At 35.7% G+C, this 288,358-nt stretch overlaps 2 protein-coding genes and 2 pseudogenes across 13 annotated transcripts; 3 read left to right on the top strand and 1 right to left on the bottom strand.

Moving 5' to 3' along the window:
• Nucleotides 1-55,944: 55,944 nt before the first annotated feature.
• On the top strand, nt 55,945-59,100 carry INSM2 (INSM transcriptional repressor 2). The gene has a single exon (XM_082452130.1). It carries the CDS (start codon nt 55,960-55,962, stop codon nt 57,628-57,630), a length of 1,671 nt encoding a protein of 556 aa, XP_082308256.1. The 5' UTR covers nt 55,945-55,959; the 3' UTR covers nt 57,631-59,100.
• Nucleotides 59,101-59,800: 700 nt separating this feature from the next.
• Nucleotides 59,801-278,788, bottom strand: RALGAPA1 (Ral GTPase activating protein catalytic subunit alpha 1). Of its 10 annotated transcripts, XR_014261120.1 has the most exons (43): nt 277,474-278,408; nt 233,613-233,723; nt 233,008-233,057; nt 229,389-229,446; nt 223,303-223,346; nt 221,700-221,877; nt 219,300-219,415; nt 216,664-216,802; nt 215,435-215,643; nt 212,744-212,983; nt 200,930-201,127; nt 197,160-197,294; nt 193,052-193,200; nt 189,757-189,886; nt 187,803-188,040; nt 186,607-186,768; nt 178,043-178,183; nt 171,029-172,564; nt 169,153-169,277; nt 167,676-167,892; nt 166,433-166,609; nt 164,023-164,175; nt 161,525-161,718; nt 161,204-161,302; nt 160,296-160,451; nt 158,087-158,215; nt 154,079-154,204; nt 151,483-151,541; nt 148,985-149,093; nt 147,510-147,620; nt 141,769-141,837; nt 136,116-136,250; nt 135,149-135,332; nt 128,391-129,255; nt 125,855-125,926; nt 112,880-113,003; nt 104,216-104,371; nt 87,694-87,852; nt 86,583-86,710; nt 70,457-70,581; nt 68,091-68,121; nt 62,820-62,884; nt 61,089-61,168 (listed from the first exon to the last, which is right to left on the bottom strand). XR_014261120.1 is itself a non-coding variant. In XM_082451983.1 (42 exons), exons 1-42 carry the CDS (start codon nt 277,577-277,579, stop codon nt 61,020-61,022), a joined length of 6,474 nt encoding a protein of 2,157 aa, XP_082308109.1. In that variant the 5' UTR covers nt 277,580-278,058; the 3' UTR covers nt 59,801-61,019. The 10 variants fall into 10 exon arrangements, 9 of the variants coding, with proteins under 9 accessions (XP_082308109.1, XP_082308102.1, XP_082308110.1 ...); XM_082451983.1 differs by lacking the exons at nt 62,820-62,884; nt 68,091-68,121 and adding an exon at nt 170,246-170,326 and having other exon boundaries at nt 59,801-61,168; nt 172,397-172,564; nt 277,474-278,058; XM_082451978.1 differs by lacking the exon at nt 62,820-62,884 and having other exon boundaries at nt 61,034-61,168; nt 277,474-278,406.
• Nucleotides 247,530-255,880, top strand: LOC309656070 (lysine-rich nucleolar protein 1 pseudogene; annotated as a pseudogene). The gene has a single exon. The product of its transcript is annotated as a lysine-rich nucleolar protein 1 pseudogene (transcript).
• Nucleotides 259,606-277,466, top strand: LOC309656127 (E3 ubiquitin-protein ligase RING1-like; annotated as a pseudogene). The gene is made up of 2 exons: nt 259,606-264,791; nt 265,315-277,466. The product of its transcript is annotated as an E3 ubiquitin-protein ligase RING1-like (transcript).
• Nucleotides 278,789-288,358: the final 9,570 nt, after the last annotated feature.

Raw genomic sequence — 288,358 nt, 5'->3', positions numbered from 1 at the left:
AAACAGACCAAAAAAACACACCAAACACCTCTCCCAGTCTTTGCAGACTGGCTCTGTAATGGGGCACTTCAACACTTATCCAGGCTGGCCTTGAGTTTGGGGATCAGCCTGAGATGAAAATTTAGGGTTCTCGCAAATATTTTCTGAGCGTATGTCTTGCCCTGGAAATGTATGTGGCTTTCTCAATTCCTATGAATATTCCTTGTATACGTGGGTACTTTTTTTTCTTTTTGAACATCTTTATTGGAGTATAATTGCTTTACAATGGTGTGTTAGTTTCTGCTTTATAACAAAGTGAATCAGTTATACATATACATATATCCCCATATCTCTTCCCACTTGCGTCTCCCTCCCTCCCACCCTCCCTATCCCACCCCTCTAGGTGGTCACAAAGCACCGAGGTGATCTCCCTGTGCTATGTGGCTCCCTCCCACTAGCTATCTATTTTACATTTGGCAGTGTATATATGTCCGTGCCACTCTCTCACTGTGTCCCAGCTTACCCTTCCCCCTCCCTGTGTCCTCAAGTCCATTCTCTAGTAGGTCTGGGTCTTTATTCCCGTCTTGCCCCTAGGTTCTTCATGAACATTTTTTTTTTTTTTTTAGATTCCATATATATGTGTTAGCATACGGTATTTGTTTTTCTCTTTCTGACTTACTTCACTCTGTATGACAGACTCTAGGCCCATCCACCTCACTACAAATAACTCAATTTCGTTTCTTTCTATGGCTGAGTCATATTCCATTGTATATATGTGCCACATCTTCTTTATCCATTCATCTGTCGATGGACACTTAGGTTGCTTCCATGTCCTGGCTATTGTAAATAGAGCTGCACTGAACACTGTGGTACATGACTCTTTTTGAATTATGGTTTTCTCAGGGTATATGCCCAGTAGTAGGATTGCTGGGTCATATGGTAGTTCTATTTTTAGTTTTTTAAGGACCCTCCATACTGTTCTCCATAGTGGCTGTATCAATTTACATTCCCACCAACAGTGCAAGAGGGTTCCCTTTTCTCCACACCCTCTCCAGCATTTATTGTTTCTAGATTTTTTGGTGATGGCCATTCTGACCAGTGTGAGATGATATCTCACTGTAGTTTTGATTTGCATTTCTCTAATAATTAGTGATGTTGAGCATCCTTTCATGTGCTTCTTGGCCATCTGTATGTCTTCTTTGGAGAAATGTCTATTTAGGTCTTCTGCTCATTTTTGGATTGGGTTGTTTGTTTCTTTAATATTGAGCTGCATGAGCTATTTATATATTTTGGAGATTAATCCTTTGTCCGTTGATTCGTTTGCAAATATTCTCTCCCATTCTGAGGGTTGTCTTTTCGTCTTGTTTATGGTTTCCTTTGCTGTGCAAAAGCTTTGAAGTTTCATTAGGTCCCATTTGTTTTTTCTTGTTTTTATTTCCATTACTCTAGGAGGTGGATCAAAAAAGATCTTGCTGTGATTTATGTCAAAGAGTGTTCTCCCTATGTTTTCCTCTAAGAGTTTTATAGTGTCCAGTCTTACATTTAGGTCTCGAATCCATTTTGAGTTTATTTTTGTGTATGGTGTTAGGGAGTATTCTAATTTCATTCTTTTACATGTAGCTGTCCAGTTTTCCCAGCACCACTTATTGAAGAGACTGTCTTTTCTCCATTGTATATCTTTGCCTCCTTTGTCATAGATTAGTTGACCATAGGTGCGTGGGTTTATCTCTGGGCTTTCTATCTTGTTCCATTGATCTATGTTTCTGTTTTTGTGCCAGTACCATATTGTCTTGATTACTGTAGATTTGTAGTATAGTCTGAAGTCAGGGAGTCTGATTCCTCCAGCTCCGTTTTTTTCCCTTGAGACTGCTTTGGCTATTCAAGGTCTTTTGTGTCTCCATACAAATTTTAAGATGATTTGTTCTAGTTCCATAAAAAATGCCATTGGTAATTTGATAGGGATTGCATTGAATCTGTAGATTGCTTTGGGTAGTATAGTCATTTTCACAATATTGATTCTTCCAATCCAAGAACATGGTATATCTCTCCATCTGTTGGTATCATCTTTAATTTCTTTCATCAGTGTCTTACAGTTTTCTGCATACAGGTCTTTTGTCTCCCTAGGTAGGTTTATTCCTAGGTATTTTATTCTTTTTGTTGCAATGGTAAATGGGAGTGTTTCCATAATTTCTCTTTCAGGTTTTTCATCGTTAGTGTATAGGAATGCAAGAGATTTCTGTGCATTAATTTTGTATCCTGCAACTTTACCAAATTCATTGATCAGCTCTAGTAGTTTTCTGGTGGCATTTTTAGTATTCTCTATGTATAGTATCATGTCATCTGCAAACAGTGACAGTTTTACTTCTTCTTTTCCAATTTGTATTCCTTTTATTTCTTTTTCTTCTCTGATTGCCGTGGCTAGGACTTCCAAAACTATGTTGAATAATAGTGGTGAGAGTGGACATCCTTGTCTCATTCCTGATCTTAGAGGAAATGCTTTCAGTTTTTCACCGTTGACAATGATGTTTGCTGTGGGTCTGTCGTATATGGCCTTTATTATGTTGAGGTAGGTTCCCTCTATGCCCACTTTCTGGAGAGTTTTTATCATAAATGGGTGTTGAATTTTGTCAAAAGCTTTTTCTGCATCTATTGAGATGATCATATGGTTTTTATTCTTCAATTTGTTAATATGGTGTATCACATTGATTGATTTGCGTATATTGAAGAATCCTTGCATCCCTGGGATAAATCCCACTTGATCGTGGTATATGATCCTTTTAATGTGTTGTTGGATTCTGTTTGCTAGTATTTTGTTGAGGATTTTTGCATCTATATTCATCAGTGATATTGGTCTGTAATTTTCTTTTTTTGTAGTATCTTTGTCTGGTTTTGGTATCAGGGTGATGGTGGCCTCATAGAATGAGTTTGGGAGTGTTCCTTCCTCTGCAATTTTTTGGAAGAGTTTGAGAAGGATGGGTGTTAGCTCTTCTCTAAATGTTTGATAGAATTCACCTGTGAAGCCATCTGGTCCTGGACTTTTGTTTGTTGGAAGATTTTTAATCACAGGTTCAATTTCATTACTTGTGATTGGTCTGTTCATATTTTGTGTTTCTTCCTGGTTCAGTCTTGGAAGGTTATACCTTTCTAAGAATTTGTCCATTTCTTCCAGGTTGTCCATTTTATTGGCATAGAGTTGCTTATAGTAGTCTCTTAGGATGCTTTGTATTTCTGCAGTGTCTGTTGTAACTTCTCCTTTTTCATTTCTAATTTTATTGATTTGAGTCCTCTCCCTCTTTTTCTTGATGAGTCTGGCTAATGGCTTATCAATTTTGTTTATCTTCTCAAAGAACCAGCTTTTAGTTTTATTGATCTTTGCTATTGTTTTCTTTGTTTCTATTTCATTTATTTGCACTCTGATCTTTATGATTTCTTTCCTTCTGCTAACTTTGGGTTTTGTTTGTTCTTCTTTCTCTAGTTCCTTTAGGTGTAATGTTAGATTGTTTACTAGAGATTTTTCTTGTTTCTTTAGGTAGGCTTGTATAGCTATAAACTTCCCTCTTAGAACTGCTTTTGCTGCATCCCATAGGTTTGGGATAGTCGTGTTTTCATTGTCATTTGTCTCTAGGTATTTTTTGATTTCTTCTTTGATTTCTTCAGTGATCTCTTGGTTATTTAGTAACGTATTGTTTAGTCTCCATGTGTTTGTGCTTTTCACGTTTTTTTCCCTGTAATTCATTTCTAATCTCATAGCCTTGTGGTCAGAAAAGATGCTTGATATGATTTCAATTTTCTTAAATTTACTGAGGCTTGATTTGTGACCCAAGATGTGATCTATCCTGGAGAATGTTCCGTGCGCACTTGAGAAGAAAGTGTATTCTGTTGTATTTGGATTGAATGTCCTATAAATATCAATTAAGCCTATCTTGTTTAATGTATCATTTAAAGCTTCTGTTTCCTTATTTATTTTCATTCTGGATGATCTGTCCATTGGTGAAAGTGGGTTGTCTAAGTCCCCTACTATGATTGTGTTACTGTCGATTTCCCCTTTTATGGCTGTTAGTATTTGCCTTATGTATTGAGGTGCTCCTATGTTGGGTGCATAAATATTTACAATTGTTATATCTTCTTCTTGGATTGATCCCTTGATCATTATGTAGTGTCCTTCTTTTTCTCTTGTTATAGTCTTTGTTTTAAAGTCTATTTTGTCTGATATGAGAACTGCTACTCCAGCTTTCTTTTGATTTCCATTTGCATGGAATATCTTTTTCCACCCCCTCACTTTCAGTCTGTATGTGTCCCGAGGTCTGAAGTGGGTCTCTTGTAGACAGCATATATATGGGTCTTGTTTTTGTATCCATTCAGCAAGCCTGTGTATTTTGGTTGGAGCATTTAATCCATTTACATTTAAGGTAATTATCGATATGTATGTTCCTATGACCATTTTCTTAATTGTTTTGAGTTTGTTATTGTAGGTCTTTTCCTTCTCTTGTGTTTCCTGCCTAAAGAAGTTCCTTTAGCATTTGTTGTAAAGCTGCTTTGGTGGTGCTGAATTCTCTTAGCTTTTGCTCTCTGTAAAGGTTTTAATTTCTCCATCAAATCTGAATGAGATCCTTGCCGGGTAGAGTAATCTTGGTTGTAGTTTCTTCCCTTTCATCACTTTAAATATGTCCTGCCATTCCCTTCTGGCTTGCAGAGTTTCTGCTGAAAGATCAGCTGTTAACCTTATGGGGATTCCCTTGTATGTTATCTGCTGTTTTTCTCTTGCTGCTTTTAATATTTTTTCTTTGTATTTAATTTTTATAGTTTGATTAATATATGTCTTGGCGTGTTTCTCCTTGGATTTATGCTGTATGGGACTCTCTGTGCTTCCTGGACTTGATTAACTATTTCCTTTCCAATATTAGGGAAGTTTTCAACTATAATCTCTTCAAATATTTTCTCAGTCCCTTTCTTTTTGTCTTCTTCTTCTGGTGCACCTATAATTCGAATGTTGGTGCGTTTTATGTTGTCGCAGAGGTCTCTGAGACTGTCCTCAATTCTTTTCATTCTTTTTTCTTTATTCTGCTCTGCAGTAGTTATTTCCACTATTTTATCTTCCAGGTCACTTATCCGTTCTTCTGCCTCAGGTGTTCTGCTATTGATCCCTTCTAGAAAATTTTTAATTTCATTTATTGTGTTGTTCATCACTGTTTGGTTGCTCTTTAGTTCTTCTAGGCCCTTGTTAAACGTTTCTTCTATTTTCTCCGTTCTATTTCCAAGATTTTGGATCATCTTTACTAATATTACTCTGAATTCTTTTTCAGGTAGACTGTGTATTTCGTCTTCATTTGTTTGGTCTGGTGGGTTTTTACCTTGCTCCTTCATCTGCTGTGTGTTTCTCTGTTCTCATTTTGCTTAACTTACTGTGTTTGGGGTCTCCTTTTCACAGGCTGCACGTTCATAGTTCCTGTTGCTTTTGGTGTCTGCCCCCAGTGGCTAAGTTTGGTTCAGTGCGTTGTGTCGGCTTCCTGGTGGAGGGGACTAGTGCCTGTGTTCTGGTGGATGAGGCTGGATCTTGTCTTTCTGGTGTGCAGGACCACATCTGGTGGTGTGTTTTGGGGTGTCTGTGACCTTATTATGATTTTAGGCAGCCTCTCTGCTAATGGGTGGTGTTGTGTTCCTGTCTTGTTAGTTGTTTGGCATAGGGTGTCCAGCACTGTAGCTTGCTAGTCGTTGAGTGGAGTTGGGTCTTGGCGTTGAGATGGAAATCTCAGGGAGATTTTTGCTGTTTGATATTACATGGAGCTGGGAGGTCTCTGGTGGACCAATGTCCTGAACTTGGCTCTCCCACCTCAGAGGCACAGCCCTGATGCCTGGCTGGAGCACCAAGAGCCTGTCATCCACACGGCTCAGAATAAAAGGGAGAAAGAAAGAAAGAAAGAAAGAAAAGGGTAAAATAAAATAAAAGGAAATAAAATAAAATAAAGTTATTAAAATAACAAATAAAAAATAATTATTAAAAAAATTTAGAAAGTAATAAAAAAAGAAAGAAAGAAGAGAGTCACTAAACCAAAAAACATATCCACCAATGATAACAAGCACTAAAAACTATACTAAAAAAAAAAAACAAAAACCCAGACAGACAGAACCCTAGGACAGATGGTAAAAGCAAAGCTATACAGACAAAATCACACAAAGAAGCATACACACACACATACACACTCACAAAAAGAGAAAAAGGGAAAAAAAAATATATATATATATATCGTTGCTCCCAAAGTCCACCTCCTCAATTTGGGATGATTCGTTGTCTCTTCAGGTATTCCACAGATGCAGGTACATCAGATTGATTGTGGAGATTTAATCCGCTGCTCCTGAGGCTGCTGGGAGAGATTTCCCTTTCTCTTCTTTGTTCGCACAGCTCCCGGGGTTCAGCTTTGGATTTGGACCCGCCTCTGTGTGTAGGTCGCCTGAGGAGGTCTGTTCCCCGCCCAGACAGGACGGGGTTAAAGGAGCAGCTGCTTCGGGGGCTCTGGCTCACTCAGGACGGGGGGAGGGAGGGGTACGGAGGAGGCGGGGCGAGCCTGCAGCGGCAGAGGCCGGTGTGACGTTGCAGCAGCCTGAGGCGTGCCATGCGTTCTCCCGGGGATGTTGTCCCTGGATCACGGGACCCTGGTGGTGGCGGGCTGCACAGGCTCCCGGGAGGTGCAGTGTGGATAGTGACCTTTGCTCGCTCACAGGCTTCTTGGTGGAGGCAGCAGCAGCCTTAGCGTCCCATGCCCGTCTCTGGGGTCCGCGCTGATAGCGGCCCCTCGCGCCCGTCTTTGGAGCTCCTTTAAGCAGCACTCTGAATCCCCTCTCCTTGCACACCAGTAAACAAAGAGGCAAGAAAAAGTCTCTTGCCTCTTCGGCAGCTCCAGACTTTTTCCTGGACTCCCTCCCGGCTAGCTGTGGCACACTAGCCCCTTCAGGCTGTGTTCACGCAGCCAACCCCAGTCCTCTCCCTGCGATCCGCCCGAAGCCTGAGCCTCAGCTCCCAGCCCCCACCCGCCCCGGCGGGTGAGCAGACAAGCCTCTCGGGCTGGTGAGTGCAGGTCGGCACCGATCCTCTGTGCGGGAATCTCTCTGCTTTGTCCTGCGCACCCCTGTTACTGCGCTCTCCTCCGTGGCTCCGAAGCTTCCCCCAGTCACACCCCATCTCCGCCCGGGAAGGGGCCTCCTACTGTGTGGAAACCTTTCCTCCTTCACAGCTCCCTCCCATAGGTGCAGGTCCCGTCCCTATTCTTTTGTCTCTGTTATTTCTTTTTTCTTTTGCCCTTCCCAGGTACATGGGGAGTTTCTTGCCTTTTGGGAGGTCTGACGTCTTCTGCCAGCATTCAGTAGGTGTTCAGTAGGTGTTCAGTAGGTGTTCAGCGTTCAGTAGGAGTTGTTCCACATGTAGATGTATTTCTGATGTATCTGTGGGGAGGAAGGTGATCTCCACGTCTTACTCTTCCACCATCCTGAAGCTCCTCACCTACGTGGGTACTTTTGAATGTGCTAATTTCCCAAAGAATCACTCTCAGTTTTTCCTCCCAGGCCTTAGGTGGTCTGTGGTATGTCTGGACCCTATTCTTTTACCTCAAGCATCTGTGGGTTACTAGGATGCCTTGCAGCTAATATATTCAGCTTTTCTGGCCTGAGTTCTCAGTTAGTCCAAGAATAGACAAGCACTTGAGTCGGCCCTTCAGGTAGCCTTACACAGGTTAGAATAGACATATACAATAATTTGAAAATAAGGTTTGCTCTGCTTCCTCTGGAACCAAGGACCAGGGTCCACACTAGGAGCACAGGCTGTGCTGTTTCAACACTGCCACCGTGCCAGGGTGGGGTGAGGCAAGTGCAAGTAAAAAGGCCACAAAGCTTTCTTAGTTTTCAAGTCGTCTTTTTCTTGGTTAGGCATTCATTTGGTTGCTGTAAACCTTTGATTGTTTTCCAGAGTTCTGTCAAAGTTGGTGCTGACAATTTCCGTTTATTTTTCAATATTCTAGTGGGAGAACGAGAACTTGGAACTGTCTACTCCACCATTCAGACAACATCATCATCATTAGCATGTAATACATTAGAATTTTTGGTTTACAGAGCACCTCTAATTTCTGTAGTGAGTCTGTTTGTGGAGTAATTTGAGACTTATTTATTTGTCCACTTTATTTCTACTCTTAATGAAAGATGTTGTTACCAATTATAACAACTTCTTATTTATTTATTTATTTTTTAATTAAAAAAATTTTTATTGGAATATGGTTGATTTACAATGTTGTGTTAGTTTCAGGTGTACAACAAAGTGATTCAGTTATACATATACATATCTCTACTCTTTTTTCGATTCTTTTCCCATATAGACCATTACAGAGTATTGAGTAGGGTTCCCTGTGCTATACAGTACGTCCTTATTAGTTATCTATTTTATATATTGTAGTGTGTATGTGTCAGTCCCAATCTCCCAGTTTATCCCTCCCCACCCCTTACCCCTGGTAACCATAAGTTTGTTTTCTACATTTGTAACTCTGCTTTGTAGATAAGTTCATTTGTACCCTTTTATAGATTCCATATATAAGCAATATCATATGATATTTATGACCATAATTTCTACATTTATGCTCCTATAAGTCAGTCATTCTCAACCCTGGCTGCACATTATACTTGCCTACGGAGTTTTTTTTTTTTTTTTTTTTTTTTTTTTTTTTTTTCTTTTTAGAAATTTCATGTAATGTCTGAAACATTTATATTAACATATTTCCATACATATTTCCATACAAATACAAATATAAGATTTTTAGGAATTTCATGTAATGTCTGAAACATTTATATTAACATATTTCCATACAAATAACCCAATGAAAGTTTAGTATTAGTTGTTTTGTTTGTTTTTTTATACTTCAGGTTCTTATTAGGCATCAATTTTATACATATCAGTGTATACATGTCAATCCCAATCGCCCAATTCAGCACACCACCATCCCCACCTCACCGCAGTTTTCCCCCCTTGGTGTCCATATGTCCATTCTCTACATCTGTGTCTCAACTTCTGCCCTGCAAACTGGCTCATCTGTACCATTTTTCTAGGTTCCACATACATGCATTAATATATGATATTTGTTTTTCTCTTTCTGACTTACTTCACTCTGTATGACAGTCTCTAGATCCATCCACGTCTCAACAAATGACTTAATTTCGTTCCTTTTTATGGCTGAGTAATATTCCATTGTATATATGTACCACAACTTCTTTATCCATTCGTCTGTTGATGGGCATTTAGGTTGCTTCCATGACCTGGCTATTGTAAATAGTGCTGCAATGAACATTCGGGTGCATGTGTCTTTTTGAATTACGGTTTTCTCTGGGTATATGCCCAGTAGTGGGATTGCTGGGTCATATGGTAATTCTATTTTTAGTTTTTTAAGGAACCTCCATATTGTTCTCCAGAGTGGCTGTATCAATTTACATTCCCACCAACAGTGCAAGAGGGTTCCCTTTTCTCCACACCCTCTCCAGCATTTGTTGTTTGTAGATTTTCTGATGATCCTCATTCTAACAGGAGTGAGGTGATACCTCATTGTAGTTTTGATTTGCATTTCTCTAATAATTAGTGATGTTGAGCAGCTTTTCATGTGCTTTGTGGCCGTCTGTATGTCTTCTTTGGAGAAATGTCTATTTAGGTCTTCTGCCCATTTTTGGATTGGGGTGTTTGTTTCTTTAATACTGAGCTGCATGAGCTGTTTATATATTTTGGAGATTAATCCTTTGTCCGTTGATTCATTTGCAAATATTTTCTCCCATTCTGAGGGTTGTCTTTTCGTCTTGTTTATGGTTTCCTTTGCTGTGCAAAAGCTTTGAAGTTTCATTAGGTCCCACTTGTTTATTTTTGTTTTTATTTCCATTACTCTAGGAGGTGGATCAAAAAAGATCTTGCTGTGATTTATGTCAAAGAGTGTTCTTCCTATGTTTTCCTCTAAGAGTTTTATAGTGTCCAGTCTTATATTTAGGTCTCGAATCCATTTTGAGTTTATTTTTGTGTATGGTGTTAGGGAGTATTCTAATTTCATTCTTTTACATGTAGCTGTCCAGTTTTCCCAGCACCACTTATTGAAGAGACTGTCTTTTCTCCATTGTATATCTTTGCCTCCTTTGTCATAGATTAGTTGACCATAGGTGCGTGGGTTAATCTCTGGGCTTTCTATCTTGTTCCATTGATCTATGTTTCTGTTTTTGTGCCAGTACCATATTGTCTTGATTACTGTAGCTTTGTAGTATAGTCTGAAGTCAGGGAGACTGATTCCTCCAGCTCCATTTTTTTGCCTCAAGACTGCTTTGGCTATTCGGGGTCTTTTGTGTCTCCATACAAATTTTAAGATGATTTGTTCTAGCTCTGTAAAAAATGCCATTGGTAATTTGATAGGGATTGCATTGAATCTGTAGATTGCTTTGGGTAGTATACTCATTTTCACAATGTTGATTCTTCCAATCCAAGAACATGGTATATCTCTCCATCTGTTGGTATCATCTTTAATTTCTTTCATCAGTGTCTTATAGTTTTCTGCATACAGGTCTTTTGTCTCCCTAGGTAGGTTTATTCCTAGGTATTTTATTCTTTTTGTTGCAATGGTAAATGGGAGTGTTTCCATAATTTCTCTTTCAGATTTTTCATCATTAGTGTATAGGAATGCAAGAGATTTCTGTGCATTAATTTTGTATCCTGCAACTTTACCATATTCATTAATTAGCTCTAGCAGTTTTCTGGTGGCAGTTTTAGGATTCTCTATGTATAGTATCATGTCATCCGCAAACAGTGACAGTTTTACTTCCTCTTTTCCAATTTGTATTCCTTTTATTTCTTTTTCTTCTCTGATTGCCGTGGCTAGGACTTCCAGAACTATGTTGAATAATAGTGGTGAGAGTGGACATCCTTGTCTCGTTCCTGATCTTAGAGGAAATGCTTTCAGTTTTTCACCATTGAGAATGATGTTTGCTGTGGGTTTGTCATATATGGCCTTTATTATGTTGAGGTAGGTTCCCTCTAGGCCCACTTTCTGGAGAGTTTTTATCATAAATGGGTGTTGAATTTTGTCAAAAGCTTTTTCTGCATCTATTGAGATGATCATATGGTTTTTATTCTTCAATTTGTTAATATGGTGTATCACATTGATTGATTTGCGTATATTGAAGAATCCTTGCATCCCTGGGATAAATCCCACTTGATCGTGGTGTATGATCCTTTTAATGTGTTGTTGGATTCTGTTTGCTAGTATTTTGTTGAGGATTTTTGCATCTATATTCATCAGTGATATTGGTCTGTAATTTTCTTTTTTTGTAGTGTCTTTGTCTGGTTTTGGTATCAGGGTGATGGTGGCCTCATAGAATGAGTTTGGGAGTGTTCCTTCCTCTGCAATTTTTTGGAAGAGTTTGAGAAGGATGGGTGTTAGCTCTTCTCTAAATGTTTGATAGAATTCACCTGTGAAGCCATCTGGTCCTGGACTTTTGTTTGTTGGAAGATTTTTAATCACAGTTTCAATTTCATTACTTGTGATTGGTCTGTTCATATTTTCTGTTTCTTCCTGATTCAGTCTTGGAAGGTTATACCTTTCTAAGAATTTGTCCATTTCTTCCAGGATGTCCATTTTATTGGCATAAAGTTGCTTATAGTAGTCTCTTAGGATGTTTTGTATTTCTGCAGTGTCTGTTGTAACTTCTCCTTTTTCATTTCTGATTTTATTGATTTGAGTCCTCTCCCTCTTTTTCTTGATGAGTCTGGCTAATGGCTTATCAATTTTGTTTATCTTCTCAAAGAACCAACTTTTAGTTTTATTGATCTTTGCTATTGTTTTCTTTGTTTCTATCTCATTTATTTCTGCTCTGATCTTTATGATTTCTTTCCTTCTGCTAACTTTGGGTTTTGTTTGTTCTTCTTTCTCTAGTTTCTTTAGGTGTAAGGTTAGATTGTTTACTTGAGATTTTTCTTGTTTCTTTAGGTAGGCTTGTATAACTATAAACTTCCCTCTTAGAACCGCTTTTGCTGCATCCCATAGGTTTTGGGTCGTCGTGTTTTCATTGTCATTTGTCTCTAGGTATTTTTTTATTTCCTCTTTGATTTCTTCAGTGATCTTTTGGTTATTTAGTAACGTATTGTTTAGCCTCCATGTGTTTGTCTTTTTTACGTTTTTTTCCCTGTAATTCATTTCTAATCTCATAGCGTTGTGGTCAGAAAAGATGCTTGGTATGATTTCAATTTTCTTAAATTTACTGAGGCTTGATTTGTGACCCAAGATGTGATCTATCCTGGAGAATGTTCCGTGCGCACTTGAGAAGAATGTGTAATCTGCTGTTTTGGGATGGAATGTCCTATATATATCAATTAAATCTATCTGGTCTATTGTGTCATTTAAAGCTTCTGTTTCCTTATTTATTTTCATTTTGGATGATCTGTCCATTGGTGTAAGTGAAGTGTTAAAGTCCCCCACTATTATTGTGTTACTGTCGATTTCCTCTTTTATAGCTGTTAGCAGTTGCCTTATGTATTGAGGTGCTCCTATGTTGGGTGCATATATATTTATAATTGTTATATCTTCTTCTTGGATTGATCCCTGGATCATTATGTAGTGTCCTTCCTTGTCTCTTGTAACATTCTTTATTTTAAAGTCTATTTTATCTGATATGAGTATAGCTACTCCAGCTTTCTTTTGATTTCCATTTGCATGGAATATCTTTTTCCATCCCCTAACTTTCAGTCTGTATGTGTCCCTAGGTCTAAAGTGGGTCTCTTGTAGACAGCATATATATGGGTCCTGTTTTTGTATCCATTCAGCCAGTCTATGTCTTTTGGTTGGGGCGTTTAATCCATTCACGTTTAAGGTAATTATCGATATGTATGTTCCTATGACCATTTTCTTAATTGTTTTGGGTTTGTTTTGTAGGTCCTTTTCTTCTCTTGTGTTTCCCACTTAGAGAAGTTCCTTTAGCATTTGTTGTAGAGCTGGTTTGGTGGTGCTGAATTCTCTTAGCTTTTGCTTGTCTGTAAAGCTTTTGATTTCTCCATCAAATCTAAATGAGATCCTTGCCGGGTAGAGTAATCTTGGTTGTAGGTTCTTCCCTTTCATCACTTTAAGTATATCATGCCACTCCCTTCTGGCTTGCAGAGTTTCTGCTGAGAAATCAGCTGTTAACCTTATGGGAGTTCCCTTGTATGTTATTTGTCGTTTTTCCCTTGCTGCTTTCAATAATTTTTCTTTGTCTTTAATTTTTGCCACTTTGATTACTATGTGTCTCGGCGTGTTTCTCCTTGGGTTTATTCTGTATGGGACTCTCTGCGCTTCCTGGACTTGGGTGGCTATCTCCTTTCCCATGTTAGGGAAGTTTTCGACTATAATCTCTTCAAATATTTTCTCTGGTCCTTTCTCTCTCTCTTCTCCTTCTGGGACCCCTATAATGCGAATGTTGTTGCGTTTAATGTTGTCCCAGAGGTCTCTTAGGCTGTCTTCATTTCTTTTCATTCTTTTTTCTTTAGTCTGTTCCGCAGCAGTGAATTCCACCATTCTGTCTTCCAGGTCACTTATCCGTTCTTCTGCCTCACTTATTCTGCTATTGATTCCTTCTAGTGTAGTTTTCATTTCAGTTATTGTATTGGTCATCTCTGTTTGTTTGTTCTTTAATTCTTCTAGGTCTTTGTTAATCATTTCTTGCATCTTCTCAATCTTTGCCTCCATTCTTATTCCGAGGTCCTGGATCATCTTCACTATCATTATTCTGAATTCTTTCTCTGGAAGGTTGCCTATCTCCACTTCATTTAGTTGTTTTTCTGGGGTTTTTTCTTGTTCCTTCATCTGGTATATAGCCCTCTGCCTTTTCATCTTCTCTATCTTTCTGTAACTGTGGTTTTTGGTCCGCAGGCTGCAGGATTGTAGTTTTTCTTGCTTCTGCTCTCTGCCCTCTGGTGGTTGAGGCTATCTAAGAGGCTTGATGGTAGGCTCTGTTGGTGGGTAGAGCTGACTGTTGCTGTGGCGGTCAGAGCTCAGTTGAGTTTTTGTTTTTATATATAAATTAGAAATCACTAAATCAGGTAGTTTACCTAACAACGCACTTTTTTTTTTAAATTTTTATTTATTTATTTATTTATTTATTTATTTTTATTTTTGGCTGTGTTGGGTCTTCGTTTCTGTGCGAGGGCTTTCTCTAGTTGCGGCGAGCGGGGACGACTCTTCATCGTGGTGCGCGGGCCTCTCACTGTCGCGGCCTCTCTTGTTGCAGAGCACAGGCTCCAGACGCGCAGGCTCAGTAGTTGTGGCTCACGGGCCTAGTTGCTCGGCGGCATGTGGGATCCTCCCAGACCAGGGCTCGAACCCGTGTCCCCTGCTTTGGCAGGCAGATTCTCAACCACTGCGCCACCAGGGAAGCCCGCCTATGGAGTTTTTAAAAAGCAGAGATGCTCAGAATCCTCCTCAGACTTGGAAAATCTGAAACTCTGAGGGCGAGTAGCAAAGTGAATAAACTCCACTACGGTTCTCTTCAGAGTCTCATTGGGAAGGATAATAATATATATATTTTTTAACATGTAGTAAAGCACTATGAACATCACTATAATACAGGCACACCTCAGAGATAGCGCAGGTTCTGTTCCAGACCACCACAATAAAGTGAATATGCGATAAAGCAAGTCACACAAATTTTTTGGTTTCCCAGTGCATATAAAAGTTATATTTACACTATATCATAGTTTATTAAATGTGCAATAGCATTATGTTTAAAGAAACAATGCACGTACCTTAATTAAAAAACAGTTTATTGCTAAAAAATGTTAAGCATCATCTGAGCCTTCAGTGAATTATAACTTTTTTTCTGGCAGGGGGCCTTGCCTCGATATTGATGGCTGCTGCCTGATCAAGGCGGTGGTTGCTAAATGTTGGAGTGATTGTAGCAGTTCCTTCAAATAAGACCACAGTGAAGTTTCCTTCTTCAATTGACTCTTCCTTTCACAAATGATCTTTCTGTAGCATTCAATGATGTTTGATAGCATTTTACCAACAGTAGAATTTCTTTCAAAATTGGAGTCAATCCTCTCAAACTCTGTCGCTGCTTTACCAACTAAGTTTATGGAATATTCTAAATCCTTTGTCGTCATTTCAACAATCTTCACAGCATCTTCACAAGGAGTAGATTCCATCTCAAGGAACCCCTTTCTTTGCTCATCCATAAGAAGCAACTCCTCATCCATTAAAGTTTTATCATGAGATTGCAGCAACTCAGTCACATCTTCAGGCTCCACTTCGAATTCTAGCTCTCTTGCTATTTCTGCCACATCTGCAGTTACTTCCTCCAGTGAAGACTTGAACCCTTCACAGTCATCCATGAGATTTGGAATCAACTTCCAAACTCCTCTTAATGTTGATATTTTGACCTCTTCCCATGAATCACGTTGTTCTTAATGGCATCTAGAACGGTTTTCTTGTTTCCAGGTTTTCAATGTACTTTGCCCAGATTCATCACAGGAATCACCATCTATGGCAGCTATAGCCTTATGAAATGTATCTTAAAGAATAAGACTTGAAAGTCAAAATTACTCCTTGATTCATGGGCTGCAAAATGAATGTTGTGTTGGCAGACATGAAAACAATGTGAATCTCACTGTACATCTCCATCAGAGCTCTTGGGTGACCAGATACATTGTCAATGAGTGGTAATATTTTGAAAGGAATCTTTTTTTCTGAGCAATTGGTCTCAACAGTGGGCTTAAAATATTCAGTAAACCATGTTGCAAACAGATGTGCTGCCATCCAGGCTTTGTAGTTCCATTGATGGAGCACAAGCAGAGTAGATTTACTGTAATTCTTAATCCATAGAATTTTCAGAATGATAAATGAGTGTTAGCTTTAATGTCAAGTCCCCAGGTGCATTAGCCCTTAACAAGAGAGTCAGCCTGTTCGTTGAAGCTTTGAAGCCAGGCATTCACTTCTCTTCTCTAGCTATGAAAGTTCTTGATGGCACCTTCTTCCAATAGAAGACTGTTTTGTATGCTTTGAAATCTGTTGTGTAGTGTAGCCACCTTCATTCATTATCTTAGCTAGATCTTCTGATAACTTGCTGCAGCTTCTACATCAGCACTTGCTGCTTCACCTTGCACTTTAATGTTTCTTAAACCTCATGAACCAACTCTGCTAGCTTCAAACATTTCTTCTGTAGCTTCCGCACCTCTCTCAGCCTTCCTAGAATTGAAGAGAGGTAGGGCCTTGCTCTGGATTAGGCCTTGACTTAAGGGAATGTTGTGACTGGTTTGATCTTTCCAGACCACTAAAACTTTCTCTTTATCAACCATAGGCTGTTTGGCTTTCCTATCATTCATCTGTTCACTGGAGCAACACTTTTAATTTCCTTCAAGAACTTTTCCTTTTCATTCACAACTTGGCTAACTGTTTGGCACAAGAAGCCTAGCTTTTGGCCTTTCTTGGCTTTGGAAGTGCCTGCCTCACTAAGCTTAATCATTTCTAGCTTTTGATTTAAAGGGAGAGACATGCAACTCTTCCTTTCACTTAAACACTTAGTGGCCATTGTAGGGTTATTAATTGGCTTAATTTCAAAATTGTTGTGTCCCAGGGAATAGGGAGGCCTGAGGAGAGGGAGAGAGGCAGGGGAACGGCCGGTTGGTGGAGCAGTCAGAACCCACACAGCATTTATGGGTTAAGTTCGCTGTCTTATATGGGAACGATTTGTGTTGCCCCAGAACAATTACAATAGTAACATCAAAGATCACTGATCACAGATCACTGTAACAAATGCAACAACAAAGAAAATGTTTGAATATTCTGAGAATTATGAAAATGTGATACAGAGACACAAAGTGAACAAATGCTGTTGGAAAAATGGCACCGATAGACTTGCTCGATGCAGGGTTGCCACAAACTTTTAATTTGTAAAAAAACTCAGTATCTCTGAAGCCAGTAAAATGAGGTATGCCTGTAAAGTGTAAGTATAGTTCATTCTTGAATAATGAAATTAAAAATTTACTTCTGGAAAATCTAACATTTTTATTCTTAAATATTTTGCTTCAATAAAGGCAGAACATACTATTTAAAGTTAACCAGTGATTAACTTTGACAAAATTAATGTATCAATACACAGCTGAATTAATTTTTCTAATTGTGTACTTATTACATATATGTATGTATGTCTATTTCTATTTATACACATACATAATTAGATAGGTAGTTATTTTAAAAGATAGAATCTTTAAAGTGTTTAATGTAATGTTTAATTTTTCATTATTATACCTTGATTGGAATAAAGGAACAATAAAATGTATCTCTAATTATCATACTAAGTGAAGTAAGTCAGAAAGAGAAACACAAACACCGTATGATATCAGTTACATGTAGAATCTAAAGTATGACACAGATGAACCTGTCTACGAAACAGAAACAGATTCACAGACACAGAGAACAGACTTGTGGTTGCCAAGGGGGAGGAGGGTAGGGGAGGGAAGGATTGGGAGTTTGGGGTTAGCGGTTGCAAACCATTATGTATAGGATGGATAAACAACAAGATCCCACTATATAGCACAGGGAACTATATTCAATATCCTGTGATAAACCATAATGGAAAAAGAATTTTAAGAAGAATGTATACATATATATATATAATATATATATACATATATATTATATATATATATGTAACTGAATCACTTTGCTGTACAGCAGAAATTAACACAACATTGTAAATCAATTATACTTCAATAAAAAAGACAATTTACAGAAAAAAATCAATCGGTGTCTAAGAAACATGTAATATAAAACTTCATTGTTGACTAAACAAAGAAAAATTTTAAAAATGTATCTCTAAATGTATAGTTCTACAGCCAGCAGTATTGTGAAAATATTATTTATTTATGTATGGTTAATGTGCTTAGGACTTTTTACTTTCAGGAAATAGTCTAAAGTAAATCATTAATTCAAAATGATAAATATTCTTCTAGAAGAGAGACACCAGACCCTACTGAGTCACAGGCTCTCAATTGTCCCTCAAAACCTTCCTAACACTGCTCTCTGCACTAGTGTTCTTTTGGTCAGCTCCCTTTCTAAAGTCAAGCGCTATCTAGACCCTCCCTCTTTAGTTTAGTCTCCAGGGGAAAGGTGTTGGCTCATTTATCGCTATTCAGCCTCTCTCTCTCTCTCCCACAGGAGCCAGTCTATTTATCATTCTTTAAAAATAATTGCTTAATTTTATTGAAGTATAGTCGATTTACAATGTTGTGTTAATTTTTACTATACAGCAAAGTGATTCAGTTATACATATATACATTCTTTTTCACATTCTTTTCCATTATGGTTTATCACAGGTTATTGAATATAGTTCCCTGTGCCATTCTTTTTTTTCTTTTTTCTTTTAATGGCTTGGACAAAAAAGAGAACACTTTATACTTTTTTCCAGTAGAGACACATTACTATTTGCTCCCTTAAGGAGGAATTTCAAGAAGGCCTCAGAACACTTTAAACCAATGTCATGAATGCTTCCTTTGAATAAAAGAACCCCCCCTAAAATAATGCTGTCCTCAAGAGGGTCATCTGATAGTTTTGTTGCTGTCTTCTCATTTCTACTATATTTGGATAATCACTGTGGTGAAATTACTGGAGAAATAGATGCTATGCTAGAATTTTCACAACAGAGTCAACTTTCTTCCGCCCTCAAACCCACCTTTCATGCGTGCACACGTGGCATTTCCTCTACGTATTTGTGCTTTAACTTGCTACGCTTGATTTTTATTGTTTTTATTAGATGGAGCTCCAATTGGCTTACTCTATAACAAATATTCACTACATTTTTAGAATCTCAAGTTGTGCCCCATCTTTTTTTCACATTGGTTAGAAGGGCAGGGATCAAAGCACAGAACTGGGACAGCCACTGCTTATGTTTGTGCTTTATCTCATTAAGTGCTGATCACCAGGAAAGCAAACAGCCTGTCATGAAATTTGCCTTGCAAACAATATAACACAGAAATCTCATGAAAAAAGGCTGAACAGAAGGTGTGTTTAATCTGTTGTGGTGTTGGTTAGCCCCAGTTTCAGACTAAGAGCGATGATACTTGGAAGAAAATTGGGAGTCTGCCTGCGGGCAACATTTACCCCTGATGTAGAGATTGCTACAGAAACCTAACGGTTGGAAGTTTTCAACATACAAATCAGGATTTATTAAAGGAATTAATATCTTTGAATGCTCACAAAGCAATCCTGTTTTCCTGCAAGATGGATGAAAGGCAGAGATTTCAAAACATTTGCTAGAAAACATCAATAGCCAATCCTGCTGATTTAATTTTTTCGATCCCTCAGGCATCCAAAGAAGTTGTGACTTGTCCACATTTGCCTCAGAAGCAAAGCAATATTGTAAATTAAAAATGGATGGAGCTTAGCTGGCTGCATTTCATTTTTAATTAGCTGGATCTTCACAATATTTTTTAATGTTTCTTAAGCTCAGAAGCTAAGGAACTTCCTCCTCACATTCGTTGTAAAGAGGGTAGAGGGAGTATTGGGTGACATTCACTTACACACCCAGGAGAAAGTTCTTAGGCTTAGCTGTCCATTCCAAACATGAAGAGAAACGGTATTTAGTCAGCTCCATTCCTATTCTCTTTTATTCTTTTTTTAAAAAATTAATTAATTTAATTTATTTATATTTGGCTGAGTTGGGTCTTCGTTGCTGCATGTGGGCTTTCTATAGTTGTGGTGAGCAGGGGCTACTCTTCTTGAGGTGAGCAGGATTCTCATTGCGGTGGCTTCTCTTGTTGTGGAGCACGGGCTCTAGGTGCGTGGGTTTCAGTAGTTGTGGCATGTGGGTTCAGTAGTTGTGGCTCGCGGGCTCTAGAGCGCAGGCTCAGTAGTTGTGGCACATGGGCTTAGTTGCTCTACGGCATGTGGGATCTTCCTGGACCAGGGCTTGAACCCGTGTCCCCTGCATTGGCAGGCTGATTCTTTTTTTTTTTTAGATTCCATATACATGTGTTAGTATACGGTATTTGTTTTTCTCTTTCTGACTTACTTCACTCTGTATGACAGACTCTAGGTCCATCCACCTCACTACAAATAACTCAATTTCGTTTCTTTTTATGGCTGAGTAATATTCCATTGTATATATGTGCCACATCTTCTTTATCCATTCATCAGTCGATGGACACTTAGGTTGTTTCCATGTCCTGGCTATTGTAAATAGAGCTGCAGTGAACATTGTGGTACATGACTCTTTTTGAATTATGGTTTTCTCAGGGTATATGCACAGTAGTGGGATTGCTGGGTCATATGGTAGTTCTATTTTTAGTTTTTTAAGGACCCTCCATACTGTTCTCCATAGTGGCTGTATCAATTTACATTCCCACCAACAGTGCAAGAGGGTTCCACACCCTCTCCAGCATCTATTGTTTGTAAATTTTTTGATGACGGTGGCAGGCTGATTCTTAACCACTGCACCCCCAGGGAAGCTCTCTCTTTTATTCTTGAGCAAGCAGAGATTTCCCATTCCTTTTAACCAGTTGGGAACTCACAGACAAAAACTCCCCAGAGATTGACGCTAGAAATCAAAGCAAATTCTGACAAAGTGTAACAAAAGCAATGGATTTTGCTTTCAGCATTTTGTTGAGATGTGTGGCTAATTTGTAGGATGCAGATCTTGGAATTATGTTTTCCCTATGAGAATCAAAACGAAAAAGAATGGTCATGTAATACATGAGACTAATCCTTTATTCATTCAAAATATATTTGTTGACTACTCTTTTATGTCAGGCATTATTTTAAGCACTCGGGATGAAGTGATGAGCAGAAAGTCAAGATCCCAGACCTCATGAAGCTTGTATTCCTTTGTAGAAATATTCTGCCCTAAACAATACTCTGTAAATGGGGAGGTGAATTTTGGGAGCCCTTGAACTCTATCAAGGTAACATCCATAGATTTTCAATATAGGTATATCTAAATCTGTAATCTTATCAATTATATTTAATCTTACCTGAAGAATATGTTAAAAGAAGCCTAGAAAAAGGGAAAATCAAGAGTAGGAATTTGCCAGTACGTCTTCAGCGCCCTGGGTAGGGGGCCTCTTTTAGCAGCTTCCAGTTCCCTTTGCAAGTCAACCTTGACAGTGGAGATGGAAACATCAGACTAGCTCGATGCCATTAGTAAAGGTCACCCAACTAACTTCCACTACTATAATTCCAAGGTGATCAAGCAACCTTCTGGTGTAATGTGGCTGCCCATATGGGGTTTCTTACAGGGAGAGAATGTGCTCTCTACAGTCCCAAGTACTCCAGTCTTTATAGTGTTAGAGTTCTCACTATATATAAAGCAGCGTTCTGGTTTGTATTCAAATATCTTGGGGATTTGGTTATCATGAATCTGAACGTCTTTGGGTATTCTGATGAAGTTGGATTTCTAGAACTGTAAAACTGAAGCTTAGACCCTCAAATAGTGTTTCTCCAAGGGTGGTTTTAAATCTTCTGGCACGAGGGAAAAGCAACAAATAACTTACCTGGGAACTCCCATAAGGTTATCAGCTGATTTTTCAGCAGAAACTCTGCAGGCCAGAAGGGAGTGGCACGATAATATTTAAAGTGATGAAAAGGAAGAACCTACAACCAAGAATACTCTACCCAGCAAGGCTCTCAGTCAGATTCGATGGAGAAATCAAAAGCTTTACAGAATCAAAAGCTAAAAGAATTCAGCACCACCAGACCAGCTTTGAACCAAATGCTAAAGGAACTTCCCTAGGTGGAAAAGAAAAGGCTGCAACTAGAAACAAGAAAATTATGAATGGAAAATCTCACTGGTAAAGGCAAACATACAGTAAATGTAGGAAATCATCTGCACACAACTATGATATCAAAACCAGCAATTGTGAGGAGAGTACAAATGCAAGATATTGGAAATGCATTTGAAATGAAAAGACCAGCAACTTAAAACAATCTTGTTTATTTATTTATTTTTAAAATATTTATTTTTTTATTTGACTGCACTGAGTCTTAGTTGAGGAATGCGAACACTTAGTTGTGCCATGTGGGATCTAGTTCCCTGACAAGTGATCGAACCCGGGCCCTCTCCATTGGGAGCATGGAGTCTTAGCCACTGGACCACCAGGCAAGTCCCAAACAATCTTGTTTATATATAGACTGCTATATAAATTTTCTGGCATGAGAGTCACCTAACTCAGGGGCTTTGCTAAACACACAAATTCCTGGACCCATATTGTGCTCATACTGAATCAGAATCTTTGAGAATGGGGCTCCAGATCTGCATTTTACTAAAGTCCTCAAGTGATTCCAATGCATAGTAAAGCTTGAGGGTCACTGCCTGAGAAGCCCAGGATCACCACCAGTGAAGCTCTATTAGGGCATTTAGCCCTTTTCCTAGATAACATCTTTATCTTTATAATTACAACAAAGTATTTTAGCAAATTGTTGTACAGGCTTGGTGGCTTTCCCAATCTGGCCTCTTTACTTTCCAGTCTCATTTCTCACTTCTCCTGTCAATCCTTTGTGCTTCAACACTCTGAATAGGCGAATTTCATGGCTCTATGCTTGTACGTGTCTGGAGGGTTTTTTTTGGCGGGGTAGTGGGGGGGACAATAAATAGCATTCTAATTTCCGACCTGAGTTCTAAACCAACTGAGAAAGATAAAGGAGGCAGTTTGAGAGGAAAATCACACTTTTATTCCTAGTGATGGCTAGGTTGGAGAATGTGGCTTACATGTAGAAAATAAGGGGCTTCTTAATTCTGAACGCCAGAATTAGACACACTTACCCATCCTGCCCGGGAAGAAATGGATAACTACTGGCCTCTTCTCTCAGGGGCAACCAATTACTTCCATGCTTGGGTAAGGCCAAGAGCAGACCAGGTGGATCAGAAAGAAGAGAGAGGAAGAAGTTGGCTGAGCTAAGCATACCAAGTTCCGGTCCCTAACTCACTAATCAAATGACATCATTCCTCTTCCCCTAGTGAGGAATGAGTGAATGAGGAAAAAGAAAGAGTCCAGGAATGTCACTCTAAAAGATGTCCCTTGACACGAAAGAAAACATCAGGCGTTGGGGGCAAATGCTCCCCCTGACAATATGACTGTTCTTGGTGCCTGAGGTACCGTATTGCTCCCTACTCCCTCCCCTTATTTTGAATGCTTTACTCCACTCATCTTTCAAGATGCAGCTCAAATGTTAACTCCTCTGTAAAACTTGAGGGAATTGAGGGGAACACTCCTTTTATGCTGTCATAGGACTTTGAGCAAATTTTATTATGGTCCTTGTCATGGAATATACTTACATGGCTTCCCTTGTGAGTGCAGGGACTGTGGGTTATATGTCTTTACTTTTCCATAGTAGGTGTTCGATGAATTTTTGCTGAATGACTGTGAAGAAGATGGTAAACTCAAATATATTTAAATTAGTATTCTTTTATAATACTATGTATTATATAAACAATATTATATTATCATATATTATATTCTATTATAATATAACTAATAAAAATATATTTAAACTATTATACTTCTATAATATTATGTATTATATAAATATTATATTAGTTTATATTATTATAATATTATATAAATAATATAAATATATTTAAATTAGTATTTTTAAGTGTGCATTTTAGCACCAAGATCAATAAGAAGACTATCAATTATTTTCCCTTATAAGATTTTCTATACTCCAAAAATTTGCCAACAAACTTCTGGTCAAGGCAGATATTAGCTGTTCAAGCCCCATTTTTGAAATCCTGTTGACATCATCTTATTAACATGGCACATATGACTGACGATCTGATTCCTAAAAGATACCCTCTTCCAGTTAATATAATTTCACCTGATCATAATTAAAATAAACTATTAGGAAATAAAGAGTCACTTTTTAAAAAGCCCCAGTGAAGTAGAAGCTACTAATAGGGAAGCTATTTCAGGTAAAACTTAAAATTTCAAAGTTCAATTACTTTAGAAAAAAATTGTATTATGATTAATGATTTGCATGTATATTTTATTATGAGAAGATTGCTTTTTCTTCTTCTATCCAAGTTTACATACTTTTTTTTCCCTTAAAAAATTTATTGTAGTATATTTGAGTTACAATGTTGTGTTAATTTCAGGTGTATGGCAAAATGATTCAGTTATACATATATATATATTCATTCTTTTTCAGATTCTTTACCCATATAGGTTATTACAGAATATTGAGTAGAGTTCCCTGTGCTATACAGTGGGTCCTTTTTGGTTATCTATTTTATATACAGTAGTGTGTGTCTGTTAATCCCAAATGCCTAATTTATCCCTCCCTGCCACATTTCCCCTTCAGTAACCGTAAGTTTGTTTTTGAAATCTGTGAGCCTGTTTTTGTTTTGTAAATAAGTTCATTTGTATCATTTTTTAAAAATTAGATTCTACATATGAGTGATATTTTATATTTGTTTTTCTCTGACTTCACTTAGTATGATAATCTGTAGGTCCATCCATGTTGCTGCAAATGGCATTATTTCATTCTTTTTTATGGCTGAGTAATATTCCACTGTATATATGTACCACACCTTCTTTATCCACTCCTCTGTCAATGGACATTTAGGTTGCTTCCATGTCTTGGCTATTGTAAATAGTGCTGCAATGAATATTGGGGTGCATGCATCTTTCCGAAGTATGGTTTTCTCCTGATATATGCCTGGAGTAAGATTGCTGGATCATATGGTAGTTCTATTTTTAGTTTGTTAAGGAGCTTCCTTACCGTTCTCCATAGTGGTTGTACCAATTACATTCTCACCCACAGTGTAGGAGGGTCCCCTTTTCTCCACACCCTACCAAGTTTATATACTTTGTCTAATTGTGCAAAGAAAGGATAAAAGGCATTTAGTCTTTTTTTTTAATGTGGACCATTTTTAAAGTCTCTACTGAATTTGTTACAATATTACTTCTGTTTTATGTTTTGGTTTTTTGGCCACGAGGCATGTGGGATCTTAGCTCCCTGACCAGGTATTGAATCCGCACCCTCTGCATTGGAAGGCTAAGTCTTAACCACTGGACCACCAGGGAAGTCCCCAAAAGGCATTTAGTCTTAAAGTTCAAACACTATATGTCTTTATAGCAGGGATGATATATAGTCACAAAATAGTCATTTCATACAGTTTTAGGCATAAGAAAAGAGTTTCAACTTCAGTTGCTAAAATCAATTTTTAGATCCTTGTAAAAGAGACACAAAACATCATTTTTGTGGTAATCTCTTAATTTTAAGATGAATATTTGGTTTTAGAGAGTGTTTGATCATCCCTAATACTGGCTTTGTTTGAAATTTACCTTTTGTTTCAATTCTTTGTTGTGGTAAACCTCCCAAATGATGGGTAATAACATTTATTAAGTGGTAAAATACACTGAGATAGGATCTGCACAAGGCTAAATCTCTCCCTGCTCTTCAAGAACTAAGAATACAAAACTAAAAGCAAAAGAAAGCTATTCCAAACAACAGTGTAAGTCATCCCAGCAAGAGCCACATTTGCCATTTTTTCTTAAAGAAATCCAGTGGTTTGGAGTATGTAGGACAATCAAACCATTTTCAAAATAAGTCTCTCATGTCATTTTAACACTCTTATTTCTATTGCTGTAATCCCAGACAGTCTTTAACTCTGTTTCAAACAGGTGTCTGTTATTTTTTCTATTTAGGACCTTCTGTAAACTTTCAAAATTGATCTGTTTTGTCAATCAGCATCTGCTAAACCCTGGGCCCACATAATATCAATAAATGTGCTTCTATTTAACTATCTATTTACAGTCATAAGAGAAATAAACATATAAAATAAATGCATCTCAATGCATAGCTGTGCAGGAGTACAGATGTTTTATTAATGAAAATGAATCCAGCTTTTTGTAAGTCATGGCAGCAATATAACATTTCATTGTTTGGTTCTGTGCTAGACAGTCCCTGCTGTTTCTACATAGAAATTCCTGTAATGCCTAATGGACATCTGGAAGAATTCAGCCAATTAATCAAATTCACGTTGGAGCTAGGCTAATGGCTGTCTGAAAGGCAGATTACATTAAATCAAACTTGCAATATGAATGAAAGCACTTAATCATACATGCAACATTCATTAGATGCGACACAGCAAGTGTTTTGATTACTTTAATGAAAGATCAGGTAAAGTGCATCAGCTGAACAGATTGAAAAGACAGCATGCTTACAAATGTTTGATTATACTGAATATCAACAGAAACAGTGCCAGTAATTTATAGCAAAACATATTTGTAGGTGTCTAGAGCTGGTGAACTCAAAGAAATTCAGGGCCTTTGCTCAAAACAATAATTAATATATGATAAAACTTTGATCAGATGTCAGGAAAAGAGACAGATTGCTAGAATTTTAGTAATTTAGTCACTGTGCATCTTCATGTTTTGAGTTACCTGAAGTCTCCTTGAACCCCAATTTCATTTACTTTGAGGTACACAGTTTTTTCCGCAGCTTCATTGAAATAGAATTGACATATAACATTGTGTAAGTGTAAGGTATGCATTATTTGATATACATATAACTTGTGAAATGATTACCACAATGCGGTTAGTTAACACATCTATCACCTCACATAGTTACCTTTTTTTGTGTGTGTGGTGAGAACATTTAAGATGTACTCTGAGGTACACAGTTTTGTTTTTCAGTGAAAAGGTGTTGCTAAACTAAAAACACAGTATCGAAAGAGGAATTAACTTGGTATGTTGGGCTTTAAAATCTCATGACAGGAATTAAAATGTTATTCTTAATAGCTGTTCCTGCCTTCTAGCTTCATGAATATTTTCCACCTTCTGTTCACTAATTATCTCGATTTTTTCCCTGATATTTTGCAGAAAGAAACCTTATAAGGTGCATTCTTACATAATATTGATGTAGCAAATGCCAATTGTAGCTTTTTGGGTGAAACAAAGATAAAGGATTTTTGTATCTACCTATCTCTCTGTATATATCTTCACATATATGAAGAATTTCCTTTTGGTAAATAATTTTGACATTAGGCAGGATTGCCTTTATAAGCGGTGGTAAACACTTTTTCCTGGGGTTTAACAAAAGGACTGATTTTATCTCCCTAGATTGAAGTAGGGTCCTGAAAGCAGAGAAATGGACATAGGACCCTAAAGTCCTTTTTAGACATGTTATTCAATTTAAGCCAATGAATATGCAGTAAATACTGAACTGCGTTAGAGGCTGTGGGTGATAGCAGAATGTGAAAGATACAGGTTGTCATAGTCACAGAAGTTTATCATCTTCTATCCACCACAACACACAAAGAAAAAAAAGCAAAGCAATAGCAATAACAAACAAGAGAAAAACACAATCCAGAATGTATTCAAGCAGAAGCTAAAGTGCAAATTTATAAATTTTGTAGAAAATCAGAGAAGAGCTCAAATAATGGGGAAGTTTGCATTTGAGTTGCTTAATTCCCTTGATGAGAAATATAGTTTAAGAGAATTAAAATTTCACTATTCCAGAATTAAGCATTACAGAAAGACCTATGAATACTGTTTTGCTTTTTTATAGAGATGTTAAAAATTGAATGTATTTTCCAAGTGCTTTCCAAATATCACACTGCACAATACATTTTGAGGCTAAATGAGCTGATTGTTTTTACAACAGCCTAGAAATTCTCTCTCCTCCCAATATCCTCGCATTACATATACATTCACAAAAAGGGAGAGAAAAACTAGTCAGCCCACAATATATCCATTGTTTATAATCTACCAGCCAAATAATTCTTTTTCTACCTATGACATCTTGAATTTCAGCAACACACTAAGCATAAAACTAGAAGGAAAGCTTCGTGCAATGCTAGTGATTAGGACTTCCCAAAACATTTAGCTCGTGTCACAGTTTCTTCCAAATGTCCACATTGTCAGCTGCTTAACCTACATGTAATAAAAAATGGCACCGTGTTCTGAACTATGTGCTTTCTTGCCCCATTTACTTGTCCAATTTCTTTTCTTTATATTGAAGTATAGTTAATTTACAATGTTGTGTTAGTTTCAGATGTACAGCACAGTGATTCAGTTATGCATGTATATATATATCATATATAATATATATACATATTCTTTTTCAGATTCTTTTTCCTTATAGGTTATCACAAAATACTGAGTACAGTTCCCTGTGCTCTACAGTAGGTCCTTGTTGGTTATCTATTTTATATGTAATAGTGTGTATATGTTAATCCCAAAGTCCTAATTTATCCACCCCCCTTTCCCCTTTGGTAACCATAAGTTTACTTCTATGTCTGTGAGTCTATTTCTGTTTTGTAAATAAATTCATTTGTATCTTTTTTTTTTTTTTAGATTCTGCATATAAGTGATATCATATGATATTTGTCTTTTTCTGTCTGGCGTACTTCACTTAATGTGATAATCTCTAGGTCCATCTATGTTGCTGCAAATGGCATTATTTCATTCTTTTTTATGGCTGAGTAATATTCCGTTGTGTATATGTACCACATCTTCTTTATCCATTCATCTGTCGGTGGACATCCATCTCTTTTCTTAATGGGTTATGTAATCTTAGAATTTGAAGTTGTCACTGCTTCTGTTGGAAAACATAATACAGTTGACTCTTGAACAACATGGGGGTTAGGGGTGCCAACCCTCCCACAGTGGAAAATCTGCACATAATTTTTAGTCTGCTCTCCCTATATGCAGTTCCTCCCAATAGGTGGTTCTGCATTTGTGGTTTCAACCAACCAGTATCAGATTGGATTGTGTGGTAGTACTGCAGTATTTACTGTTGAAAAAAATCTGTGGATAAGTAGACTCCCACGTGTTGTTTAGGGGTCAGCTGCAGTTATTTGTATTAGCTCAGGTAGATTGAAACAAACTAGAAGACTTTATGTTTCTCCCCACTGGCAAATCATCACCTGTTTATCTGACTGATCGATCAAGAACTGTCACTTCAAATATGTTTTTAATCTCTTTTGAAGCATTAAGTTTAACATCGTTCACCCTGGAGAGCCCTCCTATGATGGGATTTCACTAACAGTAATTCCTGTCTGTCAATCTATTACTACCTATCTATCTAGCTGTCTGTCTGTATCTTTAACTTTTCTAAGATGTCTTCTGTGATTTTGTTCTTTGTGCAGTTTAGAGGGAAGCAGCAGCTACATGATCTCCTCCTACTGAGATTTGGGATCATATTTTCCAGACATTTAAGATCATGTTTTTCTGAGATACCTGAACAGCTGCATCTAAAATATATTCTTTGCTATTCCTCCAATCTATTTTCCTAAAAAAGAATCTGGGAGCGGAAGAGGGAGAGTGACTATGCCTCCTTTTATCTGTGGCTGGGAAATGCCCCTTTTCCCAGGATTCTGGAAGACAACATTACTGTAATGTGGAGCCCAGCAGTTAGTCCTGCTTCCTGCAGAGAACCTCAGGAATAAGACGTGGAACTTTGTATCTGTTGAAATGTTTGCTGCATCACACTCCTTCTTTCCCGTTTTATTGAAACTGGATAGGTAATCGAAGACTTTGTGATATTTAGAGCTCCTCCTTCTCAGGGAGCGACCCTATGGGAAAATTGGAAATCATTTTATTCAAACTCAGTGGTTTTACATTCTTGATTTGTAATTTTTTCATCCTCTGAACCCACCTAAGAGTGAGCTAGAACAGAGAAAGTTGTGACTTCCTGCCTAGTCACTGAAAAAACCTCCCTCTTGTTCTACTAGGCTTTCTCTGGGGCTGTTTTCAGAAGTACGTGTTTCGTTGTTACTTCGGTTAAGGTGACTCTTTTCATAATTTTCCATGGTGTGTTTTCTAATAATAATGATAATGCCATTTATTGAGCTTCTACATTGGGTCAGGTATGTGTTCATATTATTTACAGTAAAACTATCTTCACAACTCTCCAAGGGAAGTAATATTTTAAGGATGAGGAAACAGAGGTTCAGAGAAGTTAAATAAGTTGTTCGATGTAACACAGCTAGCAAGTTGCAGAGCCAGGGCAGGAACTTGGGCCTGTTCAACTTCAAGGCCTCTCTAGCAAAGTAACTTACTCAACATCATCCTTTTATTGTGTACTTTATGTACTCCTCAATTCATTTTTTATAGTGTTCCTTCATCACATACTTCGATGCATTCTAAGAGTATATTTCTGAAGACATGGCTGTAGAGTAGATAGAAAAGGGCCTCATATCTTTAAATCTTACAATGGAGTCCTCTATCAGCAGCTCCAGAGAGAAGAGTTCAGTCAGGATTTGGCTTGCAGAGACATGAAAACCATCCAGATGAACCCCTAGAGGCTTGTCAAAAAGTTCTCCACACCTGGGTTACTTTGGGTTTGGAAATAATAGGCAGCAGCGCCTCTAGGCTCAGTCCAGTTTGGCTCCAAAGACTTCTGCCGCTCAGCCAGCTTAGGAAGTATAAAATGTAGTGTTATTTAATTATTTTAACTCATTTTTAAAATACTGTGAGTAGACCATTGTGCTAGATACTTTGTAGATAGACTCAGTCCCTTCCCTCAAGGGCGTTTACGTCATGAGAGGGAGAATCTATTCAGTTAATACAAACATAGGTCTGGTGGATACAGAGCATGAATAGAAGGTCGTGTAGTGGTGCTAGTGTCCAGTAACCAGGCCGATATGAAGGCTTGAGTCCTGAATTAGTATTTGGGAGGATCCTTGGTTGTGAGATTAGACCGTGTTACAGGTGCTTTAGCTATAAAACAGATAACATCTGAGTCAGTTCTAGGCGGGTTCTTGGAAGCAATCTCTGATTTGATGGCAGTGAAACCAGAAGAGGTCACAAAGAAATCGAAAGGGAAAGAAGTTGAAGGAAATAAAACTATGCTTCAATATTCAATAGCCAAACAATATTTCTTCTTAACTTTCAAACGAACAAACAAAAACAAAAAGAAAATGGCCAACTTGAGAGGAAATGGAGGAATAGATGACAATACAGTTTTTATTTCCATTAGCCCTCATAGCTAAGTTTTTAAAAGTGCTTTACAAAATATTATGCTTCACAGTATCTTTATGAGACAGGCAAGTGTTATTATCTCCATAGAAAGGTGGGGAAAAGAAGGCACAGAGGTTTGCTTCTTTTATGCCAAGTGAGGCCAAATGTTTTGTGGAGTATTTGAAATAAAACTTGAAAATAGAGAAGCCAAGAGAGAGAAGGCTGGAAGAATTTGTAATTGAGGGGCATAATTTCACACCACATAAGTGCCTAGAGAACATTAATATAGTGAATCTTCATTTCCAGTGAAGTGGAATGAAAGCCTTGAATTGCTTCAATGCACCACATCGTACAAATAGCAATTTCAGTTTCAGAAAATCCTCCACTCATAGTACAGTTGTTCAGTGAAAATGGTCATGAGGAGGATTTCACACATAATTTTTCAAAATATATTCATAGTTGTACACTATATATCTATAGAATATATGTATACAAACTTTCTCAGTTGAAATGTTAAATAATTATGGGCGTTGTGTAGACTCTGAAAATATATCAGTGAGTATCTAATACGTTTTGGCTCCACTGTGTATTTGTTCACATGTTTCTTTTCCTTCCCCTCCTTGCCTTTTTATATATTGCTTTTTCTGTGTTCTCTTTCATTTTGGAAATTTCTTTAAGGAGTTTTGCCCAGGGACGACAGATACAGTAACTCACTATGAATAAATATTGCAGTCCTAGTTTCTTATTTATAAAATGTATACAAAAGATATAAATACATATTGATTTCCTTTATGTAAAGACTGTCTCAACATTCCCAGTGGGAAAGTTTGTGCTTATAGTAATTTGTTTTTATATTTTTCAATAGAGTGTTTGAAGTGAAAACATTTAGAAACTTAGCTTGTCTGTCAGTTAGGTTGTCTATCAATAAGTTTCTGACCAAACTAGGAATAAAACCTATTGATCTTGACACCAAGTTAGGACTTTTCAAGCCATTAGTGATCATGAATATACTATGTGGATCTTGTTTTAATTAACTAGCACACTAAGTCTTGTTCCATAAAAGATTTGAGGTTACAATGCTGCTTTTATTGTTAAACTAGTTTCAAAGGATTAAGCACAATTAACCTTTTGGGGGGAACAAATCAATCTCCTTGTTCACGATAGATTGAAATTATTAAAGCTGCTTATATAGGAGTTTCAACTTTATTTTGAAGTTAAAATGGACTATTTAAGGAATTATATTTAATTAAAAAATTTTAAATTGAAGTGTAGTTAATTTACAATGTTTAGGTATATGGCAAAGTGATTCAGTTACACATATATATCTATTCTCTTTTTTTCTGTTATGGTTTATCACAGGATATTGAATATAGTTCCCTGTGCTATACAGTAGGACCTTGTTGTTTATCCATTCTATATATAATAGTTTGCATCTGCTAGTCCCAAACTCCCAAGGAATTATATTTAAATATAGCTGTAAGTCTTTCTCACCTGGCTTAGGGGAGAATTAAGCCCTAATGCCCCAAGGCATCCATTATATGTAACAAATTAACTTTTCTCCTGTGCATCTAGAATAGCACTAGCTTTGTACCATCCTTGGGAGAATTGAGAAAAATAGTCAAGTAATTTTCTGTGTACTGTAGTTCAGATGAGGAATCTTAGTTGAAAATGCTAAGTTTTCTTGATTTAGTCTTCTTTGCATTTCTATCCTCTCTTAACAACCTCCCCTCCTCAGCAAAATATTAATGACAAATAAGCCTTCGGTAAAATCTGCTTTATTGGAAAGCAGAACACTCCTTACCTATAAGCACTGTAGTTACAATGTATGAAGGCAGGTAAGGTTTTATTAATGACAGGCAGCTCTGTTAGATGATAACAGTCAGGCCAATATTCTAATTATCCCTATGGAAGGTCCCTTAGAGAAATAGAAAGGAAGTAAAGGAAATGTAGCCAATCCTGAGTCATTCTGGCCTGTTCTCTCACAATAATACTGTCTTCTTTAATAATCATTTCCAACACACACACACACACACACGCAGTATTTAATGTCTTCTACTAAACAAGCGCGGTTGATATTTCAGCAATAGAAAAATCAAAAACCAAGAAAGATGTTAGTACAGTTGATCTCATGAGCTATCATGTTCTTAAGTTAAAACAAAACAAACAAAACAACTTAACAATAAGAGCAATGAAGATAAGAGAATACGATAATTTCATCTTAGAGATATTTAGTCTTTACTCATGTTTCTCCTGGGTTTTGATTAATTCATTAGTGGATAGAGAAATTTTAACTATACTCTGTTAGTAAAGGAGATACTTTTAGTGAGTAAATAATGACAATTTTTCTGTTTATTTTATCTAGTCTGCCTTTAGTGTCTTCTTCCAGATTACTGCTTCTTGGGCCAGTGGGTTTGGTGCTACAAATGCTGATCAAAAGGGCCCCCAAAGAAAAAATTACACACACATGCTTCCAGTGTGTGAATTATTCCCTGGGCATTATGACTGAATTTTGGAATCTGGGTTCGTTTGTTCTGTTTTATTTTATTTTATTTTTAAAAGATTTTTTTGATGTGGACCATTTTAAAAGTCTTCATTGAATTTGTTACAATATTGCTTCTGTGTTTATGTTTTGGTTTTTTGGCCACGAGGCATGTGGGATCCTAGCTCGCTAACCAGGGATCGAACCTGCAACCCCTGCATTGGAAGGGGAAGTCTTAGCTACTGGACCACCAGGGAAGTCCCCGAGTTTGTTTGTTTTAAACAAACAACTGTACATGTCAGTTCAAGCTAAGCCTGGTTGAAATTAAAGTATAGGAACACCAAAGGAAGCTGAAGGTTCTACTTCTTCTGAAAACATGCTCTGCGAGCTAGCCTAATGCCACTTTCGATTGCCCCCAAATTAACATATAGTTTTAGGCGAATGTCACATAAGGAGATAAGCCACAGATTTCAAAGGGCATCGTATAAATGTAAGAGGAATAGTATTAATAAATTTATAGATTTTATGTAATGAAATGGTGAGTAATGAATAGTTTGTTCATTTACCTTGAAATATACAGTCAACCCTTGGTATCTGAAGGGAATTGGCTCGAGGACCCCTGTGGATACCAAAATCCGCAGATGCTCAAGTCCCTTATATAAAATGGCATAGTATTTGCATATAACCTACGCCCATCCTCCTGTATACTTTAAATCATCTCTAGATTACTTATAATGCCTGACACAATATAAATTCTAAATAAATAGCTGCCAGAGTGTGGCAAATTCAAGTTTTACTTTTTGGAACTTTCTGGAATTTTTTTCCTGAATATTTTCCATCCGCAATTGGTTGAATCCGTAGGTGCAGAACCTTGGATATGGAGGACCAACTGTAGAGCTATCACTTTTCTTAGATAAAGCACAATGATCATTCTGCCCTAGTACAATATATAACAGGTTTTTCAATGAAATCATATCACATTCAGTGTATCTCATTATTAACCTCTGATGTAAAACTTGATTTCAACTAAATCTAATTATGTTGTAGGGAATCTAGCATTAGGATGTCCTAGAAGTACACATGAAAGGCAGACATTCTTTGTGTTGCCTACTTTTCGTATTGATGTAACACAAAATATTACTATGACATCTAGTACAATGATTTAGGTAATAATGTCACCAGTTAAAGCTATGACATGGATATAATACATAGTTTCAGTTAGCCTATCAGACACAAATCTTCAGGAAACTAGGCTTTATTGGTTCAGATACTTGCCTGCTTGCTTTACAGAACACTTGGTTAAGTGAAAGGAAGAATAATGTCTCCAATTGAAAAACAGAGGGAGTTTGGGGTTGGCAGAATGCAATTGCCCAAGTTAGAGCAAACCAAATTGATCTGAAATCATTTAGATAACAATGTGATGGGCAGCAGACAGCATTTGTTTATGAAGACAGATAATGCCAGGCAAATCTGATTTATTTGGTCTTATAAAATTACTCAACAAGTTTGTGGATAAAGAAAACTCCATGGACAAACAATGTATCTAAATGTTTGTAAAAGGTTTTGATGTGGGTCTGCATGAGATTAAGATAATTGAAATGCTAGGAAGATGTTGCCCGGATAACAATGCAACGGTGTGGTTATCAGATTTAAAACAGAGTAATTATAAAAAATGGATCATAATAGTTAATTGATATATTTGGCAGGAGACCATAAAAGAGCTGGTGTCTTTATAGATCAATATTGTAAGCAAGTATGAAAATGATTTAGTCCACAAAAATTCATTTACTCTTTCTTCAGGAGGTAACAGATCATAAATTAAAATTAGTTCAAAATACTTTACTTTTTGTCCAAAATGAACTACTACTTTATCCTGGCCTCTACTGATACTTAGAAAATTGATAATTTATGGTATTGCCAAAAGCATTAAAATAGATAATCATAAGCTTGATAGGTTTTCAAAACATAGTAAAATCCGATAAAAATCTTATAGGTTTGTGACTAAATTCCTTTATAGATTTTTAAGAGCTGAGGATCATTTAAAAGCGAATAGCTATAGGTGCCAGGAATAAGGAGGAAGACCGAATATACATTTCTTATTATAAATCACAATATCACAGCTTGTAAACTGGAACTATATTTTGGAGGACGTATTTTTAAACATCTGATGCAAGTTTTAAAACATGCATTCTCTCTGAGAATGTAGCATTAGCAAATGTAGTAGTAGCATTTCTACTACTCTGTATCTACCCTAGAGGAAACACTCCTAAATAGATACAGAGACACAGGGACATGGATATTAATCATAGAATTTTGTTAACTGTAAACACAGAGCAACAGCAAAATAAACAATGGCATATGCACACTAGGGAATATTATGCAGCAGTTAAAAAAGAAATAGGTGATATAAAATAGATAACCAACATGGACCTACTGTATAGCACAGGGAACTATATTCAATATTTTGTAATACCCTATAAGAGAACAGAATCCATAGTGGCTGCACTAACTTACATACGTATATATGTATATATGTATAACTGAATCACTTTGCTGTACACCTGAAACTAACACAACATTGTAAATCAATTATACTTCAATTATACAAAACAAAACAAACAAAAAAAGAAATAGATGGATCTATGTGTCATAATATTGAATAACTTCCAATACAAATTGTTTTGTGAATAAAGCAAATTGAAAAAAAAAAAAGCAAATAGCTACAGTAATAGTGATAATTTTGAGAGAAACTGAAACTAATTATAAATAAAAATTGAGGAAAGAGGATATGGAAGGAAAAAGGAATACAGCATGATGTGTTTTAAAGTCTTACTGTCAAATGGACTTTTTTCTTTTTATATTATTTGTTTAAATTTATTTTATTCAAGTATAGTTGATTTGCAATGTTGTGTTAATTTCTGCTATAAGCAAAGTGATTCATTTATACAAATATATACATACTTTTTCATATTCTTTTCCATTATAGTTTATCACAGAATATTGAATATAGTTCCCTATGCTATACAGTAGGACCTTGTTTATCCATTCTATATATAATAGTTTGTATCTGTTAATCCAAAACTCCTACTCCATAACTACCCGCCCCCATTGGCAACCACAAGTCTGTTCTCTGTCTGTGAGTCTGTTTCATAGGTAAGTTCATTTGTGTCATATTTTAGATTCCACATATAAGTGATATCACATGATATTTGTCTTTCTCTTTCACTTAGGATGATATTCTCTAAGTCCGTCCGTGTTACAGCAAATGGCATTATTTCATTTTTTTTTAAACACCTTTATTGGAGTATAATTGCTTTACAATGGTGGGTTAATTTCTGCTTTATAACAAAGTGAATCAGCTATACGTATACATATATCCCCATATCCCCTCCCTCTTGCGTCTCCCTCCCACACTCCCTATCCCACCCTTCTAGGTGGTCACAAAGCACCGAGCTGATCTCCCTGTGCTATGCAGCTGCTTCCCACTAGCTATCGGTTTTACATTTGGTAGTGTATATATGTCAATGCCGCTCTCTCACTGTGTCCCAGCTTACCCTTACCCCTCCCCATGTCCTCAAGTCCATTCTCTACATCTGTGTCTTTATTCCTGTCCTGCCCCTAGGTTCTTCAGACCATTTTTTTTTTCTTTTTAGATTCCATATATATGTGTTAGCATACGGTATTTGTTTTTCTCTTTCTGACTTACTTCACTCTGTATGACAGACTTTAGGTCCATCCACCTCACTACAAATAACTCAATTTCGTTTCATTTTATTGCTGAGTAATATTCCATTGTATATATGTGCCACATCTTCTTTGGTATCAGGGTGAGGGTGGCCTCGTAGAATGAGTTTGGGAGTGTTCCTCCCTCTGCTATATTTTGGAAGAGTTTGAGAAGGATAGGTGTTAGCTCTTCTCTAAATGTTTGATAGAATTCGTCTGGTCCTGGGCTTTTGTTTGTTGGAAGATTTTTAATCACAGTCTCAATTTCAGTGCTTGTGATTGGTCTGTTCATATTTTCTGTTTCTTCCTGGTTCAGTCTTGGAAGGTTGTGCATTTCTAAGAATTTGTCCATTTCTTCCAGGTTGTCCATTTTATTGGCATAGAGTTGCTTGTAGTAATCTCTCATGATCCTTTGTATTTCTGCAGTGTCAGTTGTTACTTCTCCTTTTTCATTTCTAATCCTATTGATTTGAGTCTTCTCCCTTTTTTTCTTAATGAGTCTGGCTAATGGTGTATCAATTTTGTTTATCTTCTCAAAGAACCAGCTTTTAGTTTTATTGATCTTTGCTATTGTTTCCTTCATTTCTTTTTCATTTATTTCTGATCTGATCTTTATGATTTCTTTCCTTCTGCTAACTTTGGGGTTTTTTTTGTTCTTCTTTCTCTAATTGCTTTAGGTGTAATGTTAGGTTGTTTATTTGAGATGTTGCTTGTTTCTTAAGGTAGGATTGTATTGCTATAAACTTCCCTCTTAGAACTGCTCTTGTTGCATCCCATAGGTTTTGGGTCGTCGTGTTTTCATTGTCATTTGTTTCTAGGTATTTTTTGATTTCCTCTTTGATTTCTTCAGTGATCTCTTGGTTATTAAGTAGTGTATTGTTTAGCGTCCATGTGTTTGTATTTTTTACACTTTTTCCTGTAATTGATATGTAGTCTCATGGCGTTGTGGTCAGAAAAGATACTTGATACGATTTCAATTTTCTTAAATTTACCAAGGCTTGATTTGTGACCCAAGATATGATCTATCCTGGAGAATGTTCCATGAACACTTCAGAGGAAAGTGTATTCTGTTGTTTCTGGATGGAATGTCCTATAAATATCAATTAAGTCCATCTTGTTTAATGTATCATTTAAAGCTTGTGTTTCCTTATTTATTTTCATTTTGGATGATCTGTCCGTTGGTGAAAGTGGGTTGTCTAAGTCCCCTACTATGATTGTGTTACTGTCAATTTCCCCTTTTATGGGTGCTAGTATTTGCCTTATGTATTGAGGTGCTCCTATGTTGGGTGCATAAATATTTACAATTGTTATATCTTCTTCTTGGATTGATCCCTTGATCATTATGTAGTGTCCTTCTTTGTCTCTTGTAATAGTCTTTGTTTTAAAGTCCATTTTGTCTGATATGAGAACTGCTACTCCAGCTTTCTTTTGATTTCCATTTGCATGGAATATCTTTTTCCACCCCCTCACTTTCAGTCAGTATGTTTCCCTAGGTCTGAAGTGGGTCTCTTGTAGACAGCATATATATGGGTCTTGGTTTTGTATCCATTCAGCCAGTCCATGTCTTTGGGTTGGAGCATTTAATCCATTTACATTTAAGGTAATTATTGATATATATGTTCCTATTACCATTTTCTTAATTGTTTTGGGTTTGTTTTTGTAGGTGTTTTCCTTGTCTGGTGTTTCCTGCCTAGAGAAGTTCCTTTAGCATTTGTTGTAAAGCTGGTTTGGTGGTGCTGAATTCCCTTAGCTTTTGTCTGTAAAGGTTTTAATTTCTCCGTCAAATCTGAATGAGATCCTTGCTGGGTAGAGTAATCTTGGTTGTAGATTTTTCCCCTTCATCACTTTAAATATGTCCTGCCACTCCCTTCTGGCTTGCAGACTTTCTGCTGAAAGATCAGCTGTTAACCTTATGGGGATTCCCTTGTGTGTTATTTGTTGTTTTTCCCTTGCTGCTTTTAATATGTTTTCGTTATATTTAATTTTTGATAGTTTGATTAATATGTGTCTTGGCGTGTTTCTCCTTGGATTTATCCTGTATGGGACTCTGTGCTGCCTGGACTTGATTAACTATTTCCTTTCCCATATTAGGAAAGTTTTCAACTATAATCTCTTCAAATATTTTCTCAGTCCATTTCTTTTTCTCTTCTTCTTCTGGGACCCCTATAATTTGAATGTTGGTGCTTTTAATGTTGTCCCAGAGGTCTCTGAGACTGTCCTCAATTCTTTTCATTCTTCTTTCTTTATTCTACTCTGCAGTAGTTATTTCCATTATTTTGTCTTCCAGGTCACTTACCAGTTCTTCTGCCTCAGTTATTCTGCTATTGATTCCTTCTAGAGAATTTTTATTTTCATTTATTGTGTTGTTCACCATTGTTTGTTTGCTCTTTAGTTCTTCTAGTTCCTTGTTAAACGTTTCTTGTATTTTCTCCATTCTATTTCCAAGATTTTGGATCATGTTGACTATCATTATTCTGAATTCTTTTTCAGGTAGACTGCCTATTTCCTCTTTATTTGTTAGGTGTGGTGGGTTTTTACCTTGCTCCTTCATCTGCTGTGTGTTTCTCTGTCTTCTCATTTTGCTTAACTTACTGTGTTTGGGGTCTCCTTTTCGCAGGCTGCACGTTCATAGTTCCTGTAGTTTTTGGTGTCTGCTCCCAGTGGGTAAGGTTGGTTCAGTGGGTTGTGTAGGCTTCCTGGTGGAGGGGAATAGTGCCTGTGTTCTGGTGGATGAGGATGGATCTTGTCTTTCTGGTGCGCAGGACCACATCTGGTGGTGTGTTTTGAGGTCTCTGTGAGCTTATTATGATTTTAGGCAGCCTCTCTGCTAATGGGTGGGGTTGTGTTTCTAGTTATTTGTTGTCTTGCTAGTTATTTGACATGGGGTGTCCAGCACTGTAGCTTGCTGGTCATTGAGTGGAGCTGAGTCTTAGCATTGAGATGGAGATCTCTGGGAGGGCTTTCACCGTTTGATACATGGAGCCAGGAGGTCTCTGGTGGACAAATGTCCTGAACTCGGCTGTCCCTTCTCAGAGGCACAGGCTTGACACCTGGCCGGAGCACCAAGACCCTTTCAGCCACATGGCTCAGAAGAAAAGGGAGAAAAAAAGAAAGTAAGAAAGAAAGAAAAAATAAAATACAATAAAAAGTTATTAAAATAAAATTTTTTTAATTATTAAAAATAAAAAAACTAAAAGGTAATAAAAAAGAAACAAAGAAAGAAGAGAGCAACCAAACCAAAAAGCAAATCCACCAGTGATAACAAGCGCTAAAAACTATACTAAAAAACAAACAAACAAACAAAAAAACGGATGGACAGAACCCTAGGACAAATGGTAAAAGCAAAACTATACAGACAAAACCACACAAAGAAACACACATATACACACAAAAAGAGAAAATGGAAAGTAAAATGTATATCTATATATATATATAAAAAGGAAGAGAGCAACCAAATCAATAAACAAATCTACCAATGATAATAAACTCTAAATACTAAATTACAATAAACATAACACCAGAAACAAGTTAGATGCAGAAAGCAAACTCCAAGTCTGCAGTTGCTCCCAAAGTCCACTGCCTTAATTTTGGGATGATTTGTTGTCTATTCAGTTATTCCACAGATGCAGGGTACATCAAGTTGACTGTGGAGATGTAATCCGCTGCTCCTGAGCCTGCTGGGAGAGATTTCCCTTTCTCTTCTTTGTTTGCACAGCTCCTGGGGTTCAGCTTTGGATTTGGCCCCGCCTCTGCGTGTAGGTCGCCTGAGGGCATCTTTTCTTCGCTCAGACAGGACGGGGTTAAAGGCGCAGCTGCTTCGGGGGCTCTGGCTCACTCAGGCGGGGGGAGGGAGGGGTACGGAGGAGGCGGGGCGAGCCTGCGGCGGCAGCGGCCAGCGTGACATTGCAGCAGCTTGAGGCGCGCCGTGTGTTCTCCTGGGGAAGTTGTCCCTGGATCACGGGACCCTGGCAATGGCGGGCTGCACAGGCTCCCAGGAGGGGAGGTGTGGATAGTGACCTGTGCTTGCACACAGGCTTCTTGGTGGCTGCAGCAGCAGCCTTAGTGTCCCATGCCCGTCTCTGGGGTCCGCGCTGATAGCCGTGGCTCGCACCCGTCTCTGAAGCTTGTTTAGGCGGTGCTCTGAATCCCCTCTCCTCGCGCACCATGAAACAATGGTCTCTTGCCTCTTGGGCAGGTCCAGACTTTTCCCCTGACTCCCTCCAGGCTAGCTGTGGCGCACTAGCCCCCTTCAGGCTGTGTTCACGCAGCCAACCCCAGTCCTCTCCCTGGGGTCTGACCTCCGAAACCTGAGCCTCAGCTCCCAGCCCCCGCCCATCCCGGCGGGTGAGCAGACAAGCCTCTCGGGCTGTTGAGTACAGGTCAGCACCCATCCTCTGTGCGGGAATCTCTCCGCTTTGCCCTCTGCACCCCTGTTGCTGCACTCTCCTCCGTGGCTCCAAAGTTTCTCCCCCGCCACCCGCAGTCTCCGCCAGTGAAGGGGCTTCCTCGTGTGTGGAAACCTTTCCTCCTTCACAGCTCCCTCCCAGAGGTGCAGGTCCCATCCCTATTCTTTTGCCTCTGTTTTTTCTTTTTACTTTTGCCCTACCCAGGTACATGGGGAGTTTCTTGCCTTTTGGGAAGTCTGGGGTCTTCTGCCAGCGTTCAGTAGGTGTTCTGTAGGAGTTGTTCCACATGTAGATGTATTTTTGATGTATTTGTGGGGAGGAAGGTGATCTCCACGTCCTACTCCTCCGCCATCTTTATTTCATTCTTTTTTATGACTGAGTAGTATTCCATTGTATATATGTACCACATCTTCTTTATCTGTTCATCTGTCGATGGATATTTAGGTTGTTTCCATGTCTTGGCTAATGTGAATAATGCTGCTATGAACATAGGGGTGCATGTATCTTTTTGAATTATAGTTTCGTCTGGATATATGCCCAGGAGTGGGATTGCTGGATCACATGGCAACTCTATTTTTAGTTTTTTAAGAAACCTCCACACTGTTTTCCATAGTGGCTGCACCAACTTACATTCCCACCAACAGTGTAGGAGGGTTCCCTTTCTCCACACCTTCTCCAGCATTTATTTGTAGACTTAATGATGGTCATTCTGACCAGTGTGAGGTGGTACCTCATTGTAGTTTTGATTTGCATTTCTCTAATAATTAGCGATGTTGAGCATATTTTCATGTGCTTGTGGGCCATCTCTATGTCTTCTTTGGAGAAATGTTTATTTAGGTCTTCTGCCCATTTTTCGATTGGGTTGGTTTTTTGTTTTGTTTTGTTTTTTGGTTTTTTTTTGTTACTGAGTTGTATGAGCTGTTTGTATGTTTTGTAAATTAAGCCCTTGTCGGTCGCATCAAAAAAATACTTTCAATATATATGCACATGGGTTGCAATAAAATGTTTAACAATATCTACAAAATGGCTACTAACCAATCAGAACTGACATTGGCCGCAGAGCTAGGGCAGGGCCCTAAAGACCTGTTGGTATGTTGGACATTAACTCTTTAGTTGATGGATAATGGGCAGGTGATTGGTGTTTGTGAGAGGTTGTAACATCTGGGGGAACCAAGGGGAGAACACTTGGAAGGGTAGTGGCTATTTGTTTATTGGTACAGAAGTAGTTTAATATTTTAATAACTGATATAGCTTTTTTGGTGGGTAGAAGCTTTATAATAGCCAAAGGACCTAAGAAAAATAACAAACAGAAATCTTGAATAGGTTAAATTATAAAAAATGAAATATAATTTACATAAACAGATTACAAAACATTAAACTTCATTGGTAATTAAATAAGTACAGATACTTAGTAAAAATAATACTTTTCACTTATCTAACTGGCAAATATTTTTTCTCATAAGTGACAGAATATATAGTCAAGGGAAAAAGGTAAAGAAAGGGCATTCCTAAGCCTGCTGATAGAAGTATAAACAGGTACAACCTTTCTGAAGGACATTTTCTTAATATTTGTCAAAAACATTTAAAATGTTAGTCTGACTGAATGGTTCTGGTAGTGTTAGGTTAAATTAGATCAATTCTTCCAGTGAGAATAACTAAAAGATCTAGATTTAAAATTTATTCTTCAAGCATAAAAGGGTATGAAGAGATAGTATGGAATTACCAGACTAAAGGTGAAGGAGAAATGGGAATCCAAATATGGATCTTTTCTGCCCTGAGGGAATTTGCTGATTGGCAAAAATCAGAGTATTTGTCTTGATAGACTTGCAGTGCAAAGGGAACAGAAAGCAAAACCCAGAAGCTGTGCACTACAGGAGGTCTAATAGGAGAACCTCCTCCACAAGATACTGGGACTCCAAAGCCCTTGAGTATTTACTGCTTGTGTTCAAATCACCTGGATCAGTGAATCTCAAAGCCTTGAACTTGGGTTAAAATAATTCTGGATTGGCAGTGCCTCCAGACGCTTGGCAGAAGGAGATACAGGCCCTCTCTTGAGTAAGATACTTTTATCATAGGCCTAAATAATTTCTATAAATAAATTTTCAAATACGATGTTCAGCACATTCACATATTTGGCAGAATATGAGAATGTATTATCTTCTCATAGATAATCAGGTACACAAGGAAACCACATTAAATGAACAAGAGTCAACAAACAACAAAAACAGACCCATGAAGACTTTAAACACTGGAATTATGAGGTGTGGACTATAAAACAATTATGATGGTGATGTTTAAAGACATGAAAGACCCGTTTCCAGTTCTCTGTAGAGAATGGGAAACTACAGACAGTAAACAGCAAGTTTGAATTTGAAAAAAGAACCAAGTTATTCTGATTTAAAATATTTTAAGTATTGTTTTATTTTAAGTAAAATTTATAAATATATGTATATTTTGTAAATAAAAATAAATTTTATGAGTAAAATTTATAAATTTTACACAAGATTTTAAATGTAGATTAGACATGCGTTTAAGATTTAATGAACCTGAAGGTACATAAAGGGAAATGATCCAGAATGCAGCCTGGAGCGGGGGGGGGAAAGAGCGGTAAAAGACACAGAAGATATAGTGAGAATGTCTAATATGGATTTAGTCACATTTCTAGAAGGAAAGGAAAGAGAATGAGATGAAACAATTATTTGAAGAGTTAACTGCTGAGGAATTTCCAAATTGACGAGACTTCAAGTCATTGATTTTAAGGTGTCTTGTGAACAGAAAGCATGATAAATGAAAAGAAAACTATACCCAAACACATTGAAATAAAACGTCTGAAAACCAAAGACAAAGAATGGATATTAAAAGCAGCCAGAGAAACAGATAAATTACTTTCAAAAGAGCAACAATATACTGACAGCTGACTTTTCACAAGTAAAAAACGGAAAACAGAAGACAGTGGAATGTTATTTTCAATGTGCTAAAAGAAAATAATTACCAACCTAGAACTCTATACGTGGATAAAGACACACTGGAGCTAAGATATTTTGCTCCTAACAAGTCTACAGTGAAGGAAATTTTAAAGCATGTACTTCAGGCAGGAGAAAAATGATCCCACATGGGAAGTCTGAGATACAAGAAAGCGCCAAGAAAGTGGAAAACTTGTGGGTAACTCTAAGGAATATTATCTGTGAAAAACAATAATAATGATATCTTGTAGATTTTTTAAAATACAAAATTAAAGTACACAACAATAGTAGCATATGTCAGGAAAGGGTAAATGCATTTAAAGTGTTCTAACTTCCTTAATATTATAAAAATAAACTGATAAATTAAAAATTTGTGATGTAATTTTAAAATTATCAATAAGAGGATATAAGCAAAGAGTATAATTTTGAATTAGTAGAGAGGGGGAATTTGATACATAAAAATCAGAAATCAATCTAAAAGGTAAAAAAAGCAAAAGAAATGTAACAGATCAGACAAATGGAAAACACTTTTGAAGATGGTAGATTTCATTTCAAATATGGTAGCAATTACACAAATGTAAAGGACTAAATCCTCCAATTAAAAGTCAAAGATTATCTGACTGGTTTAAAAAATCCAGCTACTGTTAACTGGAGACTCATTTAAAACATAATGATAAAGAAAGGTTGAAATTAAAAGAAAAATTCATACCTTGTAAATGCCAATCAAATGATAGTTGATGCGTCTAGAGGAAAACATCAGACAAAACAGACTTTAGTCAGAAAGCATTGCTACAGATAAAGAGGGATACTTTATACTGATGAGACATTCGATTAACTGAACAGATAATCCTTTTTTCCTTAATAAATTTATTTATTTATTTGGCTGCGTTGGGTCTTCGTTGCTGCTCGTGGGCTTTCTCTAGTTGAGGTGAGCAGGGCTACTCTTCGTTGCGGTACGTAGGCTTCTCATTGCGGTGGCTTCTCTTGTTGCGGAGCACAGGCTCTAGGCATGTGGGCTTCAGTAGTTGTGGCTTGTGGGCTCTAGAGCGCAGGCTCAGTAGTTGTGGCGCACGGGCTTAGTTGCTCCGCGGCATGTGGGATCCTCCTGGACCAGGGCTTGAACCTGTGTCCCCTACATTGGCAGGCAGATTCTTAACCACTGCACCACCAGGGAAGTTCCGATAATGCTTTTAATTTATATGCACCTATGACAGTCTCAAACTATATAGAGCAAAAATTGAGAGACTACAAAGAGAAATAACATAATTAACCATATATATGTGGGAGGAGGCATATATTAATACTTGGTTTGTACAACTGCAAAATACATATACATTCTTTTCAAGCATATGAATGGAATTTATTTAATCTAAAATATAGATAAAGATTGATAAGGCTTTTTTCCCCCTAGCCAGGTAGGCAACCATCATTATCATTTCAGAATGTTTATTGAGACACATAACACATTATTCTGTGTAGTGAAAAGCTGGTTAGATAGTCAGTCTCTACCCATATGAGTTTACAAGCAACACCAAGTACATAAATACCAACAGTGAGCATGAGTAAGAGCCAGTGCAGTTGAGGATTTTAGTTCATCTCATTCAATTTAATTCTCATTCTATGATGTAGGTATTGTTATACCTAATTTAGAAATTATTAATTGAAACTCAGAGAGATGAAGTAAATTTTCTAAGATCACCTCTTCAGTAAATGACAGTGTTAGAATTCAAATCTACTCTTTTTATGAACAATGAACCAGCTCCAGAAAACACTTAACTTTTTTCAAACTGGAAGTAAGGAGGTAGGTATTCTTACAGAAGAATCTCTATAAAATTACGAAGATGAAATCTTTGTGCAGCCTTGACAAAGGTTTTAGTGTCTACAGTATAGGAGAGTTATATACTGAGCTAAAGAAGTGGCTAAAAGAGTTTGATGAGAGAAATACCTTAGAAGACCGAGATGGTGCTGTCATGTTCCCTGAATAACAGAAATTAAAATGCCTTTCCATTGTAGCACCTGATGCCATTGAAAATCCTTTTCTTCTAGCTCAAGCTCACTCTTTTCCAATTGCTTACAGTTTCTGAAGTGAATCCCAGTTTCAACAGGCAGTCTTTCATGACCAACTGAAAGTCAAGTTATAATTTCTTTCTACTTTCCAGTTTTTAGCATGTGTCAGCTATCTATTTCACTGCTTAACATGGGGAGAAAAGCACTTATAGAGATTGTATAATAATATAGTTCATCAATCAATCATGTAAATACTGTGCTCTTGTGCCCATGTGACAACAGTTCAAAATATTTGAATAATTGAGGCCACCTCATCTTCTGTCAACTACTTTTTTAATTTTAATTTTTCAATTTAATTTAATTTTTATTTATTTATTTATCTTTCATCGAAGTATAGTTGACTTACAGTGTTGTGTTAGTTTCAGGTGTACAGCAAAGTGATTCAGTTATACATGTATATCTATTTTTTTCAGATTCTTTTCCCTCATAGGTTGTTACAAAATATTAAGTATAGTTCCCTGTGCTATACAGTAGGTCCTTGTTGGTTATCTATTTTATATGTAGTAGTGTGTATATGTTAATCCCAAACTCCTAATTTATCCCTCCCCTCCCCTTTCCCCTTTGGTAACCATAAGTTTGTTTTCTATGTCTGTGGGTCTATTTCTGTTTTGTATATAAGTTCAATTGTATCATTTTTTTTAGGTTTCCACATAAAAGCAATATTATATGATATTTGTCTTTATCTGTCTGACTTACTTCACTCTGTATGATAATCTCTAGATCCATCCATGTTGCTGCAAATGGAATTATTTCATTCTTGTTTTTATGGCTGAGTATTATTCCATTGTATATATGTGCCACATCTTTATCCACTCCTCTGTCGATGGACACTTAGGTTGCTTCCATGTCCTGGCTACTGTAAATAGTGCTGCTATGAACATTGGGGTGCATGTGTCTTTTCAAATATCAACTACTTTAATATTCTTCTGGCTGAACTCCCTACCTCAGGTCTCATCCCACTCTCCTAACCTTCTCCACATCTTCACCGTAACCCCAGAGCCTTACAACAACACAGCCATTAGAGTTAGCGTTCCAAAACAAAGGTTTGATGATATCATTTCAATGCTTTAGAAAAACAATCAGTGGCTTTCTCTGAATAATACCCACACTCAGTTTAGTGTGGTATACAGTGTTCTTTGCAATCTGGCCCCGACTTATCTTTCCAGTCTCAGCTCCTCCACTTTGCGCCACATCCCTTACCACAAGGGACATCAGACTGATGGCCCACTTGTGGAGAATACTGTGCTGTTGTGCCCATGTGACAACAAACTGGGACCAGAGAGGTTAAAGAACCTATCCAAGTCATACAGGCATAGTAAGGACTCAAACTGAGGCCTGACTCCAAATCATGGGCTTAATCCAGTAAACTACACTTCTTCTGTCTTGTGTATGTTTTGTGAATCTTGTTTCTTTTTCTTTTTAAAAGATTTTTTCATATTTATTTATTTATTTATTTATTTTTGACTGCATTGGGTCTTCATTGCTGCATGTGGGCTTTCTCTAGTTTTGGCGAGCGGGAGCTACTCTATGTTGCGGTGCAGGCTTCTCATTGTGGTGGCTTCTCTTGTTGCAGAGCATGGGCCCTAGAGTGTGCAGGCTTCAGTAGTTGTGGCACGTGGGCTCAGTAGTTGTGGCGCACAGGCTCAGTAGTTGTGGCGCATGGGCTTAGTTGCCTTGCGGCATGTGGGATCTTCCTGGATCAGGGATCGAACCCATGTCCCCTGCGTTGGCAGGTGGATTCTTAACCACTGCGCCACCAGGGAAGTCCTATGAATCTTGTTTCAATAAAACAAAATTAATTTTGAGCATATTAAATGCCATGCACAATCAGTGCTATCTTGCATCCTAATTGGGTATAACGTATCAGCCAGTCACATAAATTATTCTGTTATTTCTGTAGGATTTTTAGTTGCCATTAGTGTCAATAGTTTTCCTTCATCTCAGACACTTTAATAATAATAATGATAATACCTTCCATTCATTTAGGGCTCACTGTGTGCAATACATTGTGTTAAGCCTTTAAAATACATAATAATATTTAATGATCAAAGCATTCTTTGAGATAATTGTTACCATTCCCATTGTGTGATGAGGAAACTGAGGCTGCAAAAGGCTAAGTAAGATGCTTGAGATGAAACAGCTAGTAGTGGAGCTGGAACTGAACACAAGACCATCTCACTTTATAGCCTGTGCCCTTGATGACTACACTATGCCATCTCCCCATAAAGCTCCCAGATTAAACTTCTCAATAACCTGGATCCTACCCTCCATGCCCTATGCCTGAAATTCCTTGTTTTCCACACAGGCATTCTTATCTTGCAAGTCTTGTCTTTCCATCTAAGTAGCTCACAATCTTCTTTCTGCTCCCATTCTCCTAGTTCCTTGGGTACTGAACAGCTTAAGATAGAAACTCTGGTTATGAGCTGGGATTTATTTTCCTTGTAGGGAAGGGCTTCAGAGGGAGGGAATGGGAGTGATCCAAGCCATGGGTCAAGTGGCTGAAGTGGGGAGAAAAGATCTTCCAAGGGTATAACAATTCAAGGAAGACCTTTCTATTCCTCTCATTTTTTCTGCACCAAGATTCCCAAATGTCTAGAATCTGGAGCTCTTTATGACTTTGCCTTCCCTCCTCTGTGCTCAAGGTGGGCTCTAGGTCTGTAGGTTGCAGTAATAAAAAACAGAGATGCTTTTTAAAAATCCAGTGGCTCACTATTTTAGTCATCAATTCATTTATGGATATGCCAGGCATTGTTCTAGATACTGGATATACAGCTGTGAACAAAACAAAGAATCTTTGTCTTCATGGACCTTACAGCTTACCGGGGGACAACAGACAATTAACAAATAAACAAATACATATATAATGTGGTGACAGATAGTGATAAGTTCTACGAAGATAAAGCAAGGTGAGCAAAAGGATAGGAAATGATGAAGGGTACTGGTGGGTGTGGGGCTGCCATTTCAGTTAAGGTGGTCTGGGAAGATCCTTCTGAGGTGGACTTCTTTGAATAAAGACCTGAATGAACTGAAGGAACAAGTCGTGAGCATATCTGAAGAACGAACATTCTGGTAACATGAATGGCCTTGAGGTGGAAGTGTACATGTCATGCTTGAGGAAAATAAGGAGATCAATGTGTATGGAACAAAATGAGGAAGAGAATGGTGGGAGATGTGGTTTAAGAATAGCAGGGCCCAGTCAGAGCTTTGGACTTTATTCCAAATATGGTAGGGAGTCATCTGAAGATTGTGAGCAAAAGAGTGAAGTGATCAGGTTTAGATTGTAATGGGATCCATCTTGCTGCTGAATGAGGAATACATTACAGAGGGGCAAGAGTGGAAGCAGAGAGACTGAATAGAGTACAGTGGGAGGGAATCTGAGAAGTCTTCAGACTCAGGAAATGCTTGAGGGTAGAGCTGACAAGAATTGCTCATGGATTGAATATGGAGTGTTTGTAATTTTTTTTTAAAGATTCTTTTGATGTGGGCCATTTTTAAAGTCTTTATTGAACTTGTTACAGTATTGTTTTTATGTTTTTGTTTTTGGCCTCAAGGCATGTGGGATCTTAGCTCCCCAACCAGGGATCAAACCTGCACCCCCTGCATTGGAAGGCAAAGTGTTAACCACTGGACCTCCAGGGAAGTCCCTGGAATGTTTGGCTTGAGCCAAAAGTTTCTGGGATTTGGTTTAGGCAGCTAATTGAATGGAGATGCCATTTACCAAGATGAGGGTTAGGTTTAGGAGAAAAAATCAAGAGCTTTGCATTAGATGTATGAGAGGCTGTTTGACTTCCAAGTTCTTGGGGGAGAAGGGGCCCCTAGTAGATGCCACTGGTTTTTACCTTGTACAGGGGCATGTCTATGTTGAGGTGAGGGAGCAGAGAAATAGAAGAAATAAAGTTCCTTCTGAGTAATCATCTGCTATTCAAGCGACTAGAAAGTAGGTCAGTTATCTGAGCTTGTCTTACACACACTATGATTTCAGCGCAAGAAGTCTCTCTATACAGAAAATTTCCTGATTGCTATTATCTCAGAATTCCTGAATTTAAATCAAAATAATTTATTCCATAATTAGAAATAGGAAACTTAAAATGCAAATAGCTTGAGAGAGAATTCAGTGTTTATGAGTTTTTATCAAAGTATAACAGAGCAGATGAAGGTCCTGAGCACTAAAAAAAAAAAAAAAAAGTGACATTGTCAGGAGAAAGGATGTAGATAAAGAAGCAAAGATTTCACAATCTTGCCAGGGACTACCGTATTTATCATAATTTCTAAGTGGGAAAATGGAGAAAGGAGTGTTCGTATCTTGAAGGATTATCTGGGTTTACAGCTAAGTGGAGAGTATCCATCTAAATTCTTTCTCTTCCCTTTTAGTCCTTTTTCTACCTTTGATTTAACCCTTAATCTCTTCCCCAAAGTGTTATTCAACTGGAAGGCCTGTGTCATGATAGAGGCTTGTCATCTCTATTCTAGGGCCTGAGTTCTGGAGAATGCTACTTAACTGTGCAATTCCCATTGATGTCCCTCTGTCATTGAGGGGCACCACATTTAACACCAGAAAGGATTTAAGGCAGTTTGTACATTATTTTTTCCCTTGATTATCATAGTGCTATGTGTTTATTGCAAAAAAAAAACAAAACAAAACAAAACAAAACAAAATTTTAAAAAATAACAGAATAAAATCCCTACTAACTAGAAGCAAGTCCAACAACATTCTGGCATATTTCCTTCCAGGGTTTTATTCATTTTGTATTTTCATAATTGAGCTCTTTATTATACATGTGACTTTGCATCTTGCTGTTCTTGCTTAACATTAAGACATACATATTTGTCAGAGTCATTGCATTTCTATGGCTATGTAATCATCTGTAGTATAGCTGCACCACGATTTACTCAAGGTAGTTTCTAATTATGTACAATTACAAATAACACAGTGATAAACAGCTTTGCACACAAATCTTTTCCCTTCTTTTGGATGATTTACTAAAAGAGGAGTTGGTGAATTAAAGGGTATACCTATTTTTTAAAGCTTCTGATATTCATTGCTACACTGATTTCCAGAAAGGTTGTTATCAAGTTACACTTGGGGGGAAGTGAAGGAGGCCTATTAGAACTATTGGATCTGTAGAAAATATTTGATAGCAATTCTTCTTCTTTTTAAAATAATAATGCTTTTAAAAATTTTGAACACACAGAAGAGAAATGGCTGTGCATTGTTATATACTAATCATTATTTGCTCTGTTTCATAGTGGTAACATCATACTAACTCAATATTAGATAATATTAGCCTACAGGGTAGCCAACACAACTGTTACAGAGTATGGAGAATAGCAGATGAACGTGTGCAGTGAAACTCAGGAAACTCTCCTTTAATGGAGGTCGGATATTCACTGATATTGAGGGAATGAGGTGATGAGGAGAGGAAAGATCAGAGGAGGCATTCTGGGAGGGGGATGGAGTGGGAAGGAGGTGGCCGTTTCCCCCAGAGGAGGGGGAGTTGCAGCGACAGTATGGCAGCGCCCCCGACGGTCTGCCCTTCCTCAGGAAGGAATGAAGCAGAGCTGGTAGGAGGGCGGACCCTTTGGCAACCGGGGTGATGTCGATGTCCTTTGGGTCAACCAGAGATTTCAGGGTACATTTCTGTAAAATGATGGGCAGGAATAAAAACAGCTCGGCGCAGGCCAGGCCCTCTCCTACACAAATTTGTTTTCCTGAAAATAAAGATACTCCTTGAACACTGTGTTTCTGGACTGTCACAGAAAGAATACAGAGCAATTATTTGATTTTATTGAATAGCTGTACAGATGGAAGACAGGATGTCTGGAAGCCAGGATGGCTGGAAGGACGCGTGGATAGATGGATGGACACACTTGCTATCCATTTAATAACTAGCACCATTCATTCAAAAAGTATTTATTGAATATCAGCTCTATGCTGATTACTTCATTAAGTATTCTCACTTTATAACTGCTCTTTTGACTTTTTACGTTTCCATGATTATTTTTTTTCCCCTAGGAAACAGACCCACACTCTCAGAAAGGGGAAGGACTGAGGGGAGGAGACTCATTTATCTGTGTTTCCTTTTCTCTCTCTGGCAGAAAGTTTAGGCAAAGATATTTTCCCTCATGCAATTTCAAAAGCAAATGTCACTCCCTCAGTTGAAAACTTTAACTGACTCTCTGTGCCTGTCCTATGTAATAAAGTCCAAATTACATGACCTAGTCCTTTACATTCTTTTCACAGTCTGATATGCCATGATTTTGCCTTCCACTCTTTTTTTTTTTTTTAATTAATTAATTAATTAATTAATTAATTAATTTATATTCTTTTTGGCTGTGTTGGGTCTTCGTTTCTGTGCGAGGGCTTTCTCTAGTTGCGGCAAGTGGGGGCCACTCTTCATCGTGGTGCGCGGGCCTCTCACTATCGCGGCCTCTCCCGTTGTGGAGCACAGGCTCCAGACGCACAGGCTCAGCAGTTGTGGCTCACGGGCCCAGTTGTTCCGCAGCATGTGGGATCCTCCCAGACCAGGGCTCGAACCCGTGTCCCCTGCATTGGCAGGCAGACTCTCAACCACTGCGCCACCAGGGAAGCCCCTTGCCTTCCACTCTTTTTTGGTGTGTGTGTGAAAATTTTTATTGTGGTAAAATATAATATATATATATATATATATATATATATATATATATATATATATAAACAAAAATGCTCATTTAAACAATTTTAAGTGTGCATTTCAGTGGCATTAATTGCATTCACAGTGTTGTCCATCTCTCACCACTATTGATTAATAAAACTTTTTCCATCACTCCAGAAAGAAATTCTGTAACCATTTTAAGCTATAAGTTCCATTCCCCCAGCCCCTGACCATCAATAATAATCTACTTTCTATTTCTATGAATCTGCCTATTCTAGATATTTCATATAAGTAAAATCTTATAATATTTGTCTTTATGTGTCTGGCTCATTTCACTTAGTATCATGTTTTCAAGTCACCCATGTTGTAATAGGTATCAGTACTTCATTTCTTTTTGTGGCTGAATAATATTCTGTCATCTGTATGTACTACACTTTGTTTATTGCATTTATCTGTTGGTAGACACTGTGTTGTTTCCATCTTGGGCTATTGTGGAGAATGTTACAGCGGATATTGGTGTTGCCAGTGTGTGATTCAGTCCCTGTTTTCAATTCTTCTGTGTATACACCTGGAAGCACAAATGCTGAGTCATATGGTTGACTGCAATTCTCACAGAGTACTATGCACCCAAGGAAAAGCCCCTCTTGAAAAGGGGTTATCTTAAAGTATTAAAATTCTTATATCAGATTTTCCAAACCACACAATATCTGGGTCATTAGGAGAAAGAGGAAAGGAGAAACTTTGAGAAGAAGTTGAGTTAGAAATCATACATAAACTGACATGTCAGAAATGATCAATTTGGGAAACTAAGTTTACCTGCACTACTAAATGACTCAAATATTTTAAATAGTGATTCAGAAAATTAATTTTAATTATGAAGTATCAGGTTTATTTACTTTAATTTTGTATGATTTCATCCTGTTTAATAGGAAACATCATAATGATGGTGTTTTTCAAACTGTGGGACCTAACCCCCATTAGTGAGTTATGAAATAAATTTGTTTGCTATGACTAGCATTTAAAAAAAGAAAGAAAATACAAAACTGCATTGCATGTAGTTAAGGGTAAACATTATTTTGTGAAACACTTGTTTCAGTTACGTGTGTGTTCTGTAAAATATTTCTTATTATGGGATGTGATCAGAAAAAAAAAATAGTTTGAAGACACCGGTATAATGGAAAGTCTGGGCTTTGGAATTAGCTAGAACTTGGTTTGAATCTGGGCTCTGGGTGACTTCTGCCAGTTACGCGACTTTTCTTACAGCTCAATCCTCTCATCAAAAAAGGAGAGTAATAATATCTACTTCTGTTTTGTGTTTGCGAAAAGATCAGATTACTTAAGTAGAGTGCATAAAATATAGCCAGTATTAACAAATATATAATTACTTCCAAATCTTCCCTCAAATAATAATGCTCTCTATGTAAAAATACTTCATTCACTAGAAGGAAGACAATATGTGTTATTGATGACTAGATCTGTTTATGCCATAGTCTACTCTGAAAGCACATCGCTCAGTCTGTTTCTGCAGTTTGGCTTAGGAAGGAGGTTTGAACACATAGTTCTTTCCCCTTCCTATTCTCAGATTGTACTTTTCTATACCATGGATTTTTGGCATTTTGTTATACATCTGTCATATATTTTCTAATTATTTCATAGTTCTCAGCTAGTATTACAAACTTTCAAATCTCTTCTATTGCTTAAAACAGTGCTGGATGAAGTTTTATTGAGCTTTTAAAGGTCCATAGCACACCTTTTGCAAAATATCTCTTATACAAGGGGAAGCAGATGTAATCCTGATTCCACCAGTATTTCTCAGTCAATCTACTCCATGCTAAACAGGTCAGTTAGGCACTGTCATGTCTCTGGGTAGTACAAGTGGAAGGTGTGAACAGAAAAACCACTTGATCTGAGGACAGTCGAAAATGAGATCCCATTTCCCCCTCCCCACTCCTATTCCCAGTCGGGGAGGAGGCATTTATAAGCCCCGAGGACCAGGGCCCAGAAACCTGCCGGCGTCCTGAGCTGCAGAGGCTTTCCAGCACGCACGATCTCCCGCACTGAGAGTCCTTCTTCCCAGATGAATTCTCATAGTATCACAGACGCGCGCAGTCTCGATCGATACTGGATGGCAGACGTACTCCCACCGTCAAGAGTAGGCACGGGGCGGTGGATTTAGCCTCCCTGCCGCTCTGTCGCAGCTTCTCATCAGCTCGATACGAGCAGAGGACGTTAACCCGTTCCCCGGCTGACACCCAACCGATCGCCTCCCCGTCGCCCTTCCTCTCAGCTCCGCTACCGCAGAGCCGGGTCTTTTCCGTCAGACTCCTACCCGCGGGAGGCAGCAGGGTCCCGGGCCCGCAAGGAGGGCGCTGAGAGGTGGCCTCTCCGCCAGGCACCCCAGACGGCGCCTGGAGGCCGCTGAGGCCGGGAGTGCTGAGTTCCTCACACTCTGCACCTTACCTTCTGGCGTCTTCGCCCGGTGGGCGGCAGGGAGGCGGCAGCTGCAGGCAGCAGCTAAGCCGGACGCCGGGGCCCGCCCGCCGCCGCCCGCCTCCGGGCCCCCCGCGAGCCCAGCCCCGAGAAAGCCCCACCCCCCGCGCCCGCTCCCACTCCTGATTGGCTGGTCCTGCCGAAGGCGACCCGGCAGTCCCCCGGCCCGCGTCTCAGCTATAAAGGCGGCGGACACATGCCTGCGGCGGCGAAGCTCGGGCAGCAGCGGTGCTCGCCCGCTCTCAGACCCCGCGGCGCCCCCGTTACTCCTTGCCCCCGAGCGCTCCGACTCCACCATGCCTCGGGGCTTCCTGGTAAAGCGAACTAAACGGACAGGCGGCTCGTACCGAGTGCGCCTAGCAGAGCGGGTCTTCCCCCTGCTGGGGCCCCAGGGGGCGCCGCCCTTCCCCGAGGAGGCTTCCAGTGCCCCTCAGCCCGGTGCGGAGCGGGCGGGACCCCCAACTCCGGAGGAGGAAGCGGCCCGCGAACTGTCGGGGTCGTCCTGTCGGGCGGCTGGGGTGAGCCCAGGGGCGGGCGGGCGGGAAGGCGCGGAGTGGAGGGCGGATGGCCGGGAGGGTCCCGGGCCCAGCCCCAGCCCCACGAAGCCGACGGGCGCGGACCTGCGCCGGGCGTTCTTGGAGCGCTGCCTCAGCTCGCCGGTCTCCGCTGAGTCCTTCCCCGGGGGCACCGCCACCGTGGCCGCTTTCTCCTGCTCGGTGGCGCCAGCAGTAGCACCGACCTCGCGGGAGCAGTTCCTGCTGCCGCTCCGGGCACCGTTCCCGGACCCCGCGCTCCATCCGGACCCCGCGCCCCTCGCGGCCTCCCTGCACGGCCTGAAGCGGGCCACCGGCGGCGAGCGCTGCGCCAAGGCACCTCCGGCCTGCGCGTCTGGGCCCGCGGCCGCCGGGGTCAAGAAGCCAAAGGCCATGAGGAAGTTGAGCTTCGCCGATGAAGTCACCACGTCCCCTGTGCTGGGCCTGAAGATCAAGGAGGAGGAGCCCAGAGCGCCGTCCCGGGGCCTGGGGGGCAGCCGCACGCCGCTGGGGGAGTTCATCTGCCAGCTGTGCAAGGAGCAGTACGCGGACCCCTTCGCGCTGGCTCAGCACCGCTGCTCCCGCATCGTGCGCGTCGAGTACCGCTGTCCCGAGTGCGACAAGGTCTTCAGCTGCCCTGCGAACCTCGCCTCCCATCGCCGCTGGCACAAGCCGCGTCCCGCAGCGGCCAATGCCGCCACAGTCTCCTCAGCCGACGGGAAGCTGCCCCCTTCGTCGATCTCGTCCTCCCCGGATTCCGGGGCTGTTGCTGCACCTTTCCTGGCGGAGGGGAAGGAGAACAGCCGGGCAGAGAGAACTGCGGATCAGCACCCGCAGGCCGGGGACAGCTCCGGGGCGGAGCAGCACCGGGACAGCGCCCCATCACAAGGCCTCCAGGTGTTGTCCCGCCCCGAGCCTTCGCCGCCTCAGGTCCCTTATACGGCGGGGGTGTTGGGGCGCCGGGTGTCTGAGCCGGGCGGGGTCAGTGCTGCCGGGGGACCCGAGATCTTCGTGTGCCCATATTGCCACAAAAAGTTCCGTCGCCAAGCCTATCTGCGCAAGCACCTGGCCACTCACGAGGCGGGCTCGGCCCGCGCGCTTGCCCCGGGCTTTGGCTCCGAACGCGCCGCCCCACTCGCCTTCGCTTGCCCGCTGTGCGGGGCGCGCTTCCCGTCGGCGGACATCAGGGACAAGCACCGGCTGTGGCATGCGGTCCGCGAGGAGCTGCTCCTGCCCGCTCTGGCCGGGGCGCCCCCTGAAGCACCGGGCCCAGGAGGGGCGTCCGACGGGAGTGCTCAGCAAATTTTCTCGTGCAAGCACTGCCCGTCCACTTTTTTTAGCTCCCCGGGCCTGACCCGGCACATCAATAAGTGCCACCCCTCAGAAAGTCGGCAGGTACTGCTGCTGCAGATGCCACTGCGGCCGGGCTGTTGAGGGCGAAAGACGAAGAGGATCGTGAGGGTGGCCTTGGAGCAAACAGATCATGGGAATTTCTGTGGGGCTTTCTTCAACTTGCAAGGTTACCCTCTTTCCTTCCTTTATTTTCTCTCCTAAAACTCCCAGTAGTCAACGTGCCGCCAGGGGAGCGGGCAGCGAAATGTAAAATCCCTCTCTAGAGCAGGTATGTATATGGTATAAACGTTCTCGGTCAAGAATGATCAGCTTTAAATCCTTCTCACTTTCCCCACGAAAATAGGATTCCCCCTGCTCCCACCAAACTCTGGAGACCCCAATGAATCCTATATGACTTGTAATTCCTATGGAAAGTCGCAGTGAATGCGTGCATGTCTCTATCTACAAAGGATTCTAGCTACCAAAAGTGGTAGTTTTTTTTCTCTCTTCTTCCTCTTGTCATCGCAGGCGCCTGTGTAGTTTCTGTCTCAATAGGGTCAGATATCTTGCATTGTATATTCTGTGAATTAAAAGTTATGTGATTGGTGCCAAATTTACGTCGGGTGGGTGGGAAATACAAGACCTGTGTCTGTGGGCAGGAAATGTTAAGATGTTTGCGCGCTTTTGGGTGATATGAGAAATCTCCTTGTAAACTTTCCTTTTCTCAATTATTAAGTCCACTCTTAAGCTAGTGTTTGGAGGTGGGGAATAGCATCTCTTTACTGGAAGGAGTTGAGACACCCCCCAAATTCTCACCTCTAGCTCTCGTGTGCAGTATTCAGGAAGATACTTTAAATCTTTCTTTAAATAGCTTTTGGGAAACATAGAACTCATTTCCTGAAGTTTGACTGTTTTAGTAGGGTTTCATCCAAATTAACGCTTCTGTTGTAATCATAATGTGTATTATATATGACACTATGTTCAGCTTAAGGAAGATGTTAATACTTCTAATCCGCTATGGAAATGAATGGCAATTCATTCAATATTTTCTTTTCAGCTGCTACCTGGTTTTGAATTTTTTTGTATTACCATATTTAGCATACATTCTGTACCTATGCCCTAATAGCCAGTTTGGGACACTGGCTGAATATTGCTTGACAGATAGCCCATATTTGTAAGATGCTTACCACCAAATAAATGTACATAGCTGGTGCTTTGTTGTGTTGTGTTTGTCTTAAGAATCCCATTGAACACAGCCTATTTTCAAAAGCCACACTTCTTATCTCCCCAAAGCCAGTATCCTGCTTTATAATCTTAGTGACCCATTTAGACAGAAGAAATTATATTTTGTAAATGAATGTAATGGTGCAGAAATAAAATGGGAAACTTTCCTTATATAGTATATATACTATGAAGTATGGCTGCATAGACTGAGCTCCAAAAGGCAAAGAATATGTACTATTCTTTAAATATTAAAGATACTTTACCACTCAAAAATGTCAACAGAAAATATATTTTAAATATTTTCTTCTTTTTCAAAAAGCTAGTGAATAGTTTATCTGAACATGAATAAAATGTTAACTGTGCTAATCAACTTCCGTATTTTTAAGTTGGTATTTTCACTCCATTTTGTTACATATCACCAAACCATTAGCTGTTTAAGAATGAAAGCACTATAGAAACGTGTAAATAGTTACTTTATCTTTTCTGCAATTCTTCACCTTGGTTGTGGGAAACTGTCTATATTGTTTAATCTTGTTCCCAGGGACTCTCTCTATCCATGTTTATCCTTTATATAAGCTTTCACGGGACTTTTTAAGTTTATTTTCTACATAGTTTCATAGGAATTTGTTTTTATTTATAAGGCAATCCAAAATTTAAGTGCACAGGAACTCTGAAAGCCTGCTATAGAAACTGTCTGTAAAAAGTTTTGTTCCTGAATGTATATTACCAAAAAAAGTAAAATTTAACAGGTCAAAGAAGCATGAGGGTGAGATAAATTGATGCTTTAACCAAGTGCATTGGGGGAAGTTTCTGGTGAGCCCTTGTGAAGGTGAAAATTTTCCTGTAGTTTTAATGACTGTGGCAGGATCTCTGAGAAATAAGGTGGGGTATATCCTGAGAAGGGAATTAAAATTCATTTTTCATGATGAGCTAAGATAACCTAGGTTTATGCTTTATATCTCTCCATTAATCATACAGCCCTGCTTAAGTCTGAAAAAATATAAAAGACAAAATACAAAAAGACAAATCAACACTCATGGACACGAAATGATAAGAATACTTTTATTGTATTATTAAATACCATCTTTTTTCCACTGTTACAAATTTGTAGATACTACATGAATGATGATACATAATTTATATTTTATAGTTTGCCAGTATGATGTATTTACACATGCAGTTAGTACCAATGTCATGCTACATTTCCTTAGGAGATGCCCGTTCAAAACAAAATGTGAGCAAAATGTGAGCAGCTTATCTACTGTAGGAAAATACTTCTGGAGGGTGGAATGTATACCAACCCGCACGTGCAAGTTCAGTATTAACAATATTAGATTAATTTAGACTCCTGGGTCATGTTCCCTTTTCTTTGACAATAATACACATAATTTAAGCCACACACTTATGTCAGAAAAGTTTTCTCCTTCTTTTCTTTTTTCCTACCCGCCCCACCCCATTCCTCCCTTTTTGGTACTTAAGAAAGAACACAGATATACCAGGATCCAGCAGCCAATAAGGGGCCACAATCTCAAAACAGAAATGGCATTTAAAACAGTGATACCATTTAAAAAGCAAAACATTAGAAAAATATTTGGAAGCTAAACATGAATCAAAGTTCAGCACAGTGATTTTTCTGGTTTTTAGATATGTCATGGCATCACCTGCACAACCAAGAAATGAGACAGTGCTTTGGGAAGAAAAAGTTAATGCTAAAATTATTTCAGCTGGAACTTGAGATACTAAAAGACCATTTATTTTAAGTGGTTTATTTTGATAACATAAATAATCCATACACATCCTGTGTATTAACAGATCTGCAACTATTGCTACAACTTTACAAATGCTTAAATTTAAAGATGTACATTTATTTAAAAAATTATATATTTACTGAGCCATGAAGTTGTAATGGGGCACGATAAATAAAATAATGAGACTATCTGTCCAATTATATTTCATCTCAAAGTTAATTACGAAATTAAAAGTCAAACTACTTAGACATAATTATCTAGGGAAGGTAAAGGGTGTAGAATAAAACTCCCCACCCCCCCGCCCCCCATACGGCAGCTTGGAGTGTGGGGGGAAAACCAACCGAATAAACAACCCAAATCTAAAATACTAAGTTACAAGTTATTTAAATCCAGTGTTTTCTAAAATAAATGTTCAGGAAGGAACATGCATGTTGTTATGGCAAACACGAAGCCTGAAAGGGTTAACGCTATGTTCATGCTAAGGTGGCTACTGCTGAACACTGCTGGGCTGCTGTCTCCTTAGGATTTATTGGCTGAGCCAGAGGAACGACGCAGCTTCATGGACATGCGGCTTTTGCTAGTTCGAGGAGACATTGGTGAGGCCAGGTCAGCCCCGTCTACCTGCGTTGCTGTGGGAGTTTCACTGGGTAGAATCTCTGGGTAGGAGCCTGTGGGAAACAGCAAGAGCATTAGTGCAAGTCATCCAGCCACTCATCCTGTAAGAAATAACTTTTCTGCTACAGATCTGCAGCATGGATCCCAACCCTTAGTGAGGTCTTCTGAGAGGAAAGAGCAAGCCCCAAACTTGCTTGTTACGACAGTGATCTGGTGGCTCATGTCATCATATTAGCAAGAAAGCACCAATCATTATTTCCAGAGCCAGAACCAACCAGAGAGCTCCCCAGAAAAAGCAATGGGAAGCAAAATCTTTGGGACAGAAAGGACAGGGATCCAAAGCACCATTAGCATGCACGTTAAGGGCTTAAGAAGCAGGTGAGAAGGACCAATTCCTATCTCTAGGGTACAGGGTATAACCAAGAAAAGGGCCTTCATTGCTCAAACTTGAAAACAAAACAGCACCAAACGTTTCCAAAGAGGAACTTAGCAGTATGAGACCATTATACGTGCTAGGTAGTTAAATATGCTTTTAAGAAGGAGCCAGATAAATTCCCTGAAGAAGGAGGAGGACAAGAGCTCTCGTCTGAAAGTCAGTCAAAAAAGACAAACCGATCTCTCAAAGTGTCTCAACTTAGAATTGACAAGCAACGCTTTTGTTTTCTTAAACTTTCGCAGTTACACTCTCCAGTCATAGCAAGTAGATAACCAGTAGAATTAGTAAGATATAAAAATTTGAAAGAAACAAAACAAGTTGAAATTGGAAAATTCTTCATATCATTTATTTACAAAGTAGTTCTTCACCTTTGTACTTTATTTCTGAGTTATGATTCTCTAATTCACAGCAATACTACAGAACTTTGCACACTGTAGGCTCTCAAATATTTCATGAATAAGAAATTACATTAAAAATTAAAAACTGTTCAAAAAAACAAAAAGTCTGAAAATATAACAGAATAACAAAATTTTTAAAATTCTGTATATTTTGAGGCATTTTAATCCAGATTTCCTTGGTCTTATATACATAAAAATTATCTTTACGAGTGTCACAAACAAAGACATGTCACACAGGTTGCAGGCTTAAACTTACACAGCTCCTAACTCTGTAGGGAAACTTTTGGCATATTTGTTAGCCAGTGTAGCACCACACTGACACTTTGAGCTTGGGAATACTTATACAACTATTTCCATATAATGAAACATTTGGCTTAAACTGAAGTTATGAATATTTATAAGGAAACATAAAACTGTTCAATAAGGGGTACAGATCCTACTGAGATGTCTTAGGAAATTAAGAATGTATCTCTGTAGAACACTTAAAAGTTTTTAAGGCCAAATATTATACTTAAGAACAAACATATATTGTCAAGGAAAAAACATTTTATCACTAATCCTAATCCAGGTAAATTGCCCTCCTTTTCAAAGTAACTTCTCCAACATTCTCTTTTCTAATTGAAATGAGGTTGACCTTCAAAATACAAGAAGGACATATATTTCTGTCCACCTTTACTCTTCCTGAAGATCTGAGTTGGTTCATACTGGGCCCATACTGGAAAACCTAGAGGAGAATATGAATCCACGGACCTTTTTAGGGAAGCACTGCAGATGGATGGCAGAAGGAAGGTGAAGAGCAGTAGCTCATGCTTTGCTGGTAATGCATACTATTCCCGGCCAATCATGAGAGGCCTTCCCATGGCTGTTTACCTTGAGATGGCCAATGTTTTCTAGTGGAGGTTTTGGGAGGAAGAGAACTATCACTGCATTTCTTTCTTTGTTGTGAATGAAGAAATGGAGTAGCGAGCAGAAGTGAGAAAACAAAAGAGAAGATAGATAACAGATATGAGCGACAAAGTGCAGAATTTTACAGGTGTTAACAGAGGAGCAGAGAAGACAGTAATCAGGTTTTTATTATGAAATACGATTGGGCATGCAATGCATTAGGGTGATGAGGTTTCACAATGGACAAATGCTTTGTAAATTCAAATGGTATACTTACCCACTAACAAAACAAGTTCAAACAGGAGAAAAGAAAAGAAAAAAAAGTCTATGAGAGATTCTTTAAACAACTACCTTTTAAAGTGTTCACTGTACTGGTGGCATCACTCAGTCATAAAATCTCTAGGGCTGTACTGTCCAACATGGTAGCCATAGCCACATCACAGTTAATTAAATTAAAATTAAATATTATAATAAATGCAAAAAATTTATAAATAAATGCAAAAAATAAAATTAAATAAAAATTAAAAATTTGGCTCCTTGGTGCACTAGCCACATTTAAATTGTTTAGCAGTCACATGTGGTTAGTGGCAACCATACTGGACAGTGCAGATATAGAACATTTCCATCATCATAGAAAGTTTTATTACAGAACACTGCTTTAGAGTACACCAAATTCAAAGAATATTTTCCTCAAAAACAGCAATTCCTCTATGTCTCCCTTACTGCCTTCAAGGTGAAACCCCCTTTCAGTCAACTGAGTCAAATCAGGCTTTTTAGTGTGTGTGGTATACAGCACCGCCTCATGTTTTAGCAAATGATGTTTGTGATAAATACTCAGCATACCCAACCTCTATAAATAATTTATGGTGGATAGATCTCAATTTTAGATTTAAAGAATAATGTGATACTTACACTTCATTTCACATCCTATTCTGCCTAAGTATTGATTTATATCACCTGAGTCATAAAGAATATTGATTTATTTATTTCTATTGATAATATATCCTCTCAAGTATAAAGTTTAAAAAGTATGGGCTCCTATGTTTTACATACAGTATCTATTAATAACATTTTTACAGTACTCACACAGACTGTTGTCTGTATCTTGATGGAATAATAAATTGATTCATATATTGTACATTGATTACAATGAGCTATTATTACAAATAACATGATGAATATGACTTTGAGGATCTATAAAGACTGTAAAAGGGAACTCAATGCATTGTTATTTATTGTGGCTTTGATTATACTGCTTGCTGACAGGTATGACCCCTTTAAAACTGCTAAAGTTACTGGACCTACTAAATATAGCCTTTAAATATATGGTGACTTTGAAAGCAATTCTAATTAACATTGAACTAAGAGGCAGCATCATCTTAGAAAGAGCATGGGTTAGACAGACCCATGACAAGTTTGTCATGTTACTAGATGCTGGATATTGGGCAAACTAACCTGAGACAGTTTTCTTATTTGTAAAACAGAGACAATACTAGTTATTTTGCAAAGTTGTGGGGAATGAATGCCTACATATGCAAAGATCCTGGCACATAGCAGGTATACAATAAGTGTAGCTATATAATAAAACTACAATAAGAGCAAACATTAATAGACTTTAGATCAAAAAAGATGAGGATTAGAAAAGAAGGGATAGAAACTAGAAATATTTTTGAAGAAAATGACCACTTACAAAACATCTATTGTTAAAATGTGGAGAACACAACGTAACTGTTTAGTTTGGGGGAAAATAAAGAATATCCACTTTTATGTTAATATTCCTATAAAACATAACCTTACATTAAAGGACAGATTACCCAAATAATCTTACTGCTTTAATATTGTTAAAGGAGTTGATAAGTGATTAAGATTAGTGTGGATGCACCACTGAATGTCATAAAGTAACACATAATTTAAAATAAAATAGTACAGAAACACAGGCAAACATGAGGTTTCAAGATATTCAAGAACTACCATTATTGCAGACTTAGAACATATCAGTCTAAGCTTGTCATATTTTATCTCCTTACAAATGGGAAAACTGGGTTTAGGATAGATTAATTCATTTGAGTTCATGCAGATAAGAAATAGCAGAGCTAGAATTTAAATCCAGATCAGTCTGTTTCCAAAGCCCATAGTTCTCCCACGGCAACCTTAAAATGATACTAAAAATAAATAAATAATAAAAAATGATTTTTCAATGGGTGGAAAAGTAGAGCCTTCAAAATAAAAATTTTTAACAATTTCTAATTTGCAAATATGACAGGTTACTGGGCAATTTCTCTCCTCTCTCAATATCAAGAAGGGACTCAAAATATTTAGACTAAATGAGTAATTATAATACTTCGAGTACTCTGAAGTCAGACTCTGACTTTACCAGGTGACTGTTGGTAAGGTTTTTTGTTTTTGTCTCATAGAATTGCCATGAAAATTCAGTGAGAGAATGCATGTATAGTACTTAGCACACTGCCTGGCACTCAGTAATCGCTCAATTATTATTTTCATTACACAAATTTTACATCTGAATGAATGCTCTATGTGAAAACTGAGCCTAGTAATTATTGTTATAAAAGGTTAATGGACTTTATTTAAGATTAATATTATTTGCTTCTTGGTCAACAACATACAAGCCAAATTTCTAAGTTTAAAATACTGAAGAGAGAACACATTTGGCTGCTTATAATTTCAGGCTAACCTAGTGATAAATAAATATGATTATTTATTTTTAAAAACATTTGATTTTAAAAACACAGTAAACAAACTTATAGCTTATATGTTGAAGGAAACATTTTCTACTGGCACTTACAAATAATATTTAGGATATATATAAAATAACTATCTTCTGAAGAGCTACAATCTTTTCTTCCAGATCTGAAAGCCTGGGAAAAGGAGAAAAGTTTAATGGCTAAATTTTGATGATTCATTCCATTCAAAGATTCAAAGAGATGGGCCTGACAATCATAATACTATCTCATCTACATGTGGCATACAGATTTTGTGAATTAACAGCAAAACTGAGGTTAGAATTAAGGAAGATTAGACACTACTCTAGGTCTTCAAAATCACTTTGTTAGATTATCTCTTATTTTGATGGCATAGAAATATTTAAATCTTATTACTAATTTTTAGAAGATTTACTTAGGAACCTATATGTTTTCTAAAGGTAATTATACAAAGTGGTATGTATGTATACGTATATTTATGTATGTATACAGAGGACCCTTGAATGTAGGGGCTAGGGGCGCCAACCCTCTATATAATGTGCCTATAACTTATAGTCAGCCCTCCATACATGCAGTTCCTCCCTATAGGTGGTTCTGGTTCCTCTGTATCTATGGTTCCGCATCCACGGATTCAACCAATCTCAAATTGTGTAGTACTGTAATGTATACTGTTGAAAAAAAAATGCATGTTTAAGTAGACCTGTGCAGTTCAAACCCATGTTGTTCAAGGGTCAACTGTACATGTATATGCATATGTGTGTATATATATATGTATATGTATATACATGTGCATCTATAGAGGGAGTCAAATACCAATCACCCCTTTAATTTTTAAAGTATTGATACTAAAATCTCTAATTTAATTTGTAGAGGAAACAAATCCAAAGAGAGGTACGTACTAGCTCAACTAATAGAGTATTAGCAGTAATTCTAGATATGCTACATAATAGGCATTGAAAAATACTTATGGCTGATGATAGTAAAAAGACATAATACTGGAAAAAAACTGGGTGTATTTTATATATATATATATATATTATTTTTTTTTTTTTGCTATACATACATTTTCTCTGTTGCGGGCAGCACACACATTTGTGCTGGTCCTAAAGGCTCACTGCGCTGTTCAGGGTGTCACCACCCCTTACTGTTGGCCGCTCTTAAGTGTGGTGTGGCTAGACCAGGCTTCCTCCTCAACAGCTGTCTTTTCCCTTTTTCCAAAATTGCTGTGTCTGGCTCTGCACATTCCTTTTCCTCCTCTTCCCCTTTTTTTTTTTTAAAATTAATTTTTATTGGAGTATAGTTGCTTTACAATGTTGTGTACGTTTCTACTGTACAGCAAAATGCATCAGCTATGCATGTACATATATCCCCCCTATTTTTTGGATTTCCTTCCCATTTAGGTCACCACAGTGCATTAAGTAGAGTTCCCTGTGCTGTACAGTATACGTTCTCATTAGTTATCTATTTTATACATAGCATCAATAGTGTATATATGTCAATCCCAATCTCCCAATTCCTCCCACCCAGCCCCTTTCCCCCTTGGTATCCACACATTTGTTCTATGTGTGTATTTTTAATAAGAAAGATAACTTAATATTTACTGTGCACTTGTAGTAAAACAGGATCCTGTTTCTTCTTGTTGGCATTCTAGATTTTTCTTTTATTTAAAAAAAAAAAGAATTGGAGGGGGAGGAAAAAAAACAACTTGATTTGAAAAGACAATGTGACATTAGGGAAAAATATCTAGATTTTGTACTGCCAATATAATCTGGCCAAGAAGAGGAGTAATTTCATTTTAAAGTTTAGAGTCGGAGGAGTGGTGTTCATGAATGTTAAAAAGAAGGTCACAGTAAAACTTTTGATATTTTCCACACACCTGCCTGACAAAGATAAAGGGATTTTTTTTCCTGTAATTTTTTTTTAAAATAAAGGACATGAAAAATCTAATAATGTTTTAATGTAGTTATGGAAGATCAACAAAGTGTGACATCACGATATCTCCCTCAGTGACCTTAGGGATAAAAATAATTTCCCTTAAGTATCAGTCTACTGCCACAGACAGAGTCCATTTTGAGAAAATACAGTTATGAAATTTATGGATCAACTATGATATACCAAAAATGTTTTTCGTATCTATTTAAATACTAAAAATTATCTAGAAAAATCCCCATTGGAGTTCAATGTCATCACAGTTGATACATTACTGTTAACCAGGAAGCAGGTTTTAAATAAGCTTGAGCCAAGTTAAGTTTTAAGCCAAACTTAAAACAGTATTTTTCCACTACTCCACTGAATAGTATTATATTATAGGTTTGGTTAGAAAGAATAGATTATATCCGTTATATGATTATCGTACTGGTATTCCTTTAAAATGTAATTTCAATTTATTGCATTAGTATTGATTAGTATTAGTTTATATGGATGGGGTATGCATGGGATATCTAAAGTTGATTCTCAGTTGCGGTTGATTCTTGATTACAAGTTAAAAGGAAATGGGGGAAGAACAAAGGGTGTTTTGTTTGACACTTTGTCTTACCTTCAGATAAACAGAACTGATATTTAATGATCTAAATCTCAATGGGGCAAATCAATTTTATCATCATGTTAAAAAGTAATAATGAACCTAAAAATCCTCACACTATTATGTAATTTTTGCAAAGCATAAGTCAGGTCCATATGGCTATTACATGGCCTATTTCATGTCTTCTCTCTCAACTCTGACTTACAACTTTAAAGGGACTTCTACATTTATGGGTTGGTTTGTGACAGGAAAATCAAAATCTGAGATGACTGGGAATAAAAAATCATTCTTCAGATATCATAATGTTTTTGCTACTGTAAAGGAGTAAATATTTCCTTTTTATATTATTGTGCTGAATTGAAAACCACTGATAAAAATTTTTATCTTTCGTAACTATTAAAGTCTGCAAAAAAACCATAAAAATGTATTAAGTAATACTGGAAAAGTTATTTACAGTGTTTAAAAACACCTTTTAAAAAATTCAAGTGCATGTTTCTAACAGTTCCTAAAGGCAAAGACAATTTAAAAAAATTAACCAAAGAGCCTTGACTTGGCTGCTGTATCATTCTTTACCTAATGTCTCAGAAAGTGAGACTACTACTTACTTCCCATGTTATACATCTGGCCAAATGTGCAGGATAACATGGAACATATAAGAACATTAAGAAGAGGAATATGAAGGACTCCAGCTAGTAAACAGCTACAACATGAAAACTGACAGCCTTTATACATTTAAGGGGAAAAGTTAAGTCTGAACGTGGCCTTATTATCAATATTTTTCATTTGTGAAATTTATGGCTCAACTCTATGTATGGTACACAAAAGTGTTATTCATGTCTATTTTAATAATGTCTGATATTTTATCAGATATTCTCTATTATTAAAAATGAAATGTCCAGGTATACTTAACTAGTTTTTATTTTGTTGTTCATTGATTTATTTTTAGTATCTTTCTTTTACCATCTTTCTTATGCTGAGCTGAGTAATTTTAGATAGTGTCAACCCAGTCTAATATAATTTTCTCTTTGCTAGGTCTTTTATATTATATAATTAATTGAAAGGGCTCCAAGTTTTTTTGTAAAATTATTTTTATAATGGCCAATTAAACGGTGACAGGAATGGAAGCTTTAATTTCGTCGACTTTGAGAATTACAGTAATTTTTTTGCAAGCAAATTAGGCCAGTAAAGGAGTACTGTGCCTCTTAAACTACTTAATATAAAGAAAACTTATATAATATGAAGAGAAACTGAAGGCTTATTATGATGAACTTCAAGTATATTGTATTCTCTTTTCCTGCTTCCCTTGAACATCATTAAAACAGTCATCTTTGTATTTCAGGTGCCTAGTATGGTGTGAGGCACACAACAGAATAACTATTTGATGAGTTAAGGTACCCAATAACAATGCAACACATTACAAAATACAAAGACACACCATTTCAGTTCAGTAGTACTACATTTTCATGCTGAGAAACAAAAAGGTCAATACAACAAGGTGTAACTAACTTCAACCAAGGGTTCTATTATTAGTTATTTTTATCCCAGAACCAGTGTTAGTGTTTCATGCAGACCTAAGTTAGTAAGTATAATTCTGGAAGAAATTTAGTGACAATTTCTGAAATGTTTAGTATGAACCAGGGCAGTGTTAAGTTTGCTTATTAACTGAGTTACAAGCTTAGTGCTTGCTAATTTTTAAAAAAGGAAATGGGGGAAGAACAAAGGGTGTTTTGTTTGACACTTTGTCTTACCTTCAGATAAACAGAACTGATATTTAATGATCTAAAGAGGGAAAATAAAATAAATGAAACAATCATAAGGAGTGCAAAGTATTACAGAATAGGAAGGCCATGAGTAATTTATTTTCTTACTGATTTCTTCAAAATTAGTTAATTGTAAAAATGCAGTACCCTCTTATAATCTTTAAATATTACAAAATAATTTACTCTGCTAAGTACTTCTAAATCTAGACCAATTATTTTAACTTTATTTGTAAAATTAGAGATGATAAGGCAATATTCTTGGCCATAAAATTTGATCCTCTGAAGTTGAGAGTGCCTGCTCAACTTGTATTTCTTTTGCAGATACTTCAGTAACGATTCCGTGAAACACAATAGTTACTGCCCATTAGCTCAGATAAAATGTAGTGTATGTGCTTTTATGAAGACTGTTGACTTTTAAAGGAACTGTATTTAGGTAAAAGAAAGTATCAATCAAATTTACAGGCCAAATATGAAAATAATGATGAAGAATATTTATATTTCAATGACTGGAAGTTTATTCAAGCAAGTTTTCCATTATTTTAAGAGTTTTTTTAGAACAAAAGGGTATTGCATTTCAAGTTCCAATAATGAACAGTAACTAATACTTGCTTTTAATCTTACCGGCATCAGATGGTAAATGATGGTAGGGAGCTGGAGAAAAAACCTGTGCTGCAAAATCTTCAAATGTCGTTGGTTCTAAATGGTGCTGGACAATCGTCTGCAGATATCGCGCTCTCTCCTCATAGCTGATTTCCTTCAGTTAAGGATGAACTTAAATGCAGCATACATTGGGAAAGAACAGATCGCATCAAAAAGGACTACTATCACTGCTAAGCCATTACTTCTTAATAAATATAATTATTCATTAACTATTCTTGCATATCATTAAAGGTACGGCTTTTTAAAGAGAAAAAAATGTAGCTTTTAACATAAGTTTACTCTTCAGGATACCACTATACCTGGCAGCTTAACAGGAAGACATTTATTAGAAAATAATTAATAGTAAACTGTTGGAAGAAAGAAAGGTAACAGTTTACTTGGGAAAGGATTCAACTGCTATCAGGTCAGCCTAGGGCTCATCTTATCTTGTTAATCAGCTTCGATCTGCAGATGTACTCTGAAAAGCCATGCGATAAATATTATAATGCTTAAAATACTATGTCTGAAATTCTGTTTTTCATTTGTAATAATTTATTGTGAAAAATTCCTGCATATCATCTTTTTCTAAAATCCCTGCATTTTCCCAACAATTGTTCTCATTTTGAATGGAAGACTACTATTGCTGTAATCCTCGAACTTAACTCCATGCAGTTAAGATAAATACACAGTTGAATCTGTATGTCAGGAAAAAATACCTAGTCAATTATAACACTGAAACAAGCAGGAATATTTGCAGAGAGTCCACAGGACTCCTACGTACTGTCTAACAAAGCATCTACAGGGCACTGACACTGACAGAAAAATACTGTACTTCCCTTTCACCACATTTTCTTCTCTGATATTATTGACAAGCAACCAGTACCTTGAAGTGTTGTTGCTTTTGAACAACCCACTCCAGGCTTCCTGTTTCAGCAGGCCTGACTGTGCTGTTAGCACAGAGAGGGCGAGAAAGAGAGAGAATATTTCTGTTGTTCACGAAAGCAACTATGGAAATGGCTGTCAAAATGTAGAGCAGCAGGCAGCAACATACAATTATCAGGAAAAACTCACATGCTGACTTCATGTCGTATAGTTCCTGAACTGAGAAATCAGTTAACCTTTCTTCTACAACTTTTAAAAGTTTTCCAGCTGTACTCAGTGTGCTATGTTGATAGGCTTTACCTAAGACATTTAACTAAGTGTAAAGGATAATAAAAATTTGCTTATTGGTTCTTCTTTATTCATTGAATTTTCCCCAAAACCCATTTTAATATTTTACCCTCAAAATTCATTATTCTCTCTCTTTTTAAAATTGCAATTCAATTGTTGTAGTCCTTTAGTTCCAGAGATTGTAGACCGAGTCTACAATCAAGACCAAGAAAAAATTTTGAGAGGAAGATAATTTAAAATGTTAATTCAGTGGGAGATACCATAGCCAGTTACATTTACAAAAGATTATTGATTGAGAAAAAAAAAAAGAAGAGTTAAAGGTAAGTCTATATTCATTATGCACTTGACTTAGACTGTGATGTCTTTTGCCACCTAAATGACTTGAGTAACCTCTTCTTATACTACAATTTATTTTATGTATCAAATATTGAAATAATCTTAATTTCAGTTCCTGGCAATCCATTATTTTCAATTCTGGGGTTGAACTTCAAAAGAATTTTACTCCTGAAATGGGTAGCAACAGGACAGGATGCTATATTGAAAGGATTTTATGGAAGGATCATATAGACGTTTTCGAGTGTTAGTTAACACAGAAAAGTAATATAGCACACTTTTAGAAGACGGTATATGGTTATAAATGAAAGGGGATGAAACTGATGGTTCAATCTAAATAATACCACATATCTCACAACTTGTTGGAAAGTACTTTTTTCATTGGGGGAGATTCACAGCTGCCGAATTTTCTGCAGTTAATAGAGTCCTTTGATTCACAGCAGTGCCCCTTGTACAAAAAATACTGGCCTTTGTGTATTACCAGAAACTAATTTTCTATTTGGCTGAAAAGGGAAAAATGGGGTTATTGCTTCTCCCTCCTACAGAGCTTTTCATTATGCCTGATGCACTCAACTTCTAAGCTCTTCTGAGAAAAAAAATAACTGAAGAGGCAAGAGGTAGAAAAATGAGCTTGTTAGCACATTAGAAGTGAAGTATCTTGGTGGGCCCTAGAAATTCCCAGTGGTGTGTTAACTTATCACTCTATGCATGCTGGCACTGATAGTCTCCCAATTGATCACTCTCTTTTCGCACCAAAGGTGCTGCCAGGAAGCAAAGGCTGAAGGCCCACAGGAGAACAGTCTGCTATCAAAACAAGCTGTTTTTAAAAGTCTGCTTGAATGGGTAAAATGCTTCATGAAAAGTAGGGTGGAGACACCTACCTGCTTTTAAAATGCTCTACTTTCAGAGGGCCTACAAATGAAGTATTTTACTTTACCTTATTATATTTAGAGTTTACACAAAAATTAGGCAGAGAGAAAGCTAATTTAATATTTCTAAAGCAAGGAGATTATTAGAGCAAGAAATGAATATCTAGAGAAGATACATTTATTTTTTATTTAAAAATTTTTTTTTAACATCTTTATTAGAGTATAATTGCTTTACATCGTTGTGTTAGTTTCTGCTGTATAACAAAGTGAATCAGCTATACATATACATATATCCCCATATCCCCTCCCTCTTGTGTCTCCCTCCCACCCTCCCTGTCTCACCCCTCTAGGTGGTCACAAAGCACCAAGCTGATCTTCCTATGCTATGCGGCTGCTTCCCACTAGCTATCTATTTTACATTTGGTAGTGTATATATGTCCATGCCACTCTCTCATGTTGTCCCAGCTTACCTTTCCTCCTCCCTGTGTCCTCAAGTCCATTCTCTACGTCTGCATCTTTATTCCTGTCCTGCCCCTAGGTTCTTAAGGATACATTCTGAAGTGTAATTCTATTTCACTATACAAAAGGAGATTCGTAAAACTCTGAAGAAACCCTAATATATAAAGCTATAGAAACTAAAATTATCTGGACATAATGTATTCATTTTGTATAAAAACACATGATGTATTTAATAAAACTGCAAAAAAATCGTAATTAGAGAAAATGATGCTTTCTAAAACAATTTTTTAAAGTTGAAGTATAGGTGGCAGAGTGAAGGAAAACAATCATTAATGGTTGAATTTAAATGAAAAACTGTAACGGTTATCACAAATTAGGCAGTCCACTGTCTGAAGTTTCCTTCTGGGGGATTATTTTCAGAAAATACTGTTAGTTTAGTAAATTATTATAGACTACAGTAACTCACCTTCTAAAAGCTAAATATTCTAATTTTCCAAGTGTGATGTAGTCAAATAAATAAACAACAATATGAAAGCAACCCAATCTACAGTACTTACATCTTTTCCCCTTTTACTTTGGAAAACATATATTAAGGAGATATAATGAACTCTAAGTACTTCAACAATAGTCCTGAGTCCACAAACAAGGTTTTTTGTGATTGAGATGATGATAAAGTTCCAAACAGTGATGTTAGCATCTGCAATGGTAACCATAGTCCAAAATAGTTAACTCCTATATCTCCTTATAATATGTTAGACACTTATTCCTTAAAAGGCAGCTCTCTAGGGAAGAGTTATTAGTACCTATAAATTGAGTGGCATACGCAAACTTGATGGCTAATAACAACAGGATAGCTCAAGCTATATTCCTACTGTGATTGTGTGTTGCCACTGGCATTGAAATTACAAAAATTGAAATGGGTGAAATCATAAAAAGGTGATGGTAAACTTACAAATTCAGAACAAAATTTAAAGTACAAGTCTAAGCTGAATTAAGACGGTTTTTGTTGCAAATCTAAAACAACCCAAGCCAAAACTAGAATAAAAAGCCATTTGATAAAGGAGACTTTTAGCTGGTAGGAATCTTTAATACAGAACTAGCCAATCAAAAGAAATAACACACAGGTGCTGCAATCACAGCAATATAATTATCCACTAATCCTCCTTCCTTCTACTTTCTGTAAAAATAGAAATGGGGGGAAGGAATATTACCATTCTAAAAATAAGTAAAGGGAACTAAATGATTTTTATAGTATAAATAAATAGTTTAAACCCAATCTGTACTTCATTAATATGAAGTTATATCAGTATTCAAGTAACTACTTTTGATTTTAAACTTATCATATGAAATAATAATGGCCCCCTATCACTGTGTCAAGACCAGCTGTTATGAAACTAGGGTTCAGTTTCAGCCCACTCCTGGAAAGAGATGCATGAATTCTCTGTGCCACAGTTTCTCTGAATGTTAAATGGGGATCCCCCCACCTGCTCCTATTTATGTCATAGGGCTGATGAAGATAAAGGATATAAATATAAAGTAACCCAAAAGTCCCCCTACATCTGTGATGAAAATAGTTATTTTGACCTTTGACTCAAGTCTTTGTAAATAGCAGGTGCTGTCTCTACTAGGACAATTTTCAGTATCAGTTTAAGAAATATACCTGTGTTCATGTGCAAGAACTCTGATAATGTTTCTTGTTTATGTTATGTACAAGAGGAACTTTTGACTTATTCTGGTAAGAGAAAACTCTGATTTCTCATGAGAAAAAACACAATATGAAGAAAAGAGACTGCAGACAGTTAATTAGAAACACTTTTTTCAACTTGACTAATGTATAGGGAGAACAGATAAAAGGTAGATTTGGTTTTTAAAGAAGCAACAACCCTTCATTCGCCAAAATAATTTTCTTAATAATACAATGTAATTTTGAACTGCTTTTGCTGTCAGAAAAGGCAAAACTTTCAGTTTTGTGATCATTAATTCCATGGCACGCCCAGGAGGTTGTATGAATACTTAGGTCCAATGTAATTTGTGACTAGTCTCAAAGAAATAGAAATTTGTCTGTGTGTAAGTATATGTACATGTGTACATGTATGTATGTTTGTGTTTGTATATATGTATGTTGTACATAGCAAGAATCAATATAAAGTATAATTTTTCACAAAAAGGAGTTACGAAAATTACAGACAACAAAGGCATATCATTGCTTAATTAATTTCCTCTTAAATTCAGGTTTAATGTTTTCTTTCCTAAACAAGAAAAGAAAAAACTACCGGCTCCTTTTTAAGTAAAGGCAAAGCGTGAAGTGTCTATATCTGTGCTCAACAGCGTAGCCTCAGGGATTTAGGGCCCATTCTGAAATTCCTAATTTAGTAAGCACTTGCCCACACTCATATTAATGTGGTTTCTTTGCCGTTTTAGCAGTCAGGAATTTCATCTCCCTTCTCTGTATACAAAATTCCAAAAACAGTAATTGCAGGAAAAGAAAGAGTTTTACCTATTAAAAATTTCTTGCAATACTACTTACAATATTTACAAAGTTTGTAAGATGGTTGGTAGTTTGAAATTGGCTATGGTGGGAGTTTTCACATCATAGAACTCAAAAAAATGCCACAAATCGAGGCCTCCTCCTGCTCTCCAGAGCCAGTTGTTAAGCATCAAGTGTGCCTCATTCCTCACGCTTGTTCTCCTAATAAACTAGTGGGAGACTAATGTCTGAGGGCGGAGGCCATGCCTTTTTATCTTTATATCTCTAGCACCTAGCACAGGGCCTAGCAGCACTCAATGATTGTTTATAAATTATAGAATGAATGAATAAAGTTGGTTTGGTAGTTGATTAGAAGCCTGTTATGCAGACAGCCCCCTTCCTCTAATCTCAGTTTGGCTCCCCAGAGACAAAGCCCTTTGGGGCAAATACAGTTGGGACTCTCCTAGGATTGAATTTGGAGAGAGAGTCTGGTTCCACCCCTACCCTTAATCTTGCTGACCTTCTCCGGAAGAAGAAAAAGTGAGTAAAGCACAATGAATACATATGTAAGGTGTAACATTAAAAGAAAACTGATATCAATTTCTTAAAAAATTATAATAATCGCCTACAGAAGAAATTCTGTAAATGTTGAAAGTAATTACAACTCATTACAATTTAGCATTGAAATAAACATTTTGCCCCATTGGTTGTGATAATTTTAGTTAGAATTAGAGGATGGATACAACAATGATCTACAAACATTAATGTCAGGAAACTTAGCAAAATCAGCAAAATGTTTATTCAGCAATAAGCCTTGCCTCGAAGGAGAATATAAAGATTCGCTCAGAAAAACAAAGCTGCTGACCGGTAGAGTTCGGACTAGAACCTTGGTCATTTAACAGTCCAGTGCTCTTTCTACAGACAATCTCAATGATCTGGATTTTAGATGGGAAAAAAAAAAGTATAAAAGGCATTTTAGTCAGCTCAAGGACGGCCAACACAATGACTACTAGCTTAAGTTCTATGATTGATTGGCAATTTTTCAAAAATGTTTTATACTAGAATATCATATGTAGTATAGTAATAAAAATCCATGGCATGATCTAAAATAAAACTGAGAAAATAAAAAAACCACATTTGACTTTTTAGTTCTAAAAGGCCTTGAAGTATCTTCAAGCATTCTGAGGCAGTATCATTACACAGGGTCTTGAAAACATAATGAAAAATAAGAATTTTATTGAGATATAGAATATGGGTAGATATATTTTGCAAGTACATCTGCAGGATCTAATAATAATTATCAGGAGTAAAGTGGCATACTTCCCTGAAATATACAGGGCAATTAAGTATCCCATGGACTAAAAGGCACTGCTCATTTATAAAAGTAAACTATATTGCTTACTTTATAAAGAAGATCTAGTAAATTAATTAATACTCCATTTCTTTCCTACAGTAGCTAATTTCTTTAAGAAACATGCAGTCTAGTTCATATGCAGTAAAAATAAAATTCCCCTAAACAAATAGCATGAATCTTGGAATTATTTGTACTATGTTATTAGAAATTCTGAAAATCTGCAACAGGTTATGACCAATTATTGTGTATGATTTTTATGATGCTTTATATTAATGAAATTCTTTAGTAGTTGATACTATCTACACCATGAAGGAAAAGCTGTGATTTGTCAGAGCAGACAAAGCTGGGCTTTAATCCATCCTTTTAAGCATGCTGCCAAGTCTATATTGTTTTCACTGCGTCTCAATTAGGAGACAGGCAGGACACCTGGTACTTCTTTATCTAAGTCCCATGGGCTGCCAGATGACTCAAAATCCATAACAGGTGCTAAGGCACTGTGAGGATAGTCCTATTATTGAAAGCTGGAGCTGTATAAAATTTGGACCATATATAATTGCTCATAAATCAGTCAATTACTAAATGAAAACATTAAGTAAAAAGTTGATAAGCCCAATTCTAACAAACTTCATGTAAATACATTTAAAAAGATTAACCTTAAATAAATAGGATTAAAAATTTAAACCTACCTAAAGGTTCTGAAAATCCTTCCTGATTTAATAATCTAATAATCATTGGCAGTTTCTAAAAAGGACTAACATGATTATCAAATATGTGTATCTATTACACTTTCATGAAAGTTGTATGAAACAAAACATCTAAAAGAAAAACTAAGTTACCTGGATTTCAAATTTAATGAAATTAAAATTTTGTGCTCTCCTTCTTGGTAAGATCTGCTTGAAAATATTACCATTAAGTAATAATGAGACTTTCATAGTCAACAGAGAACTGCTTCAAAATTACTAGTATTACAGTAAGAGTTTAAAAAATATTGGGGGGAGACTAGGAACAATCACTGTGTTGTTCCTCTTAGGAACAAAAATTTCAGTACATTAAGTTGAGGAAATGAATGTCTGTGTTTGGACTAAATACTAAACTTGGGTTCTGTGAGAAGACTGCAAAAAGGAAAAAAATAACTAAGTGAAATTTTACAGTGTACAATTACTTAAGTGTTATCTCTACCTAAATGTGCACTAACTTAATTAAGATTTTGTTTAAATGCTGTAATTATCAGGAGTACAAAAAAAGTGATTTATTATCATGGTAGTAGTTACAAAGTACAGCAAACTGTCATTTAAGACAGTGTCATAGCATCTATGATAAACAGTATATTGGCTTAAACTAATGCACTATATGCCCCCAGGGAATAATAGGCTCAGAGACTGGACTTTAACATTAAAATCTACCCATTAATCTTGACTTAACTACAATCTATTCTGCAGTAAAAGGAAGAATGGGCATTCAATGAATTACTGTTTTTGAAATATTGCACTGGTGCCCATTTACTAAAATAATTTAAGGGGACATGAAGAGATGCAATACTAGTAAATCTTACAGACTGTTACTAATTTTATAAAACATGCATTTGATTTTCCCTCAGTTTAGCAAGAACACCCCATTTTTTAAAATCTATAGATTAAAAAATTTTTCTTAAAATATTTCTCCCTGATCCTTTGAAAGGACATGTTGCATAAATTACAATACTGCAGTATAATTTAGTCAACTTAAGTTCTGCTGAAAAAAAGAATCATCTATGGAAATATACTGTGGGGTCAGGATCCTGGGGGCTGAAAAAGCTTTAATTTTTTTAAAGTTGTAGATCATTGTTTCTTTGCATCAGAATCTCCAACTGCTTGATTAGACTGACCAGAAGAAAATGGAAAGGCCCAGAGTAGTGTTTATACAAATATCACAGCATACAATACCTCACATAACAAAGAAACAACACTCACATTTAAAAAAGATATCCAAAATAGAATTCAAGGAGAGAAAGATAATTATGAGTGACTGAAATAGGCATTACCTACTGATTTAAATGATAAATCCAGTATTTAACCTTAAGATTTGCTTAGTGGATTATTTTAGCATTTGCGATTGTTATGCATAAAATTAATTTACATTTCTATATTAATATTGCTTATATGTATTCAGACGATATTTGGGAATTCTAAAAAACACAGCATAAGCCAAATCTGTCTCTAACCTTATCTGATATATAAAATGTGCTGGTTTTAATCCACTTTCCCTTATTTTAAATTTCTATCAAGATTACAAAACATTACTTTCATTTCATTTAAAGGTAAAAATATCATGAAGCAAACCGACTTTTGCTCTGCTATAATCTGGTGGGCTGAAAATAGATAATGGCATGTTAACAAGGAATTACTACAGGTGGTTGCTTAAATATATTAATTTGCTTTCTTTTTGATAGTAGGTATGTGCTAAATAAAAGTCAACACCCTTATCAAAAGAATAAGTAAATGTAGAAACATCAATTCTACAACAGCTATTTTTGCTTCTTCTCTTTTCTGAACAGCAATTAGTAAAGCAACCCCTTCCCCTCCTCCCTAGTGCCGTCAAGCTGTTCAGAGCAGTTTGCAACTCGACAATGGTACCATTGTGAATGCTCTCTGGGCTTCCTTCCCACAGAGAGTTAAATGGGCAGTTCCTGCTGCCCATGATTGGTGTCCAGTGAAATAATACTCAAGAGCCAGGTTTTATCAGCTTCACGCCAAAGAAGTGAAGCCAGGGAACCCAAGCCTTCATATCATACTGGACCATATGCCAACCCTGATGGCCCCAAAGGTTTATCACTAAGAATCAGGATCCATCATGTCCCTTGTGAAATTTCACTTCGCATACCTTATGTGAAATGCAAAGCTTCACTAAAAACCGAACCTGCTTTGCAATTGGCATGAACAGATGGACGGTAACAGTGGTTTGGCAAGCAAAAGTTAAGATTTAAATAGGCTATATTCTAGCGTTTGAGAGGAAAAGCAGTTACAAGAAAATGGGGAGATTTGTGATCCATAGTTTAATTTTAATTCCATTATTGAGTTATTAAAAATTCAATAGCAAAATCCCATATATTTAGTAAAAGGAAAATAATAGATTAAAAGCACTGCAATTCCTATGTTAAACAAGGTTAGAGTAATTTCAGCTTTACATCCTTCATTCTTTGCGCTCTGAAATCCCCAAATAGCATCTGAAGCTACTGCTGTTTTTCTATTTAAATAAAGACTAGAATAAAACTTACACATTATGCAGTAGGTGTAGTTAATAATAATGTGAGCATACCAGTGCACCTTCATCACTAATATCAACAACATAGCGTTTAATAGAGAGAAAATAAAATTCCTTTTCTAGCAAAGGTCAGAAGTTAATCAAGATGGAAGTAGAGGAACTTCAAGTTTTGTTGTTTTTAGGGAACAGCCAGACAATCACCTGATAGAGTTCTCCTATTTTCTTTCTGGTACACTATGATATAACCCAACTGTCCATAGATTGGCATATATGGACCATACTATCACACTGGATTTGAGAATACAGGTAAAATGGTGGTACTGCTTTCTTTTCCTTTGCTATTTTTGCTGTGAAGCCAAGGTACTATCAGAACAGGATAAAAAAACTTCATTTGTCAACAACATGTAAAAGTATAACAGTATGTAAAAACACATTTTCTGAGCTCTTGCTACATGACAGACAGGCTGCTTAGTGCTTCATGTGGATAATCTCATTTAATCCTCACAACACTACTGAGTTTGGTACTCCTTTTACAGATTAAATAAAATTAGACATAAAGACAGTGACACACTTAATAAGTGGTTCTGGACTCTGAAGCCCAGGCTGATTACCCAACAGTCAGCCTCCACATTTTTAAATATAATTAATTTATAATTAAGGACTATAATTAAGGACGGTCTATACTTACCAATACTATCTTCTGAAAAAATGATCTACAAAAGACGGTAGATACATAAAGTTATGCAGTTTCTCAATAAACTCACTTTCTTCTAACATGAAATGGCAGCAATATTGATGGGCCTCCCTAAGAGGTTTTATAATGTTCTCTCGTAATGAATGGCAAACTGCATTAGTGGAGCCAATCAATTACATTTCATTTCGTTTTGGCTCTCATACTTTTGCAACAGGTTCTTTACATTTGAGTAGTAGAACTGCAGGGATAACAAACTGTGACTAATTGAAGAATGATCATTGACTTCTGGTAATTTGTCTGATAAAGTTAAACAGAAACCCAATTCTGGCATTTACGAAAAAGTCAAATCTAAACAGATTAGAAGAAATCAAATAATATTGGTTTGGGAGGAAAGAATATTAAATCTAGGAGGAAAGAGTTTTTTAAAGATACTATTTTATTTTATAACACCCCCAAAATGTATATTTCACAATATTATATATGTATTACATATATATATACACACACATAAAGCCTCAAAATATAAACTACAAGAATTATAACAGACATGCTGCATTCCATCTACTCAAATCTCACCCTTTGAGGCCCAGATTTTCTATACATTCTTCCCTGATTTTCTTACTCCAGAGTAATGACTTTTTCCTTGGAACTCCCACAGCATCTTATCTACAACCCTACTGTGACACATTTTACCTTGTGTTATAATTTTTAGTGTACATATAATTATCTCCCCTAGTAAATTATAAGATTATTGAAGAGATTACCATCTGATTTGTCTTTGCATTTCTCTCAAAATCTTTACCATTACCATTTAAGTGATCAATCAATATTTTTGATAGAAGAAAAACAGTACAGTTGCATCTTTTGACCTGGTGGTGGTTAAACTAATTATTCACCATATAGTATATTTAGGATTTATACTCTTTTTTCAAATTATATTTTGCAGTAAGAAAGGTTAAGAAGAAAAACTTAAGAAAATTAGGACATGGGATGTGGTTAATTTTATGTCAACTTGGCTAGGCCATGGTACCCAGTTTTTGGTCAAACACCAGCCTAGATGTTGCTGTGAAGGTATTTTTTAGATGTGAATACCATTTAAATCAGGAGAAAAGTATATCAGATTACTCTCCATAACGTGGGTGGGTCTCATCCAGTCAGTTGAAGACCTTAGGAGAAAAGATTGAGGTCCCCAAGGAAGGCAGGAATTCTATCTCTAGATGCCTTCTGACTCAGACTGCATCAACTCTACCCCAACTCCCACAGATTTCAGACTTGCCATACCCACAACCGTGTGAGCCAATTCCTTAAAATCAGTCTCTCTCTTTATGTACTTATGTATATACACACATCCTACTGATTGTTTCTCTGAGAACCTGAATACAACATGACTATATACTGTAACTTCTGAAAATTTCTATGTATAATAAATCTCACATTAAAAAAGAGAAATAGTACATATTTGATAGCAACATATTTAACATTTATACATAGTCAAAATGTCCCTAGGATCAAAACAAATAATTACTTTAACATTTTTATTTAAGGAAAAGTCATGATAGCTAAGATCATGAAATTAATGCTTTGGAATTATTATTTCTAAATCAAAAAAGCCAAAAACAAACAACAAAAAAACCCCAAACCCCACTAACACACACATACACTCTCTTTCAACAGGTAATTAATAAATAAATGATGACTAAGATCAACCTGAAATACCCCTCAGGTCCAATGGTTACTGAGAATGTGCCTACTCCTTCTCCCCAGTGATGCATTTCAGTTCTAACTGCATGATCAAACCAACAAATTGAGCTAGAGACAAAAAAAACCCAAAAAAAACCCCCCCAAAAAACCTAGCTGACAAAATCAGAGGTTGCAAGAAAATGCTTTTCAAGTACAAGTAATGCAAGAAATGACAAGTGAAGTAAAGGAGAGGTTTCAAAGCTTGAAAGACAGTCATCAATACTGACAGATTACTGTAATTCTGGCTGCCAGCATGATCGATTTGGGCAGCATATGACAATCAATATTGTCCTCATTTAGTGAACAACATTAGATTCACAGATACAGACGATGTTCCTAGGAAAAAATTTAAGCTGTACTTAATGATCATAAATAGCACAATTTATGCTGTGGAATCTTCGTGGGTACTTTTACTGGGCATAAAATAACTGACACAGCAGTACAATTATCCAAATATAATTGAGTTTATTACATATTCTTTTACTCCTTCATTTCTCTTATGAGGATTAAAATAGTAACTGATGGTTTTCAAAGCCTACTTCTATCTCAGTTTTTGTTGTAATTTCTTTTGTTTTATTGATCTGTTTTAGAGCGCATGATTTTTTTTTCCTTAATGGGAGCTTATCTGAATTTGTCAAAAATATACATTTAAAATTTTATTATATTTCTGAAATACGTATTTGTTATTTAAAATGAAAAGACATTTCTATTTCAATATCTCAAAAACATCTAGTTGTAATTTATTGTATAAACTTTCATTTAAAAATCAAGTAATTGGGCTTCCCTTGTGGCACAGTAGTTAAGAATCCACCTGCCAATGCAGGGGACACGGGTTCAATCCCTGGTCTGGGACGATCCCACATGCTGCGGAGCAACTAAGCCCGTGTGACACAACTACTGAGCCTGTGCTCTCGAGCCCACAAGCCACAACCACTGAAGCCCGCGTGCCTAGAGCTCATGATCCGCAACAGGAGAGGCCACCACAATGAGAAGCCCGCGCACTGCAAGGAAAAGTAGCCCCTGCTCACCATGACAATGTGCAGCAATGAAGACCAAAAATAAAAAAACAAAAAAATTTTAAAAATGAATAAAATCTATCTTTAAAAAAAAAAAATCAAGTTATCTATCAGTACCTATATGAAGTTATTTCCTCCAACATTTAGAATTAATATACACCTTTGTGAATCTTTGTGAAAGATGACTACATGTTCTTCAGATTAGCAAAGGCTGAGTATCTCTATTATATACTTAAATAGTATGGGAAAATAACTTGTATATAGCTTCTAAATTCAAGCTTCTAAGTCAAGAAAAATTTGTTTGATCTGTCTGATTTAATATTTTTACTCTGATAGTTCCAGAAGTGGTTTTCCTGATAGAAGTTGCTCACATCTGCTGTGTAAATAAAGTGTTCACGTTTACTGTTTTCATCTGAAATTACCTCTCTTCATCTTAGAATTTTCTCCAATGTGCTATCTATTAACATCTCAGCAAGATTAACTATTAAGAGCTTCATGAAACAGGCCTAAAAATCCAATCCAATCAATTAACCAACCAACCAACCAACCAAACATAAAAACCCAATTAGGCAATTTCTTGCTGTTGGGTAGAGCTGTTTCATATTGACTGTAATCTTTACACATAACAGAATTAATCACTGCACAAAATAACGTACCTTATTTCATTTACTAGGTGCATCCAAATTCATTATCTCATTTATTCTTCACAACAATTCCAAGATGGGTATTAGCATCTTTTTTACAGATGAAGAAAGTTAGGTTTAGAGATTCTGGGACTTGACTAGGATCACAAGGCGGACCTCGGGTGGCATGGACATATATACACTACGAAATGTAAAATAGATAGCTAGTGGGAAGCAGCCACATGGCACAGGGAGATCAGCTCGGTACTTTGTGACCACCTAGACGGGTGGGATAGGGAGGGTAGGAGGGAGACACAAGAGGGAGGAGATATGGGGATATATGTATATGTATAGCTGATTCACTTTGTTATAAAGCAAAAACTAACACACCATTGTAAAGCAATTATACTCCAATAAAGATGTTAAAAAAAAATCAATGTTTCTAACTGCAAATCCAGCTATTATACCTCTAGTGTAACATGCAAATCTGAACTAGTCCTTAAGAGTATGAATTTAGGTGCAGGTAAAAGAAATTAAGCTATATCCTCACTTTTAATTGGTATACTTGAACTACTTGGTAAGGTGTGCATTTTACATGTTGCTTGTATATCAGGCCAGAAATAGTTTGTGTTAGTTCAATAAATTGAGTTCCTATTGACACAAGAGGCAAATAGAGTTTTGTATTACAATCTAATCTTGCTCTCATCACTTTCCCAAAAGATTTAAGGCATTCTTTCAACTGTGTCTTAAATGAAATGATGGAGAACACTAACCTCAGGATGAACATCAAGATCAGGGGAACTGTAAAGAGGCATAGGTCAGAAAGAAGTCAATCTCAGTAGAATTGACAATGCAGACAAAATTAGTTTACAGATAATAATCTGTATATTCCTTATAAGATTAGCTACCTTTCTAGAGATATTCAGGATATAATAAACTGAATCCTTACATTTCATGACAATGACCACGTCAAATCTGAGTTTTCAACTTGAAGTAAGTGAAGATGTAACCACTACAAAAAAGAAATGCTATATACATGACATTAAGCTTAAGCAATGTAACATGCTATGATCCACCTACAATTCCATTCCACAGTATCAGAATATGTGAGAAATTACATAGAAATCAGATTGCTTAAGTCAATTTTCATTAAAAGAAGAAAACGTATGTGGTAGACTTATGCTAAATCCATTTCATGTGGAATAGGACATAGGATATTTTAAAAAGCCTTCCCTGTAAAGCTTAACATCCACAGTTTATTATGTAAAAGAAAAATAATTGAAATGTTTTGAATAATGTAGAAAAAGTATATGGAAACACAAATCCATTTTAGAAAGGAATATCAGAAAACAATTTAAATTTTAAAACTGTGTGCATATTTCGCCCCAGGCAGTGTTCTAAGAATTTTACACATATTGACTCATTCAGTTCTCATAACACTACAGGCTAGATATTATTATCATTCTCATTTTATGGATAAGGAAATTGAGGCTCAGAGAGGTTAAATAACTTGCCCAAGGCTGCATAGCTGATGAAGTGGTGACCAGCATTTGAGTCCAGGTAATCTGGCTCCAGAAGCCATGTTCTTAAACACTCCATGCCCTCTCATACTTCCATGACTCTGTTTATGTCATTCCTCTGCTTGGAATGCTCTTCTTAATCTCATCTACCTGATTAATTCATTCATCCTTCAAGATTGGTTCAATCCTTACATTTCTCAGAAGTGTTTCCTGATACCACCACTCCTTGCAGCTGACTGAGACGGATCTGAAGTATTGTTATAATAATTCCAGAACATCCTGTGCATAACTCTATTACAGCACAGATACTGAAAACAATATATTTCCTCAACTAGATTGAGTACTTTGCAATGACTGTTACGGTTATCTCTGCACATCCAGATTAGCAGAACACCTAGTACATAATGGGGCTCTAATTAATTAACCAAAAGACAAGTACTGATTAAAAGCGTATAAAAGAAAATACATCATTCAAATATCATAACTGCTTAAACACTGGGGAGGAACTCCATCATCTATATATCAATAAACAAAAACTCAAAGGTCTTAACAACACATAAGAAGTAGTTACCTTGGAAAGTAGACATATATTAGAGTAGAAACCATACTGTTAAAAAGGATACAAGTTTTGATATAATGGAATCAGCGATTTCAGAGCACGGCTTGCATTTATAGCGGTTGCTCGAACCATAATAGGTAGGACCTTTCCATTCACAATAGCACCATCAAAAAGCGGACCAAAGAAGGGAACCTGATTGAGAAATTAGAACATAATTTTATACTCGAACTGGAAAAAGGTTGTAAATACGAAACAGTTTGCATACAAAAGTCTTTCTGCTTCCTGTTTAGTTCTTCCTTCAGTAGAAATGCTATTCAAATTCAGTTCTTTTCCACGATGGGTCATTCATACTAGGACAATAAACAAACAAAAAATGCCAGTGGTCTACAGGGTTTCCATTAAAAGAATTATATGCTTCATATAACTGACTAAATAATTTATACTACCTGCCAATTTTCAAATTTTTGTAGCCGCAATTGTATACAAAAGTCCAACACTTGGAAATAATTTACTTTTCCCCCATTGAGTAAACACAGGAAGGACACACATTCTTACAGGCAGCAAGTTAGTTTTTTATTATTTTCATGTGATGCCAGCTTTACTACCAAACCTAAAACACTTTTATTATTATTTTACTACAGAATCTAAAACACTATTTTTTATTTTATTATATGGTTTATTAGAAAAAAATCTGTCATTTTTATCAGATGACTGACAGTTTCAAAAGTATTCTGTTTGAATATGGCTGGTACAAATGGCAGCTGAAGGCAAAGACATGAGCTGTGGATAATACAGTAATTATTTTAGGCTTTGTAGCCACATATTGTCTCTGCTGTATATTCTTCTTCGATTTTTTAAAAGAGAAAAACCCATTAAAAATGTAACAAACATTCTTAGCTTGTGGGGTGTACAAAAACAACAGTAAATGGGAACTTCCACTCTGGCACTACCTAGCCTTCTTCCATTCGAATACAGTTTCTTTCTATTTTTCCTATTTTAGTGCCTTCTGAACTAGACTTAGACAATTCACATAGCTACCAGAGTCTGTGTCTCATCTCCCCCTCCATTTCCACGTTTTGATGCCTAGTCTAATTCTTCTGAAAGAGGGAAAGAAACTCACAAACCCATATAGAACTCAAAATATATTATTAAAATATAAGATAAGGAGTTCTTACCTCTGGTTTTTTCATTATCTGGATACTGAACATGTGATTTTTCATTGGGTATATTACAATAAGGACATCACCAAATTCGGTAGGAATAATTCCTCTCCTGTAGTCTCTAGTATGCTCTGACCAAACGATGTGTACTTCATCATTTCCTAAATGTCTCAACTGGAAAACCAAGAAAATAGTTCATAGTGCTCGAGAAAAGCCCTGTGAATACAGTCATACAGCTACTGACAACATACTATAAAAAGATTAAAGGGTAAAGAAGTTTTAAAAATATTTTTAAAACTTCATTTGATCATTTTTCATAACATGCGAAACACAAGCACTCAAAAGACATTAGGAGACACTGCAGAAGACCAGATAATTTTCAACTGTCTATATAGTCAATGGCAAACAGAGAAATTAGATAAAAAAGATTCGCATACAGACCAAACACTCTTCTTAACCAGCAACTGCACCAATTTTCCACTACCAAACCTTTTAAAAATTGTTTAAAAGAGTGTTTTAAAAAGTGATGGATTTAAGACTGTTCTTTTTTTCTGACCGCTCTCTGGAAGTGTTAATGAGAAGTGAAAGGGTCTAAAGGAGGCAACAGAAAGAGAAGGAAAAGAAGTAAATCATAAATATCTACTGAGTAAGAGAAAGTTGATTATATTTGCTTTAACAAATTTATTTCCAGCTTTTCTTTGACTATGAAACTTTCCCTACGAAATTCTTTCAAGTAGACTTTGTGAGATTTGTTAGACTCTCTAAAGATCTTATTTAAATATTTATAGTGCTTACGAAGGTGTTTTTGGCATTTAGAGAGTTAACATTATGATGATTAATATTATAAAAAGCAAAGCATACAAAAGTTGGATTTCTATTAAGTTATTAGAAAAATTAACTTAATATCCATCAGTATTGAGTTTTCTTCATGTAGATTACTGTTTAAACATGTATTTTAATATATCAATACAATTTGGTTATCTTAGTACATTTATTGATTCTGCCACTGCAAACATTTGAGCCCATTTTTGGTGCATATCTCACATGGGCTTTTCTATTACTTTCAGATAACTTGACATATTGTAGGCAGAAAAGTGTGGAAGAGAAAATTAGGATAAGTGTCGCCAATATTCTTAGTAGGGGCTAACATATAGGCAATTTCTGTTTTTGAAATATTGGATTTATTTTGGCTTAATGACCACAAGGCAGGAAAACAATTAAATGTGTGATTTAAACAAACAAAGGAATTAACCTTCCAATTAATGAAAGGTTTTCTTCTGTCACCCTTTAACCCTGGAGTTCTTAATCTGGGTTCAAGGGATCTATGAATTTTTGCAAATTTTATTTGTGTATTTTTCTGAGAAGAAAGTCTATCATATAGGACTATATATTACAAAAAAAGCCAAGAACCAGTGTTCTAATGGCTCTTAAAAGTCCCCAACACCAATCTATCTGGAAAATCCTAGGCATTATGAATGTCATTAAGTATTTGAAAACACGAGGTAAATCCCTGAACTTTAAAATTTATATTCCTAAGTAAGAAATGCCCTCTCTTCTTTGACAGATTATAAGATAGTGGCAGCTATTACTCTAAAGACAGTGCCCAGCTAAGTCTATAGACCAGAATCTATTATTTTAGAAATATAAAGATTTTTATTTTCTTTTAAGGAGGACTTTTTTTAGGTCTAAGTGGATTAAATAATTCTTTTTGGAAACCATAAATGTGCTTATTGCTCTAAATACATGATGATAGACCTCAAACATCAAAACAATGTTTATTTTAAGTTTTAATTATCATTATTTACAACACACACACACACCCTGAATGACATAAATGCAAGACTTGGGCTTTGTGACATTTTTAAAAACCAAAAAAGATTACACAACTCAGAAAAGCCATGGCTCTATAATTTCATTTTTTAATCAAAATACTTTAAAAATATCCTTCCTATACAGCCATCCCCATGTGTCAGCTTCCCTAATAGGTTTATGTTAACTGAATACAAAAGAAATGTGAAATAAATTTAACCAGGAGGGATGATCCAATCTAATTTTGATACATTAATGTCATATGCTGTACATGTTACAACAGCAGCCAGATCTAATACTAAGCTCCAGGCTATACTGAGATTTCCAAATGGCAGATTGTTCTAAGTGATATCAAGTATAATTGAAGTAATAAACGATAGTAAAAGCTGAGCACACTGTCAGGAAGAATTTAAGTATTTACTTTTTAAAATTAAATGAGTTAGGTTAGGAAAGACAAGACAACTGAAATAATGCAGGTCTCAATTTACAGAAAATTCCTTTTATTTATCTGCTACATTAACCCTTGAACTCTTGCCAAACCTATCTATAATTTCTAGTGCCCACTTATCTAAAGAAATGAGAGAAAAGGGCAACTGTAGTTTTATTTTATAATGAAAGCTTGTCTTCAAATATCTACCACAGAGTATTAAAAGTCTCTTATGGAAGTTTAACAGAAAAGAGTAATATATTTTTTCCAGGATGTTGTAATGCAGATATTTGTGGCATAGAACCATGCATATAAACAAAGTCATTTAAAACATGTTCAATCATTTTTTTTTTTTTTAATTTATTTATTTGGCTGCGTCAGGTCTTAGTTGCGGCACGCGGGCTTTAGAGCGTGGGCTTAGTTGCCCCACAGCATGTGGGACCTTAGTTTCCCGACCAGGGCTCGAACCCTCATCCCCTGCATTGGAAGGTGGATTCTTAACCACTGGACCACCAAGGAGGTCCCCATGTTCAATCATTTTAAGGAAAAAGCTTCAAGAACATCCCTTATCATTTTTATCCAAATGCTAAAAAAAGCAATTATTTTATGCTGTTATGTTGAGGCATGTTTTTATATCTTTATGTCTTTAAACCCTGCTATAAAATAATTAAACAAATTGAGAAATTGCTAATCATTTCCATGTATCTTAGAATTTTTGAAGACTACTGAAAATATGAACTTTGAGTGGTTAACAGTTAATAGAAACTTCAGAAGTGTTTGACATTTGACATAAATACTTTATATAGTATTTGATGTTTTAAATTGTTTTATCTATTCCTTATATTTTACAGACTTAAAGGGTTGTGTCTTATGTATACTCAGCAGGGTTTTTCCATACTCTGAAAACTCTCAAAGAAGTTCCTACCTGCATGTTTTTGTACCCAGATGCGAATCACTTCTGAAATAGAGTATAAGAATTCTGTACATGGGATAGGTCTGTTAAAATGACTGGCAATGAAAGTACTCTTCCAAATTCACTTTGACTGCTGTTGAAGTCATTTTGGAATTCAAGGTATATAACATAAGCTGCAGATTATCATTATCAATTTATGAAGATAAAATAGTTTAATGAAATTCAACACATATAAAATTGAAGTCCTCAGTACATTATAGAACATTAGCACTGGAAGAGACATTAAAGCTCTAATTTCCCACACAATACAGGAACTCCCAGTGCAATATCCCTGACAAGTAATCCTGCCTCTGCTTGAATATTTCTAGGGTTGGGAAGTTTACAGATTCACAAATTAGCCCATTCATTTTAAAAGAGCTACAATCGTTAGAACCTACTTTACAGTAAGCCAAAATCTGCCTTCCCGCAGCTAGTTCTTCCAAAATAAGACTTATACCAAACAAACCCAATCTATATTTCACATATTATCTTTTCAAATATTTGAAGATTGGTCAAATGTATAACTCAACTTTTCTTTTCTAGGTTAAAAGTGTTCCTCTTTTTATACTTTACAAACTTATTCATCCTGGATTATAATAATCCTGGATTATTACCTCAGTTTATTGATGTTTCTATTAAATTGTGGTGTCTGAAATAGAATATAATATCAATATATGCTATAATACAACCAGCCCACAGTGGGACTACTTCCTTTGTTCTGTTCACTCAATTATTTTCTGCATTTTTACAACACTGGCTCAAACGGAAGCTGTAGTCAATTCAAACCCTTAAGACTTTTTCTTACGAAGTTCTTTTAAGCAGGTACAACAGACTACTAGAACTAGAGAGGATTTCTAGTATGTATTCTTAATAAACTTTAACTTACCAGGTTCCGATTATCTTAAAGCCTATCAAGGCCTTTTGTTAGCATGATTCTTCTATTCAGTATGTTGGCTCTGCCTTTTCCAGATTTGGGTTATCCTTAAATTCAAATTCTTGTGTCTTTATTTAGATTTTGGATAAAAATGTCAAATGGGACAGGTTTGTGTAAGAGCCTTACAGTAAGTCATTACAGATGTCCTTCCTGGTTAAATGAATATCCAACATTTATTAAATACTTACTATTTCTGAGTGCTTTGTGATAATTTATTTAATTTTCAAAACAATGCTACAAGATAATTATTATTGACCTTATTTTTACAGGTGAGGAATTGAAGCTTTGTAACTTGCCTAAGGTCACGTAACTAATAAGTGGCAGAGCCAAGATTGAAACCCAAGCAGGCTAGTTTCAGAAACCATACTTTAACCACCTCCCTCTATTGCCTCTCATTATATAATTAATTTCTCTAGATATAATTACAGAACCAGTCACGAACATACTTATTGAACTATTATTAAGACCACATTTCTTCAACTTGTCCACAACAAACGACTTAGTTAAATGCTTTATACTGTCTATGGCCGTCCCTGATGTAGTAATCCTATTAAAACAAATTAAGTTACTTTGATGTGATTTGTTATGGTGAACTCATGGTAGCTCCTAGTGATCACTACTTCATTACCTAAGTGCTCACAAACCATCTGTTTAATAATCCTATTTTGCCAGGCACTGACATGGAGCTCATGAATGTTAGTAATTTTTGTGGTTGGTGGCCTGTTCCATGTCCTTTTATGAAAATCAGATGTTTGCCTATCTATGGCAGTGTTCTCATTTTCCATAATTATCAGTAGAGATTCCAGAGTCAATTCTAGATTTCCTCAGTGAAATATCATTCATTTGGAGTTAAGAGACTAGAATTCATGTAATATAACTATATCATCTGTTTTACAAAATCAACTTACCCCCTTGACGTCCTCATTTCTGTTAAAAACACCTAAAAACTTAATTATAATTACTCAGAGTCAAAACCTGAAAGTCTTCAATTTCTGATTTCCTTACAGTATCTCTAACAAGCTCTTCATTAAAAAAAAAAAAGTATTATGTTCTGTTTTTGTACTTTCCTTCCTATTTCCTCAACTGTTGCTCTAGATCAGATGCTAGTCATCCTACACAGCTGGACTAGTTCATGAGTTCTTAAAAGGCCTTCTCTCCTCCTTCCCTCTCTCCTTCCTATCTACCTCTTTCAAACAGCAAATATTGAGAGCTGACTAAATGCACTGCACTAGCTATTAAAGATACAACGGTGAGGAAAAACAGACATATTTTCTGCTCTCACACAGCTTTAAGTCCAGTGGAGAGAGAGTAAAATAAACTAAGCAATTAATGAATAATTAACAGTAGATATTATGCTCTAAACATACCTCTCTGAATGCAAATAACAAAGACAACTGATCTATAATGGCACTTGAAGAATGCATAGAAGTTAGTTAGGTTAGGCAGTTACTTCACGAGACAGTGGTATACATGTAGAAATTGAAACTGAGTTGATACTCACTGCCCCAAGCCCTCATTCTTTGCCCCTCACCTTCCAGACACTCGCATAGCAAAACATAAACTATCATATACTCCTCAATCATGTGAAAAAACATACTCTCATACATTTTCACAATTCACTTGCTGTCTGGATCATTCATTCTTAGTAATTAGGAAAAGCTTCTTGAAGCAATAGGCACGGCATCTAGTACACAATACTTTAGCAGAGTGGGCACTCAATAAATATGCTATTAAAAAGATAATGTCACAGTACTTACTTAGCAAATTGTTTTCTATCATTACATAGTGCACAGCATAAAAATACAATTATCTGCAATTATGGCTTTATTTAAATATGCCACTTTGATGGTGACACGTGCTATACAAATATAAAATAGGGTAATGTGATAGTGTTACTGGATAGAGAGGGCTTCTTTAGCTAGGATGGTCTGGAAAGGTCTCTCTGAGGAACTGTCATGTGAGTCTGAGAATAGAACAATGAGGATGAAAAAGTCTGATAATGTGACAAAAGAGCATTTCAAATGGAAAAAAAAGGTAAGTGCACAGCCCCTGAGATGGGAATGAGCTTGACATGATGGCAGGTTAGAATGACAGCCAGTGAGGCCAGATTGTGGTAAGTGAAAAGGAAAGTGACAGAAGATGAGATCAGAGAGGTAGGCAGGCAAGTGGCCAAATCCTGTAGGGCACTGAAGGCCATAGTAAGGAATTAGAATTTTATTCTTTATGCAATGAGAAGCCACTGCTATACCATCCAAATTAAACCATTCACAGTGCTGAGATAAATCTGCTCTGAACCATTTATACTTCCTTGTTTATCTTCATTTCTTGTCATCAGGAGTATATTTATAGAAATCGGGGTTAAAGGTAGAGTCTATTATATTAAAACAGAATTATTTTACGTAATGTGGCTAGATTTAGGAGTAAAACCATGTGTATAATTCCATAGCATTTATTAACTATTACATTAACTACACTTCTGCTAAAACAATGAAAACATTTTTGTTATTATTCCTTAAGTTTGTTTTTCAATTCCTTTTCCAGACTATATTAGCATATAGTTCTTTGGAAAGTAAAGTATATTTTAATTGTATTTCTAGATAAAATAAAGAAAAATGGATTTAAATTTATAATCAGACTAAGCAGTTCGATAGAGCTCATTTATTTGCGAAACTATTGTAACCAAATTTCAAAACAAAAAACGAACTGCTGTCCAGTACACTATTTCAGAGGGAACTGACTTAAATAAAGTGCTTCTTTCCCCTCTTTTGGGGGGTCCAGGAAATGAAAGATAGGCTAGAGAGTCCAACTAAAAGTAGGTTACAATTATCTCAACTTGATCTTCATCAAACTCCTAAAAGGATGATTCAGCTACCTATGAAGCAGAGTATCAGCAAGTGGCTACAACAAGGAGACAGAGGAAATGAGACAAGCTCCTGTGAACACTTTATACCAATGCTTGCAGCACTTTTGATTTTTAGGGGTGAATAAACTCAGTTAAGTGGAAATTATTTTTAACCATTTTCTGTCAATCTTCCTCAGGTAGAGAGAATTTATAGAACAGATGGCTTGGACTGGAGTTATATCAGGATTTTTAATATGGTGGCGTAGTATTTCTAAGAGAGACTACTTTGTTAGACTGAAAGTTTGGTTAATTTGTTAAAAAAAAGTATAGTCTATGTTGTAAAAATTCTGTCGCTACCATTTTGATCCTTGAAAAAGCCTTTCTTCACAAGAAATAAAATGCTAACACTTAAAGAGGTTCAAAGATATTTACCTCTCATTCTGAGAAAATAAAATGCTTAAAAATAATTTACAAAATCACCACATGATATTTTAAACATAAAGTGAAAACTAAAATTAGTTTCTATAAAACAGATATAAATGATTTTCTCCTATCAAGTTTAAAACAAAGAACCAGAGTCATACATAATTCTACCTTGCCAGAGGCACGGCTATTTCTTTAAACTGACTGTTGACTATCTAATTTAATTAGAGGTATTAAACTCCACGCTGAGGTCAACAAGCCTTACTTCCTTCAATATTACACTTCAACCAGTGCTCATTAATGTGTCTACTGAATGGATTAACACACCTAAAGATATATGTACAAAGGAAAGGGGGACAACCTAATGATATCCAATTGTTGATTTGTAACAGGACACATGTTCTAGGCCTCAACTTATTACCACTAATGTGGAATTTATTAAATTCAGGAGAAAAAATACCAATACAGAAAGTGATTTTTTTATTAAGGAAAACTGGTATAAGACAACTGGTTTCTATGATTAAGTTTAAGGATTTAACCTTTTATTGAAAAGAAATTGATACTGTAATAGAGATAAAATATAAGACTGTTACTTAGGAAAATCTTACATACTAGGACTCTGAAGAGCAGTAAGGGCAAGAATCACAGAGAATAGGGAAAAGGAAAACTCAGTATATAGAGAAATAAATGTTACTTTTTTAAAATTTCTATGAAAAGAAGGTTTAGAATAATTTATACTGAATTATGAGACTGGGTAAATTTTTCCTTTCTACTGAATTAAGTGAAATATTGCTTCAATTTAGCCCCAACCTTGATAAGAGTAGATTTTACTTAAAGTTACTTAAATTACTACTTAAGAAAATAAGAGAACTATACCTTCCAAAATGATACCACTTTATTACATATTGTTTACAATTTTGACAGGTTTTGTTTTTATCTGGTAGGTATTATACATGTGAAAGAAGTTATGTTTTGAAATTTTCTCACTATAACAAACAAATAAACCCTTTAAATTGCTCTATTTAAGTAAAAAAAAGCCTATCTAGCCAGGGTAATTTTCTTCAATAAAACAGGTATAGTTACTTTGACAACTAATATAATAGCATGCTTGCATTATAAATTTTTAAAAAATTATAAACATATGCTTGCATTTTAAAAAGTTACATTATTTCTGGCATCTCAATACTAAACAATTGGAATACTATGCCATGTAATTGCCTGCAGTCCTTCTCTAATAATTTGAAAAAAACCCAAAAAACTAAATAATTGGAAAAAAATACTTGTACTATTCCACTTGGTAAATTGCTAAACAATTTTACATTTAGAATTAATTAGCTTAAAGGGGGGAAAAAAACCCACAAAATTTTCTTCTAGGGTGTTATGTCAGCAAAATGGTGGACCAAGCAAGCTCTTGTTTCTCCACAGAGACATTGAAAAAACATGATTATATACAGAAAACCCTGATTCCACAACAAAACCTGTTAGAACTAATATATGAATTCAGCAAAGTTGCACAATACAAAATTAACACACAAAAATCAGCTGCATTTTTAACAATGAACAATTCAAAAAGGAAATTATAAAAACAATTCCATTTATAATTGCATCAGAAAGAATAAAATTCTAAGGCATAAATTTAACTAAGGAGGAGAAAGGCATGTATGTTGAAAACTACAAAATATTGCTGAAAGAAATGAAAGACTACATAAATAAATGGAAAGATATCCCATGTTCATGGATTGGAAGGTTTAATATTATTAAAATGACAAAACTACTCAAAGTGATCCAAAGATTCAATGCAATCCTATCAAAATCCCAACACGGTTTTTCATAGAAATAGAAAAACCCATCTGAAAATTCATATGGAATCTCAAGAGACTCTGAATAGTAAAAGCAATCTTGAAAAAGAAGAATGAAGTTGTAGAACTCACATTACTTAATTTCAAAACTTACTACAAAGCTACAGTAATTAAAGCATTTAATTAAAGCAAAAGGACATTCAGACCAATGGAATAGAACAGGGAGCCCAGAAATAAAGCTTTGCATAGATGACCAATTGATTTTTGACAAGGATGCCAAGATCATTCAATAAAGGAATGTGTAGTCTTTTAAACAAATGGTGGTGGGACAAATGGATAGCCACGTGCAAAAGAATGAAGTCAGACTTTTATCTCATACTATACACAAAGAATAACTAAAAATGGATCCAAAACCTAAATGTAAAAGCTAAAACTATAATACTCTTAGACGAAAACATATGGGAAAATATTCACAACATTGGATTTAGCAATGATTTCTTGAACTGATACCAGAAGCAGAAGTAACAAAAGAAAACATAGATAAATTGAGCTCCATCAAAATAAAGACTTCTGTGCCTCAAAGGACACTATCAAGAGAGTGAAAAGACAACCCCCAAAATGGGAGAAAAATATTTGCTAGTCATATATCTGATAAGAGATTAACATCTAGAATATATAAAGAACTCCAACAACACAGCAAGAAAATTACAAACAACCTAATTTAAAAAAATGGGTAAAAGAGCTGAACAGACATTTCTCCAAAGAAGATATACAAATGGCCAATAAGCACATGAAAAGATGCACATCATTAGTCATTAGGGAAATGCAAGTCAAAACCACAAAGCATAATACTTTGTGCCTATTAAGATAGCTAATAACAAGTGTTGGCAAGGATGTGGAAAAACTGGAACTCGTGCATTGCTGGGAGAAATGTCAAATGGCACAGTCACTGTGGAAAACAGTTTGACAGTTCCTTTAGAAAGCTCAACATATAATTTCCATATTACCCAGCAATTCAACTCATAGGTCTATACCTAAAAGAACTGAAGACAGGGATTCAAACAAATACCTGCAGGACAATGTTCATTGCAGCATTATTCACAACAGCTAAAAAGTGGAAACAACCCAGTGTCTATTGATAGATAAATGGATAGACAAAATGTATACATGTATCATGGGATACTATTCAGCCATAAAAATGATGAAATTCTGACATGCTTTAACATCAATGAAGCTTGAAAACATTATGCTAAGTGAAATAAGACACAAAAGGACAAGTACTGTATGATTCCAACTTATATGAGGTATCTAGAACTGGAAAATTAAAAGAGAAAGAAAGAAAATTAGAGGTTACTAGGGGCTGGGTGGAGGGGTTAGTGGAGAGTTATTGTTAACGGATACAGAGTTTCTATTTGGGAGAATAAAGTTCTGAGATTTCCAGTTTGAAGCCTGGCATGTAAGGAGATTATAAGTTACCACTCTGTCCTAACAACAAGTAAAAAGCTAACAACTGAAGAATCAACTACAGTACTCTTCTTAGATCAGAGAATTGAGGTCATAGGGAAAACTGCTGCCCCAAAATTGGACAGACAGGCATATATGAAGAACAACAACTTAACAGAGCAGAAACCTCTGTAGGAACCAGTGCCAGAGTAGGAAAACCTGAAATGTAGTTGACAAACTGCCGGAGACTCAGTGTGAAGAAGAATGAGAGAATGAAAACGCATCAGAACCAGAGTCAGATATGGTAGGGATGTTGGAATTACAACTATGATTAATATGCTAAGGGAACTAATGGAAAAAGTTGTCAAAGTATGGATGGATGAACAGATGGATAATGTAAGCAGAGAGATGGACATTCTCAGAAAGAATCAAAAAGAAATGCTAGAGATAAAAAAAATATGTAAGTGAAATGAGGAAAGCCTCTGATGGGCTCATTAGTAAACTGGACATGGCTGAGGAAAGAATCTCTGAGCTTGAGGATATAACAATAGAAACTTCTAAAACTGAAAACCAAAGAGAAAAAGACCAAAAAAAAAAAAACCATAACAGAGTATCCAAGAACTGTGGGACAACCACAAAAAGTGTAGCATTTATGTATAGAAGGAGAAGAAAGAGAGAAAGAAACAGAAGAAATATTTGAAGCAATAAGGATTGAGAATTGCCCCAAATTAATGTTAGACACCTAAAAACAGATCCAGGAAGCTCAGAGAACACTAAGCAGGATAAATGGCCCCCAAACTACAACCAGGCATATCACATGCAAACTTCAGAAAATCACAGATGAAAAAATCTTGAGAAAAGCCAGAGGGGGGAAAAACATTTTACCTATGGAGGAGCAAAGATAAGGATTACATGTGACTTCTACTCAGAAATCATGCAAGCAAGAAGAGAGTGGAGTGAAATATTTAAGTGCTGAGAGAAAACTCTACTAATCTAGAATTCTGTACCCTGTGAAATTATCCTTCAAAAGTAAAGAAGAATAAAGACATTCTCAGACAAACAAAAATTGAGGGAATTTGCTGCCAGTAGACCCGCCTTACAAGAAATGCCTTTTCAGAGGGAAGGAAAACAATATAGGAAAGAAATTCAGATCTACATATAGAAAGGAAGAGCATCGGAGAATCAATAGTTGAAGGCAAAATAAAAATTTAATTTTCTTATTCTTAATCTAACACATAACAGTTTGTTCAAGATTATAAATGGCAACAATGTATTTGATAATGTATGCTTATGTATACACATGGTTATGTATAAGTGAAATAAATGATAGCAATGACACAAGGGATAGGAGGGAAGAATTAGGCATACTGTGCTATTATAAGGTACTTGCAGTGAACCAGTATAGTATTATTTGAAAGTGGACTTAGATTAGTTGTAAATGTATAGTACAAACTCTAGGGCAAGAACTGGAAAAAAATTTAAAAAGAAAAATATATAAATGATATGCTAAGAAAGGAGAGAAGATGGAATCGTAAAATGCTCAATTATAACCACAAATGGCAGAAAAAATGTAAAATAATCCAATTATATTAATGATCACTTTAAATGTCAATGGTCCAAATACACAGAGATTGTCAGAGCGGATCAAAAAAAACAAGCCCCAACTGTGTGGGGCTTGAAACCAACTTTACAAGAAACCAACTTTAAATATAAAGATACATATAGATTAAAAGTAAAGGGATGGAGAAAGATATACCATGATACCACTAATAAGAAAGCAGGAGTAGCTATACTAATTTTAGACAGAGCACACTTCAGAGCAAGGAAAGTTATCAGGGATAAAGAGTGGCATAATCTAATGATTAAGAGGTCAGTATTCCAAGAAGACGTAACCAATCCTTAAGGTGTATATGCCTAACAACAGAGTGCCAAAATATGTGACTCAAAAACTGATAGAACTGCAAGGAAAATAAAAGAATCCACTATTATAGTTGGAGACTTTAATACCCCTCTCAGAAAAGGAGAGATCCAAGCAGGCAGAAAATTGGTAAGGATATAGTTGAACTCAGCAGCTCCATCAATCAACTGAATATAATTGACATTCATAGACTATTTCATTCAGCAATAGCAGATCACACATTCTTCCCAGACTCACATGGAACATTCACCAGATAGACTACATCTGGGCCATAAAACACACCTTAACAAATTTAAAAAAATAGAAATCATATGATGTCTGCTCTCAGACCACGATGGAATTAAACTAGAAATCAATAACAAAAAGATAGCTGGTAAAAGCCCAAAATATTTGGAAATTGAACAACACAGTTCTAAGTAACACATGGGTCAAAGAATTCTCATGAGAAAATAAAAAATATTTTGAACCAAGTGAAAATGAAAAAGTTCTGGAAATGGATACTTGTGATGGTTGTACAACACTGTAAATGTACTTTATACCAAAGAACTGTACATTTAAAAATGGTTAAAGTGATAAATTTTGTTTTATATATATTTTTCCACAATAAAAAAATTTCTATACTTATAGATGAAATAAACTATTAGTGTTCAAGGTTTAATCCCTCAACATTCTCTAATAAATCCAGTACTTAAACATTTCACCATTTAAGGGTATAATTTTAATTAGAACTCAACCATTTAACAATTCTTAAATGGTGTTATCTCCAAAATTAATTTTGCTATGATAATGGATTGTTAAACATCCATTTCAGACTCTTCTTAAATAATTAAGGACAGACCTTTGTGACTGTTGTGAAGGAAATAAGAAATCTTACTTATTTGAGATATTTCTACAAAGGCTGCAGGAATAAAATTTCAAGTACCTTTTAACCATCAGGTTTAATATACTGAAGTAAAAATATCCTGATATAAGTTTCATTAAAAAAAAATTTCAACAAAAAATGATATACTTTGTTCTGCTCTTATATTTGCAATTGAAAATACTATTAATTTTAGACTCTTTTGAAAAGGAAATGAGGGTTTTCTTTTGCTCCGGGGTTTGAAAGTTGTATCCATGGAGCCATGAAAATGAGGATCACTGCCAAGTCCTAATGTTTAAAATAATTTATCTTTTGGCACTATACTCATAATTGCCTCTAATTTGAGTATGGCTTATTTTCATACAAATTTAAAATGAGGTGATGGAAGAAAGTGCTTAATTGAAGGTTTTTTTAAATTTTATTTTAACATCTTTATTGGAGTATAATTGCTTTACAATGGTGTGTTAGTTTCTGCTTTATAACAAAGTGAATCAGTTATACATATACATATGTTCCCATATCTCTTCCCTCTTGCGTCTCCCTCCCTCCCAACCTCCCTATCCCACCCCTCTAGGTGATCACAAAGCACCAAGCTGATCTCCCTGTGCTATGCGGCTGCTTCCCACTAGCTATCTATTTTACGTTTGGTAGTGTATATATGTCCATGCCGCTCTCTCACTTTGTCACAGCTTACCCTTCCCCCTCCCCATATCCTCAAGTCCATTCTCTAGTAGGTCTGTGTCTTTATTTCTGTCTGACCCCTAGGTTCTTCATGACCTTTTTTTTTTTTCCTTAGATTCCATATATATGTGTTAGCATACGGTATTTGTTTTTCTCTTTCCGACTTACTTCACTCTGTATGACAGACTCTAGGTCCATCCACCTCACTACAAATATCTCAATTTCATTTCTTTTTATGGCTGAGTAATATTCCACTGTATATATGTGCCACATCTTCTTTATCCATTCATCCGATGATGGACACTTAGGTTGCTTCCATGTCCTGGCTATTGTAAACAGAGCTGCAATGAACATTGTGGTACATGACTCTTTTTGAATTATGGTTTTCTCAGGGTATATGCCCAGTAGTGGGATTGCTGGGTCGTATGGTAGTTCTATTTGTAGTTTTTTAAGGAAACTCCATACTGTTTTCCATAGTGGCTGTATCAATTTACATTCCCACCAACAGTGCAAGAGTGTTCCCTTTTCTCCACACCCTCTCCAGCATTTATTGTTTCTAGAGTTTTTGATGATGGCCATTCTGACCAGTGTGACATGATATCTCATTGTAGTTTTGATTTGCATTTCTCTAATGATTAATGATGTTGAGCATTCTTTCATGTGTTTGTTGGCAATCTGTATATCTTCTTTGGAGAAATGTCTATTTAGGTCTTCTGGACATTTTTGGATTGGGTTGTTTGTTTTTTTGTTATTGAGCTGCATGAGCTGCTTGTAAATCTTGGAGATTAATCCTTTGTCAGTTGCTTCATTTGCAAATATTTTCTCCCATTCTGAGGGCTGTCTTTTGGTCTTGTTTATGGTTTCCTTTGCTGTGCAAAAGCTTTTCAGTTTCATTAGGTCCCATTTGTTTATTTTTGTTTTTATTTCCATTTCTCTAGGAGGTGGGTCAAAAAGGATCTTGCTGTGATTTATGTCATAGAGTGTTCTGCCTATGTTTTCCTCTAAGAGTTTGATAGTGTCTGGCCTTACATTTAGGTCTTTAATCCATTTTGAGTTTATTTTTGTGTATGGTGTTAGGGAGTGTTCTAATTTCATACTTTTACATGTACCTGTCCAGTTTTCCCAGCACCACTTATTGAAGAGGCTGTCTTTTCTCCACTGTATATTCTTGCCTCCTTTATCAAAGATAAGGTGACCATATGTGCGTGGGTTTATCTCTGGGCTTTCTATCCTGTTCCATTGATCTATATTTCTGTTTTTGTGCCAGTACCATACTGTCTTGATTACTGTAGCTAACTGAAGTTTTAACGAAGTTTTACTCCAATCCAACTCTTCACCATTTTCTTGTCAGTATTCATGTCTCATTCTGTACTTCTAAAAACCACATGCCAAGATATTCTATAGCAAATCTGTTACTAAATATACTTACTTTCCTACACATCAATTACCTCCACCTTTACTACACATTCCAATCTAATCAGCATCCATATATTAGTTGTTCTAACCATTACTCATTTAGTAGGCAATTTCTAACAGTATTCTAAAATGTAAACAAAAGGCATCAAGGGTACTGAATCAATCTTACAAAATATTTGAGAGGAATTCTGAAGTTCCTTTTCAAAAGAGTATAAGGATAACACTGTTTTCATAGGCTATTAATGAAGTGTGAAGAGATTCGATATCAGGCAACATGATAACAGAGTATCAAGTAAAATGATCTATGATATTAAGTTGGTTACATTCAGCAGTAGTTTTGAATAAATTGAGGAGTAGGAAGAAGAAGAGAAGATAAAGAAATGTTGGACAAGGTTTCACTTTAAGAAAATGTTTCTCCCTAAAAAAATTAAACATGGATTGGACACACACAACTTTATTCTGAGGTATGTCTGTGTCACTAGAGTGATTTTTGAATGCTGGTGCTGGCTACAGCAAAATGGTGGTGTAGGTTTTAAAAGACATGGGCCATCAGAACCATTCCACTATATCTCTCATAAATATTCTAAGGCAGTAAAATCTATTTTAATGAATTAATGCTTATTTTATCTGCTATATTAGTTTTAGTTAAAATTTATGAGAGAGCACGTTATATTTTAAGTGATTTGTAATAATTTACATTTTAATTTTTTTCCTCTCCCTCAATCAATATAAACGTTATATCTCTCTGTATGTGGGGTCTTGAATTATAATTTCACCAATCTGAACATATACAGAAGTTTTTCAATTTGTCAGATGCCCATTTTCTTGAAGGCAAATGCTTTGTTAAGACTATAACTTTCAATCATATCATTAAGGAAAACAGAGTTTACTGTGCAATAATACTGTTTCTGAAGACACTACTGGGTGAAGAATGGAGTACTCAGAAATAGTTCTTGATCAATTAGATGACTTGCTTACATATTTTATGTATTACTAAGATTTTAACTCTGAGCACTTTTTTTCTTAGCACTTACTTTTTTGGTCAAAGAGTCATCAGAATCAGAAGGCATTCTTGTTGATACGTGAAATATTACTTCAACTGTAGAGGTAGCAAAATATGGTGTGGTCAATCCAGTGCTTTTATTTCTTTGTAGTCCTCCCATGAAACCGCAATGGTTTGTAAGATTTACCTAGAAGCAATGAAAAGACACATAATATTAATTAACAAAACAAAACTAAAAACCTCACTATGGAAAAAGACTCAAATTTCTCACTTTGCAAAACACATGAGGAATGACGTCTTCTGCATGTTATCAACTATGGCTTGACCCAGAATTATTAGTTAGAGCTATTCAATTCACACTGGTAGATTTTCTTAAGTATTTGAGGGTCCCTAATTAGCAGGAACTAATTAGCAAAGAAATCAATCGCTGTGCACTATGCATCTCTTGTTAGGTTACGAGGTGCTAAATGGTAACGGCTGTGGGAGACGCCGAGGGCAGAGAGTAGAAACCAAGTGGCAAAAATCGCGACTGGAAATGATTTGGGGATAAGTTAAAACAGTAATGTCACTTTGATAAAATGATTAATTGTGTCATATTTACTCATCGAAATTGGCTTCCCAATTATTAGTACCTATCATAGCTCAGAACAAAAATACAAAAATGTAGAACTTAACTACACTTCAAATGCATTAAAAAAACTACAAATTAATCTGTGCAAAGTCTTTTAAATCTCCTTTTTTCCTGATTATAAATATGATATATTTACTATCAGGGTCGTTGCACTGGACGATATCCCCTGGACTTGTTTGATGCACAGAAGCCAGCAACTTGTGTTCATTGTAGAAAATCAAAGAAATATTGTAAAGAAAAAACAAAATTTAAACACTGCTTGAAACCAGATATGCACCTGCTTGTAAAAAACAAAATATAAATATGTGAAAAAGTGGAAACCTATAAAAACAAATTTCTGCACCGTGTGAACTGAACACATCCCAACTATCAATATCAGTTACTAATGGCTGAATGTATGAATAACAAGTTAGTTTTTATGCCATTACTACAAGATTTCCTCAATCATTTATATTTTAAATTTATTTTTTAACTCAGTAATACATTCATACAATTAAAAGTTCAAAAGATACAGCAAAATTTTTCCTTCCATATCTCTCATCTCTAGCTACTCAGTTCCACTCCAAGAAAGCAATTTAAGTATGCTTCCAAAAATGTTCTCTATATACAATTAAATTTTTAAAGGTATGTATGCACATATACACATGTATGTATGTACACCTGTGCACACACAACACGGATACACAATGTTCTGCACCTTGCTTTTTTGCATTTAAAATAGCTTGAAAAATACTCCTTATTAGTAAGTAAAGAGCCTTCTCATTTTTTTTTCATGGCTTCACAAAGTCCCTTTTCTTGATGTACAATAATTTAACTAGCGCTCTACTTGACGGATATTTAGGCTTTCCCAATCTTTTGCTATCACAGTCAATGCTACGATGAATAACACTGAACACATGTCATGCTGCATTTGTGAAAGTAGATCTGTAGGACAGATAGTCAAAAGTGGAAATGTAAGTCAAAGGGCATGTGCACTTCTAATTCTGAAACCGACTACCAAATTGCTCTCCATAGATGGTACCAACAGTGCATGAGAGTGCCTGTTTCTCTCATATGCTCTCAAATATATTATCAAACTTTATGACCTTTGCTAATCTCTTAGGTTAAAAAATGGTATCTTAGTATATATTTTTGTTCTGTTTTGTTTTAGTGAGAAAGTTATTTACTTTCAGGTCAATTCTCTGATTATGTAAAGGAGAAAGTCTCAGTTTAGTGCTCCTTTGCTATAAATAATTCTGTAACAGTTGCAGATCTCTATTTTTTAATTAAATGTTTTATCTGGAGGTAATTATAGATTTACACAAAGTTTTAAGAAATAATAGAGATCCTATGTAACCTTTACCCAGATTCCCCAATGCAAATTCATATTATAACCAGGATACTGATATTGACATGATTCAGAGACAACATTTTCATCACCACAAGGATTCCGTGTTGCCCTGTTACATGAGCAACACTCACTTCCGTCCTACCCTACCCTCCTTTTTAACCCCTGGCAATCACCAACCTGTTCTTTACTACTAAAACTGTCATTCCAAGAATGTTATATAAGTGGAATTATATGGCATGTAACCTTTCCAAGCATTTGGAGATTTTGCCATTATCTTTCTGTTCATGATTTCAAGTTTGATCCTACTGTATATGGAGAAAACACTGTATGATTTCAATGCTTTTAAACTTGCTGAAGTTTGTTTTAATGGCCCATATATGGCCTATCTTGGTATATGTTCCATGGGCACTTGAAAATAATATGTATTATGGTATTGGTGGGTGGAGTGTTCTATAAATGGCAATTAGATCCTGTTGGTTGGTGGTGGTGTTGAGTCCTTCTATATACTTGCTGATTTTCTGTCTACTTCTTTCAGTTGTTGAGAGGGGGGTGAAATCTCCATTTATAATTGTGAATTTGTCTATTTCTTCTTTCAGTTCTATCAGCTTTGCTTCACATATTTTGCAGTTCTGTTGTTTGCTGCACACACATTTAGGATTGTTAAGTCTTCTTAGTGGACTGACCCTTTTATCACTGTTATATAATGTCCCCCCATCTCTGGTAGTTTTCTTGCTCTGAAGCCTACCTTACGTAATATTAATTCAGCCACTCTGGCGTTCCTTTGATTAAGGTTTGCACAATATAATTTTTTCTATCCATTTACTTTCTACCAGCCTATATTGTTATATTTGATGTGAGTTTCTTTCACAAAGCACATAGGTGAGTCACGTTTTTTAATCCACTCTGCCATTTTTATTTTTTTATATTTATTTATTTATTTATTTTTGGCTATGTTGGGTCTTCATTGCTGCATGCGGGCTTTCTTTAGTTGTGGCGAGTGGGGGCTACTCTTCGTTGCGGTGCGTGGGCTTCTCATTGCGGTGGCTTCTCCTGCTGTGGAGCACGGGCTCTAGGTGCACGGGCTTCAGTAGTTGTGGCTTGTGGGCTCCAGAGCACAGGCTCAGTAGTTGTGGCGTATGGGCTTAGTTGCTCCGTGGCATGTGGGATCTTCCTGGCCCAGGGCTCGAACCCGTGTCCCTTGCACTGGCAGGCGGATTCTTAACCACTGCGCCACTAGGGAAGCCCCACTCTGCCAATTTTTAATTGGTATATTTACATCATTCATATTTCTTGTAATGACTGATACATTAGAGCTTAAGCTCACCATTTTATTTTTTGTTTTCTGTTTATTTTCTGTTTTATTTTTCTTGCCCCCTATGGGTTACTTGAACATATTCTAGAATTCCATTTTTATTTATCATTTTTTGAGTGTACTTTTGTTATATGTTTTTTACTGGTTGTTCTTGGTATTATACTATATGTACATACCTTATCACAGTCTACTGATGTTGTCATTTTACCAGTTTGAGTGAAATATAGAAACCCTACCTCACTTTATGTCCTTTTACCCTCCCTTGTTTGTAATATAATTGCCATTAATATTTTCATGGCATTACATTTATTTATTTCTTTTTTTGCAGCATGCAGGATCTCAGTTCCCCGACCAAGGATCGAACCCGTGCCCCCGGTATTGGGAGCGTGAAGTCTTAACCACTGGACTGCCAGGGAAGTCCCTGGCATTACATTTAGAAACACATCAGGTAGTAAAATAATTTTTGCATCAACCATCAAACATAATTAAGAAAACTCGAGAGGAGAAGTAAATTTAGTGTATTTACCCATATTTTTTCTTTCCATGCTCTTTCTTCCTGATGTTCCAAAGTTCCTGCTATCATTTCATTTCTGTTAACAGAACTTCTATCAGTGGTTCTTTTAGGGCACGTCTGCGGGCAACAAATTCTCTAAGTTTTCCTTCATCTGAGAATGTTGTGCTTCATTCCTTAGCTAACTACAGGATTCTGGGTTGACAGTTTTTTTCTTTTAACACTTGAAAAATATTATGTCACCTCCTCTGGCCACCACAGTTTCTGATGAGAAATTCACTATCATTCTAATTGTACCCATATAGATAGGTACAAGTTTCCTCTGGATACTTCTGAAATTTTTTTGCCTTTAGTTTTCAGAAGTTTAATTACAATGTGTCTTAGTATGGATCTCTTTCCATATATCCTATTTGGTTTTCACCAGGTTCTTCGATCTGTAGCTTTATTAGCTTTATTTCTCTTGCCAAATTCGGGAAGTTCTCAACATTATCTCTCAAAGTAGTCTTCAGACCCAATCTCTTTATCCTCTCCTTCTGGGACTCACAATAACAGGAATGTTAGATTTTTTTGTCATAGTCCCACAGGTCTGTTCATTGCTCTGTTCACCGTCTTTATGTCTATTCTCTCTCTGCTGTCCAGATTAACTTTTACTGTTCTAGGCTCCAATTTACTAATTTTTTCTGTACCCTCATTTCCACCTGACTCTGTTGCTGGGCCAATCTACTGAGTTTTTTATTTCAGTTATTGTATTTTCAATTCTAAAATTTCCATTTATCTTGTATTTCTTTGCACAAACTTTCTATTTTTCATTTGTTTCAACTGTGTTCCTAATTGCTTGTTGAAGCATTTCTAATATAGTCACTTTAAAATCTTTGTCATCTTGGTGTTGGCATCTATTGCCTTCTTTTCATTCAGTTTGAGACCTTCCTGGTTCTTGGTATAATTTTTGGTTGAAGCCTGGACATTTTCATATTACAAGACCATGAATCTTATTTAAACCTTCTGTTTTAGTTGGCTGTTTTGCGACACAGCTCCAGAGAAGCAGGGGCTTTCAGCCTCATTATGGCCAGGTGGAGGTAGGAGTTCTGACTTCCTTTGTGGTAGCCACTGACACAGCAGTGGAGGTGGTCTCATTATCACTGGGTGATGATGAAGGGCCTAATTCTCCACTAGACCTCCTCTGACTCCAGTGTAGAGGGGGAGGGGCACCTCATTATGCCTGGGTGGGGCCGAAATTCCAGGTTCCTCATGTAGTCTCCACTGACACTGTGGTGTTAGACATGGATGGGGGACTTGTTACCAGTTGGCAGAGATGAAACTCTTAGCTTTCTGTTTGGTCTTCTCTGATACTATCTTACTCCAGGGTGATGTTCGGGATGCCTCATTATAGTCATTTATTTATTGACTGATTGATTGATTTTTGGCCGCGTTGGGTCTTCATTGCTGCACACGGGCTTTCTCTAGTTGCGGTGAGCGGGCTTCTCATTGCAGTGGCTTCTCTTGTTGCGGAGCATGGGCTCTAGGCGCGTGGGCTTCAGTAGTTGTGGCACGTGGGCTCAGTAGCTGTGGCTCGCAGGTTCTAGAGCGCAGGCTCAGTAGTTGTGGTGCACAGGCTTAGTTGGTCCGCGGCATGTGGAATCTTCCCAAACCAGGGCTCGAACCCGTGTCCCCTGAACTGGCAGGTGGATTCTTAACCACTGTGTCACCAGGGAATTCCCCTCATTATAGTCTTGTAAGGGTAGAAGTCTAGGCTTCCTAACCCACTTTTGTTGTCAGGGGTGGGGATGAGGGTCACAGTATTTTCTATGGTGTTTGGTTGGCGTAGAGCAGTTACTGTTTAAATGTTTTCTATCTTTCCAGGTTGCTCCTTTCCTGATCCTTTGGTTAGAGTGGGCTTTTGTTGGGATTTTTTTTGTCCCGCGCTTGTTGATATTTCTAGGTTGCTGGCTTCTTCAACTCCAAGTCCAAGATATATGAGGCAAAAAGAAAACCTGAGAACTCACCATCATGTCATTCCTTGGTCCTAAAGTCCTGTTGGTCTATCTCCTTTTCTCCACCTTTCAGAGTCTTCTTATGTTTGTTTTACATGTAATGTCCAGGGTTTTTGTTGTACTTAGTGTGAGGAATAGGGAGAGTGTATCTACTTGATCTTCCCAGAAGTGAGAGTTCCCATTGCACAACTTAGTAGACTTTAGTATATTCACAGATAAGTACAATCATCACTACAGTCAATTTTATAACATTTTCATCACTTAAAAAGAAACACTATATACCCTTTAGCTGTCACCATAATATTCCCTCATCCTTGCAACCAGACCTAAGCAACAAATAATGTGCTTTACATAGCTATATAATACCTCTTGTAGATATTTCATATAAATGGATACATGATGTTTGTGACTGGTTTCTTTCATTTACCATGTTTCTAAGGTACATCCACACTGTAGCACATGTCAGTACTTCATTCCTCTTTATGGCTAAATACCATTATGTGGATATACCGCATTATGTTTATCCATCTGAATAATGCTGCTATAAATATTCATGTAAAAGTTTTTGTGCAGACATACATTTTCATTCCCCTTGGGTGTATACCTAAAAGTGGAACTTCTGGTCATATTCAATGATTTACTGTTTGATGAGCTGCCAGATCATTTTCCACAGTGGCTGCACCATTTCACATTCCTACTAGCAGTATATGAGGGTTCAGATTACTCTGAATCCTAGCCTACAGTTGTTATTACCTGACTTTTTGATTCTAGCCAACCTAATGGGTGTGAAGTGGTATCTCACTGTGATTTTGATTTCCATTTCTCTGATAATGATGTCGAACATTTTTTCAGGTACTTACTGACCATCTGTATATCTTCTTTGGAAAAATGTTTATTCCGATCCTTTGGCCATTTTTAAATTGGGTTGCCTTCTAATTATTGATTTGGATGAGTTCTCTGTATATTTTAGATACAAGTCCCTTATCACATATATGACTTGCAATTATTTTCTCCAATTCTGTGGGTTATCTTTTCACTTTGTTAATGGTGTCCTTTGATGCACAAAAGTTTAAATTTTGATGAAGTCCAATTTATTTATTTTCCTTTGTTGCTCATGTTTTAGTGTCATATCTAAGAATACCTTTTGTTAGTTATGTCTCAATAAAGCTGGAAAAAAAGAATCCACTGCCAAATTCAAGGTCATAAAGATTTACCCCTATATTGTCTTCTAAGAATTTTACAATTTTAGCTCTTACATTTAGGTCTTTGATCCATTTTGAGTTAATTTTTGTATATAGTGTGAGGTAAGATTCCAACTTCATTCTTTTGCTTGCAGCTATCCAGCTACTCCAACACCATCTGTTGAAAGGACTTTCTCCACTGGATGGTCTTGGCACCCTTGTTGAAAATCAGTTGACAACAGACATGTGGGTTTATTTCTGGAATCTCAATTCTATTTCATTAATTGATATATGTATCCTTAGTGCAAGTAACTCGCTGTTTGGTTAGAGCTGCTTTGTACTAAGTTTTGAAATCAGGAAGTGTGAGTAGTCCTAATTTGTTCTTTTTCAAATGTCCCTTGCTTTTACTAATACTTTTCTAGTTTGTTTTTTTAACAGGACATATATTTATAACATTTCTTTACACTTTCCAAACCACGTTCACATACATAATCTCAAATGAACTTCATATTATATATCTGTTGGGTAAAAAAGCATACTGCTTTTGACAAATAAGCAAAAGGCCAAGGGAGCTCAAGTAACTCAGTGAAATAGCAGGTTAGATAAGCTATAAAAATACATATTGAATGCTAAAGGTTTATGCATTGGACACTGTGCAAGGACTGGGATTTAAAAAGAAAAACCAGGAAGATGAAAGAGCCTGCCCTATAGGAACTTACAGTCTAGTGCAGTGGTCTTCAATAATTTTGCTCATGTACTCTCTACAAGAATATTGAGAAACTATGTATTAAATTGACAACTACGATGAAAATTGTCATCATAAGTTTAAGCTGTTACAAAAGATACAATTTCCAGTATACTGTATGTTATATCTATATACTTTAAATATATTTTCATCAAAATCTTAGAGCACAAATTTGGCTAATATATATAAAATGTCTGCTATTAATGACAAATCAATCAGCCACATCAAATTCACTTTCTGTTAGAACATGTCTGACTCATAATTTTACAATTTAAATAAACATACTAATACAAATCTCTATGACAAACACCTCACTTCTGAGTTATAATTCTAAGATAGGCAGATTTGGTTCAGGAACTTCAACATGAGTTGGTTGCCGGGATGACATAAAGTACAGCACCTTTCAATATTTCCTGCTTTGCCATTAGAGACACTCTCTCTCAGGAACACGCCCTCTTGAATGAACTGTCCCTTTTTTGGTGCCAAGCATTCCAGGGCAATGTAGGATTCAGGTGAGTAACAGGTATGCCTTTCTTTTACAAAGACGAAGAACAGAAGAGGAGAGGCAAGAGACTGTAGAAGGGTTCTCAGGAATTAATTGTACTAAAGTTGAGGATCTAGAAACTTATCTCCTCAAAACTAACCTAGCCGACATGCCCCCTAGAATCCTTGGGATAGCCCTAGGATATTCATATCTTCGTTTGAAGATCACTAGTCCAGCGGTCGGTCACAACTGTGAGGAAAATCCAGATCTTTTAAGTCTATGAGTTTAGCACACTCTGACAATACAGTGAATGATAAAACAGTCAAAAATTTTCCAAGTCCCAACTGCTGCTGTCTTTGTAGATGAGATATAAGGCAGAAACAATATCAAACCCATTGTTATGTTGTTGAGTCTCCTAAAATAATGCTTCTAAAATAAGCTAGAAAGAAAAAGAAAACCACTCCTTCCAAATAGAAATAAAATGATATTTGTATAATTTAAAAACAATACCTCCCAACCAAGACCAGCTACAAAATCTTCATATGCTTGACTTCCTCCTGTATTGGTGAGAATGGAATGTTTGTCTTCTTGTCCTTCAGCAACATAAAATACTGCAATCTTGTGCGTCTCTCGGCTACAAAACAAAAGATTTCACCATTCACTTAATCATTAATTTATCCATTCATTCATCCAATAATTAACTTCTAAATATGTGGCAATAAAAAGATGAAAATGAATTAAACCTTATAATCTACTAAGGGAGACAAGTAATTATAAGTAAAAAATTATAAAAGTTACAAAATTGCACCCGGAACAGAAGAAAAGGATGATTACTTCTGACTGAGAAACAGAGAGAAACTTAAAGGAGAAGGTAATATTAAGCTGGGTGAAGGTAAGTAAGATTTGACATATTAAGGAGAGAAAGTATCAGGAAAGACACACAGGTGTGAATGCACAAAGCATCTGAAGAGCTGCCTGTTGTGCAATGTGGCTGAATCCCAGAGTTAAAAGGACTGTGTTTTAGAAATAAAATTAAGGAGGAGTACAGAGATGAGTGAGAAATGATCCATTTCTCCAAAGTACTTATAAGAAATGTATACACAAATATTATAAAACTGTATGGAGTAACTGACAAGTTCTTAGACATTTTAGTTTTAGTTCTCCCTAAAATTAAAAATGCTCATAAAAGCAAATTTCTTGTATGAAATTTGGCTTTCCAAGCTAACTAGAAACTAAACAATGACCCAAGCAAACAACAACCACCAATTTACTTTTGATTCAAAGACACAAAGTAGAAAGTAAAAGAAATAGACGAAGATGCTATGCAAACAGTAACCAAGAGGGCCAGCGTAGCTATATTAATATTAAACTTGTAAATAAAAATGTTATAGGTAGTTCACAGAGACACATCCTGGGGTGGAGTGGGGGTTGGTTTGGGTAGGTGGGGTTCCTTTTTCCTTTCTGTGTATGTCATTAATCTGACAATTCTCACTCCTCCCCACTGGCCTGTCCCCATTCCTCGTATTTGTACGGTTCAAGCAATAAAGACACTCATTTCAGGAAAAAAAGTTATAAAAGATAAAGATATATTTCATAATGTTAAAGGTCCTTATAACAGGAAGATATGAAAATTAAAAACATATGCACCCAACAACAGAGCTTCAAAATACATGAAGCAAAATCAGACAGAATTGAAGGCAGAAATAGCTATTTCTATAATCATAGCTGGAGACTTCAATACCTCACTTTCAATAATGGACAAACAACTAAGAGAATATCAACAAGGAAACAGAAGACTTGAATAATAGTATATACATACCTAAAGAACACTCCACCCAACAGTAGCAGAAAAACACATTCTCCTCAAGCAAACCTCGAATATCTTTCAGGATAGACCATATGGTAGGCCACAGAACAAGCCTCAATACATTTGAAATAACTGAAACCATGCAAAGCATGTTTTCTAATCATAATAGAATAAAATTAGAAATCAATAAAAGAAGAAAATTTACAAATATGTAGAAATGAAAAGATGTACTCCTAAATAAGTGATAAGTCAAAGAATAAATCTCAAGGAAAATTAGAAAAAAAACTTAGAGATGAATGAAAATGAAAATATAATACAACAAAACTGATGGCATGCAGGTAAAGCAGGGCTCATTGGTAAATTTATGGACATAAATGCCTATATTAAAAAAAAGAAAAAGATCTCACATCAAAAACTAAACCTTCCACCTTAAGAAACTAGAAAAAGAAGAGCAACTAAACTCAAAGCAAGCAGAAAGAGGACAATAATAAAGACTAGTGTGGAAATAAATGAAACAGAACAGAAAAACAGGAGAAAAATTTTAAATTGGTTCTTTGAGATGTTAAACAAAATCAACCTATAGCCAGAATGAGCAAGAAAAAAAAGACTCAATTTACTAAAATCAGGAATGAAAGGAGAGACATCACTACATACCGTATAGAAACAAAAAGGATTATTAAGGAATACTATCAACAATTGTATGCCCAAAATTAGATTATTAGATTAAACGGACAAATTCTTAGAAAGACACAAATTACTAAAACCAACTCAAGGGAAAATAGGATATCAGAAGAGTTCAATAACAACTAAACAAACTGAATTAGTAATCTGATTGAAAAGGAAGTAGTAAAACTACTTCCACTTGCAGATGAGATGATTCTGTGTATAGAAAATCCTAAGGAATCCACTAAAAAGCTATTAGAGCTAATAAATGACTTCAGAAAGGATTCAGGATATAATATCAACATACGAAAATCAACTGTATTTTTATAAACTAACATGAACAATCCAAAAACAAAATTAAGAAAGCTATTTCTTTTATAATAGCATCAAAAATAATAAAAATACTTAGGTATATATTTAACAAAAGTACACAACTTATACTCTGAAAGCTACATTGTTGAAAAAAATTGAAGATCTTAAAAAAAAAATCCCATATTCATGGACTGAAAAACTTAATATTGTTAAGATAATATTTCCCAAATTGATCTACAAATTTAATGCAAGTGCTACCAAAGTCCCAGCTCCCTTTTTTTGTAGAAATTGATAAGCTGATCCTAAAATTCACAGGAAAATGCAAAAAATCCCAAACAGCCAAAATAATCTTGAAAAAGAAGAACAAAGTCAGAGGACTCATAATTCCCAATTTTAAAACCTACTACAAAACTACAGCAGTCAATGGACTGTGGTACTACCACAGCAGAAACATATAGCTCTATATGGAATATAATCTTGGGTCCTGAAATAAACCTTTATGTTTATCATCAATTGCTTTTTGCAACGGTACCAAGCCAATTCAATGGGGAAAAAAATAGTGTTTTCAGCAAACGGTGCTGAGGGAACTGGATATCTACAATGCAGTTGTAGATATCCAATGAAGTTGGATTCTTACCTCATACCATATACAGAAATTAAATTAAAAAGCACCATAGACCTAAAAATAAGGTCTAAAACTATGAAAGTCTCATAAAGAAGTTTACACAACTATAAAATGTCCGTGTAAAAGCTACATGAATGTTCACAGTAGCATTATTCATAACAGCCGGAAAGTGAAACTAACGCAAATGTCCATCAAGAGATGAATGGATAAACAAAATATAGGATATTCACACAATGGAATATTATTCAGGAATAAGAAGAAATGAAGTGCTGACACATCCTGCAACATGGATGAATTTTGAAAATACTGTGCTAAGAAGCCTGCCACAAAAGACCACATATGTTTGATTCCTATTATATGAAATATCCAGAATAGGCAAATCTATAGAGACAGAAAGTAGATTAGTGTTGTCTAGAGATGGGGAGTAGGGGATGATGTTTGGGGGTAATAGAGAGTGACTGGTAATGGGTATGAGGTTTCTTTTTGAAGGAAATATTCTAAAATTAGATTGCTGTGATAGTTGTCTGTGAATATACTAAAAACATGTACACTTTAAATGAGTGAATTTTATGGTATGTGAATTACATCTCAATAAAACTGTTAGAATTTAAGTTGGAAGTATGACCCACTATGTGTAAATTCTGATCCTGGCAGAAAGGGGACCTCTCAGTGTTCTCAATTTCCTAGGTAAAGGGCTATCCGCTAGAACTCATAAATCACAATTTATAAAATTGAGAAGAGTGGCATAGAAATGTTCACCTAATACTATATAAATCAAAAAGAGAAATACATGAGCCATATAGGAAAAATTAGAAAATAAATCTTTAAAATGCAAAAGTAAAAGTGAAATCACCTTTATATTATCTGTCCTTTTTAAAATTTGAAAAAGCAGAGTTTAGCTGCTCTTTTATATCAAATTTTAATTTTTCAGCATTCCTTCTTATTTTTCTACTTACTAACTACTTCTACTAAATGCTTGGTATATATTGATTGCCATTAGATTAGTATGTACCACAACAGTGAATGAGGTAAAAAGATTAGAAAAAATGAGATTACTGAACTTGCAGCCATAAATATTCTACAATATGTCCAGTACTGGCAAAATATTATGAGCTTACTACTGGAAAATTCAAAGTGAAATATGCTAAGTTATAAGCACTTCTGATTCCCTGTATATACATTGCAACAGAAATAAATACAAATAATTTGGAGATTTGAAATTTAAAAATCTGATGGTTCAACAATGAGGAATAGGAATCAGTTAATCTAGTCAAAGAAAACAAAGGATCTATAAATGGTCTGGAGAGATAAGACTATAAAGAAAGTAACTTTTCATTTTCTTCCACCCTAATCCTCCAGACAAGTAATCAGGTTTGTTTCCAGGTTCTTGGCTTAAGAAGAAGCTCAAAGTTACCTTACTGTCACATAATTAGAATGAATTTTTATCTGAACCCAATATGTTAGAAAAAGAAAGGAAACTTGTTTTCATTATTTAATTTGTTTAAAACAAAATAAATGTCATGTGTTCATGTGGTGTACAATATCAAAAAGAAAACCTATGCTGTCTCAAGGAAGATGTCCTTCATATATTCCAGGTACATATGAGAATGGAAGTAGTTTACCAGGAGCCAAGAAGTAGAAAAGCATAAGGTAATGTGAAGAAACCATGAATAGCCAAGACTGGCTGGTATGGCCTGAGTTCTAGACTAAGGAGTCTGGTCAGGCACTGGGAAGTCACTAAGGAATAAAATAAAAATTTTACTTTAGAAAAATTATTCTCGTGGTGAATACTGTCTAGATGGTGAAGAGTTAGAAGATGAGAGAGTTGTTTTAACTCTCTCCGAAAGAAGTAATAAGGACATGAATCAAGAAGTTGGGAGCAGGAAAAGCAAAGAAGAGATAGAAGTGAGAAATAATAAGAAGAAAGAACTGACATAATGATAAATACTAAGGGCAAGGGAAAGGAAATGGTCAAGTGTGGGTGACACTGAAATGGTACTTCTAAATATAATGGAGAAAATTAGGAGGAGGATGTTACTTGGGAAAGAACTGATGACCTGCAAACAGAAGTAAGGAGGCAGGTAAAAAATTGTAATAAGCAGCTACAAAATCATGACTGAGAATTAAGAGATAGGAGTACATGGACAGAAAAGAATGGGGTTGAGAAGATATGAGAGATATCCCAGTGAGAAGGAAAACTATGTTAGGGGAGAAGGCAGCAGAAAATGAGCCAGTGAAGACAAACTAGAAATAACTAGTTTAGCAGGAGCCAAGTAGAAAAATATTAGGTAATGTAAAGAAACCATAAATAGCCAAGATTGGCTGGTATGGCCTGAGTTCTAGACTAAAGAGTCTGGTCAGCCATTTGGAAGTCACTAAGGAATAAAATAAAAATTTTACTTTAGAAAGTTTCAGTTTAGAACAAAGTAATTTAACATGACTTTAGAAGCCAGGGGAGAAGAACATTTTAAAGAGAGAACAGACAACAGTACTGAACTTTTAGGGGATATAATACTCAGAAGTTTGTAGGGCAGAAACTATTCTGTATTATATTGTAATGAGTATACATGTCATTATACATTTGTTAAAACTCATACAATGTACAACACCAAGAGTGAATCTAATATAAACTTCAGTTAATAATAATATATAAATATTGGCTCATCAATTTTAACAAATGTACCATACTGACACAAGATAAAAAAAATAGGGGTAACTATGTATAGGGGGAAAGAGGGTATGTAGGAATGCTCTGGATTTTGCAATTGATTATTTTGTAAATCTAAAACAGCTGTAATTTTTTTAAGTGCCTATTCAATTAATTAAATTTAATTAATTAGATAAATCAAGGAGGCTGGAGAGGATGGAGAAAACTTTAGACTTGATGGTCAGGATACTAACCTTCAAAAGGATAGTTTCAGTAGAGCAGTAGAGGTCTGAGGACACATGGTGAGCAAGACAGCAAAAGAGGTATGATTTGTGCCCCCAATGACTTTGGTACCATCTAGTACCAAAGATAAATTATTATGGGGAAGAATTAGGATATGAGAACTCAGAGACTAGTTAGAGGGTTTTAATTTTACAACTGTCTTGGAAAGAATATCTAAGAAATAATAATAATATTAATACAGTGTGATAAATACTATGACAGGAAAGTGTTATAGGGATCTGTGACAGCCCATGGAAGGATATCCAAACATAGGGTGGAAGGAACTGGGGAGGAAGGTAAAGGGTTAGCGGTAGCTTAGGGAAAGACTTTTCAGAAAAAATGATGTTTAAGCTGAGACTAAAACAATGGACAGGATCTACACTCAGCAAAAAATTTAGAGCATAAGACTATTTCATTGTTAAATAATAAACAATAAAACTCAGACAGATAACATTCAATTCTAGAAGAAAAAGAACAATATAAAGCTTATAAACAAGAAATAACAGTAATTAAAGAGTTAAAAAACAGAACATAATAGAATATGATAAATGAGAAACTGTTTCTTTGAAAAGATTAAGTAGATTATTTGCATCCAAAAAAAAAAAAAAAGCCCACTGTAATGCTGGTGCATAATTCATTTACAAATATAGCTTAAAAGTTAAAAAACGTTTTAAAAGAAACCATAATTACAATAATTTGTTATTTAATACACAATACAAAAAAGATGGAAATTGTAACACCAATAACCTAAAACGTGAGGGAAGAAGTAAAAGTATAAAGGTTCTGTATGCTGTATATAAAGCAAATATTAATAGAAAAGGAAATAAACAGCAATACAGTAATAGCTGGGGGTTTTAATATCCCACTCTCAATAATGGACAGATTATCCAGACAGAGACTCAAAAAGGAAACAGTGGATCTGAACAACACTATATACCTAACAGACATACACAGAACATTCTGTCCAACAGCAGCAGAATATACACTTTTCAAGTGCACACAGAACATTTTCTAGGATAGATAACGTGTTAGGATGCAAAACAAGTCTCAACAAATTCAAGAAGCTAGAAATTATATCAAGTATCTTTTCCAAACACAATGGAATTAAAGTAGAAATCAATAACAAGAGAAAAGCCAGAAAGTTCACAGACACATAGAAATTAAATGACACACTCCTGAACAACCAACGGATCAAAGAAGAAATCAAAAGGGAAATTTAAAAAATATCTTGAGACAAACAAAAATAGAAATACACACTGAAAGTATGAAATATAGCAAGTTCCAAGAGGGAAGTTTGTAATGATAAACACGTACATTAAGAAAAAGAAAGATCTCAAATAAACAGCTTAAGTTTATACCTAAAGGAACTAGAAAAAGAAGAATAAACTAATCCCAAAGTTAACAGAAAAGGGGAAATAATAAAGATTAGAGCATAAATAAATAAAATAGAGAATAGGAAAACAGAAAATATGAAGCAAACCAACAGTTGGTTCTTTGAAAAGATAAACCAATTGAGAAATAAATGGTATTGGGAAAACTGGACATTCACGTACAAAAGAATTAAACTGGACCTTTGTCTTACACCACTCACAAAAATTAACTTGAAATGGATTAAAGACTTAAATCTAAGACCTGAAACCATAAAACTCCTCAAATGAAAATAAAGGGTAAGCTCCTGGACATTGGTCTTGTCTATGATTTTATGGATATAACACCCAAAGCTCAAGCAACAAAAACAAAACAAAAACAAAAACAAAAATAAACAAGTGGGATTACATCAAACTAAAAAGCTGCACAGCAAAAGAAAGGATAAACAAAATGAAAAGGTAACCGACAGAGTGGAAGAAAATACTTGCAAATTACATTTCTGATAATATAAGAAACTCATTCAACTCAATTGCAATAAAACACTTATAATACAATTAAAAAATGGGCAAAGGACATGAATAGACATTTTTCTAAAAATGATATTCAAATGGCCAAGAGGTACATGAAAAAGTACTTAACATCACTAGTCATCAGGAAAATGGAAATGAAAAACCACACTGAAATATCATCTCATACCCAGTAGAATGGCTATTATCAAAAAGACAAGCGATAAGTGTTGGAGGGGATGTGGAGAAAAGGGAACCCTCGTGCACTGTTGGTGGGAATGTAAACTGGTGCAGTCAACTCTGGAAAAAGTATGGAGGTTCCTCAAAAAATTAAAAATAGAACTACCACGTGATCCAGCAATCCCACTTCTGGGAATATATCCAAAGGAAATGAAAATACTAACTGGAAAAGATATCTGCACCCCTGTGTTCACAGCAGCATTATTTACAATAGCCAAGGTATGGAAACAATCTAAGTGCCCACAGATGGATGAATGGATTAGGAAAATGTGGTATTTACAACGGGATTCAACCATAAAAAAGAAGGAAATCCTGGCATTTGTGACAACATGGTTGAACCCTGAGGGCATTACGCTAAGAGAAATAAGTCAGACAGAGAAAGACAAATATTGCATGTTCTCACTTATATGTGAAATCTAAAAAATCTAGATTCACAGAAACTGAGATCAGATTGGGCGGAGGATGGGTAAAGGGGGTCAAAGGGTACAAATTTCCAGCTACAGGATGAAAAAGTTTGGGGGTGTAATGTACATTACAGTTACTATAGTTAACAATAACTGTATTGTATATTTGAAAGTTGCTATGAATGGATTTTTACAGTTCTCACAACAAAAACTGTAGCTAAGTGACGTGATGATACAGTAACTAACATTGTTGTGGTAATCATTTTGCAATATATAAAAAATCATTATGTTTAAACCTTAAACTTACATGATGTTATATGTCAATTATATCTCAATACAGCTAGGGGTCTAAAAAACCTTTGAAGGGATGACATGGGAATACAGAAATTAATTATATATATAAAAAAAAAGAAAAAGAAAAGCCCTACAAAACTGAGAAAAGGAATGTAGCACAGAATTATGACACCATGTATGAATCTCTACTAAATATCTTTTGAAATCTCAGTGAAATTGAGTTTTGTAAAAAAAAAAAAAAAAAAAAGCCCTGAAATGGACCCAAGAGGTAAAAGGAAAACTGAAAAGACTAATAATGATGAAACAAATGGAAATAATTTGAAATTCTACTAATTCTTCCAAATTTTCAAATAGATAATATTCATTTTATGAAGCTGGCTGTAATGTTAATTCTGAAAACATTAGAACAGGCAAAAAATTAACTATAAAATATTCTAATAGATGAACCATGCCCTAATTAAAAATGAAATTCTAATAAATTTAACCCAACAGGAAGTCAAAGGACCCAGTAAGGTTTATCCCAAGAATGCAAGAATTATTTAATATTAGCAATCTAGTTAATATACATCAACTAGTTAAGAAAGCAAAAGCTGAATATAAAAATATATAAAAACCTGAATAGGTGCTGAAAAGGATTCTGATAACATTTAACAACCTTTCATTATGAAATTTCCTAGAAAACAGGCTACTTTCTCAGAATGATAAAAATGATGTATTTCAAACTAACAACCAATATTTTACTTAAGTATGAAACAGAAGAGTCATTTCCATTAAAAGCAGAAAAGACAAGGATGGCCACTCCTCCTATAACTATTTAACACTGTAGTGCAAGTTTTAGTCAGTGCAATCAGACATGATGATATAAGAAAATAACGGCATAACTTTTCGAAAAGAGATGACTTGCAGAAAATGATTATATACCTAAGCAAATCCTAAGAGTGAGACAACTATAAAATGTTTAAAATCAACGAGAGGGACTTCCCTGGTGGTGCAGTGGTTAAGAATCTGCCTGCCGGAGATCAGCTCGGTGCTTTGTGACCACGTAGAGGGGTGGGATAGGGAGGATGTAAGGGAGACGCAAGAGGGAGGAGATATGGGGATATATGTATATGTATAGCTGATTCACTCTGTTATAAAGCAGAAACTAACACACCATTGTAATTATACTCCAATAAAGATGTTAAAAAAAGGGAAAAAAAGAAAAAAAGAAAAAAAAAGAAAAGAGAAATAAGACTTAGAATAAAATTGAAATAATAAAATTAGTATATTTAATCAAAAAAAAAAAAAAAAAAGAATCTGCTTGTCAATGCAGGGGACACGGGTTCGAGCCCTGGTCCACGAAGCTCCCACGTGCCATGGAGCAACTAAGCCCATGCGCCACAACTACTGAAGCCTGTGCTCCGCAACAAGAGAAGCCACCACAATGAGAAGCCCGCGCACCGCAAGGAAGAGTAGCCCCCGCTCGCCACAACTAGAGAAAGCCTGCACACAGCAACAAAGACCCAATACAGCCAAAAAAACATAAATAAATCTATTAAAAAAAAAATCAACAAGAGAATTCATAAAAGTACTTGGATACAAAATATAACGGGGGGAAAGATTCTATTCAGAATAGCAACACGAAAGTAAAACACCCCTAAAGGTAATGTCTGGGTATCAGAATAAATAAAAAACACTCCATGATTGTGAAACGGAAGAATGATGATAATAAATGTGTTTATTCTTCCCATAGGAAAGTTTTATTGCAAATCAAATCAAAATAGCAATGGGATTTTTTTTTCTGGAAAACAACAGCATAATTCTAATCAATAACATGTTTCTGGAAGAAAAAACAGGTGAGAACATGTAAGAAAAGAAGAATGTGTGTGGGTGGGGTGAAGAAGAAGACTGAGCCTATCAGATACTAAATTATAAAGCTACAATAAATTAAACAGTAACATCTCCACAAAATTGATAGACCAATCAATAGAAATGAACAGATAGCTTTGAAACAGCTTAATATTTGATAAAGACAATATCAAATCAATGGGAAAGAAATGGATTATTTAACAAATTATAGAAATAGACTATTTTCCAACATTCAAGGTGGTTCCATTTCTCATTCCATAAATCAAAATGCATTCCAGAAGGAATAAAGAATTAAATATAAAATAATTACCACTCTAACCAAATACTTAAAAATCTAGAAGGAAATGTAACAATGTTTAATTGATTTCAAGACAGAACTCTCTAAGCACAGCAAACAATTGAAGAAATTAAAAAAAAAGATTGAGAGATATAATTACTACAGAAAAAATGGGTTGTTAAACAACCTGAAGTTGTTGAAAACTGAAAGCCAAATGACTAACTAGGAGAACTCCCACGATAAATACAAAAGTTAATCCTTAACACATACACATACGTAAAAGAGCTCTTACAATTAAGAAAAATTCCTAAATAGAAAAACAGAAAAAGGACACTAAGAGAATTTAGAATTTTTTTACAAATATATGAAAAATATTAACTTCACTAGTAATTAAAAACTATAAATTAATGAGATACCATGATTTGCCCCTCAAATGATAAAGGTTAAGAAAATGTCATCAATATCTTTTGCTGGACAGGCTGAAGTTATACAACATTGGTAGGATTAGAAATCAGTACTTAATGGAAAGCAATTTTATAATATATATGGCCTGAAATAAGTCTTTATGCTTTGACCTAATAATTCTATTTCTAGGAATCTATTCTAGGGCAAGAAATTAAAAACAACTCAAATGTCCAAAAATCATAGAACTTGGTGCCATAGAATTTTTTTTGAAGAATATCAAAATGGCTGAGAAAACTAATATAGAGTTTTTTAAAAGATATAACTTACTATACATTACTATGATTCCAGTTTTGTAAAACAAACAAAAATCATACATATGTCTATCAAAAAGAAAGACTGAAAATATATAAAGAAATGCTAACAAGTCTTATGAATAACAATAGTTTTATTTTTCTGTTTTATATTTTCTATAATAACCAAAGAAATTATACATTATTTTAAAAAATTATTCTGAGAAAAGCTGAAAACAACAAAAACCAGTTAGGAATGACAGGAAATGAATAAAAAATTATATTTTTCTATAAATTTGGTAGTAAAAGGCATGAAAGGGATGTACTATAGCTTGAAAGGATAGTAACTGAGGAAAGTTTTGTTTTGTTTTGTTTTAAAGGCAGATAACAAACATGCTTATGGTAAGAGAAGTAAGTAGAAATACAAGATAAAGAAGGGATAACTTTTTGAAGATCCTACAGCAGGCTGAGAAAGTAGGAAGCAGAAGTATAGAAAGAAAAAAAGGCTTTTCTGATGCGGAAAGTGAGCAAGAGAAGATGGCTCAATACAGAAAATTTTAAAAGACGAAGATGTAAGGCCTATTTGTTTTGATGTGCGAAAGGTCTGAATCATCTTCACTTTGCATTCCTGTAGAATAGTGATGGCAGGGTGAATGGCCTGTTACAAACTAGTTTCCCAATCGTCAGAATCACTGGATTTAATTAATGAACATATGTGACTAACCTGTGTTAAAATGTGAGTGTGTGGAGGAAGAAGAAAGGTTAAGAACTACTGTTCTAGCAGATTGTCTTTCACATAGGTCAAACCTTTGAACTGAATTCTTACGAGGTTAGAGGAGAGATGACCTTTTGACTATAATGCTGGGCTTGAGGAACAAAGAAGTGGTTTATAACAATTACTCTGAGAAGTAAAAGTGAACAAGGGATAAAAAATTTGCCAAACAGCAGAGATGGCATTGTTAAAGTAAAGGTGCATGAATATACAGTAACTCTATATCACACTGGTTTTGATAATTTTCTCTAGTAATGTACTGCTGCCCAGGAGTAGAGAAAGCAGATGTTAGGAATGATTCTGATTAGAGAAATGGTTATGGAAATATATATATATATATATATATATATATATATATATAAAAACTTAAGCAGAAGAACAGTTTTGAGGGTGCAAGATAAGGCATTTTAAAAATGGTTGACAATATGTGAGTTTGCTGGACAGAAAGGTAAGCGGAATCAGAGCTGGGTGGACAAACTGACTGTGGGAACAGGAAAAGCAAAAAATTGAAGACAAAAGTATAAAACACCAGTCGAGTGTTTATTATTTATAAACAATCCAAAGATACCAAACATTTAAATGCAGCTGTACGTTTTTCTAAAAATGTTATTTCTAAGGTATATATAAATGAAAAACAGTTTCTGCTCAGAAAGTTATAATTCAACAATACAGTATTATTCACACATGAACAGAGAAATAGCTGACAGGTGCCAGAGATAAACCTGAAAATTTCCCAACAACTTACCACTGTCTTGAGTCCAAGTTCCTAAGTTCTCTAAGTAGTTTTTCATTTTTCTTCAGGAGATGAAAGCTCCTCCTAAATAGAGAGATTTATAAACATTTTCATCACGTTTGCAGTGAATGACATGACAGTCCCGGAAATACTTTCCAGTCTACTCATGCAACTCTTATACTTTTCTTGCCTTTTCATACTTCTAACACAAAGGAGAACAGACCCTAAAAAAAATGTAAAGAATATATGTCATTATTTCTACCCAGGCCCTCATACATTTCTGCTAGTGGATCATAATCTACTGGCCACTTAAATGTTTCCTTGCAGATGCTGTGAGTTTCCCAAACTCATATTCAGGAAAATGGATAAAAATACTTATAGGTTCCTTCTCAAGAGTTTCATAAAAATATGTGAGAAAATTGTTCCTCATGAGAAATAAAATATTCACAAAATCTAAATCATTACCAAATAAGGATGTGTAATCCAGATGGAATTCGTTTTTTTTCTTGTTTTACATTATATGTATTTTTTTACACTACAAAGCAGTGTGTAAATTTTACCAAATACATTATATAGGTGCTAAATTATGTATAAATTATATTCATGAAGTCAATGCTTGCTGTGGTAAAATATAGCTTCCCATCTTTAATTTTTCTCAAGAGACAATGTATGGGCCATTCTACAGCAAAAGAGAGTAGAATGAATTTATATTAGTGGCAATTACCTGTATATGGACATACCATAAGGCAAACTGTTTTCCTGACATAACATGGCTTTCCCATAAGGCAGAGGATACGCCCTTCTAATAAATGGAAGGGTTTAAACCAAGTAAGATTATAAACACTAGGTAAGCAAGTAGAATTCCAATTCAGTGCTTCACATGCATTTGAATTACTTTAAGATTTATTCATCCAGTGATATCTGAGCTCCCCTTCTACTACAAACTGAACAAAAACAATACATTCAATAATGCTTCTTCTTCCACTTCCCTACAGCTTTTAGTGTCATCGAAATTTTAAAAATCAATTTTAAAGATAAATTTAAAAATATTTTTAATATTTAAAAATATTAATAATGCTTTACATTAGTGTACAATTTTAGTATTTTATATACATTATCTAATTTAATTCTTACCATTATGTGAGGTGGGAGTTATTTCCTCAATTTGCAGACTGTAACCCGAGGCTCAAAGTTTAAGTGACTCTAACCTGGATCTTCTGCTTTAAGTCTCATGCCTTTTCATTTAACTCCTACCTAACTTACTTCAAAACTCTGTGTGTGTATTGCAAGTTTTTAATGAGGTTTTGAAATATGCATAAGAGAAAACAAAATTTAAAAAAATGAAATCCAGATTCTTTTCTTGATTTGATGCTAAATCCTGAGTTAATTTCTCTGATATAAACAAGAAATGATCATATCGCTGTTTGTCTAAAAAAAAAGTTAGGCTTACATGACATAATAAGAAATATACATTTGGGCTGTGTCCCCAGTTCCTGACACAGAGGTCCTAAAACCCTTGTAATTTCCTGAGTGCTGGAGGTGACAGGAGAGTCTTACACAGACCTCTTAAAACCTTTGGAATTTCCTGGGTAATAAGAGCATCTTTTGTTCTAATAAGGTGACTCTTGGTGGTGTCCTGGATAACTTCAGGCTGGTGCCTCATCACCAGAAAGAGCAAGCCATGATTAGAATCTTGAAACTTTCGGCCCCACATCTGGGGAGAGAGAGGAACTGGAGACTGAGTTAATAATCAATCATGCCTACATGATAAGACCTCCATGAAAATCCCTAAATTATGGGATTTGGAGAGCCTCCAGGTTGGTGAACACATTCAATGTGCTGGGAGGGTGGCACACTGCAACTCCACAGGGACAGAAATTTCCAAACCTGGAATCCTTCCAGACTTTACCCTATGTACCTCTTCATCTGGCTGTTCATCTGTATCCTTTAACTATCCTTTGTAATAAACTGATAAATGTAAGTAAATGTTTTACGAATCATTATAGTTAATTTTCAAACCCAAGAAGGGGGTTGTAGGAACCCCTGATTTACAGCCAGTTGCCCAGAAGTATGGGTGACCCAGACCTGCAACTGATGTCTAAAGTGGGGGGCAGTCTTGTTGGTCTGAGCCCTTAACTTGTCTGTGCTAACTCCAGGTATTGTTGAAACTGCTTGGTGTGAAAAACTCACACATTTGGTGTTAGAAGTGTTATAAAAAAAAAAACAGTTTTTCCTATTAGCTTACATGAAGGTTGGAAAAAACAAGATTTTTTTCAATCATATGAGCTATGAGTTCTAAGTCAGATAGTTATACTAGTCATTATGAAAATGTTAAAGTTAATTTATTACATTAAGTTATCTTTTTATTCCCTTGAAACCTGACTATGACTCAGTAGACTCAAAAAAAAAAGAAAATCTGCCCACTGGTCAAAGAACTAATTGGTAGGTAAAATTTAGCGAGGGAAAGAACAGAGACTAAAATGCTGATCATAAGATGAATAAGACTAATATTTTTTTAAAAAACGAAAAATCTCTCCTTTATTCTTACCTTTTGTCCCAGGAATTCATTCCCAATATACTAAGAAGCAATCTGCAATAATAAAATGCTGACTGAGGTTTCTGAGGTGTTGGTTCATCTTGCTCCACAGCTTTCATGTTTAAGTCATTAAAGTGTTTCTCAACAAATTCTTTTTCCTCTGTATGCTGCTTAAGGATAGCGTTAATAACATCATTTTCCTGTTTTTCAGAAATGCACACAGGCTGTGGAGCAGGAATATTAAGTGAGACTCCAGTTCTCTGTAAGCATTCAGGACTAGTTACACCTAAATACTGCAAAAGCTCGTCAAGAACATCTTCTTCATCTCTTATTGTATCCCAAGTTGGTACAGTTTCTCTAAATCTTCTTCTAAACTGGAGGGAAACCCCATCTTTAACTGTTATATCTTCTAAGCATTCATGAGATGTAGAAGGCTCTTCTGGCTTCTCTTGGTGAGACAATGAAAGTATAAGAGATGTAGGTTCTGACAAACCACTTACAAGAGGTGGTCCATACAGGATGGCAGAATCCCATGAATATTTTCCAGAAAGATCACGTACTATAATCCTGACATTTGAATTGGCTGATGCAAGGCCAGCAGATAAACCTCCTCCAGGTACACTCTCTTCAGATCTGATCTGGATACAGGACACTAAGGTTGTATTGTTCAACACGAAGAACTGAATATTTGGACTCTCAAAGAGTTCAGGAGAAAGTTCAGTGCTTTCACTGTAATGATTGTCGTGATTTTCACACACCTGACTTGTTAACATAGCAGGACCACCACTCATTGGATAATGGCCCAAGTGATTTACCAGATGTGTAATAACAGTGCGGGCAGCTATAGAGATTAATCCTTGTTGCATTTGAGTTTTCACTAGAAATAAAAAATATAATAAGTGAGTGGGAATACTGCTGCTTCCTAGGAAGTCATATAAGAATGAAACATTAGACAACAAATGGGGATTCCATCACATTATCAAAATCACATTCAAATATTTGAGTAAAAATATTTTCAATTTATAGTATGTACTACAAGAATGATAGCAAAGAAGAAGAAAACTGTTCTTTGATGAAGTTTTGTTCATTTTTATAAGAAAGCCCTTTTTGAAATTTTTGCTTATGGATTCGTAATTTAAACTGAGGCTCTTAAATGTACATCATACCTTCAAAGAAGGTTCAAAAGCGTTATAAATCACTTGAAATCACTTAGCACCCAGATTAAAAAGTCAATGAAATCCAACTGATAAGTTTCTTATATTATGAGGAGATTCAGAAACATAGTTTGCAGCATGCCTTAAACGCCATTTAATTATGGCTTTTATGGATGATGTAAAAGTGTCAGAAAAAAGTGATCTTTCACTAAACTTTAGGAGTCAGGATCAATTTAAACAGTGAGTCAGTGTAGCCAGCATATGCCGAGGAAACTTTATTTTAAAGGAAAAAATATTTTATGGCCTGCTTACTTTTCTAAGGCATTAAAGAGATCAGGAGCATATCTATATGAGTAACTTAAAAAACAAACAAACAAACATAGGAAATGGTAAAAAGAGAAAACTCAAAGAATATAGTAGTAAGAGGCCTGAAGAGGCAAGGTGCCTAATGTCAGGACCTGAAGGAGGAGGAAAAAGGAGGGGAGGGTGGAAGGAAAACAAAGAATACAGAAAGAGAGTAAAGGGAGAAAGGAGGAAGTGGAGATAGACAATAACTTGTCCAAGCCCACTAGCCAAAGGCTGCTAGTGTGATTCTATAGAGGGTTGATGTGGAAGCCAGTTATGTAATGAGTGGTGTCAGGAAGTGGGGACAACTGGGTTAACTTGATACTTTTTATCTAGGAGGTGGGAGGAGAGTTGTCATTAGTAAAGACATACTAATCATTCATGTTAGAAGAGGACGTTCAGTTGTGTGTTTGTGTGTGTGTTGATAGTGTTCTTGTCTGTCTTATATACAAGGTTACAGGATAATCATGTCTCTGTATTGTTCTACCACAGTGATATTGTCTGAGCATTGTTTATGTTCTGAAAGTTAATCATTTGGGAATACTATGGCCTAGCTACCAGAATAAATATAGATTTGAAAATGTCCTGATGATCAAAGTATTACCTACATAAAATAAATTCCTTAATTTCGAGTGCACTTTGTGAGGAATTTCAGTAACTATATAGAATTGTGTAACCACCAACACAATCAATATACAATAAAATTCTCACATCAAAGGAAGATAAATTTTATTTTATGTAAATTATACCTCAATAAACTCAACTTTAAAAAGTTTATAAGGGAACTAAGTTGTGCACTGCTGATATGATTACTTAAAAAGAGGCAAGAAAGAAGAACAATGTTATACTTTCGAGGCTGTAGCCCTCAAGATTCAGAACCAACACCACTGGGTACAGGCAAAGAGTCAGGAACAAATCAGCTGCTATGCCATTAATACCAATAATATCTTCTCCATTATTCCAACTCTAAAAAAGAACAGTTTTCTGTGGACTTTGGTTGATTTTGAAATGTTACTGAGTGTCAAACTTCTAATCTTCCATAATCAAGTTTTATTTTACATACATGTATATATAAACATTTTTCAGTTTACTTAAAAAGTTCCAATTACATTGAGCTGTTCTTTGATGATAGTATGGCTAGCTCTGAAAATGAGCTATTCAACACTAGATAACAACACTGAATGATTAACCTTAATTCAATCCTACATTTTCAAGACCTATTATGGTAAAGTAAAAAGATATGCCACTGAATGATGAGAAACAGAGGGGTGATTTGAATCTAGTGCCTGCTTTTGCTTCTCTGATTATAGCTTAGATTTTAATGAGTGTTCACACTGTAAGAGGCCTTGCAGATAATCTAGCCAATACTTCTCATTTTGCACTTGAGGGTTCACAGAAGTTCACTGATTACACTTAAAAAATAAATTTAGATTTCAGAAGTAGGTAGAAGCATTTTCTTTCCTAAGCTGCTTCTCTAAATTCAGGATATATATATATTTATATAAAGGTACAGAAACCTCTCAATTTGTTAATTTGGCAGTTAGGTTTATGTAGATTTTTTTTTGAATTGTAAGCTACAGAACATACATATCTTTCTTCTATATATCTCAGATATAAAGAAAACATATGAAATTCTCTAATGTAGAAATTCAAAATGAAATTCTAAAATAACCAGCCTTGTGAGAAAATGCAAAATGAAGATATCGATGCTTCTAAGGCTTTGTGTAACTAGCATTCATTTAAAAAAGTCTATTCAAGGTTGTCTTTTCATATTGTCAGATTAAACAAACCCTACAGCATTTGCAGCAAACCCGTAATTACTGATTATTATGGCATACAAAAGCAGCAAGACATAAAAAGCTGCTGCAATTCACCACACTGTAATAGAACATGCAGAGGAAGTTAATTTTGGCAAATGCTTTAAATATGAGCTTTGCATAATGTGTATAGGTGAAACTATAATTAAGACAGAATGAATTCTTTGGAGCCTCCTTTCACTCTGACCCTGCAAATGATGACTTTTTGCTAATAAGACTACTGCCATTTGACAAAAAGCCAACTTCACTACCTTGCTTTATTCTTTAGTAAATTTAATAATTACAGCTACTCCTGCCAATAGTTCTCAAATCAGACTCGTTCAATCCAATACTGAGCTTATTAGGGACACTCTATGTTTAGAAATCTTTGGCCAAAAAAGTACTTGAAGATGATGAAGCATGCCTTAGACAAGGGCACAATGATTAGCCATTTCTGCCACATTAAAAAAACCCCACAGCATGTAGTCACTACAGACCACAGAATCACCTGCTGCTAGCTCACAGCTGTTCCTAAAAGGTTCTGCATTTATCTGGTCCTTAATTCCTTTAAGAAAGTCCAAAGGGAACAACTTTAATACATTTAGAGAATAGCACCCTACAGAGTATTTGGTATCAATATAAAGCTCATCTGTTTAAAACCTTTACACCTTTCCGTCTTTTACAGTGACTGTTAATGGCACAGTAAATTTGCATGAAATACATTAAAACTTCCCTTTACATAAGTAAACTATTTCACTGTTTAAGAAATACACTATCTTGCCCTGAATCAAACTTTATCATTTTACACCTTTAAAAATACAAAAAGCAAAGAATATTTTCATATAACTTTGTCTTTAAGTAAAATAAACACTGTATTGTACTGTGCCAAATCTAAAGAAATAATTATAAGTCACCTATATCAATTATTGTCTGAATTATTTTTCCTATATTCCTATTTCACTTGTATATATGTGTTCTAGACAAATTATCAGCTATTTGTGGTCAACCCAAAACCCTAGCCCTATTTCCTTGATGTGTAACTTTATATCTTCACTTGCATTCTATGTCTTCAATCCATTACCACGGCCACATCCTAAATGTTTTAATCATTTATAACTATTCTGCCTTTAAAAATCAAACTCTTCCTTGATAGTTTACTCTTTGACCACAACCTCCTAGTCTAGTGATTTCCCAATTTTGTTTTGTAGAGCCTGGGAGAGGGCTGTTGCAGATGAATGGGAGAGAAGTCAGCAGAATCCCTGCTGCAGCTCTACTTTAAGAAGTTTTACAAAGTGGACTTCCTTGTGAAATTTATTTGAAGAGCTTCCACTGCTTCAAAATTCATTTAATAAACCACTGTCCTAACATACTGATATGCTCAGTGGTTCTCAACCTTGGCTGCATATTAATCACCTGCAAGGTTTTAAAAATCCCAGCAATCCCAGATCAATATTATCAAAATCTCTGTGGATGGGACCAGACATCAGTATTGTAATATGCAGCCAAGGCTGAGAATCACTGTTCTCATTTGTTATTAACAACCACATCTACTTTCTGACTCACTGCATCACCTCTACTTTCTTCCAGCTTATCACCCATTTCCTAGCATCAGTTCAATCCTTACCAACCCTAGATTCTATAACTAAACCATATATCAATATTCTGAAAGCCATTGTTCCCTTGTATATCTGGCCAGATCCACCTTACTGAATGTTGACTGGTGCAACCAAAACTCTGCAGTTTCCATTTTCTACTGGGCCCTCAGTAACTTCTGTCAGTCCCCTTAATTTACTTCCACCTTCTTCTTTCTGGTCGCAGAAGAAGGGCTAATATTAACACCTAATCTTTCCAGCTCACCTCTCAGGAACTTCACTCTATTAATGATCCCCTTACTACCTTCTTTCTCAGCTTATCATTGAGTTTAACTCTGTCTTTAGAACTCCTTTAATCCTGAATAATCTTTTAACTTATCTATTGTTTTATCATTTTTCTTTGCTTTTTTAAAATAAAAAAGTCAAGCTTTTTTAAAGAGCACTTTTGACACATGGCTCTACTTCCTTAACTTCTGCTTGCTCTTCAACCCACAGCCATCCACTTCTGTCTCCTACTTTTCTGCTGAAACTAAAGTAGATATATTCGTCAGTCTTTTTGTACTTGATATCTCTATCATTTAATACCATTGGCCAGTCTTTAAAAAAATCTTTCTCTTCTCTTTGTTTCTGAGAAACTACTCTCTGCTGGTTTTCCTTCCTTTCCAACTTTTTCTTCTCAGAATACACACACCCATGTAAATACATATTCCTAACAAAGACCCCTCTGCTAAGACCTAGATCTGCATGTACAATCAATTGTCCACTAGATCTCTTCATATGAATATACAACAGGCACTCTAAGCTAAACCATTTCCAATACTGCCCTCCTGATTTTCCCTCCTAATCCTCTAAACTTTCTCATATTCTTAGTCTAGCTTAGGGAAAATATAACCAATTTAACCCTTTAGCAACTCTTGCTTGGCCTATTGCAACAGCATCATGATTGGTCTCTCTGATCCTGAGTTAACCACCCTAAAATCAATCTAACATACTAGAGATCAGCAAACTTTTTCTGCAAGGGGACAGAGAGTAAATTATCTTCAGCTTTATGGGCCATGCTATCTCTGTCCCAACTACTCAACACTACTATTACTACACAAAAGCAGCCATAATGACACATAAATGAAGAGCATGGATGTGTCTCAATAAAACTTTATTTATAGAAACAGGTGGCAGGCATGGGCCATAGTTTGCTGACTCCTGTAAAATACTACTGTCAAGGTGCTCTTAATACTAATTTTATCATGTATATCAGTGGGCCCCAACCTTTCTGGCACCAGGGACCAGTTTCATGAAAGACAACTTTCCCACGGATGGGGGGTGGGGTGGGGAAGGATGGTTCAGGCGGTAATGGGAGTGATGGGGAGCAGCAGATGAAGCTTCGCTTGCTCACCCGCCGCTCACCTCCTGCTGCGCAGCCTAGTTCCTAACAGGCCGCAGACCGGTACCAGTCTGTGGCCCGGGGGTTGGGGACCCCTGATGTACATCACCTCCTTAAAACCCTTCAGTAATTGCTGGGTTCCTCTGGGCTACCCCTGTATCTTGAATGTACTTTTGTTTTTATATGTACTCATATCATAAGGTTATTTGTTTACATCTTTCCCTTATATCAGAGAGTAAACTCTCTGAATGTAAAAACAGTGTGGTTAAAGAACTTATCAGAATAACTTAGAAGTATAAAGGGAATGTCATCACATATAATCTTAGGAATTGTGTATCTGAAGTTGTTTCTTAAACTAAAAATGAACTTAGCTATAACATACATGTCAAGGTAAACAATTACAAAGTAAGATATATTATCCTCCAGTATTTCTACCCAGGCCTCAAATCATACCTTGGGAGAACCCAAGCAACAATACTGTCCTGAAGAGAATTCATTTTACCTTCTGTTACTGGCTGGAGTTTAGAAGATCGTTCCGAATCAGGAGAGTGCAGAGGTTCAGGCTCTTTTAGGCTTTCCAAATGCATAAAAGGATCATAATCTACAGATGCCAAATCAGAGAGGCTTAATGGAAAATACCTTGGATTGCTAAAACACTGAGATCCATAAACACACCCATGTAATACCTGAAAATACAGGGGAAAAAACATACCAAGTTTTCCTTTTAAGTGAAAATAAATAAAGAAAGAAAAAGGAGAAAACAAGTCAACTGCTAATACAAGTACTTGACAAAAATTTTAAATATTTAAACACTTAGCTCTTCAATCAAGGTAAAATTTAATCTAAAAAAGAAGAATGAGCAAAATTTAACTAATGATTCTCATATTCAACAAAGACTTCTTTCAAAATTTTGCAATGAAACAACAGTGTCTTGTAAGAAGTAACTTTTTAATTATCCCTAGGTACCGTAAGATAAATCTATGTTCTTAGAAAATACCTAGCTCAGGGTTTCCCTGGTGGTGCAGTGGTTAAGAATCCGCCTGCCAATGCAGGAGACACGGGTTCGACCCCTGGTCCAGGAAGATCCCACATGCCATGAAGCAACTAAGCCCGTGCGCCACAACTACTGAAGCTGCACTCTAGAGCCTGCACGCCACAAATACTGAGCCCGTGTGCCACAACTACTGAAGTCCGCACGCCTAGAGCCCGTGCTCTGCAACAAGAGGAGTCACCACAATGAGAAGCCCACACACCACAACTAAGAGTAGCCCCTGCTCGCCGCAACTAGAGAAAGCCCGCGGACAGCAACGAAGACCCAACGCAGCCAAAAATAAATAAATAAATAAATAAATTTATTAAAAATAAATACCTAGCTATAAAACAATGAAAATGTAATACTAAGAAATGTTATTTCTTTAGGTTTTAAAAACCCTTGGTTACCAAATAAATAATAACGCAAAGAAGTTTACCTTATAAATACAGTTGAGGACAGATTTTTCTATTTTATCATTTTCTGCTCCTGTAGCATGGACTGGTTGGAGCAGTGTCTTTAGAGGTAAGGCCATGATCCAGTCCAGAAGGCACAGAAGTAAGGATACCACCAACTGAAACAACAACAAAAAAGATCATTATTATTGTAAACTCATAAAATAAGAGTTTAATACTTAACAGAAATTCACCAACTTATCTTTTTTTTCCAAAATGTATTTCAGGAACTATGAACTAAGTTTCACCATTAATATTTACCTAGACCTAAATGATTTTAAGATGTATATGAACATTACTGTGGGTTTCTTTCTCCCTTATATTTTAGGGCAAGCACAATGAAACCTTAAGCATAATAAAAACAGGAACGTTAAAATTATTATTATTATTTTTAAATTAATTAATTAATTTTTGGCTATGTTGGGTCTTCATTGCTGCACATGGGCTTTCTCTAGTTGCGATGAGCAGGGGCTACTCTTCGTTGTGGTATGCGGGCTTCTCATTGCGGTGGCTTCTCTTGTTGTGGAGCACGGGCTCTAGGCACGTGGGCTTCAGTAGTTGTGACTCGCGGGCTCTAGAGCACAGGCTCAGTAGTTGTGGCACACGGGCTTAGTTGCTCCACGGCACGTGGGATCTTCCCACACCAGGGATCGAACCCGTGTCCCCTGCATTGGTAGGCGGATTCTTAACCACTGCGTCACCAGGAAAGCCCCCAAATTATTTTTAAACAAACATAAAAACACTGAGCTTAAAAGACAACAGACATCAATTAGCTATTCTTACGTAATGCACAAGAAATGGAACACAAATGAAAGGCTTTAGTTCTATGTATTACAATCATTTCCACATTTCTTGTCTAATTTAACACCTGACTGAGCAACCTGCCAGAAAGACTATCTTAACCACTTTCTGATACTGTTACTAATTACATTAAATGAATCTTTCTACTGGACACGTTTAAACTGATGGATGTTATAAACAAAACACTGTTATCCAAAATGTAGAGTAAAACAGCAGTATCTATGTGGTCCATTTTATTGAATAAAGAATCACAATTAGTACCATAAAAGTGTCAATCAAGTAGTAATAAGAGATCCACTGATCTTTAGAATCAAAGACCAACTCTCCAACTCAAAGAGTAATGCTGGCCTAAATCTCCCAACACACCCTCCAAAAGAACAATAAAGAACAAAAAGAACCAATAAAATATCACAAAGCCCACATCCTCAAAAACAGAACATTCAAAATTCAATTATCTGTGAGTAGAAAATACACACAGCAAATCCAACAAGCTTTTACCCATTCTCCCACTGCAAGCTTTCATGAAGAGTGAGGGTCGTTTGGGTAAGCTGTAAAAGAGAGAAAGGAACTAGGTACAAACCAAAAAACCAAGCCCAAAAAAAAGGTCTACCCTAAGTGTGAGAATAATGAAAAACATGTACTGGTAGATAAGAGTACTGAGTAGAAGGCAAGTATTTAAAAGTACTGCAGGAAAGGTAATACTTTGGGGGAGAAAAATGTTAAAAGGAAGTGGAGAGACACCTTGTGGAAAACATAATGTGAAAAGAAAAATCAAAAGAGAAATTTAGGACCTTGCAAGATTTTTACAATTTTTTAAAACTGATGGTTCTGTAATTCTTCTCCCACCTTAGTGTCATCCAATAAAAACACTATACTTTGTTAAACCGCCAGAAGAGGGAGCTCTTGAAATAGGAATCTTATAAACCACCCCAAGCCACCAACCTTGTCCACAGAAATGCAGACACAGTCTTCATCTATACAAAACTACTATAAATAGAAAACAGAAAATGAGAATCTTAAGAAATTCAGCTGATGAAAATTCCTGCCCACCAAAACCAATAATGAAGCAGAAGAAAACTATAACACAACCTTCTAATCTAAATTAAATATTGTCAAATAAGCATTTAGGTATAGGCAACAAGGAAAATCCCATCTTAAATCAGGAATTTAAAAAACTAAGAGGAAATAGACCAAAAAGGGAAGAACTGACTCAAGTCAGGAAAGAAAACTAAAAAACGATAAAATGATATTAGAAATGAAGCCCAAGTTATAAGATGCCTAAGGAAAAATAAGTTTGAAAAAAATAAAAATAAAATTTAATAAGGGGCATTGAATAAAGAGAACAAAAGTGAGACAAAGAAAAAGGTAAAAAATGTCAGAGAGAAATGACTGAAATGGAAGGCAGAAAAAGAATATCCTATTCACTTAAATGTGGAGTCCCCATAATCTACATATTGACAAGGCCTACCAGATCCAGGACAAACTGACCTGCAATAATCAACTCTAATACATATCCTGGTAAAACTTGAAAAGTAAGACCTAAAGAAAGAAATATATATGTGTGTGTGTGTGTGTGTGTGTGTGTGTATCTCCTTAGAGCCTCCAGGAAAAAAGATGAAATAATTTACAAGGACAAGAGAATAAAAATGGCATCAGATTTCTCAAAAACAGTATACAAGCAAGGCAACATTAAAAAAAAAAGAAAAACCTCAAGGAAAATAAGTGTGAACCAAGGATTCCATATCTAGCCAAGCTACTTTTCAAGTATCTTGTTGTTACAGAAAAAATTCTATATATGTAAGAGCTCAGGGAATTCTGCATTCATGAGCCCATCTTGAAGAATAAAGATGAACTTCATTTAACCAAGAAGTTGACTGAGGAACTTCAGTAAAAAGTCTAACAGTGAGTATCTGATATATTTAGTTATGGATCTAAGATTTTTAAAAAATGTAGAGATGAATGAAGAAGAATCATTTGTTATATGACACATGCTAAATGTTACGTGCAGACATAAAGGAACTAAAAATGAAGGTGAAGAGAGAGAAGTAACATAAGCTCACTTATTAACATATAGGCAACATATGGGAGATAAAGGATACCATTAAATAATCACAAACCATATAGTATAACAGGTTAAGAAAGCAAGGGAACAAAGACATTAAAAAAAGTATACATATAAAGGTAACTACAAGAAAAAAGTACAAAGTTTCCTGAATACCAAAAGAATTTTAAGAAGAACAAAGGAAATACATCATGCAGAGAAAGAAACACAGAAAATATAATATGCATAATAATCATAAAATAAAATGACAGAGGTAAGATAAAAAATACAATATATCATAAAAATGGGTTTAACTTGCCTAATAAAAGAAAAAGATTTTCAATTTGGCTCACAAAGCAAGACCCAAGTATGTGTTGTATTCAAGATATATAGTTAAACAAAAAGATTCAGAAAGGCTAAAACTAAAGAGATGGAAAAAGGTACACCAGGTAAATTAGAATTCAAACCAAAAAGCATTAATGTTAAAGCTATAATTCAAAATGAAGATAAAACAGTTATGAATATCTATGTATAAAATAACAGTGACTACAAAGGAAAAACTACAGTAGATGCAAGGAAATATAGAAATATTAATAGAAGACTTTAACACACCACTCTCAGTACAAGACAGGTCAAGAAGACAAAATATAGTCCACATTAACAAAAATTGAGATCTTCAAAAATGTTTATCAATAGTAAAATGATTTTGTCACCAAAAGAGTTTGAAAACTGCTAGTATAGAAAGTTAAGAAACAGACCCAAGTAATTATGGAACTTGATTATTCATTAAGGGGCAAAGAGGAACTTTTTAATAAAGGGAACTCAGAAATCTGGTTATCCATTTAGAAAAACAACAAAAATTAGATCCTTATCTCAAAACACAGAAAATAAACTTCAAATGGATGAGGGGTAAAAGTGTAAACAATGAAGCTGTATAAGTACTAGAAGAAAACATGAAAAGGTTTTCTACCTATGGCTCAAAATCTAGATACCTAATGAAGTAAAAGATTGATAAACTGACTTACATAAAAAACTCCCTAATATGTAAACATCTGAGGGAAAAATACCAAAATATGACTGAAAATGTAAAAACATATGAATGGACAATTCACAAAAATAAAGTAAAAAATTAGGCCATTAATAAATATGAGAAGATATTCAACTTCACTTATAAAAAGAGAAAGGTAAATGAAAACTACACTGAAATACTATTGTTCCCCTATCAAATTGGCAAAAATTTAAAAATATGTCATACTCTGTGGTTAGGCTCTGGGGAAACATACTCTCATAGTGTATGCTTGTGGGAATGCCAATATTTAACATAATTACATTATCTGTTTACCTTTTGACCCAGCAATTCCAGTTCTAGGAATACACCCTGAAGACACATTCCAACAATGTAAAAATATACAGACATAAAGTTAGTCACTGCAGCATTGCTTGTAACTGCAAAATTCTGAAAATAATCTCTATGTCCATACATAGAAGAATGACTTGAATAAATTATGAAATTTATAAATTACGGTGCACTCCTTCAATGGAGTACTAATACTATACAGCTACAAAAAAGAACATGGAAGACCTCTATGAATTTATTTATTGTGAATTTCCAGAATATACTGTCAACTGAAAAACCAAAAGTACCAATGAATATCTAGACTGTTATACTTTTGTGTAACAAACAAGAAGAAAAAAGAAAATACAGATGTATCTGCTCATCTGTACAAAAATAAACAAAGGATGGATAAACCACAGACAAATAAATAAATAAAAACAACAGGGATGGGGAAAAAAATCTCTAAAACGGAATATAAACAGCAACATGCCTGTTAACAACTGCTTCTTTGTTTCATATAGTTCTATGGGAGCTGTGAACGCAAGCCCCTTTGGCTTTCAGAGCCAGGTGATTTGGGGACCTGTCCTTGGGTGGCAGGCTTAAAAGGTGGGGTGCTAGACGTATGGGCTAAACCCTTCTCTCCTCAGAGAGAAGGTGGGAATTGGGGGCTTCCTCCTGACTGTACGGAGCTCTGCTAGGGTGGGGTTTATGGCAAGAGTGTGTTGCAGCCTTTCCTACCTATTTTTGATGTGGGTATTTTCTTAGTCACTTGATGTGTAGAGGTCACTTGACTAGTTTCTGTATTTCTCTCAGAGGGAATTGCTCCATGTGTAGCTGTATCTTCCATGGGTCCAAGGGAGGAGGAAAATTCAGCAGCCTTCTATGTCACTACGTTGGTGACCCCCCTCTCTGCCTGTTCTTTAACTGCTATCTTCAAGGTGTTATACTTTGCTAACACTTCTTACTCTACGGCTTCACCTTAAGTGATCTCATATATTCCCACAGTTTAATAGAACTCATGTGTTGACAATGCCAACAAGAAATCTCAGTGTTACCACTTCTTAATCATATTGTGTTGAAATATTCAGTATGTTTTATTACATATGTTCTGCCCATTATTTGCAGAACTCTGCAGCTGTAATTATGTTTCTGGACCTATTCTCAGTTATTTTCAGGCATAAACAAGACCATAACAAGTAAAAAATTATAAATGGACAGAATATCCTCCCACGTTCCTTACAACCCTAAAATTCAAAGACTTTATCAGATGACCATGATTAACTTGAGATATAAACTAAAATGTGATTTAGTTACACTTAAATAATGGAAAGCTATATTTCAAATTATTTTAAACACAAGATTAATTAATGTTTCCCATGTAAATAGATATACCTTCAGTTTTAAAATATAAGTATCTTACTAGATAACCACATATTAAATATTAAAAAATTTAAATTACCCTCTTATCCAGTTCATAAGATGAAGCTTCTGTACTTGGCAAAAGATGGGTAATAGTGGCTATTAGAATCTGTAGGAAATAAAGAAAATAGCTCAAAATATGTCAAACTAATGGTGCATCCTAAAACTTAAACAATAATGCTGAAGTGATACAAAATCTACTGCTGAAAGTTTATCCAAAATATATTAACATTGTTATTTCAAAGTAATTTTTAATAGGTCAGCTTTTCAAGTACACTTAACTATCAATCATTTATAATCCTAATGTACAGAACCAAAGTTATATATGCTCTGTTAACTATAAATGGATTTCTTAAAAATTCAAGTCATGAATCAATATGTATAAACATACAAATAATATATGTTCTGATAGAAAAATGAGAAGACATAGATAAGCAAAAAGATTTATAAAAACCATCTGTAATTTATCACTCAAGACATCTACTTTGCTCAACAAATTAGGTATAGAAGGGATGTATCTCAACATAATAAACACCATATATGACAAGCCCAAAGCTAACACCATACTCAAAAGATAAAAAGTTAATATCCTTTCCTCTAAAGTCAGGAACAAGATAAGGATGCTCACAACTGCCATTTCTATTCAACACAGTACTGGAAGTCCTACCACAGCAATTAGGCAAGAAAAAGAAATAAAAGGCATCCAAATCTGAAAGGAAGAAGTAAAATTATTTCTGTTTGTACATGACATGATCTTATATATAGAAAATCCTAAAATTCCACCAAAAAAAAAAAACTGTTAGAACTCATAAATGAATTCAGTAAAGCTGCAGGATGCAAAATCAACATACAAAAATCAGCTGCATTTCTATACGCCAACAATAAACTATCACAAAGAGAAATTAAGAAAGCTATCCCATTTACAACAGCATCAAAATCAATAAAATACTTAGGAATAAATTTAACCAAGGATAAGACTTATATGCTGAAAACTAGAAAACACTAGTGAATGTAGCTGAAGACACAAATAAATAGAAAGATATTCCATGTCATAGATGGGGAAGAATTAATATTGTTCAATTGTTCACACTACCACAGTGGTCTACAGATTCAATGCAACTGAATGCAAAATTCCAGTGGTGTTTTTCTCAGAAATAGAAAAAAACTATCCTAAAATTTGAATGGAACCACAAAAAAACCCAAAGAGCCAAAGCAATTTGAGAAAGAAGAACAAAGCTGGAGGCATCACACTTCCTGATTTCAAGCTTTATTATAAAGCTACAGTAATCAAAATATGGTACTGACAGTAAGGTACTGACATAAAAACAGGCACACAGACCAGTGCATTAGAATAAAGCCTAGACATAAACCCACACATACAGTCAACTAATCTTTGACAAGGGTCCAAGAACACACACACAATGTTTAGAAAACTGGATATCCATGTGCAAAAGAATGAGACTGGACCCCTATTTTATACCACTCATAACAATTAACTTGAAATGGATCAAAGGCTTAATATAAAGACCTGAAACCATAAAACTCCTAGAAGAAAACATAGGAAAAGGCTCCTTAACATGGGTCTTGGTAATGATTTTTTTGGAAATCATACCTAAAGCAGAAGCAATAACAAAAATATAAACAAGTGGCACTACATAAACTAAAAGCTTCTGCACAGCAAATGAAACCATCAATAAAGTGAAAAGATAACTTACAGAATGGAAAAAAATATTTGCAAACCATATATTTGATTAGGCGTTAATATCCAAAATATACAAGGAACTTATACCCCCAATAGCAAAACTAACTAACTAACTAAATTTATAAATGGGCAAAGGATCTGAATAGACATTTTTCCAAAGACATACAAGTGGCCAACAGGAACATGAAAAGGTATTCAACATCGGTAATCATCAGGAAAATGCAAATCAAAACCACAATGAAATATCACCTCACATTTGTTAGGATGGCTATTTTTAAAAAGACAAGAGAGAACAGATGTTGGCGAGGATGTGGAAAAAAGGGAACCCTTATACACTATTGGTGGGAATGTAAACTGATACAGCCATTATGGAAAACAGTATGAAGGTTCCTCAAAAAATTAAAAATAGAACTACCATATAATATCACTCCTGGGTATATATCAGAAGGAAATGAAATCAGTATCTCAAAGAGATACCTGCACACCCATGTTCACTGCAGTATTATTTACAATAGCCAAGATATGGAACAGCCCACATGCCTTTCGACAGATGAACAGATAAAGAAACTGTGGTGTACATATATACACAATGGAATATTATTCAGCCATAGAAAAGAAGAAAATCCTGTCATTCATGACAACATGAAAGAACCTGGAGTGCTACGCTAAGTGAAATAAGCCAGACAAAGACAAATATTGTATGGTATCACTTATATGTGGAAAAGTTAAAAAAAGCTGATTTTATAGAAACAGAATAGTGGTTGCCAGGGTCTGGGGTGTAGTGAACTGAGGAGATGTAGGTCAAAGGGTACAAATTTTCAGTTATAAAAATAATAAGTTCTGGGGCTTCACTGGTGGCGCAGTGGTTGAGAATCTGCCTGCCAATGCAGGGGACACGGGTTCGAGCCCTGGTCTGGGAAGATCCCACATGCCGCGGAGCAACTAGGCCCGTGAGCCACAATTACTGAGCCTGCGCGTCTGGAACCTGTGTTCCGCAACAAGAGAGGCCGCGATAATGAGGCCCGCGCACCGCGATGAAGAGTGGTCCCCACTTGCCGCAACTAGAGAAAGCCCTCGCACAGAAATGAAGACCTAACACAGCCATAAATAAATAAATTAATTAATTAAAAAAAAAAGTTCTGAGGATTTAATGTATAGTACAGTAATTACAGTTAATCGTACAGTACTGAATATCTTAAAGTTGCTAAGAGTAGACCTTAAGCATTCTCACCATAAAAAAATGTTAAAAATGTGAGGTAATGGATATGTTAATTATCTTGATCTTGGTAACCCTTCTACAATATCAAATCATTATGTTATATACTTTAATATAATACAATTATATTTATCAATTATTCCCCAATAAAGTTGGGGGAAAATAAAGAAATTTACTCTCATCTTCCCAGATATTTCGGTATATATACTTGTAAATATATGCCTTTTTTTTAAAGAAAGATTTCATAATGTGGCTTTTTAAATTAACATATATTATATACTGAACAGAATATGAATAAAATTGATACAGAGAATATGAAATAAAAGACCTTATTAAAAGAAAGCAAACATTCTTATAGTGTTATCATTTACCCTGGAAATTTCTTGATCTCATTCAATTTTTTAATGTGCATGTTAAAAATGTATAGAGGTAAATTTATTGTATTTTTATTGTATGCTATTAAATTTTTATAAATGATTGCTTCAAGTAGAAAAATTCCTCTAAACATAATTTATACCATAAAAGGCTTTACACACTAATAGAATCTAGTATATTAGATTAATACTTAATACTAGTAATAGCACTGGGCTTCTATTCCTAACTATGTAAGTAGGTAACCATTAGTGAAATGCTCTACTATTTTAGAATTTCATTTCTTCATTCAATTAGAGGTAAAGTATAACCATTTATCCGTAGGCACTGGCCACTATAATGTACAGTGAAGCAATCTGCAAAAACTCTACACACCTAAGAATTACTTAGGTAAGTATTAATAATATATAAACTGATGAAGAAAATAAGGGAAAGGATTTGGAGGCCTTCAAATGAATAAAAAAAATATGCTTACTTAAAGAACACCTTAACTTTCAACAGAATAATCAATCTTAAAGGGTAAAATTTTCGAGTTTTAAAATTTCAAAGGTTTTAATACTAATAGACATATATATGAACATTCACATTTACATCCAGTTATCATGTCCTGCATGATAATGATGGTAGCTGCTGCCAACATTTATTAAAATTTATGTCCCATCACTTTTATGGCAAAAAGTGCTCAGCGTGTTACATATATTTTCTCATTTAGTCTTCAGAGCAACTCTGTGAGGTAGGTATTTTTATCCCAAATGTAAAGATAAACAAAGCCAGAATTTAGAGGACTGAGTAATTTGTTGATAGTTACAAAGTTAGTAAATGGCAGAGTCAGGGGTTAGTTAAACCAGGTCTAACCTTCAAACCCAACCTCTTAACCATAATACTATATTCAACTCAACAGATTATTTACCTAAGAGATTCTACATGCAAGTCATCCTAGGCATAAAAAATAATTTTAAAAAATGCCATTGTCTTAAAGAAGCTCAGAATTTTTAAAAAAAAATATTTATTATTTGGTTGCATCGGGTCTTAGTTGCGGCACGCAGGCTCCTTAGTTGCGGCTCACAGGCTCCTTAGTTGTGGCATGTGTGCTCTTTGGTTGTAGCAGGTGGGTTACTTAGTTGCAGCCCGCAGGCTCCATAGTTGTGGCATGTGAACTCTTAGTTGCGGCACGCATGTGGGATCTCGTTCCCTGACCAGGGATCAAACTTTGGGCCCCCTGCATTGGGAGCATGGAATCTTATCCACTGCACCACCAGGGAAGTCCCAAGAAGCTTAGAATTTTTACACAAATATATTTAGTGCTAAAATAGGGCCTGGCGACATGGTTGAGTGGGAAAAGTCTAGACTTGAAATTTTACAGACTTGGGTTTGAACCCTGTTTCTACCCTGTTAGCTTATGACTTTATATAGCTGCTATCTCCTCAGTTCTCTCATCTTAAATAAAGGGAGGAGAGGAGGCAGGGACAACAGTCCACCTCAAATGACTTTTTATGAATTAAATGAGGTAACATATGAAAAGGTGACTAGTATAGTGACTGATACATGGTAGTATATAGTAATATTAATTACTATCTTTCCTAAAAATGTTATAAGAATATGAAGATAAGAAAGATAAATTCTGGTTGGAGAGAACAAGTAAGGATTCTTATTTTTTGAGGAGATGGTATTTAAACTAATCACTGAAAGATGGGGGGGGCAGAGAAAAGTAAAACATTTTAGGTAAGAAGAAGACAGTGAGGGGTATGTGTAGGGGATAATAGCTGACTCAGGTGCCTAGACTACAGGGTATTTCATAAAAGGAATCAGTACATGATTCTGAAAAGATGGGTTGGGTCCTCATCTGGAGGCCTCGAATTAATTCCCAGCTAAAGAGTTTGGGTCTTACTTTATAGACAAAGGAAAACCACTCAGAGATTTTGTTTGTTTGTTTGTTCTTCAGGAAAGTGACATAAGAGTCATGTCAATGTGAATGATGACTTGGAGGGGATGACCTCAGAAGCCAGGAAACCAGTTTAGAAGGTTATTATAGTATCTCAAGAAAGAAATAATTAAGGGCTGAAAAATGTCATGTATTGTAGGAAGCATAGAACACACAGAATTAAAAAAAATAAAAATAAAAATAAACCACTTCATAAATGACTGGCTGAAGAGGAAAGGAAAGGAATGAATCAAAATAATCTCCTGATTTTGGTAACTGGAGGGATGGTATGTTTTCTAACCTAAGACAGGGAATGAAGCCTAATATACATTATAAAGACAACGGCAATGATAAATTTACATGTAGCATTTAAAACCAACCACATAATCTCTTAACATAATATAGAAGGGGACTGTCATGAACTTTGATATCTCAAAAAAGTACCCTGAGTGGCCATTATTTAGCTATGCAAAATTTAAAGAAAACTATTAAATAATTTTATATCTCAAGGTATCCAAATCTAAGGATCTTTAACAAGTCATAATAAGAAATAAATGAGAAATTACTTACTTGAATAATTTTCAAGGGAGAATCAGGCTGGTAAATCTGAAGTCTAGGTACATAATGAACCAGCATGTGAAGCATGTTACAAGCTACATGGGCTACTGTTTTATTTGTAAACTGTAATAATAATAAGAAAAAAAAAAAACAAAAAAGCACTGTTATAAAAAATTTCTTCCTGATATTATTCATCTCTGCATTAGCTGCTAAAAAATTTTAAATTGTATACATGTTTATTTTTGTCATTCTATATTTGTGTTTATTAAAATATTATTAGGAAGATAAATATATACCTGCAAAATAAATCATAACACATTCCAAAGATATAATTAACTTTATTTTTTCTTTGTAACGTTTGACTGTCCTCATTAAAGTTTTATTCCATTTTCTCTTACCTAGATTTCTGGAATGGCCTCTAAACTGCTAATCTTGTTATCCCATCTTTCCCCATTGCAATCTACTTACTATACTCAATACTTCCATATTATCTTCTGAAGAACTGTTCTGATGCTGACGTTCTCTATGCTTAAAAATCTTAGGTGACTCCCCAATGGTATAAAGTCAAACTTTTTATGCTTATCTCTCTATGACCAAATCTCACCCACTCTTCAAGCCCTGACCACATACTTCCTCTTTCCAAAGTCTTCTCTGATACCTAAGTCAAAGTGACCTCTGCTTTCTCTGAACTCAATCAGCAGTTTATATGCACCACTCATTTAGTTCTCTCAGCTTTTTATATTTTATTACACTTATTTTCATCTTTTTCAGCCATCATATTATTAATCTCTTCAATCTAGTATTTATATTTCTTTTTCATTCTGGTATTCCTCACTCTGCCTAGCAAAGCACCTCAAACATAGTATATACTCAGAAATATCTGTCAAATAAGTAATATTTGTACTTTGTGTGTTTAGAGTTCTATACAGATATTATAATACAAGTCTTAGGACAAAAAATAGTATCACTCATCTTTTTACAAATAAAAAATATCCATTTATTCATTCAGACTCTCCAAATAATCAGGTTATTATTTCTGAGCAAATCTTATTCTGGTCACAAAGAGGGCATTTAACTTGAATGATAAAGCCAAAAATTGAATAGCTCAAGAATTCAGGAAGTAATAAAGATCGAAGGGTAGGTTACAAAAATACTGATTAAGAAATGATAAACAGCCCTACAAATGTTGTTAAATGACTGGTTTCCTTTTTAGAAGTCATCCATATGTATCTTAAAGACAAAGCCAAATACATAAAATTTGAGATAAAATAGGTCATCACCAAGATATCCTAAAATCAAGAGTAGAACTATTCTTAAGGAAAAAGTCAGAATCAAAGAAATAATGTAATAATAAATTAATGAAAATATCTATTAAATGTTTTATTCTGTAAGGGCACAATATATAATTAACATTTAGAGAAAAATAATCATGCATTCTATACTATCTTAATGTAGTCCACTAAATATTTATTTATTTATTTACTTACCTTTAAGGAAACACAAATTACATTCAGAGCTTCCTTAATTTGAGGATGATGAGACTCATGGACTAGTTCTTCACAAATCCAAATACCTAAACTGCAAAGTGCTACACATCTGCAGAAAAGGCAACCAATAATGATACAAGTAAAAGTGGATGAGCGTTTAAATGAAATGACACCACCACCACAACCAAAACACCCACAACCAACCAACCCAGAGTGAACATGTACTGTTTAGGTGAATTAATCAATTTGTTACTCTGTTAATTAATCAATTTATTACTGTTAATTAATAAATTTGTTACTTAGGAAGATAAAGTGGAGGAAAGCACATCCCCCAAACTCTAAGCCTTATTTTTTTTAATTTAATTTAATTTTTATTTTATATTGGAGTATAGTTGATTTACAATATTGTGTTTCAGGGTATAAAACAAAGTGATTCAGTTATACATATACATACATCCATTCTTTTTCAGATTCTTTTCCCATATAGGTTATTACATAATATTGAGTAGAGTTCCCTGTTCTAAGCCTTATTTTCAACTATAATTTATTACCAAGATCATAGGTGGGGATAACACACAGGATCTTTCTAACAAACCCATATTGATAAATTGATATTGTCATAAAGCTTCCCAAACAAATATGCAACATGCTTTCAAAAAGGAAAGAGTGGGGACTTCCCTGGTGGCACAGTGGTTAAGAATCCACCTGCTAATGCAGGGGACACAGGTTTGAGCCCTGGTTCGGGAAGATCCCACATGCCGTGGAGCAACTAAGCCCGTGTGCCACAACTACTGAACCCGCGTGCCACAACTACTGAAGCCCGAGCGCCTAGAGCCCGTGCTCTGCAACAAGAGAAGCCACCACAATAAGAAGCCCATGCACCGCAACCAAGAGTAGCCCCTGTTCGCCACAACTAGAAAAAGCCTGCGGGCAGCAACGAAGACCCGACGCAGACAAAAATAAATGTTTTTTTTTAAAAAAAAAAAAAAAAAGGAGAGTGTAATTTTATTGACTGATAGCAGCAGTCAGTAAGATATTATTTTCATATCTTTTACATTTAACATAGCTAGCTACAAATTCTTTTTAAAACAAATTGGGACCACAAATAAAATTTATACACTTTATAAAGGAATTCCAACAGAAACAGAACTTGGAGAATTTTTGTTCTGTTTCCTAAAGTCTTGTGAAACTTCAGTTCCCTACTTCAACTGAGTTTCAGCTTGAAGAAAGTAATCTGATGATCAGAATCAGTAAAAATTCTATTAGTGTGTTCAAGTATAAGCTTCTGATGAAGCATATAATGTTTCTAAGTATTAAAAAAAAGTCAGCTCCTTCTAGTTTCCTGATATATCCTGCATGTCCTGATACTGATATTCTTAAATTAAATTCAGTAGAATGCTAAATTTCAGAACAATTTAATGCAGAAATATTTTTCTTCCTGAACATAATGGATCAGAAGTTAAGTCCCTTCTTTCAGTCTATCAGTGTTAATGCTACTAATTTACTATCAAAACTATAGAAAGTCTTCTATGTGAGGTCTACAGCTTCCTTTCTTCTCTACTGTTGTCCACCTATCAATCTTATGTAACATTTATAGATCTAAGTAACCAAGTGACAGGTTTAGCAGTGGAAGGAGCTGTAATCCTAAAATAACAATAAACTCTGAAGTGAAGCAAAGTTCTCCATAGATGCAGCTAACTAAAGCCACAGTAAAAGGCACAGACTGGGAGTACAAATGCTTAAGTTTTTGTTTTTTGCTTTTTAAAGGTTAAGATCAGTTTTTGTGTGTGCGTGTGTGTGTACAGTTTCCTACATTCTTCAAGATGTCAAAATAATCTAGATTATTCCCAGTATGGCTCAACTTTCTGCTACTAGTCAGATTCTGGGGTATAAGTTTCTAAGCTTACATGTTAGGCAACATGCTGATTTAAATCAACCTTTTTGATAAAAGTTTAGTAACACAGACAAAATGCCACAGTTTTCACTTCTTAATGAGACATTTAAAAACAAAAACATTTTAAAATCTTATTATTTACATTCTATTTTTTAAAAATATCCTGATCAAATATTTATAAATATTAATATACACTATTTTCTTAGATATATTACTTTCTACAATAAAAATATTTTAATTCAATTTAACAAACATTCATTGGGTAACTAGTACCATATTTCAAGGTACTACATAAGAGACAGTGACAAATATAATCTGAAGGGAAAGCAAAATCTACTTAAATACAATTAAAAAGAAATCATTTTGGACACAGAAGGTGAAGATACTGAAGAAGGTGACTAGGATTTTATTTTTTTACTGAAGGGAAGGTTCATATTTAAATAATGAAAAAAAGTATTTAATCATCCAAATAATTTAAATTTGTGATTTAGAATAGCTTTTGAGTATCTGAAACAATCTGGACTGCTAAATAATTCAGTTAACTTCTAAAATAAAACTACAAACACAGACTAGCCATGTCAAGTCTTAAGAACATCTGACTTACCGTGCAGGACCAGAGGGCTCATCTCTTGCCGAGCTTAATACAGTTTTGATTATAAGTTCCTAAAATGAAGGAGAAATAATAGCAATGACTAAGATTTTTCATTCATTTATTTAACAAATATTTATTAAATAGCCACCACGGACCCAGGCACTGTGTCAGGCGCTAGGGATACAATAGCAAAATAAAACAGACATTTTTCGTTCTCATGTACATACTTTTAGTATATTCCAATGTTATTCATAAAATTAGCTAAATAAATAAAACGATGGTATGGTCTGAATGTTTGTGCCCCACCCCCCAAATTCGTACGTTGCAATCCTAACCCCTGAAGATGATGGTACTAGGAGGTACTTAGGCCATGAGAGTGGGGCCTTCATGAATGGGATTAATGCTCTTATAAATAAGAGAGACTCCCACAGAGTTCCCTAAGCACCTTCTACTCTGTGAGGACACAGCAAGAAGGCACCGGCTATGAACCAGGAAGAGGGCCTTCACCAGAATGTGATTATGCTAGAGCCTTGATTTTGGACTTAGCCGCCAGAACTGTGAGAAATAAATTTCTGTCACTTATAAGCTACCCAGTCTGTAGTATTTTGTTATAGCAGACAAATGATTTTTGTAATTTATCACCAAATGTATATGTTCAAAAACTTTTTTCCTGATTAGAAGAGTGATAAAATGCTCACTATAAAGATAATTAAAGCAGATTTAATAGCTCAAAGGTATGAACAAAACTTTTCACGACTTTGAGAATTATCATTTAAAAGAAAGCTTCCTCTTCTTATGTGTGAGTTTTGGGATAAGTGCTAGTTAATAGTTAATATGGTTTTTAAAAATCATTCAATTATTCACTCATTAAGGATTTATCAGCTATATAGATTGTAAGCTCCTTAGAGGAGTAACATTCTACTTATCTTTGTGAATTTAGCACCTAGCCCAATGGCTAGCAATTAATAGGTACTTGGAAGCTACCTATTGTTTAAGCCCAAGAGCTTTCTATGTAATAGTGTTATTTTGTTTTTTTTAAAAAATCACTTCAGCCATTACTGCCTATACAATGGCCAGCAAAGGACAAGGCCACTCTGATCATACAAATCACATATAGTAGGCTAGGCTAAGCCCAAAGAAACTCAAAACGGCCTAAGCAAACTGAAACTCTTACCTATCTTTGACCTTCAGGATCTTCTGAAAATAGAAGAAACCAAAGCCATTACATCCCTGAAGACCAAAGGTCAATTTGTATAGTTTTAATTAAATATCATTATAAATTTGCATCGGCCCCTACAATTTTATGTTTAAGTGAAGTTCACTTGTTTAACAAATGTTTTCGGAGTATATTCTACATGCCAAGCAACATGTTAAGCTCTGAGGATATAGCAGTAACTAAGACCTTGTGGTACTTATTTGTCTAAAGTATAAATCAGACACTGAAAAATAATTACAAGTGTGATTAAATGCTGCACAGAGAAATACAGGTGGTATGGAAAGTATATGCAAAACTACCGACAAAAATTTGATTTAAAACATTTCTTTCAGAGAAAGCACAAGTTTAAAAAAAAATCATCAGCATGACTTCTGAGGAGACAGAATGCCCCTCTCTCGTCCCTTCTTTATTCTCTTTTCCCTTCTAATTCTAGGGCCAATTCAGGTCAAACAGAGACCATCTGGCAGTTACTATAACAAGCACAACTTCTTAGGACTGTTAAACCTGTGGCAATTTATAATACATGGGCATTCAGTTAGAGACAGGTCTTGACTTAGTGACAGAATTATTCACTACCAGGCACATTGCTGGGTCCAGAGCACTAAGTGCCTTTATCCTAACTAGGAGACCTGATCACACCACTCCCCTCTACCTTGGTCTAAGAATTACTGAGTCCAGAGGACTAAGGATGCTGATCATGTCACACCTTCCCCTTCAAACAGAGGCTGACCTCTACAGAGGCACAAAACAACTTTTCACCAATTTTTTTTACTTGAAATTTTTAAAAAGGCTTGTAAACAACAATTAGAGTATGTCTACTCCTAATTAGACACTATCTTTTTTTTTTTTTTTTTTAAAGATTTACTATCTGGGTAAGCAATTGTATAGACAGTTCAATTTTGCACCATCTCTTACTCAAGCCTGTTAATGCTTCAGGTACATGGGATCTCCACCCCAATTCCACAGTTTCCTATAGCAGAATAGAATATTCCATTACATTGTCTGATTCATCACCTTGGAAAACTGGGAGAAGGAGACAGTCAAATATGCAGGTCGAGTGCCATCTCAATCTTAGAAGCCTTACATTAGCAGCATAGTATATGGCTCATGGGATTTCAATAAATGCTCAGTGAGTGAATGAATGAATCCTAAGATAATGACATGTGAGTGGGTTCAATAATGAGAAAATGTTTCCAAAGTAATAGTTATAAAAAAAAAAGGTTATGTTCCTAATGGACATTCCAGCCTTTGTGTCTGAGGGGTATAGCTGGCTAAAGTTCTTTAACAATTGTGTGGATTTCGAGAGGAAAATGAAGAACACAAATTTTACTGAATATACTGTTACGATTATAAAGTCATTTAAACGCTAAAAATTAGCACCTAATTTCTTACCTTAACATCTGTAAATTGAGACACAGCAATATCAGGAATGTTGGGATGGAGAGCAGGCAGTTCACAATATAAGTTGGGAAAGCAAACCAAAGATCCAAGAAGAACTTGTGCTTCCACTCTTGGTGCCTATGTATCAGATTTAAAAAATCTTTAATTATCAGAAAAATTACTGTATTACCTAACCAGATTACACAGGGAAGTCAGAGTACAAGACAAAATTCAAAAAGGAAAGGGGAACACAAAAAGATTAGGTTTTCATATATACTTTCCACATAAACTACTGTTATTCTCAATAAATGCAATGAACAAATAGTAAAGCTTTCTTTAAGAGCAGCTAATAAGCAGAAATGTGGGTACAGCTAATGAGTATGTAGACAGGAATACAGTTTTAGCTAACAGCATAAAATTACCCTAATTTTGAGGAAAAATATAAATACTTTCATTCTAAAGGCAACTCACACATCATAACATATTGTTCTAATGAGCAGAAGACTCATGGTCTCTAGATTATATTCGTTACTATCTAAGGATGAATAAAGTAACTAAGGATGAAAATGGTCACTATATCTTCAAGACACCGGCATTAGTCTAGATATGTTTTATGATATTATGGACATGATAAAAACACTACCTATACTACTTACTAAAAAAAAAATTAGAAATTATGCTTGGACTGCAGATGAAGGTAACTTTTCATCTTTTTTCCTTAGCTGTATTAAGCCATTTCTGAAGTATCAGCACTGAACATTTCTTTTTTCTTTTGCCTTCTTGCATGCCCACCTAACATCAACATCCACCTACTGATAAATTGCTTTGTTTACTAAAATACCTAAAAATTGATTTATATGTTTAATAACACCTAACAAAAATGCTAAAACCAATCTATTAGAAATATAAAACTTCTTCTATTTACATAAAACAAGAACCTATCTCCAAAGGATTTCCTTGTTAATAAATGTTATAACAGAGGTGATGGAGTAGTATTCTATTATGATTTTCAACAAAACAACTCATTTCCATATTAAAAAAATAATCTAGATTTACAGATACAAGGCCAGCAGCATAATGGGGTGGGGTAAGCTCACACCCACCATCCCGATTTAAAATCAATTTTACTATAAAAATGAAACTGAAAAAAACCCCCAATATTTAATGATAGAGATTAGCTAAGGGTTTTTCTTTAAAGTTGGATTAAAAAACTGGGAATATTCATTCAGCTATGTGGGGCATAATGGGAGGCAAAACTGGAATGGAACTGTAATTAAGAAAGGCAAAACCTAATCAAATTACTTTGAAATCTGCCTGGGGGCGGGGGGATTAACAAAAGGAAGATGATATGTGTGGGATCTAAAATGAAACTCCAAAGAGCAAGATTTAGACTGTGTATCTCCAACACCGTCCAGAGGAAAAGACTGCCTATAACCTTACAGTGGAGATGTGTCAGGTTTACTTCTTGTAATGATTTGGCTTCCTAGGCAGGCTTTCTCAATAGGTGTTCCTCGTAAGAACCACAGAGAACAGAAAACAACTGTTTTTTAAATTTTCCCAAGGATGTTACATAAGTAGTATCCTTCTAGATAGGAGGAAGGTTTAGTCACATAAAATGGATGCCTAAGGACATCAGGGCTGTAGGAAATGTGCCAACTACTCATCTGGAATAATCAGCTAACTGAAAAGTTATAGTTTTCATAGTAAATGCATAAAAAAACGGCATTGGTTTATGCATCAGGCTCCTCTGAGTTCTATCAGCTTTTGCCAGTATCCAAGAGACTGATAATCTGTGTACTCTGATAATACTACAATAGCCTTGTAACTTGTTTAGCATCTTTAGTTTGTCTTCCATTTAATCTATCTCCAGTTTAATACACTTATTTAACATTAGCAAAGCACAGATTTAATCATCTCTCTCCCTACTTTAAAAAATTCAACTGTTTATCTAATATAAAATATAGCATTATAATCTGATCCCTGGCATTAATAGACCCTCCAAGATATAGTCTAAAGCAGTGCTTCTCAATCTTTACTGTCCATACCAATTATTTGGGATATAGTTAAAATGTATATTCTGTTTCAGTAGGTCTGGGATGAGGTCTGAGATTCTGCATGCCAAATGTTTCTGGTGTGCAGACCACATTTTGGGTAGCTGGGATCTAAAGTACCTTTCTGTTCTTTGTGTCCACTACTCTCTAGTTAGACTAACTAGCTTGTAAACAAAATGAATTATTTGTCATTCCTAGGACACAGCTTACTCATGCCTGTTTCCCTATGCCTGGAATACCTTCCCCCTTCTCCATTTTCACTCTTAAGAATACTACTAATCTTTCACGGACCTACTCAAATATCTTTTCCATGGAACCTCTTGATATCCCTTAAAAAAAAAGATCTCTCCTCTGTCTTAATTACCAAATAATTTTATTTTGTTTAACAAACACTTAAACTGCACATACAATGTGTCATATAATGTTCCAACCATGTTACAAATATTAACTCAAATCCCCATAAAATAACCAGATGAGGAAGGTTACCTCCATTTTATAGATGAAGAAACTTAGACACAGAGAAATCAAGTAACTTGCACAAGATCTCACAGCTAATTAAGTGGCAGAGCTGGGATTTGAACCCATGCTTTTAACCACTATGCTAAGCTCCTCCTACTGGTACCTCTTTGTTGTCCTACATTCTATAGTTGTTAATATATTTTTCTATCTTCCCAGCAGCAGACTATATGTTCCCTGAGTACAACATGCATCTCATTTATTCTATGTCCTTCTATATTCCACCCAAAGGAACACTTTGTACACAAGGGGAAACAAAAGTTGAATAACCACAAAAGGGCTTAGCACCATGTTGAACACATACTAAGTGCTGAATATATATTTACAGATTCAATTAATAAATACCTATAACCATGATGCTGTGCCAGGCCCTGAAGATACCAAGATAAGTAAGACATGATCACTGTTCTCCAGGAACTAGGGAAACAGGGTTAATAACTAGCTATAAATATGGGTTGTTCTCTTATTTGCACATTTCCTCTAGGTGACTGTATCCAGTTTCATGGCTTTCAATAGCATCTGAAGCTAATGTCTCCCAGCTTTCCATTTTTGGTCCAGACATCTCCTTTGAGGTCCTGACTTGTACATACAGTGGCCCTTCTGACATCTCATGGGTGTCTAACAGGCAGCTTCCTATGCCCCAAATAGAACTCCTTTTCATTCACTGTCGGTCTTTTGCAGCTTATAAATGAAATAACATATGTTAAACTGCTTTGCAAGTTATAAAGCACTAGTCAAGTATGAATGATTTTTCTTTCCCAAATACTTTTAGTTTTTCTCAGTAGACGTTCAATTATTTCTCATTTATACTTTGTTCCAGGGTGATCTTTCTAAAATACAAATGTGATCATGTCACTCTGCTTAAAATCTTTCAACGGCCACTCATTCTTTCCTTAGGATGAAATCTAACCTCTTGAGTACTAGAAACAGAGTTACTGCCTTCCTCCTTAGTTCACTTCTGCCACTTATATCTGAACATGTTCCAGTTATACTAAGTTACCTGGCATTGTCTCACAGCTCCAAACTGTATGAAAAATCCTCACATGCTGTTTTAGAGTTTACTCCTAGAGCATATTTCTGGGTTACCTCATCTATATTTCTTTCTTCTCTTTTGCTATATAGCTCATTGCCCATTTTCAAAATTTTCTTCCCTCCCTGTTTGTTTCTTTAGATTTCCTCAATTTTAAATTGTTTTGCTTATCAGATTTAACCCATTTTTGTAGCTCCTGGGTCAATTTATCAAATAATTTTAGTACTTTCTTACACTTCAGAATTGTTTACTTTTTTTTTTTTTAAAGTGGGAGAGACAATCAATTCTAATTAAATTACGTATCTTCCTGAACATCAGTTTGTTATATTTTATCAACAATGGCTCTTCCTTTGTTGCTCTGTTAGCTGAATCTTGGTTAACCACAGTTTGTTATATTGTGAAGGACAGGAAATAAAAACTTACATTGAGAAAAGCTGAAGAAGCCACTCTACCAGCTGCTACAATAAAATCCATAATAAGCATTGTGGCACCAGGCAAACCAAGTGAAAAAAATTGAGGTGAGCAGTGCTTGATGATTGTATTGACAATATCCTTAGGAATAAAGAAAAGAGGAGAAGAAAAATATCACAAATGTAATCTTGGGTATCAGCTAATCAATATCTTTAAAAATAGACAATGTGTGAAATAATGAAACAGGTAATAACTATAACTGGTTGGCTAACTGGAAAGACTAATTTTAATTCTTCCAAAGAATCCATGCTTAGTACTATATTTTGTCACGGGAAAGTAAACTGAAAACACTTTTTTTTTAAACTGACAGCATTTTTTTTTCACCCTAGAGAGCCAGTTAGAAGGGGCTCTGCTTCGGAGGGTTAAAAATAAGGCCCATGTCATCCGTTAGACTCACCTGGAGGGATTGTTAAACCACAGACTGGTGGGTTCTACCATCAGATTACTAACTGAGTAAGTCTGGGATGGGGTCCAAGAATTTACATTTCTGACAAGTTCCTGTATGATGCTAATGCTATTTATTAGCATCATTTTATTTTAGCAACAATTTTATTTCATCTGAAAGCAGCATTCTACTTTATTATTGGTTTGCAGAATAATAAGGTCCCCACTGAAGTTTCTATTCTCTTTTCATCAACACCTTCCCACCATCCCCCGCTTCCCAAGGCAACCTGGAAAGCAACAGCAAACTTTGCTGTGTTGGACCTTCCTTCACAAGGAAGGATACTCCAAATGGTCCCCTTGCCATGTGGAACTGAAGAAGCTGAGATAAGCCCGGGCAAAAATGTGGTCCACTGACTGCTGAGTCAAAATACATTACAGCTTAGGACACAGACACCAGAAGCAAATATTTTGAAATAAATCTGAAAGCAAAGGTTAAAAATGTTGACAACAACATACACACTTAGCTTTCTTCTCATTTCTGTTTCTTGCTTTAAAGGTTTTCTTATTCTCTGCCCGAATATTTGTTGACTTGGGAACGGATGAAAGGACAGAGATGAAAAAAAACTTTTGTCTGTGACCTTACTCTTTGGCTTATGTTCATTAAAATGATAAAACCGGAAAAAAATAAATAAATAAGGCCCATGTGTTGTAAAACTTAATTGCAGAGTAGTTCCTTCTGCCACCTATTTGCTTCCATGTGATAACTCTGATGTCTGAAGTTGCATGACCTGTTTTGTGGCAACTGGAGAAATTCTCTTTTTAAGAAAAATTGAAGTCCTTTGATGATAGACATCTAGCCTCAGAAATCCAGACGTAGGCATTTTTAAGGGCATATTCTCAACTTGGTTATTCATTCATTTTGCCTTTGGAATTTACCATGAGGATGCAGTATAGCAGGTTGTATTACTCAATCCAATTTAAATGAAAGCTCTTTATCCAGTAATTAAGAATATCATTTTATTTGAGACATGTTTATAAGGTAGAAAACTATAATTATTTCAAATTAACACAAGAAGTTTTTTCACTTTTCAGAAAGATAATTATCATCTTTTAATATTAATTTAATGCTCCTGAAATGAACTGCAAGTGAAATTTAACCACGTTATGATTACAAACATTTACATTACCTTGACCAGCAACTTCCTATACTTTTCAGTTTTATGGCCAGGATCAAGACCCGTGAAGTAATGTTCTAGAGGCATATTTATGACTATCTAATGTAATGACTATATTGATGCAAATCAATATACTTGTCACTATGGTAATACAATTTATAAAAATAAGAAAATGTGATGTGCTGACTCTTAGAGTAGGAAAAAACCTCTGACAGCTGCATGACTAGCTGAGCAAATACATAAGTCCCAAGTGCCAGTTATCAAGTAACAATTACAAAATACCTAAGAATAAGTACATTAGGACATTAAAGGAAGATGTTGTCAGCGTAAGCAAAGGATGTTTTAATCTCTTCAAAAAGTGAACAGTTTGTATAACATTAGAAGAAAGATGCACTTAATAATCAAGTCAATCTCCCAACTACAATAGCTTGTTTTGAAACTATGTTTCAGAATAAATGAGGTTATAAATGGAATAAATCTGTAAATAAATTACAATATAAGGGAATGTTTTTAATTCTACACCTTGAAAGTGAAGAGTTAAACAGAATAAAGAATCAAAGATAAACTTATAAAGTGACTTGTTAGAAAGTACATATATTTACCTGATCAATATGAAGTAATCCACAGTGCATTATATTGTAGAAGTGTGTTAGGAAATCTCTATTTGGAGAAACATCTTGTCTTCTTTTCATTGTATTACAAATAAGTTTATAGGCGTGTAATTTACCTTGTTTATATTTATCAGTTAACATGGTTGCCTACAATTGAAAGATATTGTTTTTAATACTCAAAACCGAATACTGTTTGTTAAATACTGAAACAATTGAATATAGCAAGCAATATATTTGTTTTCATTTATTTCTATGTTGGCCCATTTTCTTTAATGAACTAAATATCAGGATTACTGAAATTATTTTTATCATTAAAATGATACAATGTAGGTGTGAATAACTATACACTGTTTCACTTAGGAAAATGCACCAAACACATCAAATAATACTTAAAAGAATTAGTTCTTTAGAAGTACATAGCATATTCTATAACACAAAACTGAGGTTTACATTTCATTTAAATACAATAAAAACATAATTTACTATATTCATTTTTGTTTTAGCAATAAAAATGATGCAACCTAAATAATAATTTTGCTAGGCCCACTCTCCTCTCTATATAACCCCTAATGGCTAGTTAAAAATTAAGTGCTCTACAGGGAACAATATTCAATATGCTGTGATAAACCATAACGGAAAAGAACATGAAAAAGTATGTATATATATGTATAACTGAATCGCTTTGCTTGCTGTAGAGTAGAAATTAACACAACATTATAAATCAACTATACTTCAATAAATTTTAACAAAAGCTAAAAAACACAAAAACACACAAAAAACAAAACTAAGTGCTCTAGAAGACTACACAATAGTCTTCTCTCTCTCTACTGTTTGAGACTGACCACATACTTATTTACTAAATGAAACTTTTTAATTAATATTTTATATATTAAGCTTACCTTGAAAAGCCAAGGTGTAAGAATTCTCAGTGGAGGAATTAAAACCGGTGGAGAAGGGGAGGTCAGGTTATCAGTTGAAATGCCAAGGTTATCTCTAATCTGTAATTTTCAAATAAAATGCAACAAACTTATGAAAAGTGTTCTCTTTCCCAGTTTGTTTTACCTTAAACTTGAGATCTAGTTCCTACCACTAACTATATATTTAAACATGGTTAAGCCATCAGTTCGTAGTGCGGGGGTGGATGTTATCTAAGGCTTTTTCTGTACTTCTTAATACTTTATTTTTCTTTCCTTCTCCCTTTTCATCTTTTTCTTTTTTACCTTAGCTAGATTCTGCCAAAGTTCACAGAGGTAATCAAAAACTTGAGCATGTATTTCAGGATCCATAATAGCGTTGACATCTCCCAAAATACCCAGCATTCTTCGCCACATTACAGTAGCAACATCAGCATGCCATCCTGTCAGAGTGCCCCCTGCCATCACACTACAGCATTCAGATGGAAATTCACTGATTTCTATAGAAAAAAATAATTCACTGGTGTCAGTAATTTTTCTAGAGAATTGATCACAAAAACACATAGGAGTCAAATTAATGATCTTAAATATCTACAAAAGTGAATAAAAGAAATGTTAAGATGCATCAATGTTAATTTTTCCTGGTAAGGTCAAAACCTCGCTAGTTCATAATTCCTTATTTTGACAATAATTACTTATACAATAGTGCATCTATCTAGATTTAACTAAGGAGAAAATGATGCAGATACCAGATGGAGAAATTTACGTTTGACATAAAGATCATATTTATAAATACATACTCTCTCTTTTACCTAATAGCTACTTCAAGTTCCATCATCAAATTAACAGAAAATCTCAGGCTGAAGGCAGATCCTGTAGGAAGTCTTCCTAAGCTTATTTCTTTGTAATTAAACCTTCCGAAGAAATATATTTCTATATTTCACAATTAAGTCAGGCCTAGCATTAAAAGGGATATCACAATGGCATGAAAAAAATAATTTAAATATAATCTAAAATTTCCATAATTACATTTCTTTTGTTTATTAATATTGGCATGATATAGACATATAGGTAACCTAGGGTCTTAGTCTCATTTCTGTCACTAATTATGTGATATTGTACAAATTATTTAATAACCTCCCTAAAGCTACAGCTCCTCATCTGTAAAATAGATGGTTTAGGTAGGTATCACTATAGATCTCCTCCAGCTTAAAAAAAAACAAAAAAAAAGAAAAAAAAAGCCATCATTCTATGCAATGTATATAATGGAAAAGGCAAAATCATTAGAAAGTCAGTAAAAACTTTTTCCTGCTTGATAATATCTCAGTGTACTGATAATTTACAAAGTCACACACAGTATATGTACATCCTTTACTCTTAATGTTTAACTTTTTTCTCTGCATGTAAAGTGTGCAATAACTGAGTATATTATTAAAAAGTTACTGGACAGTCTTTCACAATAATAAAAACAGGTTTCTGGTGTAAATTCACTAAAATAAAAATTTAAGAAAATACTACAGGGTTAACCATCACTGTTAACCTCTCCCTATTCTACAGAACCTTAACAATATAGTGATAACTCAACTGATTGGTAACTATGAAGGATATTATTGGAACAACTGAGGATAACTGACTATAGACTAAAATTGCAATGATGTATCAATGTTAAATATCCTGAACATGGTCCTTATATTATGGTTATGCAGGAAATGTATACTTATTCTTAGGACATACTTGCTGAAGTGTTTAGGTGTAAAGGGTCTGATACTTGCAATTCACTCTTAAATGGCTCAGAAAAAAAAAAGGGTTGTTTTAATGCGTGTGTGTGTGTGTGTGTGTGTGTGTGTGTGTGTGTGTGTGTATAGGTAGAGAGAAAGATAAAGTGGTAAAATATTAACAACTGGTGAATTTATCTGAAGGATTTATGGGTATTCATTTTACTAGTCTTGCAACTTTTCCATGAGTTTGAAATTTTTTCCAAATGTTGGGGAAAAAGCTGAAAATAAAAACCAAAAAACCAAAAAACTGCAGGCCAAGTGGAGGAAAGAAAAGGTCAGAAATAATCTACAAACCAGAAAATTAGGGCTATGTAATTGCAAGGTAATTGCATATTAAGAGAATGAGTACCTTAAAAGGGGGGGCGGGGGGGGGGCAGAAGTCACACGGTTTTAAATTTCTTCCTTTGGCCAGAGAGTAAATGTGCTGCATTACCAATGAAAACTAGTATTTTATATTATTCATTATAAATATCTTATCAACTGTGTCCTTGACCAAATTTTCTGGCATATTTGCAAAATGACTTTTTATCCTGATGCTTGTTATATGATGCAGAACTTAACAAAAATAACTTTTTATTAACTTGCAGTTTCTAAGGCTTCCTAGTCACTTTTAAACATTTACTTAAATATAAAAATACTTCATTTGGACTGCCTACTTTGATTCAGCAGGTTCTTCAGATAAAATATTAAGAATAACGATGCCAAATTATGTATTTCCTGCTTTAGGAAATGGTATCATAAATGATAATATAACATACAAAAATAATGTAACCACTAATACCAGGACTATAATCAACTATAATAAAATATCAAATAACAAAAAACAGAATGCAAATATCTTTCTTAAGGGCAAGAAAAAAAATGTTATACTAATTAATTTCCCAAAGACAGAAAAGTCCAAAAGACTTATAATAATATTTACATAACATATATAAAATAATCAAATTTAAGATGCCTTATTTAAGATCTCCTGACACTAATGCCCTGAAAGAAAAAAATGGCAAAGATCTAATTTCCAAATATTGCCTAGGTCATCTGGCGTCTGCAGAACAGAGTGGTGGAGCTTCTCATCGAGCTGTAGGTCCTTCTGTTCCATGTGATCTATATTCAGTGTGGAAGGAGAAGGTGTCTGTGACCTGGATCCCAGAGCTGAATGGACTGGAGAGGCACTTTCTGAACCTGTAAATATAATTTCATAAAATTACCACAAAGAATATATTCAAAACCCTCCACCTAAGATGTAATGCTTAAAAGCCCAATAAAACACAAATTGAAAACATCAAAAGATAAATCAGGTTATAAACTGGCCAAAGAGGTCAATACGATCATAATACTGTACAAGATTTCATAGCTAGCAGTCTCATTCCATGTCTACTATGGGACTAGTGTGGAATGAGAACTGGACATACCAATTAATAGGGGCCATCAGTGAGAGCAAGAATGCCTACTTCCATTCCTGGTCCAGCTACAGAAACTCTGGTACCCACTGCTACTTTATTTCACTTACTTCAGGCTTGAGGCAATTCAGGAGAAGAGAAACTTGTCCATTGCTATATGCCACTAACATTGCTAGCCTTGACATCTTTCATTTAAAAGCATATTTTTGAGAGTCAGCTATGGTTTTGCATATATTAGCATTTAATTCGATTTTTATTGCTGAGTACCATTTCAATGAATACTGGATGAATGAATACATTACAATTTGATTATTCATTCACTGGTTAATGGATATTTGGACTATTTTCAATTTAGCTACTGTGAATAATGCTGTTATGAACTTTCACATACAAATGTTTGAAATAAATACCTAGGAATGGTCATATGGTAAGTGTATGTTTAATTTTAAAAGATACTGCCGTATTTTTGCAGAGTGGCCCTAACATTTTGCATTCCCATTATAATAATGTAATGTATGATATTTCCAGTTGCTCCACACTCTCTTTAACCCTGGTATTGTGTTTTTAACTTGAGCTGATTTATTATGTGTATAGTGGTACCTCACGGATATTTATATTCCCTGATTACTAGTAATGTTGAGTATCTTTTCATCCAAATTTTCATCTAAGTTTATGTTTAAGGACAACTACAGTAAAAAGTGTTTATTGTAAAATAAGAATTCTTCTTTGAGTAGTAACTTAAATTCTGTAACGAGCAGACTGTGGATCCAACCAAACTGGCTCCTATCTTCCACTCAGCCCTCATTCTGCAATGGGCAGGCCAAAGTTCTTACTTATCCTCTGGTAGAAAAGATGTGGAAAAGAAGAATGTGAAAACATAGGATGGGTTCCTGCCTGTTGAATATTTCACTGGCCAAATTTCACCAGTTTGATTTGGCTGAAGAAATGTGCCTAATTCAGACATGCAGACATCACTGCTCCAGTCTTTCAAGTTCCAGCCAACCACAGGATGCAAAAACCACCCTATTGGGGCTTCCCTGGTGGCACAGTGGTTGAGAATCTGCCTGCCAATGCAGGGGACACGGGTTCGAGCCCTGGTCTGGGAAGATCCCACATGCCGCGGAGCAACTGGGCCCGTGAGCCACAGCTACTGAGCCTGCGCATCTGGAGCCTGTGCTCCGCAACAAGAGAGGCCGCCACAGTGAGAGGCACGCGCACCGCGATGAAGAGTGGCCCCCGCTTGCCGCAACTAGAGAAAGCCCTCGCGCAGAAACGAAGACCCAACGCAGTCAAAAATAAATTAATAAATTAAAAAAAAAAAAACCACCCTATTGATATTTCATCCATCAACCATCAAAGGGGCGTCAAATTGCAGTAGGAACCAGAGTGAATCTGGATAATACAGTGGAACTCTTGAAGTATGGGCCACAGGCTGCTCAGGCTGCCTCTGGTCACTGTACTGCTCTTGGAATAATGTGACCCTGCCTTTCACGACTCAATTTCTTGGACCCCACTTGTCATATTATTGTCAGGTTTGGCCACACATAAAAAGTTGCTGAAAAGCATAATTTACTGTATTAATTTACTATAATACAGAATATTAGTATATTGACAAACAGACCTTATTTTAGGCAGTGTGCTTTATGTTTTCAATAATAAATAGTTTACCAAAGAAATCTACAAAAATCTAGGCTAACTCTGAAAATCAATGAAAAAGGTAAAGTGCAGTACCTCAACTTTTTTTGGTTATTTATTTAAAAATTGCTGCAAGAAATGCTCTGGTGCAAACACACACAAAATTTTGCGTACGGTATTAGGAGTTCATAGAGTTCCCTGAAGCTTATCCATGTGGACTCCAGGTCAAGAAACTCTTATATTAATGTTTTTTTCCCTCCATTGTTACATAAAGATGAGTGAAAAAAATAATACTTAAATAGTAATAAGTAATACATAAAATCTATCAAATACAAGTCTGAAAAGGTTCTTTGGTGGCTTAAAAAAAATGCATTTAAGGAATACACTCCCTTGAGTAACTTTACCAGTAACCGTTGCAACTTCAGTACAAAAAGCTTGTTGATTAAGACTGCTTGTTTCCGAATCGATGTGAAGTGTGGTTAGACTAGCCACTTCTTGCTCTTCAGCACTCTGATAATGGCCAGAACCTGAATCCACATCAGCAGAGGATGCATTCCCAGTATCAGCTCCAAAGCCAAAATCTACAGGAAGAAGAAATGCTAGTGTACAGAAGTTCCAATTACAAAACAAAAATATTTACAAAAGAGACACAGCTACTTCATCAAAATAATTAAATATGAACATTCCCCCCAAATTTATTCTATTTACATACCACTCAGGCAAGGGTAAATAATGTTAACACTTTGAAGTTTATAATTAGAAACAAATTTTTAAAGATCCTCATAGCCTATTATTAACAAAAATAATGATAAAAGGACAGAGACATACAATATATCATCACTATTCTTATCCCTGTTTTCTGATAGCTGGAAATATACTTAACTGCTTTTCAAGTTTTATAATCTCTAGAGGAGAGATATATATAATAAAAATGCCACATACGTGGTAAGAGTCATTTTTATCTCAAATCATATTTCCAGTCCAAGATCAGAGTAGTATATAATCCATGAGGGCAAGAAACATAATTCTCCAATGCATCTCCCAGCTCTTCACAAAGTTGGTTCCCAAGATTTTGACTTTCTTCTTTTAAATTTTGGTACCCTTCACTGATTGCCAAGTGTAATACAGAATTACAGCAGAAAAGCTATGTGGTAGTAATATAGCACCAAATAATATCACTGATGTCATTTTAACATGAAGCAATTATTCAAGTAAGGTTCTGGGTACCAGAGCATTGAACGTAACTGTACTGAACATACTGAAGCACTGACCATAACTAGATAGTGGTCCCCAAATACGACTGCATGAAATAGTCCAACTCATAACCATGACTGCCCTTTATTCTAATACCAAGTCCATCCTTTTTCCTGTCTATGTGTCTGGTCTTAAAATATCATTTGTTCTATGAAAGAACACTGTTTTTTGTTTTTTAAATGCCTTTAGTTGGCAAAATAAAGAGGCCTCAACTTGAAGTGATTCCCTAAAAAGTCTTTTGGAGTTTCACTGAAAATGAAATCAAAATACGTATATGGGAACCCCTAAGTAATGTTAGAGAGGAATATGATGGTTACGTAAACTGTCAGTCAGTCTCGAACAGAAAACAAATCAACAAAAACCGTACTGCTCAAACAGAAAAAAGATACTTGCTGTCAAATTTTCGGCCATCATATTGGAAAGCGCTGAAAGAATCCGAATGACTGTCTGAGCTGATGAGATCACTGCTCCCTGCACTGGCAGGAGAAGTCCATTCTGAGGGCACACCTGGGTCATCAATAGGGCGCATTGGGTTCTGCTTGTTTAGAATATCAGGGAGGTCTTTGGGAATTTCGAGGCTACCTGGACTACTTCCTCTTCTTGTCATAGTCTAAAAATTCAAGAAACATTTTACCATTAAAAAAGTTTTTTTGAATTCTCATTAAGCATCTGAAATCTTTAATTTCCAAGACAATCATCACAATAAATGTTGAAATTTAGGGCATGAAGTAGGAGGGGGGGAAACACTAACTGAAGACTCTATGTAACTGTATGGAGCTGGATCCTGAACTACTGTTGGTCTGGCTAAAGCAAAGACCCAAATACCATTTGGTGCTGGGCCCGAGACCCTGAAGCCTCAAAAGGATCCATGGAATGAATATTAAGATAAGATAGTAGGAAGAGCAAAGTATTCAAATGGAAAAAAAAGAGGCAAATGGAAGAGGGAATTCCCTGGCGGTCCAGTGGTTAGGACCCTGCACTTCCACTGCAGGGGCATGGGTTTGATCCCTGGTGGGGGAACTAAGGGATTCCTGAAAGCTGTGCAGTGCAGCAAAAAAAAAAAAAAAAAAAAGAAAAGAAAAGAGAAAAAGAAACAAATGGAAGAGATAATGGAGGGAGGGAAGAATGACAGCAAGGATGTCATTCTATGATGATTACATATAATGATTCTATAACTTTTTTCCCACTCAAGGAAAAAAACTTAAAAAAAAAAAAAAAGGAAAATGTAACGGAGTTACAGACTTTCACTAAAGTGACAAGTTGAAATCTAAATGGAATATTGTCCTTTAAAAAAAGCAATTCCACATATATTTATCTTTCCTTAACAATTAAGTATCATTAGGACTAAAACTGCTTCTATTTTCATTTTGCCTTAATTCTAATACTCAAGATAAAGATAACTTTAAAATCTATTCCAAAGTTATCTGTAATGATTAAGTAACTGATGTTAGCATGCTATCAAAATGGTGTGAGTTGGGCCAGAAGACCTCCATGGTTATCTTTCCTGCTGAGGGCTGGCAGCAGGCATCAGAGTACTCTAAGAGCAAAGATGAAAAACAGAGAAAGAACTAGGAAGGTAGTGGCTTATACCACAGGAGCTGAGCAAACAGGTATCCCAAATTTTCACCCTGGTCAAAACTAAAAGCCTGCTTGTTTTAGGTCTTTGAATAAAAAATACTATAAAAATATAATTTAAAAATCTTAATTCAAAAAAGGGTTAAATTTGGGGTGAGGGCTAATTTGAAAAAAATTTTCCACATGTATATCATATACATATCATATACATATATATACATATACATATATATGTACATATCTTTTAGTTTCTCTACCCTCCTCTCTAAAATCAAATAAATAAAATAACACTTACTGAGGCATTACCACTTCGAAGTCGTTCTGCTATAAACTCATCCATCAGATCAGGAACATTAGCATTGCTGCTGCCAATATCACTACTAAGAGGGGGCAGTTTTGTGCTCATGTCCTCTTTATTGACTAAAAATAAATAAATAACTATATATAGTGAAGAAAGACTTAACTACATTTCCTAAATTTAAAACAAAAACAGCCAAAAAATTACCTATGCCATATCAATTATTTGCCAAACATGCATCTACGAATAATTTCTCTCCTTTTAGATTTAAGAATTAGTAAATTGATATTTACTTTATTTAACTAAGCAGATGTTAGTCAATCTTCAGTATAACCTTAAACAGCAAGAAAGCTTACAGATAAGCACTAGTTGAAGTTAGGTTAATATTGCCTATAAAGAAACTGGTATATTTTTCTTTCTTCCTGCCTCTGCTTCTATTTGGAGTCTTAATAATTTATAATTCCATTTTCCCCAAAGAATATTTGCAAGAAATATATCCCTTGAATTTAAGTTTAGATATTAATAAATTAAAATTCTATGATTTTGACATAATGTTGTTTCTATTCACTACAAATCTAATGTTATGCTTTAAGAAAAAAGAGATTTATTTTCACAAAGATTTTTCTGTTTAAAAAAACCCCCCACAATAGTTATTTTGATTCTTTTACGACTACATTATGATTTACATTAACAAGAAAGTTTTAAACTTGGGAAACTAACTTACAGAAAATGATATTTACTTATTTCACTATTATGCTGTTGAAAAGGTGATTTCTCTGCAACCAAAGGATATCAACACTGTTTATATTCCTCATGAACTACAAAGCATTTCAGGTTAAGAAAATATACTGGTCAGGAAATCACTCTGAAACACCATTATCTTTATACTATTTGGCCAGGCTTTTTTAAGCTGTCAAATACTGCCCTCAAGTGGCATTAATGGCTCAGTGCGAGATGCAGCGTTCTGTTAATCATGCTAACAAAACCATGTTAAACAAATAAAATCAAAACCTACCTTACTGCTGAAAGTTAATTTTCTATAACTGTGAAGTTATTTTAAATTTGAATCAACATAAGAGAAAACAGTTACCATCATCTTGCTTTCTGTAATCTGTCCATAGAGGTTCCATATTTAAATCATGATTGGCTATCATGAAACCTTTATGCACATCTAAAATCTCAGAAAAAAGAAAGTAACGATAAGTGTTTTAAGGATATAACTTGCATTCTATACAAATGAATGCAAAACTAAAAAGCCTACAGCTTGTTTGCAAATGGTGTAAATGAAAAGTAACTGAGTCCACTTTGAGGTTTAAGAAATAATTTCCTCTTCAATGACAGTTAACTAAAAATGTTGGTGTTGGTTGTAGGACCTTGATTTCCATTATGTTATATCATGTCACAGTAATCTACCAAGAAAAAGATAAAATCAAGTAAATCAGCAGTAAAAATAAATGAACCCAATTATATAGAGCTGGGGCCCTTTTAAATGTAAACCATTGCCGGGGGGGCAGGGGAGAAAGTATTCCAACTCCTCGGTAAACTTAATTTCAAGGTTCATGTAGTACACACTCAGAAAAATAACGGATTTAGATAGCCTTTGGAAGGTCATTAAATTTTCCTGTATGTCCCTCTTTCCTATCTTGTTCAGCAGCAAAGAGGTTTAACTAAATGCTTTATAAGGGAAATTAGTAATTTAAATAAACATTTTATGCTGGGAAAAATACAGCTGGGGAAAGGCGCATGCATAACCAAACAGAGAAAGCAGTGACCATCCCAAAGCTTTTTGATTGCTTATAGCTTGCTTCAGTTGCATTAAGCCAAACTGGTGCTGTCTTTCTCCTTTTGCGCTCTGCACACTGTCAGTGCTCACCTGCAGCTTTCCTTCCAAAATAGCCCATTACATGACTGTACAGATCCCTCAGTGGAGCCTCTGGTGGCATTCTGTTCTGCCTCTGTGGGGAAACATTTGCCTTCGGCTTCGAAAGAGCATGTACAACAGTTTTATAAACGCCACCCAGGGAGCCCTGCTGTAGTCCTGCCTCATGACTTGACGACTTAATAGTACTACGACTACCTCCTAACTGATTACTAGCAATTCCTTCTTTTTGTAATATGGCGGTGGGGATCTCTGTAGATTCCTTAATTGTCTTGCTACTTACTGACGCCGTGTCTAGAGGCCTGTACACACCGGGTTTCACTAGCTCGGTGACACTGTTTGAGCTGGCGTGGGGGCTGCTGATGCTGCTATTGCTGCTGCTACTAAAGCCACTGAGCTTCCGCAGCCTCATCTTCCACGGAGCCTCTTTGCTTTCCAGAGGATTATAAAACTGAACTGACTCAGTAGATGGTCTAAAAGTAACGTGAACACTATTTCGTTTTTTAGAAGCAATTTTCATGATTTTGGCTCTATGAGTTACTGTTTCAGACAAGCTCCTTTTAGTTGGAGAAAGCTTGCTAGTGCTTGTAACATGAGGCATTCTGTGGTTAACAGGTGCTTTTAGAGTAGTTTTCTTGGCATGCAAAACATGTGGGACAATGATTTTTTCATTAATTTGCATACCCTTAACCTTTTCAGCTAGTGTTATATCTATACAGGCATCTAATTCTGTGGCCGTTTGTCTATACAGATGTTTCCTCTTTTCTTTATCACAAGGGCTACCCGAACTAGGTTCCGATGACTGTTTATCACTGTTTAGTTGTTTACATTTTTCAGAAGTTTTTGTTCTCACAAAGCTGTCTAACTGGTTGGGTGCACTGTTATTCATGAAGACAGCTGAGTTTGATTCTTTTTGAAACTGTATGTTTTCAGGAGTCCCAACAAAGGAGGTGGTATTTTCTGATTTACTTTCCTGGTCTATGTGTTCTAATTTATCTAAGGATGATCTTTCATCCCTATTTGCTGCAATAATCACTTCCTGTGAAGCTACATCTTTACCTAACTCGTTTTTACTATGACTTTCCTGGTTTTCCTTAAAATATTCTTTCAGGGAGGAAAGAAGATCATCATCTCCTTCAAGGTCAATGTACTGGATTTGTTCAAAAGCTGAATCTGCAAGTTCTACTGGATCTATTAAGTGACAAAGATGGTCATATATGCTATCACCAACTTCCAGAGAAGACTCTCTACTATGAGTATCAGTGATGTGGCTTTCAGTGGATCTAGTTATTGAAGAAGCCTCTGTGGAACTCTGCAAGCTTGGTGCATGACGGGATGAACTGTCAATTACAGGAACTGCACCTTTGGCTCGTTCAACAGTGAATGGTTCCAAGATGTCAGAAGTGCTGCTACTTCGAGGCAATGGCTGCTCCTCACTCAAAGCGCCAAAAACTTCATTTCCAGGGTCTTCGCTTTGTGAAAAATGTCTGACTCTAGTTGAACGAGGAAGTATTTGAGCATCATCAATATCTGTAAAAAAGAAAAATTACAGAGTAGGAACTATACGAATATGAAAAATAGGTATTAATTTCAACCATACCCTAAGCATATGCTTAAAAATAAAAATTTTTGAGATTTTTTTTGTAAGCTCAATGAAAGAAAATCTATTAAAAATACAAATCTGTTTTTAAATAATGATGTGCACAAGCCAATATAGCATGTAGTATAAATGAATTAGAAAACTACCAGAATACATTTTAATATGTTAACATGCATAGAAATAGACAGTGAGGCGATGAAACATTTGGAAGTGCAGTTAAAGATAGAGCTGTGCCAATAAATCAAGCAATTCAAAATTGCTATTCAATTTTTTATACTTATTTAAGTTCCAAGCAGAAAAAGTAGATCTTAACACAAAAAAGCTGATCTAAATATCCCACTGCAGAATCTTATAGGGTCTTATAAATTCCTGTTTCCTTCCTTACCAGGCAAGAGACATCATCACCTTTTCTTCAAATCTTGCTTATCTATTTGATCACAGATTACACATGGAAATCTCCACCCTCTTCCTAAAGTTCTCTTTGTCAGGCAACTATTTATCTGTTCTACTGAGGTATTTTACTTTATTTAATTATAGTATTAAAATCTATTCATCCTATCAGATAAAACTAATACATTGCTAAAAAAATTAATTGTACTTTTTCATTTCTGACACAAACACCATTAATCTACTAGGAAGAAACATTCTCTGCCTATCACTGGCCCATTCCATTAAATAACCATCAAACCCTAAAAACTGTACCTATGGCTTCTTACATTTCTTTTAAAGAATTACAAATTTTAGAGTCAAAATGGACATCATAGATTATTTAACTCTCTCACCGAGGAAACTGAGGCCCAAAGAGATGAAGCCACTCTCTCAAATTTGAGAAGCAGGTTTAGTGTTCAACGTCATTACATTGTTTTTACTGCCTCAAGTGCTAAGTATATGGTAAATCCTCAAAAATATTTACGAAATTGAAAATCACAATATGAAATACTATTTAGCTGTAGAGATATATACAAATTACACATTTTAGAAGTAAAATACCATGTCTATGAATCTATCATGACCTTTAACATTACCTAGAAATAACTAAAAAAAATTTTTCAGAAGCCAGAAAAATATAATGAAAAAAGGACACAGAGTCAAAAAGTCAGATGTTGGGTACCCATTAGGCTTGTAATGCAAAGATTATAAATAACAGAACTATAACTGATCAAAATGAGAAGATTTAGATCCAGAGTAAAACAGTTACTTGTCCAAGATCACAGATATACTTATTGATGGTGTTAGGTCTAAAACTTTGGTTTTCTTACTCCAGACTCTGACACCAGTTTTCTCATTTATAAAATGGGGATAGTAATTAAAAATATTCTCAGGATCCATGCAATGGATGAAAAGAGGCTAGTCCTTCTGCTATTTCACTCATATCCCTTTCTCTGTATGAGGTCCAAAAGGAGCCACCTTATACTAAATTCAGATCAAGAGAAGTCTGTAATATACTAAGACTGCACTATATTCCTGAAGATATACATTTGGACTCCCAATACGGGTCAAATACAAAATATCTCCTAAAGTTGAAACAATTTCTTGTTATCATTAAGTTGAGGAGAATACAACACTTTAAAAAAATGTTGGCTTTCTTCTTCACGCACTACACTTAGAATTCTTCTAAATGAAAAAGCAAGCATTTCCTCAGAAACTTTGTATTTATGCATTATACTCCGTTTATTACTGTAGCAGATAAGTAATGCATATTTGTGTATCTTGACGAATGCTAAGTATTTTGGTTTATCTCCCATAATACGTCATAAGAACCTCTGCCTAGAGATCATATTCACATACTGGTAGAAGGAAAGCATGTCTTTTATATTAAAAATTAGTAGCTGCTAATTACTAAAATATGAAGCTAGTTCCTCAGGGGGGAAAAAACCTCTTAATCTGTAATAGTAACATACCACTAGAAAATTTAAATAATTTCTAAAACAAGGTATAGAAAAAAGTGCCAAAATCCCTTTTACCAAAGTTAAATTCTATTCTCGGTTAATCATAAACACTAGCTATCAGTAATAATATTTTTACAGCTCCTGAATTCACAAAATCATTTATATTACTTTATGTAGAAACTGATGCCATTTAGAAGCTCATTTTTTCTGAATTACCTAAAGGAAATGACAATGTCCTTTATGTAATTAAAAAAATTTTTTTTTGCCTATTTGGGCTATAATGGCAATGTACCTTCAAGGTAAGTTAAGAACTATAGAATATCTATGTTTCTGATTCTATTATTAGCAGAGGCTAGCAAAAATTCTACATCTTTTTATGACTAGATGTTCAATTTGTAGGTAATTCAAAGCAGTATGCACATCATTGAAATCACATGAAAAGACTGAAAAGCAATAAACCAAGCCCAAATAATTAACTTTAATTTTAGACCACTAAAATTTAAAACACTAAACTATCTTCTACTCTTATCCTTCTAATATTGTTTCCCTGACTCTTAAATTCTGGAAATAGACAAATGACCAATATTTTTTTTATAAGAAAATTATACAGTTTTATTTGTTTGCAAACATGTTATATGATGCTGTGTTTAAGTTAGATTCAAACTTTTCTTGAGATGTACTTTTTAAAATATTAACACAAATTATTTCAACAACAACAACAAATCTAATTTAGAATTATGCTAGAATCTGCTGGTTTTCTAGGTGGAAACGCTGTAAAAGGTTACTATCACATATTGATGACGAGAAGAAATAAATTCCTTGATTGTGCAAAGAAGAACCTGCTTGTTTGATTAGAGATAGAAAATTTTCCTCCTGATTAGGCAGAATTTAGGAACAGGATGGGGCATGAGACATACCATCTTCTTTCTCCTGATACTCAGAAAATAGAAGCAGAGAGATCAAACTATTTTGCTCTACAGTGCTCAATTCAAATACTGAAGTATTGTTAATAACCTTAGCAGTCTACATAATATGGCCTAGACAGACTAGAATCTAACAGCATCAAATATGGCAAACAAATTAGCAGTTTTGAGAACTAACTGGAAGAAAGTGGGTTTGTAAACTTTATTTCAGGGTGAGACACCCACAGTACTTGATTAGAAAATAATAAGAAACAGCTGCAAAAGTCAGTTGCCCACCATGCCTATGTTCTTTTACATCCCTTCTATCACGAAAGTATTATTTCTGACAGTAAAAGCTAATTTGCTTAAGAATAATTATTGAGATTTCTGACTTCTCTTTATCAGGAAAATAAAGACTGCAAGACTGGGCTACCATATGTGTAAAACTACAGTCTAGTGTAGAAGAGAGGACAGGAAAAATGTGCCTGCCCAGACACCAGCACTACCTGCAGAGCTTTAAAAAATAAACTAAGATACTCCTGCAACCCACAGGATATTATATCAAAACCTGAAACAGGAGCCTGGGAAGAAACATTTGTTCAACATCAGATGAGTCTAATGTTAAGAACTAAAGTCACTGACAGTGTCAGTGCCCTTGAAATAGTCCCCAGAACTTAAGAAAAACTCTCCAACGATATTCAACTATTCAACTAGTTTAGTCTATCTATATATAGCTATACCATATAGCATCACGTTCACAACAACGTAGGTTGAATGGTCATCTAACCAAGAATACTAGAGGAGAAAAAAGGGCTGGATAAAAATAGAGTACATTGAAAACTGACAGCCACTTCTTAGAAAACGTAGTATGTTAAAATAAACAAACGTAAAAGGAATTAAAAGAAGTGCCTTTTTACCCCGTAAGTATTCAAGCGTATCAAGTAAATATTTTTCTGGAAAACTCTACTTCTAACCAAAAGCTAGAGTGATTGTCTATGGGTAGTTTCATTGTCTTATTGGTGAAACAGTTATAGAAACCTCAACTCCTGAGCTTAGATGACGCATCCAGGAAATATATTATTATGAGTTCAATTAAGCCTGCTCACAGCAGGCGGAGAGAGAAAACTATGAAGAACAATTTCTTCTTTTATGTAGTTCACTTTCCTTTTTAATTTTGAATTATATATCTCCTCTTGGTTTGAGAGAAATCTGTGATCTTAGGGATGGTGAAAGGGACTTTACCTGAAATAACATTATTAATAAAAATGCACCTTCCCTCACATAAGCCTACAGTCAATTAGAAAGTAAGAGGGTACAAAGATAGGTTGTTAAAAAAACCCCAGCAACCTCACCAAAAGTGGCAACGTCAGGGAAGTACTCCTAAGAGTATAGGAAAGCACCCAAGAATGCACCATAACTTTCTTTGAGCTAGCACATTTTGCATAGTAAGCACAGTTGACCCTTGAACAACACGGCTTTGAGCTGTGCAGGTCCTCTTATTTGTGGATTTTTACAAGTAAATATGTACTACAGCACAACACTACGTGCAGTTGGTTGAATCTGCCCATGTGAAACCACAAAAATGGAGGGCCCACTGTAAAGTTATACATGGATTTTGGACAACGTGAAAGGTCGGCACCCCTAACCCCTGCGTTGTTCAACGGTCAACTGTATATTCAACACAAATTTGCTTCAGTCTAAAAGACAAGGCACTGTATGATCTTAGTCATACAAAAAATTTTTTTACAAAGAAAAAAACTGAACTATGGTGATACAAATTACAAACTCTGTGTGTGTGTGTGTGTGTGTGTGTGTGTGTGTGTGTGTGAGAGAGAGTGACTGACTCAAAAGTGTCACTAGGGAATTTTGGGGGTAATGGAAACATTATACTTTGTCTGGGGTGAAAGATGATGGGGGGGTGTACAATTCTCAAAACTCACTGAACTGAACCCAGGAACTATGCATTTTATTATATGTTAATTAAGCCTTATTAAAGAGCAGACCATCCCAATACTGGAGATCAAGGACCTGAGGCAGAAGTGCAAAGCTGACCAGGTTTTGAGGCTCCTTAGAAATTGGGGCTTCACAGAATGGTTGCTTTATTTGGTTTAAAAGTGAGTTGAGTTCTTAGAATTCTATATGCTATTATAATCTAATATAAATACAAAGATTTATTCGAAAACAACTTTTAGATTATGTACTTTTCTCAAATACTGATTCCCCTGGCTTAAGTTCCATTACTATAGATGATGAAGAATGCATTATTCAAGATTGACCATATAGTTAGTCAAATAATGACATTATAAATATACATTACCACTTCACTTAACCACCTGAGAAGAAAAAATCAAACATGAACAGAAAAAAAACTGACCATTTACAACCCAAAATATTGGTCATTGGCACAGCACTAAACTTAGCACTTCCAGAATGAACTGCAAGGATAGCATTAGAGTTCAAATAACTCAAAATGTTGATTGCTCAACCACTTTCCCAATTTCCCACACCTCCCCCAAAGAAATTAACTTTGAAGAGTTTATTTGATTAAGCAAAATTTGAAAGCAGAAGGATTAAAAAGTGAAAAAGGTGGTGCAGAAATTAGCAGAGGTGGCACTACCTGAAAGCTCATCAGAAAGGGGAGTGAGAACAATATCAGGCAAGAAGGGTTTGGAAGTATGGATCAGAACAGGAGCACTTTTAGCACTGCGTATATAGGCCGATGGCAGAGCACATTCACCAATGGATCGGCTTCTCATGGCTTTAAAAAAGGAAAAGAAAGAAGTGGGGAAGGAAAAAAGAAGTGACTATAATGAAAGGCTTGTGTCACAGAAAAAGCAGCAACAGAGAAAACTAAAAGATACAAAGGAAGGAAATCTTAAATTAAAACATTTCAGCACGGCAAATACTGGCAAGCTGTAAGAAAAGAAATCAGAGAACACATACGACATTTCCAATGTAAATTTTTTGGTGTAAAGCAGGAAAATGTTTTTTTTATTATTAGCAGTTACAATGGTATAGCATTAAAAACAGCAGACACTTTAATTAGCACTATGTTCTCAAAACCAAAGGTCGAAAAGTTCATCGAATGGAAACACTGAAAAGAACCAATATTAACAGTTCCAAGAAATTTTAGGTACCATATTTGGGCATTTCTCTGAGCCACTCTGAGGCAATTCTGAGCCATTCTTCTTAATGAAGCTGAATTCCAAGAACAAATTCTTTCTTTCATACTTTTTCCTAATAAAGTTTCAAAGTCACTCATAGGTCTTTTTTAGAGAATTTTATGTAATTCATAATCTAAAGAATTAAATCTCATGGTTAGTATTTGTTCCTGGTAAAAGAATGCTTGATCAAATCAGTACCTCCTATTTATATTAAAGTTAACAGTATAATTTTAAAATTTTAAGTAAAAACACAGAAAATAGAATTTGCAATCAGCATGAAGAATCGAGTTATTGAGAAAAATAAGTTTATGCTTATTCAAATCTTAAGCATATTATGCAAAAATTTAAAAGATTAAATTTTTAAAGACAAAAAACTTAAAAACTGGAATTTTTTAAAAAAAATTGCATTTGTAGTTGTATTTGGTAATTTCTTAAAAGTAACCAGTTCACAAAATTAAAGACAAATTCTGACACACTTAGAAATAATCAAGTTTATACTTCCCAAATATTTTTTAACTTAACTTTTAGTTTAGAGATTCTTGAATAAATGAAGGTATGTATGAATGGAGAATTTAAAAGAAACAATATTGCATAATAACCAGTGTAACAGTGACACTGATAAAAAAATACATATATCTGAATGTTACCATCAATTCAAAATCTTAGATTTTTCTGATTATTAGAAACAGCTGGTTCCCCGATGCCTAAATCCCTTAGGCTGTCACACAAGGCCTTTGCAATCCAGCTGCAATATCCACGGAAACTTCTCCTTCTGTTCTCCCATGTTGCTGCCACACAGAATTTTATACTGTTTCTTGCAGATTTCATGCTCTTTTTACAACAACATGGCCCTGTGAGTTCATAATATATTTGGTCTTCTTTTCTTCTTGACACTCCTTCATACATAAAATGTCATATCATCTGTGATGCTTTTAAGACTCTCCCACATAATTAACTTACTAGCAATACAGCAATTACCAAAACAAACAAGAATTCCTTCTTTTACAAAGCTTACAATCTATTTTTAGTGGACTGTATGTTTATATGTCAGCCTCCTAACTTTTCAAAGGCAAAAACTATAACTTCTTATCTTTATAACTCTGGTACCTGGCACATATGAGCTCAATAAATCCTTACTGAATGAGTATCTGTATTTGGGCAGCACAGCATAATCATTTGAAAAAAAAAGTTTTCATTGTGAACATACAGAGGAGAAAACCAAAAAAAGTATTAACCAAAAACTAGATGTATATCATAGAGTTATAACTGGAAAAGGATAATTAGAGAGTCCCTAACCCCCAAATTTATTAACGGTGGCAAAATAAAGGATTCTTTAAGAGCAGCTTTCAGGTAAATTTATGTGCAGCAAAACATGGAAGGTTGGAATATATTAAGAAAAGGCAACAACATGCCTTCAGTGTATGACTTTCTGTATAATGTATTAAAGATAAATATATTTTAAAATTGAAACCATATACAAAATGTCAGAATCTGACCCTACTCGTGATTTCCTGCTAGCTTCTTCTCCCTCTCGTGAAAGTGACGACAATTTTATAATCCAATTTGAAATAAAAGTTACGTTGACTTCAAGGTAATCATTTCTTAAAACTTATTAGAGCAAAGACAAACACATAGGTAAAACTTGAAGTGCTGCTTATCAACACAAAAGGTAAAATGCCACCTACAGTTATAATCAGATGTGATTTTTAGAGATATTTCTTTTAAAACTAAGTTGAATCAAATTTTCGATTCCATAGATGAATTACAAGTTTCTTGATTTTTTTCCCTTGGGTTAGATAATTCCTTGGAGATAACAATTCCTTCTATTCCTTCTTTCCCACCACCAACCTGAAGGAAGAGCTTGGGCATTTCCCTTGGAATTTCTCCCATTATCACAATGGTGTAAGTTTGTGTTCTGATCCTGAATGAATTCTTCAGAAGTGCACCTCTCCATCTGCTACTATACTACAGGTCTTTATGCATACCTGGAAATCTGTCAAGTGCCTCACAGCTGGGCAACCTATGCTACAGAAAATGACTTAATGAATTAGCTCCTGGGATTTTGGGGATTTACTAATCTAAAGCTTAGATCAGAGAATCTCTGTAAAGCCACTGAAACTGGTCTAACTTCAGTTAATTACCCTACAATAGTCTCTAAGTGTTCAAGTGAAAGGAAGAGTCACACGACTCTCACTTTAAATCAAAAGCTAGAAATGATTAAGTTTAGCGAGGAAGGCATGTCAAAAGCCAAGACAGGCCGAAAGCTAGACTGCTTGCTCCAAACAGCCAAGCTGTGACTGCAAAAAAGGAAAAGTTCTTGAAGGAAGTTAACAGTGAAAGGGCGAATGATAGAAAGCAAAACAGCCGTATTGCTGACATGGAGAAAGTTTTAGTTGTCTGGAAAGAAGAGCAAACCAGCCACAAGATTCTCTCAAGCCAAATCCTAATCCAGAGCCAGGTCCTAACTCTCTTCAGTTCTAGGAAGGCTGAGAGAGGTGAGGAAGCTGCAGAAGAAAAGCATGAAGCTAGCAGAGTTGGTTCATGAGATTTAAGGAAAGAAGCCATCTTCATAACATAAAAGTGCAAGTGGAAGCAGCAAGTGGTGATGGAGAAGCTGCAGCAAGCTATCCAAAAGATCTAACTAAGATCATTAATGAAGGTGGCTACATTACACAACAGATTTTCAATGTGGACATAACAGCCTTCTATTGGAAGAAGATGCCATCGAGGACTTCCATAACTAGAGAGGAGGAGTCAATGCTTGGCTTCAAAGCTTCAAACCTTCAAAGCACAGGCTGGCCCTCTTGTTAGGGGCTAATGCACCTGGGGACTTCAAGTTCAAGCCAATGCTCATTTACCATTCTGAAAATCCTGGGGCCCTTAAGAATTACGCTAAATCTACTCTGTGCTCTACCAGTGGAACAACAAAGCCTGGATGACAGCACATCTGTGTGCAACATGGTTTACTGAATATTTTAAGCCCCACTGTCAAGACCTACTGCTCAGAAAAGATTCCTTTCAAAGTATTATTGCTCATTGACAATGCACCTGGTCACCCAAGAGCTCTGATGGAGATGTGCAATGAGATTCACATTGTTTTCATGTCTGCTAACACAACATCCATTCTGCAGCCCATGGGTCAAAGAATTATTTCAACTTTCAAGTCTTATTCTTTAAGATACATTTTGTAAGGCTATAGCTGCTATAGATGGTGATTGCTCTGATGAATCTGGGCAAAGTATCGATACACTGAAAACCTTCTGGAAACAAGAAAACCATTCTAGATGACATTAAGAACAATGTGATTCATGGGAAGAGGTCAAAATGTCAACATTAACAGGAGTTTGGAAGAAGTTAATTCCGATCCTCATGGATGACTTTAGTGGAGGAAGTAACTGCAAATGTGGTAGAAAGCACAGCAGAACTAGCCTGAGGATGGGACTGAGATAAAACTCAGTCTCAAGATAAAACTTTGAAGAGGAGTCTCTTCTTATGAGTGAGCAAAGAAAGTGGTTTCTTGAGGTGGAATCTACTCCTGGTGAAGATGCTGTGAAGACTGTTGAAATGAGAACAAAGGATTTAGGGTATTATGTAAGTTTAGTTGATAAAGCTGTGGCAGGGTTTGAGGGGACTGACTCCAATTCTGAAAGAAATTCTAGTGAGTAACATGCGATAAAACATCATTGCATACTACAGAGAAATCATTTGTGTAAGGAAGAGTCAACCAATGCCGCAAACTCCCTTAATGGTCTCACTTTAAGAAACTGTCACGGCCACCCCAACCTTCAGCAACCACCACCCTGATCAGTCAGCAGCCACCAGCAAAAAGACTATGAAGTGCTGAAGATTCAGACTCATGGTTACCATTTTTGGGCAATATTTTAAATTAAGGTATGTAACATTGTTTCTTTAGACATAATGCTACTGAACATTTAACAGACTGCAGTATAGTGTAAACATAACCTTTATATGCACTGGGAAACCAAAAAATTCGTGTGACTCGCTTTATAGGGATATTTGCTTTATTGTGGTGGTCTGTAACCAAACCTGCACTATCTTCTGAGGTCTGCCTGTACACTTTAATTTTTAAAAAGCAGTTCCAGGTTTACGGGAAAATTGGGTGGCAAGTACAAAGAGTTCCAATATATCCCCTTCTTCTCCCACCGCCACCTCGAGTTTCCCCAAGTACTGACATCTTTCATTGGTATGGTACATTTTCTACAACTGATGAGCTAATACTGATACAGTGTCATTAACAAAATCCACAGTTTACATTAGGGATCACTCTTTGTGTTGTACATTCTATGGGCTTTTGACAAACGTATAACATGTATACACCATTACGGTATCATACAGAATACTTTCACTGCTCTAAAAACCCATTGTGCTCCACCTATTCGTCCCTTCTTGTTGCCCTGCTCCCCACCTCCACTCCTGGCAATCAGTAATCCTTTTATTGTCTCTTTAGTTTTCCCTTTTCCAGAATATCATATAGTTGGAATCATAGTGTATGTAACCTTTTCAGATTGGCTTCTTTCACTTAGCAACATGCATCCGGAGCTCCTCCGTATTTTTTCCACGGCCTGATAGCTCACTTCTTATTTTCAAAGAATAATATTCCACTGTGTGGATGTACCACTGTTTGTTAATTCATTCACCTATTTAAGAATATCTTGGTTGATTCCAAGTTCTGGCATAAATTCCGAGTTTATGAATAAAGCTGCTTCAAATATTTGAGTGCCAATGTTTGTGTGGACATACGTTTTCAACTTACCTGGGTAAATGCCAAGGATGGTTTGATTCTATGGTAAGAGTATGTTTCGTTTTCTAGGAAACTACCAAACTGTCTTCCAAAGTGGCTGTACCATTTCCACCAGCAATGAGAGTTACTGTTGCTCCATATCCTTGTCAGCATTTCATGTTGTCAGTGTTCTGGATTTCAGCCATTCTAATAGATATGTAGTGGTATCTCATTGTTTTAAGGGCAATTTAATTCCAAATCCTATAGATTAAACCTACAGACATATCTGCATGTAAGCACAAAGTATAGAAATATACATGACTATATTCTGTACCATTTTTAAGAGCACAAAATTGGAAATAAACTAAAAGTCCATCTTCAGGATACAGGTTAAATTATGGTACTGACATGTAATGAAATCTGATGCAAGGAGTTCAACATTTTCTAGTATTAGTATTTTCCAACTTTATGCAGCTACCTTTCTAAACAAAATTTGTAATGCTTTAACTTTTTTTTTTTTAACATCTTTATTGGAGTATAATTGCTTTACAATGGTGTGTTAGTTTCTGCTTTATAACAAAGTGGATCAGCTATACATATACATATATCCCCATATCTCTCCCCACTTGCGTCTCCCTCCGTCCCACCCTCCCTATCTCACCCCTCTAGGTGGTCACAAAGCACCGAGCTGATCTCCCTGTGCTATGCAGCTGCTTCCCACTAGCTATCGGTTTTACATTTGGTAGTGTATATATGCCCATGCCACTCTCTCTCTTTGTCCCAGCTTATCCTTCCCCCTCCCTGTGTCCTCAAGTCCATTCTCTAGTAGGTCAGCATCTTTATTCCCATCCTACCCCTAGTTTCTTCATGACCATTTTTTTTTTTTTTAGATTCCATATGTATGTGTTAGCATACGGTATTTGTTTTTCTCTTTCTGACTTACTTCACTCTGTATGACAGACTCTAGGTCCATCCACCTCACTACAAGTAACTCAATTTTGTTTCTTCTTATGGTTGAGTAACATTCCATTGTATATATGTGCCACATCTTCTTTATCCATTCATCTGTCGATGGACACTTAGGTTGCTTCCATGTCCTGGCTATTGTAAATAGAGCTGCAATGAACATTGTGGTACATGACTTTTTGAATTATGGTTTTCTCAGGGTATATGCCCAGTAGTGGGATTGCTGGGTCCTATGGCAGTTCTATTTTTAGTTTTTTAAGGAACCTCCATACTGTTCTCCATAGTGGCTGTATCAATTTACATTCCCACCAACAGTGCAAGAGGGTTCCCTTTTCTCCACACCCTCTCCAGAATTTATTGTTTGTAGATTTTTTGATGATGGCCATTCTGATCGGTGTGAGATGATATCTCATTGTAGTTCTGATTTGCATTTCTCTAATGATTAATGATGTTGAGCATTCTTTCATGTGTTTGTTGGCAATCTGTATATCTTCTTTGGAGAAATGTCTATTTAGGTCTTCTGCCCATTTTTGGATTGGGTTGTTTTTTTGATAGTGAGCTGTATGAGCTGCTTGTAAATTTTGGAGATTAATCCTTTGCCAGTTGCTTCATTTGCAAATATTTTCTCCCATTCTGAGGGTTGTCTTTTCGTCTTGTTTATGGTTTCCTTTGCTGTGGTAATGCTTTAACTTTTTATTTGATAGGTTAGTCCAGTGAGCAAGCCAGGCAAGACTGTTTTAACATAGGTATCAGAAAGTAATCATAGTCAGCTATACTTTTAAGATGAGTATTTTACTCACACATGCTTTTATAAAGATTAGAAATACGTCAACATGTTAGCAATGATTTCTTCTCATTAGACACCTAATATGCTTTTGCGCTTCCTTAAACTTTACTTTCCACACTAAGCATAAATTACTTCCATAATCAGAAAAGTATATATATATGGAACTTTTTAAAAAGATTCTAGTTTTAAGTAAAATTTTAAAATTAAAAGAACAATTCCTTCTTAACCAATACAGAAATATTTTCTATAAATGTGACATTAACATAAAATGAAGAAAGGCATTTCAGATGTAATCAACATCTTCCCAAGAATTTCAAAATGTAATTCTATACCAAAATTAAATTATATTAATTTTTATCCATCAATATCCTTTTTCCTTGTATAATCTCTCATTTTTCTGGCTTGACATATACAATCAATATATTCTATGGTTATTTTATAGGCAGAAGACAATTGTGAAAATATTCTTTTGAACAATTTTAAACATTTTTAATTCTTCTAAAATCTTTAATTTCCCTATTCTCTTTCTACTTTTGTTTATTCCTTTAGAACTGTAATTCTTAACACTTCAGAACCCATCATTTCATAGAAGACATGTCCTACAACAATGCTTTTCAATTTTTTTAAAATAGTAGTGTTTTTCACTGATTACCATCAAATATAGATATATTCCCACAGAAAATTCTCCTTCCACAGAATCACAGATTGCAAAGCCTGAAGTAACGTCAAGCAATTTTGTTTCAGGCATGTGAGATATTATCATACCCACTATACAGATGAAGTAAATAAAGCCTAGAAAGTTCAGTAAATTATTCAAGGTTATCTAACTATTTAGTGACGAAAGAGTGAAAAAAAAGATCAGGACAAAGTCCTTGTTTTTCCTTGCAGCACTCTTTCTACTACAATGAAGACCAAGTTATAAATCTCTGAGAGGAAAAGGAATAAGATGGTAACTAGGTCCACAGTATGCTGAGTGATCCTACATCCAGAAATACTTCCCATCATAGAAATTTCTTCCATGCTTGTTAAAGGCAGCAAGGAACCTAACAATATACTCCACCTTGGCCTCAGCTGTCTACAAGTAGAGAGCATGAATTCCTCACTGGAAGTTTGTGAAGCCAATATAATTGTGTAATTGTAGCACTGAAAATAAGCTACCTAATTTTCCATGTTTATGAGTATATTCACTTAGTAGAAACTATATCAATTAATACATGAGTTCTGTTAAGTGAATCAGAGTCCTACTTCTTCAATTCTGTAAAGTAACGGTTTAAAATTATTGATATCAACAGTAAAATAAACTACATAAAAACAATAATGTAAGATACATCTTAACAGCATAAAGCAATAACACAGCATGTCATCGGACTCCAAGTATTACTGAAAAAAATGTTTTCCTACGGAAGTTTTTCATTTAATAACAAAAGCCAACGGATAAGAAAACGGTGTATTTATATACATTGTTACTAAGGACTATAAACGTATTGCCCCATACAATTCTCATGATTTTAAAGAGTACATACCAACAGTTTTTTGCCGTACTATACTCCTCGCCTTTTCCGTTCCTGGGGAACCAGTGGTTGTTGCACTTCTCTGTCTCATTGGGGCTTGGCCAGGCTGATCACGACTCCATCCTCTAGAAAATGACTTGTCAACTGAAACTTTCTGAAATTCATGTCCCACTCCTAGAAATGCAGATTTTCAATCTCAGTGTACCATCACCATATCAATAATCTCTTCGAATTATGTGTGCCACTTTGCCTCAGACTCTTAGGTTTACTCATAAAGTAACTAGATAAAATGCTTGCGTACTATAAGGTTTTTCTGAACTTCATTTTCATGGTCCAAAACGGAGGCAGATTTTTAAAAATACAACATCAACAATAAACGATTATAAATCCTCTGCCACCCACTTGCTTCATATAGAAGTGAAACATTTGGACAGGCAAAAAAAGGACAGAAAATGAGCTAACCAAAATCCATCCTGTGGTGGAAGTTACTCTATCTCTACCTGCCAATAATAGCCACTTGGAAAATAAACAGTCCAGGAAAAAGTAGTCTGGTCACACACTCAGCACTCTGGACTATTGTTAAGTATGAAATGTGACTCAGATGTAATCTCTAGATAGCAACTAGTTATTAAGAGTGAAAAATACTAGCAAACCCAGAATTATAAGGACATGTTTTTATGATATAATCACTATGTTACTGTCCCTCTCCAGCTTTTTAACATTAGGCAGGTATACAATCCACATTCAGGAAATGTTTGCTTTTGTTAAAACTAAGAAAATGCTTTTAAAAGAATTTCTCACACAATTCTTTTTAAATAGAGTAACATGAAATCACCTTCTATGTTTCAATAAAAAATTGTGTATGATAAAAACGAAGAGTTTTATAAATTTCCATTTTGGTTAATTATTAAAAATAAAATATTTAAGATTCTGAATTATTTATGTAACTTTAGCTAGATATGTACAGAACAACATACAGAATACTTTATTTCTCATCAAAATTACTCTTGAATTTAAGGCTCTTCAAGAACAATTACAAGGTACCTACATGCTTCACTGTTGAAAATTTTTAACCTTCAGGGTAAATTAAGGAAGGAATAATTACGAGAAAATATAACTTTTACCTTCACACCTCTCCCTGGCTTGATTTTCCCAGACCAAATTATTTAAACAAATTTATATGGAGCACCTTTGTGAACAACTCTTACCTTTCCCTTTGTGCTTTTTTTGTTTCTGTTCACTCAGCTTATCCAATGGTAAATCACTGAGATCCAAACTATATAAATTTCTAGCTAAAACTTTAGTTAGTGTCTCCATAGTCAGTGACCATTCAGTGGCTAACTCTTCCCAATAGGTCAACGATGACAATACTGAGAGTAAGTCATCCCAAAGTTCTCGGGAGATGTACACATTTAGATTTGCTTTAATCCAGGCAACTATAAGAGTCTATAAAGACAAATAATCAGAAATAACAATGAAATATATTCAAAATCAATTATTAAAAAATTACACCAAAACAAGCAGAACTTTAAATCATATAATATCCATGATATCCTTTCTTGGTACATAATACTTATAAAAGTAATTCAAGCACTCATTAGTACCTACTATAAATTTCAACAACTGCCAATTCCCAACATTCTGGCATTAGGACAAGTTACCAAAACTGAAAAGAAATCTCCCTAAAGTTTAACTACCTTTCATGCTGCATTATGTTAATGTTAAATAAATGTTGTTTAAAAAGAGATAAAAGTCTCCACAGTATTACGTGTTGTAGTTAGTAGTTATTGAACTGAAACAACAAAACCTACATTCTCAAATTAAAGATGGGAATCACTAACTATACAATTTGAATATTCTAAAAAAAAAAAAAGTTACTACAGATATATTTAACTTACTGAAATGTGTTTTCGAAAACTTATACGTAAACTGAAGGATAAAATTAAATTTCATTTTAAAGACACCAGAGGAATTAAAGGTGTTCTGTAACAAATCCAATCATAGAATAAAAAACTTATTCATAAAAGGGCAGAAATTACTGACCAGGCTGTACCCCTGAGACTTTATAGATTTCTACCAAAGATATAATCCTCCTATTGAAGAAATAAGTCACAAAATAAAAGTTTTTCAAAAGTTTAACTCAACCAATTTTACTAAGGAATTCACATAAATTTATACATTAAATATAAAGATAAAAATGAGTAGAGTTTATGAAATTAAACAGTAATAACTAGTGGCCCTCCATTCTATTTTTAAACATTCAGAGTACAAAAGAGTTATTCCATGTAGCAAGCTAAAATTTTACCTTCCAATAGTGCCCACCATTGGGTTAGTTCTAACAATGGCGGTGGGGGTGGAGAACTCATGAAGTCAAGAGGAGATTAGATAATAAATGTAGCTGGTTTCAAAGACTTATTCACTACCATCACAGAATTTTAGGTGAACTAACATATCTGGGGAAAAAATAATCATTTGAATGGCTACACTAATGGCCAAGAATGAGAGCTGAGATAGCTTTTATCCTTGACATTAAGAACCATTTTATCCATGTATTTGTATTTAATGTGTCATCTTTAAAAAATACTACTTTGCTTTCTATTTTCCAAATAATCCATAATACATTTAAAGTCAGTACTCTATCCTTAGGTTGGGAAACACAACATATAATTCCTACCACTGATACTTCAAATGAAGATGTGAAGAGCTTAAAATCTTCCAGAATAGCATGGTAAGAAAGAATCATGATTTACTTCTTTTTCTTTACTAGAGAACGACTTAAAGTCTTGTTTTTCTAACAATCCCAGAGACCTGGAAACTCATAATGCAAACAATCAAGCCATTATCATGAAGCTTTCTGGCAGCTTTTTGCAATCATACATAAGTGTCCCACACAAGAGATAAATATAATCAGCTTGTTTTAACACTGTTTTCACAGACCTGATTGATATTTCCTCTACTCTATTAGGTTGTGAGTTTGTATGTATGGCAAATAGTCTATTTAGATAAGCAACTTTTATTTGGCTCTACAAAAAATTATTTAATATGAAATGCTTTCTGATTTAAAGCTTTCTTCCCAGGTAGTAAGTTCAGGGCTCAATGAGTCTTAAGAAAAAATACCTATCTATCCACCTATTTATCTATTTATTTATTTATTTTTATTGCCTGGAAAAGTGGTCCTGCAAGTCGACCTGCCAAAGTCATGTTTTTTCTCCCCTGGAACTGTAGAAAAGCTTGTGATGGCATCTTCAGTACAGACTCCGTGACTCTGAGCAACACAAGCAGCATCTGTTCCCTTAAAGTAAAAAAATTAATTAATGTTTCCTTTTTGCACATGTTTGCTTTTGGTTAATGAATAACTTTCAAATTAATATTTGTTATAAAAATGTTATTATCTTTCAATAACTCAAATACCAAATATCTTTCAAAATTTTAGAATTCTTTAAATATTAAAATATAAAATTCCATTTTATAAATCTATACCAGCCATTTTTAAGCCATTTCTCAGCCACAATACCCCTCACCAAATAAAAACGTATACAACAGCTGATGAACTGGGAGTGAGAATATGGAGACTGCTCCCATTCCTCCACCCCACAAATCAAATAGTGACCTTAGGGAGCTGTCTGAAGAACACTCATCTGTCTATACAATACAATTCTACCTTGATACCTGTCCATCTCATCCATCTTTACAATATGGAGAACAACTGCATATCTAGAATCGTACCAGGTTCAATTTCAAAAATTACATGATATTTTAAGACTAACAAATCACAATGAGCCTGACAAGTAATCAAGAACCATCACTCTATTGCTTCTTTCCATCCTTTTTCGTTTGGCCATCTTTCAATTCTTTATCCTCTTTGTGAACTGCAAGTCAAGCCAACCCTATTATATTATCCTTATCTTGCCTCTTCCTCTTAGATGCTTAATATTAAGACCATAAAACTACCTTATTTGCACCTGATAATTCAAAAACTGATGCAACCACATACAAAAAAAAAAAAAAGTCTGACAAGGGAATTTCAGTTGGGTGTATAGTCAGACTAACAACCCAAGTCTATCAAGCCTCCTCCTCTCTGGCTTATTTGCAGGCCCATTCTAGGCATAGCAATATGTGGGACAGTCCATGTGAGAAAAGCGGCAGAGGCAGCAAGAAATCCCAGATCTAATATCATGGTTTTTCTGGGAAGTAAGGGCAGAATTAAATATAAAAAACCACTCAATGAAAAATATCCTGAATTTATTAACCAAACAAACGTATGCATTCAACTCATAAAAATCAGAGGTAACACGTTTGTAACCTTAGGTTTCTAGCTAGCTTCACTATATGAAATGAAAAGCCATTTAAAGTCAACCACATATTCAATAAAGAATAGGTTTTCCAAATAAATCCTTCTGATTTGTGGTCAAACCATAATTCACTCATATATTATTAGATAACTTTTCACTTTGTAATACAATAATGATTTTAATTCATAAAGTCTTATAAATTCGATGTAAATATGTGAGAAATCTTTCATAAATGCTATGACTTCAAGGGAACTTATAAAATTTTTAAAAATTCTAAAATTGTGTTCCACATAGCAAGTCTCTCACTTTAACCTGGACCAACAGCATTGATTCAAAGCATATAAAAAGAAATAACAGGGAAGGACTAACAAAAGAATGGTCAGTAGGACCACAGTTCAAATTTATGCTGTGTGAACAATGATAAATTACTTAATCTCTTTGTGCCTAAGAATCACCATGTAAAATTATCTACCTCATAGGGTGCTACAAGGATTAAGAAAGAAAATAGATGTAAAAAGATTAAAAAGATACCTGACACAGAAAAAGTGCTCCAAATCAGTTAATAACTACTTCTAGATGTAACTATATCAATATTACGTTAATCAAAAGTTTTTTCAAAATAAAACCATTTTCCCATATGTAACAAGACACAAAGTAGGCATATTCTTTGACTAAGTACTCCCAGTTTTTAAGAATGACTCAAAAGAGGAAAATTGTATACATACAAGGATGTTCATTATCCTCCCCTCCTCCAACAACAAAGTAAGTAACTACATATCCAGCAACAGGTGATTAGTTAAGAAAATTATGGTACATACATATGGCATAATACTATGTGACTGTGTGTGTGGTTTGGTGAACCAGATGTTCACCAAAGGGCAAACAATAATTACCTCTAGAGAGTGAGCTATTGGGCAACTTTTATTTTCTTTTTAAAACTTTTCTTTGTTTGAATTTTTTTTTTTTTTTTTTTTTTTTTTTTTTTTTATTTACGGCTGTGTTGGGTCTTCATTTCTGTGCGAGGGCTTTCTCTAGTTGTGGCAAGCGGTGGCCACTCTTCATCGCGGTGCGCGGGCCTTTCACTGTCGTGGCCTCTCTTGTTGCGGAGCACAGGCTCCAGACGCGCAGGCTCAGCAGTTGTGGCTCACGGGCCCAGCTGCTGCGCGGCATGTGGGATCCTCCCAGACCAGGGCTCGAACCCGCGTCTCCTGCATTAGCAGGCAGACTCCCAACCACTGCGCCACCAGGGAAGCCCTCTTTGTTTGAATTTTACAATGAACATGTATCATTTTTACAGAAACCGAAGAACTGCTCTTCTCATCTCTCTAAAAGACCTCTTTTTTCATTCAATTAAACAAATATTTATAGAGTATGAATAATCTATGATACTATGTTAAGAAATGTAGGAAATATAAAAACAAGACAACCAGTATATATACCTTTTAGGGCGTCTCAATTCAGTGAGGTAAATGGACATTTTACAAGTAATTTAGGAACTAAGACAATTTTGACAAGATCTACAACAGAGGTACAAATACAGAATGAAAGGAAGTGAGCTGAAAAAATAAGGCTATGTGGAAAAAGGAAGGTAGAATCTAAGGATAGTTATGGTAACAATAGGAAAAGATGACAGGAATCAGACACTCTAAAGAAAAGTTCAGACTGTGCTCGAGAGACAGCAATTTGATAAAGCTGGGAGGTAGGATCTCATTCTGCAGGGTGGAGTTTAGGCTTGAGAAAGGGCTAGAAAAGTACTCAGGAGCCTGACTGTACAAAGCCTTGAATGCCAGGTTGAGGAATCAGGCATTCATACATTCAATCATTTACTTATTCATTCATTCACACATATAAATTCATTTATTCATACATGCATGCCAGTATTCATTCCTGGGGGTGGCGGGCACTGGGGGAGGCCATCACATGCCCACTTTAGAAAGATAAACAAAGGCATCTTGTGGCAGTTTGATCAAAGATGCTTGAGATAAAATGAAGGAGACCACTGTGTCATCATGATTATTACATAAAATATTATATTTATTCACTCATTCATTCAATAATAGAAGCCTGTACAATATTGTTACAAGCCCTCTTCACAGGCACTATTCCTCTAGAATTTACTATGCTCATATACACAATAAAAAAAAAAAAAAGATAAGTATTTTTACCAAGTCTTTTTGTCCATTGATACTTGCACAACCATGAACCGATAAATGTTAAGAATTCGTTTACACATATCTGTGTGCTCATCCAGAAGATTTTTTATCTCATTTGCAGGTTCAAGAAGAAATATGTTTGAGGAGTTTATAATAAACACCTAAGATAAAAGAAATCATTAGTGATTCGTTACAGAATTTCAATGGGAAATTTCTTATTCAAAGGGAAAACAACTCAAGATGCTGATAACTAGGTGATCGACAACAAACTTAAAAGCATTAGACTGTAGGTTAATTCTAACCCTGCTTCTACCACCAGCTTGATATTGGAAATTTAAGCTCATTAAATCTATTTTTATGTTTATCTAGACAAATATAAAATTACTAGTAGGCACCCGAAAAAAATAAGCCAAGTGAAAAACAGCATTTTTTAAAAGTGAGGGCGCTTTAATATAACAACCTGATTGTTGTCATAAAATGAAAAGAACAATAAAAATTAAAAATCGTTTAGGATAAAAGATGATACCTCAATCAAGATGGACTTTCTGAATGAGGTGTTCAAAACCATCTATTCTCTTTTTTCATGTTTATTGACTATGTGTGCATATCTGTTTTGGTAATAATAGACTGCATGAACAGACTGCATATTATAGTACTACTAATCAGGGCCCATCAATATGTATCTTTAATTAAATTCATTATAATCAAATCATTAATTGTATTTTGTTACAGAGGAGAAAGTTGTTATAATGGTGACAGGTATGTGCAAAGGTTTTCAAAGACACTTTGGAGGAACAGAACATTACATCTATTGTGAATCTAGGACATTTACATTTTCTACACCCATAATTCTGATTTAAATCCCCTGGATGAACTCCATGGCAAAATACAGTTGTAAAATCATGTAAGAAAAGGCCATTAAGCTAACTTTAAAATCGGGAAAAGAGCTGACTCTGTAAGTCTAGCAACACTGACTAAGAAAAGCAAAAAAGAGGCACAAATAACATTAGAAAATACGGACATACCTACATAGCCAGTAGAGAATTTTAAAATGATAGTTCAGTGAATAACTTTATGTCAATAAAATTGAAAATTTAATAAAATGGATTAGTTTTTAGATAAAACATAAATAGCCAAAACTGACTCAAGAAGAAATACAAAGGACGTATACATCAATACCATAAAAGAAAGTGAACTGGTAATCAAAGTATCCCTGATCCATCCCTAAACACCAGGCCTACACTGCTTTACAGGCAGAGTTTTGCCCAGCCTTCCCAGTAGATGATCCCTATTTTACACAAGCTGTTTCAGAGACAAATAAACTACCCAATTTATTTTTATAAGACTATAATCCAGTTATCAAAAACAGACAAGGATTACATAAGAAAAGTAAGGAAGAGAACAATAACACTTATGAACATATAGACAAAAATCTTCAAAAAACAGTAGCAATTCAAATTGATCAAAATATAATACTTTATGACCAAGTAGTTATTTACTCCAGAAATGTAAGGATGCCTTGACATTGGAAAAGTCTATTAATATACTATATCCTATCAACAGATTAAAATGGAAAAAAGTACGATCATCACAATGCATAAAGAAAAAGCATTTAGCACTTATTCATTATTTTTTTTAAATTTAGCAAACTAAGAAAAAAGGTAAAATTCCTTAATCTGAAAAAGAATATTTATCAAGAACTACAGCAAATGTTATAACAGCAATTGAACCTGAAAAGTTCTGCCTGAACCTGAGACATTTGGAAGTAGTGCCAAAAGCCAAGAACAAGACAAGGGTACTCAATATCACCTCATTGTCCCGGGAAACCCAGTAAGCAAAGGTGGCAGGGAGCAGAGAATGGATATAAATATGGGTGACTTAAAAAAGAAAAAGCAAAGCTCAACCATGTAGCAACATGGAAGAAAACCATTCCAAAGAAAAGGAAAAGCAAGTTTAAAGGACCTGAGCAAGTTTAAAGGACCGGTGAGAGCTGGCCTAGCATATCTGAGGAACAGCAAGAAATACAGAGTGAAGTGAGGAAGGGGAAAAGCAGTGGGAGAGACGTTGAGAAACAGCCAGAGCATGTGAAGCAGAGCTTCTCACACTGCCAGTGGTGAGGGAACAGGTTTTCCCCCCAATCTTACCGAACAATCCTATTATAAAATACAATTTAAAAAATGAATAGGTAAAAGGAAATGAAAAAAAGACTTTTCATCAGAATCAAGAGACATTAAATGACTTAGTTTCTAAACTCTCACTCTCAATTTTGTAAATACCTTGTGGACCAGCACTAGTCTGTGGGCCACACTCTGAGGAGCAATGATGTAAAGGCCTGATAGACCATTGGGAAGAACTTTGTTTTTATGCTTAGTGATCAGGAAAAGCCACCAGAGGGTTCAGAGCAGAAAAATAACATGATCTGACTTACATTTTACAGGATCCCTCTGGCTACTGTGTTGAGAATATACCAGGATGATGGATGGACAAGACCAGAAGCAAGAATACTAATTAGAAATTTATTGCAATAATCCCGATGAAAGATTACTGAGGCTTGAACACAAGAGGTAGTGTGAGTGCTGAATAGCAGTCAGATTCTGCATACATTCTGCAAGTTGACAGAATTTGTCGTCAAATTAGATATAAGATATAAAAGAAATACAGGAAATTAGATGGCCTGAGCAACTGGAAAACAGCTGCCATCAGATGAAGCAAGGAAAACTGCAGGAAGAGCATGTTTGTTGAACAAGGTGAGAAGCCAAGTTTTAGACATGTCAAGTTTGAGATATCTATTAGATCTTCAAGTGAAGATGACAACTTGGCATTTGAATATTTGAGTTCAGGACTCATAGAGTTCAGATAAGAAGTCTCAGACTAGAGATAAAATGTAGAAGTTGCAGTATATAGATGACATTTAAAGCCATAGGAATGGATGAGATCAACAAGAGAGTAAGTTTACATAGAAAAGAGATCTGAGAGCTGATTCCTGGGCACTTCAACATGAAAAGTTGAGAAATATATTGAAAAATCAGTAAAAAAAAAAAAATCTGAGAAGAGGCCAGTGAGTTAGGAGAAACACAGGAGGGTATGCTACTCTGAAGGCCAGATGAAGAAGGGTTTCAACAGCGAGGGAATGATATACTCTGTAAAATGCTCCAGACAACTCTAGTAAAATTAGGATTGAAAAACATCCATTCGATTTAACAATGGGGAGGTCACATGTGGCCTTGACAAAAATAGTATAGTTTAAAAAAATGAATGAATATAATGAACTAAAAATCAATAACACAAAGACAAACAATCCAAAAGAATAATGGAAAAAGCATATTAACAGGCAATTCATACATGAGAAAAGATGCTCAATTTCAGTAGTGATGAAGGAAAAGCAAATTGAAACAGGGAAACACAAACTAAAACAAAATGAGACAACATTTCACACACACAGGAGCAGCAAAAATTAAAATCTGACTATACAAGTAATGAGGAAGATATAAGGAAATGAGGACTTACAAGCACTACTGGAGGGAATGTAAATTATTATAACCATGCTGGAGAACAATTTGGCAATTAACAGTAAAGTAAAGCTGATAATGTACAAATGCTCCAACCCAGTAATTCCACTTCTATGTATATATCCTAGGGAAATTCTCCCACATATGCCCAAAAATACATATATAGCATGTTTAATGTAGCATTATCTGGAATACTGAGAAACTGGAAACAAAAAACCATCAACAGAAAAATGAATAAATAAAATATGAAATAATCATAAATTGTAATACCACAAAGTAGTTTAAAATGAATTAACTATGGCTATGTATCAACAACAAATCTCAAAAACATAATGGTTAATGCAAAAAGTTGCAGATGACAGTACACCATGACACAATTTATATAAATTTTAAAATTGTCTAGAAAAAAAAATGTAATGTTTATCAATATACATTATGAAGTGAAATGAAAGTTAAGGGAAAAACAAAATTAATATGGCATAATGATAAGTAATAAATGTGGGTGGTGAGTTCATTATATTTTAAAAATTACACTGAAATACTGAATTTTATACCTTAAATATTTAATGATTTTTATTTTATTTTAAAAAAATAAACAACAAGTCATCTACCTGCAAAACTGCCTGGGCACCAGCTCGTATGTTTTGTTCTATGGCTTCTTCAGAAGCATTATGAACATCTTGGTAGGTGCCATTTTTTGCCCAAGTGGAATTTCGAACATGATCAGCAATACTGGTCCCATTTTCCTGAAGCAAAATATCAAGTTTTTAATATTTCATCAATTAAGAATGCTGTGACAAGTCAGTAAGCTGAAGAAGTAAACTGGAAACTACTGGGTCCCTCTGCTAAACATCTTCTCAAAATAGAAGATAAGATACCCTATTTGACTACAAAGACAGCATATAGGTGCACTGTAAAAAAGGTTCTCACTGACAAAAATACAAAGAAAGTAAAAAAATCATCCATAAGGACCAGCCGGAAATTGTATTATTTCAGATATAGACATCTTTCTATCTATCTAATGTATAAACCTCCCTTCTGTACATTTACACACTCAAGAATGGGATCATATTATTTACAGCTTTGTAAAAGATAAATTCTGTTGTAAAATAAATAAATGCCAGAATCCAAATGACTTAAATAAAACAATAGAAAATAGCTTCTATTTATCCTACTTGAGAGTAGTAAAATTCCTATTATCCGAAGACAGATGAATACTGCTACTTCAAACCACTAACACTGCAGCTTTCTGCTTGAGTTTGGCTGTCAAAGTCCTGCTCACTAGGGAGCTCCCTCAGTCAAACAGAAATTTCACTCAGAGTTGATCCCTTTTTTAAAGTTTCTCTCTAGTTTCTTTCTGCTTTTGGTCACTCACCAGTATCTTCAAATACCTTTTTTTAATACGTATTTTGCTTAGAGCTTACAATTTTAATATATGGGAGGTTCAGTCTAATATAAACTATTGTTTCATTACCAGCAGTACTGGAACTCAGTGCTGTCCGAGTAGCCAATACAATATGCCACGGTCTGATCTATAGCTTTCTCTCAAGCTCCATACTTCTATGATCAGGTATCTTCTGAACAGTTCTTCCTGACTGACCCACAAGCACCTCAACTTCAAGATACTTAAAAGTAAATTTACATAACCATGCCCTCCCCTTCCTACCAACTCCTATAGCCTCCTTGGCCGCTGTCACCACCACCGCACTCGCACTTATTTTCTCTCCTATTCATGTGCGAATGGCAACTACCCTGGTCGCAATAAAAAGAAACTTGGGACACCTTTTCGTTCTTCATACCCAATTAATCATCAAAATACTGGTTTCACCACCAAAGGAGCTCATTTATCTGTCTTCTCCCTTATATTCCCATTGTAACTGCCACTGTCCTTTATCAGGTACTTATTATCTCATTTCTGATACTTCCTAACTAGTGTCCTTGCCTCCAGACTGACCTCCAATCTATCTTCCACTCTGAGCTTGGTATGAGCCTTCTGAAATATGTAACTATTAATGCCATTTTTCTATTCATAATCTTTCCAGTGTCTAGAATGTAATCAAAGTCCACTACAACGGCACACAAGTTACTAAACAGAGCCTAGTTCTTGTCTATCTCACATTTCTTACCACTCTCAACCACCTGCTCTTAGCTACAGCCAAATAAAAGTCTTCTCAGTGTCTCTTACATCTTTGTAGAAGTTATTCACACTGTGTGGCTCCTTTCCCATTTGTTACCTGCTCTTTGTATTATACTACTTCCTCACTGAAGCCTTTCTTAGGCAGAATGAGGTATTCCCTCTTTCACGCTGTAGGATCGTAGCAATAATATTGTTTTATAATACTTAAATTTGCATGCTTGTCTTCTTGCTAAATCATTGTTACATACAGATAGAAATGATGTCTTTTCATATTTCTATCTCTAACACTTGTTCTCAAAATGGGCATTACATATTTTAGATAGCACTCAAACTTGTCAGAGTGTTTTGTTGTCACAAGAATTGAGAATATCACTGGGATTTAATGGGATAAGCCAGGTAATGCTAAACATACAACAAGGCACATGACAGTCTGCACATACACAAACTGTCCTGTACTCTGCATGTCTTTCAAATGTGTCACAGACACTTTGTGAATAAAAAATCCATTAATAATTAATTATCTGAATCTGTAACAACTCCATTTTATAATTAACACCAAATTTTAAATGATTTATATACATATATATCGAATTTACCAGAAATACAAATCAATGAAAGATTACAACTTTTGTTTTTTGCTTCACGCCATTAGCAAGAAATCACATCTCTAATGGCAACGCTGGTGAAGTATTTAAGGAGCCAATAGAACACAACTATGCAATACACCTACATCACCCTGCATTTGTAGCTTCCTTCCTTCTGGCTTTCCTCCCTCCTTTCTACTGCTTGTTTTTTTACTATGTATGTAGGTAGATTTAATATCTATCATTTTTATTTAAGGATACTAAATGACAGAGGGTAGGCTCAGTACTGAGCTATAAATTCATAACAAAAAACTAGAGGAGAACAAGTTATTTAGACTGATAGGTTTATTTTCTAGCTTGATGCAAAAACTGCATGTTTTTGCTGGTACATAACAAATACAACTGTGAATATTCTTTCATAATTTATATAATTTTATTTACTTCAATTATATTTCTTAGTTTCATTTTTTCCCTCTAGAACTAGGGGAGGATGCCATATATACATATATACGTATATATGTATGATAGATATATACATATATATCATATATACATGTATATATGATATATACATATATATCATATATACATGTATATATGATATATACATATATATCATATATACATATTCATACATAAATATTGATTCATTGAATCCCTATAGAATGTTGCCTATTCATTTATATGTTAATATCCTGAAAAAAATCCACTGATGAAGTTAAATTAACCACCAAGGTGATTACCAAGTCACGCCTATCTGGATTTAGTAAGATATATGTCAATATCAGAGTGTAACTTTTTGGTGAGAACCTGACCAATGGCAAGTGTGAAAAACAAACCGGAATACTCTGAATTCTTTCTTGGGAATTTTTGCACTAGAGCTGACTGCAGAATAAAAAACATCTTGACCTGTTAAGTAAGCTGGTCTGTGAAAAGAAGTACTGCAGTTTACTCACAGAGGGGAAAGAATGAGATAAGAGAGAGCATGAGTGGAATTTGGGTCCCTGGTTCCATTTACTCCTGAAGTCTAAATGAATAAGACAGGCAAGGGGGGATTGCACTTTGGTAATCACTCTAAGATGCATTGGGGGATCTTAGCTCCCCAACCAGGGATCGAAGCCAGGCCTAGCAGTGAAAGCACCGAGTCCTAACCACTGGACAGAAAGGGAATTCCCACCACACTTTTAAATATTATACCTTTTATAATAGCATCTAATTTTGATCCAGGCAGTGACTTAAAGAATCAGAATACGACCTCTTTTAAAGTTGTCACATCAAAGAGCTTTGGGATAGGGTACTGAGGTAACTGTTACATTAACTAAATTGCAAAATATAACTGACCCTTGAACAACACTGGGTTTAGGGCGCCAACCCTCCGAGCAGTCAAAAATCTGCGTACGACTTATAGTTGGCTCTCAGTATCCAAGGTTCCTCCGTGTCTGAAAGATTCAACCAACTATGGATCATGCGGTACTGTAGTACTTATTCAATATTATTGAAAAAATCCTTGTATAAATGGACCCACACAGTTCAAACCCATGTTGCTCAAGGATCAACTGTATACTCAAAGGTATCTTTACCTTCCCATTTATCCCGTATTATCTCACTCTGTGAAAATCTAATCTATTAAACATACTAAAATACGTAAGTCTTATTTTACCTCTTCTCTCTTTTCTCCTTCTTCCATTGAAATATCATGGTCTGTGACATTGTCAATGCATGGTAAGTCTGAAGAGGAGATCACAATTTCTTCAGGCTCTTGCATGAACAAAGGCTTTTCCTCTTGCTGGATCCATTCTTGATATACTTTTACCACTTTTCTCATAGCTGCTGCTTCACAAATTGGTAATAAAAATGCCTAGTGAAAAAAAAAACGAGAGAATATAGATAATGATACCTTTTACTTTGCCACAAACCACTAACACATACATTTCTATCTTGTTATAAAATGTGAGATATAAATGATTTTTAAAGAGTTAAAGTCAACCAATTCATGGTCAGAAAAAAACCTTTTGTCTCCAAATAATTTGTAAATACATTAAGATAGAAATACTTTTGGTAGGGAGACACTGATTTCCAGCACAAGGAGCAAAGATTTGTTTCAACTGTACTATCTCAGAATGAACATATTCCTTGTAACTATGCTCCTAAAAGATTAATGTAAATACACCTTTTCATAATAAATCACATTTTTGTAACTTATATTGTTAGGCTTTTTTAAATTAACATTAAAATGAATTTTGATAAAAAGATTTTAATCAAAGAACAAAAATTATGACTCTGAGGCGTAATAAAAATACCATGTAACGAGGCAACTTAGCTTTCCTAAGAGTATTTTTTAAAAAGTTACATCTTTCTTCTTTCATTTTATATATATAAAGTTATACAAGTTAAATAATAAGGCAAAAAATACTTAGAAAGTTAAAAGAATATCTTACAGTTATTCTTTCCTTAGGTACTTTCAGGTTCCCTTAAGCTTTAAAAAAGTATGTATCTTCCTCATCACAAAAACATTGTCACATAAAAAAAAAACGTTTTTATACAATTCATACTTGCATAAATAAAGCAATAAAAATACTCTTAATCTTACTATCCAAAGTCCTTCCCTTATGCACGTTTGTGTTTCTGTGTTATCATTTTCACTTTACTTTTTTACAAATAGAATTTGACTTTTCTTTATTTTTACAACCACTACCTATTAATTTCAACTGTAAAAATCACAAGACCTTTACCTAAAACCTGCCACTTTCTACTCTAGAATTATCAGTAGGTGTATTTAATAATAATCATGGGGTTAAATGACTTTATCTGATTGAAACTAGCCAAGAAAATCAGGTTCCTGAGATAACGATGAAAAGTTAATGTGTAATATCAACGTATTTAATGTTCTTTGGTAATCCTTTTATTTATTTGCTATTATTGATTCCCTAGCAAACTACTGCGTTGGCCAAAAGGTTCCTTCAGTTTTTTCCATAAGATGGCTCTAGCAGCACTTAGTTGTCTTTAACTTCATTCGAAACAATTTCGTTAGACTGCATGTGACAGCTGTCATATCAGCGTGCATTTTAAAAAAGACATCAAAATTGGTAATTTTTGTGTAGCCATTTTAATATTGAAGATAGAAGAAAAAAGCAACATTTTCAGCATATTATGCTTTATTATTTCAAGAAAGGTAAAAACTTAACTGAAATGCAAAAAAAGATTTCTGTGGTGTATGGAGAAGGTGCTGTGACCTATCAAACATGTCAAAAATAGTTTGTGAAGTTCGCACTGGCGATTTCTCGCTGGACGATGCTCCAGGGTCGGGTAGACCAGTTGAAGTTGAAAGCGATCAAATCGAGACATTAATTGAGAACAATCAACATTATACCATGCAGGAGATAGCCAATATACTCAAAATATCCAAATCAAGCACTGAAAATCATTTGCATCATCTTAGTTACGTTCATCACTTTGATGTTTGGGTTCCACGTAAGTTAAGCGAAAATACCTTCTTGACCATATTTCTGCATGCAATTCTCTACTGAAACATAACGAAAATGTTCCATTTTTAAAACAAATTGTGATGGGCGAAGAAAAGTGGATACTATACAATAATGTGGAACGGAAGAGATCGTGGGGCAAGCGAAATGAACCACCACCAACCACACCAAAGGCCGGTCTTCATCCAAAGAAGGTGATGTTGTGTATATTGGGATTGGAAGGGAGTCCTCTATTATGAGCTCCTTCCGGAAAACCAAACGATTAATTCCAACAAGTACGGCTCCCAATTAGACCAACTGAAGGCAGCACTTGCCGAAAAGTGTCCAGAATTAGTCAACAGAAAGCGAATAATCTTCCATCAGGATAACGCAAGACTGCATATTTCTTTGATGACCAGGCAAAAACTGTTAAAGCTTGGCCGGGAAGTTCTCATTCATCTGCCGTATTCATCAGAAATTGCACCTTCAGATTTCCATTTATTTTGGTCTTCACAAAATCCTCTTAATGGAAAAAATTTCTATTTCCTGGGAGACTGTAAAAGGCACCTGGAACAGTTCTTTGTTCAAAAAGATAAAACGTTTTGGTAAGATGGAATTATGAAGTTGCCTGGAAAATGGCAGAAAGTAGTGGAACAAAAGGGTGAATACATTGTTCAATAAAGTTCTTGGTGAAAATGGAAAATGTCTTTTATTTTTACTTAAAAACTGAAGGCACTTTTTGGCCAACCAATACATTACTTGCTACTTTCCTCCATCTAACAAACCCATTCCAAATTTTCATTCTTATGTTCCAGCAGCTTAATGGTCAATGGCATAATTTTGATCATCATTGCCTGCTCTAAGACTATTTTACAACTGAAGCAACAGCTCGGCCTTCCTTAAAGATTTTTTTTAAAAAACCAAAAAAAAAAAAAAACCCCTTAAATAATCTCCAAAAGGTTCTATTCTCAGATACTGAAAAATTAACTTAAAAAAAAAATTAGCATGGGAATTCGCTTTATTTTCTGCTCATTTTTGCTATGAACTGAAAACTGCTCTAAAAAAAAGTTTACTAATTTTAAAAATATTAGATCCAGAGCTAAGATCTTCATTATTGCATAAATTATCACACTATACCCCAAATGGCCGGATGAATCTACTAAATAAAGACTAGAGTGTATATATATGACATTTGTCCTTACAGACCCCTACACTGATTTTGCTGACACCCTAAATAAGGATCTTGAGGAAAGACTGATGTTAGTTAGCCATGGCTAAAAATCTGATGCATATAAACTAGAGGGCCATTTTATACATTTACAATGAGAAATGGTTGTCTCAGACCAGAAAATTCAAATCCATATTGGCACCTTATCTTTCTACAAAGAAGAACTACTCACAATCAGACATAAGTATTAATTGATAATAAGGGAAACTGTCATCATAGGCAAGAATATTTGAATCAACGTGCTCAGCAAATTTTCTCTCTGTAGGTAGACCTGCATGAGGTCACCTCCAGTTTTATGGTTCTATGACCATAAAACTACATCATAACCAGACAACTACATGGAGGAAGAATCAAAACAATACGAGATGGAAAAAATCAAATATCTGATGGTATCAGCTTAAGATAACCTGGTACATACAGTTTTCTAATAATTGGCTTTGCCAATGCGGTCTGATTTACTGGTAGCTAAGGCTCTCTTCTTCACTGAAAAAACACTAACAAAACATGTTGGTCTCTGATTATTCTTTTAATGTGCTTCCATTATTAATCAACCCAGATTGTGACAGACACATTCTTTAAAATTTAATCAAATACAGTGAGCGTTTAGCAGACCTGGGAATTTTTTGTCTCCTTAAAGCAGTGGTTTGCATTTTGGTCTCAGAACCCCTAATCTGCTATATGTTAACACAAATAACACATTTTCCAAATTAAAAGAAGAGTGGCATTATTTTAAATTTTTGCAAATCTCCTTAATGTTTAGCTTAATATAGAAGACAGTTGGATTCTCTTATCTGCTTGCTTCTACATTAAATCTGATACAATATCACATGTCAGGTATCCTCTGGAAAACTTCACAGTACACTTGTGAAACAATAAGAGTGAAAAAGGTTTTGACCTTACGAACCTCAAAAGATCCTGGAGATTTCTCATGAGCCCCAGATTATACTTTGCCACCCACTGACTTCGGAAAAAAAATTATGCATATGTATGTATGTTTATATTTTTTAAATTTACATACATATAAAATAAATCTGTGGTGCTTTTAAAGGTTAAACTCTTGATGTGTTATATTTACCTCATATCAAAGTACTTGGGGCTCCTCACTGTAGCCTCCAAGTACTAACAACATAAAGCACAATAAATGGGTTTCCCTATGAAATAGAGGGTTAATGTCTGGAGTCCACTTATGCCTATTCTATTGGATATGGAGAACAATTTTATCAAATATAAAATAACAATTTTATCAAATAATTTGGGCATTCATGTTTTACAGTTGTATCTTTGTTTTAAAGACATGTAACAATATAAATACCTTCATCTGAGATAGAACTCACAATCATTAAACTGGCCCTGAAAAAAAACATTATCAGCTATATAACAAATCAGCTCAAGACAGCTTCTAGAAATACATGTTAGCCCTCAGCTAGGACTGACAAAGTGCCCAGCACTCAACAGTTACTGAGCTTGATTCATTCACCAAATATTTATCAGGTGCCTAACTCACTGCCATGCACTATGGCTACAATGATGACTGAGAAAGAGAGGTATTCATGGAGGGTAATATGAAAGATCAAAATTAAACACACATTCAAAAAAATAATTATAAAACTCAGGAGAGGTACTATGAAGAAGAGTACAGCTTTCAAAAACATCGTTAAAAAAGAGGTACTTACTGTGTGTGTGTGTGTGTGTGTGTGCGTGCACATGTGTGGGCAGGTGCTTCTACCTGTCTGTGGGTGGGTGGGTGAATGGGTGAGGGTGGTCATGGAAGACTTTTCTAGTGTAGTCACATTTAAGCTATGACCTAAAGGTTGAGTAGCCAGGCGAGAAGGGGAGGCAGGAAGGATAGAGAGGAAAGAGGGGAAGGTTGAAGGACAAAAGTTCAGATAGGGAAACAGTAAGTGTAACGGCTATGAGGATGAAATTATTTGAAAGACGAAAAGTAAAGACATTTCTACTAAAACTATTTACCTATAAAGGACTTGTGCTCTAGCTGGGATTGCTAAGGGCAAGATCATTCTATGCCCATATACCTGATAATTAATGGAATATTTCTACCTATACTATAATACATTGTGGAACATATGAGCCTTCAAAATCACGAAAAACTATTACACAGATTCTCAATTTTGCAAATTTATCATCAGTATTAAGCAGGTAAAAATAGCTTTCCTAATACAATCTAATCTTCAAAATTGATTTCTTTTCAAAACATGAATGATTCATTGGAGTCACCATCCTAAAATCTATTTTTCCTTAAGTTTTACCTTAAAAATCACTTAAAAAAAAATAGCTGTTACAATAAAAATAACATCTCAGAGAACTTCAGTTCCCAGCAATATCATAAAAAAGATATCCTGGAATCTACCTGCACAGAACACCTAAAAATTATCACAAAAAAAATGTAATATACATATTTAAAAGAATGGCTCAGCTTGTGAGGATATTCTGAGTCTAGAACAAAATGGAAGTATTAATCTAGAGAGGCGAAATAATCAATGCAGCTGCTGGGTGCTGCCCTGGACAGCCTCCAGAGCTTTGGTTTAAAAGGCCAACTGTATGGAGGGGAGAGACAGATCAGAGTCCTACGTATAAAGCTGATAACAATGAAGGCTACATCCTCAATACAAAGGTGAGCTAGGAGGGAAGAAAAAAACTTGACTCCAGAGAAGAGTCAGTGAGGAAACTTGTCTGTTGACTTGGGGTAAGGAAATATGAGAGAAGAACAGCCTTCCCTGCAAATTCATATTCTCAGGCTGGCCATCACCTAACTTTGAGTGCTGCAAAGTGAGAAGAATCATAAGCTAAGAATTGTAATTTAAAGTAAACCAAGGTTGACAGGACCCCTGAACACCTGAGAGAAGCAAGTGCAAATCCTCTCTGGAGAAAAACATCCTTCAACCCAGGTTTCAAAGTAATTTCCACAAAATTCCAAAGAAATGTAAGCTCTTAACACAAAAATCCAAAACAAATGAGGGCGAGTAAACAGAAACAACAAGGCCAGAACTGCAAAAACTTAAGTTACTGGAATTACTGGAATAAGGAATATTAAATAAGTATTTTAATACATTTTAATTTAGAAGAAAATGAAAATATGAACAAAGAATAAGCCACTGCAAAAAATGACTAGACAGATATTAAAAAAACAACCAAATACAACTTTTAGAAATTAAAATATAAAGAGCATCATAAAAAACACAATAGGGGAATTCTGTTTCCAAGAGTGTCATGGACCAGGTAACCTGACCAACCTTACAACTAAAAATACAAAAATAATACATTTTTAAAAAAACTTTAATCTTCTTAAATGCACTGGTGAGCCATAAAATAGGAAGAAATATTTGAAAATAAAAACCTACATAAAGTCCAAACTCAAGAGAGGTCTTAGGTATAGCAATAAAGCTGACTTTCACTTTGAATGAAACCAATTACTTTTATGGAACTACTGGGGCAAGGAAGGAAGAACAATAGGAAACCTCCAAACAAATTCGGGGTTCCAAAGAACTATATATCATCAGTGTGATGCTGAATTAGAAATAAACCCACCTCACTAAAAGTCTGCAAGGAAAACTGCCCATATTTAGATGCAAAGTAGATAACAGAAACCTTGTCATAAACACTCACCAAAAGCTAGTCTTAATACAGGTTTATACTGTACATTCATATTATCTGGCTGGCTTAAACTTCAAATCAAGAATTCAGTTTAATGTGAAGTTGGAAGTGTTTCCTTGCATCTATGTGAAGCAAATGCAATTCCTCTCTGGAGCAATCAACCTTTAATAAACCAAATCAAGAAACAGTCATAAGCAGCAAAAGCTCAGAATCAAGGTTCTGAATTTCTGAAATCACAAAATAGTGCAAGAAATATTACAAGATATTGCAAGAGAATATAGCATCATGAGAAGGAGCATTCAGAAACAAAATATGGCAGAATCAGACCTATAAAGACCTCAGGAATATTAGGGTGATCAATCAATATAAAATAACTACGTTTCATATTAATACATAAAATGTTAAGTAATGAACTAGAGACCATAAAATTGACCAAGCAGACTGGCCAACTTCCAGAAACAGCTGTAATTAGAAAGAAAGTATCCGGAATGTAGCACAGAGAGACAAAGTGATGGAAAATATATATGAGAGGTCAGCAGACGTATGAAGTGGGAAAGGTCTAACACACATCTTGAAAGGCAAGAAAAAAATGGGACAGAGGCAATGTTTAAAGAGAGAATGGCTGGAAAATTTCCAGAATTGTCAAATTATACTAATCCATAATTACAGTATCCCCAAAGTATCCCCTGAAGAATAAATAAAAGGAAATCTAGACCTGGACATACCACAGTAAAATACAAAATGCCAAACACTAAAAAAAGGTACAAAAAGAGCCAGAGAAAAGATAACTGCACTAAAAGTTCAACTGTTGATTGACATCTCAACAGCAACAATGTAAAACAGAAAAGTGGGAAAGCATCTGAGTGCCCTAAATGTACTAGATGAAAATAACTGTCAATCTAGAATTTTATGTCCAGGGGAAAAAGTATTTCAAGAATGTGAGCAAAATAAAGACATTTTCAGAGCAAAAACTTGTAAGTGTTTGCAAGCAACGGACATCCAAAAGTAAATTCTAAATGATGAACTTCAAGCAGAGTGGGTTGGCCAAAAAGTGCCTTCGGTTTTTAAAGTAAAACTAAAAGACACATTTTCCATTTTCACCAAGAACTTTATTGAATAACGTATGCATCCTTTTGTTCTGCTACCTTCTGCCATTTTTCAGGCAACTTCATAATTGAAGTTGCCTGAAAAACTTATCTTTTTCCCAAAACTTTTTATCTTTTTGAGCAAAGAACTGTTCCAGGTGCCTTTTACAGGCTCCAAGGAATTGAAATTTTTTCCATTAAGAGAATTTTCTAAAGACCAAAATAAATGGAAATCTGAAGGTGCAGTGTCTGGTGAATACGGCAGATGAATCAGAACTTCCCAGCAAAGCTGTAATGGTTTTTTCCTGGTCATCAAAGAAACATGTGGTCTTGCATTATCCTGATGGAACATAATGCATTTTCTATTTACTAATTTTGGAGGCTTTTCGTCGAGGGCTGCTTTCAGTTGGTCTAATGGGGAGCAGTACTTGTTGGAATTAATCGTTTGGTTTTCTGGAAGGAGCTCATAATAGAGGACTCCCTTCCAACCCCAATATATAAAACATCACCTTCTGGATGAAGACGGGCCTTTGGTGTGGTTGGTGGTGGTTCATTTTGCTTGCCCCACGATCTCTTCTGTTCCACGTTGTTGTACAGTATCTGCTTTTCATCCCCCGTCACAATTTGTTTTAAAAATGGAATGTTTTCATTACATTTAAGTAGAGAATCACGTGCGGAAATACAGTCAAGGTTTTTTTTCGTTTAACTTATGTGGAACCCAAACACCAAAGCAATGAACATAACCAAGCAGGTGCAAATGATTTTCAATGCCTGATTTGGATATTTTGAGTATACTGGCTATCTCCTGCATGGTATAACATTGATTGTTCTCAATTAATGTCTTGATTTGATTGCTATCAACTTCAACTGGTCTACCCGACCCTGGAGCATCGTCCAGTGAGAAATATCTAGAACGAAACTTTGCAAACCACTTTTTAAAAAAATATTTATTTATTTATTTGGCTGCGCCAGGTCTTAGTTGTGGTGTGTGGGGTCTTGGTTGCGGTATGTGGGATCTAGTTCCCTGACCAGGGATTGAACCCAGGCCCCCTGCATTGGGAGCGTGGAGTCTTAACCACTGGACCACCAGGGAAGTCCCCGCAAACCACTTTTGACTTGTTTGATAGGTCACAGCACCTTCTTCAAACACTGCAGAAATCTTTTTTTTGCATTTCAGTTGCGTTTTTACCTTTCTTGAAATAGTAAAGCATAATATGCTGAAAACGTTGCTTTTTTCTTCTATCTTCAATATTAAAATGGCTACACAAAAATTCACCGATTTTGATAAGTCTTTTTTTAAATGCACACTGGTATGACAACTGTCACATACAATCTAACAAAACTGTTTCAAATGAAGTTAAAAACAACTAAGTGCTGCTAGAGCCATCTTACGGAAAAAACCAAACGAACCTTTTGGTCAACGGAATAAATGGAAGATCTGAAAAGGGAGAAATCATAATCAAAAGAAGTGATGAATATAACTAAATGTAAATCAATACTGAATGCACAGAATAATAATATTACTGAGTTAAAATACAAACATGCAAAATAGAAATGAATTATTTGGTAACAACAATGTATAAGTTAGGGGGAGAAATTAGAGTAATACTGTTCTACGATCCTTGTATTGATTAGGAAGAGGGTAAAAAAACACTAACTTTGTATTTGGAAAGTGAAGTATGTATGCTAAAATTTATATAGTAATCACTAAAGGAAAAGGAATAGAGTAAAACTTTCAAACCAAGTGATGGGGAGGAGGATACAGAATGAAAAAACATCAATTAAAAACAAAGCAAAAAATAAGAGAATTATGAAAAAAATACAGACATAAGAAAAATAAAAAGACCAAAATAAGATAGTACCAATAAATCCAAACATATCAGTAATTATAATAAATATTCATTAAAAGACAAAGATTTTTAAAAATCCAACCATATTTACAAGAGACATATAAAATGTAATGACATAAAAGGGCTGAAAATAAAAGGATTTAAAAAAAATATACATGAAGCTAATTATAATAAAAAGAAAGTGGTATAAATGTACTACAAGTAGATAAAGTAGACTACTACAAGTAGACTTTAAACAAAAATAATTGCTACAGATGAAAAGGGCCATAAATAAAAGGCTTAACTCACCAAGAAGATATAAAATTATAAATATGTATGTACTTAATTACAAAGCTTCAAAATACATAAAGGAAAATTTATGGAACTACAAAGAAAAAAATAGACAAATCACCATCAGAATATAAGATTTTAACACACCCTTCTCCATAACTGTGAGGTCAAGCTAACCAAAAATCTTAAGTAAGAATATAGAAAAGTTGACTAACGCAATAATAAGCTTGATCTAACAGACTTTAATAATCACGAATTCCACAGAAAAGAATACATTCTCTTCTAACACACAGGACATTTACGGAGGCTGACTACATAGTGATTATACAGACTATATTCTCTGACCAAAAGAATCACATTAGAAATCTGTAAGAAAAAAGAAAACTAGAAAAATCTTATATGTTTGGGAGACAGACACTGCTAAATAACTCATAAGTCAAAGAAAATATTCACATGAAAATTAGAAAATTTTTAGAAGTGAATAATAACAAAAATGCTATACACGGACGTTTGTAGACTGTAGCTGAAACAGCATTAAGAGGTAAATTAATAGCAGCAAAAATGTTTATATGAGAAAAATGTGAGGCTAATTAATTAGCTAGGAAAAGAACCATCAAATAAAATCAAGAAAAGCAGAAATAACAAGGAGCAAAAATTAATAAAAAACACACATAAAACACATAGGATCAACAAAGCCAAAAGCTCATTCTTTGCAAAGACTAATAAAACTGACATATCTCTGGTAAGAATCATCAAGAAAAAAAGCAAACAAGGAACAAATACTAACAGGAATGACAAGGGGAAACATGAATATAAATGCCCCAGAGATTAAAAAGATTATAAGAGAATCTATTTAAAAACAAATGTAATGAACAAATTCCTAGAAAAACGAACACACTCAAGCTGACTCAAGAACTAGAAAACCTGAATAGTTCTTTAAGCTTTAAATTTTCCCACAAATATTCCAACCATATTTGTCAAATATCTTTCCTTTCACATTTGTCATATATTCTGTCAAAACAAACCTTAAACTTGGCAACTAAGAATCACTGCCAAAGCTGGACAAAATGCTACAGCAGGTTTGTTTCTTTAACTTAGATTGACAAACCTAATGCTGCCTCATGCTTTCTTTTACATATCAATAAACGTGTAGGAGATGAGGATCTGCTTTGCCTGGAGAGCTCCCTGGCATGTGAAGGCAATGTGGCACAGAATAAAGAGCACTGACATGGGAACCAGGATCTGGAAGTCTTAGTCCTGGATCTACCACTTACTTGCTGTGAGACTTGAATGATCCCCTTCAGCTACAAAACTCAATGATGTTTACCTGCAAAAGTTAAGTACCTTTGCTATTAAGAGCAAATGATTGGTTTTCATAAGGTTTATATTCCCATAAAATTTCTATGTAATTGAGAATGTGCACTTAGGAATTTCTAGCTATCTTTATGTGAAATAGCTTTTATTTGTTTTCCTTCCCTCTCTTTCTTTATTTTATTCCCCAAATAATATCTGCCTTAAGCAAATTTAATTTCGGAATGCCTTCAAGAACAAAACTGAGCCTCCAAGGGGAGGATAAAGACAATGAAAACATCGCTTCTTATATTCATAAACCACTTTTTATTGATGTTAGAGTGAAAGATAACATAATTTTACTATAATTTATTAATTTATTAATCAAATGGTAGGAAGAAAAGTTTCAAACCATAAAGTGAGTCACTAAGAAAATTATTCTGATAACAGAAGGAATATTGGAGGGGAGGGGATAATTATTAAACTAAAGTTACCATAAACTAAAAATATAAATAATTGAAAATATTAAAGAATTAGATGTAATAAACCAAAAAACTAAATATGAACTTTAAAAAACATTTCCATGAAGAATAAATTTTAAATAGCTTTAAGTCAGTATATTCAATATTAAAAGCAAAAGTCTATATTACAAATTAAAAATACTGAGAGGTATTTTACCTGACGAAATATCTCTGTGACAAAGTTTACATTACTTCTTTTAGAAGAAAAAACACTGCGAACTATTTCAATGTCTGTGAGATGTTCTTCATCAATACTACAGAGACTAGAAGAGCTAGGTTCTCGCTCCGTGAGAGTGCTTGTGTTGGAATGAGACTGCTCGGGTTCTGTAGTTCTATCTGTTTTATCGGCATTATCATTTTTGTTTTCTTCTCTGGATACCAAACTAGCAGCTGCTCTCTAAAATAAAAACAAAAAGGGGAGAATATCATAACCATTTAAATCAATATTTTGTCTTCAAATAGCAAATACTGACAAAATCCAAAGCATTCCATAAGTAACTTACAGCATTGCTTAAAATCTATGCACAGAGTTTCATTTAGAATCTGTTCTAAATAGTTAAATGGCAATGAAATAACTTAATATCTAAGTGATATAGTGATACTCACTAATCATCTATTCAATTAAGTTTATTTTTCAGTATGTTTGCAGAACAAACAAGTTACTAATTAAACTGGGTAAAAGAATAATGCCAAATGGAGTCAGCTCAGCTCATCAATAATAAATAAATACCTTAATTCTGGAATATTTATTCAGTAAGTTTTAATGTGTAAATTCATCTCTATTTTACCTTAGACAAAAATTATACAAAGGAGGACTTCCCTGGTGGGAAAAAACTTAAAAAAACAAAGGAGGACTTCCCTGGTGGCGCAGTGGTTAAGAATCTGCCCTGCCAATGCAGGGGACACGGGTTTGATCCCTGGTCCAGGAAGATCCCACATGCCACAGAGCAACTAAACCCATGTGCCACAACTACTGACCCTGTGCCCTAGAGCCCACGCACCACAACTACTGAGCCTGCATGCCACAACTACTGAAGCCTGCATGCCTAGAGCCTGTGCTCCACAACAAGAGAAGCCACTGCAATAAGAAGCCCACGCACTGCAATAAAGAGTAGCCCCTGCTCTCTGCAACTACAGAAAGCCTGTGAGCAGCAATGAAAACCCAACACAGCCATAAATAAATAAATAAATAAATAAATAAATAAATAAATTTATTTAAAAAAAATAGAAGAAAAATTATGACAGAAAAAGTAGAAATGAAGCTAAAATAAAATACATATTAGAAAACTCTACATTCTAATAACAACAATTTTCACCATGACTGAAGATGATGGCTAAGCCTAGAGAAAAAGTTAAAGGCTTAAGGCAGTAATAAAGAAATTACTACCATGATACGATAGGAGTATCACTATTCTGTGGTATGATAAATTACTTTCTGGTACATTATTCAATATTTGGTCTCAATTTTGTCACCTATAAAATAAAAGAGTTTAAGTAAGTATGTAAATGATCTCAAATATGCTTCCCAATTTTAAAAATCTCTAATTTTTAGTTTACTGAGCTCTGGCATCAGATAAAATAGTTCTGCTTGAGAGTTACTACATTTAAAAATTCTTTGTAGAGAACCTAGAACAACATTTTGAGGAAAACACATCACATAATCTGCTACAGATAAATAAAAGGCCAGGGGGAATATAAGTCAAATTTTCTGAACACTAATGAACACACTTTATACCTCCACTTAATTTTTAAAGGATTTAAGAAGTTGTATAAAAAGCACACACATATAAAATATTTTTAAAACTAAATGAGGAAATCCGAGAAAAGGAAAACAAAAATAGTTTAAAAAACTGCAAAAAAAAAAAAACAAAAAAACACTGCAATATAGACAATTTCAGGAAAAAACACACATTGAGAGAGGAGAGGAAAGTGAAAAAGAAGTGTGAAAAAGAGGGAAATGGTTTAATAAAAAATAACAGAATTTTAAATATTAGTCCATCCATAATACAGCTGTGTACCTTTACATTGCATTTCTAGAGTCAGTGTTCTTCGTGAAAAGAGGTGACATGAGATGGAGACAGGACTTTAAAACAGCACTCTGTGAATACCTAGAAATCTAAAATGAACTACGAAGGTCATCTGATTGCAAATTGTTTCAACTGCAAGAATTTGCACAATTCAGAATATTTTTATTTGTACAATTCAGGATGTTTTTAGTACTGTACAATTAACATAAAATATAGAAATAAGCTGAGACTTGTATGTGACTGAAATTATCTTCTATACCTTACAGGTTTTATTTTTTTATTAAGGAAACTATTGGTTCTATAATAATTGTTAAAATTTGGATTTATAAAATACATTTATACAAAGAAAATATCATTGTTATTTGTTTTAAATGCGTTCTACAACTAAGGCAACTGAAATCAGTGGACAAATCCCTAAAGGCATGTCTAACTTTAAGAAGCTTACTCTAGGGCTTCCCTGGTGGCGCAGTGGTTGAGAATCCGCCTGCCAGTGCAGGGGACACGGGTTCAATCTCTGGTCCAGGAAGATCCCACAAGCTGTGGAGCAACTAAGCCCATGCGCCACAACTACTGAGCCTGTTCTCTAGAGCCCGTAAGCCACTACTACTGAGCCTGCGTGCTGCAACTACTGAAGCCCTCGCGCCTGGAGCCTGTGCTCCGCAACAAGAGAAGCCACCGCAATGAGAAGCCTGCGCACCGCAACAAAGAGTAGCCCCCGCTCGCCGCAACTACAGAAACCCCATGCACAGCAATGAAGACCCAACACAGACAAAAATAAATAAATTTATTTAAAAAAAAAGCTTACTCTATGTGTGTATTACCTGAATATTCTTTGGCAAGACTTCACCTTCCATCCCAGGAATATGAGGTCCTGTACGTGGCTTTGGCTCCAGCCAGAATGAAACCAGCCAACGAATGACAATAACACGAGCCTTAATGAAAGGCTCCTTTGTACAATAGATTGCTTCATTGGTTTCAGCATCCTTCTTTATTATGACATAATGTGGCTTTGGTCTCATCTGTGGGATATCTATGCAAAATAAAACGAAAACCAAAATAAGAAAGAAATTATGCTTAGATAAATCTATTTTTTAAATATTTGAGAAAACACTGTGATAACGTTCTGGTTTAAGAAACAGAATTAGTACATTTTAAAATAATTTGCTAGATATTAGCATGGGATCTAGAAGACTGAACCATATACAGCTGATATATGGAAACATGTCTTTTTGCAAAATATCACTAAAAAATCATTAAAAGTACAAAGAAACTTCCAGAGCCATTTAAAATTAATGAGACCTTACTTCAATTAACCTAAGTCTGAAACACATATTTTGACATCATACAAAGTATGAGAATTTTTACAGCAAAATTATTTTTAAAGCAAATATTGTTCCCAATGGTAAAGGTTTGCTACTCTAATTTAAATCATTTCTACTAGCCCTAATGGCTTTGCCTAAGCTTGTTAGCTGCCTAATCTTGGTGGAGCTTAAAACAGAAACATCTTTGTGCAAAAAGGACACTTCCACATACAGGCTGTCAATGCCTTCTATACATGGCAGAGGTCTACTTCTAACCCAGGGCTGTCCTTGAGGCTATAGCTTCAAGATTACAACGGACACTTTGGCACAGTCACTAAATACTGGACAAGATATGATCAGAATATACAACAATGTAATTATTCATACAGAATTTGCAAAAGACATAGAAATTGAACCCAGAGGGACCTTTGAAAATATTTATAACATGGTTAAAAGATCATACCAAACATTAGAATTAAGTTTAATTTATAATCATAAATATTTCTGGTAGGCTAACTTCTCCAGTAGGTGATATCCAGAGAATAAGTTTTTTAAAAATCTCTTCACTCTCAATGAAAACTTTCTACTAATAAAACTGCACTTTCAGTATGAATCACAGTATAATATCTCCAATTAATCAATATAAATTAAATGTTATCAGTTTTCTGCAGGTAACAAATGCTAACCTTACACTGAGGAATGTCTTATTCTTATGTGTAATATTTCAGAAAATTCCAAAGAATACCTACCAAGTACAGGATGATATAAACTATTCTCCTTACAGATGTTTGGAAAAATATAAGGCAAGTAATATTTCTTAAAATGTGAAAACAAAAATGAAAATCCTCTTTCTTGGTTTTCTTTGTTCTTCCATTCTAAACTTTTTACCTAAAATTAAACAAACAATTAGAATCATTCCAAGAGAAAGAAATTATTAGCTGTTATAAACAAGCTTGTAAAAGGTTACTTAAGCAATAAATTAAACTGTTACACTGCAAAGATATATAGCTAAATATATATGTGTATGTACATATATATATGCACATATAAAAAGTGGTCTAGTGCCATGCAAATGCATTATACAGTTGACCCTTGAATAACTCAGGGGTTGGGGTGCTGACCCTGCGTGTGCACTTGAAAATCCATGTGTAACTTTACAGTCGGCCCTCCATATCTGCAGATTCAACCAACAGTGGATTGTGTAGTACCGTAGATCATATTTACTGAAAAAAAATCTGTGTATAAGTGGACCTATATTGTTCAAAGGTCAAGGATACATGTTATCTTTCAAAAATCTTGTAAGTTAAAATGTGCTCTGGGAAACTGTCAAAGTTGACTTAAAACTCGGCTCTACTACTGACAAAGCTGCTAATGTTCTTTCCTCTTTCCCACTTCCTGAATAATTCAGCCTAGGAGTCCTACAAAATAGGCATATGTGAGAGGAAGGAAGAGAAGGTATGAAATAGTGGCAGTCAAGTGCAGGTGATCAGAGCCTGACCACAGGAGGCATTCATGAATGGGGTATAACAGAGGCAGTAGCCCAAGGGGGACCCAGAGCCTGAGAGGGGTGAGGACAGCATCCATAAGTGTAGAGGGGAGTAAACAAGAGGGGGCAGAGCTGTAAAATACAGGGTGTGAAAATTCCAGTAGGGTGAGGAAGATATGTAAGTAGGGGGATCGTAAAGGTCCAGAGTGTACCACAGTGAGCTACTACTACACACTAACTTTAGAATGGCTAAAATTACAGACTGACCATACCAACTGTTGGTGAGGATATGAAGCAACTTTAAGTCTCATACATTGCTGGTGGAATACAAAAAGCTACAACCATTTGGAAAAATATCTGGCAGTGTCTTAAAAAGTCAAAATATGCCTACCATACAACCCAGCCATTCCGCTACTAGGTATTTACCCAAGGGAAAAGAAAGTTTATATTCACACAAAGACTTGTTTACCAATATTCATACCAGTTTTATTTGTAATAGCCAAAAACTGGAAACAACTCACATTACCATCAACAGGTGACTGGATAACAAATCATAGTACATCCATACAATAAAAAGCTACTCAGCAATAGAAGGGACCAAACTATTGATACATACAATAATATGATTTTTAAAATAATTATGCTGAAAAATAGAGAAGCCAAACCAAAAAAAAAAAGGAGGTACCATATGATTCCATTTATCAGAAAATGCAAACGATAGTGAAAGCAGTCAGATTGAAGTTGCCTGGGGATGGGATGATGGGGGGTGGGGCAGGTAGAGAAGGGTGGATTACAAAGGGATCTGAGAACATTTAGGGGTGATAGATATGTTCATTATCTTGATTGTAGTGATGGTTTCATGGTTGTATACATGTAATAAGATTTACCAAATTGTACTTTTCAAACATTACAGTTTACTGTATGTCAAATATATCTCAATAAACCAGTAAAACAAGTTTAAAAATCCACATGAAGTACAAAAGTTTTTTTTTTAAAGAAAAACTGGTAATAATCACAGTAACAATAACTACCCACCACTGAATACTTACTATATGTCATGCACTTGTTTATTCTAAGTACTATGCACTAATTACTTAAGCCCCAAACACCAAAATGGGATAGGTATTATTTTTTATCTCTACTTTAAGCACAGAGAGGTTAAGTAATTTGCCAAAAGTCACACTATCAGTAAGATGTAGAGTCAGTATTCAAACCCTGGCAATCTCGTTCAGGATCCAAATTGACTTCATAATGTTTGTTTCTGAGGCACAAGGAACTTTTGTGTTTGGAACAGTTACAAGAAATGTGTATATGCTAAAAGTGTTTTCATCAATAAGGATATTCACATTTCATATATAGAGATGAATAGGTTACCTTACGAAATACATGCACCTAAGGACTTCCCTGGTGGTCCAGTGGTAAAGAATCTGCCTTACAGTGCAGGGGACGTGGGTTCGAAACCTGGTCAGGGAACTAAGATCCCACATGCTGCAGGGCAACTAAGCCTGCCTGCCACAACTACTGACTTGCACGCCTCAACTAGAGAGCCCACGAGCTGCAAACTACAGAGCCCACACGCCCTGGAGCCTGTGCACCACAACTAGGGAGAGAAATAAAAACCCTCACGCCGCAACTAGAGAGAAGCCCGTGCACCGCAACGAAACATCCCGCACGCCTCAACGAAGATCCCTTGTGCCACAACTAAGACCTAATGCAGCCAATAAATAAATAAATAAATAAATAAATTTATTTACTTAAAAAAAAAAAAAAGTAAAAATTTGTTACTTCTCCTTCAGTAAAATAAGCAAGTATCTACTGTGACAGAATAATGGTAAGGGGGGAAAAATGAATTACCCACAGGATAGTAAGGACGGTGATATAAAAGAAGACGACACATACCTGAATTACTATATATTTTAAAAGTGCTTCAAGAAAATAGCTTGTTAGATCTTCTTGTCCTTTATCTCCTGATTGTGGGGGGACAAGCGGAGTGATTTCTTCTATAGTGACTTGAGCTATCCGAAGACAAAAGAAAAGTTTAGTATAATTACAAAACAAATTTAGCAATATGATAATATGGCCCAAATAAAACTTAACTACAAAACAGAAAAGCAAAGAATACTGCTTGAAAACATTCTGATGATTGAAATTTGAAATAAATCTGAGGTCATCCTGATAGCCCATCACAAAAACCATAAACTTTAATAATCAACTGTTTCATGAACCCTTGATGGAGGAAATGTGACACAGGGATGGACAGATATTGAGGGATTAAGAGTGAATAATGTCTCACCTGAAAAAGAACTGCTCGTGATATTTTAAAATTCAGATTGAGTGTCCACTACAAAATTCCATAAATATGATGAGAAACATTAATAATAATGTGCTTATTCATCAATTAAAGAACAATCTGATTACTCTAGGTAATGACCATGCTTACTCTTTAAGGTAGCCCCTTTATTCAAAGGATGAAACACTATTTCCCTCTCAAAAAGAAAGAGAAGTTAGCATCTTAGTTTCTTGACTATGAAAGTCCACTTGTAAAATAAGAAACTTTCACATTTTTCAACTTTTCACATATTCAAAAACATTGATTATAACACAAAAGCAAATTCAAGAAAATCAACCCACAACTAGCTACATTTTCTTAAATACTTCCCAGGCAATACAATCAGTACCTGGTTTAGCACAGGCAGGTCCCTAAACCTACTTCTCAGTAAATAGCAGCCAAGTAATTAAGCCCAAAGAGATGGATTTTTTTTAGTCCTCTTTGCACAAAGTAAAACATACTTGTACTTCAATGTACATCCAAATTAACTCAAGGATACAAGCTGATACATGAAAATTCAAAATTAAAGATAAATATAAATGTAAAATGGCCTGTATTAAACATGTTTCTAACACTTTGATATCTGGGGTCTTGCAGGCCCTAGTGAGAAAGCCCCTCCCAGAGCTAGCTAATTCCTAGAGAAAACTATGGGCCAGAGAGTTTGCCTTTCATATGCAAACCAAACAACCTGGAGCCCATATCTCTACCACTTCCTCTGCTGGGCTCTCATACTCAGGGTTACTTACTAGTTCCCTAACCTAATGAGCCCCAGGGCTAAGTACCAGACAACCAGAGACAACCCCTATGCCCCAGAGCCTGCTAAAATTATCTAAACTAGCCAGTCTTCAACTTGCTCACCCTGCTTCACACATTCCCACCTGCAGAAACCACAAAAGGGCTCTTGCCCATGATACCCACCCCTACCCTCAAGCCCCCGCCACGCCCGACTAACCCTGGTGCTTCCCTGTGTGGCCACCCTCCCGGGTGTGGCACACCCCCTCCTCCTGGGAACATGAGTAACAAACTATCTTTTTAATGGCAATCATCTCCTGATCTGTTGGTCTCATTATACCTGGATGATAAAACCTACATGTTAGTTTTTTAAATTTTTATTTATTTACTTTTTTACTGAAGTATAATTGACATACAACATTATACAAGTTTCAGGCATATGACATAATGATTCAACATTTGTGTGCACTGCAAAATGATCACCCCAATCTGTGACCATACAAAATTACAAAAATAATTGTTTCTTGTGATAAGAACTTCTAATATTTATTTTCTTAGCAACTTTCAAAGTTGCAAAATATTATCGACTACAGTCCCCATGCTGTACATTACATCCCTATGACTTATTTACTTTATGACTAGAAGTTTGTATCTCTTGATCCCCTTCACCCATTTTGCCCAACCTCAACCCCTATGCCCCACCCCTCTGGCAACCACCAATCCCTTCTCTGTATCTGTGAGTTTGGTTTTATAAAACCTACATTTAAAAACATGGCCTTGGATTATCCAGTTAAAAATGTACAGGGACTTCCCTGGTGGCACAGTGGTTAAGAATTCACCTGCCAATGCAGGGGACATGGGTTTGAGCCCTGGTCCGGGAAGATCCAACATGCCATGGAGCAACTAAGCCCGTGAGCCACAACTACTGAGCCTGTGCTCTAGAGCCCGCGCTCTAGAGCCCGCGAGCCACAAATACTGAGTCTGTGTGCCACAACTACTGAAGCCTGCGTGCCTAGAGCCCGTGCTCCCCAAAAAGAGAAGCCACCGCACTGCAATGAAGAGTAGCCCCCGCTCGACACAACTAGAGAAAGCCCACGCGCAGCAACAAAGACCCAACGCAGACAAAAATAAATAAATTAATAATTTTTTTTAAAAAGGTACGGACATTTAAAAATATCTATTAACAAACTACACAGAAATTTTTAAATTAATGATGGAAAAGATCGTATGACTCTTACTTTCTTGAAGGTTGAGTGGAGGATTAATGAGATTATCTAAAGTTCGAGGTCCATATTCAGATTGTGGTGCTGAAAATCCAGGGATTAAGCATGAAAACATCCAAAGCTGTTCTTTGCTACAGTTATTCTGAAGAGCTTGCAACCATAATAAGAAAAGACGAACACCTTCCCGCCTAATCTAAAATGAAAAAAATGGAAAACAGTATTTTTATTTAAAATGGAAATACTTTCCTCCTTTCAGGCCAGAATTCTCTAGAAGATGATTACCGAATGATACTCTGCAAAGGAGAGGAAGAAAAGGAAGGAAGGAGGGAGATGGAGAGAGAATTATAACCATGACAATTTACTGAACCCTCATTATTTATAAATCTAAATTTATGGATTTTGAACAAAATAACTTGGTCTCTAACTATTTAAAGCCATCAGGTAATCTATTTATGCTATAATTTCCATTTGTAAAAAGTCAAAATCATTTCCTTATTTACTTCCCTCCTTCCCATAATCACCACTCTAATCCAAGAAGCAAGGACAGAGGGCAATGACTATTCCTTGCTATAATGAGTTTGGTAAAAGGAGGAATGGTCATGGGAATCGTGATACACTGCTAACTCAATGCTCTTGACCTTAAAAAGATTATCAGTCTGAAATTATCTCATTTACTTAATTTGCTTCCAAAGGGCAAAGCAGGAATTCTGGCCTATTACTGTATTTTTAAGCAACTAGAACAATGCCCCATACACAGAAAATACGTATTTAAATCAAGGGCATGCTCTTCCAGGAAGAGAAGAGGAGAAAATAGAGGAAACTTCAAATCTCCCAGTAAAACACAAAGTTCTTCAGTAACCTAACCTCACTGGTAGCTTTGCAAACAGCCACTGCCAAAGCTATTCAACTGCTGCCACCCTCACAGTTTAGTTAGAAACAGGACAAAGATGTAGGAAAGCTTATCCCTTTGTACTGCTATACCCAAGCCTTGACACCAAAAGTACCTACTATATGAGACTTTTATCCAACCTATACCAAGATGCTTTTGGACTGGGTAGCTTTTCTTACCACAGCACAATGAGATAATGAAAAGGGGGGAAAAAAAAAAGAGAAACAAAACCATTTTTTAATAGATGCCCTACTTCCCTCTACATCTAACAATACCTATGATAAAATGAAGAATAATTTGTTGAACGGCTAAATAGTTTTTGTCTTCTAGGGACCACAAAGCAAAGTACAGTCGTCCCTCGGTATCTAGGGAGGGTATGGCTTCCAGGACCTCCCCCACCATGGATACCAAAATCAGCAGACCCTCAAGTCCCTTACATGGAACTGGCATGGATGGCATGGATGTGGAACCCATGGATATGGAGAGGTGACTGTATTTCTGCTGAATGAGTCCATGCAGTGGTAAAACTACAAAAGTTTTTCAATAGCCTGGTCAGCCTGATGCATACTGAGTATGTTGTTGTTTTTTAAGTGAATTCACTTCAATTAAGGGAACTGAAGATTATTCAAAATTATTTAGGAAAAAGTTGATGTAGGCAGTATAGCAATTGACTGAATGCTTTACTCAGTTTTTAAAAAGCCATAGAAAAGAAATATAATTACATTATACCTTCAAGGAGTTTCCTGTGTGTAGTAGTTTCTTTAAAATCAATCCTGAAAAGAAAACATGATTTTAAACATTCATATCTTATTTGTTTCTGAATGTCAGAGTTCTCGGTCAGACTTGAAAACACTTTAAAAACAAGTCCTTGGCAACCTCCAAATTATTCTTGGTGACCTTAACATCCCTCTGGCCATAATCTTGGGACAGAAGGGCATATAAAAAGTCACCTTTTTTAACACATGGTTTATTTCAATTAAACATTATTTATCCTATCAAAACAAACCCTAAACCCAAAATTGCATGTAATACAACAATCTACATGTATCTTTTACTTAGACTAAGAATATAATTAAATACTTTCACGATCACTAATACAAATAAAAACCACTGTAGAAAATTTCCATTTAGTTAACCACATGAACATCTATAACTCTATTTCTTAGCAAATATTTCCATTGTACTAATTTTCCTTTTCAAAATACTCAAAACGATCTTTAATAGTCCTTTTTCTTTTGAATTACACAATATTTCAAATCTACAATAAAATAATGAAATAACATTCACAGACATCCAGATGTCCACCATTTGGTCTGAACAAATCTAAACACAGTCCCATGTTTCCTATAATTTCAAAATTTCACTTATTTACATTATCTATAATGTTTCATGTAACAGTACAAGTATCATTGAAGCCACCTGTGAACCCATCCTGAGTCATTTTCCTCCTTCCTTCCCCAGAGGAAACCATTATCCAGATTTTGGTATTAATTATTTCCAAAAATATTTTATGTTATTACTACTTATTTATAAATCCATAAAATATTTGGAATTAGTTTCTATGTTTAAAACTTACACCAGTAACAAAATTTCCTCCATAGCTATTTGTTCTAATCTTGCATTTTTATTCTTTCTAGTAACATCAGGATTATATATATAACATATATTTATATGTATGAAATACATACATAATATATATATTTACATATATAGAAGCATATGAGATTGTGATAACACATTGCTGGCAACACAAAACACTGGCAGATGCTCTAATATTTGCCAGCCTGAGTGTTACATATCTCAGTAATGTCATTTGATGTTTCCTAATGACACTGAACATTTTTTCATTTGGCTGTTCAAGTTTCTGCAAATTGCCTGTCATATCCTTTGTATATTTTTAAACTGGGTTATTTTGTTTTGTTTTGTTTAATATAAGAGTTCCTTACACATATTGGCTACTAATTCTATGTCAGGTCTATGAATTGGAAATGTATTCTTGACTGGGATGGTAGTATCGTCTGACGTACAAAATTTTAAAATTTCAATATAGTCAATTCACGAATGTTTTTCTTTATGTGTACTTACTGTGTCTAAAGAAATACTTCCCTACCTTAAAGTTATGAAGATAAACCAAAGAGTCTCATCAAAAAGTTTTAAAGTGTTGTTTTTCACATTTAAGTCCTGAAATCCATCAGAAATTTATTTCTGTGTGTGGCAATAACAGAATTTCCCCTCCCTAAATAGGTAACCAATTGTAGTACCTTTTCAGATTTTATAATGAAATGAAATGCTGTCTCAATCATATTTCAAGTTTCCATATATCAGCCTAGGTCCTTGGCTGGCCTTAATGTCCTTTTCCATTAGTCTACTTGTCCATCTCTGTCATACCAATGATACTGTCTTAATTATTAATATTATAACTTTATAATACATCTTGTTATTGGTTATAGTAATATTCAACAACACCATCTTCTCTCTCCCATTTGTTATATTTCCAAGTTGCTTTGGCTTTGATTTTCCATATAAATTTTAGGATAAACTTGTTGGACTACATTAAAAAGTCACTACAGGAATTCTGGATGAGAACTGTTATCTTTATACCATCAAGCCTATCATCCGTGAATAATGTACAAGATTCCGTTTTTTCGAGTTCTTTCTTGTTCTTCAATAATCACTTCATTGTCATAAATTAATCTAATATTTAAAATGACTATGGAATACACATTCTCAAGCATACTGGAACATTCTCTAGGAGAGACTATATTCTGGGCCATGAAATGTCTCAACATTTTTTTAAAGATTATGATCATATAAAGCGTATTTTCTGGCCACAAAGGAATAAAGTTAGATATCACAACAGAAATAAATCTGTGATACCATCAAGTATTTGAAAATTTAAAAAACAAAAACACTCTTAAATAAGCTATGGATCAAAGAGATCAAAAGGGAGATCAAAAAAATATTTTCAACTGAATAAAAATGAAAACACAACATACTAAAACTTATGGGATAAGCTAAAAGCAAAGCTTACAGGGAAGTCTGCTGCCTTGGATGCCTATATCAGAAAAGAAGAAAGGTATTTAAATTAATATTCTAGACTTCCACCTTAAGAAAATACATATAGACAAGCAAATTAAACCCAAAGCAAGCAAGATTTTTAAAAATATAAAAGATTAGAATGGAAATCAATTAAATAGGAAGCAGAAAAAGACTAGAGAAAATCAACAATACCAAAGTTAGTTCTTTGAAATGACCAACATTAATGACAAATGCTGAGCTAGACAAGTCAATAAAATAAAAGAGACACAAATTACCAAATTCAGAAATGAAAGAGGGGACATCACTACTGACCCTATAGGAATGAAAAGGGTTATTATAAAAGAGTAACTTGAACAACTTTACACCAACAAATTAGGCAGTGTTAATGAAACAGACAAATTCCTAGAAAGATACAAATTATCCAAACTGACTCAAAAAGGAATATAGGGCTTCCCTGGTGGCGCAGTGGTTGAGAGTCCACCTGCCAATGCAGGGGACACGGGTTCGAGCCCTGGTCCGGGAAGATCCCACAAGCCGCGGAGCAACTAGGCCCGTGAGCCACAACTACTGAGCCTGCGCTCTAGAGCCCGCGAGCCGTGGCTGCTGAGCCCACGTGCCACAACTACTGAAGCCCACGAACCTAGAGCCCGTGCTCCACAACGGGGGAGGCCGCCACAGTGAGAAGCCCATGCACCGCAAAGAAGAGTGGCCCCTGCTCGCCGCAACTGGAGAAAGCCCGCGCACAGCAGCGAGGACCCAACGCAGCCAAAAATAAATAAATAAATAGATAAATAAATAAAATTAAAAAAACAAAAAAAGGAATATAAAGTAACAATTACAAATCTCCTCACAAAGAAAAGCCTAACTCTAAATGGCTTTACTTGTGAATTCGACCAAATATTTTAAAAGGATGTAGTATCAATTGTTCACAAACTCAGAAAATAAACGAGGGAACACTTCCCAATCTATGTACATGGCTATTATTATCTTAATAAAGTCAGACAAAGACCTCACAAAAGAACACTACAGTGTTAAATATCCCTCATAAACATAGAGGCAAAAACCTTTAATAAATTATTAGCAAACTAAAATCAGCAATATAATAAAAAGACTATATAGAAATGGTAACCAATTGGGATTTATCTCAGGGATGCAAAGTTGGTTTAACATATGAAAAGCAATTCGTGAAATACACAATATTAACAGAATAAATGACAAAACCACTAATAATGCTGCCTATGATCATGTCAATAGAAGAAAAAGCATCTGACAAAATACAATGCCCATGCATGATTAAAAACTCTCATCAAAACAGGATAGAAGAGAACTTCAACTTGATAAACAGTATCTATAAAAATAGCTAACATCGCCAGGGAAGAATGATCTTCAGGAAGCACTGAAGAAGAAGACAAAGGGTTTGAGAATTACACAGGATGAAACTTAAATACTTATTTATATGTGAAATAGGATTCTGCATTGAATCTAGATTCTGCCAGGACATATGTGTGATCCTGAGGAATCACTTAACTTCCCTGAGCCTCAGTTTCCTCAAATATAGAGTAAGTGAAAATAAAATTAAAAAAAAAAAAATAGCTAACATCATACATAATGGTGAAAGACTGAATGCCTTCTCCTTTACATCAGGAATAATATAAGGATGTCTAGTTTTACCACTTTTATTCACTAGTGTACTAGAGGAACAATAAACAAAAAAGAAATAAGAAATTAAAGGTACCAGATTAAAAATTTAAAAGTAAAACTATATTTGCAGTTGACATGATCCTATACGTAGAAAATCAAAAGGAATCTACAATAAAACAAATAAAATAAACAAGTTATAATAAACTAGAAACAATAAAAATGTCCATTAATTGCTGAGTAAATAAACAAAATATGGTATAGCCATACAACAGAATAGTATACGATAAAAAGGAATGCTTATATATGCTATAATATGGAAAAAAAAATATGTTAAGTGAAAGAGGCCAGATGTAAACTATTACAAATTGTATGATTTCATTTACATGAAATGTCCAAAAAAGACAAATTTATTGAAGACAGAAAGCAGATTGGTGGTGGCAAAGGCAACTGACTGTAAATGGGCTCAAAGAACTATTTTAGGGTAATGGCAATGTTCTAAAACAAGACTGTGGTGACTCTAAATATTTACTAAAAATTAATAAATTATTTATTTAAATGAGTGATTTTTATCTAAGTAAATTATACCTCAAAAAAGCTACTTTAAAAAAATCAACTAGAGTCACTGATTTATTTTTCTATATATCCAAGACAAAAAAGAAAGGAAACAGAGTTTTAGGATTCTCTGGGTGACAAAGAAAAGTGACCAATTATGTATTGTCTCAAGTTGGACATTTACTAGAATATTATTAATCATGACAACCAGATAGCCCAAAGGTTGTTTAGAAATCGAAGACTACCTTCCTCAGGAAATAGAATAAACTTTAGAAGTTCAGCTGTCTCAAAAAAGTTTCTTCCCAGATAACCTTCAAGGACATTTTAATGATTATGAAATAAAAAATAGGATTTCACTATTCTATTGAGCACCTTATCATGTGATTATTAGCAATTCACATATCTTCTTTCGTGTGATAACTATGCAAATATTTTCCCTATTTAAAAAATTGACTTGTCTTATTACTGAGTTGCCAGAGTTCTTTATATATTAAGGGTACATCATTTTTAGTCTTGAGCTTTATCTAAAAAGTTCATTCTAAAAGGCTTTATTATTTAGAATTCTGTGGTTTTTTAGCCCTTGCATCAATATCCATCCTATATGTCCAGAGTTCCTTTTGTTTCCAGAACTGCTAATTGGGATGACTTACAGTTTCAAAGCCTCAGAAATTTCATTTGCTATAACTAACAATTGTAGGTTCTAAATAAATATATGACTCTTTTTTAAGAGAAAAAAATACAATTTTTACAAATGAATACAAGGCCTATAACATTCTACTTCAACAATGTAGATGTGGTGGCCATCTGTATGTTCACCACAAGAGAAGGGTCATGAGAATCACTAGCAATCAGCCCTGTCATCATTAAGACACTGAACCAAAGCCAGAAATTGCCTATCTACAGATTCCTTTTTCAACCAAGGGGGGAAAAAATGTCTTATAATGAGAGCTCAAGAGTCCTGTGGTGATGCTATGATTGTTAAAGAAACAGATTCCAAGCCAGCAAGCACCTTGGCTTAGCTCCTGGTAAGAGAAAGTCTATGACCTCCCGCCTACTTGGTCTTTCACAATAATCCACAGCAGGGTTGCTTATTTTTTCTTTCCCCGTTTTCTTTTCAGCTTCATTTCATGATCTGGGAAGCTCTACTTCGTCTCTTCAAGCAGTAAGCTTAACTCCAGTTCCCTCCTTTTTTATTAATACACTGCTTGCTTTCAAACCTGGAACCCATGGCTTTCGCTCTATGTGGCACTTTGTTACCTTCTCTTCCATTTTTGATTACAGAATGTTTATTCTGATGTTGAGTCTGCTTTTATTTTTTTGGCTTTATAGTTTCATCATCATTGCTAACATATTCAGAGTAAATGAACAGGTGGATCAAAGAAATTTAATATGCCACTTTTATTGGCAATCCTTCATGTATGTTTTTATCTTATATTCCCAGTAAGCCTAGTTCTGTATTCTTTATTTTGTTTTTACTAAAGCATAAACTATGAACTCATTTCAAATAATGACCAACCCATTAAAGAGTATTTTCATATATTATCATTTATTTCAAGTATGAAATACATATTTAAATTACTTACCAATACTATGAAACTGCCATCGCTGATGAATTCTTTCTGGAAGAAGTTGTAAAATTTTCTAAAAATCAATATGAATAAAACAAAGAAAAGTATGAAAAGCAAGTAACACGTCCTCATCTTGAGCAATGTGAAAAATTAAACAAAGAGCTTACACAAAGCCTTTAAGAGTTTCTTACATAAAAGACAGCATTACAAATACAAAATAGTCTTTGAGCTAATCTGATGGTACTGGTACTACTTCAGCGCTGGCATACTGATTAGTATTTGAAAACTGCAGAAAACAACAAGCTATATTAACAAAGACTTGGAACAGGAAATTAATGAAATTTATCTTTTACTATGATGTGAAAAGTAAGTATACTTCTCTTTAGTGAATAAATACTAACTTTAATATATATATATATTTTTAACATCTTTATTAGAGTATAATTGCTTTACAATGGTGTGTTAGTTTCTGCTTTATAACAAAGTGAATCAGCTATATATATACATATATCCCCATATCGCCTCCCTCTTGCATCTCCCTCCCACCCTCCCTATCCCACCCCTCTAGGTGGTCACAAAGCACCGAGTTGATCTCCCTGTGCTATGTGGCTGCTTCCCACTAGATATCTATTTTACAGTTGGTAGTATATTTTTAAATGCTCTTTTACTATTCTTAGAATTTCTGCATTGTGGATAGTACTGATATGTTTTAAATTCTTCTAGATATTAATATTAGTGACGTTTTCTCTCCAAGCAGTTCTTTTTTTTTTTTTTAATAAATTTATTTATTTATTTTTGACGGCATTGGGTCTTCGTTGCTGCACGCAGGCTTTCTCTAGTTGTGGCGAGTGGGGTCTACTCTGTTGCGGTGCGTGGGCTTCTCATTGTGGTGGCTTCTCTTGTTGCAGAGCACAGGCTCTAGGTGCACAGGCTTCAGTAGTTGTGGCACACGGGCTCAGTAGTTGTGGCTCGCAGGCTCTAGAGCACAGGCTCAGAAGTTGTGGCACACGGGCTTAGTTGCTCCGCGGCATGTGGGATCTTCCCAGACCAGGGCTTGAACCCATGTCCCCCGCATTGGCAGGCGGATTCTTAACCACTGCACCACCAGGGAAGCCCGGTCTCCAAGCAGTTCTTTCTCTTACTTTGATAAATCTTACAGGGAAAATATTTTGCTTCCACAAAAATCCTATCAAATACTTGTACTAAATTAATTCATGTGAACCCAAAGATACTTATATGTTATGATGGCTACGGGTATGAGAACAAAATTTTAAGATTCAGGAGCCCTATAGTTAAGCTAACATATATAGACTTTCACAAGTTGGGAATAAATACTTTTTACATATAATACTTTCAAAATTTTGTCTATATTTTCCTTTATATATTGCACCTGTGTGGATTATTCTAGTTCAACAGCTGCCTTATTATGCTGCTGAACTATGTTCTCAACACTCATCTGCTTGCTGAATGACATTTGTGTGCGTTTGTTATCATTGCTGCTCTATTATAATTATTTAGAATCACCATTAATTGAATGTTCATAAGGACCAAACACTAGACACTTTATGTAATGATATCTCATTAATCCTCACAACCATCCTAAAAGGAGTGTTCATTGATCTCATTTGACAAATAAAGAAATGGGTTAAGTAATGTGCTTAGGTTAGAAAAGGAAAAACGGAGATTCCAACTTCCATATGCCTATTTCCAAAACTTGTGCTTTTATACTATTCTGTTCAAAGAACAGTATGCATGTTTTTATACTTCTCTATCTTCCTTTTGATGTAATCTTCTTTAGTCCCTCTCATATAAGAGGATGATGAAGAAATTATAAAGTTCTTCACAGATAGATGCTATTCCCACATGAGACACATAAACTTCTTCACCTCTGCCCTCCTATTTCTCTCATACTTAGCCAACAACTGTATAATTATATTTATGGTGGTGTGGAAAGAGATAAAATTATAGAAAATTAAAAAGACAAGTTTGTGAACTACTCGAAAGTATTCCTAAATTATCACTATTAAATTATAGTTTAGATTTAATCCCATATAAAATGTAAATTTAAATATATTCATCTTTTTTATTCAGTCATATAAAGATGAAAGAAATCATGTATACTCTTAACTACACAGAAGAAAGCAGAATATAAATCCTATGTCATACTGACCTTACGTAATGATGCTTTTTATTCCAGAAAAAGGAAATCATTTTATTTATAATTTTTTTTTTAAATCATCATTAGTCTCTAAAGGTGGAGGTCAGATATTATTGTCCCCATTATAAGTAGAAAAACATCAGCACACAGGTTAAATATTTTTTCCAAAAGATGAAAACCCTATATCTAACATCTCTTTTCCTAATAAAATTCAGTGACTGATTACAAACATTTCTGTTCAAAGAGTAACAAATGACCAGTATATATTACATACAGGAAAATAAGTATTATTTTTTAACAGAAGGAATATTCTGAAAGAGCTTCTATTAACTAGTCAATCATCTCAGTTTCCTGAATATAGGGCAAGCATGAATGTCCGAAGGAACACTTTCCAGGAATTATCATCTTGCTTTCTCTGTACATACTTTTACTCTTCCTCAAAATATTCATGTTTTAATATTTCCCTTGTAAACAGTTCATGCAAACACTTGGGGAGGTAAATATAAGCAAATTCCTCAGGGTTAATGACTAATGAAAATTAACTGCAGAACAGGTACCAACACCGGTTACTTCTGTCTGGAACTCTTAAAAAAAAAAAAAAACTTTCTTTTTTTCAGCTGTGACTAACTCAGCAACTAAGAGAGGGATCAAATTCTTCAATTCTTCTAAACCATACTAAAATAGTCAACATACAAAATAGTGAATTATCTTTAATTAGCAGTAGATAGAATAGTTCAATCTTTAGAAACTGATTTCTAAATTCTTTACTATGCTTTTCAAGATACAAGGTCTAATCCTGACTTTCTCCAGTTCTCTAAAATTCTCAATAAAGATCAGAATACTCCTATCACTATTTGATTTGAAAGACAGAATGAAGAGCATGGGGTTATTTGAAAAGCATGTGTGTCCCTCATTTTTATCATTGTGCCAAAAATGAAACAAATTTTAGCAGAGTATCAAATGTTGTTGTTTCCTTCTGTTTATTTAGCAATAAAAATTTGTCCCACCCCAATCCAAAGTAAATGTAGTAGAACAACAATTTATAAAATATTTAAAACTATTTTATACAAGTTTTCAACGAAAAGCAGTTAAAGCAGAAACTATAAACTCCTTAGGTATGTAACAGTTCCATGAATTTACCCTCTCAAGTAAGAATGTTTTGGTTTTTTTGTTTTTTTAAAATTCTCCATTTGTGTAAATCTCCCACAAATTAAAATTTTCTTGTTTGCAGACACAGTGAATATTGTACCAACTGTGGTATCAAATGCATAAAAACATAATTTTATCTGTACCTAAAAATAATATGTGTACCTCAGAAAATAATTAAGAATTAAGTCAGGTATATTTTTAGGTTAAAAAGTACAACTCAGTTTTTGAAAAGCATGGTAGATTCACAGTGTTTTTTAATATTCAATATATTCCTTGTACGTTCCAAAAATTAATTTTGGAAAAAAAGTTACATTGGCAGGTACTTACCTCAAAAATAAAAAGTATAGCATCCAATTCCTCCCTTTGAGACTTGTGACCTAAAACATTTTTATAAAAAAATATTTTAAACATTATCATTTTGTCCTCAATGTCAACAACCACTTAAAAAGCTTAAAATATTTCAAGCACTGAAGTTTTTTTTCTCAGTGATTCTTTAATAAAATGTTTAAAGTATATTATGTTCAATGTATAGACAATATCATAGCATCTCTCTCTACTCTTTTTAGACTGTTAAATTCAGATTCTACATATTTATGTCTAAAAACAAATCATAATATATAGTGGAGAACTCTAAATGAACTCTAAAAATGAATTTATGAAAATGACTGCTCAAACCTGACATATGCCCCTAGGGCAGAGCAAAGGTGAGAAAACAAGTAAACCTGACCAGAGAAAAAGGAAATCTAAGCCTTTTCAAAATAATAAGGATATTACTACTAACCCATAGTGTGAGAGGGGTGTCTACAAGCTGTCTAACAAAAAGAAGTGAAATAATACTAAAATTCCAATGTCCAAGAGTATATTTTTAAGTGAATGTTTATGACAATTATTTGAAACATCAACATAAGCCAAGACTGATTTTAACATCTTACCTTTCTGTTTAAGACTAGCTTCAATAGTAACAAAATTCTCAAAAAACACATAATATATATGTGAAAAATGTTGGTCAAAAAACTGTTTTAGATCGATGGACTCTGCATTCTCTGAAAAATAAATGAAAACAGTTTTTAGTGATTACTATTTATATCACGTTCAGCAAATATTTATTGTGGCATGTTTCCTTCAACGATGTCAAAGAACTGCTCTTAAAATTCTATTAAAATATTTAAGAGATGTGTTTATACATTTATATCCTTGTTCTCACAACTTTAGCTTTTAAAGATTTTAGTTTTAATTTTAAAAACTGGTCAAATCAGGTTATCATAATCTTTGTTTACTAAAAGAAAACAATGCCTCAGAAAGTTTTATCCAAAATCATTAAAAAAGTTCTATTTTCAATTCACAGCTATGCTCTCCTAACTTTTCCCCGCAACAGTTAAAAATCAGTATTTCTAAGAGTAATAATACATGTCTAAAATACATTTACTTTAAATATCTAACAATAGGCTTTGCAAATAGGCACTTAAGTATTACAAAACTCAGGTAATACTCTTCTATAAGAACTGTCAGTATAGTCCAAGGCAGAGAAACTGAACATTTAACTGTATGCAGAGCAGAAAGTGTTGGGTACTAACACAAAATTACTTTCAAAACTCAATGAGGGGTGAAGGTGGGGGAAGAAGAAACGCCTGACAGAGAATGTATTATCTGAAAAGACCTCTAAGAACAGGAAGGACTTTGGACATAAAGTGGTGGGTTTGAATGAGAAAGACATTCTCGGCATAAACAAAGACATGAAGTGAGGAAAGCAGGATAGGATGCAGAAAAATAATTCATTTTGGCTAGCTTTGAGCATTTTGATAAAAATAAAATAGAAAAAGTATCCTTGATATGTCAAAAAATATCATAAGTGCAAACTAAGGAAATGGGATTTATTATTTAAAGCAAGATATCTACATCGTAGGTGTATATGTACTTAAGCATTTTATTGTTTGGTTTATTTTCGGGGGGTGAGAAAGTTGGGGAAAAGGGGAGGAATTAAGAACTTTTACTTTATATACTTCCTACTATTCAAATTCCTTTACAAAAAGCACATGTCTCTTTTATAATAAACAAATTTGAAAAAGGCAACTGGAAAAACAAAGATTTTTTTGAACCTGGGAGTAAAATGAAGAATAAACTACTAACTGCTGATAAACTCAAGTTAAAGGTAAACATCAATTAATTTCTTGGAATGCTCTAAGGCTGAATGGAAGATTTCAGAATAAAGTTAACTAGTAACAACACACAGACAGCACTTTAAACTCTGGTGTATTATCTTACCCTATGAATATTCATAAATCTTTAATGACATCTCATCTACGGAATTTTCCAAGACCGTTTCCCTTTTGTTTTGCCCTCCCCAAGGAAGGAATGGATGCCCTCTCCTCTCTATTCCCTTGTGTTCTCTACATTTCTCTCTCATGGAAATAATTATGTCTCAAGTGTTTCCTTGTCTTTCTTCCAGGACTAGTCTATAGTTTCTTTAGGATAGAAAGTGTGTCTACCTTAGTATTTCCAAAACCTAAGCACAGGGCTGAGCACATATGTACTCAAATGTGTTTTATTATTAATCAAATAAATTATTTTAATGTTACTGTATTCATTTTGTAGCTTGGAAATTTTTTATCTTAATTTTATTTTTATTTAGACTGCATAACCTACTGACAGGCAAACTAGCACTGCTTCATCTTGACTGGAATTAGAACACCCAGATTCCATTCCTACCTGTAACGCTATCTGTGTACATTTTCACAGAACTAGGGAAAAAAATAATAGTAATGGCTAACACAAACAATGTTTTCTATATGCCAGACACTCTTCTAAGTCCTTTATAGAAATTAATTCCTAAAGTCGTCAGAACAACACTATGAAATAAGTACTACTATTATCCCTAACTCTAAAGATGGGAAAGCAAGTATAGAGAGTTTAAGTAATTCAGTTAGTAAGAAACAGAGTCATGGATTTAAACTCCACACAGCCTGGATTTAGTGCCCATGCTCTTAACCTCTATGTTATTCAGTTTCCAGTGTAATATTGATACATCTATAAGAAAAATAAGAAAAGAACACTAGTAGTTTATGTTATCTGCCTATAAGAAGATAAGAATAATTGTCACTGAATACTAGTTAAACATATTTTAGAGACTACCAAAATAAAACACATACACTGAGATAAACAGGAAAAGTATTCTGTTTTCCCCACTGAGTAGTTTGAAGTAACAAAGAACTATGAAATGAGAATGAAATAGACTGCTATAATTACCACTAAATTTCCTGAAATTAATGTTTCAAACAAAACTAATGTCCCAGGGGAAAGAAGAAAATGAGAACAATAACAAAACAAAACAAAAAAATCAAAACAAAACAAAAGCAAACATGAATCAACTCAAGATTTTGCAACATAAATTTAGGAGCCAAGATAGTCTCTCTCAATTTCCTTCCCATACAGCATGTTACACAAAGCCTGGAAACTACATACTTGCTAATAAAAAATACTGCATCAAAATTAGGTCAATTTGTTTTTTACTCTGTATCTATTTGTAATGAACTAGTTAGCAAATAAAAACTCTTATAAAATATTTTTGTTCACCAATTCACAAAATTTACATAGTGGGGGGAAATGGGAAGAAACACAAAAAAGGTGGATATAAGAGAATAAGAAGGTTTCACTTATTTAAACAAAAGTCTCTCTAAAAAACAGTAACACAGAAGAAAGGAAAATATAAAAGGAAGGAAATCCACAAAGAAAGAGATTATGGAAAAACTTCTACCCAATACCTTTCCCCAAAAAATGCCCCATAACCCATTATGTTTTCTCTTTTTGTGAATGCCTCCATTACTTTTAGTCAGCATGGCTCCTAATTATGTCACATTAGTTAGTACAATTGTCCGTCGATATCAGCAGGTGATGGTTCCAGGAACCCATCAGATGCCAAAATCCGAGGATGCTCAAGTCCCTTATATACAATGACATAGTATTTGTATATAACCTATGCACATCCTCCCACACACTCTAGATTACTTATAATACCGGACACAATGTAAATGCTATGTAAATAGTTGCCTGGGTGCAGCAAATTCAAGTTTTGCTTTCTGGAATTCTCCAGAATTTTTTTTCCTGAATATTTTTGATCCAAAGTAGGTTGAATCTGAGGATGTGGACCCACCCTTCCAAAATGGAGTGCCAACTGTATCATTCTCTTACAGATACTGGATGCTCTTTGGGAGCAGAAAGCATGCCTTAGCTTCTTTTATCTTTCAAATTTTTTCAAAATTTTAATCTGAGGAAGTGCTTTGCATAGTGCTAAACTGATGGTTGGCACTTAAAAAAAGTTTAAGCATTCAAAAACTTCCATTTTTAGAAATACTTCTGTTTGATTTGCAATGTTTGTGAATTAGTATTTCCTTAAAGAAATCAAATAAACATTTCAACCACAAATTAAGATTGAAGTTTCTGAGATTTTAAAAAAACTGATTCAGGCTTAGGAATGCTTTGAAGACCTTTGGGAATACTAACTTTAAGTAGCAAAATAGTTCTAGACTTCATTTAGTTTTCACAAATAAAATTTCAGTTGTCTCTAGGATCTTTTTATGAATAAGCTTCAAGAACCTAATTAATATATTTACTTCTTACTACATCTTTTGAAGACATCTAAGCTCTATAACAAATCTATAATTAAAAATTACAAAATTCAGAAGGCCAGTTTACCTGACCTTAAATTTCAGATACCTGTACTAAATACTTCCCTAGAAAAGTTATCACATAACCCACGCTAGAAGACCAAAAATTCAACAAATTTTGTAATACCATCATTCTTCTTCCTCATCTATTAAAAAAAAAAAAGCCACCATTTAGAACTTTTCCTCAAATGATGGCATTATAATACACTAATCTGTGAAGTGTATCACAAGTAATCTGCTCCTAATAATAAAGTACTGAACAATGCAAATTATTGCCTTAAAATAATCAATAATAATGAGGACTGATCCAACAATACAGTGAGTAACACAAAAACCCCTCTAATTGCAGAGACACAGAAATGCTGGATAAAAATAAATAATACAAGCTCAAAAAAAATAAAAAGTAAGAGGAGAAGGAGTAGAAGTGAAGAAAAGAGAGTAAGTAGGAAAGGAGGAAGTGGGATGGAGGAAGAGGTGCCATGAGGGAGAGGAGGATGGTGAGAATGTGGAATAGAGAAAGGCAGGGAGGGGTTGAAGGGGAAATATGGAGGAAAGGAGATGGGAAGGAAGTAAGGATGAGGAGAAGGGAGAATGTGTAAGGGAAAAGAAACACAGAAATGTAGTATTAAAATATAAGCAATATGGAGTCAAGCACAAATAAGGGGGGAAGCAGAAAAGTAGGAGGAAAACAGAAAGAAGGTGCAAGAGAGAAGAAGGGGGGGTAAAACCACACAAATAGGCTGGAAAATTATAAACAATACATTATCAAGTTCTAAGAAAAGAGGAGCGTATATGAGAAGGGAGAAGAAATTGAGAAAAGGGAGGAAGAGAAGGGAGGACAAAAGGAGGAAACAGAGAAATAGTAAGTTGGAAGACAGACTGATGCTATTACTCAGAATGTAGCACAGAAAAACAATAAGATGGAAACAGACTGCCTGAGAAGTTCCAAGAACAAAGATAAAATGTAAGCAATATTCAAAGAAATAAGGTCTGAGTACTATCTAAAATTGGTGAAATATGTAAATAAATCTTCAGACTGAAAAAGCATAGTGATTCCCAAGCAGGATGAACACAAATCCACACACAGTCACATCCTAACTCCACAAACAAAATGGAAATATTAAAACCAAGAAAAGTTACCTACACAGAAATATCAAAACTAACAACAGACTTCTCATCAGCCCAATAGAGGCAAGAAGACAATGCAATTTTATATTGAAAGAACTAAGGGAAAATAATAATCATCCTAAAATTCTAATTCAGCTAAACTACTGTTCAATAAGATGAAAATGAAAATAAAGAAAAGGCATTTTCTAACATACTTAGAGTTTAACACTTAAAAACCCTCACTCAAAGAATTACAAAAGATAGATTTCTGAATGCATAGAAATAAAGTCACATGGGAGAGTGAGAAGCAAGAAGCAAAGATGAGCTAAGAAACTGGAAAATGTGTGGGTAAATCTCAATGAGCACTGACTGTTAACAAAAGTACTAATGCAAAAGGTTACTAACAAGGAGGAAGTAAAATAATGGGCAATAATGTGAAAGATGAAACAAATGCTGGAGAATTTTAAGATCTTATTTTATTTAAGAGGACAGTAGAAACAGTGATGAACTCTAGACTTCAATATTAGTATGCTACTGAAGTTTTTGAGTTACCAATAAGAGAATAACAACAATGCATAACTTCTAATCATTAGAAAGGAAAAAGAATATAGAAAAGCTTATCAATCTAACAGACATGAGTAAAGAAAAGCACCCCAAAAAAGTGAATGAGGTGACAGAAATAAATATAAATATACAAGTAATTACAAAAAAGTTAATGGATTAAATACCACAGTTAAGAGAGAGCTGTAATCATACTGGATTTAAAAACACACACAAAGTCAAGCTACAAAGTATTTACTAAGAAAAGTATTTTTAACCCAAATACTAACCAAAAATACCAACAGTAATCACGCAAGAGACAAACAGTAAACGTTAAGGCAAGAATTACTACAATTAAAGAGGTCAATGTATATTGACAAAAGGCTCTATTTACCAGGAAGCTTTAATTTCAATTTTGCATGAAGAGTTACAAAAAGCAAAAGCTGACAGATTTCTAAGGAAAAGCAAACCCGTTTATAGTGTGGTAGCTTTTAACACATCTGTCTCATATTTAACAGAAGTAAGTAGTTAAGTATACACAAGATTTGAACAACAAAAGGAACACTTTACCTGTAACACTCAAAATTCAAGAGAGTATAAATCTTCTTCTCACGTAAAAGTAAGGTATTTATAAAAACTGAATTACTGGGGACGTCCCTGGTGGTCCAGTGGGTTAAGACTCTGTACTCCCAAAGCAGGGAGCCCGGGTTCAATCCCTGGTCAGGGAACTAGATCCTGCACGCCGCAACTAATACCCTACGTGGCGCAACTAAAAAAGCCCGCATGCCACAACTAAAAAGAGCCCACATGCAGCAAGGAAGATCCCACACGCGGAAACAAAGATCCTTAATGCTGCAACACAGACCCGGCACAGCCAAATAAAAAAGTAAAACAATAAATACATAAATATTAAAAACAAAAAAAGTTTAAAAACTGAACTATTAAGGACACAAACTAAATAGAAAAAGAACCAAGAATAACTTAGCACATACCATGCTCTCTGACCAAAATGAACTAAAATGAAGAATTAATAGGGGCTTCCCTGGTGGCGCAGTGGTTGAGAATCTGCCTGCCAATTCAGGGGACATGGCTTCGAGCCCTGGTCTGGGAAGATCCCACATGCTGCGGAGCAACTGGGCCCGTGAGCCACAACTACTGAGCCTGCGCGTCTGGAGCCTGTGCTCCGCAACAAGAGAGACCGCGATAGTGAGAGGCCCGCACACTGCGATGAAGAGTGGCCCACACTTGCCACAACTAGAGAAAGCCCTCGCACAGAAACGAAGATCCAACACAGCCAAAATAAATTAATTAATTAATTTAAAAAAAAAAGAATTAATAACTACGGACTTCCCTGGTGGCACAGTGGTTAAGAATCCGCCTGCCAGAGGAGGAGCTTCAAGATGGCGGAAGAGTAAAACGCGGAGATCACCTTCCTCCCCACAAATACATCAGAAATACATCTAAATGTGGAACAGCTCCTACAGAACACCTACTGAACACTCGCAGAAGACCTCAGACTTCCCAAAAGGCAAGAAACTCCCCAACTACCTGGGTAGGGCAAAAGAAAAAGAAAAAAACAGAGACAAAAGAATAGGGACGGGACCTGCACCAGTGGGAGGGAGCTGTGAAGGAGGAAAGGTTTCCACACACTAGGAAGCCCCTTCGCGGGCAGAGACTGCGGGTGGCGGAGGGGGAAAGCTTCGGAGCCACGGAGGAGAGCGCAGCTACAGGGGTTCAGAGGGCAAAGCGGAGAGATTCCCGCACAGAGGATCCGGCCGACCAGCACTCAGCAGCCGGAGAGGCTTGTCTGCTCACCCGCCGGGGCGGGCGGGGGCTGGGAGCTGAGGCTCGGGCTTCGGTTGTATACCAGGGAGAGGACTGGGGCTGGCTGCGTAAACACAGCCTGAAGGGGGCTAGTGCGCCACAGCTAGCCGGGAGGGAGTCCGGGAAAAAGTCTGGAGCTGCCGAAGAGGCAAGACACTTTTTCTTGCCCCTTTGTTTCCTGGTGCGTGAGGAGGGGATTAAGAGCACAGCTTAAAGGAGCTCCAGGGACAGGCGCGAGCTGCGGCTATCAGCGCGGACCCCAGAGACAGGTATGAGACGCTAAGGTTGCTGCTGCAGCCACCAAGAAGACTGTGTGCCAGCACAGGTCACTATCGACACCTCCCCTGCAGGGAGCCTGTGCAGCCCACCACTGCCAGGGTCCTGTGATCCAGAGACAACTTCCCCAGGAGAATGCACGGCACGCCTCACACTGGTGCAACGTCATGCTGGCCTCTGCCACCGCAGGCTCGCCCCGCATTCCATACCCCTCCCTCCCCCTGGCCTGAGTGAGCCAAAGCCCCCGAATCAGCTGCTCCTTTAACTCCGTTCTGTCTGAGTGAAGAACAAACGCCCTCAGGCGACCTACGTGCACAGGCGGGGCCAACTCCAAAGCTGAACCCCAGGAGCTGTGCGAACAAAGAAGACAAAGGGAAATCTCTCCCAGCAGCCTCAGGAGCAGCGGATCAAATCTCCACAATCAACTTGATGTACCCTGCATCTGTGGAATACCTGAATAGACAACGAATCATCCCAAATTGAGGAGGTAGACTTTGGGAGCAACGATATATATATTTTTTTCCCTTTTTCTCCTTTTGTGACTGTGTGTGTGTATCCTTCTGTGTGTGATTTTGTCTGTATAGTGTTGCTTTTACCATTTGTCCTAGGGTTCAGTCTGTCCGTTGTTGGTTTTTTGTTTTTTTTTTTAAGTATACTTTCTAGTGCTTGTTATCATTGGTGGATTTGTTTTTTGGTTTGGTCACTCTCTTCTTTCTTTCCTTTTTTTTTAAATTTTTATTACTTAAAAACAATTTTTTACATAATTATTTCTAATTTTTTACTTTAATAATTTTTATTTTATTTTCTTCTTTCTTTCTTTCTTTCTTTTCTCCCTTTTATTCTAAGCCATGTGGATGAAAGGCTCTTGGTGCTCCAGCCAGGCGTCAGGGCTGTGCCTCTGAGGTGGGAGAGCCAACTTCAGGACATTGGTCCACAAGAGACCTCCCAGCTCCAAGTAATATCAAACGGCGAAAATCTCCCAGAGATCTCCATCTCAACGCCAAGACACAGCTCCATTCAATGACTACCAAGGTACAGTGCTGGACACCCTATGCCAACAAACTAGCAAGACAGGAACACAACCCTACCCATTAGCAGAGAGGCTGCCTAAAATCATAATAAGGTCACAGACACTCCAAAACACACCACCAGAGGTGGACATGCCCACCAGAAAGAAAAGATCCAGCCTCATCCACCAGAACACAGGCACTAGTCCCCTCCACCAGGAAGCCTACAAAACTCACTGAACCAACCTTAGCCACTGGGGACAGACACCAAAAACAACAGGAACTACGAACCTGCAGCCTGTGAAAAGGAGACGCCAAACACAGTAAGTTAAGCAAAATGAGAAAACAGAGAAACACACAGCAGATGAAGGAGCAAGGTAAAAACCCACCAGACCTAACAGATGAAGAGGAAATAGGCAGTCTACCTGAAGAAGAATTCAGACTAATGATAGTCAACATGATCCAAAATCTTGGAAATAGAATGGAGAAAATACAAGAAACGTTTAACAGGGAACTAGAAGAACTAAAGAGCAAACAAACAATGGTGAACAACACAATAAATGAAAATAAAGATTCTCTAGAGGGAATCAATAGCAGAAAAACTGAGGCAGAAGAATTGGTAAGTGACCTGGAAGATAAAATAGTCGAAATAACTACTACAGAGCAGAATAAAGAAAAAAGAATGAAAAGAATTGATAACAGTCTCAGAGACCTCTGGGACAACATTAAACGCACCAACATTCGAATTATAGGGGTCCCAGAAGAAGAAGAGAAAAAGAAAGGGACTGAGAAAATATTTGAAGAGATTATAGTTGAAAACTTCCCTAATATGGGAAAGGAAATAGTTAATCAAGTCCAGGCAGCACAGAGTCCCACACAGGATAAATCCAAGGAGAAACACGCCAAGACACATATTAATCAAACTATCAAAAATTAAATACAAAGAAAAAATATTAAAAGAAGCAAGAGAAAAACAGCAAATAACATACAAGGGAATCCCCATAAGGTTAACAGCTGATCTTTCAGCAGAAACTCTGCAAGCCAGAAGGGAGTGGCAGGACATATTTAAACTGATGAAGGGGAAAAACCTACAACCAAGATTACTCTACCCAGCAAGGATCTCATGCAGATTTGATGGAGAAATTAAAACCTTTACAGACGAACAAAAGCTAAGGGAATTCAGCACCACAAAACCACCTTTACAACAAATGCTAAAGGAACTTCTCTAGGCAGGAAACACGAGAGAAGGAAAAGACCTACAATAAAAAACCCAAAACAATTAAGAAAATGGTAATAGGAACATATATATCAATAATTACCTTAAATGTAAATGGATTAAATGCTCCAACCAAAAGACATAGACTGGCTGAATGGATATAAAAACAAGACCTGTATATATGCTGTCTACAAGAGACCCACTTCAGACCTAGGGACACATACAGACTGAAAGTGAGGGGATGGAAAAAAGATACTCCATGAAAATGGAAATCAAAAGAAAGGTGGAGTAGCAATTCTCGTATCAGACAAAATAGACCTTAAAACAAAGACTATTACAAGAGACAAAGAAGGACACGACATAATGATCAAGGGATCAATCCAAGAAGATAAAACAATTGTAAATATTTATGAACCCAACAAAGGAGCACCTCAATACATAAGGCAAATACTAACAGCCATAAAAGGGGAAATCGACAGTAACACAATCATAGTAGGGGACTTTAACACCCCACTTTCACCAATGCACAGATCATCCAAAATGAAAATAAATAAGGAAACACAAGCTTTAAATGATACATTAAACAAGATGGACTTAATGACTTAATTGATATTTATAGGACATTCCATCCAAAAACAACAGAAAACACTTTCCTCTCAAGTGCTCATGGAACATTCTCCAGGATAGATCATATCTTGGGTCACAAATCAAGCCTTGGTAAATTTAAGAAAATTGAAATCGTATCAAGTATTTTTTCCGACCACAACGCTATGAGACTAGGTATCAATTACAGGAAAAAATCTGTAAAAAATACAAACACATGGAGACTAAACAATACACTACTTAATAACCAAGAGATCACTGAAGAAATCAAAGAGGAAATCAAAAAATACCTAGACAAATGACAATGAAAACATGACGACCCAAAACCTATGGGATGCAGCAAGAGCAGTTCTAAGAGGGAAGTTTATAGCAGTACAATCCTACCTCAAGAAACAAGAAACATCTCAAATAAACAACCTAACATTACACCTAAAGCAATTAGAGAAAGAAGACCAAAAAAACCCCAAAGTTAGCAGAATGAAAGAAATCATAAAGATCAGATCAGAAATAAATGAAAAAGAAATGAAGGAAACAATAACAAAGATCAATAACACTAAAAGCTGGTTCTTTGAGAAGATAAACAAAATTGATAAACCATTAGCTATACTCATCAAGAAATAAAGGGAGAAGACTCAAATCAATAGGATTAGAAATGAAAAAGGAGAACTAACAACTGACACTGCAGAAATACAAAGGATAATAAGAGATTACTACAAGCAACTATATGCCAATAAAATGGACAACCTGGAAGAAAGCAAACTCTTACAAATGCACAACCTTCCGAGACTGAACCAGGAAGAAACAGAAAATATGAACAGACCAATCACAAGCACTGAAATTGAAACTGTGATTTAAAATCATCCAACAAACAAAAGCCCAGGACCAGATGGCTTCACAAGAGAATTCCATCAAACATTTAGAGAAGAGCTAACACCTATCCTTCTCAAACTCTTCCAAAATATAGTAGACGGAGGAAATCTCCCAAACTCATTCTACGACACCACTATCACCCTGATACCAAAACCAGACAAAGATGTCACAAAAAAAGAAAACTACTGACCAGTATCACTGATGAACATAGATGCAAAAATCCTCAACAAAATACTAGCAAACAGAATGCAACAGCACATTAAAAGGATCATACACCATGATCAAGTGGGGTTTATCCCAGGAATGCAAGGATTCTTCAATATACGCAAATCAATCAATGTGATACACCATATTAACAAATTGAAGGAGAAAAACCATATGATCATCTCAATAGATGCAGAAAAAGCTTTTGACAAAATTTACCACCCATTTATGATAAAAATCCTCCAGAAAGTAAGCATAGAGGAAAGTTACCTCAACATATAAAGGCCATATATAACAAACCCACAGCCAACATTGTTCTCAATGGTGAAAAGCCGAAACCATTTCCACTAAGATCAGGAACAAGACAAGGTCGCCCACTCTCACCACTGTCATTCAACACAGTTTTGGAAGTTTTAGCCACAGCAATCAGAGAAGAAAAAGAAATAAAAGGAATCCAAATCGGAAAAGAAGAAGTAAAGCTGTCACTGCTTGCAGATGACACGATACTATACATAGAGAATCCAAAAGATGTTACCAGAAAACTACTAGAGCTAATCAATGAATTTGGTAAAGTAACAGGATACAAAATTAATGCACAGAAATCTCTTGCATTCCTATACACTAATGATCAAAAATCTGAAAGAGAAATTAAGGAAACACTCCCATTTACCACTGCAACAGAAAGAATAAAATACCTAGGAATAAACCTAGCTAAGAAGACAAAAGACCTGTATGCAGAAAACTGTAAGACATTGATGAAAAAAATTAAAGATGGAGAGATATACTGTGTTCTTGGATTGGAGGAATCAACATTTTGAAAATGACTATACTACCCAAAGCAGTCTACAGATTCAATGCAATCCCTATCAAACTACCAATGGCATTTTTCAAGAACTAGAACAAAAAACTTCACAATTTGCATGGAAACACAGAACACCCCGAATAGCCAAAGCAATCTTGAGAAAGAAAAATGGAGCTGGAGGAATCAGGCTCCCAGACTTCAGACTATACTACAAAGCTACAGTAAGCCAGACAGTATGGTATTGCCACAAAAACAGAAATATAGATCAATGGAACAGGATAGAAAGTCCAGAGATAAACCCATGCACATATGGTCACCTTATCTTTGATAAAGCAGGTGAGAATATACAGTGGAGAAAAGACAGCCTCTTCAATTAAGTGGTGCTGGGAAAACTGGACAGCTACATGTAAAAGAATGAAATTAGAACACTCCCTAACACCATACACAAAAATAAACTCAAAATTAATTAAAGACCTAAATGTAAGGCCAGACACTATCAAAGTCTTAGAGGAAAACATAGGAAGAACACTCTTTGACATAAATCACAGCAAGATCCTTTTTGACCCACTCCTAGAGAAATGGAAATGAAAAGAAAAATAAACAAATGGGACCTAATGAAACTTCAAAGCTTTTGCACAGCAAAGGAAAACATAAACAAGACGAAGAAACAACCCTCAGAATGGGAGAAAATATTTGCAAATGAAGCAAGTGACAAAGGATTAATCTCTAAAATATACAAGCAGCTCATGCAGCTCAATATCAAAAAAACAAATGACCCACTCCAAAAATGGGCAGAAGACCTAAACAGACATTTCTCCAAAGAAGATATACAGATTGCCAACAAACACATAAAAGGATGCTCAACATCACTGATCAGTAGAGAAATGCAAATCAAAACTACAATGAGGTGTCACCTCACACCACTCAGAATGGCCATCGTCCAAAAGTCTACAAACAATAAATTCTGGAAAAGGGGTGGAGAAAAGGGAACCCTCCTGCACTGTTGGTGGGAATGTAAATTGATACAACCGCTATGGAGAATAGTATGGAGGTTCCTTAAGAAACTAAAAATAGAACTACCATACAACCCAGCAATCCCACTAGTGGGCATATACCTTCAGAAAACCATAATTCAAAAAGACTCATGTACCACAATATTCACTGCAGCACTATTTACAATAGTCAGAACATGGAAGCAACCTAAGTGTCCATGACAGATGAATGGATAAAGATGTGGCACATGTATACAATGGAATATTAGCCATAAAAATAAACGAAATTGAGTTATTTGTAGTGAGGTGGATGGACCTAGAGTCTGTCATACAGAGTGGAGTAAGTCAGAAAGAGAAAAATAAATACCGTATGCTAACACATATATATGGAATCTAACAAAGAAAAAAAAATGGTTCTAAGAACTTCGGGGCAGGACAAGAATAAAGACACAGACATAGAGAATGGACTTGAGGACACGGGGAGGGGGAAGGGTAAGCTGTGAGGAAGTGAGAGGTTGGCATGGACATATATACACTAACAAATGTAAAACAGATAGCTACTGGGAAGCATCCACATAGTACACGGAGATCAGCTCGGTGCTTTGTGACCACCTAAAGGGGTGGGATAGCGACGGTGGGAGGGAGATGCAAGAGGCAGGGGATACAGGGATATATGTATACGTACAGCTGATTCCCTTTGTTATACAGCAGAAACTAACACACCATTGTAAAGCAATTATACTCCAATAAAGATGTTAAAAAAAAAAAAGAAAAAGGTAGAGGAAACAGATGAAATTAATTTGAATGTATTATATTTAATCAATATATCAAAAATATTATTTCAATATATAATAAAAATAAAAATTATTAGTGACATAAAAAACCTATAAACATAAAGTAAAATAAAAATTATTCTCTTGCCTTCAAAGATTCAACATAGGCACGGAGGAAATGAGATACAGTGAAAAAGGGAATCTATAAAGATACAATGTTTGATTTAAGAGCAACGTCAATTCTGTTTTATCAAACATACTGTAAGCATAGAGACATAAAGATAAGGCAAAGGCAAACAGTTATAATCACTTATGTTTAATAGTTTACATTTGCATAGATAGCACTTTTACAGTTACACAAACATGATCTGACTCATTCTCCACGAATATATTTTTGAAATAGGTTTATTATCTCCACCTTCTGAGGAAATTAAGCCTGAGAGAAGTTAGGTAACAAGTCCAGGTCACACAAAGCTATTAAACAGTTCCAAATCAGCTTTTCTGAGCCCTCAATCAACACCACCATATTAGCTACACTTCAGGTGGTACGCCAAAGCATAATATAACCTTGTGACCAATTTTAATCAAATTCATTCTGAAAGAACAGTATTTTTAAAGAATTATTTGAAAGCTACACAGTCCTGTAGAGGCTGAGATAGATATTCTGAAGTTTCAGGACAGATAGTGAAAATTTTTAGTTTGATACTTCATAACCTCTTACCTGAATTTTATTAGTAGCCTCCTACCTAATCTCACACCATTTGAAGCCCACTTTTTAGCCATCCTCCACATACTGCTACCAGAATAATTTACCAAACCTGAGTCCAACTACCGGTATCACTCATCAGCTTAAAATACTTAAGGGGTTTCCCACTGTAAACAGGATAAGCCTGGGTTCCTTCATATGATATACAAGTCCTATTTTTCTTCCCTAACGTCCTAATATCTTGTCCACTACCCACTACACAGTAAGGAACTAAATAAATTATGATACATCCATACAAATGAATAGGCAGCCACTAAAAATATTCATAAAAGAACATTTTAATAAAACTGAAAAACATTAAGTATTTATAGTTTAAAAAGCAAGTTATAAGTAGGTAATATCAGTGAGTTAGTGGAATAAGGAACTCTGAAAATCTCTTCCTCCATTAAAAACAACTAAACAAAAGCAAAAACAGTAAAAATCAACCTTTTCGGAGACCTGGAAATTAATCAAAGGCTTGCAACAATCAAGCACATTTTTTCAAGAAAAATAGATGAATCTCAGTAAGAACAGTTAGCTCTGTGGCATTTCAAACTTACTGTGTTCCCATTCCCCATCCTCATCTCCATAGCAGCATTAAAAACCAACAGCCCAGGATCACAGTGAGAAACAGCAGCCTATGGGTCACTGGAGGAGTCAGAACAGAACTGGAGTTCTTTCAAAGCTTCACTCTAAGAGAAATGTCAATATTTGACTTATCTAGCTGCTCCTTCGAAAATCCAGCTTGCAAAGCTTGTCATTATTTGAGGTAACTCAGAACTCACACACTGCAACAGCTTTTCCCCTGGAGACATTTGTGGAAAACAATCAGTGGCAATTACTTAACACCACAGCTGCCTGAGGCAGCAACCACTGATGAGGCAAACAACTAACCAAAAAAAAACTTAAAAGGAAAAATATAGGGAATGTGCTATCCACAGGGAACTTTAAAGAGCTATGACATATTAAGGGGATTATAGAAAGCCATGTGCTGAGCTGCAAGCATACTAAGGAAAGTCTGGAAAAAGATTTAAACTTTCACCTCTGTCTGATCTTCAGGTTACACAAGAAAGATGTGAAGGCTAAAAAAGTACTGTAAACTGTTTCTTAAATACTGACAGTATGTCCCAATACACACAGAGAGCCCCTTGGCAAAGACTAGGAAACTTACTCACTCCAGGCTTGTAAGGAAGTATCCGTGGATTCATTAGCTGACCACTAAGTTGAACGAGTAAAGAATGCAGTGGTCACATAGGAGAAAGAAAATACACTGCACAGAGTTAGTTCAGGAAAGTCATTAAAGAATCACACAGCAACAATAACAACAGAAACAACAACAAACCCTAGGGGAGAGGGAGAAAGTGGTTTCCAGAGTTGCTGTATTATTTAAAATGTTAGTTTATCAACAAAATTACAAGACACACAAAGAAACAAGAAAGTATGCCCCTGCTGTGGAGCAACTAAGCCCGTGCACCACAACTGCTGAGCCTGAGCTCTACAGCCTGTGAGCCACAACTACTGAGCCCACGTGCCACAACTACTGAAGCCACATACCTAGAGCCTGGGCTCCACAACAAAGAGAAGCCACTGCAACAAGAAGCCCATGCACCGCAACGAAGAGGAGCCCCCACTCATCGCAACTAGAGAAAGCCCGCGTGCAGCAATGAAGACCCAACGCAGCCAAAAATAAATAAGTAAATATAAATAATTTTTTTTTAAAAAAAGGAAAGTATGCCCCAGCTCTCATGTGGAGGCAGGGAAGTTTGGCCTTTGGGAATGATCACTAAGACTCACAAAGGAGACCTGGGCCTTGGGCTCCCAGAGAAAAAGAAGAAGAAAAAGAAAGTAGTCAAAGAACCAGAGACTCAATACTAGGTTTTAAATAGTGACAATTATTTCACAGAGGTTTGTCCCACAAGAGCCACACCACCCTCGAAGAATGTGGTCCAAGAGCAGGCACCCAAAATGCCTCTAGTGAAGAAAAAGAACGGTCATAGCCCTGTCTGTGAGGAGCCCCTAGAACCTGAGGCCACGTTACATGCTGGACGGACTGAGCCGTCACCCAGCCCCAGGAAGCAGGCACTTGGTCCATGCAAGTCACTCAATGGGGAGAAGAGGAAGTCCATGTCCCCTGGCTTGAGGGTGAAGACCTCCCCAAACCCCAAACAGGTCGAGGAGGTATCAGAGTTGGCAAGAAGCTCAAAAAACACAAGAAGGAGAAAAAGGCCCAGGAAACTACAGCCTTCTCAGCCAGGGACCCTTGGTTCTGAGAGGCCAGGGATGCTTTGTACACTTGCTCAGTTGGGAAAGATGGCATCTGGGAGCAGGCAGCCTTGGGACAGAAACAGAAGTAGGGGAGCCCCAGGGAACACAACGCAAAGATGAAGCAACGTGAAGATGAAGGAGAAAAAGAAAATCCACCAGGAGGGACATACCCCTCCTGGGGCACCCTGAGCTCTCCAGGTCCGGGGTGAGCAGCCCTAGGAAAGAAAGTAAAAAGAAGCCAGTCAAAGTTGAAGCTCCAGAATACATCCCAATAGGAGATGGCCCCAAGGCTCCTGTGAAGAAGAAAATGAAGTCCAAGAAAAAGGCAGAGCAGGCAGACACTGAGCAGCCAGCTCTAAAGAGGAAGAAGAGGCAGGAGAGCAGAGGAGGAGGAGAACCTTGGGACGAGGAGCCCAACACGGACTTGGAGGTGGTGTTGGAAAAGAAAGGCAACATGGACAAGGCACACATAGGCCAGGTGCGGCCTGGTCCTCATCCCTCCCGTGCATCTTCCCTCCCCTAGATGCACACTCGCCTCCTGCCAAGCCACAAGATCCTGGTCCCAGAGGCATTAGGGACTCCAAAGGCCACCAGGCCAGCCTCTGCCACACCTCCAGCGGCAGGGAGCCCATGGTCTCCAACACTTCATGCCATGACTTTGGCTGAGGGGCTTTCTGGTCCTTCAGAATCCCAGGCTGAGGCTGTCCTCCTAGTAACTGCTGCAGGGGGAGAAGAGGACACGTGCTCTGCCCGGCCCCCGCGTGGCCACCTCCTCGCCTTCATTCAGGAGCATTTTTTTTTGCCTTTCACAGCTTTATTTAAATATAATTGACATACAATAATCTGCACATATTTAAGGTGAACAATTTGATGAGTTTTGACATATGTATGCATCCAGGAAACCAGATAAACAATTAAGGTAATGAACATAGCCATGATTTGTAAAGTTACCTTGTGCCCCTTTGTAATCCATCCCTTCCTTCCCCATCCCCAGATAACCACTACTACTCTGTCACTATGAATTAGCTTGCATTTTCTAGAATTTGTATATAATTGGGACTATAGAGTATTTACTCTTTTTTAAACTGGCTTTTCACTTAGCATAATCATTTTGAGATTTATCTATATTGTTGGATGTATCAATAATTTGTTCCTTGTTATCAGCTGTCCAATATTTCTAGCATTGTTTTGATGTTAAAATCATTTTCATTTCTCAATTGAATTGCCTAGGCACCTTTGTAAAAAATCAACTGACTGTGACCAAAACCAAACAAAAGTATGCCTGATGTACAGGAGAAAGATCAGTCAATAGAAACTGTCCCTGAGGAAGAACAAACATTAGATCTAATAGGCAAACACTATCATCTGTTTTAAATATGTTCCACAAAATAAAGGAAACCATGTCTAAAGAACTAAAGGAAAATGTGAGAATGGCATCTCACCAAGGAGAGGATATCAATAATGAGGCAGAAATTATGTTTTAAATAAAAGAGTTTAAAAGTACAATACAAAATAACAAGTTCACTAAAAGCTCAAGAGCACATCTGAACTGGCAAAATAAAAAATTAGCAAACTCAAAAGATATTAGGTTAGTTGAGATTATCCAATCTCATGAACAGAATTTAAAAATAATGAAGAAAAATGAACAGAGCCTCAGAGACTTCTAAGTCACCATCAAATGCAGCAATACACATATAACAGGCGACCCAGGAGAGAAAAGAGAGAAAGTGACAGAAAAATTTCAAGAAATAATGGCTGAAAAATTTCCAAATTTCATGAAAAATATTTATGTGGACATTTAAGAAACTCAGTAAGTTAGAAGTAGAATAAACTCAGAGACCCGTATCTAAGCACATCGTAACAAAACTGTCAAAAGATAACAACAAAGAGAATCTTGAGAGCACCAAGAGACAAGCAACACATCAGTTAACAAGAAAGCCTCAATAAGAAAAATATCTGATTTGTCATCAGAAAACAGGAAGGCCAGAAATCACTGAGATGACATAGTCAAAGAGCTTAAAGAAAACACCTGGCAACCAGGAATTCTATACCCAGCAAAACTGTCCTCAAAAATTAAGGCAAAATTAAGGCATCCCCAGGTACATCAAAACTGAGAGAATTTTTTGCTAGCAGGTCTGTCCTATAAAAATTACTAAAGTGAGTCCATCAAGATGAAATGAAAGGATTCTAGATAGTAACTCAAATCCACTGTAAAAAATACTTTGACCTGTAAATGAAAAAACAACATACCAAATATATGGCATCCCACTAAAACAGTGCTTAGAGGTAAATTTATAGCTTTAATAAACACCTCGATGCAGATCTCAAAATCAATAACCTAATGTTCCACTTTAAAAAACTAGAAAACAAAAAGGAAAAGCATATGGAAGAAAGGAAATAATAAAGATTAGAATGGAGATAAGTAAAATAGAGAAAAAAAACAATACCAAGAAATCAATGAAAGCAAAATTAGTTCTTTGAAAAGATAACAACATTGACAAATCTTTGGCTAGACTATCCAATATAAAGAGAGATATGATTCAAATTACTAATCTGGAAAAGAGAACATTACTACCAATCTTACAGTAACAGAAAATATCTTAAGGGAATACTATGAGCATTTGTTGTTAGCAAGTTAGGTAACCTACATGGAATGGACAAATTCAAAGAAAAGACATAAAATGTACTACCAAAACTGACTCAAGAAGAAATAGAAAATCTGAATAGATCTATAAAAAGTAAAAAGACGGACCGAGTAATAAAGAAAACTGACCTCAAAGAAAAGTCCAGGCCCAAATGGCTTCATAGGTGAATTCTATCAACTCTTCCAAAGAATAGAGAAGAGAACACTTTCAAACTGTATCAATGAGGCCAGTATTACCCTCATTCCAAAATCAGACAAAAACATTACAAGAAAAGAAAACTACAGACCCATATTCCCTATGAATAAAGACACAAAAATCCTCAACAGAATACTAGAAAACTGAATATGGCAATATATTAAAAGAGTTATACATCATGACCAAGTGGGATTTATGCCAGAATGCAAGCTCAGTTCAACATACAGAAATCAATCAATGCAATACACCATATTAATAAAAAGATCAAAACCTATGTGATAGTCTCAACAGACACAGAAAAAGTACTTGACAATAGCCAACATCCCTTAATGATAAAGAAACTCAAAAAGTTAGGAATAAAAAGTAATGTCCTCAATCTGATAAAGGGCATCTATGAAAAACCCACACCTAACTTCATACCGACTGGTAAAAGACCAAAAGTTCTACCCTTAAAAACATGAACAAGACAACGATGTCTGCTTTTGCTACTTTTATTCAACACTGTACAGGAAGTTCTAGCCAAAGAAATTAGACATGAAAATAAATAAAAATCATATACACTATAAAGTGAGAAGCATTACATCTCTATTCACAAATGGCGTGATTTTGTATATAAAAAATTCTAAGGAATACACACACACACAAATCTATAAAAGCTAATAAACAAGTTCAGCTAGGTTGAAGAATACAAGATGAATATACAAAATCAATTGCATTTTTACCCACCACCAATGAATAATTCAAAAGTGAAATTAAGGAAACAACTTCATTTACAAAGCACGAAAAGAATAAAATACTTGGGAATAAATCTAACAAAAGAAATGTAAGATTTGTACACTGAAAACTATAAAACATCAGTGAAAGAGATTAAAGAAGATCTAAACTAACTGAAAGACATTCTATGTTCATGGATAGGAAGACACAATATTGTTAAGATAGCAATATTCTCCCAAATATATCTAAAGATTAAATGCAACCTCTATCAAAATCCCAAGTGGCTCTTTTGCAGAAATTGAAAAGCTGATCCTAAAATTCATAGGAAAACACAGGGGACCCAGAATAATCAAAACAATCTTGAAAAAGAAGAACATCAAAAGGTACCAGCTTCCAGTTATAAAATAAATAAGTCATGGGGAATGTACAGCATGTGTGACTACAGTTAATACTGTATTGCATATCTGAGAAGTGCTAAGAATAGATCTTAAAAGTTGTCACCACAAGAAAAGAAAAATGTTGTAATTATGTATCTGGTGACAAACATCAACTATACAAATATCAAATCATGTTGTACACCTGAAACTAACATAATGTTATGTACCAATAATACCATAATATTTCAACTGAAAAAAAGAGAAGAAAAAGAAGAACAAAGCTGGAGAATTGACACTTTCCAGTTTCTAAGCTTACTACAAATTACAGTGATCAAGATAGGGTGGTGCTGCTATAAGGATAAACATACAGATGAGTGGAATAAAGTTGAAAGTCCAGAAATAAACTCTTACACTGATGGTCAAATGATTTTAAACAAGGGTATTAAGACAACTCAACAGGGGAAAAACAGTTTTTTCAACAAATGGTGCTGTGACGACTGAATATCCATATGCAAAAGAATGAAGCAGGATTACTACCTCATACCATATACAAAAATTAACTCAAAAGGGACCAAAGCCCTAAATTTAAAAGCTAAAACTATAAAACTCTTAGAAGAAAACATGATCTTGGACTAGTCAACTGTTTCTTAGATATGACACCAAATTCACAAGAAACAATAAAAAATAAACTGGACTTCATCAAAACTCAAAATTGTTTTACCTCAAAGGGCACTGTAAAAAAAATGAAAAGACAACCTACAGAATAAGAGAAAATATTTGCAAATTGCATATCTGACAAAAGAAACAATAACCCAATTAAAAATAGGCAAAGGATTTGAACAGACATTTCTCCAAAGGAGGTATACAAATGGTTAATAAGCACACGAAAAGATACTCAACCTCATTAGCCATCAGGGAAATGCAAATCAAAATCAAAATGTGATACCACTACCCATCCACTATGATACCAGATACTATACCCAGAAAGACAGATAGTAACAAGTGTTGGGAAATTACAATACCTTCATACATTGCTGGTGGAATGTAAATTATGCAGCTACTTTGGAAATGGTTTGGCAATTCCTCAAAAAGGTAAATATGGAATTAACATATTACCCAGCAATTCAACTCCTAGAACAGTATATACCCAAGAATTGAAAACATATGACCACACAAATGTTCATATCATTATTCATAACAGTAAAAAAGTGGAAACAACCCAAATGGCCATCAACTGATGAAGAGATAAATAAAATATGGTATATCTATAGTTATTATTCAGCCATAAAAAGGAATGAAATACTGTTACATGCTAAAACATGGATGAACCTTGAAAACATTGTTAAGTGAAAGAAGCCAGACACAAAAACCACATATTTTGTGATTCCATTTATACATATTTTGTGATTCCATTTATATGAAACATCTAGAGTGGTCAAATACATAGAGATAGAAGTAAATTAATGGTTGCCAGGGTTAGAGAGTAAGGGGAAATGGGGAGTGACTACTAATGGGTGTAGGTTTCTGTTTTACTGATCTATCTCTTTTAGCTAGCCTAATATTCAACTCCTTGACATCCCAATTTGTGAGATCTGCCAGACCCTATCTGACTAACTAAATCTGAAAGCTAGAACTTCTTGGCTAGTCTGAAAAGAATTAATCTGAAAAGAAATAGAATTAATGGAAATCAGACTGAAAAAATATTTTTTTCCTAAATCTAGAAATTGCCAACTGTTATATCACCAATTACAGATGTTTACTTCAAGCAAATGTATTACCTTCACTTTTACAGGGCCAAAGATTAGCCAGTTCCTAGTATACAACTATTATATAAAATACTGTCTTCTTTGTTTGTTTTTTTAATTGAGTAGTCAGACAATAGGAGAGCAATCAAAATACAGTACTACTAATGTTCTGGATTCAGTTCTATACCTCCAAAATAGAAAATAGTTTCTCAATTCATATCCCTAAACTCAAAGGCATCCTTCTGAATACTGAAAATAGTTAAACATATGCATATTTTAAAATGAGTAAGGGGAAGTAAATACTATTACACTAGGAAAAGAAAATATACTTTAAAACAACAGAGATTAAAAGCAGAATGAGTTAGAATGGGAAAAGTTAATTTTAAACACTGTATAGACCATGCTTCTCAAATTATCTATAAAGGGACAGTTTTTTTTAATTTTTTTAATTCCAATTCAACATAAACCAAAGCTTTACAATAAATTACTAGAAAATAGTGAAAAGCACCTAGAATGGTCTATACTCTATTCAATGAGACAAGTCCCTAATCACACTATTGGATGTCACAGCATTATCAAATTGAGATGAACTTCTCAACACCTCAATTTCTGCACCTAACATGTTACAGACCTGTAATAAACAGCCGGTAAACTAGCACCAGTCTGCAGGCTACATTTTGAGTAACAGTAGTACTGACTGGGAAGGAATGATGCAGAAGTTTTGATGTATAGGCTGAGTAGCCTTGACACTGGTACGGGAGGTGAGAAATCTGTTCCTGCAATGAATTCACCAATAAAACATGATTTCAAAAAGTAGAATGATATAGTCAGAGAAGTGGCATAATCTCTACTTCCTAAATTCTCGTTAAAACCTGGTTACCAAATCTCATAAGTCATCTCCCCATATTATCTCCCACATACTCAATCCTTTCTATTCACCTTGCCATTAAATCATAATTTCTAGGGTGAGGCCTGATATCTTTAGTTTTTAAAAGCTTGGATGCCCACTGCCTTCAACATTCTTGCACTCATAGCTGTGCTCTTATCATTACCTTCCCCCAAACTGCTCTTCTTTTACTTCTATCTACTGAAATTCTAATCATCTTTCAAGGTACACCTCAAACGACCCAGCTTCATGAAGCTTTCTCCAAGGCCTCTCATTTATATATGATCCTCTGTCTTTAATACTCATAACATGTTTCATATTTGACATGATTCTCTTACTATACCATCAACTCCTTTATTCCTTTGCAGTTGCCCAAAACCTAGCAAAGCACTATATATAGTTAGTTATTCAAATGGTTGCTCAGATCTATTATTTTCAGATTTTTAAAGAAATAAATGGAAGCAAAGATGAATAATCATTTTTCTTAAAGACAATTTACAAGAAATGGCATGATTACAAGAAGCAGCTTACAGTAACAACCAACTTGCCTCTAGAAGACCCTAAGGACAACTGATGGGAAAAAAAAAAAAAAAAGACTGGGAACCTTGAAGCTACCGATTTGAAAAAATTCAGACAATGACAACAAATTTTCGGTAACACAAATACACCTTTTACTAGCTAGGCTACTTTAGTCTGGGGTGGTGAAGCAAAGAATAATTTTGCTAAGTGATGTAATTTAAAGATTTCTTTATGTTTATGCAAAATAAAATACCAACAACGAATTTCATTTCCTTTCATTCGTTCAATTCTTTGCTTTCCCAAAATATAACTTTTAAATAAGTCACTCTCTAATTTACCCATTTTTAATAGGTTAAAGACTGAAAATAAAGTACAGAATCTAGACCATCATCAAGTTATTCAGAGGTTTGTACTCTATTTTTTAAAAACAAACTTTGCTTGACTTTGAATAGGTCATAATATCTGATTCAATTTTATCACCTTTAAGGTTCCAATGAAAATTGGAATGTTTTAAATTCTTCCATAAATTCTGTGCTTCAAATGCATTTTTTTCATGTAATCTTCCAATAATACCTGAGATGTTACTATTTTAATTTTACAGACAGGCAAAGTATCTATAAAGTGTTAAGTAAATAATATAGCTGAGATCAGAACACAGATATTATGACTTCCCCCACTATATCACCCTGCTTACGAGCCATTTAATACTCAAGTTTCCGTGGGGATCAATTACTATCTGCCACACTAGTCTGTTGAAAAACTTAAAGTCAGGTAACACATGTAAAATGCTTGGTCCACAACCTGTCACATATAAATGTTCAAAAACATTAACTCTTATTTCCAATATATGACAGCTGCTTCTATAAAAATGTTTTTTCTTTAAAAACTTCCCAAAGATAATGAAGAGATGGAACCATTATTCATTAAGTAATTATGAGAATGCTAACAATTCCTGAGAATCATAATGTTCAACTAAAGGAACATACCTAAATTCTAAAATCAACCCCCAAATAATATTTAGATTAGTTCAAATTTTTCACTATTCTAAACAACACTGCAGTGATCCTACACACTCATCCACTTACTTCCTTAGAAAAAATACTAAGAGGGACTTCCCTGATGGCACAGTGGTTAAGAATCTGCCTGCCAATGCAGGGGACACGGGTTCGAGCCCTGGTCCAGCGAGATCCCACATGCCGCGGAGCAACTAAGCCCGTGCGCCACAACTACTGAACCTGCACTCCAGAGCCCGCAAGCCACAACTACTGAGCCCAAGTGCCACAACTACTGAAGCCCGCACACCTAGAGCCCATGCTCTGCAACAAGAGAAGCCACTGCAGTGAGAAACCCGTGCACTGCAACAAAGAGTAGCCCCCGCTCACCACAACTAGAGAAAGCCCGCGCAAAGCAATGAAGACCCAACACAGCCAAAAATAAAATAAATTTATAAAAAAAAAAAAAAGAGAAAAAATACTAAGAAATGGAAGTGCTGGTTTCAAAGCATATACATATGTACATTTAAAATTTTGACAGTTAACAAACTGCCCTCTAATTTAGATTCAGCCAGTAATGTATGAGAGAATCTCTTTCCATATTTCATATATTTTTGACAGTCCATAAATTAAGGAAATTAACGTCTTTAAATGTTGCAAGTGTTTCTTAGTCTGCTGTTCGTCTTTTATCTCTGTTAATGATGGGTTTTACTATTAGAAATTTAAAATGTTTTATAAAAGCAAATTTACCAATCATTTTCATGACAATTTCTAACTTTGGTGTGAGTTTTAAGAGTTGTCTTCCTTATCCCAATATTTCAAATATATTTTCTTTTTTTTTTTAAACATCTTTATTGAAGTATAATTGCTTCACAATGGTGTGTTAGTTTCTGCTTTATAACAAAGTGAATCAGCTACACATATACACACATTCCCATATCTCCTCCCTCTTGCATCTCCCTCAAATATATTTTCTTAATTTGCCTTCCATTTTATACTGAAGAATCAAAATAATGTAGAACATATTCTGTTATAAGATATAAAGTAGTGATCTATAAATGTTTTTATCCAAATGAATTCTTTCCTCCTAATCTTTAAACCACCATTTAATGAAGTGGTCACATGTGCTCCTTCTGCAGCAAACAGAAGTCATCCCTTTTAAATTTAACATCCTTTTGAAATGTACCTATTCTTTTTTTGGTTTTGGTTTCTGTTTTTTTTTTTTCTTGCGCCGCACTGCACAGCATGCGGGATCCTAGTTCCCCGACCAGGGATCGAACCTGCGTTCCCCTGCATTGGAAGCACAGAGTCTTAACCACTGGCCCACCAGGGAAGTCCCTAAATGTACCTATTCTTGACCATAAAAAAGATGTGCAAATCTTTCTTAGAGAAAAATATAAATTTTTTTATTTACAACCTTTAAGGAAAGCCTAATAAAATAAATGGAAACCCCTTGGGATAGGAAGAATACAGCTGACCCTTGAACAAGACAGGTTTGAACTGCACGAATCCACTTATACATGAATTTTTTTCAATAGTAAATACTACAGCACTACACAATCCACAGTTGGTTGTATCTGTGGATGCAGAAGCAGGGATATGGAAGGCCGACTATAAGTTACATGCTGATTTTCAACTGTGTGGAGGGTTGGTGCCCCTAACACCCATGCCGTTCTAGGGTCAACTGTAGACATACTACAGATGTCAATCTCCTTTAAATTAAACCTATGGATTCAAGGCAATACAATTTTAAAAATCCTAACAATATTATTCACAGAATTTAACAAGCTGATTCTCAAATTCATATGGAAAAGCAAAAGGCCAAAACACTAACAGATTTATATTAGCCTCCTGTGGCTGCTGTGACACATTAGAGCCACAAACTCAGTATTCGGTTCCATCTCCACATCTCCTTCTCCTCTGTGTCTGTCTACAAGTCAGTTTATTCTGTTAGATTTGGGGGGAGTGGGTGGTATACACTTCAAAGATGACATGTTGTTGTGCTCACCAGACAAAAGTTTTTAAAAAATTAGATTTTATATAAGGGTCATGAAGATTTCTTTCAGTAATGGTGAAGATCATCTCATAACCTCTGCCATAATGCCATAAACATTTTTCATGTAACGTCCTATTTTTTTGTTTTTCTTTGTTTTTCTGTTTCACATAGGACAGATTTTAGATTCTGAGCCAGTTTTTTTGCACAGGTCCTTCAGGTAACCCAAGGATTCTTTCTGATCAGAATACTGACTTTAAACCTTTTTTCTACCATTCTTCACTGAAAGGAAGTTACTCACAGAAGAGCAACTTTGCTCTCCTCATACCTAATACATTCATTCATGAACTACATAATATTTACTAAGCACCTTTCATATGCCAGGCACTATGCTGAGTCTAGGGATATGAAGTTGAAGAGACACACTTCTACTCTCCGGAAGGCTGTAAGACACAGGCATGCAAATAAGTAATTACACTGTAATAAATAACCAAATTACTAGAAGTAAGTAAGAAAAGTCCCTATGCCTACCAGATGATAGAGAAGACTTCACCAAAGCTCTACAGATTTTCCCCTGAGACTGAAGGAAGAGTAAAGGCTTTCAGTTATAAGTATGATTTTCTTCCCCTGCTTTTTCTTTAATACAATTGCCATCTTACATAATATACTATTAGGTGCCTTCTTAGTAGCACCTGATCTACTTTCTCATTGCACCAGCGGGCTTCCTAGAATAGAATTCTTATTACCACTCACATTCATGTAATACTGCTCTTACGTGAAGTATAGCTAACTCATGGTTGGTCCATAATTAATGGGTAGTGGTATTTTCTAAAAATGGATTAATGCACACCATATTAAGTTTTCAATTTAGAGTTCATACAAAGTCTACTTCCTTTCTACAGTAGCTATCACTCCAGACTGCAGTTTTGAAATCCAATAAGTGGGATTATTATTTTGTTGTTGATGCTTCATTCTTTCTTCCTCCTTCCTTCCTCCCTCTTATTCTTTCTTTCTTAATAAGAAGGTTAAAAGAAATGGGTTATTAATGACGGTACAGTAAATAACATTAGCAAAAGCACAGGCATCACAGAAAGTGATGTCTCATTCAATATTACTGAAATGTAAAATACCAGAGAGGGGTAACAAGAGGTTGAAGAAGATAATGTGACTAAGATAAATTTATTTTTCTTTTTCTACCACATTGTCAAAGATGAAAGTTTCATGTCTTAGTAACCTCGAAGATGGTGGTGCCATTTACACAAATAGAAAAAAAAAGAAAGAATGAAAACAATTTAGATTGTGTAGACATTTGATCTTAGAAAGAATAGATCTAACAAACATACTAATCACCTATTTTTCTATTTTCTCCAAAATCTATTTCTACTGCATGATCCTTCTAAAAGAAGACACATTAAATAATATATGAACATACATATATATACAAATTGTGATTGAATTTAGAATCCAGAAAAAACAATGTTTTAACCAAAAAAAGAAAGAAAGAAAGAAAAAAGTATGCTTTCAGAATTTTCTAGGACACTGAAAACTTGTAACCCAACATGTTTCTCTTTTCACTTTGGCTGCCAGGAAATCTAAGAACCAAATTCAATGCCTTATAGCTATAATCAGCTCATCTCTGGAACCTGATAATGTTACCTTTAAGTAATGGCTCTTCGGTTGCTTGTTTTATCACTAATTGTTCTATTCCACATTTTATTCAGTCCTATAAGCCATGTAAAATTCTTTGGATGCAATAAAATCCTTAATGAAAGAAATGTTAATGCAAAAATGGCTTACAATATTTTGAAACAGCTTGTTTTACTAAGCAAATTAATCAGCAATATTGTTTATGTAAATAATCTGCTCAGTAAATCACTTCTTCATAAATACACAAAGATAAAACATTTCAATGAAGTCAAATTAATTTTTTAAATCAGTAAGAGTCAAATTAAAGAATATAAAGAGTTTATACAAATTAAAGAATGTAAAGAGTCTAATGACATGTATATAGGATAACTTGCTAACTTTGCACATCAAATCCTAAGAACATATTCAAATATCAAGTTAGTTTATTCTTATAGGCAGTTTACCGTTCACAATGACTCCTACACATTTTCAGATTTCCAGGCATATCTGTTCCAAGCTAATCTATACCACTTTCAAGTTATTTACTTAATGAACATAAACAGTACTTGTTTCTTTTATACATTACTTTTTATACCTAATGAACACTGTTTTTTATTTTTCTAAGATATTTTAATCTGATTTTCTTTCTGAAAACATTAATATATTCAGATTGGAGAACAATTAGATATTTTTCACAGATATAGTCAATAATCAATTGATCATAAATTTCTTCTCTGAATGTAAAAAAGTAAAAAAATGGGGGCCAAGTTGCTTTGTATGAAGCCAATTTTCAGTCTCATTCATTTAAGAGAACCTCTTATTATGGGCATCTGATGTCCAGTGTCTTGAAAATTGTTGTTTATGTTTCAGGGGTTTTTTTGTTCTTTTGTTTGTCTGTTTCAAGCAGATATGAACATCAGATAAGGAAAGTCATTCCTGACATATGGCAAACAAAGGAGGTATACCTTCAGCTACTCCAGTTTAATGTCTTAAGAGTTTCCAGCCCATGGTGAGAGGAAAGGGAATCCAGGCAGAGCCAGTGGAATCCATGAGTTGAGAAAATGAGCTGACAGTGCAAGGAAACCAAGGTAATTAGAGTCCACAGGACAGAGCACCAAAGAGGAGAGAGCTGTACACGGTGAGATCCTCGAAGACTGGAGAGGGTTCTCTTTCAGTATGATCATAAATACTTGCAAGGAAACTTCCCAAGACAGGAAAAAGTACTATGCAAGAGAATATGGGAGAACAGTACCAGATGCTCACATAAACTGGGGAACAGTGCCTGTTCCCAAGAGCGGGGCTACAAAAAATCCCTCATACCTGTGGGCACTGAATAGAATACTCAGGAAGGTATTGCCTCACAGTAGGTAATAATTATCCCTAGATGGATCCACTCAACAAACCCTAAAAGCAAGACCTGAAATGATCAAACTGTTTTCAAGTAATTTAACTGCATCCCAGTAAAAAGCTCAAGAATTTATAGGAATACAAAAATATCCAGAAGCTAAAATTCAAATATGAGACATCCAAAGATTACTCAGCATACAAAGAAGCAAGAAAACAACCCAGGATGAGAATAATAATCAACTGATGGAAACTGACCCAGAATAGATAGAGATGTTAGAATGAGCAGAGAGGATATTAAGTTATTTTACTTGTATTCCATATGTTCAAGAAGCTAAGAAGATATACAGACAATATAATTTTATACACACACACACACACAAAATGAACCAGATAAAAACTACATCTAAGATGAAAAATAAACTAGTGTGATTAATGGCAGATTGCATGTAGCAGAAGAGACTAGTAAATTTGAAGAGTAGAAATAGGAACTACTCAAGATAAAACACAGAAGAATATAAAAAAATGAAAAGAATATCAGTTCTTTTCAGAAAGCTATGAGTGCCTCCAATATACTAATAATACTTCCTAATATATGAACCTGATATTAATATTCAATATACTAATAAATGAAATAAATAAAAGAATAAGTAAGTAAAAGTACAGAGGGGAGAAATAACTGGCGGAAAATGGCCAAAAATTTTGCAAACTTTATGAAAACTCTAAACCCACACATCTAAGAATCTTGAGGAACCCCATGGCAAGAAATATTGAGAAAACTGCACCATGGCACATCATAATCAAATTGCTCAAAACCAGTGATGAAGAGAAAATCTTAAAAGCAGCCAGAAAAAAAGAAAAAAATATATATATATATACAGAGTAAGATAAAGATGACAGGGCCCAGGGCCCCAGCGCCCGGGCCATGGCGGCGGCAGCAGCAGCGGCAGGAGCTGCTGTCTGAGCAGCGGCTGCGGACCGAGCGAACTCAGCCGAGGAGCCTGGGCCCCGGGAGAGGCGCTGCTGCGGCGGGAGCGCAGACGGCTGGAGGCTGTCTACCTCTCCTCCTCCCCGGCGGTGGAGCCCTCGTGGGGGGTCTGTGCCCGGTCACCATGACGACGCTGGCGAATGCCCAGAATGCCAGCAAAAGGTGGGAACTGAGTCTGTATGAGCTCCACCGGACCCCTCAGATGTGCCAGAGAGGTAGAGCAAGTATTACTATCTTCATTTGAAAGACAGTAAACAGGCTGAAATTACCTTCCCCGTTCCTCAGTTCAGCATGGTAGGTAAGTGCATGTAAGACTCACCTTCGGAGTTTATTAAAAATGGAATTCCTGCTGGCCCCTACCTGTAACATTGTGATACAGTAATGGGATGGGACCCTAGAATCTGCATTTTTAACATGCATCCTAGGGGATTGTTATATAGGTAGTACCAGGACTGCACTGTAAGAAATTCTGTTGACCAAGTAAGTGTTCCACAGATGGAAAATCTGTGCCATGCCCATCCCCAGGCCTATCACCAAACCTTAGATCCTTCTATTCCAAAGCTCCTACTCTAAGAATTCCCAATTTCCTCAAGTGGCCAACGTGAGGTACCCAGGTTGTGACATCTCACTGTATTTCTCAAGACTCCAATTTCATGGACCACTTGTTTCTAAAACCCCTTTCCCCCAAACCAACCCACCGCCTTTCCACTCATCGACACCTCCAGGAAGCCATCATGGATGGCACAGAGACTGCAGTTTCCCCTCGGTCGCTGCATTCAGAGGTCATGTGCCCCATCTGCCTGGACATGCTGAAGAATACGATGACAACCAAGGAGTGCCTCCACCGATTCTGCTCTGATAGCACTGTCACGGCCCCGCGCAGCAGGAACAAGGAGTGCCCTACCTGCCGAAAGAAGCTGGTATCCAAGCGGTCTCTGCAGCCAGACCCCAACTTCGATGCTCTGATCTCTAAGATCTACCCCAGCGGGGAGGAATATGAGGCCCACCAAGACAGGGTGCTCATGCACCTCAGCCGCCTGCACAACCAGCAGGCGCTGAGCTCCAGCACTGAGGAGGGGCTGCGCATGCAGGCCATGCACAGGGCCCAGCGTGTGAGACGGCCGATGCCTGGGTCAGATCAGACCACAACGATGAGTTGGGGGGAAGGAGAGGCGGGGGAGGGAGAGGGGAATGGAGAGGACGTGAGCTCAGACTCCGCCCCTGACTCTGCCCCAGGCCCTGCTCCCAAGTGACCCCGTAGAGGGGGCGCCGGGGGAGCAGTGTAGGGACAGGGGGAGGTGGCACTGGTGGGATGGGTGCAAGTGCCGGTTCTGAAGACTCTGGTGACTGGGGAGGGACCCTGGGAGGGGGAACCCTGCCTCCCCCAAGCCCTCCCGGGGCTCCCAGTCCCCCAGAGCCAGGTGGAGAAATTGAGCTCGTGTTCCGGCCCCACCCCCTGCTCGTGGAGAAGGGAGAATACTGCCAGACTAGGTGTGTGAAGATAACTGGGAATGCCACAGTGGACCATCTCTCCAAGTACTTGGCCCTGTGCACTGCTCTCGAACAGAGGCAGCAGCAAGAGGCAGGGGAGCCAGGAGGGCCTGCAGGGGGTGCCTCTGACGCCGGAGGACCTGATGGGGGAGGCGGGGAGGGTAGGGGTGCCGGAGGAGGTGACGGCCCTGAGGAGCCTGCCTTGCCCAGTCTGGAGGGTGTCAGTGAAAAGCAGTATACCATCTACATCACCCCCTGGGGTGGAGCTTTCACGACACTGAACGGCTTGCTGACCCTGGAGCACATGAATGAGAAGTTCTGGAAAGTGTCCCGACCACTGGAGCTCTGCTACGCCCTCACCAAGGATCCAAAGTGACCCCGCAAGGGGACAGCCAGAGGATGGGGACCATGGGGTGTCCCTGAGTCCTGGCCCACCACCCAGCTTCTTTGTCCCCCAGAGCCCCCGAGCCTGGCCAGCCAGCAAGAGGACACAAATGAGGATAAGTGGCTTTTATACAAAGTATCTATATCAGATTCTTCTATATTGTACAGAGTGGGGCCTGCACCCCCATCTACTGCCTCTTCTGTTGTCCCCAACCTCCCATCCATGCAAGATGTTGGGAAGGGTGAAGAGCCCTTCCCTTCATGCCCTTCTACCAACAACAACAAATTTGCTTTTTTCCTCTTTGGGGGGAAAAAAAAAAAAAAAAAAAAGATGACAGCAGACTTCTTATCAGACACAATGCAAGCAAAAAGACAGTGGAGTAAAATCTTTAAAGGACAAAGGAAAAAAGCCATCAACCAAGAATTCTAATAATAGCAAAACATCTTTCAAAAAAGAAGGAAAAATAAAGACTTTTTAACATAAACAAAAGCATAGCGAATCCATCACCAGCAGACCATCATTACAAAAGAAATGTTAAAGGAAATCCTTCCAACAAAAACAAAATGATGCTGGCTGGCTGGAAATATCTATCTCTGCAAAGGAATGAAGAGCGCTGGAAATGGTACCACATGGGTAAATATATATCTTTTTCCTCATTATTTAAAAGTATCTAAAAGATAACTGCTTGCTTAGACAAAACAAACTATTATAGGGTTTACAACATGTATCAATATAAGTAAATGTATGATCAAAAAAGTATAAAGGCTGGGAAGAGAAATGAAAGCACACTCTGTAAAGTTCTTACACAACATGAGAAGTGGTAGAATATCACTTAATAGTAAGTAGACTCTGGGAAGTTGAAGATATATAAATCATACTATAAATCATATAGCAACAACTAAAATAATAAAAGATTATAGCTAATAAGACAAAGAAATTTTTTAAAAATCATAAATTTATTCAACTAACATAAAAAAAGGGAAAAAAGAAAACTAAGAAAAGATAAGCCAAATAGAAAACAGCAAGATAATAGACACAAACTTAAATCAAACTCAAACAAATCAATAATAACTTTAAATGTATGTCATCCAGATCTAAATGGCAAGTTATTGGTCTGAATCTGAAAAGAACAATTACAAGTAACAAGACTAAATCAGTAATCCAAAACCTCCTAACAAAGAAATGTCCAGAACCAGATGGCTTCACTGGTGAATTCTGCCAAACATTTAAAGAATTCATACCAATCCTTCTCAAACTCTTTTCCATATAATGGAAACAGAGGGAATACTTCCAAACTCATTTTGCAAAGCTAGCATTACCCTGATAACATAACCAGACAAAATCACTACAAAGAAAGAAAAAAAAAGAAAAGAACATTACAGGCCAATATACCTGAAAAACATAGATCCTCAACAAAACATTGGCAAAACACTGGCAAACCAAACGCAATAATATATTAAAAGGATCATAACCATGATTAAGCGGGATTTATTCCAGGCATGCGAGAATGGTTCAAACATCACAAATTAACCAATGTGATTCACAGATTCACAAAATGAAGGTTAAAAGTCATATGATCATCTCAACAGATACAGAAAAAGCATTTAAAAAAAACTCAACATCACATTCATAATAAATACTCTCAACAAACTGGGTATAGAGGGAATGTACTGCCACATAATAAAGGTCATATATGACAAGCCTACAGCTAACATCATATTCAGTGGTGAAAAGCTGAAAGAGCAAGATGCCCACTTTCATCACTCCTGTTCAACACAGTATTGGAAGTCCTAGCCAGAGCAATTCGGCAAGAAGAGGCAAGAAGAAAAAATAAAAGCCACCCAAATCTGAAAGGACGAAGTATACCTGTTTCTATTTGCAGATGACATGATCTTATAATATAGAAAACCCTAAAGACTCCACTAGAAAACTATCAGAACTAATAAATGAATTCAGTACAATTACACAATACAAAATCAACATACAAAAATCAGTTGTGTGGAAATGTAAATTTGTGCAGTCACTATGAAAAATAGCATAAAGGTTCCTCAAAAAGTTAACAATAGAGAGACTTTCCTGGCGGTCCAGTGGTTAAGACTCCATGCTTCCACTGCAGGGGGCATGGGTTCGATCCCTGGTCGGGGAACTAAGATCCCACGTCAGGCGGCATGGCCAAGAAATTAAAAAAAAAAAAAAATTGTTTAAAAAAAACGGGGGACTTCCCTTGTGGCGCAGTGGTTAAGAATCTGCCTGCCAATGCAGGGGACACAGGTTCAATCCATGGTCCATGAAGATCCCACATGCTGTGGAGCAACTAAGCCCACATGACACAACTACTGAGTCTGTGCTCTAGAGCCCACAAGCCACAACTAGTGAGCCCGTGCACCACAACTACTGAAGCCCACATGCCTAGAGCCTGTGCTCTGCAACGAGAAGCCACCGCAATGAGAAGCCCATGCACCACAACGAAGAGTAGCCCCCACTCGCCACAACTAGAGAAAGCCCACGTGCAGCAACGAAGACCCAACACAGCCAAAAATAAGTAAATTAATTAATTCATTAATTATTTTAAAAAATTAACAATAGAACTACCACATGATCCAGCAATTCCACTTCTGGGTATATACCCAAAGGAAACGAAACCACTACTTTGAAGAGATATCTGCACTCCCATGTTCACTGCAGCATTATTTACAACAGTCAAGACATGGAAACAACCTAAGTGCCTGGCAACAGATGAATGGATAAAGAAAATGTGATATATATTCGTTTGTATGGACATGTGTATGTCCATACAAAGGAATATTATTCAGTCAAAAAAAAAGAGAAGAAAATCCTGTCATTTGCTACAGCATAGGTAGACTTTGAGGGCATCATGCTAAGTGAAATAAGACAGAGAAAGACAAATATTGTATGATCTCACTTATATGTGAAATTTAAAGACAGCAAACTCATAGAAACAGAGAACAGAATGGTGGTTGACGCAGGGGGTAGGGGTGGGGAAAATGGGCAAAGAGAGTGAAAAGGTATAAATTTTTAGTTATAAGATAAATAAATTCTGGGGATGTAATGAACAGCACAGTGACAAAGAACAAAAAAGTCATCCAAACATCTCAATTCAAAGGCCGAGAGTCTTAAATTAGATTAAAAATTAAGACTCAAATATATACTGCCACCAAGAAATCCACTTTATATAAAGAAACAAATAGATTAAAAAGACAGGAAAATATATACTAGTCAATGAAAGCAGAAGTCTATATATTACTATCAAAGTAGATTCCAGAGCAAAGACTATTACCAAGGTTAAAGATATCATTTTGTAATGCTAAAGAACTCAATTTATCAAGAGGAAATAATAACCCTAAATGTTTAGACACCTAATGACAGAGCTTCAAAATACATTAAGCAAAATCTGATAGAACTCAAAAAGAAATAGACAAACCCCCAACTACAGTCAGAAATTTCAGCCCCCCCCTCAATAATTTGTAAAAACAAGGAGACAAATTCAGCAAGGATACAGGAGACCTGAACAATACTATCAAACAACTTATCCTAACTGACATTTTTCAAACACTCAACCCACCAACAGCAGAATATATACTGTTTTCAAGTGAATATGGAACATCCATCAAGTTAAAACATATTCCTGACTGTCAAATTTCGATAAATTTTAAAGAATTCAAGTCATAAAACATATGTTTTCTGACTATAATGAAATCAAATTAGAAATCAATAACAGAAAGATATCAGGATAATCCACCAATATTTGAAGCTAAAAAACACACTTGTAAATAACCCATGGATCAAAGAAGAAATCAAAAGGGAAGTTAGAATGCATTCTGGACCTAGCTGTAAATGAAAATACAAAATACCATAATTTGTGGGATGCTGTTTAGGGGAAAATTTATATCACCAAATGCCTACATTAGAAAGAAAAAAGGTCTCAAATCAATAACCTCAGTTTACACTTTAAGAACCTAGAAAAAGAGCAAATTAAACTAAAACTAAGCAGAAAAAGGGAATAATAAAGACCAAAGCAGAAATCAATGAAATAAAAACAGAAAAACAGAGAAAAATCAATGAAGCCACAAACTGGTCCTTCTAGACGATCAATAAAAGAGGTAAGCCTCCAGCCAGAGTCATCAGGAAAGAAAGACAAATTAGGAATAAGAGGGGTGACATCATCACAGATTCTATAGATATCAAAGGACAATAACGGAGCATTATGAACAACTTTATACCTATAAATTTGACAACTTATATGAAATAGGAAAATCCCTTGAAAGATACAAACTACCAATGTTCTTTCAAGAAGAAACAGATAACCTGAACAGCCCTCTATTAAAATAGTTAAAAACCTTCCCTCAAAGAAAACTCCATATCTAGATGGCTTCATTGGTGAATTCAAACAAACATTTAAGGAAAAAAAATGATACCAATTTTACATGAACAATTCCAGAAAACTGAAAAGAAAGGAATGCTTCTCAATTAATACTATGAGGCTAACATTACCTGTTATAAAAAAGCAAAAACATTACAAGAAAAGTATAGACCAATATCCCTCACAAACATAATTACAAAATTACAAACATTTTAGAGTATCAAATCCAACAATATATAAAAATGACAAGATATCACAATCAACTTAGGTTTGCAGAGGACTGCAGAGTTGATTTAACACTTGAAAATCCATGATTATAATTTATCACATTAACAGAATGAAAAAAATTTTAAAACCTGTTAACCTCAATAGAAACAGAAAAAGCATTTGACATATCTAATATCTATTCTTGATGAAAACTCTCAGCAAACTAGAAAAAGAATAAAACTTTCTCAACATGACAAAGGGCATCTATAAAAAACCTACAATTAACATCATATTGTATGGTAAAAAACTGATCACTTTACCCTTAAGATCAAGAAAAAGACAAGGATGTCCACTCTCACCACTTCTATTCTACACTGTGCTAGAGATTCCAATAAGTTCAAGACAAGAAAAAGACATAAAGGCATCCAGGTTAAAAAGAAGCAAGACCATCTTTATTCACAGACAATGAGATCATGCATGTAAAAAAAAAATCCCATGAAATCTATAAAATACTAATAGAACTAATAAGTGAGTTTAGCAAGGTTTCATGATACAAGCTCAATATACGAAAATCAACTGCATTTCCTTTTACTAGCAATCAGAAATAGTCATGAAGGGGCTTCCCCGGTGGTGCAGTGGTTAAGAGTCCGCCTGCCAGTGCAGGGGACACGGGTTCGATCCCTGGTCTGGGAAGATCCCACGTGCCGCAGAGCAATTAAGCCCATGCGCCACAACTACTGAGCCTGAGTTCTAGAGCCCGCAAGCCACAACTACTGAGCCCATGCGTCTAGAGCCCATGCTCGGGAACAAGAGAAGCCACCTCAATGAGAGGCCCACGTACCGCAACAAAGAGTGGCCCCCACTCACCACAACTAGAGAAAAGCCCGTGCACAGCAACGAAAACCCAACGCAGACAAAAATAAATAAAATAATTTTTTTTTAAAAAATGGTTATGAAGATATCATTTACAACGGTATCAAAAGTAGAAAATATTTAGGGATAAGTGACAAAAGATGTGTAAGACCTGTAGATTAAAAAGTATAAAACGCTGCTAGAGAAATTAAAGAAGCCCTATATAAAATCAAGAAACATACCTTGTTCATGAGTCAGAGAATTCAATATTGTCAATTTTTCCCAAAGTGACCTACAAATTCATCACAATCCCGATCAAAACCCCAGCAAGAATTTGTTTGTTTATTTATTTTTAAGAAATTGACAAGCTAATCTTAAAACTCATATGGGAAGGTAAAGGATCTGGCATAGCTCCCTCCCCCCGCTCCAAGAAAACACAAACCTTTGAAAAAGAAGAACAAAGTTGGAGGGACAACACCATCTAATTTCAAGATGTATTATCAAGTTATGGTAACAACAACAAAAAAACCCACTGTGGTACAGGCATCAACACAAACAAATAGATCACCAGAACAAAACAGAGTCCCAAAATAGATCCATACATATATAGACAACTGAGTTTTGGAAAAAGTACAAAGGCAATTCAGTGGAGAAAGGGCAGTCGTTTTCAACAAATGGTGCTGGAAAATTTGGATATCCATATGCAAAAAAATAAACTTCAATCCATACCTCAAACCATATTTGCAGAGTTAACTCAGGATGGATCACAGACCTAAATATAGATCCTAAAATTTTAAAACTCTAGAAGAAAACATAGGAGAAAATTTTTGTGACCTTGACTTTGGGCAAAGATTTCAGATACAACACCAAAAGCATGAACCATAAAAGAAAAACGTGACATATTGACTTTATCAAAGTTAAGAATTCCTACTCCTTCTAAGAAAATAAGAGAATTAAAAGACATCCAAAGACTGGGGAAAAAAAAAAATCTTTGCCAATCATGTATCTGATAAAGTACTTGTATCCAGAATATATACAGAATTTTCAAAACTAAATAAGAAAGCAAACAACTCAATTTAAAAATAGGTGAAAGATTTGAACTTGATTTCAGCAAAGAAGTTATACAATGGCAAATTAAGCACATGAAAAGAAGGTCAATGTTATTAGATATCAGGGAAACACTAATTATATCCACTACATAACTTATTATAGTGGCTGACAAGAAAAAGAAATACCATACCAAGTGCTGTTGGTGCATTTGTGGAGGAACTAGAACTCTCACATACTGCTTGTAAGGATGTAAAATGGTAAAAAAACAAAAAACAGTATATCAGCTTCTAAAAAGAAACACACAACTGCCATAGGATTCATCCATGCCATTCCTAAGTATTTATTCCAAGAGAAAAGAAAGCATATGTCTATATAACAGGTACATCTCACAGCAGTTTTATATGGAATAGTCCAAAACTGAAAACCCACATGTCCATCAACATGTGAATGGGATAATCAAATTATAGCATATCCATACAATGAAATATTACTCAGCAATAAGAGCAAAGTACTATAGATATGCCACCACAAAACAAATACAGAGGAATTTCAAAGTATGCTGAGTAGAAAAACCAATCAAAAAAGAGTAAATACTGTTAATTCCATATATATATAAAATACAAACTAACGTAGAGGAGAGCAGATCAGTGGTTGCCCAGGGAAGGGGTAGGATGGCAGGCAAGTAAGGATGAGAGGAAGGGATTACAAAGGGGCAAAAGGAAACTTTGAGAGGTTACAGATATACTTATTTTCTTGATTGTCTATGTTCCTTATCTTGATTGTCATGATGGCTTCACAAGGTATATGTATGTCAAAAATATGTATATGTATAGGTATATGTATGTACTCAATTACCCCATTGTTCATAGCAGCATTATTTATAATTGCCAAGACATGGAAACAACCTAAGTGTCCCTCAATGGATGAATGGATAAAGAAGATATGGTGTATAAACACAATGGAATGCTACTTAGCCATAAAAAAGAATAAAATTTTGCCATTTGTAGCAACCTGGGTGGACTTGGAGGGTATTATGCTAAGTGAAATAAGTCAGAGAAAGACAAATACTGTATGATATCACTTATATGTGGAATCTAAAAAATACAACAAAACAGTGAATATAACAAAAAAAGCAGACTCACAGATATAGAGAACTAGTAGTCACCAGTGGGGAGAGGGAAGGGGGGAGGTGCAATATAGGGGTAGGGGATTAAGAGGTACAAACTACTATGCATAAAATAAGCTAAAAGCATATATTGTACAACATGGAGAATATAGCCAATATTTTATAACTATAAATGGAGTATAACCTTTAAAAATTGTGAATCACTGTATTATACACCTGTAACTTATATAATACTGTACATCACCTGTACTTCAATTTTTGAAAAAGCATTCAATTATATGCTTTAAATATGTGTGATTTATTTTCTGTCAATTATACCTCAATAAAGCTACTAAAAAGAATGATCCAACAATAATCAATATATTTATTAGCTAAATAAGCGCTTATCTTTTTTTTTAAGTTGAGAAGACTGAACTGTTACCTTGCCATACCAGAAAATTATCAATAACATTTAGTCAATATCCACTTTATGCCAAGAATTATGTTAGCCACTTAGTTAGATACTAAGTTACCTGCTAACTTACTATAATTTTCTTAAGGCCATTAATTGTAAAAAAAACCGAAAAACAAAGGGGGCAGGGGGAGAGGACAACATGAAACTTTAGCAACTAGACAAGGCCTTATTTCTATTTTTTAATAATTCTAACTTCCAGTTCCTAAAAATCAAACACACAGCAATATCAATAAACACAGTAGATTTAAATCTAAATCCTCCAAGTTCTATAAATTCAGCTGCAATTGTCCTTTAGTGGGAACACATGCCAGGACAAAGGCTTACACCAGATGTTTAAATTATGTTCTCATATATTGGGATGCACTGAATTCTATAAATACCCTGAGTGAATGGCAGTTCGATTTAAAGGTTAAAAATACAGTTTAGATGGGACCAAACAAAAATCAAAATCCTGGGTAACTGGCGATGCCCCATTATTCTGCGAACTAGTTTCCTCACAGTGTTTACTTTATGTAAAACCTGCACTTAACTTGCAAAAAGGATCTGAAGTGGCTCTCCCATCTGCAAAATGGGAGACCTCTAAGACACCTTTCAGTCTTTGCCATTCTACTCTCTCCCACTCATTTTCTTAAGAACCACATTAATCATATTTCAAACAAAGTAACTGTAACCACTTAAAGATACAGAATATTTTATTCAATTAATTAATATGTTAGAACCAAGTGCAGGATTTGGAGGTCCATCTGTTTTTGTTCTACATTTTGACAAGGTTTACCTCAGCACCATTTACATCTGAAGCTAGAATATTGTTGTGAGGGATTATCCTGTGCGTTTCAAGATGTTTAGCAGCATACCTGCTACCCACTAGATGCCAGTAGCACCTCTCTCCAACTGTGACAACTGAAAGTGTCTCCAGACATTCTCACTGTCCCCACGGGAGCAAAACTGTCCCTGGTTGAGAATTACTGTTCTAAAATGAGTGCAGTAATCTCTCTGTATGGACCTCCTCCACTCACGGGGCAGGGAGTCTGAAAGCACAAAGTCCTCCATTTGAAGGTTCTTAAGGATATTTTAAATGTTTATGTACAGTATATGCTCCATTTAAAAATAAATAAAATAAATTTCTAAAAAGCAAAGGGTTTTTTTTTGTAAAAAAAACTGTTTTGTTTTCAAACTGAGAAAGCTAGGCACTAAAAAATATCTGATATGTATGACCTCTTAATTTAGACCACGTCTCCAGGGTGGAAAAAAAACTTCTATGCCAAAGAAGTATATATGAACCATTTCTTAACCATTCCATAACTAAAGAACTGTGGCAGTTAATTTAGGAAATGTCAATACTCTATTGGAACTCAACTTTATAGCTCTGCCATTACCCAGCCTACAGTTTGTCCCAAGTAGGTATCAAATTCCATTAAGTCTTCAATTTCAAACTGCCATTATCTGTGATAAATCTCCTACATCCACACATTAACTTTCCCTGTCTCAGTCTCCTAGCCAAATTTTTCTTCAACAGCTTAACTCTCAAGTAGAATTTAAATAAAAAGATGACAATCTCAACTATATTTAGAAGATTTATATTTTCTTGAAAAAATCTTTTTACATTGCTAAACTGGATTTAACTGCTTTCTTACTATTCCACAGGAATAAACACAATTTACTTGTGATATAGATTTGCTGCCATCAAGGTAGAAAGAGTAAAAATCAAACTGGAGACATGAAATCTGGGTTCCAGTTCTGGCTCTGCCTCCTAGTAGCTGGATGACGACTTAACATTCCCGAACTTCAGCTTTCTCATTTGTAAAAAATGGAGGATAATAATTTAACTAACTCTAGAGTTATTGTAAGGATTAATTATAATTTATGTGAAGTCATTCTGTAAACAGTAAAGTACCATACAAATGTTAGGTATTGGTGTTGTCCTGTTGGTATGAGTAAACCATATAGTAGAGAAACATGCACCTCAAATAAAAGACTTATGTCACTGACTAAACGTCATTTTTCGAAACGAACATTCTTTAGGAAGAGAGCCTGAGATGATAAACTCTGAACTAGGATTCAAGCATCTGGGTTCTAAACTCAGTTCTGCCATTAACTCTCTGCGTCAACAAAGGCAAACTAACTTTCCTCTTCACCTCAAATTTCATCTAAAAAGAGCCAAGTATTGGACCAGTTGTTCCTTAAGTATTATTACAGCCCTTACCAGCCCGAGAAATGACCAAGCGTCCAAAAAATTCCTTTAACACCATATCCACAACTCAAGAGCAGTTTGGTCGGCCAGCAAAACAGAGGGCAACAGACGGTAAGAAAATTTTAATTAAAAATAGAATTCTATATAATTCTCGAAAAGCAAAGGAAGCTATAAACTACCTTGTTTTCTATAATTAATAATAGTTGCACCTCTAAATGATAGTAATTATGAACAAGGTGCATTAACAAGGGCGGGTCTCTTTCCCACAAGCTTTTTGGGAACCACCCATTTCCCAAAGAGGTATAACTGCTTCCTCTTTGCTCTCCTTAGCCAAGAAATTTGAAAGATTAAGGCTTATATTGTCTGAGAGATTTTTTTTTTTTCATTTCACTTGGGTGGGGATGGCGGTAGTCATCTGACAAACATATCCTATAAAGACCATTATCCACAACACCAAGTCTCCCTAAAGTCTAAAAATAATCTAAGTCTTTAGAGTAATAAGTTTTTAAAAAAGAGTTCGGGTTATTAACTCAAAATGAGAAAACCCCGTGTTAGTGGGACTAGTGTTTGCCAACTGCCAAGGGTTCCCTTCCCCAAATTATCCGCCCTCCCGCGTCTCTGCAGAGGCGACGCCTCGCCCTCTACTCCCGCATCAAGCCAGGGCGGAGGGACAGTCCCCAGGGGCTCCCAGGAGAGGGAAGGCCGGACAACCCAGGCCTCCGGGCGCCACCAGCCCTCGCCCCTCACCGATGACAATGCGCAGGTGCTTGAGGCGGGTCAGCGCGTCCTTCTTGGTGTCCAGCACCTTCTGGGTAGACTTCTTCACGTCTCCGTGCGGCTTCTTGGAGAACATCCTGCCTCCGCTACGGCCGACTCCGGCCCCCTCCCGGCCCGGTCCCGGCGGCGGAAAGTGGAGGGAATGGGCGGGCAGGAGACTAGCGTGAGCGGCTCATTCACTCCCCAGCCTTGCGGGCCCCGGCGCGGCTGACTCCTTCCAGATCCAGGCCAGGGCCGCCACCTCCACCCGCCTCGCGCGGCGGCTGCAAAGCACCTTCGGCTCCGGCTCCAATATGGCGGCTCCCCTCTCCCAGCCCTGCACGGAGCAAAGGAGACCCGGGCGGGTCGACCGCCTTCGCCGCCGCCGCGGCCGCCGCTCGCCGCCACAGGCCGGGGCTCGGTACCCAGGACCCGGAGCCGCGGAGGTGGGGCTCTCGGCGGCAGCAGCACCACTCCTCTCTCCCTGAGGCCCCCTTAAGGTTAAAGATTCTTTAGCAGCTTAGACTCTGTAGAGGCCGACGCGGAGACTGAGCGTGGTGATGGGGTTTCACGACTTTGCCGTCGGTGGCGAACGGTCCCCCTGGCAACCGCCTTCTGACGTCAAGGGTTCTTGACGTCATGCCAGCGTGAGATCACCCGGGACATTACTCTCCTTTGGTTTCCTGTGTAAGCAGGCAGAGGAGTCCGAGAAAGTCAGGGAAGATAATTCCTGCGTGCGCTGTTGTAAGCCTAGTGACTCCTAGACAAGCTCCCCGAGTAGTTTTTGTTTTTAAAGGTCCTCCGCCTGTCTCTGCTGTTTACTATGTAAATTAAGAAGTACCTTAAGAACATAGCACCAAAACATCAAAGCAGATGTGCAATATATTTTAGGTGCTAATTCTGAAGGCTTTGGTTGTAACACCCCATCACTTCCTTAATTTGAGTTTTGTTTAAAGGATTTTTGTTTGTTTTGCAAAGTGATGATTTACAATTTACTGTAGTTTAGAGACTTGTAGGGTTATAGTACATCCTCTTGGTAAAAATTATCTTGCACAAGTAAATGAATTCTCCCAAAAGCATGCCGTAACAAAGAAAAATTACAGGGAAAAGAAATCTGAATAACTTTAAGTGTTAACTTTCTTGATATGTAGAGTTCACCAATCCAGGAGAAAATTGCTAAGGTACAGGTAGAAAAGTTAGTAAGGACATGAAAAAAAAAAATCACAGAAGTCTATACTCAACTAAAATGTGAAAAATGTTCACACTCACGGATAATTTTTAAAAATCAAATTAAAACAATGTTTCTTTTTACACAAATTTTAAACAGCTTTATTGATATATACTTGATATACAATAAACTGCACATTTTCGAATTGTACAGTTTGGTAAGTTGGACATTTGCATACACCCATGAAAACATAAGCACAATCAAAATATTGATCACGAAGGGGCCTCTTGCCCCTTTGTAATCCCTCCCTTCCATCGCCCCACCTCTGGTGCACCAGCAACCACTGATCTGCCTTCTGTCACCCGGAGTTTGCATTTTCTAGAGTTTTATAGACGTGTAAGCATACGGTATATGCTTTTTGTCTGGCTTCTTGCGCTCAATATAGTTTAATTTTTAATAATGAAATACTTCATCAGTCAAAATAGGAAAGTTTGTTTTTAAATTAGCCATCTTACTGCTGGTAAAGGCAGCAGCAGAAACTCCTCTATTGCTTGCTAGAAAGAAGCACTAATTACTACAAAATTTTGCATTATGTATCAAGACACTTAAAAATATTTATATAGGGGCTTCCCTGGTGGCGCAGTGGTTGAGAGTCTGCCTGCCAATGCAGGGGACACGGGTTCGAGCCCTGGTCTGGGAAGATCCCACATGCCGCGGAGCAGCTGGGCCCGTGAGCCACAACTACTGAGCCTGCGCGTCTGGAGCCTGTGCTCCGCAACAGGAGAGGCCGCGATAGTGAGAGGCCCGCGCACGGCGATGAAGAGTGGCCCCCATTTGCCGCAATTAGAGAAAGCCCTCGCACAGAAACGAAGACCCAACACAGCCATAAATTAATTAATTGATTAAATTAAATAAAGTAAATAAATTAATTAAATTTTTAAAAAAATGTTTATATATATTTTGATTCATTAGTTTCACGTTTAGAAACCTACTCTAAAATAGGAGAAATGGGAAAAATATTTATGTAAAAATATTAAAGCATGATTTATAACATTGAAAGATTGGAAACGGTGAATGTCCATCAGAGAGGAGATAAACATCCAGTAGGTGGAATGACATACAGCCATGAAAATTATTAATATGAAGACTTTTCAATGATATGGAAAATACTCAAGAAAATATTAAGTGAAAAAGCAATACAAAGCTGAAAATATGTTATCAAAACTGTGAAAGAAATTATGCATATAAAAGGTAGTTAGAAAAAAGATTAAAAAAATCCAGACTTGTGATTATATCTGCAAAGTGAAATCACAGGTGATTTTAAATTATTTTCTTTATATTTTGCTTAGTTTTTTTTTACTAAAATTTTTTACTATATTGCTTTCACAACTTAAAAAACAAAAGTCTTTTTAAAGAAAATTAAGAATATCTAATGTACCAATTTTAAACTCACAGAACAAATTAAGATGTATGTGTAGGAATAGAAACTCCTTGAAAACAAAGGCTTTTTAAAAAAAATTGTCATATGTCCTACTATGGTATAGAATAAATATTTGTTGATTTTTAAATTATGTTTACATTACAAAATGGTTTCTTTTGGTAGTATAAGAGTCATCCAACCCCATGACTCTGACTATCATTTATTTGGTAGTCAGATAGGACTACCTGTGTCCCTATCTGTAACCCAAGTCTCTTTTTGGAGCTTCCACGAGCTACTCAGATTCAATATATACAAAACAGCACTCATCATCTTTGTCCTCCCCCCTCCCAAACCTGATCTTCCTCCTTCATCAAATATCTTTACTGACATTACCACTATCCGCTCAGTTTTTCAATCCAAAAACTACTATCATCTTTTTTTTTTTTTTTGGCGGTGTTGGGTCTTCGTTGCTGTGCACAGGCTTTCTCTAGTTGCGGGGAGCAGGGGCCACTCTTCTTCTCCGTACGCAGGCTTCTTATTCCATGGCTTCCCTTGTTGCGGAGCATGGGCTCCAGGTGCTCAGGCTTCAGTAGTTGCAGCACGTGGGCTCAGTAGTTAAGGTGCGCGGGCTCTAGGGCGCTCAGGTTCAGTAGTTGCGGCTCGTGGGCTCTAGAGCACAGGCTCAGTAGTTGTGGTGCATGGGCTTAGTTGCTCCACAGCATGTCCCAGAAGGGATCAAACCCGTGTCCCCTGCATTGGCAGGCAGATTCTCAACCACTGGGCCACCAGGGAAGTCCTAGAAACCAGTATCATCTTAAGGCTTCTTCTTCTCCTCTCTCGTCCAATCAGTTACCAAGACCTGATGATTCTACTTCCTAAATATTTCTTGATTTAGTCCTCTTCTCTCCATTATCACAACCTTTGTTCAGGCTCAGGGCTTCACCATTTGTAGCCACGTATGCTAGAAACGGCATTGGTTTCCTCCACCCCCACATCTTAGTAGAATTTGAGCATCCACTCTTTTTTAAGTAAATTTTAAGAGTTAAAAAAATAAAGAGCCCAATAGTCCTCTCTTCTTGCAATCAGTACTTGAATATCTGTGTTAATGAAGAAAAGATGTGGCATGGATAAATCAAGACATCATTTCTTTTTCTTTTCTTTTTTTTTTTTTTTTGGTATGGTTTATGGTTTATGGATACATGTTTGCTTAAGGATATATTTTATAGTTAGGAAATGCACAACACTTTGGATCAAAAAACAAAACCCATATTGAGGGACTAACTTCAAAGAAGCTATAAACATGTCCAGACTTTATACCTTGCTCCCACTTCATAGTGATTATAACCAATCCCTAAGTTTGTTAAGATGACGCAGGAAAAGCAGACCTAGACTGTTGCTCTTTCTAAACTTACTGAAGTGGAGATTAAAAAAAAAAAAGTAATTAGCCACATTGATTGCAGTGGATATATGTTGGCTTGCTACCTTCTGATAATCATACCCAGATTTTCCTTTGGAAAGCCACCCCTCTCTTGGTCTCATTTGATCTCCTGCCACACTGCCCCCTTTAGACTTCAGTATTCTAGCACCCTGGGCAAAGCAAGTGTGTTAGGGATGGGCACATGACCAGGTCAGTCTAATAAAACTCTCTCCTACAGCTATTGGAAAAGAGAAGCTCATTTTTTTCCAGGATGAAGTCCTGGAACTGCTAGGAACCAACATGTGAAAAGAATCTGCTGGGGATAAAGCCAACACTCTGAGAACAGAGGGTATATTTAAAAGGAGAGTAAGTCTTGAATTGCTTGGGCATTTGGATCCAACTTGCCTGAAGTACCATGATCTTTTCTATTTCACAGGTCAGTGTAGTCCTTATTTTGTTTAAGCCAGTTTCAGTTGGGTTTCAGTAACTTGCAATATGAAAAGTTCCTGACTTACACATTTTAAAGATATCCTGCTAGGCTGAATATGGAGTAGAAATTTTAAAAGAAAGAAAAAAAAAAGAACTGCTTGAAAACAATACTGCAGCCCTCTTCTGAAGTCCTCCAGCAGCACTTGCTTTTTCTCTACCATGACACTCACCATATTCTATGTTATAGTCATTCTATGCTTCATCTCCCTTATATTAGGCTGTAATCTCTCTTTAAGGCAGGTTTTAAAATTTTTCCTATGTTGCATAATTCCAGGCTCCAAGAGTTGCTTTCTCTCCCTGTTCCCTCTCTGGGTCTTTTTCTCTCTCTGTCTCTGTCTCTCTCTTTCTCTGCTCTCTCCAGCAGTACCTGGCTTGAGGTAGGCACTCAATACATATTTATGGAAAGAATGAGTAAACGCTAGGCACTCAGTATATGCTTACTGAATTTATGCAAATATGATAGAGTTGCTGTTTCTGCAGTCAATTCAGGAATAGTCCTCTGCTGGATAGGATGGTGGAAGAAGGACAAAGAAAGGAGAAACAATGCTCAATAGGGGCAGACCAGAACATAAGCAAAGCCAGTCTTTTACCTTTCATGTTTTGATTCACAGGGAAATGTGTTCTATGCTTTCCTTAGGGTTTGAGGTAGAATTTTTTTAAATCTTTTATGTTGATCTATTTCAACTGTGAGGGTTAAATAGCTATTAGGGTCTTAAAATATTAGAATGAGGTACATGGTTGAGACAAGAATAAAGATGCAAGGAATAGGGAAAAAGAAAAGTAGTCTTTATTAAATATTTCCATGATTTATCCATGAAAATGAACATAAGTTTTGGTTCTCAGAGACTCAAGCAGAAAGATAAACTTGGAGGCTAACATTTTGGGCAATTCATTCTGTCATAAATCTATTATCAAGAATCTTTTCACGTACTATTTATGTGTTTTTGTGGGGTTTTTTTGTCCCCACCACGTGGCATGCAGAACTTCCCCGCCTAGGGATTGAACCCATGCCCCCTGCTTTGGAAGCACAGAGTATTAACCACTGGACCACCAGGGAAGTCCTGTGTTTTCTTTCTTATATATATATATATATTTTTTTCTATTTGCTATATCATATCCCAGTTGTTTTGTTTTGTTTTTTGCTGCAAACAACAACAAAAAGATTTTAAGAAGAGCTATATGTTTTCTGCAAAATTAATCTTGCTTTCCTTTTCTATTATTGTATACTTTTTTTTTTTCCTCTTTCCTTATTTGTACCTCATATAAACACGGCTATGCTGTTGGTTTTTCCTCTGCAAAGAAAAATTCAAGATATCCTATTACATTGGTGGAGTCACCCAAAGAATCTGCAATAGCTGGGAAAAAAATCGGTAAAATTCTGAATGGTATAAATTGAAATTGTTCCTGGAAACATTCCTCTGTAAAATAATTTCATTAAGAGTGAGTCTGCTTGTGTGCAGACCTGCTTTCCTCACCCAGATCAATAGCCCTGTCCAAAACACAATGAAATATTTGATTAGCATAGAAAAATTTAAAAATTCAGCTAAGAAGAGAGCTGTAAGACTTTTGCCAAAATTATGTCAAAAAAACCCCAATACTTTGCTTAATAGTAGCTTATTGCAATGACAACATATCCTTTTTTTTTTAAGTTTACAAAAATTTATTCATTTCCCACATGCATGGCTTGTATATTTGTATCATCAAAGTTACAGAGCTTGTTTTGAGGTATGATATGGTGGGAACATAAATGAATTATTCAAGGGATTTGGGTTCTAGTTCCTCTCAGCATCAGTTTTTTCACTAGTAAAGTCAGGATAAGGTATGCTCTCCGTGATTTGTGAAATTCAGGAAATAACAGTGTTTTCAGTCGTGATCTTTAGAATTAGATAGATCTAAATTGGACCTTTGATTTTAAGACTTACTTTCTCAGGGATCTCTGGCATATAGTTTAGTCTCTCTGAGCCTCATTTTCCTCATATGTAAACCACACCATTAATTGTGATAATTAGGTAAGAAATGGTATGGAAAGTTACTTCTAAAATGGCTGACACATCTTATAATGCTCCTCTCCTTTCCTTCATAGATTTTTTTTTAAACATCTTTATTGGAGTATAATTGCTTTACAATGGTGCGTTAGTTGCTGCTGTATAACAGTGAATCAGCTATACGTGTACATATATCCCCATATCTCCTCCCTCTTGAGCCTCCCTCCCACCCTCCCTATCCCACCCCTCTAGGTGGTCAAAAAGCACTGAGCTGATCTCCCCGTGCGATGCAGCTGCTTCCTGCTAGCTATCGATTTTATATTTAGTAGTGTATGTATGTCAGCGCTACTCTCTCACTTCGTCCCAGCTTACCCTTCCCTCTCCCCGTGTCCTCAAGTCCATTCTCTACGTCTGCGTCGTTATTCCTGTCCTGCCCCTAGGTTCTTCAGAACCATTTTTTCATTTTTTTTTTAGATTCCATACATATGTGTTAGCATATGGTATTTCATTTTCTCTTTCTGACTTACTTCACCCTGTATGACAGACTCTAGGTCCACCTACCTCACTGCAATTAACTTAATTCATTTCTCTTTATGGTTGAGTAATATTCCATTGTATATATGTGCCATATCTCCTTTATCCATTCATCTGTCGATGGACACTTAGGTTGGTTCCATGTCCTGGCTATTGTAAATAGTGCTGCAATGAACATTGGGGTACATGACTCTTTTTGAATTATGGTTTTCTCAGGGTATATGCCCAGTAGTGGGATTGCTGGGTCATTTGGTAGCTTTGTTTTTAGTTTTTTAAGGAACCTCCATACTGTTCTCCATAGTGGCTATATCAGTTTACATTCCCACCAACAGTGCAAGAGAGTTCCCTTTTCTCTACACCCTCTCCAGCATTTGTTGTTCGTAGATTTTTTGATGATGGCCATTCTGACTGGTGTGAGGTGATACCTCATTGTAGTTTTGATTTGCATTTCTCTAATGATCAGTGAGTGATGTTGAGCATCCTTTCATGTGTCTGTTGGCAATCTGTATATCTTCTTTGGAGAAATGTCTATTTAGGTCTTCTGCCCATTTTTGGATTGGGTTGTTTGTTTTTTTGATATTGAGCTGCATGAGCTGCTTGTATATTTTGGAGATTAATCCTTTGTCAGTTGCTTCATTTGCAAATACTTTCTCCCATTCTGAGGGTTGTCTTTTCATCTTGTTTGTGTTTTCCTTTGCTGTGCAAAAGCTTTTAAGTTTCGTTAGGTCCCATTTGTTTATTTTTGTTTTTATTTCCATTTCTCTAGGAGGTGGGTCAAAAGCAATCTTGCTGTGATTTATGTCATAGAGTGTTCTGCCTATGTTTTCCTCTAAGAGTTTGATAGTGTCTGGCCTTACATTTAGATCTTTAATCCATTTTGAGTTTATTTTTGTGTATGGTGTTAGGAAGTGTTCTAGTTTCATTCTTTGACATGTAGCTGTCCAGTTTTCCCAGCACCATTTATTGAAGAAGCTGTTTTTCTCCATTGTATACTCTTGCCTCCTTTATCAAAGAGAGGGTGACCATATGTGCGTGGGTTTATCTCTGGGCTTTCTATCCTGTTCCATTGATCTATATTTTTGTTTTTGTACCAGTACCATACTGTCTTGATTACTGTAGCTTTGTAGTATAGTCTGAAGTCTGGGAGCCTGATTCCTCCAGCTCTGTTTTTCTTTCTCAAGATTGCTTTGGCTGTTTGGGGTGTTTTGTGTTTCCATACAAATTGTGAATTTTTTTGTTCTAGTTCTGTGAAAAATGCCATTGGTAGCTTGATAGGGATTGCATTGAATCTGTAGATTGCTTTGGGTAGTATAGTCATTTTCACAATGTTGATTCTTCCAATCCAAAAACATGGTATATTTCTCCATCTGTTTGTATCATCTTTAATTTCTTTCATCAATGTCTTATAGTTTTCTGCATACAGGTCTTTTGTCTCCTTAGCTAGGTTTATTCCTAGGTAATTTATTCTTTTTGCTGCAATGGTAAATGGGAGTGTTTCCTTAACTTCTCTTTCAGATTTTTCACCATTAGTGTATAGGAATGCAAGAGATTTCTGTGCATTAATTTTGTATCCTGCAACTTTACCAAATTCATTGATTAGCTCTAGTAGTTTTCTGGTAGCATCTTTAGGATTCTCTATGTATAGTATCATGTCATCTGCAAACAGTGACAGTTTTACTTCTTTTCCGATTTGGATTCCTTTTATTTCTTTTTCTTGTTTGATTGCTGTGCCTAAAACTTCCAAAACTATGTTCAATAATAGTGGAGAGAGTGGGCATCTTTGTCTTGTGCCTGCTATTGGAGGAAATGGTTTCAGTGTTTCACCATTGAGAATGATGTTGGCTGTGGGTTTGTCATATATGGCCTTTATTATGTTGAGGTAAGTTCCCTCTATACCTACTTTCTGGAGAGTTTTTATCATAAATGGGTGTTAAATTTTGTTGAAAGCTTTTTCTGCATCTATTGAGATTATCATATGGTTTTTATCCTTCAGCTTGTTAATATGGTGTTTCACATTGAATGATTTGCGTATATTGAAGAATCCTTGCATTCCTGGGATAAACCCCACTTGATCATGGTGTATGATCCTTTTAATGTGCTGTTGGATTCTGTTTGCTAGTATTTTGTTGAGGATTTTTGCATCTATGTTCAACAATGATATTGGTCTGTAGGTGTCTTTTTTTTTTTACATATTTGTCTGGTTTAGTATCAGGGTGATGGTGGCCTTGTGGAAAGAGTTTGGAAGTGTTCGTTCCTTCCTCTGCTATATTTTGGAAGAGTTTGTGAAGGATAGGTGTTGTTATCTCTCTAAATATTTGATAGAATTCACATGTAAAGCCATCTGGTCCTGGGCTTTTGTTTGTGCGAAGATTTTTAATCACAGCTTCAATTTCAGTGCTTGTGATTGGTCTGTTTATATTTTCTGTGTCTTCCTGGTTCAGTGTCAGAAGGTTGTGCTTTTCTAAGAATTTGTCCATTTCTTCCAGGTTTTCCATTTTATTGGCATATAGTTGCTTGTAGTAATCCCTCATTATTCTTTGTATTTCTGCAGTGTCAGCCATTACTTCTCCTTTTTCATTTCTAATTCTGTTGATTTGAGTCTTCTCCCTTTTTATCTTGATGAGCCTGGCTAGTGGTTTATCAATTTTGTTTATCTTCTCAAAGAATCATCTTTTAGTTTTATTGATCTTTGCTACTGGTTCCTTCTTTTCTTTTTCATTTATTTCTGATCTGCTATTTATGATTTCTTTCCTTCTGCTAACTTTGGGTATTTTTTGTTTTTCTTTCTCTAACTGCTTTAGGTGTAGGGTTAGGTTGTTTATTTGTGATTTTTCTTGTTTCTTGAACTAAGATTGTATTGCTATAAACTTCCCCCCCAGAACTGCTTTTGCTGCATCCCATAGGTTTTGGGTCATCATGTTTTCATTGTCATTTGTTTCTAGGTGTTTTTTGATTTATTCAGTGATCTCTTGGTTATTTAGTAGTGTATAGTTTAGCCTCCATGTTTTTGTATATTTTCCAATTTTTTCCTGTAATTGATATCTAGTCTCACAGCATTGTGGTAACAAAAGATGCTTGATACGATTTCAAGTTTCTTAAATTTACCAAGGCGTGATTTGTGACCCAAGATGTGATCTATCTTGGAGAATGTTCCATGAGCACTTGAGAAGAAAGTGTATTCTGTTGTTTTTGGATGGAATGTCCTGTAAATATCAATTAAGTCCATCTTGTGTAATGTGTCATTTAAAGCTTGTGTTTCCTTATTTATTTTCATTTTGGATGATCTGTCCATTGGTGAAAGTGGAGTGTTAAAATCCCCTACTATGATTGTCAATTTCCCCTTTTATGGCTCTTAGCATTTGCCTTATGTATTGAGGTGCTTCTATCTTGGGTGCATAAATATTTACAATTGTTATATCTTCTTCTTGGATTGATCCTTAGATCATTATGTAGTGTCCTTCACTGTCTCTTGTAATAGTCTTCATTTTAAAGTCTATTTTGTCTGATATGAGAATTGCTACTCCAGCTTTTTTTTGATTTCCATTTGCATGGAATATCTTTGTCCATCCCCTCACTTTCAGTCTGTATGTGTCTCTAGGTCTAAAGTGGGTATCTTGTAGACAGCATATATACAGGTCTTGTTTTTCTATCCATTCAGCCAGTCTATGTCTTTTGGTTGGAGCATTTAACTCATTTACATTTAAGGTAATTATTGATATATATGTTCCTATTACCATTTTCTTAATTGTTTTGGGTTTTTTATTGTAGGTCTTTTCCTTCTCTCATGTTTCCTGCCTAGAGAAGTTCCTTTAGCGTTTGTTGTAAAGCTGGTTTGGTGGTGTTGAATTCTCTAAACTTTTGCT

The sequence above is a fragment of the Balaenoptera physalus genome (assembly GCF_965194825.1).
Source record: "Balaenoptera physalus genome assembly, chromosome: 2".
NCBI lineage: Eukaryota > Metazoa > Chordata > Mammalia > Artiodactyla > Balaenopteridae > Balaenoptera > Balaenoptera physalus.
Note: the sequence above shows the minus strand (reverse complement) of the source record. Positions and strands in the feature narration are given on the sequence as shown.

Coding starts and splice junctions, on each gene's coding strand:
- INSM2 (XM_082452130.1), top strand. CDS start 55,960: ATGCCTCGGGGCTTCCTGGTAAAGCGAACTAAACGGACAGGCGGCTCG.
- RALGAPA1 (XM_082451976.1), bottom strand. CDS start 277,579: ATGTTCTCCAAGAAGCCGCACGGAGACGTGAAGAAGTCTACCCAGAAG. Junction 233,058..233,612: donor AGCTAGTCTTAAACAGAAAG/GTAAGATGTTAA, acceptor AAAATGTTTTAG/GTCACAAGTCTCAAAGGGAG. Junction 215,644..216,663: donor TTTATATCATCCTGTACTTG/GTAGGTATTCTT, acceptor TATTTTGCATAG/ATATCCCACAGATGAGACCA.